This window comes from Felis catus, chromosome B4 (assembly GCF_018350175.1).
Source record: "Felis catus isolate Fca126 chromosome B4, F.catus_Fca126_mat1.0, whole genome shotgun sequence".
Lineage (NCBI taxonomy): Eukaryota > Metazoa > Chordata > Mammalia > Carnivora > Felidae > Felis > Felis catus.
The window spans coordinates 136,912,714-137,192,534 of record NC_058374.1 but is presented as its reverse complement, the minus strand read 5'-3'; the positions used below and the strand labels follow the sequence as shown (position 1 = coordinate 137,192,534).

The window sequence follows — 279,821 nt, the reverse complement described above, 5'->3', positions numbered from 1 at the left end:
CCGCCTACGCCTCCAGCTTCTGGAAAGGAGAGATTACAGGTGCGCTGAAGCGTGACATCAGCCGACCCAGCCGTGTCAGGCCAGCAGGCGTCGGGGACAAGCTCCGGGCTGCTAGCCACCCGCGAATGAGTGTCAGGCCAGCTGTTAAACGACCCGGGAAGAGGGCCACTCGGTGAGGCGTGAGGCGCAGGGCAGAATTACAGCTTCTGACAAACACACACGGGCTTCGGTGAATGTCTCCGCCGACCAAGCGCTGTGACATTTGCGTCATCGTTTGGTGGTCTCCTCGGAGAAGCTGCCAGCAAGAGTGTGGGACGTCAGTCAGGGGGAAAGAAAAATCTAAATGGCACAGGCTGCCTGGGCCCCATCTGAGGGCCCCCTCCCCCACCCGGGGCCGGCCGAGGGTTCCCCGAATCCTAGACTCAAACACCCACCCCGGTGGCCCCGCTTTGTGTCCGGAAGTGGACTCCCGGCCCCCCGGCCCCCCAGCCGCCCCCTGCGGGTCCTCGAACCTGCTCCACTCTCCCAGGGGCTCGGGCCCCAAGTCTGGAGGGTCCCCTGCCCCCTCTCTTCCTCTAACGCCCACAGCTGTATCCAGTAAGCATCCGTAAGCACCACTGGCTCTGTCTTCAACATTCAGCTGGAATCGGCCCCAGTCCCTCCTCCACGGTCGTCAGCTGGCCCAGGCCGTCCTCATGCCTCCCGGCATCCTTGCAGCCGCCCCGAAGGGAGGGAAACTGCCCCCTGCTGTGTCCCCCACACCACGGCCTCAGCAGCAGCCTTCACGCCCGAGTCACATCATCCCGTGCCGTACGGGGCCCTGCGCGGTCCGGCCTCCCCATCTCGCCAGCTTATTTGAACTTGGAAATAAGGCCCGGCCTTGTGACGAGATGACATGGGAGCAACGGCGGACAGGCGAGGTGATAAGCCGTGAAGCGGCCGGGGCGAGAGGCGGGCAGGCAGCGCCGGGCGCGGGGCTTGGGACGAGAGCTGACCCAGTGTGACCCAGCGAGTCAGACCTCAGATCCCTGGGAGAGACAACGAGATCACAGACCTACCCTCTCTCCCATCATCGCTGTTTCTCCTCAAAGCTCACCCTCCCATGCATTTTGGAAACATCTTTCTGGGCCCTCACCTGCGGGGCTTCCGAGGGGAGCACGGCCGTCCTGAGCTGGCTGACTGCAGCCCCTCACTGGGTCGTGTGCTCCCCCTGCACAACCGCCCAGGGCCCACCGTCTGCCCCAGGAGCCCCCTCCCGTGTTTCACCCGCCAGGCCCTCGAGCCCACGACCGACAGCTCTGGCGTAGAGGGGGAGGCGGCGAGCTGGTGACCCCGGGGCCCCGGGAACCAGAAGGCCCATTTCCATGTGACCCGCCCCCCCCCCCCCCAGCACGAGTGGGTGCCCGGCTGCTGTGGTCGTCATCCTGGCCCCCTGTTATCCAGGTGGCAGAGCCCTGGGGCCTCCCTGCCTCCGTGAGGAGCCCTGGAGCGTCGGGCACGGCAGTGGCTGTGTTCCCGGGAGCACAGGGGTCAAGGGCAAGAAGGGCACAGCTTTTGCAAAGGCTCCGGACCGAAGGCGCTGTGCTGGGGTGAGAAGGAGGGTCTGGGGAGCTGCTGAGGATCTGGAGGGGGGCTGTCGTGGGGAGGGGCAGCCCCTTCTGGCTTCTGCGTGGACGGTGCACCGGCAGCAAGGACTTGGTCCCCAGGCCCTGAGTCAGGGGTTCGAATCAGGCTGACCCTCCTTGTACAGCACTCTGCTGGCTGCTTCCAGACCCAGACCCTTGAATCGGCCTCCGAGTCCTTTGTGGCTGCCCTCCCTCCTTGACAGATTCTGCTCATCCCTCTCCTCTCCTGTCCCAGACACCCTGGCCTTCTGTCGTTCTAGAACATTCCATGTCCCCCACTCGTTGTCTTTGAAGCACCAGACGAGGGATTGGGCCTCTGGGCCAACAAGACTCCTCATGGTGAAGGGGGCCGTCACCCCGGAGGCTGTTGGAGGGTCACGCGAGGTGCTTGGGCGCCTGCCGGGTGCAGAGCTGGAGCCCAGGACGTGTGAATGACAGCCACTGTTGTGTTATTGCTGACGGGTCGCCTCACGAGGCTGGTGTAGGATACAAGGAAGTGAGGGACCCTGGGGACTGATCGTCCCCTCCCCGTGCTGGCCTAGGAAGACAGCATTGGCATCCCCAGGGTCAGGCCACTGCTGTCTTCCCAGATGCCCAGGACGGCTGCGTAAGGGAAGGCTGAGGTGCAGAGTGAGGCAGTGGGACCCTTGCTCCAGGATCAAAATTTCACAGTGGTGGCCACAGGGCCTTGAACTGAAGGGGGCGCTTCAGGGTGGGTGGCCCTGTGTGACTGCCCGGGGTTCGGGCCCTGAAGCCTGCCCTGCGGGGATCCCAGGGACTTGGGTGGGTGTGGAGGGGACGGCGAGACAGGTCAGAGAAGCCAGCCTCGTGGGTTCACATCACCTCGTTCGTGCCACACAAAAATAGCCCTCCTTCCTTTCCAGCCTATTTTAGCCTTGGCCCGGCATGAATATTTTATTGGGAGGTCATTTTTCTCCATTAAACCCCATTAAACGCTTGGTCCAGTAACTCTCACCACTGGGAACATCTCAGTTCCGAGGGTCTCAGCCTGGGGCCCTGTGTGGTCTCTGTTCTGCGCACCCCCCCCCAAATCCACAGTCCCTATTTGTTGCACCCCAGCCGCTGAGAACGTCCAAGGACTCGCCACGGGCAGGTTTCCACCTTACGGAGTTAATCATGTGAACACGTTGGCATATTTGCTTTCCGATTCCTTTTTCTTCTCCTTGGAAAACTGCCCTGTCGCTTTTTACAAAATAACACATACGATCGTATCAGTCAGAACAATGCAGGCTGTGCTGCCGTAACACGCAGCCCCTAAGCGTCAGATAAAGCAGAAAAAAATACGACGTTCGAGGTGTGAGAAGCACCCACGTCCTACGACCCAGAAGCGATTGCCCTTAATATGAGGTGAACATCACTCCAGACAAAGGAAGGAAGAGAGAGAGAGGCTTTTAGGAAAATGCCATCTCCCTTTACGAGACTTCTGGTGAAAACATTATGTCTGATTTTTACACCCAGGTAAAATGAACAGGCAGGGGGGAGGGATTGTTAAAATTCGAGCAAAGCATTTCTTAGATCCCTGCCGAAGCGGAGACTTCTTTTCTTTCTTGCAGACAATTTTCTTTTTATCCTAAATGCCCGGCGGATTCTGTTTCCTTGAAATCCGTGACATCCTAAGAGATAGGTGGGGCAGCCGGCCGCGAAGCTTTCTGGAACCTGGGGTTGCTGTTTTGACTTTCAGTTTCAATGGTGTCTTCCTTCCAAGGACCCTCTCTCGCGTCGTGTGTTTGCTACATAATTTGTCACACGTACCCGGGGCTGCGAGGCAGGGGCGCTAACCGTCCTTGCGTCGTATCGTGTTCTGCGTCTACGGACTCTTCTCGAATTCTCTTCTCCCTCTTTGTCTTTCTCAGCTGCAGTCATCGTGACGGATCCCAGAATGTTCCTCTACGTCGTTAATTCCTTTGTGGTCAGGGTCTGTTCTGTTGCATTCGTTCATTCGCCGGGGGCTAGGGGGTCGCTTCCTATTTGGGGACACAGCAAGACAGGTAAAAGCCTCCCTCTTGGAGATTGTTGGGGCAGAAAGACAATTAGCCCGACAGGTTCATCTTAGAGAACAAGAGAGGTTGGCGGGGGCCGTGAGGACAGCAGAGCAGCTGGGGGAGGGTGGTCGGGGGGCCTCAGTGAGAAGGGACATGCCAGCCACATCGGGAAGGAGGCGAGCTTCCTGGCTGCTTCCCGTTTACTGGTCCCCACGCACGTTTTGTCCTCAATTTCTTTCCTCGGGTCTGAAATCTCCCTTTGCGGCTCGTTCTGTAGCCTCACGATCTCTCCCGTTGAGTTTGACTTTGGCGGAAGGCACGGCTCCGTTCGGTCCCTCACAGCGTGAAGCAGTCGGGGGGGGACTTCCCTTCTGTTTCTTGGCGGGTTTCATTTGGGTCGGGCCGTCTGTCTCCCTCCCACCTCCGAGAACGCTCCCCCCCCCCCTTTCCCTTCTCTTTCGGATGCCGTGTGTTTGCACGGTTACCATGGCACCCTTCCCTCTCGCACATGCTCGGGTGGCCCGGCCCAAATAGTCTGTTTGTTCTGGTGATTGGCACGTTTGCCTCTGGTTTCTCTCTGCATTCTTCCCTCCGGGTTTTCTTTGAAACGCGTGTCGCAGCGTTTGTGAAATGATCCCCGCGCACCGTGGGTGACTTTGGGGGGCTCCTGTGACTGGCTCCCCTCTCTCTGGGCACTAGGCTCTTTCTCCTCCAGTTTTTGTCCACGGTGGGCATCTATCTGCTCGCAGCCCCTGCCCTGGGGCGCAGCACGGGTGAGACCGTCCTGGTTGGAAAACCCGGCAGCGTTCCCTCCCCAGAGGGGGTTCAATGTCCACACCGGGGCTCAGCCCGCTATGTAGGAACCTCCCGTAGGGGGCGCCCTCACGGTTCCGTGTGTGGCTCTGGAACCTGGAGTCTCATGCTCGCTGATGAGCCCCGCGGCGCACGTCCCCCCTCTCCCCTCCCACAGCTGGTCTGGGCGCAAAGCCCTCTTCTTCAGGGCTTCCCCCGCCAGGCTCCGAGACGCCCCGGCGGCCACGGTCCCCGCCACACTCTGGCGACCACCCTCGGCCCCCAAACCCGCCCGCCCCCCGTCTCCTCTTCTTTGGGCCGGCAAGGATTGCGTGGGTGCCCACCGGTGCCAGGTGCTGTCCTGCGGGCTCGGGGGGTGTGGGCGACTGGAGACTGCCGCCCCGTGGAGCTGACCTTCTAGCGAGGGGTCTCAGGCAGAACAAGCCACCAACTATGTGCTGGATAGAGCACACGACGGGGCAGACAGCAGTAAGGTCCAGGGAGACCTAGGACATCCTGGGTGCCAGCGTCCCCACGGAGATCGCAATTTGAAACAGGTGGCATTAGGACACGGGGCCCAGGGGCGGGAGGGGGGGCCTCCTGGAGGGGATGAGGGGGTGATAGGAGCTGATGTTGGGGGGAGTCACATAGGAACTTGAGGGGCCGGGGGGCACTTGAGGGTTAGGAGCAGAGGACGGGCCCACGATGGGCCTGATTTCGGATCGGTCCAGCTGCTGAGTCACAAAGAAACCCCCTGCTCTGGCCCCCGCTCTGGCCCCGGGCCAGGCAGCTGGAAGCAGGGGTGTCAGGGCGGAGCATCACGCGGGGAGAGCCGCTGGTGGCTTTGGCCAGCGCTGTCCCAGGGGCGCCGGAAGACGTAGGTGGGATGGCCAGCGACGAATGCCCGCAGCCTTGTTTTGTCCTCCAGGAAAAGCCCGTTAGAAGGGCCCCCAGAGAGCCACTCGGGGGGCCGGGAGGCGTGAGCACCCACAGGCTCTGGCCTCACCCTCCCTGCTGCCCTACGTGTGACTCAGAAGTGCACGTCCCCGGCTGTGCGCCGGGTCACTGACGGGCTGCTTCTCGGAGCCTCCGTTTCCCCTGCTCGGTCCTTTCAGCTGGCTTGGGACCTACGGAGGGAAGACAGGGGTCACCAGCCCCAGGTTCCTGTGTTTGCTGGCTCTCTGTCCCCTACGGGTCAGTGGGAGCGTCGTCCTTGTTCGTTTCTGAGATCAGAGCACAAGCAGACCTCCCCCTGTGGCTGTTCTGTCTCCGGCTTCGTTGAGCCTGGGGATGGGGAGGGAGGGAACCTGCCACAGGTTCTGATCTGACTCAGGCCCGAGCACGGCTCAGCGCTGGCCGGGGGGGGGGGGGTGGCGTGGACGGAGCTGAGCCGGCCGCAGTCCCTGACCTTGGCCCGGGGCGGTGGGCAGTTCCAGCGTCGTGGTGAACGGGTGAGAGATGTGCAGGTGGCGAGGGGCGGGGTCTCCTGGGGGCTGGAGGCGGAGATCAGGGACTGCTTCATGGAGGAAGTGGCCTTTCAGCTGGGTTGTGAGTGATGACGTAGGTTCGGACGGCCAGGGGTGCCAGGCGGAAGCAACGGGAACAGGCAGGCATCGGGGCAGAGGGGGTGGTGGCTTGCATCTGAGTGGGGCCCAGGGTGCGTGGGAAGAGGGGGTGGCCACACCTGGAGCCTCAATGGGACGCTCGAACCAGAGCTGATGGCCTTGAACGACCTGCACTCTCCCGCTTCTCCCTGACCTTCCTCTGATGTAGAGACTGGAGAGCAAAACCTTCAAGTGCTTCGCCTCCACCGCAGCTAGACATGGCCACGCGACCTAGTGCTGGCCAGTGAGAGGTGGGCAGAACTCCCTGGGGACACTTCTGTCTTCTAATAAAAAGGCAAAGACTTCTAAGGAGATGACGGCTTGTGACTTTCAGCCTTTGGCTCTTTCTGCCTGGATTGTGGCGGTGATGTCTGGAGGCACAGCAGCCACCATGTGACCATGGGGAGGCGCATGCTGAGACGGGCATAGGAGGAAGCCAGGAGAACGTGGCCTCCGTGACTCTTTTGAGCCCTGTTCTGTCTGTTCCTGAACATCAGTGCTGCACGACTCAGCGTGAACCGGGGCTGGAGGAGCTCAGAGAGGCCCCGCCATCCTAGGAGCAGGAAGGCTTTTGGGAGCGGGCGGTGCACGAAGGCTATTTAGGGCTCGGCCAGACTCCAAACTTCCCCCCAATTATATCTGCCACCTCTTTCTCCTAGGACCTGGGTCTGGCTCACCGGGCGTCCTTAGGGCCTGACATCAACAGGTCGAGGAATGTGGTTCAAGAAGCAAGAGGACTTCTGTGTTCTGCTTGGCCAGCGGGTTGGACACCGGAGTCTGGGCTGGAGATAGACGTGGGGATTCGTGAGCAGAGCGGGCGGCGGAGGACGGAGGGCGAAGAGAAGGCTGCCAAGGGCTGCCCGCGCCAGGGGCTCGGGTGGCAGCCCTGCGGGGAGAGGTGGACGCAGGCCGGCAGGTGGGAGGGACACCTAGAGAAGGAACTTCGTGAGAAGAAATTTACTCTCTCACGGTCTGGAGGCCGGAAGTCTGGGGTCGGGCTGTCAGCAGGGGGGCTGTGCTCCCTCTGAGGCTCCAGGGGAGGGTCCTTCCTGCCTCTCTAGCTTATGGTGGCCCCAGTGCTCCCGGGCTTGTGGCCACGTCACTCCAGTCTCTGCCGGCCTGTGTCAGCGTCCCTCCCTCTTCTGATGAGGACGCCATCATTGGGTTTGGTCGTTGACCCTGAATCTAGAACGACTTCATCTCAAGATCCTCACCGAATCGCACCTGCAAATGGGGTTCTGGGTGGGCATGAATTATTGGGGGGCACTATCCAATCCCTCAGGGCGCCCGGTCATGCCGGCGAAGGTCATGGGAGCCGGGCCCCGAGCCCCTGGGCCGCTGGCTCTGTGGGCCCGGCCGCTGGTACCGGCTGTGGCTCTGTCCCTGGGTCTCCATAATTACGGTCCCCGGCGGGAGCACGTCTCCCTTGCGCTCCCAGGGACGCGTGCCCGAGGCTGATAACGAGCTGTGCCATCCGAAGTGACTTCTAGAGTTAGAAGTAATTTTCTGTCTGGGAATAATTAACTCAGGACCCGAGAAGAGCGAGCTAAAAATGAGGAAATTGGCGGCTGGAGAGTCTGTTTGAAAAGGAGCGAGAACAAAGCCCTGTGGTCACGGAAGGCGTGCCTGGGCTCCAGTCCCGGCCGTCAGCGCACGAGGCCACAGCAACCCACTTACCCTCGTGGTCCCTCCTGCTGCCCGCCCGGGGTCACGGCGCCTTCTGCGAACGGGCCTGCTCTCTGTGCCGAAGGCTCTGGGTGGCGGGGAGGGCCCGGGGCTTGGAGCCGGACCATGTGGATTCAAATCCCGACTCCGGCACCTACGGAACAGGAGGAACCACCAGCTGCAAACTCTCTTCCATAGGAGGGACCGTGTGGCCGCCCCGGGGCCGTCGGGCACACGCGTCGCATGGGACGAGGTGCGCGCTGTGGGAGGCAGTGCCTGGCCCACAGTAGGTGCTCAGGGAAAGCGACCACATCTCCTGGGAGAGCCGACCGCGGATGGAACAGACACGGGAGTTAATGTGGATGGGAAAAGGTGCGAGATCCAGGTTCGACTCCGTTCTCGCCGCTTCCCGAGCAAGGCCTGGGGCCTTGGACCGGTGGCCGAACCTTCTTGGCAATTGCAGCGGGGGGGTCCGGGCGGCGGAGAGGGAGGCGGGACGTGGGAATCCCAGGGCCCACCCCAGACCCGGAGCAGATGCCCTGGGGTGGAGTCAGCAAGTTCTCCAGGGGATTCTGATGCGTGCCGTGTTTCAGGTCGGCTCCCCGGTCTGTTCGGAGCCCCCCCGGACACGAGCGAGTCCTCCCCTTCTCCTGAGCCTCCCCGACCAGAGCCGCCTCCGCAGAGAGGGGTCACCGGCCATCGCGGAGCAGGCTGTCCCCAACGGGGTGTGCCTTACCTTGCCGAGGAGCCCCTGGATATCATCCCCCCTGTGTGTTTGAGGCCGAGGCCACCCGGGAAGGCCCGACACCTGTGAGTGTCCCAGTCCTCGGCCGCGGCACAAAGCCGGGGGCTCGTCCTGTGGGCCTGACTTTGGGGGAGGCCCCATCTCCTCGAGGACTCTTGGGAGGGCAGCTGAGGAATCAGGATCCAGGACTCCAATTTCCTCTCTGCTGCCACCTCCCAGCCCCCGGTGGCTCTGGACACCCAGGTTCCCCATCTGTGTCATGAAGACCTTGATCCTGGAGGACGTCTGTCATTTCTTTTCTTTTTTTTTTTTTTTTTAATGTTGATTTATTTTTGAAGGACAGAGAGACAGAGTGGAGTCAGGGAGGGGCAGAGAGAGAGGGAGATACAGGATCCGAAACGGGCTCCAGGCTCCGTTCGAGCCGTCGGCACAGAGCCCGACGCGGGGCTCGAACCCACGGACCGCGAGATCGTGACCTGAGCCGAAGTCGGACGCTTCACCGACGGAGCCACCCGGGCGTCCCCTACATCAGTATTTCTTGAAAGTCCATCGTCCCTGATACGCAAGGAGCTGATGTTTCAAGTGTCGGGGGGGGGGGTGTGGGGGGCACACGTGGCCCCTGACCAAGAGGACCCTGCGTGAATTCTAGCTCTCCGACGCTTGTGTGAGCAGCGTGCTGGAGTGGGGAGGGGTTTGGAGAAGGGAACTTGGGACCCGTGTGAGATCAGGATTCAGACCCTGGTCCGCTCCTTCCTTCCCGACGGCGGGACTTTGAGAAATCCACGTGACTTGTCCCAGCCTTATTTCCCCGCGTGAAAGAGGGGGCCGCGTAAATGATACCCCTGGTGTTGTGCAGTGCGCCACCTGCACAGCCGCGCACAACGTCTCTCTCTTCCTTCTCTTGAGAAATCCCTACCGGTTTTCCGGGTTGTGGCAGCTCTTCTTGAATGGGCTCTGTGATTCATTGATCGGGTTCACACGCGGGAAGGGGCTTTGTGGGTAAAGGTAGTTAGGGGGGACCGGGTTGCCAAAGGGCAGATGAGCCACAGATTCCGGGAGGACCCGTCCCAGCATTCCTGGCGGGGCTAGGTGGCTGGCCCACTGCCTGGCTGGGCAGCACCGGGGACCAGTTTGGGCTCCCCAGAGGCAGACCCCGGGTTCAAGAGCAGAGGCATACCTGGAGGACCCGCCACGGCACCTGGCCGGGTGCCCGTAAGGGCAGTGAGCGGAGGGAAAGTAAAATTGTGGAGGGCACGTTGCACCGGGAAGTGGGTTAGGGTCTCGCGGGGGCCCCTGAGGGCACTGAGGGGGCCTCACCAAGACCGCGTGGTCCCGGGGGGAGCTGGCTGTGAGGGGTCCCGGGAGGGGGCGGGACAGGAACTGAGACCCGGAGGCTTACGTGGCTGAGGCTGCAGAATGCCCCGACGTATCCACCCTTCCGTTCTCCAAATACCAAACAAGACCAGGGCTTGGGACGGGCACATCGCCTGTGGGAATGGAGCGCGACCTTGACGAGGCCCCTTTATGGATACGCGTGGACTCCTGATGAAGGTGTGGCAAAGATACAAGCAGAAATGCGAGACCTTTGGTGTTTAAAGGCTTGGCTGGAGGCGTGGCCCTTGCAAGCTGTCCGCTTTGCCTCTTCCTTCCAGTCTGATGAGAATGTGATGGCCGGAGCTCCAGCAGCCACCCTGGATCGAGAGGCCACCTTGAGGACGTAAGCCAAGTGAGAGCAGAAATACAAACACTAGCGTCTCCAGTGAGTGGCCAGAGGTCATGCTGGTTCCGGAGACCCCACCTCTGAGCTTTGGAGGATGAGGTGTGGCCTCCCCCTCCCCCCCTCCCCTCCCCCTCCCCCTCCTCCTTCCATCTTGTTTAAGCTTCTCTCACTTCAGGTTGTCCTGCTGCGTAGCCAGACCTAATCTGGCTGGCGAAGGAGGGAGAGAGAGCTTGCCACCCTCAGCAGGAGCCCTTGCAGGGTGCCGTGTGGCTGGGGGGACGTGGTCGGCTGGAGCTTTAGCCGGACGCTTGGGCCGCAGCCTGGAGGAGGGGCTTGGGGGGCCCGGTAAGGGGATTTGAGAGGTGCAGGCCCCTCCTAGGACGTGACTATTCTAGCCTCTGCCTCTGCCTCTGAGCTTGAATTGCCCATCACGCAGTGCTGCGGAAGCTACGAGAATTTACCTGGGGCCCCGGTGGCCTTGATTAAGTGGTGCCTCCGGGCGGCGGAAGTGAGGCGTCGTCTCCCGCGATCAATCTCCCGCAGGGACGGAGGGCCAGAGCCAGGCTCGGTGCGGTGGGGAAGAGACGGAGGGAGCCGAGGAGGACGTGGGGACCCGGCAGGGGTGCTCAGGCTGACACCGCAGGGCATTTTAGGGGTGACCCCAGCTGTCAGCGAGGACGGAGGGTGAAGGCCTTGAGGAAGCATTTGCTCCTTCGTCTCTTCATTGATTCAGGCCCCGAACTGTCCCCACCCCCTCGCAGCGAACGCCTCATCTGCTCCCTCAAGTTGCCCAATTATTTAGCAACACCGAGATCGGGAGAGTCACGGGCCCGGCTCACCCTTTCCACCCTCGTCCTACAGGTGTGACCCTGATGCCCGGAGAGGGACATTGACGTGTCCAAAGCGCCTGTAAGGCTGCTCCCAGCCCCCTGCCCAGTGCTCTTGGCAGACTTCAGGCTGAGTTCCAGATGCTTCCGGCGGCTGGGTGACTGTGCCCTCCGAATGCAGAGGTGGGTAACCCCCGGGGCCTAGAGGGAGGCCGCTGGTGGAGGGCAGCGGTCGGGGAGGGAGGAGCCCTGAGCTGGGGGTGGTGTGTGTGCGCCAGGCCCCCAACTCACACGGGGACTCTGAATACGATTTTATGTCGGTCCTGGAATCCTCCGCTTAGAGCTGGGGGATAGAGACCCAGGGGCCCTGAGCATCACTTCCCACACCGGGCGGTAAGGGAGCCACGCCCAGAACACGCTGAAGGGTGTAGACAGCGGCTTCTGGTGTTTTGGAGCCGCAGTGAGGGGGGCAGGACAAAAGCTCCCAGCAGACAGAGAGGCCCGGGGAGGTGGCGGCCAGGGGACAGCAAACACAGGTCCCAGTTACGGAGAAGCCCTCGCAGGGAGGGGGGCCTGCCGGCGTTTCGTGTCAGAAGCCTGGGCTGCGGGACCCGGGCCACTGCCCCTTAGTCCGCGTTCTGCACCGTCTGGCTGGCGGCACCTGGGTCCCAACCTTTTGAGGGTGTTCTGTGCTCCCTGGGCCTCCACGCCTCGAGGAACAGCATTGGCCATTTTGTTGGGTTATCACTGCCTTTGCCTCCTTTCTTCCCCGACTCCCTGGAGGCAGATTCTGGGGAGGCCCGTCCTCCTCGAGGGCCGGAGGCTGAAGCATGTTCCCGGGTCCAGAGTGTGAGCTGGGAAGCGCAGAGGCCGTGGTCTCTGAACTCGCCTAATGTAAGCGACCCGGCTGACATCCTCCCGGGACGGGGAGCTCACTCCCACATAGGCTGTGCGGCCGCTGTCGGGGTCCCCTCGTCTCTACTGAGCTGACGTCTGTCTCCGAACAACATCCCTCTGGGATCTTATCTTCAAGCCGCCTGCTCTGATTCACAGAAACCCCCAGAGAAGTGCCAACAGCTCCTGCCGCCTGCAGTCACTGGCTGGCCGGGCCACTCGTTCTGGGTTCTAACGACAGCGGCATCCATCTACCGAGGGCTCCGGGACAGGCACAGCGTGTGGATCTCGCGTGTCTCGGGTGGTTAACCCCTCAAACTTGAGAGTCAGGCATTTCTCCTCCATTTCCCGCATGAGAACGCACAAGCACGGAGGGGTGAAGTCACCTCTGTGCGCCCAAGGTCACACAGCTGGCCCGTGGGGGGCGGGATCTCAGCCCGGGGACCTGTGCTGTTCACTCCCTGCTGACTTCCCCTTCTCCTCTGCTCCCCCCTGTCTGTCCCCCCGGCAGAACGTCAGCTGCGCGAGAGAGTGGCCTTGTCCGCTTCGTGCGCTGCTGGGGGCTCGACCCAGGCACCGCCGGGTGCGGTGAAGGGTCCCGGGGCCTCGCTCAGCTAAACCACGTGGCCCGGACGAACCAGGGAGCCTCCCGGGCCCCCGCTTCTACTTTGCAAAACCGGGGAGGCAGATACCAATCTGATGGCAGGATTCCACGCCAAGGGGGCAGTGCCCGGCCCAGCCCGGGGTGGAGGGCCGCCCAGATGCTTCCCCGATTGTCGGCCGGGTGGCCACAGAGCCTCGCTGTCTGCCGGGTTCTCGGCCTCCGGCCCGCCGCTCAGGCACCCACGCATGTTTAATTTGATTTCGGGAGGGAAGTCGTCTCTGTGGTTTAGGTGGCGGTGGCATTAACGGTCTATTTCCCGCTCAGGGCGCGGTGTCGGGTTGGCATTAATGTAGAAAAATTAGTATTATCAGGACTGCTTCCAGAGCAATCTCTTGCACCAGAGTCCCTGACACGTTAATTAAACTTGATAAATGCTCTCGTCTAAAGATAACTTGTGAACAATGGATCCAGTCACCCGCTCGCTGGTGCACACACGATCTGGCAAATTGCTGAGGCGGGGCTCAGAGATCCCTGGGCCCGCGGCCGGGATGGGGCGCTGGGGAGAAGGGGCTGCCGCGGGGCCCGGCACAGGCCTCCTGGGGACCAGGGAGAGCAGAGGGGCGTCTCTCCCCCACTCCAAGCGGGAACTCTGCCCCCTCCGGCTCGCGGCGGCTCCACAAGCCCCTTCCTGCTCCGCACCCTCCACACCCCATTCCGTCACCGAAGCAAACCCTGGTGGGGTTTCCCGATGGGCGCCATCGGGGAAGACCAGAGGGCCTACGGATGGTCCCTTTGTCCCACACTTTCAGATGTTGTCTTGGGGACCCACCCTGGAATGGCTTCACTGTTCCTGACGTCCTGTGCCCCTCTGCCCTTCCCGCGCTCCAGGGCTGGGCGAGCCCCGTGCTACTCGAAGGCCCTCCCAGGATCTCAGGAGCAAACCTGGCCTTCCCAGAGCCCAGCGTGGGGACACCCGGGTCACGTGGTCGTACGCAGCATCCTAATCCCATCTGACTGTGCCCGGTGCGGAGACACGAGGGGCCACGGCGGCGGTGGGGGAGGGTGGGGTGTCCCTGGGGAGTGTCTGTGCCACCTCAAGGACCCCTATCGGGAGATGGGGCGCTATTCAGAGGCACAAGTGGAGAAAGACACAGGCGGTTGTCACGAGTCACGAAGAGCTCTGTCTGCCTCGGAGCAGGGTTCCGGCCTTTCTCAGTCTACGCCCTTTGGGACTCCCCACCGTGGCGGTGGCTTTGACCCTGGCCTGACTCGGAGCCCCCAGGCATGCGTACTCCCCAGGGTGGCCGGAGGAGGTGGGAGGGGTCGGTCCCAGTCCTGTGGTTTACTCATAGCTGTGTGGCTGGAGGCAGATCCCGTGGCCTCTCTGCGCCTCTGTGTTCGCAGCCGACCCTGCCTCCCTCGGGTGGCAAAGACCAAGTAGGACACTCGGGGGCATCCCCCCCGCCCCAGCCCCCAGCCCTCTGCCCAGGCTCCGCGTGAAGGGGAAATGCTGTGGCACCGGGAGACGCAGCCCGTGCCCAGTGCAAACAGCAGGCGTTTAATAAAAAATTGTTGAATGAGTGAATGAGTGAATGAACAGTTTTGCCGCGTGTCCCTAGGCGAGCGCCTTTTCTTCTCTGGGCCTCAGTTTCCCTACTGTGGGTGGTGGGGGACGACCAGGTCATCGCTAAGCCTCCTCCTGCCTCTCAGCCTCGTGACGCCGTCCTCCCTCTGGGGGCACGAAAGAGCAAACGAGAGCAAAGAGACAGGAACTAACATTTATTAGGCACCAACCATATACCAACCACGCTGTGCAGGGCAACTGGACCTGGGAAATGAATCTGGAAAGTTCTGGCCTTCTAGATTCAGGGGGAGGAACCTCACGGGGCGGCCAGTGCTGGAGACCGGGGGGCCCCGGGGCCGTGAGAGCCCAGATGGAGGACAAGGGAGGCTGCCCAGGGACTGAGCGGCGTGTGAAGAAATAGCAAAGGGCAAATGTTCCAGGCCGAGGACGTGTGCAAAGGTGCTGGGGGAGGACAGGGCGTAAGCCACATGCTGCTGTCGTCATTATAAAGAAGGAGGGCTGGGGTCTGACTGGCAAGCCCTGGCCAGGTCGCAGAGGCCCTGCAGGGAGCCATGGATGAGCTTCAGATAGGGGAGTGGCGAGCTCAGAATCGGTCTCTAGAACAAGTGGGCAGATGTTCCTGTGAGGGCTAGCCTGGAGGGCCAGAGGCTGAAGGCTGGGACACTCTAGGGGACCGGAACAGGAGGCCCTCCTGTGGCTTGTTTGCAAGGTGTTTTCACACCCCCAGTCCCTTAATCCTCCTGGCCCCACCCCACCCCACCCCCCAGCACTGCTGGGAGACTGTAGTCATGTGATGACCCCTCTTCGTTGGGTAGCTTTGCAGTGCCCTCCCACGGTGGGTGGGTGGGTGGCCCACCCACTCCAACCGTTAGCGTGGCCCTGTGGCCCTGTGGGATAGGGCGGAAACGACCAGGTGCCTGGGCTGAGCCCAGGACTCGGGAGGCGGGGTACCCTCCCACGTGCCCTCTGCACCCCTTCCACGGCCACGGCAATGTGCCCTGTTCAGCCTGGGAGGGCGGCGCCCGGGTGGCTCGGTAGGTTAAGCGTCTGACTTCAGCTCAGGTCACGATCTCGAGGTTCGTAAGTTTGAGCCCCACTGCTGGGCTGTGCGCTGACAGCTCGAAGCCGGGAGCCTGCTTCGGATTCCGTGACTCCCTCTCTCTCTGCCCCTCCCCTGCTCGTGCTCTCTCAAAAATAAGCAAACATCAAAAAATTTAAAAAAAAAATTGAGTTGGGGCTGGGTCCTCTGAGTGCTCGCGGGCGGGGGTCCTGTTTCGAGGCCTGAGTGCTTTGTCCCGCACTGTGTGTCGTCCCCGTGGAGGTCTCGGAGGCCCCGGGGCTGTGACGCGTGGCTGCCTAGCCCTGAGGTCTGCCTGGAATCCCCAGCCCGGGGTTCCCGGCTTGGGGCCGAGTGAGTCGAGGTCCCTCGTTACTTTCAAGGGCCAGCAGCCTCACGTCTCAGCTCGGAACAAGCTCCCGCTGGGGAGGTGTGCTGGGCGTGGATTGTCTTTGTGGGGGCCTTTGTGACAGATGGCGACCAAGCTGACGGTGGCAGTCGTCAGCTCGAAGCTGTTCTTTATTTGTGACTTTGCCTTTTCAGAGCCGATCCCGTTTGGGCCTCGTTATTCTTCCGGGGCGGCCTCCGTAGAGCTGAGAGCCTCCTCGGGCTGGCCTCCCTGCTCTCGCCTCCTTTGCTGCCTCCGGGAGCTGTACGGTGTGAGGTAAGACTCAGAGGGCAGTCAGCCTGGGCTCAAGTCCTAGTCCTGCCTTTTATTCGCTGCGTGACCCTGGGCACGTTGCTTCCCCTCTCTGGCCTTGGCTCTGTCATGTGCCAACGGAGGGCTTTTGTGATTGCTATCTGAGGCTGGGAGGCCGGCAGTGTAGACCCTGGGCTGGGCACTGAGGACGCCGACATGGTCAGGCCCGGCCTCGAGGGCAGCACAGGCTGGTGGGGAGACGGCTGCCCGCGTAGCTGGGGGAGGATTACTCCACTGGGGAGTAATCAGGCACGGCTTCCCAGAGGAGGTGACGGGCAGGCAGAAAGGGATGTCCAGGGACACTTCTGAAGGGTCTGGAGAAGGGAAGTGCAGAGTAGGGGGCCAGAGGGGACAGGGTGAGGATAGAATGGCCACAGACAGGCCAGAGAGGCCGCCTGGTACAGGGTCACCCGACCGCTGACGGTCCAGGTGGCGTGGATGGCCAGACATGATCAGGTGCCGATTTTGGACCTGGCCCTTGCTGCCCCACTCTGAACTTCAGGCTCCTCTTCGGAACGCTGGCCTGACGAGGGAGTCCCTTATGGTCCTGTGAGGGTCCGATGGCACACCCTCGGTGCTAATTAAATAACGACAATCGCCATGATTGGGGTTATTGGAGCCCCAGGTTCATTACAACAAATGCCTTCAGGAGGTGTGTCTGTCAGGGTTCAGTCAGGAAAACAGAAACCACTTGCTTTGGGAGGAGAGAGATTTCACACAGGGGATTCGGTGCTTTGCTTCCCGAGCCCCGAAGCCGGGAGGAGAGAGTCAGCCCGCAAAGGCTCCGTGTCTCCCGGTTACGCTGTGGGCCGGGCTGAGTCCCAGGGGGCGCCGTGGCTTGGCTTGGGGAAGCTCCTGAGGGGGACAGATGTGGGACGTGAGCCTAAGGTGCCACAGCCCTCACAGCCCTGCTGTCTCGGTCAGAACCTGGGGTCCACTGGGCCCTTGGGCTCTTCGAGGCTCCCCCCAGCCCCACGTCTGGGCCAGGGCTCCTAAAAGCCTTTGAGTTGTAAAACGAAACACAGATATAGAAAAACCCACACAAAAACCGTGTAGCTTCAGGAGTGATGGCTGTAACAATCTCCCAGGCCAAGAGTTCAGACCTTACCAGCCGCCCCAGAGGCCCCCCCGTGTGCCCCGTTGCCCCCTGTCCCTCCCCCGCCGAGGGTCCCCGTTCTGACTTCCGTAGCGATCACTCGCTCGTGTTTCTCTGTGGCCTCATCAGCCAAGGAGAAGCCATCACCCTTTAAAAGTCCCTTGAGGGGGCGCCTGGGTGGCGCAGTCGGTTAAGCGTCCGACTTCAGCCAGGTCACGATCTCGCGGTCCGTGAGTTCGAGCCCCGCGTCGGGCTCTGGGCTGATGGCTCAGAGCCTGGAGCCTGTTTCTGATTCTGTGTCTCCCTCTCTCTCTGCCCCTCCCCCGTTCATGCTCTGTCTCTCTCTGTCCCAAAAATAAATAAACGTTGAAAAAAAAATTAAAAAATAAATAAATAAATAAATAAATAAAAGTCCCTTGAGGCGCAGGAGTCTCCTTCCCTTCTTTTCCTTAACGTGTCCGTCGAGGGGCGGAGGCCGCTCGACCGTGGACCTGCCCGGCGCCTGCAGCTGGCCGACGGCACATGCCTGGTTCAGCGTCCTCCTCTGTCCTCGGTCTCCTGCTCGCTCGGCTGGCAATCGTCGTGTTGCATCAGGAGGCGGTGACGGCTGGCCGTCCCCCGTCTTTTGCCGGTGACGGTGTTGGGGCTCAGGACGCACCTGCGTGCACTGATCGCCCAGAGGCCGCAGAGCCGGGACGGTCTGGTCCTATCATGACATTTTCATTTGTTACCCGGAGTCATTTCACAGGGAGGCCCCCCCCCGCCCCCCATCTCACTCTTTGGTTAACAGGTGGTATAGGAAAGGCTGGGTCAATGCTGGATTCTTCCCCTCTTTCCCTCTATTCTCGGGATGTCAGGACGAGTCTGTTCCCCTCATCATTGCGAGGTAAAGAGGCCCCCTTCCCGGGCTCCCTTGTGAGCCACCAAACAGGAACACCCTAAGGGGCAGGGACGGGGTCTGATGTAGCTGTGACCCTGAACCAAGAGGAGTGGGCTCCCCTCCACCCTGGGCAGACTGACTATCCGTGTAAGCACAGCCCCACCGGCTGAGCGCTGTCCGCACAGTCCCTGCCGGAAATGCCAGGCCGTGTGGCCGGAACAACGTGGTACAGAGGCTGTCTTCAAGAGCCTCCTGATTTCGCTGATAAACAGAAGTCACTTCGGGGGCCCCCAGGTGGCTCGGTCGGTTGAACGTCCGACTCTCGGTTTCAGCTCGGGCCGTGATCTCACGGTTCCCGAGCTGGAGCCCTGCATCAGGCTCTGCACTGAGAGCACAGAGCCTGCTTGGGATTCTCTCTCCCTCTGTCTCTGCCCCTCCCCTGCTGTCTGTCTCTCTTTCAAAATAAGTGAATAAATATTAAAAAACATAAGTCGCTTTGTGGCCAGGCCCTGGCATTGCGGGCCTGGGCGGGGTGGGGGGGGGGTGGCGCGGACAGCAGGGCAGCGAGGGACTCGCACCAGAGACCCCGGGTGGCAAGGGTGGGCATTTCTTCCGGCCACGTGTGGTGCCCTCGGTGGTTCCCTGAAATGAATGTGTAAGCTGCCTTCGATTAGCTAACCCGGGGCCTGCCGTCTGCAGTGTCTCCAAAGTCCCTCCTGCTGGGCTGAGTGACAGATTCGCAGCTCCCAGGGATTAGCACGCGGACACCTTCTGGGGCCCTCATTCAGCTGGTTGTGTCACTGCGTCTGCTCAACACCCCCGTGGGTCCCCAGGTCTGTGCCTGGGGCTCCGCCCAGGTCTGTGACTCAGCCCTAGTGTGTCTGGACCCCAGGCAGCCTCAATATTATGCTGCTCGTCATACTGTCCCTCCCATCTGGAAGGTCATCCCTACCCAAAGGTTCTCTCCCCTCGTTCAGATGACCTATTCCTTTTTTTTTTAATTTATTTATTTTTGAGAGAGAGAGAGAGAGAGAGAGAGAGAGAATCCCAAGCAGGCTCCGCACGGTCAGCACAGAGCTCGATGCGGGGCTCGATCCCACGAACCGCGAGATCGTGATCTGAGCTGACATCAGGAGTTGGACGCTCACCCGAGCGTCGTCCAGGTGCCCCCGGACTCCCTATTCCGTGAAGAAGCTTCTTCCAGGCCAAACAGGAGGCCAGCTCTAGGCCCATGACGTCTGACATAGGAATGCTCCCCACCCCCCACACCCTGTTCCCTGCGGGAGCACCTCCAGGGGGAGCCCCCCCGGGCTCCGTGTCGGGTACTTCCTGCTGAGCTGGGCACTGACCTGTCCCAGCCACGCTGTGACACGGCTGTAGACGGTGACAAGCACACAGGGCGCTGGGCATCCGGGGGCATTTACGTCTGGTGAGGTATCTCTGCCATCATTCTGTGGTCAGTCCCTGGTGGACGGGACCGGAGAGCTCGCACACCTGACCCTTGGGCGGTGTCAGGGGTAGAAGCCTGGGAGGCAGCCCCGCCTGGGGGCCAGCCTGGCCTGGTATGTTCTGCTGTGTGGCCCTGGGCAGGCTGCTTGACTTCTCTGAGCATCCACATTGCCCAGAAACGTGTTCTTCCACTGTGTGGAACGGATGATGGGAACTGGCCAAAAAGGCCTCGTAAACTGGGGAGTGCTGCCCCGGGTGAGTGCCCAGGCTCTGGGTTCTGGGCAGTGGGCATAGTGGGCACAGGGACGTGACGACAGGTCAGTTTCGGCACCTGGCTCCCCCTCTAACCCGCCAGGGCCAGGCGGCCTCTCCAGCCTCGTGTCTCACATCCGGGGAGGGGCAGTGGGACTGTCCTCGGAGGGCCGTGGCGGGGACGGGACGTGAGAGTGAGTGGGCACCCTGAGTCCTGTCCTGTTGGTGGCTGGCATTTGATCGTTCCGTGCTCGGTGGGGCCCTGCTGTGTGCCGGGCCGGGGACCCAGGAGCTGGGGACCCAGGCGCTGTGGCCGGAAGGGAAGCTCGCTGAGGCCCCCTGTGTCACCCCTGCAGCCGCACCCCAGCCGGGCACGCGGTCAGCGACAACTGCCTCCACGGGGGCTTGTGCTCAGATGTGCCCGGCGCTGACTTGGGGCCGTAGTGAGTGCCCCGGTGAGGCCACACGCCCTCTCCCCCGGACCCTGCTTCCTGTGACAGCCTTGCCTTTCACAACCGTGCAGACCCTTGAGATGCCTCTGGGTCTCCCGATCCCTGGAAGTGAGGCTCCCCACGGTGGCTGGGTGCAGGGTTGAAGTTGAAGGCCGCGAACACTCAAGGCCTTGGTCCCTGCACCGGGGCGGGGGGGGGGGGGGCTCCAGGCTGGAAGCCAAGGCTGTGGACCCCCACCCAGGGCTCCCTGTGGCCCCCTGTCGGGATCACTTCCAGCTCCAGACCCTGCAGCTGGGCCACAGGGAAGTGCCCGGACTCCAGGCGTGGGGAGGCCTGCGTCCAAATCCTGCCCCACGCTTCCTGCTGTGTGGCCGTGGGCCCTGGGTGTGAGTGGTGACGGTCATAGCTGGCCCAGGCACAGCCCTCCCTACCTGCCAGGCCCCGGTCCAAACTCCCCAGGGAGTTACATCACTCAGCCTGCACACTGACCCCAGGAGGAGACGCCCTAGTGTCCCCGTTTAACGGAAGAGGGCCCCGGGGCCGGAGAGTGCATGCACCTGCTGAAGGTCACCAGCCAATCAGGGCAGAGGTGGGACCTGATCCCAGGCCGGCTGGCTCTGGCGCGTGGGCCGAACCTCGGCAGGGCGTTCCAGGCTGGCAGGGGCCCCGTCTTCTGATGTGTAAGCACCGCGGGACGTGGTCCTTCCTCCTGCGTCCCTGGGCGGGCCGAACTCCGAGGAGCAGCGCCTCCCGCCGCAGGGGAGAGGGAGCCAACGGGCCTGCCCGGCAGCCTGCGGTTGGCAGCCGGTGCCCGCGGGCGTCTCTGGCAGGGGGATGGCCCTCGGCGGGCCTACTGCTCCTGCGGGGCCACAGCCGTCCTGAGGCTCAGGCTTCCAGGCCTTCTCGGTGCCTCCCCCCTCCCTGCTCCGGCAGGCCAGCACTCGCTGCCCTGTCCTCCCCTGATGGGCTTTGGAACGAGCTGCTATTTTTAGCGTCTGTAATCAGGCCGGCACCACGCCTGGTTATTGTTAGCATCTCAGCCGACACTCGGGAGCGGTGCCTCCTTCGGAAACGGGTGAGATCATCGGCTCAGGGGTCCGGGGTCACTGTTCCAGGAGGCTCCCCTCGCAGCCCCCCACCCCGGGCCTGGGCAGGGGCCGCACGGAGTCCTAGACAGGATGGGACTGGGGAGCGGATGGGACGCCGGGCCGGACGCTGGTTCCCGCATCACTGCGGGCCCAGGAACCCTCCCCTGGCTTTGGGGCAGGCGCCTCATTTCCTGTGGGGAACCAGCACCCCCTCCGCAAAGCGCCGCGCGGATCCCCGCACCACGACGCTGTGGGGGACAGGACGCACGTCCCGGGCCAGCCAGCCTCATGTTCCATTCCCTCCAGCCTCAGCGCCCGACTCGGGAATGGGCACGCGGTCCAAGCGGGATGTGGAAATAGCCATTTTCCACCTTAAACAGAACCCGTTTTGTGGGAGCGGCGATGCACCCACCTAACAGGAGACGTTATCAGGCTCCGGAGCCCCTAGGAGCTCCGGATGTGATGTGAGAGGAAGAGCGCTGGTTTGCTTTCCTGGGGAAGGGGCTGGGCGCAGCCTGCTTGGGATGCGGATCGGATGTCCGGAGCAGAAGCAGCCACGTTGCAACCATGAGGATAGAACCTGAGGGCAGAACAGCCAGATCGCGTCTTCCGTGGGCAAGAGGTCAGAGATCATTTCCGGGAACCTGACCTTTCCAAGGGGAAAGACCCAACGCTCTGAACCTGGATGGTCCCCGAGGAGCTCAGCCGATGAAAACCTCAGTCGGCAGACATTAGCTAAGGGCTTAGGGCTTCTAACCAGCTTTTCCTTGTTTAAAAATGAAATGCACGCTTGGGGCACCTGGGGGGCTCTGTCGGTTAAGCGTCCAGCTTTGGCTCAGGTCACGATCTCGCGGGTCCGTGAGTTCGAGCCCCGCGTCGGGCGCTGTGCTGACAGCTCAGAGCCTGGAACCCGCTTCGGATCCTGTGTCTCCCTCTCTCTCTCTCTCTCTCTCTCTGCCCCTCCTCCGCTCACGCTCTCTGTCTCTCTCTCAAAATAAACACATTGGAAAAAGTTTTAAAAAACACAAAAAAATAAAATAAGAATGAGGTGTATATTCAGGGAAGTGCACAGATCTCAAAAGCCCAGTTTGATGAGTTTTGACAAATACACACGCCCGTGTAGCACATGCCTGTCTCGAGGGGTCAAGCGTTCCCCTCGACCAGGAGAGCCTCTTCCAGCCCCGTCAGGCCTAGCTCCGCCCAGGCAGACCCTGGTTGGATTTCTACGGCCAGCGGTAAGTTCCGTCTGTTCCAGAAGTGCATGTAAATGGAATCACCCAGCATGTACTCACGTTCGCCAGGAGCGCGAGGACCGTGGGTCCCCGCGTCGTCGCATGTGCCTGTAGTTTGCTTCTTACGCTTGAATAGCATTCTACTGCTTATTTATTTCCATTCACATTGTTTTGAACGTTCATTTATTATTTTTGAGAGACGGAAAGAGACAGAGCACGAGCGGGACAGAGACAGAGGGAGACACAGAATCCGAAGCGGGCGCCAGGCCCCGAGCCATCAGCACAGAGCCCGACGCGGGGCTCCAACCCATGAACCGTGAGACTGTGACCTGAGCCGAAGTCAGATGCTCAACCGACTGAGCCGCCCGGGCGCCCCTGATCTGGCCAGATTTAAAGGCGTTAATGACCCTGCCACCATTAATGGCAAAGAGGAGACCTTTCCTCTTTTGCATATGGTGGGAACATAGTCACTTAAATCATTACCCAGAGTCCCCTGGATCGAGTGCCTGTGGAAGACAAGGCTTCTGGTGACCAATCGATGTCACCACACACACACACACACACACACACACTCACACACACACACGGGCAACTATGTGAGGTGATTGATGCACTAGTCAACCTGATTGTGGCCGTCATTTCATGATGTACGTGTATCAGATGGCACGTTGCACACCTTAAATATACTCAGTTTTACTTCAGTTATCCCTCAATAAATCTGGAAAAGAAGGTAATTTTATTTGCTGCTTCTGCACCATTGGGCTCTGCTGGTCGAGGGGCGTGAGATTCCGAGAGCACAATGTTTGCACAGAGCAAAGGCTGTCAGGAGGGAGCAAAGCGGGAGCCATCTTCTCCGAACCTTCCTAGTCAGACACAGACCTGCAGGGGCAAAGGGGCCCAGCGGGTCTCAGTTTGTCCTCGTCTTCCCTCGCTCCACATACGACTTGTCCTCTGCCATGGACCCTGCTGGCCAGCCGTGGCCCGGCCCCCCCTGCAGAAGTGGCTGTGCCTCGCAGGCAGCGGCTGCCCACAGAACTCTCCAGTGGCTCTCCCTGGGTGCTCCCGCCACGGCCGCTAGCTCTGCCTGGCTTCGGTGATTCCCCACAAGCTCCGACCTACTGAGTCTCCAACCTCCTTCTTCCCGAATGCCTCTTTCCCAACCTTCCTCTGAGATGCAGGGCCCCGTTCCTCACAGTGCTTGCTGTGGCTTCTTTTCTTCCATGCTGTCTGCCTAATATACCCAGCCAAACTATCCCTCAAGTATGATGTAAAGGCCTTCCCGGTTGTGCGGCACGGCAAACACCTATCTTCTACGGGCTCCCTCTCATGAAACCACTGAAGGATACGTTCCCTCACACCAAAATGAGAGAGAAACATCAAGACAGCAGGAAGATATGGGATATAGGACCCAGAGGACCCAACACAGGGAAGGGGAGAAGGCGTGTCCAGCACACCAGCTCTGTGCGAGGCGCTGTGAACCAACGGGCCAGACATGAGCAGGTCGCAAAGGCTCCGGGAGAGAGCATGGGGTGTAGACAATATTGACTGGTAAGGAGTTGGTGGCTAAGTTGGTGACAAGAACTCAGAGACTGACCAGGTATAAAACAAATACATTGACTAATCTTAGCTCTAGGGAAACACAATTCGGGTAGGGAAGGCGACATAATCGCAGTTCGCTCTGCAGCTGACTGTCCGTAACATTTCACAGGCACTCTTGTGGAAACCCTCACTGCTGATCAAAGCATGAAATAGCCGTAACAGGGGGGTGAGGTTGGCGTGTGGTCTCCTGGAGGCGAAGGAAAGCTATGTCCCCCTCTCCCGTAGTGCACGGCCAAGAGATAATGCCCAGACCCCAGAACCAGAAGGAAGCCAAAACCCCCCAAGTCATCAAAACAAGTAGGTTATTTAGACACCATGCTAACGACCGAAACAATAACCTAGAAACAACTGAAATGGTTTGCCCTTGGGAAGGGGGACAGGGAGGGAGGGGATACAGGGGAGGGGCAGTCTGTTGTTTTGGGGAAGCCGCCGACAGAACCATCTGACTCCTTAAATTTCATGCAAGTGCAGCAGATAAACAAAGACGGAGTTGGACACATTCTAGCAACAGCGTCAGCCTCAGATGGATTCCGAGTCCTCGTTAAATCCGAAAAATACACATCTTCCTTGCTTGGACACCGCACCGCCCGCCGGGGTTTCAGCAGATGCCCGTGAGCGGCTATGGCAGGAGTTTTCTCGACCCCCGTCCACGGAGCTGACCCTCCAGGCCCCCGCGCGTGCACGCTCTTTTCCGCGTGAGGCACGCGGCTGGCCTGGCAGCCCGCTCATCCCACGTCCCCTTCCAAACCTGCTCATAGCAGTTGTCCTTGTCACCGTTGAGCGACCCCACGTGAGGAAAGAGAGTTTGATTCGCTGGGAAAGAAACCCCAGTATTTGAAGACTCAGTAAAAGTAGAACAAACAAATAGGGCCGCCATAGGGGGATGTAAAGTCCGGAAGGTTCTCTGCACTGACTGCTTGGGGGCGGCGGGGGTGGGGAGGGGCAGTCTGTCTTCGTTTTTTGCTTGGGGAGAAACCTTAAGCTGGAAAGACAGGCACTTGAAGAAATGCCAGCCCGTTGCCGGAGGAAAGTCTCCGCCTCCCAAGAACATTCAATCGGACATTTTCAACTTGAAATGCAATGTTTAAGGTACGCGTTCTGTTCGTTCCTTGAAAAAAATTGAGGTCCGATTCCTACAACCACCATCAGCCATTTTAAAGTAGAGAATTGGGGGGCGCCTGGGGGGCTCGGTCGGCTAAACGTCGGACTTCAGCTCAGGTCACGATCTCGGGGTTCGTGGGTTCAGGCCCCGCGTCGGGCTCTGTGCTGATGGCTCAGAGCCTGGAGCCCGCTTCGGATTCCGGGTCTCCCTCCCCCTCTGCCCCTCCCCCACTCGCCCTCTGTCTCTCAAAAATACATAAACATTAAAAAACGTTTTAAAATGATTCTCTGCTTCACAGTCCCTTCTTGAGTGACACACAAACATCTGTCCTGATGGTCTTGGCCCCGGGAGGGTCGGGTGCGGAGGCGGGGAGGGGTCATGGGGAGGGGAAGCCCCCAGACACAGGGGCCCAGAGCTGGGAGGGGGGAGAGACAGGTGCTACCAGCATCAGTGAGAGCATCTGGACCGTCCTATGCCTTCAGCTGCACATTTTAGGAGCCAGCAGGGGTCTCTGCTTTCCTGACCACGGGAGCTGGGCGTCCTGACCGGACTTGTGACGGACACAATCCCGCCGAGTCCTGGTGGGGACTTGGTGAGTCGTCCCTGAGCCTTCGTTCGCTGACCTTGACAGGGAGGAGCAGAGACGGGAGGCCCAGCAGCTGGGCCCCTCTGCCTCCTCTGGTTCCCACTGTCTTTGTGACCCTAAGAGAGGAGGAAAGCAGAGGCGGGTGCAGCCAGGCTCTCTCTGCCCCGAGGCCCGGGCCCCTCCCCTTTGACCGTCTCTACTGCTCTCCTTCCTGGATACGAGCCCTTTGCTGGCCCTCTCCGTGGGCTGGGATGCCCACGCAGCCCCCAGCCTCCGTGGCTGCTAACGCGGGCAGAAGACAGCGCCCCCTCAGATGTTTTGTTTCCTCTCTGGGTGGCACGCTGGGTTTTCTGGACGCCCTCCTGAGGCAGCCCATCTCAGGGTCACGACTCAAGACCCACGTGCCTCGGAGTGACCTCGGGCAAGCTCACTGACCTCTCTGGGCTCCACTTTCCCGCCCATGAAATTACGCGGCTGGACTCAACCCCGCCCAATGGAGGCATGACGTGAGCCACGCACGAGGTTGAAAATTCCCTGGTAACCACATCTGAAAAGTAAAAAAGACGTAGGTGAGGTATTTTAAGAATACACTTCATTTCACTCCACATGTCTGACACGTTGTTACAACATGTAATCGATATGAGTAATTAATGAGACGTTCCAGAAGCATTGATTGATTGATTGATTGGGTAGGGAGGCTTCAAAATCTGAATGCGTACTTTAGACTTGACATCTCAATGTGGAAGAGCGATACCTCGAGTGACAACAGCCCACACACGTCTGGGATGGGACAGCGCTGGACAAGGCTAGCTTTTGAGTTTCTAGATTTATGCTTTAAGCACCAGGACCAATTTTCCAAGCGAGACTTTGTTCGGGGTCCCATCACCTAAGCGGACGAAGGGAGGAGGTTTTGTGGTTGTTTCGGGGTCTTGCGCAAACTTCTCCCTCCCCCAGGGGCCGCCCTCCTCCCCCGGCAGCCTGACCCAACTCCCTGTCCAACACAGGGGCTTCCAGAAATGCTATCTGGAAGTCACTGCTCCCCTCCGAGGGCCCTAATTATCGTGGCCTTAGCTGACAGCCAAACGCAGAGCAAGGCTGGGACTTCTCCCGCCCAGGCTTCCTCGCGGCTGACGGAGGACACACTGGAAATCCGCTGTTACTCGTTCGCTGAGTCGGTCCGTCTGGGAGAAGCCGCGGGAACAAGTGAGTTCAGCGGCTTCAACGGTTCACGTGATTGTTTTTCTCAGGAAAGGTTCAGTGCACGCTCGTAGCTCTCCTGGGCGATGTCCTGCATTCGGTGACTCGGGACCCAGGGCCCTGCCGTCTTCGACAGCTGTTCTCCGTGGTCACCGTGGCGGAGGGACGGCAAGCTGGGGCTTCCCCGGGACGTGCAGACACGCGACCCCAGCGCGGTGCAGGTGCATCAGGGGTGTGGCCTTCCTGGGGGCTCAGGGGGAAGACACGCTTCCCACCGATCGGACTCCCGCCTGCTTCAGGGCCCGAGCCCGGCCGTCTCCTCTGCTCAAAACGCTCTTTTCTGTCCTCTTCTTCAAGTTAGGTCCCGACGGTGTCCCTCCCAATGTCGCTTTCCCCGGGGAAGGCAGAGAGAAGCCACCAGCAGGGCCGGGGCCCCGGGAGGGCCGGCGGGGGGCTCAGTCCTGGAGACCCAGCGAGGCGAAGCCTGACCCGCGAGAAGCAACAGAAGGGATTCTGGGTCCCTTTGGGGCCCAGCCAGAGGAGGGGATTTGCATCTGAGAATGACCTCTTTGGCTGCCTGGTGGAGGGAGCGCTGATAATGACGCTTCTATTTTTCAGAAAGGCCGCCTCCCTTGGTGGCGCCCCGGCGAGGAAAGGGCAGCCCTGCGTGATGCCAACTTTGATGAATGGTCTCAGCTCCGCTGCGATATTTCACCCGCGCTCCATGGTAAGAGGCTTATAAATTATTCAGCCTCTCAGCTGTCTCTGCAGAGGGGGCCCAGGCCGCTCCCTAATGAGCAGCAGCGGGCTGGGGAGGGCAGCGGTGAGCAGAGCCGCCCGGGGCGGTGGGGGGGAGCCTTTGACTCCTCTCAGCCGTCCAAGGGTTCGAGCCCCACCACTTCCGGAAACAAACCACCGTCTGCACGACCACGGGCCTCGGTGAGCGTTCGCCCTGCTGGCCACCGGGGCCCCAGAGACGAGCCACCCGCAATCTTGAGCCGTCCCGGGGTGTGGGGGAGACCGAGAGCCAGGCAGTTAGAGGAAGGGGGAGGGTTCTCCGGGACGGGGCGGCCGCGGGAGCCCGGGTCTGGAGGAGCTGCCCGGAGTGACAGGAGAGGTGATGTGCGAGCTGGGCTTGAAAGGATGTGAGGGAGATCAGGCGGCCGAAGAACGTCCTCGCTTCCGGAGGGCCGCGAGGTCACAGGACGTGGGTGCAGGCGGCCCAGGATACGAGGCCGGAAGTAGAAGCAGGTCCTGGGCTCTGCACGCGAGGCGGATGCGTTTGGGCTCTGCCCTGGGGTGCTGCAGAACCCGTCGAAAGAGCTTCAGCAGGGCAGGGGTGGCTCGGTGGGCAGAGCATCCGACTCAAGATCTCCGGGTTGTGAGTTCAAGCCCCACCTGGGGCGTGGCGCCTACTCAAAAACAAACGAACAAAGAAAAGGACGTAAGCAGGGGCGTGACACAAATCTGCAATCTACAGAAGGGATCACTCAGCGTGCCTTCAAGCGACCACAGGCCGGGCCTCCGAGTTAGAAAAGACGCAGGCCCGCCCTCAGGGGGCTCGCAGTCTGGTGGGGTATGTTCTGCGAGCTGGGGGACGTCACCCTGTTTGCACCTGTTTGCAGAACTCCAGGCACAGAGAGGCGAAGGGTCTGCCCGAGACCACCCCCGAGGCTCCCGTGACCCCCCCCCCCCCGCAGCTGGGTCCACGCCCTGCGTCACCCCCTCCTACACCAGGGTCGGGCTGGGTGGCCGGAAGCCCTCGGAGGTGCTGGACAGAGACGGCCACATGACGAGGACCCGGGGCTCCAGCCAACAGCCACGTGAGGGAGCTTGAAATACGATCCCGGCCCCTCGTACCCAGTGGGAGGGAACACACGTTTGTTGGTTTTGGCTGCTGAGCGTTAGGATAATTTGTCACACGTCGGTAGACAGTTGATACACATAGCTCTTCGGTGGTCAACCAGGGGCGCGGGGTCCTGCCGCCTGGCACTGGTCTCTGCTGCTCAGCCCTCCACGATTTTGTGCCCTCGGCTTCGTCCCTCCTCCCTAAGTCGGCCACATGGATTGAGATTTCCCTGCTGGTGACAGGAGCCTGGGGCTGAGATGTGGACATAATTCACCAGTTGTGGACCTGCCCATGAGGCCTAGGAGCCGCCTGAGGGATGGACCTTGCAATTTGCTACCTGTCCTGGCCACCGTCTGTAACTGAGGCCCCCCTTACCCTTGTCTGGCTCCCCGCCTGGCCCCTGGAAAAGCCCTGAGGGGTGCACCAGCTTCCGCCCAGCACCCCCTTTCACATCCCAGACTGTGACTCCAGGAGAGAAGGGCCCCCGCCTGCCTCATGCGCAGCTGGACCCCCAGTACCTGGAACAGCGCCTGGCACAGAGTAGGCGCTCCACAGACTTGGATGGATGGCACATCCACGCGGGCTTCCGGCTCCCCGAGGTGAGGACAGCCCCCGGGAGGCTCCCAGCCCGTGTGCCTGGCTCCCAGTGCCGACAGCAGCCCAAGGCTCAAACTGACACTTCGGGGACCATGGCCCAAACCTGGCCTGCTGGCTCAAAGAGGGAGGCAATGGGGCATCTTGACTCAGACAGTGTGGGCTCGAGTCGGTATGAGCCAGTGTGAGCAGTTGTACGGTCAGAGGCACGTGCCCTACGGGCCGAGGTGTCCTCATTCCGGGGGCCTCTGTGCCGGAGACGTGCCTACATCATCTCACCGCCTCCGAGCTCTGGCCTCCAGCTCGCTGGCCTCCGGGGCCCGTGGGGGAAACCGGTTGAGTGAACGTCCCTCCGTGCCACCTGCTCGGTCCAGCCGGGGCTGGGCATGCCGGGGACAGAGGGATGGCCTGGGCCAGGCCCAGTCCTTGAGGAGCTAGGGGTATGCTGAGAGCCAGAGCCCGTGTGCTCAGGTTCAGAGGGCAGGATGGCACCCAGGCCTCTCAAACACAACAGCTCCAGAGCAGAGCTCACAATGGGAGGGGCGGGAGAGGGTCCTGAGGAAGAACAGGGACCCTGGAGGCAGGGTGTCATCGTTTCCATTCAAGTTCTGTGGCTCCCTGGCTATGTGACCTTGGGCAAGTTACTTAACCTCTCTGTGCAAACCAAGGGTGTGTCAGGAAGTCAGGGGCCCCGGGGGAGTAGGAGGCAGAAGATGGGTGTGCAGGGCGGGTAAGCAGTGCCGGATCGAGCCTGGGACACTTCTGGGTGGCGACAGGTGACAGCCGCTTCATCTGAAGGGGTATCAGTCAGCCTCCCATTTAATCTGCAGAGCAATGCCATGGCGGGGGCACTGCATGTGCCCATTTTAAAGATGAGCAAACCGAGACTTTAAGAGGTAAAATGACTCACCCAAGGTCACATGGCCATAAGTGGCAGGGTAGAGGTTCAAGCCCGGACCGGTCACACTCCACAGCCTGTGCTGCTGGCCGGGGAGCTGCCCTGGACCCGGGATTCCAGGGGTTGGATGCAGGGAAGGGGGCCCGCTCTGACCAGCCAAGCTCACCCTCCTCATTCGGGTCCTCCCCTGTCCATCCAGGATCGGAGCGGGAGCAAAGGCTCAGAGGCCGGCTGCGTCCGGCTGGGGAAGGGGGAGGCTGTGAGGGTTCCGGAGCTGGAGGCAAACCACTGTGGGCAGAGCTGAAATGAGGGGCGTGAGTCGCAGAGTCAGGGCGCCAGGGGTGGGAGAGAGGCTGAGGCTGGCTTCCGTGCCAGGGTGGGCCAGGGGCTGGCACTGTTCTCCCTGACCAGAGGCCAATGCCAGGGAAAGCCCGAGCAGAGCCCTCTGGGACCCGCCTTCCCACCTCCCTGTCTGCGCCTTGCTCAGCAGCATTCCTGGGGGGGCTGCGGTGGGTGGGTCAGCCTTGGCCTCCCCCGCCCTCGCGGCGAGGGCCGGGCTTTCTACAAAGTGAAGGGTTTGAGCCTCTGTCTGTGTTCTGGGACCGCAAGGGATCTGAGGTGAATGGAGCGTTTTTGTTTCCGGACCGACCTAGTTTTTGTGAAAAATCCTTCAGAGGCTGTCTGAAGGCCTCGTGTCTGTGGGCCAACTGGAGGACGAGAGCCCGGTGGGACTGGCCTGCCTCTGCTCTGGCCGGTGAAGCTGGTGCCCGGGACCACCCAGAACGCCATCCAATGGCCACTCCTCCCAGCAAATCCCAGGTCTGCGTGGCTATGCTGTCTACGAACACCTACTCCGTGCCAAGCCCTGGGCGGACCTTCGGGGGCACGTTAATAGCCCAAACCCACCCTAGCTCTGGGTGGCCCCCTGACCCCTGGCTTCCTGGGAGACCACACCTTCGGCCTAAAATATGCTCCAGAAACACCCTCCTGGGCCCCTGTGTCCCTCACACCCACACCAAGCTCTCTTCCTCTCGCTGACCTTCCAACTGGGATCCCTGCTTCTCGGTCAACTCGTCTAGGCCTTCTGTTAATAAACACCTGTCCCGATGCTGGAACCGTTTTCCTTCCGGATCAGGCCAACTCCAACTCATCCTTCCAGACCCACCAGTGCTCCCTCCTTTGTGAAACCTTTCCCCTTCCCCCTGGCGGGTACTCCCTCACTCCTGGGGCGGCCCAAACAGTCTACGTAAGTGAGTCCGCGGCCCTGACATAACCTACTGCCAGCTGAGTTTCCACTGTCTCTCAGACACAGCTCTAAGCGCGGCCCATGGGGCTGGGGTGCCGAACGGTGGCACTGAACAAAGACCCAGAAAGTAAGGGCACCGGCCATGTTCACCTGTGGGGACACCGCATCTGTTCTCAGGCTCGCACAGGTGAGGCCACAAATGCAGACGTACAGGGTGAGCATGCGTTGTACTTAGTTCTGTGGCAGAGGGGAACCCAGGAAAGGGAGAGGGAGCCCTGGGGAGGTTCCTAACACTACTAGGGGGCAGTGCAGTTTGGCAGATGGGGTCATCCTGCTGCAGAAGAAAAACTAATTTCATATTAAAGCACAGGATGTCAGTTCTATTTCTTCCCCATCCATTCCTGTGTTTATCCACCCATCCATCCACCCACCCATCCATCCATCCATCCACCCATCTATCCACTCACCCATCCATCTACCCACTCATTCATTCATCCATCTATCCATCTACCTACCCATCCATCAACCTATCCATCCATCCACCCATCCACCCATCCACCCATCCCGCCCATCCGTCCATCCATCCACCCACCTACCCATCCTTCGTCCACCCCACCTGCCCATCTATCCATCCACTTACCCATCCACCCACTCATCCATTCATCCATCTATGCATCCACCCACCTATCAATCCACCCACCTGTCCATCCACCCATCTACACATCCATCCATCCATCCACCTACCCATCCATCCACCTATCTACTCATCCATCCACTCATCCATCCATCCATCCATCCATCCATCCACTCACCCATGCATCTACCCACTCATTCATTCATCCATCCATCCATTCATCCATCTACCCATCTACCTACCCATCCATCAACCTGTCCATCCATCCACCTATCTACCCATCTACCCATCCCACGTGTCCATCCATCCATCCACCCACCTATCCATCCATCCATCCATCCATCCATCCATCTACCTACCCATCCATCTACCCATTCATTCATTCATTCATCCATCCATTCATCCATCTACCCATCTACCTACCCATCCATCAACCTGTCCATCCATCCACCCATCTATCCACCTACCCATCCATCCACCCACCCACTCACCCATCCATCAATTCATCCACCCACCTACCCATCCTCCATCCACCCAACTGTCCATCCACCCATCCACCTACCCATCCATCCACCCATTTACTCATCCATCCACTCATCCATCCATCCATCCATCCATCCACTCACCCATGCATCTACCCACTCATTCATTCATCCATCCATTCATCCATCTACCCATCTACCTACCCATCCATCAACCTGTCCATCCATCCACCTATCTACCCATCTACCCATCCCACATGTCCATCCATCCATCCACCCACCTATCCATCCATCCATCCATCCATCCATCCATCCATCCATCCACCCATCTATCCACCTACCCATCCATCTACTCATTCATTCATTCATTCATTCATTCATTCATTCATTCATCCATTCATCCATCTACCCATCTACCTACCCATCCATCAACCTGTCCATCCATCCACCTATCTACCCATCTACCCATCCCACGCGTCCATCCATCCATCCACCCACCTATCTATCCATCCATTCACCCATCTATCCACCTACCCATCCACCTACCCACTCATTCATTCATTCATCCCTTCATCCAACCACCCAACTACCTACCCACCCTTCAACCTATCCACCCATCCACCCACCCACTCATTCATCTACCCAGTCCTTTCCCCCACCCAGCCTCTCATTCATCTACTCATACCCCAATCCTTCCCACCCTCCCTGTAATACTTATGTTCACTCTGTGCTGTACATGAGGTTGCTAGGCAAAGTCAAACTCAGTCCCTGGCCTTGACCCCTTTGCAAATCTCCAGCCCTAGAATTTTATACTGACTTTCCTCAATTTTTGTTGCTTTGCTGGTGGGGGAGGCAGAGGTGATGGCAGGCAATGGCCACCTAGTGTGGACATTGGGTTGGACAGAAGGAAGAAGGACAGAGCTGTGGGAGCTCGGGGGCCTGGCCTGGAGGTCATGCAGGATTAAGAGGGGACACATGAAGTGAATCTAGAAGCATCTGAAGGAGGTACAGCCAGGCAAGGGATGGGGAGGATTACAGGGAGTTGAGTCAAGCTGGGCTGGGGCCAAGTGTGCTGTGTGGAGGCCGGAGGGGTCGCAGGCACCAGATCTGGGCTGGCCCTGGGGGCCAGGCTACAGGATTAGGGGCTGCTCTGACAGCTTGACTGGCAGGGCCAGGATCTGGCTGGATTTAACACCGACCCTTCACTCAAGTCCCCTGTGTGGGCAGAGGTCAGTTAAGAAATGAGCATGATAGTTCCATGTGGGCCAAGGCCAAGGAAGGGCAGTTCTGTGGCTCTGCCCTGCCCCCACAGAGGGTTCTCTCCTGGTTCCTGCCCGCTGCCCTGCCCTGGGCTGCCCACCATGAGGACCCTCCCTCCCAGGGAGCTGCTTTCTCACATCACAGTTGGCTGAGCCCAGCTAAGGTCCCAGGTTCAAGGGCTTCCCTTACAGAGATGAAGGAAGGGGCACAAAGTAGGTTGGAATAATGAAGCCTCCAGAAGGATTGTCTGAAACGGGCGGGGGCAGAGGGGGAGGAGGGGCATGCCTGGCAGATGGCAGAGGGCTCCAATCTTGCTGTGGTCACCTCAGAGTGGTTAAGCGCCTTGTCTCTCAAGCCAGGCGTCCTGAGACACAAGTCTCAGGCTGTGGCTGTGTGACTCCAGGTGAGTGACTCAACCTCTCCGTGCCTCCATGGCTACATCTGTAACGTTGGGTTGGTGCCTGCACACGGTAAGCGTTCCACCGAAGAGAGCTTTGTCATCTTGTCATTACAGGGGACAGTCCTGCCTGCTTGGGGCAGCTTGGATGGCCGTGTTTGGGAGCCGAGAGGAGGTGGAACCAGCCAATGGCCCGTGGTTGCTCAATCATGAGAGCACCTCACTTGGGGATGTGATGCCTCCTCCCTTCCTCGTCTCTGGCTTCCTTCCCTCTACGCGTGTTCTGACATTCTGCCCTGGATCTGTAGAAATGAACCGGGCTGGGCAGGAGGGACAGAAAGGTGGACGTAGAAGGTTGAGAGGTGGGAGCACCAATCTCCTGGGAACCCACGGATGCCTCTCCAGAAGAGCGAAGATTGGACCTGAGTCATAAGGCTGAGGAAGGTTGGTCTAGAAGATGAGTGGAGAGAACGGTGGCAGGTACAAAGGCACTGGGGCCGGTCCTGGTTGGCCCGTTCAAATCCTTGCTCTACCCCTTACCTAGCTGTGCAACCGTGGGCCCAAGACATCTCTCTGTGCCTCAGTTTCCCCTTTGGTAAGCAGGAAGGGAGCAGAGAGCAATAGTGCTTACCTGTTAGTGTCATTGGGCGAGATGTGTCTACAGGGCCCTGAGCAGAGCCTGCGAGTATGAGTTAAGATTATTACCCTGGGAATCATCTGGAGAGCCCTCTCGTATAGTTAGGCTCTCCCCAACCCCCCGGCGGAGGAAGTGGCAACATGAACGCAAATTCACAAAAGGCAAACGCAGGTCTCAAATCCCGCTGGTGACGACCTTCTAATTGGCATTGAAAAGGAGCGTTTTCGGCCGTGTGCTCAGACGCCGGCAGCTTCTGGGTGACAGGCTGTTGTCAGATGCTTTTAACAAGCCTGGGGTTTTTCAGCAGGCCAAAGTGCCACCTGGCCAGGTCTGGGATAATTGGGTCCTCTGCAAAGGCCACCAAGCGGGTCGCCGACGGACCTTCCCCCACGTTGAGCCCAAGGACGGTGAGCACAGGTGCTGGCCCCCATCTCTGCAGTCACCACCCAAAATCTCTAGCATCTGGGGCCCCGCCACGCCCCCCTACAGGTGCTACGAGTACCAGACGCGTCCCCGGGGCAGGTGAAGAGGGCACCGAGCCACTGTCTCTCTCCGGAAGCCTATCGCCCCTGAGGAGTGGGCGGCCCGGGCCCCGGTGGCCGTTGGAGGAACACTGACCACGCCTGCCTCTCTCTGTGGAGCTAATAAACAGCTGTTCCCTCCCCCCTCCCTCTGTTCCAGATGGATCCCAGCGTTGCGTGCGCCCAAAGATTTCTGCTAATTAAAATCAGGTTTTGACATTTGGGATTTTTTTTCTTTTTTTTTGCTGAAGACGGGAGATCACGCTCGGCTGTCAGCAGGGAGCCGAAGCATCAGATTCCGCCTAGATACAGGGCCCCAGACAGCTGGCCATTATGACTCCGGACGTTCTAAGGCTTTTATTTACTGAACGCATCACTACTCTTCCCCACGTTCCCGGGGGGATTTGAAGTGGTCAAAGAACAGCAGAGAACAAGTTTGTCTTGAGACAGAAAAACATAAATCCAACACGTGCATGATTTCCGGAGTCGGAAACGGCCAGTGTGTGAATCCTTTGTTGCTTCCTAGCTCTGTGTCCTCGGGCCCAAGTCAGTCACCTCCCCGAGCCTCGGTTTCTCCCTCTGTACAATGGGTGCGGGCAGCGACTTCATGGCGAGGGCCTGGGGAAGGTGAAATGAGGTCACGAGGTAAAATACGTTTGCCGCCCAGTAGATGCTTCCAAAAGGGGCTTGTTTCAAACGGTTCACAGAATAAGAACAGAAAACGTAAGTCAAAGGACAGAAGCAGGGCGGGGGGTGCCTACTGTGGCCCCGCCTGGGAATTGCACGCATCCCTGCCTCCCCTGGACGGCCCTGGGCAGATGTGAGAGGCCCATGAAAACCTGAGGCTGGGACGCAGAGACACGGGGGACCAGGGAGACCGGGGCACGGCTGCTGTCTTGCTGCGGGAGATGAGGCCATCTGAGATGAGGCGTGGGGAGGGCAGGGGTGGGGAGGGGAGAGCCAGGGCTGAGAGCTGAAGCCCGCCCCCCCCCCACCGTCCAGCCTCAGCTTCCAGGGCTCCTTCGCCTGTCCTGACCGCCCCCCCGCCCCCTGCACTAACAGTAAAGTCCCCGCTCGGCTGACACCTGAGTTTGGGAATCAGCAGGTGCAAACCCAAGAGGGCGGGGCTAGTAAAGAGCTGTGCGGGTCAAGGGGAAGTCCACGCCTTCTGGCCGCCCAGCGAAGGCAGTGACAGCAATTTCTTGGCCCAGTCATAAGGGAGGGTGACGGCTTTCCCCTGCCCACATGCAGGACGATGTCATCACGCGGGGCCACCCGTGGGGACGGTGGCAGTCCCACAGCAACATCTCAACTTAAAGCTCGGGGCAGGGACCGTGGCGGGTGCCGTTCCTGGGCCGAGACGGAACAGCAGGGCCTGCAGGCGGCCGCCAGGGCCCAAGCGGAGGGACAGGGACACTGAAGGAGCCGGGGCCGGGCGCCTCCTCAACCCCCGCCCGCTCTGAACTGCCCATCCTCATCCCGCGGGGGCGCCTGGGGTCTCCCCTCTTCTGGCCTCGATGCCAATGGGGCTTCTCAGCAAGGCGGCTGGAGGGTCCGTCTGGCTCAGATTGGACGCTGGCCCTCAGGGGGCCCTCGGGCCCGCGGGATCCTCCCTCCTGACCTCTGACCTCTGCTCCTGCCCCCCGGTCCTGCCAGGCTCACCGCTCCCCAGAGCCTGGCTCTGCCTGTGGAACTTTCCCTCTGGGGGTCTGCAGGCCGCCCCTGGCCTCCTTCCCCACGGGGTCCCCTGGCCACCCACTGTAAGATTGCCCCCACCCTGCCCCCCTCCACGCTGGCCTGTGTTATCTTTTCTTGTTTTCTTTTTTTTTAAATTTTTTAAAAATGTTTTTATTTATTTTAAAGACAGAGAGAGACAGAGCATGAACGGGGGAGGGTCAGAGAGAGGGAGACACAGAATCCGGAACAGGCTCTAGACTCCGAGCTGTCAGCACAGAGCCCGACGCGGGGCTCGAACTCACAAACCACGAGATCATGACCTGAGCCGAAGTCGGACGCTTAACCGACTGAGCCACCCAGGCGCCCCATCCTTTCTGGTTTTCTTATCTCTGCCTGATGGGGAGCACCTGACAGACTTCTGCATGGTTCGCTCCTTCTCTTCCTGCTGGGAGACCAGCCCCCGAGCACAGGGACCCACTCCGTTCACCAATGGGTCCCTGGAGCCTGCAGGGGTGCCTGGCCCAGAGCCCCTGCTCAGGAGGCCCGGGAGGGTGAGGCCGAGGAGGACCAGACCCTGCACTTCTGAGGCGGGGATGGGGGGTCGTGGCACCCGCCCCCCCTTCAGGACCAGCTGCCCGTGGGCCCCAGACACCAGCTGTACCTGTCGCTAAGAATGGAAGGCTCTAGGACCCATCTGTGCTGGTGTTCACACTGAGGGTTCGCATCCGTCTGCCCATTCTACATAGGGGGAAACTGAGGCTCCCAGGGGCAAGGGCGGGGGAAAGACCTGGTTTGCAGAAAGTCTTTCCAGAAACAGGGTGTGGAGTAGTGCCCCAGAGGAAAGGACTCTGGGCAGACGTAAACAGCATGCATCTTCAACGGGAGGCCAGAGGGGTCTGAGCGGGCAGGGGGTGGGACATGACCTGTCTCTCAGGGGTCCTGTGGCTCCCACCTGGTTCCTCTGCCAGGCGGTCCTCCCGGGGCCCCCAAAAGCGACACTGGAGCCCAACACTCCGCACTTACTGTACGTCTTTCAAAAACCTCCTCCTCTGAATAATAATCAATTGAAACCACTTAAAATATATGTTAATTATTAACACATGTCATTAACAGGGATTTATAAGTAAGTAACACGTAGCTAATGCATATTCATTGAAGACCATTTGGGGGAGCTCTCATAGGAAGAGGCACCGTTGAATTACCCCCCAGAGATAAGGGTGGCTAAGCGTGTTGATGTAGGGCCGTCCGTCTCCGGGGCATGTGAACGCGAGTGTGGCCCTCCAGGAATTCGGGGGCAGGCACAGGAATCCTGCAAGAGAGACCACAGCCTGAAGGGGGCCATCCTGGGGACACAGCCTAAGCTGGGTCGTGATGCTCTCCTGCCCAAACACTCAGTGGCTCCCCACTGCTGTTGGCCCTGGACGCCAGCTGGCTCCTCCTGCCCCCACGCTCGCTGCCTTTGGTCCCAGCCTCCTTGCTGGCCCTCCAATGCCCCAGCGTCTTCCCTGCTGCTCCCAATGCCCGGGACGTCTGCACCCCGCCCTCCCTCTTCGTGCCGACGTAGCCGGAGGCACACACAGGGGCAGTTGTTTCTAGGGCTGACTGCGCGCCTTCTTCTGTGTGTCTGGTCAGGCGCAACGTCATGTCAGTCCTCGGAGATGTGCTCCTCTGCTCACTCATGAACCTTTTCTGCCACCAGCGTGTTCACCCTGGTGGGGGCAGGCTTGAATATGGAAGGAGGGGGTGGCCACAATGGCCGGGGGACGCAGAGACCTCGATTCACACGCGCACATGAATCTAAATGTGCGTAGAAAGACTTTCTCTGCGACCTTCGATTGACGTGCGACACACGTCTGGAAAAGCACGCATCCCTGAGCGCTGCCGGATGAATCTTCACCACTTACACACCCGTGCACCCAGCACCCAGATCCAGAAATAAACCATCAGAGCCCCAAAAGCCTCCCTCACGCCTCCCAGCCTCTGCACCTCTGCCCTGCGGATTCCATGCTGGTGAGAACGTGACCGGCTCAGCCACTTGAAACACTGCCTGGCGACAACTATGAACCCTGAGGCCCCTGTACGAGCCCCCGGTCCTGCTCCAAGGTGTAGACGCTGGGGAAAGGCACGCACAGACGCTCGCCCAAAGATGCAAAGATACATTCTGGGAGCCTTGTGATCAGCTCCAACTGGAAACCGGCCATCTGTCCGTCACACACACACACACACACACACACGCGCGCGCGGTGGATAAATAAGCTTGGGATATTTGCACGGTGCAATCTTCTTAGCAACAGGCACAAAAGTGACAGAGACACGGGCAGTGCAGCGAAGGATCTCAAACTGTCGAGTGGAAGGCGCCAGACAGAAAAGAGAACGGGCTTTGTGGCGACATTTAGACACAAGGCAACCGCCGGCAAGAGAACCCCACGGCCCCAGAGTTTTGTTTTCTTTTCTCTTCCTGTTCTTTCTTTTCTTCCCTCCCTCCCTTCCTCCTTCCAAATCTGGGATCTCTCTTTCCGTACACACACGCGCAAGTGGTCTGTCTTTGTTTCTTCCTGTTAATGGTTTAGAAGTCTTCATGCTTCAGAGGATCCGTTAACGTTTTTCATAAATTAGAGTGGGTTCAAGGCTGCTTCAGACACAGCTTCTGGGAGGGGCTTGCCGGGCTGTAGCGGGGGTGGGAGGGGGCGCGTGGCTGGAAGTCCGCGTCCCGCCCCATCAGGGGGTGCTCTCTTGGGAGGGGAAGCGTGTGGATGCCACCCAAGTCCCCGCAGAAGGAAAGGGTAAGATCTAGTCATTCAAACTGTGTGTGTCTTCCTCACGGCTGCAAACTGTCGGTTTTCCGGGTGGTTGAGGGCTTTTGGGAACCAAATCTGTTACTGATGATACATGTGGCACTGGGGCCGAGCTGCGTGGGTTCAGATCTGGGCTCCACCGGGTGCTAGCGATTGGTCACGGCAAGTTATTTCACCTCCTGGGCCTCCGTCTTCTCCTCCGTAAAAGAAGTTCAAAGCTTGCGCGTTGCACGAGGCTGCTGCGAGCATTAAGTGAGTCGTTACTTGTAAAGCACTTGGTAAGTGTCTGGGGCGCAGTAAGCATCCGATAAATGCTTTGGGCTTGCCAGGTTGCTTGAGAATGGGCCGCGTTGCAACTATTTTTTAAATGTTTATTTATTTGGAGAGGGAGGGGGAACGTGAGCAGGGGAGGGGCAGAGAGAGAGAGGGAGACAGAGAATCCCAAGCAGGCTTTGCACTGTCAGTGCAGAGCCAGATGTGGGGCTCGAACCCACGAGACCGTGAGATCATGACCTGAGCTGAAACCAAGAGTCGGACGCTTAAGCGCCTGAGCCCCCCCCCCCCCCCGGGGTGCCCCACGCCTGCCCTTGGCCGTGCGGCCTTTGCCAGCTCCTGGGTTCTGGAATGAGGAGGCACATGAAAGAAAGCCATTGTGGCCGAACCATAGCTTTTCAGAAGGAGAACAAGAAATGTTTCTCGCTGCAAACAATCAAGGTGTGAGTGAGGCTTGTTGGTTGTTGCGGAAAAACCTGCCCATACAGGATGCGATTGGAGGGGCAGCCCTCTCGCTGGGGGTCCGAAGCCTCGGGCTTACACCTGGAAGGGTCTGGATGATAATAAGGAAGGCATTGTCTGAGCTTGGGCTCCTGTGTGCAGGAGGCCGACCGGAGAGTCCTCAGGACCCCCCCAGCGGCGGCGAGGGGCGCAGGGCGGGCAGCGGGGAAGGTGGGTCGGTGACACTCGGCAGGCACGGGGAGCCCCGGAGCTGGGAGGGCTCTGCAGGGGCCACCGGGGTTGAGGCCAAGGGGCCACCCTTTCCATTCAGGGACCAACCAGTCATTGGATGCAGGCCTCGTGGGGGGACGCCCTCGGGCGAATCGCCTCCCGGACAGAGACGCCCCCACCAGCGGCTGGGGGAGGGAGTGCTTTGCGGCTGATGGGAGGGTCTGGGTGGCGAACCGCTCGTCCTCGCCTTGATCAAGCTTCCGTGATGGAACACCTACGGGCACCGGCTGTGTGTCATCCACTGTGACCACGGGGGCCCCGGCAGGTGCGGTGTCGACATCCCTCAGGGAGTTCCGTGTTCGCCCAGGGTCGCACCTGCCAAGACTGAACGGACGGGGGCGGGGTGGGGGGTGAGAAGGGGACGCACCTCTCTCGGGAGGGGGCACCCGACGGCATCACCACGTGACTAGGTAGTAACCGCACGCGACATCCAAGAAGTGGCCCGCCACCAGGGGCTGACGGCATCCGACGATTGTGTTTCAGACTGCTGGGGTGTTTTTTGTGCCCGGAGCTTTTAGTTTCTGAGAGGGAAGCAATTTAGAAAATGATTCAGCAAACAGTTCGGCAGATGTTTCCTCGGGCTGCTGGGTTGGGAGAACGTGCCTCGTCTCTAGAGTTGATCAAATCTGGTTGGAGTCCCAGCCCTGCCTCCACCGCACCCCCAGCTGCGGACCCCGGGGGTTGCAGGGGGCGGGGGGTGCCCTGCCAGCTCTCCATTCCCCAGGGGTGGGGAGGGATGATGCCCGGGGAGGAGGTCGGGAGGACGAAGCAAGGCCACAGGTTTGTGGATTGTGAAGTTCTATGTGGGTGGGGGACGTGCTCTGGGGCTGCGGTCGTGGAGGTGACGGGGTGTGGTCCTTGACCCCAGAGGAGGCCACGGCCCAGTGGGGAGACAGCCAAAATGACCAGCCATCTTCGGGGCTGTACCGGGTAAGCCACCGTGACACAGGGTGACGCAAGGAGACACAGGGTGGGGGCCGGCCATCAGAGAAGGACATGGGAGCCGGGCTTTGAACATCAACTAGGAGTTCACCGATTGTCCACGGGGGGGGACTGTGGGCAGAGCACGCGCAGAGCCGGAGGGGGCGGGGGTCCAGGGCGGCGGGAGAACATGCCAGAGGACAGCCTGAAACATTTACTTAGCTTTGTGTTCAGGATTTCCGACTCCCCTTAATTTTCTCCGGGTTCTTAGCACACAAGACCCTGAGACACAGCAGGCATGTGGTTCCTAGCTACGTGCAGAGACGAGACAGAAAGTGGGATCCCCACCCGTATCCCGGGCGGGGCCAGAGGGGTCCCCTGTGCTGGGAGGGTAGGGGGAGGCCGGCGAGGCGTGGCCCCTGAGGGGACGGGAGTGACGCAGGTACCCGAGGGATCGCGGTGAGACTGCGCAGTCAACATCTCCCAGGGGTAGGGACTCAACCTCGGCCAGCACCGGGGCCCCGTGGCAGTGGCCCACAGGGATACGGCCATCTTAGTGGCCTGGGGCCCTCGTGAGGTCCTGCATAGAGAGAGGAGGGCGCCTCCACAGCTGGGCCGCGGGAGGGGAACTGTGGGCCTCCCCGATGCTGAACAGTGAGGTCCAAGCGGTGTGGGGGCAAAGCCCAAAGAGCAGGCAAGGTCAGCAGGGGCCCGGCCATCCGGAAGATTCTCAGATTCACAGCCAGGTCAAGCTGGACGCTGTGCAGGGTTACCAAAGACCCACAAGCCAAGGCACGATGGGGTCCCAGTGGCGTTTGTGAAGGGTGATCACGGCCGCTCCGTGGAGAAGAGCTAGGATCAGGCACTTGCACGTGAAGAGGTCTGAGCTCGGCCAGGGAGGTGGGGGAGGAGCAGTGGGACCCGAGAGGTCCTTAGAGACGCGGCCGGCAGCCCTGAGCCCTTGCCCGGCCCAGGGACGGGGGCGCAGGTGCAATGCGGAGAGTGGGACGCCCCCTGCTGGGCCGCCTCGCCGTGCAGAGGTCATTTATTCCCTCGGCGAACGTTCGGGGAAGGTCTACCACGTGCCCGAGAAGGTCTGAACAAACAGGTGTGGTCTGTGGCCCACTTGGAGCTTGTTCACATCGCTGTATTCTCCGCAGGGAAATGCGAGGCAGGGGAGACAGGAGAGCCAGGGAGCAGGCGCCCCCCGGGAGGGAGAGTCTCTGGGCTGGGAGCACCCCCCGAGGCAGGCCCTGCTCCGAGCCCTCTGTCAAAGCAACGTATCTCGGCTTCACGACAACCTTAAGATACACTCCCGTGTCCCTGTTTCATAGATGGTGAAAGCCGAGATCTGGAAAGGCTAAGTCATGCACACCAGGGTGTGACAGGGACACGCTTATGAACCAGTGGTTCCCTGGGGACCCTCCTGCCCCGTGGGGAGCCCCCAAGAACCTGGGCGGGGGAGTCAGGTTGAGGGGCAAGCGTTTTGAGCAGAAGGAACAGCATGTGGGAAGGTCCTGGGGCTCTCCTCGCCGCCAGGCCTGCACTTTATTCCGACTTCCTGTCCTCCCCTCCGGTCTGCTAGGGAAGGAAGGCCTGATCTTAGCATCCCACCGGGAGGGGGCGAGTCTGCCCTGTGGGCTTTGCTCAGGAACATCTTGAACGCAGCCCTTGGTTTCTGGAACCCAAGTCCCAGGACGCTGTGTAAATGGTGGCCCGCACAGCATTCGCCTTTCCGGGGCTGGCTCCAGGAGGCGCGTTTGCTTGGGGACTGTGGAATGACACTCTTCTCCAGCCTGAGGACAGGAGACGGCAGATGCCGTTCATCCACCGGGCTCGCCCTCCCCTCGAGAACGGCCCAGAGTTAGATGCCAGGCTCAGTCCTGGACTCAGACCCTTAAGACCAGAGCAGACCCCCAGCACCGGAACCCGACGCCCGACGGCTGCGACGCCAACCTTCCTCCCAGAGGCTGAGGCCTCCTTCACTTGGAAAGTCACAGCAAGCTGGGGACATGCTCCCGGTCGCCGGCACCTGTCCAGACTCTGGGAAAGAGGCCGGGGCATCCTCCACGCCTGCCTTGTTCCGGAGGGAGCAGCAGTTATCTGGATTCAGGGGCGCCTGGGTGGCTCAATCTGTTGAACGTCTGACTCTTGCTTTCGGCTCAGGTCACGATCTCACGGTTCGTGAGTTCGAGCCCCGCATCAGGCTCTGCGCTGACAGGGCGGAGCCTGCCTGGGATTCTCTCTCTCCCTCTCTCTCCGCCCCTCCCTGCCCAAAGTACGTACCTTGACACAGGCATTCTGAGGGTGCCTTGGGAGCAGAGAAGCAGGCGGAAGGTTGTGCTTCGGGCCGAGAGCAGCCAGCCACGGACATTTGAGCTGGGCCACGAGTGGGTGCCAGGACGTGGGGCCACAAACCAGCCTGCCACTGGACAAAATGCACAGAGCGGCTGCTTCCGCCCCGCACATAAGAAAAACTCCCCTAGACACGTGAATGACCTCTGTGTAAGGACGTGTCACTCAGCCGTCTGGATACACTCAGCACGAGCTTCAAAATCCCCAGACACAGAAGGATACGTAGGCTAAAGATCCCATCGCATTGAGGGTCAAGGGCAGGCAAAACTGAGCTCTGGGGATGGAGGTCAGCCTGGCGGGTCCCTCCGGGGCCGGCCAGGGATCGACGGACGAGGGCCCCGGGGAGCAACGTTATTCGTCTTGCCTCACAGACGAGTTTGCAGCTCGGGGGTGCAGCTCTGACCGCGGTGGCACGGGCAGCCGACAGCCGGCAGGTGCGACAGGCGCTGTTGGGATTTGAACCCTGGTTGTCGCTGCTGCCTGTGCCCCCAAATATTCACATGGCAGAGCCTCCCTCTCATTCAGGTCTCGGCTGAAAGTCCCAGGAAGACTCGATCGTTCCTTCGGAAGTGCGCACCTGTCTCCCTCCCCTCCCGGCACGTCTCCCCTCCGTTGTCTTTGGAACCCTTGCCTTATTAAACTATCCTGTCTCGGGGCACCTGGATGGCCCCGTCGGCTGAGCGTCCAATTCTTGATTTCGGCTCAGGTCGTGATCTGACGGTTCGTGAGTTCAAGCCCCGTGTCTGGCTCTGAGCTGACAGTGCAAAGCCTGCTTGGGATTCTCTCTCTCTCCCCCTCTCTCTGTCCCTCCCCACTCTCAACAATACATTAATAAACTTTAATTTTTTAACTTTTTAAAAATGTGTATTATTTGTTTTTGAGAGACAGAGCGTGAGTGGGGGAGGGGCAGGGCACGAGAGGGAGACGCAGAGTCCGAAACAGGCTCCAGGCTCCGAGCCGTCAGCACAGAGCCCGACGCGGGGCTCGAACCCACAAGCCGTGAGCTCATGACTTGAGCTGAAGTCGGACCCTTTAAAAAAAAATTAAAAAATCATGGGACGCCTGGGTGGCTCCGTCGGCTGAGCATCCAGCTTTGGCTCAGGTCAGGAGCTTGCGGTTCATGAGTTCGAGCCCCGCGTCGGGCTCGCTGCTGTCTGAGCAGAGCCCGTTTCGGATCCTCTGTCCCCCCCCCTCTCTGCCCCTCCCCTGCTTATGCTCTCTCAAAAATAAATAAATAAATAAACAAAAATGTTTGATTACTGAGGGGCGCCTGGGTGGCTCACTTGGTTAAGCGTCTGACTTTCGGTCTCAGCTCAGGTCTTGATCTCAGGGCCGTGGGTTCAAGCCCCGTACTGCCCTCCACACTGGGCGCGAAGCCCCAAAAACTGACTGAGACGAAAGTGTTTATGATGGCTCTGATCCCTGGGAGCCTCCCGTTGTCGAGCACCTGTCGTGTCCCAGGCCCCGCGAGCACCCTTTGTCCCTGTCTTCTCCACCACCTTCCCTGCCGCCTCTTGGACGCGGAACAGGGGTGTCTCTGCTGGGCACACAGCTTGGTGTCACCAGCCAGAAGCAGGAGAGTCCCCACCGGCTCCCGTCCGCTCTTTGGACACAAGAGCCGGGAGGTCGCGTCCCCAGACACCAAGTCAGGGTCGCCGTAGAGGTGAGCGGGGTGGTGCCCGATGGGCCCTGTCTCCAAGCTGCGCCTCTGCCCCTGAGTGGGTGTGGCTGAGTGAGCCGCCACCCCCTCTGCACCCCTGTCCGTGCGTCGGCAAAACGGGGGTGACGATGGCCACCAGTTCAGAGGGCGGAGGACCAGATCCGGCGACGTGAAGGGCCTGGTGGCCGGCTCTGTGATGATGAGCGTCTGGTCCCTGGGGCCACTCCTCAGTCCGCTTTTCTGTACCCAGCCTGCAAATCAGTGGGGTCCCTGGGCCCTTGGGGCCCAGCCGAGAGGTCCTTGGGCGGGCGACTGTGCGCGACACCACACTCGGATTGCAATGCCAGGATGGCCGTGTCACGTTCCCCGCTCGGTGTCCCAACACTGCCCAGAGCCTGGGCGCGTCGGTCAGGGAAGGGACAGAGGACACCAGGCCACAGGGGCTGCCCCCACCCAGAGCTCGGCAGGGCACGCTCAGCGAGCGGGGGCGGCTCGTCTCTGGGCCGTGTTTTCACCTCGTGTCTCTCCAAGTATTTCCTTGGGTTCATCTATGTTGATGACAGTCAGGATTTGCTGTGTTATATTCCTGAGTCACAGAGATGCAGGAATGGTCCACAGGTGGCTCGTTGTGACGTGAAAGTGTGGTTCAGACAGAAGGTGACAAGAACGCGGGGCGAGGTCACAGGTGTAGACTAATCAGAAGACGCGGCTGTGCAGGTCCTGGGCGGGGGGGGGTGGGGGGATCTGCCTGCTCACGGATCTTGTACAAGCAGCCAAAAGATAAAACCACGGATTAAAATAGGATAAGTATAGGGGCGCCTGGGTGGCTCCGTTAAGCGTCCGACTCCGGCTCAGGTCGTGATCTCGCGGTTCGTGGGTTCGAGCCCCGCATTGGGCTCTGTGCTGACAACTCGGAGCCTGGGGCCCGCTTCGGATGCTGTGTCTCCCTCTCTCTCTGCTCCTCCCCTGCTCACTCTCTGTCTCTCTGTTTCCCTCTCTCTCAAAAATAAACAAACATCTATCTGAAAATGGATTTCACCACGCCAGTGAACGCCTGTCCCCAGGCCCTGGGACAGTAACGGTTATGAAACTGCCAAACAGCAGGCTGGAAAAGATTTCTCTCCCCTAAAAAAAAAAAAACAAAAACCCAGCAGAAATCCCTCTGGCCAAGTGATGGAGTTTTTCGGAACAAGCCCAAAACAAGACCTGCCGGTGCGTAACTGACTAATTCTACTAATAAAGGCTGCAGGGAGATCAAACCGACATCGTTCAAAACTTCCCTCTCGGCAGCAACAGCGGAGGAAGCCGAGTCACTGCTTCTGAACAACCACAGACCGAATGCCAAATTGCACCCTCAGAGAGAAGACCAGAGGAGCCGCTGGCAAAACCCTCCATCAAGTGACATTTTGGGATCCTGCCGCGCGGCGAGGACGGGTGACGAGTTAGAGCGGATCCTGTGATGCACCTTCCAGCAGATGCTTCTCTATACCCAGGAAACTCTCTGCTGCGAAGAGGATGAATCAGCTCCTGGCGGGGCTGGTGCAGACGATCATGGTTTCGAAGAAAGTCCCAGTAATCAGGGCTGCCATTCATTGAGCACGAGCTGGGGCCAGGAAGCGCTCCATGCACTTTACAAGAATCAGGCGAGCCTCCCCTTTATTTATTTATTTCCCAATGACACGGATTGATTTATTTAACCACAGATACTTTCACGGTCCACAGTTTGCATTTGGCAAGCCCCGGGCCCCCGGAGGTGAGCCGGCTTGCCTGGGCGACCCAGCTAGCTAGCAGCGGAGAGGTGCACGCCCAACGTGGACGTGAAGTGGCTGCTTTCTCCTTCACTACTGGAAGCCCACATTTCAGGAAAAGAGGTTTTCCATGAAGTTACGCTTTTAGGTAGCCAGGGTTTGGGCTGGAAGAGGTGTGTTGGAATCCGTTTGGACACAGCACCAGCTCTGAACATCAAGAAGGGACATCCAGGGGCGCCTGGGTGGCTCAGTCGGTTAAGTGGCCGACTTCGGCTCAGGTCATGATTTCGCGGTCCGTGAGTTCGAGCCCCGCGTCGGGCTCTGTGCTGACAGCTCAGAGCCTGGAGCCTGTTTCGGATTCTGTGTCTCCCTCTCTCTCTGCCCCTCCCCCGTTCATGCTCTGTCTCTCTCTGTCTCAAAAATAAATAAACGTTAAAAAAAAAAAAAAAAGAAGGGACATCCATAGGGACGGGGGTTCGCAGCACAGAGTTAACAACCCAAAGACGCTCTCATGCGGTCTCACTGTGGAGCCCCTAAACTAGATTGTTTTCCACCTCTCCGAATGTCCACTGTACTAGAAAAGCCTAGTGAGGACCATGGGCCCTAACCTCAGGCTAACTTAAGCACCTGGGGTTTTAACTTTAATCATTTTGATTTAAAGGTAAATGTTAAGGTGTTCATTAAGTGTTGACTTGAGAGCTGGTCCAGGGGATGTGACACCAGTCAAGGGTTGATGCGCTGAAGCCCGTGGCTGAGGAACGCACCGGGGGCCCATTTCCACGGTCACTGGCATTCCCGTAGTCGAAAATCCCAAAGGTTTCCTATCTCCCTTGTAATAAAACCTAGTCTTACCTGGCTGGAGAAGCCCCGCCCACGGGCCCCGCCCCTGGCACACAAGCTGGCCCCGCCTTCTGGCCCCGCCCACCGCCCCCTCCAGGCCCCGCCCTACTCGCTGGCCCCGCCCACTGCCCCACTTCTCCCGTTGCCCGCCTTGGCCAGTGTCTGTAGCCCTGTGTGTGCCCTTTCCCCTGTTCTAGAACACACCGAGGTCATTCCCATCTGAGGGCCTTTGCATCCGCTGGTGCCTCTGCCCAGAATGCTCTTGCCCCTTCTTCACTGACTCCTTCCCACTCTCCTCCTAGCTGGGCACATCACCTCCTCAGAGGGGCCTTCCCTGGCCACCCAACCTAAACGAGCCTCCCAGGCATTCCCGGTGACATCTCTGGGCACCTGGACCTGTCCCGAATTATTCTGGCCATGTAGTTGTTCCCTTGTGTGTTGTCTGTCCCACCTCCACCGGACCTTAAACCCTAGGAGAGCAGAACATTGCTTCGTCTTGTTCACAGCGATGTCTCCAGATCTGGAACAGGGGCGGTGCTTACTAGCCCGCATGTGCTGAAGGTGGCCTAGCTGTTTGGGAAGGGTTCCTACCAGCCAGCAATTACCCCGCACCCCTAACGGTAACTCTGTCAGGAAGGGTTCAGTACCTGTCCTGGCTCCCTGGAGGGGAGGTGGGCACAGTACCTGGGGCTGTCCTGTCTCCCCGGACAGGAAGAGACGGAGTACCTGGCATACATCCCGTGTGGCTCTGGCTGTTTCCATGACCCGCTCCAGACCATGCTCTCCAGGCAACTTCCCTCGAGAATTCTCCTCCAACTTCTCTGGTTAAACCCCTACCTGTGTTGCCTCAACTCCTCGATCTGCAGACTGCCCGCCCCTTCGCGGGTCACCCCAGTGCTTTGTGGCTGGCCAGCTGCATTGTCATCTGCTTCTGTCATCCCTCCACGCACCCTCAGCCTTCTCCCCAGAGAGATTCGAGTAGGTATACAAACGCTATTTCCGCCCCCCGGAGATGACCCCAAGCCGAAGGTGCACCACTGATTGGACAAGAGTTTCTCAGGAAGCGGACACCATGCGTGCAAGATGAGGAAACCACTCACGGACAAGAGCATACCACCCCCACACGATTCCTCCCAACTTCCCGATTTCTTTCTGCTTCACGCCATCAGCGTTTAGCCCAAAACGGGTTCTGAGCCACACGTGGCCGTTGCAATGGCACGTACGTGCACCCGTGCTCTCCCAATCCCGCGTTTGTGATCTGACCTCTCCCGAGCTTTCGGACCCGGTGGGACAGAGCCACCCTGGGGCTTGCAGCAGGAGTGGGAATTTCATTTCCCCGTCACCGAGTTACTTACCCACTAGGAGTTGAGCAGTTGCTTCCGAAAGGCAGCCAGACAGAGAGGCACGTTCGGCTCTGAGTGATGTTCCTTTTGACAAACGGATGGGTCACCAGCGTCTTGGGACTTGTGGGATCTATCCTGGGAGATTTGGCAACGTCGCCCGTCTCTAAGGCGGTGGCAGGTGTGTGACAAGAACGGGGATCACACACGACGAACTCGCAGGCTTTTTGTCTGTTACCGTAGCCCGGGAATAAACCCGCAGAAGTTGGAAAATATGTTTGGGATGGGCTGATGTAGAACGTGTCATAAGAAATGATAGCAAAATCCATTGGCGGGATGTGGAGTGAGTACCTCAAAGAGAGAGGCAAACCCTTCTGGAGGTTCCCAGGACAGCCAATTAAGACAGACAGGCTGAGTAAAGATGCCGAGATAGATTGTTGTTCCGGAATCTTCGCTCCCTGCTCCCATCCCCATGACTGAGGTTTCTCCGCTGCCTCACGGATGCTGGACCTGATCCCGTGATCTGCTTTGGCTCCATGGTGGATGGTACCAGTTCTCTGCTCCTGGACTTTAGGCTTAGCTGTGGGACTTGTTGTGGTCGGATGGATGTTAGTGGACATGCTGCAGTAAAGGCTTGAGCGTGCTTGTGAAGGGGGCTTGCCATTTTGGGGCTGTTTGCCATGAGAAGGGCCTCCGCTTGGGCAGCTGCTGCCTCGTCTGCCTGCGCCCCTCCCCCCCCCCCCCCCCCCCCCCCCCCCGCCGAATAAACACAGGCAGAGCACACCCGGCTTGGGCACACCCGCAGCTTAGAGTCAAGCCCAGCCCGGTCCTTGTCAGCTGCCCTCCGGCCAACCACAGGCCCATGGGAGACAAGAAATGATTCTTGTTTTATGCCGCTGAGGTGTGGGGTATTTTGTTACGCAGCACTCTCATGCCTGTCGCTGGCTGATACTGATCCTGACATAGCTTCAACTATGAGCCTCCAACTCAAAGACCCAAAAGAAACCCATTGAAGTGCAAGCAGTGACTTGTGATTGAGCTGCTGGTCACACGGGCTGGTCTGCATCAGGCTCTGTTTCTGTATCGACGACTCGGGGTTCTTCTAGACAACATGAGGGAACCAACTAGGACCGAATGTTTGGTTTTAATGCTTCATCATTTTGTCTTATTGTGATTTCTGATATTTATAATATTGTGATTTATAATAAGAGCTATGTATTTGGTCTCGATCTCAGTTCCTGGCTCGGAGCTCTTAAGACCCTTGGAATTTCCTGAGTGACAAGAGAGAGAAGAGCGCAAGGAATGCCTTGTTGTTTACAAGAAGCCTCTTTCAGGCACACAGAGTTCATACAAATGAGGTGAGTTAGGGAAAGCACCAAAGGAAGGGGGCTGGTTGCCAGGGAACCAGCTGTGTGATTTGACAGTTCAGACTTTGAGCCCCGTCTGCCACCTCTGACTTCCGGAGAGGGGAGAGGAGCTGGAAGTCAAGCCAATCACTAATGGCCAACGATTTGGTCACTGGTGCCTGTGGAATGAAGATGCCATAAAAATCCCTAAACTATGGGGTTCAAACAGCTTGTACGCGGGGAGGTGCTGGGAGGGTGGTGCACCCGGAGAGGATGTGGAACCTCCCCCATCCTTGTCCCCTGCCTCTCTCTCGTCTGGATGGCCCCGAGCCATATCCTTCACAACACATTGGGAATCTGGCGAGTTAGCTGTTCTCCTGAGTGCTGTGAGCTGCCCTTGAAAATTACTGGCCCTGAGGAGGGGGCTGTGGGAGCCCCCGATTCACAGCAGGTCAGTCAGAAGCACGCATGACAACGTGAACTTGTAATTGGCGTCTGAAGTGGGGGCAGTCTTGGGGACTGAGTCCTAATCTGTGGTGTCAGAGTCGAGTTACATTGCACCAGACAGTGTCCCCCAAGAGCTGGAGAAGAGGTTGGTGTGGGAACCCCCTCCGCCCCCCCTGCCCCCCCCACGCCACACTTCTGGTGTGGAGAGAAGCAGAAGGAAACAGACTTGACCCGTAGAGCCCAGTGCTGGGAGGAGAAACACACAGTTTGATTCTCATGTGCCAGCGAAATTAATGTGGATCCGGGGTGCATATTTAGGTTCAAACATAAAAGCCTGTGGTGCTACCAATGTCCACAGGTTTGAGGTGACAAGGGTGAGCAGACGGCAAGGGAGGCTGTGCTCACAGCTCTGGCTTCTGCAACTTGGGTACCCTGTGCAGGGTGGCCAACTCAGCCCGCTCTAAAATGGAAAGTTCTGGGACGGTTGGTCGCCCTATGTCCCACCCTCGGCCTGAGGACTGGCCGGATCTACGATACCCATCTCGGAAACAGTCACACCGTCGAAAAATGATGTGTTTTCAGATTATGGAAACGCTGTGCCTTCAGTGAACAAGATAAAAAAACGGGTGGGGAGATTGGGGTGCTGGAGGTGATCTGTGAGTCCCTCCATAGTTCTTCCCCCTCCTCTTCAAACTTGCTAGCATGCCATTAAAAAAGATGGATTTTTAACAGACATTACTGCATAAGGACAAAGAGAACAGGGGAGGAGGCAGCAGAAAAGAGATTTGGAAAGAGGATGGGCACAAACACTTTAAATTGAACCATAATTACAAGATAAACCTCTTGGGAGGAGGGAGAGGAAGCCTGTGCGTGTGTGCGTGCATGTGCGTGTCTCAGAGAGACAGAGACAGAGAGACAGAGGGAGGAGATGGTGCGGTGTTGGCAGCCATGACAGGAAGCTAAATCATCACCTCCCATGATGGGAGGTTGGTAAATAAAGCCACATTTAAGTAATCGGTAACACCATTGGATGTTATTCACAGATAGAAGGTAAATGGAAAACCATCAGGCAGGAGTACGTATTTTGGGAAGGGGTGATGGGGGCGGGGAGAGAGGAGTGCTGTCTTTAGCAAAGAATAATGGTACCATGACTTGATTCTTTAACCTATGTTTGTGTAAAACTTAGAAAAAAGCCAAGGCATCGAACAGGGGACCACACAGGAACACACATACACGGCCAAGGAATATGGCGGGCCATCGTGGATTTAACACACATTGCCTTGAGCATCGAACAGGGGACCACACAGGAACACACATACACGGCCAAGGAATATGGCGGGCCATCGTGGATTTAACGCACATTGTCTTGATGGCGAGCGACGCTGAACATTTTGTTTTTATCTGTTTGCTAGTCCTTTGGGCTTCTTCTAAGGACTCCTTATTTTTCCATTGAATGATTCTCTTTTTGTTAACAATCCGTGGGCATTGTGTATACATTCTGGATACTAATCTTTGCTGGTCATAATTTACGCAGTCATCTGCTGTCACCTTTACTTTGGCTTGCCTTCACTTTACAGTGTGTGTGTGTGTGTGTGTGTGTGCACATGCACTCAGAAATCTCACATTTGGATGAACTGAATTTATCAATCTCTTCCATGTAGTCTGAATTTTAGTATCTTATTTAAGGGGTTCTTCCTAACCCTGTGGCCAAAATGATATCCTTTATATTTTCTTTTAAAAGTTTTAAAATTTTGTTACTCACTTTTAGGTCTTTAATCTACGTACAATTGAATTTTGCATAACCCATGGGCATAAATATACCACATCTCCCAATACAGTAGGGGAAAAGTGAAAAAAAAAATTAACGAACTGAGAAATATACCTGAAAATTCTCTCCAGAACATAGCTAAGTGGGACAGAGTGGTGGAAAATAGGGAAGAGATGTTGAGAGACACAGATAATAGAGATAGATCACAGATTCAGGAGAATTAGTAACGTCTAGGTTCCAGAAGAGGGGTGGTGACTGCATGTGGCCGAGAGACATTTGAAGTGTTTGCTGACAGATTTCCAAAACTGTGTGAGACATCGATCCTTGAAATCAGGAAACCCAATCAATTCCAAACAGAATAAGGACATGATATTCACACATAGATAAAGTGGAATCAGAGGAGGGAGGGAGAGAAAGAGGGAGAGAGGGAGAGGGAAGAGGAAAGGGAGAGAGAGAGAGAAAGAGAGAGAGAGAGAGAGAGAAGAGGGAGGGGGAGGTTCTTACCAGCACAAGTGGTAGTCCGGAAACAGTGGGAGGTATCTTCAATATGCAGAAAGAAATTACCTATCTGGCAAAAAGGCTTTTTTTTTTAATTAAAAAAAAAATTTTTTTAACATTTATTTATTTTTGAGACAGAGAGAGATAGAGCATGAACGGGGGAGGGGCAGAGAGAGAGGGAGACACAGAATCGGAAACAGGCTCCGGGCTCTGAGCCATCAGCCCAGAGCCTGACGCGGGGCTCGAACTCACGGACCGCAAGATCGTGACCTGAGCTGAAGTCGGAGGCTCAACCCACTGAGCCACCCAGGCGCCCCAAGGCTTTTTAAGAATGAAGGTCAAATAAAGACATCTTCAAACATTTAAAAAACTGCAAGAACTTGACTCAATATACCTTCACTAGAGAGAGTTCTAGCAGAAGAAAAGTACTTTTTAATGGAAGGTCAGATGAATCGGAAAGAATGGTGAGCAAGGGCAGTGGTGAATATGGGGGTAGGTCTAACAAAACTGATTACATGGGAAAAGAACATTTTGTGGGGTTTAAAATTTCATATGGGTTTGCATTATTCATCGATAATGAGATCTGGAGACCAGCAATCAGAGTTGAGGTGGGTTAAGGTTCTTGTGTGGTTCAGAAAGTACAGATCGTGATGAATTTCAGAATTCTTTATTACATTGACTAGCGTAACCACTGAAGGGAGAAAAATAGTGTAACTTCCAAATTAATACAGGGAGGAAGGGGGAAGAGGAAAAAAGACTGAATCGGAAAGAAGTCAAGGAAGGATAGAAAAAGGCAGAATTGGTGACAATTCGAAAACATATGATGCGTTGGCAGAAATGAATCCAAACAGAACTGTGATGACAATAAATATAAATAAAGTAATCTTGCAAATTCTGCAGTTAAACGACAAAGATTGTCATACAGGATTTTTAAAATAAAGGTAGCTACATGCTATGAACAATAGATACATCAAAGACATAAGGGCATAGAAAAATTGAGTGCCACTCACTAAAAGAAATCTGTAGCCATATCAATATCAGGTCAACTGATTTTAATATAAAACATTTACCAAAGATTAAAAGTGCCACTCATATCCATTCTGATACCCTATGTCTTTTGGTTGGAGCATTTAGTCCATTTACATTCAGTGTTACTATCGAAAGATATGGGCTTAGAGTTATTGTGATATCTGTAGGTTTCATGCTTGATGGCCAAAGTAATATTGAAGAAAAAACCAAAGCAGGAGGCATCACAATCTCAGACTTTAGCCTCTACTACAAAGCTGTAGTCATCAAGACAGTATGGTATTGGCACAAAAACAGACACACAGACCAATGGAATAGAATAGAGACTCCAGAATTGGACCCACAAATGTATGGCCAACTAATCTTGGACAAGGCAGGAAAGAATATCCAATGGAAAAAAGACAGTCTCTTTAACAAATGGTGCTGGGAGAACTGGACAGCAACATGCAGAAGGATGAAACTAGACCACTTTCTCACACCATTCACAAAAACAAACTCAAAATGGATAAAGGACCTGAATGTGAGACAGGAAACCATCCAAACCCTAGAGGAGAAAGCAGGGAAAAACCTCTCTGACTTCAGCCGCAGCAATTTCTTACTTGACACATCCCCAAAAGCAAGGGAATTAAAAGCAAAAATGAACTATTGGGACCTCATCAAGATAAAATCTTCTGCACTGCAAAGGAAACAATCAACAAAACTAAAAGGAAACCGACAGAATGGGAAAAGATATTTGCAAATGACATATCGGACAAAGGGCTAGTATCCAAAATCTATAAAGAGCTCACCAAACTCCACACCCAAAAAACAAATAATCCAGTGAAGAAATGGGCAGAAAACATGAATAGACACTTCTCTAAAGAAGACATCCAGACGGCCAACAGGCGCATGAAAAGATGCTCAACGTCACTCCTCATCAGGGAAATACAAATCAAAGCCACACTGAGATACCACCTCACGCCGGTCAGAGTGGCTAAAATGAACAAATCAGGAGACTATAGATGCTGGAGAGGATGTGGAGAAATGGGAACCCTCTTGCACTGTTGGTGGGAATGCAAACTGGTGCAGCCGCTCTGGAAAACAGTGTGGAGGTTCCTCAAAAAATTAAAAATAGAACTACCCTATGACCCAGCAATAGCACTGCTAGGAATTTACCCAAGGGATACAGGAGTGCTGACGCATAGGGTCACTCGTACCCCAATGTTTATAAAAGCACTTTCAACAATAGCCAAATTATGCAAAGAGCCTAAATGTCCCCCAACACTGGGAACTTTTAAGACACTGCTGTTAGCAATTGTTAGATTAAGTAGACGAAAATTTAGGAAAGATAGAGAATTGTTGAACAACAAAATCACAAAACTGAATCTAAAGGACATGTGTGGAATCCAACACCAGAAAGCTGTAGAATACAAATTCTTCTCAAACACACATGGGCATTTGTGAAAATGGACCACCGACTAGATCGTTCTCTGATCAAAAGGCTTTTAGGCTTGAAGACAAAATCTCTAGGTAACTAGGGAAGTCCAGGATTGGAAGTAAAGAATATACTTCCACTAATTCACGGGTCAAAGATTAAACAGTGATGCAAGTTAGGAAAGCATTGAATGAAGACAAAACTAGTAAACATCAAACCTGGAGGGATGCAGCTAAAGCAGTATGTAGAGGGAAATTTATAACCTCAAATGCTTTTCTCATGTGGAAGGACCAACAGGACATTTGCATTGTCTACGACAGATACTCCCGGGGGCACAAACCTGACACCTCACTCAGTCTCCATGGCTAGTGGCTGGCATTCCAGGACAATTCCCGCCCAGACAGTTCACCTGGGCTTCTCGTTGCCTAAGCCCCAAGAGTGCCTTCCCTGCACCCGGGCTGGTTTCCCAAGGCTGACGGCAAGAGAACAGAGCAGCAGGCGGGGAGCCTGTCTCCCTAAAGTTAGTACATCCAGGGCACGTCCTCCGGCCCAGCTCAGGGCTTCTGAGGGTACCAGGCTCTGACTCTTTTGTTACTGGCCCTCGTGATCCCCAATAAGTTCTGTTCTTTTTCCCACGTGGATGCAACGGGGGCATTTGCTTCTCTCCCTTTGCCATAATGCCGCAAGAAGAAAGGCAGAAACTGAGGAGCCAAGCACCTACTTGAAGGCGTCAGAAGGTGGACGAAATAAATGGAGGAACGGAGAGAAAACCAGGTGAGCGGGATCACCATCCTCAAAGGGGCCCTTACCGCCACCGGCAGTCACGCCCACCCACCCGGACTGTGATTCTCTGACCGTCCCCGACCACAGTTCTGCCCCCAGTTGTCTTCCTGACCTGCTCATCCCATTCCTCCCATCGCGGGCTGGAGCGTGTCCAATCAAATCCCAATCTCCAGGACCTCAGAACGTGCCTGTATTTGGAGACAGCGTCTTGAAAGAGGTGACTCGGGTTAAATGCGCTCATAGGGGTGGCCCGAACCCCATATGAGCGGCGTCCTGTTAAGGAGAGGAGAATCAGGACACACACGTACATCGGCAGATGACCATGTGAGGACACGGGGGAAGACGCCATCCGTAAGCCTCAGGAGAAACCAGCCCCACCGACACACTGATCTGGGACTTCCAGCCTCCAGCACTGGGAGATGAGCGATTTTTGTTGTCCAAGCCGCCAGTCGGTGGTGCTTTATTCGGGCAGCTTGAGCCGACGGACACACTCCGTGTTTCACCAGGAAGATGGACGTGATCAGAGGAGGTCTGCCACCAGCTCCTGCCACCCCACCTGCCCACCTGCCCACGCCCTGCGTCTCTGCTTCTCTCCTGGAGGAGCCGGCCCCTCCCCCTTTGCTTCTGGACCCTTCTTCTGCCGAGGTCCCTCCCCCACTCCAGCTCGTCGTTCTGGCCGTCCTGCCGTCTTTCTCCCCTTCAACAAGTTTTCCTTCCCCAATGCACTAGGCACATCGGCCCATGAGCATAATGTTACTACTTTTCCATCTTACAAAGCATCTCTGGCCCCCAATGCCCCGAGCCGCCCACTGCCCACTCTCCTTCCCTTTTATGACAGAATTCATTGCAAGAGGTGCCAGTGTCCTCTGCCTCCAACCCGATCTCTCTCCTCCAGTTTTCTCTCTTTTCCTGCCTAGATTCTCATCTCTTGATCAAAAGAATTTTTTTTAATGTTTATTTTTGAGAGAGAGAGAGAGAGAGAGACAGAGCACAAGTGGGGGAGGGGCAGAGAGAGAAGAAGACACAGAATCCGAAGCAGGCTCCAGGCTCCGAGCTGTCAGCACAGAGCCCAACGCGGGGCTCGAACCCGCGGACTGTGAGATCATGACCTGAGCCAAAGCTGGACGCTCAACCAACTGAACCCCCCAGGCGCCCCGTCAGCTCCTGATTTAAACTCAGCGTTTGTGAAATACCAGGCACTAACAGGTGCACAGAGCACAAGTGTGTAATCGGCTAAATGATTGCCAAGGAAAGCATCTACCCAAGCCAGGAACTGGCCCATTGCCTGTGGTCCGCAAGACTCTGTGTCTCTTCCTTGTGATGACCCCTCTCCCTGCCCCGAGGAGATCACCGTCCTGACGTCTGCAGCCACCACTGTCTTGTTTTTCTCAGCGCATTCACTACCTATATATGTCCCTCGAAGGAAGAAAGTGTAGTTGTCCTCGGCTTTGAACTTTATACAAGAAGATGCTACGGAAGCACAGTATGTGTCTTCTTCCACTCATGACGATGTTTGGAAGTCTCTTCTTTGGGGGCGTGGCTCACTGACCGTCATTTCTCTGCAGCGGTGGTTCTTAAATCAGGGTCCCCAGATGGGCAGCATCAGAGTCCCCTTGTTCGAAATGCAAATTCAAGCCCCCCCCCCCCAAGACCCACAGGATGAATCAGAAACTCTGGGTGTGGGATCAATCCTTCCAGGTGATTCCGATGTGCGATAAAATTTGAGAATCACTGCCGTGCGTTACTGCATTTTGTTTTTCCAGTCTACGGCTGACCGGTGTCACCTGGGTTTCCCAGGGCCCTCGTGCATGAGATTGAGGGGCCGGGCTTCAGCTCTGCCTAGCTCCTGCCGAGTTGTTTTCCAGAGGGACTGATATCAGCCCGGGTCCAGGCAGGAAACAAAAATGCTCGGTTCCAGGTAAACGACAAGAGTTTAATAACAGAGGCGATCTACCATGGCGTCCCGAGAAAAAGCAGTGTTTTCGCCGAATTAAAACACCTCTGGAACGCAGATGTATTTGACATTGGCTGCGTCCAAATAATTGGTTATATGTTCTCAGTCAAAGTAGAAACTAGAGTTGTCAACATTTACAACTATTTTTTTTTTATTCTTGAGACAGAGAGAGACAGAGCATGAACGGGGGAGGGGCAGAGAGAGAGGGAGACACAGAATCGGAAGCAGGCTCCAGGCTCTAAGCCATCAGCAAAGAGCCTGACGCGGGGCTCGAACTCACAGACCGCGAGATCGTGACCCGGGCTGAAGTCAGACGCTCAACCGACTGAGCCACCCAGGCGCCCCTACAACTATTTTTATACATATGCAGAGAGATTAGGCTGCAAGCCTTCTCGTGACAAAGTTCGTGTTGACCACCGAAACAGACTTCAGCCTCCCGGTGTGTCCTTCGTGTCTTCTGTGCAGTCGTTAATCAGACCCTCGAAATGCTGGAGCCCTCTAAGACCTACTTCGCATATCACCCCAATGCCCCAGAGTGGGATGGAACTTTTGGTAAACGAGTCCTCTCATTTTTTGTTGCATCAAAATCCGTTGGAAATCTTTAAATATTCGTTGAATGGGTGCCAAGAATCACAAGCTTTGAAACTTTCGCGAATTGTTAATTATCAGAACCAATCCTGGCCGACGGGGAACCGCGGAAATTCATCCCTACGAGAGCAAGGGTGGAGCTGGAGGAATGAAACACTGAGCGCTCCAAAGGGTGTCTGAGGTCTGATTTTCAAATTCCATAATTGTTTTTGGAATATCTCAACACGTAGGAGAGAAATCTAGTTGAGGTTTCTAGTTTTAATTGGACCAATTTACATTCTCTACTGGAACGGAAGGAAATCAAGAAGGCCTACGATGTTGCAGCATCTAAATTTGATAGAAACATCAAACAAATAACACACAGCAGCGCCTGGGCGGCTCCAGTCTGTAAAGTGTCCGACTTCACCTCAGTTCAGGTCATGATCTCCTGGTTCGTGGTTTCGAGCCCCGCATCGGGCTCTGTGCAGATAGCCAGGAGCCTGCTTGAGATCCCTTCTCTCCCTCTCTCTGCCCCTCCCCTGCTCACACTCTTCCTGTCTCTCTCAAAATAAATAAAAACAACACTTGAAAAACTACATAACAAACAAATGTTGAGTGGGACATGTTTTGGCTTGTAAAAATAGTCTTTGCAGAACGGTACCCTGGCTGGACTCAAAATGAATTACACTATGGAGACATTTGAGCTGGAATATTTCTGTATTTCAATAAAAAATAGAATGGGGGGGGGCGCCTGGGTGGCACAGTCGGTTAAGCGTCCGACTTCAGCCAGGTCACGATCTCACGGTCCGTGAGTTCGAGCCCCGCATCAGGCTCTGGGCTGATGGCTCGGAGCCTGGAGCCTGCTTCCGATTCTGTGTCTCCCTCTCTCTCTGCCCTTCCCCCATTCATGCTCTGTCTCTCTCTGTCCCAAAAATAAATAAAAAACGTTGAAAAAAAAATTAAAAAAAAAAATAGAATGGGGAATGTTCTCCACTGACCCGAGTTTTTCTGAGCTTACCTGGTACGTTAGTACCTGTAGGAAGATTTTCTTAATTATTATAGTCTGCAGAGAAGAGTTTATTGAAGATGTCTGCAGACTTAAATTTACAACCACGGGGGCTCCTGGGTGGCTCAGTCGGTTGAGCGTCCGACTTCAGCTCAGGTCATGATCTCGCGGTTCGTGGGTTCGAGCCCCGCGTCGGGCTCTGTGCTGACGGCTCAGCTCCTGGAGCTGGCTGCGGATTCTGTGTCTCCCTCTCTCTCTGCCCCTCCCCCACTCATGCTCTGTCTCTCTCTCTCTCAAAAATAAACCTTAAAAAAAGTTTAAAAAAAAATAAATAAATTTACAACCACGGAGTGCAATGCTGAGTAAGACTGCAAGCGTTTATGACGTTTTACGACAAAATGAAGCACCTTGAAGAAGAAAGTGTGCTTTGGGAAGTATCAGCAGCTTGGCCATGGTCACGGGTCCATCAGTACTATAAATAAGGTTTCAGGAAATGCATTGATGTATTTACCTTGAGTAACTTGTTTGACTCTCAGAAGCATCCCAGTCTGAATGGTGGCCCTGCTCATGCAAAGACTTTGACACGGTTGACCAGCCCTCCTCCTCCAGGAAGCCAAAAATTGGCTTTTGAGGTTCTGTAGTTTCCTTCTACCCTTTGAGCCACTCTTCAGCAGGCTCCTCCCCATGTCCTAGACCCCTAAACTGTGGACTGCACAATTCTTTTTTTTTTTTAAGTTTATTTATTTATTTTGAGACAGAGAATGAGCGGGGGAGGGGCAGAGATAGAGATCGGGAGGGAGAGTCCCAAGTAGGCGCCGAACTGTCAGCACAGAGCCCAATGTGGGGCTCGAACTCACAAACCGTGAGATCGTGACTTGAGCCGAAACCAAGAGCTGGACGGTTAACCCACTGAGCCACCCAGGCACCCCATGGACTGCCCAATTCTTTTTTTTTAATGTTTATTTATTTTTGAGAGAGAGAGAGAGTTGGGGGGGGGGGGGACAGAGAGAGAGGGAGACACAGAATCTGAAGCAGGCTCCAGGCTCCGAGCTGTCAGCACAGAGCCCGATGTGGGTCTCGAACCCACGAACCACGAGATCATGACCTGAGCAGAAGTCGGACGCTTAACCGACTGAGCCACCCAGGCGCCCCGCGGACGGCACAATTCTCGACCCTCCCCTCATTTCTGTGTGAGCTCTTTTCCTACCTTTGGATACCATCTACCTCCTACTGACTTTCCAACAGACCTCTCCCTACAACTCCAGAATCAAACCCAGAGCCAGCCTGACATCCCCACTCGAAGGTCTCAAAAAAGACGCCCTAACTCAACTCTCAGTGAGGAACTCCCCACCAGAGCGCCCCTCCCATGCAGTTGTAAGAAATAATACAGGCAGACCTGTGGGACCCTTTACTCAGTTTCCCTCACTGGTAACACCTTGCAAAATCACAGGGCGACACCACCCCCAGACACTGACATTGATCCGGACAAGACACAGGAGATCCTCCTGGTGTCCCTTTACGGCCACACTCACGGCCCCCGCACCCTAATGCCTCCTGAGATGTTCATTTCTCTGGGATAAAAGTCCAGAGGGCAATCGCTGAGTTGTATGGCTTAGGTTTTAGTTTAGTTTTTTTTTTTTTTTAACGTTTATTTATTTTGGGGACAGAGAGAGACAGAGCATGAACGGGGGAGGGGCAGAGAGAGGGAGACACAGAATCGGAAACAGGCTCCAGGCTCCGAGCCATCAGCCCAGAGCCCGACGCGGGGCTCGAACCCACGGACCGCGAGATCGTGACCTGGCTGAAGTCGGACGCTTAACCGACTGCGCCACCCAGGCGCCCCTAGTTTTGTTTTTTAGTTGCCAGACTTTTCCAGAGTAGCTGTACCATTTTACATTCCCCGCAGCAATGCATTCGGTTTCCCTGCGTCCTCGCTGGCCTTCGGTATCATCGCTATTTTTTAGGGCCATTCCATACGTACGCAGTGACATCTTGTTATGTTTCCAATTTTCATTTCCCCCATGGCTAGGGATGGCAAACATTTTTTCACGTGTTTACTTGTCAGCTGCGTGTCCTTTTGGGCGAAGTGTCTCTTCACGTCTTTGGCCCATTTTATAATTGGATTGTTTGCTGTTTTCCCGTTCCGTCTCGAGAGTTCTTTCTATGTTCTAGATACTCGTCCCTTGTAAAAATATGTGGTCTGCAAATATTTTCTCCCATCTCTGCCTTGTACTTGTGTCCTCTTAGCAGGGTCCTTCACAAAGAAAACGTTTTAAATTGTGATGGAGTCTCGTGGATCAGTGTTTCCTTCTACGGACCATGCTTCTGGGGTCCGATCTAAGGATTGTTTGCTTAGCCCCACTCCGCAAAGATTTTATCTGGTATGTGATTAAAGTTTTATTGTTTTATGTTTTAGATCTAAGTCAGATCATTTTTATAGCAGATGAGAGACTCAGACTGACGTTCTTTAAAAAAACATACTCGTGGATGTTCAATCACCCCATCACCATTTGGTGACAAGTCTATCCTTCCTCCGTTGGGTTTCTGTTTTGTGTTTCTCAAAGATCAGTTGGGCCTGTTTGTACGGGTCGGCTTCTGGGTTCTCTGCTTTGCTCCATTGATCTATGTGTCTATTCTTTCACTAATATAACACAGTCTGTAGCTTGTCTTGAAATACGTAGATGGATTCCTCCCACTTTATTATTTTTCAAAATGTTTTTTGTTATTCTATTTCCATATATATTTTCCATATACATTTTATTTATTTATTTTTTAATTTTAATGTTTATTTAGTTTTGAAAGAGAGAGAGAGAGAGAGACTGAATCCCACGCAGGCTCTGCACTGTTGGTGCAAAGCCCGACTCGGGGCTCAAACTCACGAACCGTGAGAGCGCGACCTGAGCCGAAGAAATCAAGGGTCACACACTTAACCGACTAAGCCACCCAGGTGCCCCTATAAAGTTCTCTTTTATTTATTTATTTTTTTATTTTTTTTTTTAAATTTTTTCCTCAACGTTTATTTATTTTTGGGACAGAGAGAGACAGAGCATGAACAGGGGAGGGTCAGAGAGAGAGGGAGACAGAATCGGAAACAGGCTCCAGACTCTGAGCCATCAGCCCACAGCCCGACGCGGGGCTCGAACTCACGGACCGTGAGATCGTGACCTGGCTGAAGTCGGACGCTTAACCGACTGCGCCACCCAGGCGCCCCAATAAAGTTCTCTTTTAAAAAGAATGCAGTTTGGGGCGCCTGGGTGACTCAGTCAGGTGAGCATCTGACTCTTGATTTCAGCTCAGGTTATGGTCCCAGGGTTGCGGGATTGAGCCCCAGGTCAGGCCCCACTCTGTGCGTGGAGCCTGCTTGGGATTCTCTCTCTCTCTCCTTCTTCCCTTCTCCCTACTCTTGGGTGCTCTCTTTCTGTCTAAAATAAAAGAGAGAAAGAGAGAGAACCCTTAAAGAAATAAAAAGAATACATTTTAGTGGGTTTTAGTATATTTACAAGGGTGTACAACCATCAACTCTAACTCCGGAGCATTTTCATCACCCCCCAAAGGAACCGTATTCCGATCAGCAGCCATTCCTCATTCCTTTCCTCTCCGGAGACCCTGGCAACCACCACTCAAATACTTTCCATCTCTATGGATTTGCCTCTCACGGACACTTCATATAAATAAAGTCATACACATATGGTCCTTGTATCTAACTTCTTTCACAGCGGAACGCTTTCAAGGTTCACCCATGCTGTGGCACGTGTCGGATTTCTTTCCTTTTTGTGGCCAATCGATATTCCATTGTACGGTGATAGCACATGTTTATCCATTCATCAGTGGGTGGACAGGTGGCTTGGTTATGTCTTGAAAAATGTTATGAATAATGCCTCTACAAATATTCATTTCCAAGTGTTTGCGTAGACACATGTTTTCAATGAACTCGGGCATATGCCTAGGCATGGTATTTCTGGGTTATACGAAAAGTCTCCGTTTAACTTTTTGAGGAACCGCCCAGCTGTTTTTCAATAGCTGCACCATTTTACGTTCCCACCAGCAACGGATGATGGTCCCAATTTTTCCACATCTTCAACAGCATTTGTTACCGTCGATCTTTTAAATCATAGTAATACTAGAGGGTGTGAAGTGATAGCTCGGTGTGGTCCTGATTTGCATTTCCCCAAAGACTAATGATGTTTAACATCTTTTCATGTGTTTATGGGCCATTTGTGTATCGCCTTTGGAGAAATATCTACTCGAGTATTTTGTTCCTTTAAGAAATTGGGTTGTCTTTTCATCATTGAATTATAAGAGTTTTCTATATATTCTGGATATTGGACCCTTGTCAGATATATGACTTGGAAATATTTTCTCCCATTCTGTGGGTTATCCTTTTACTTTCTTTTTCTTTTAATTTTAATTTTAATTTTTGAGAGAGAGAACAAGGGAGGGGCAGAGAGAGAGAGAGAGAGAGAGAGAATCGTAAGCAGCCTCTGTGCTGACAGCAGACAGCCCGAGGCAGGGCTCAAACTCACGAACCCTGAGATCGTGACCTGAGCCGAAGTCGGATGCTTAACCGACTGAGCCACCTAGGTGTCCCTTCACTTTCTGGATAGCATCTTTTGAAACACAAAAGTTTTTCATTTTGGGAAAACCCAGTTGGTGTTTTCTTCTGTTGCCGGTACTTTGTGTCGTATGTAAGACATCACTCCACAACCCATGATGACAAAGATTTAGTATTAGCTTTTCCTCTAAGAGTTTTGTAGTTTCGACTCTTATATCGAGGTCTTTGATTCCGTTTTGAGTTAATTTTTGTACAAGGCGTGAGGGAGGGGAACTAGCTTAATTCTTTGCTATGGATAGCCAGTTGTCTGAGGAAAGACAATTCTTTCATCACTAAATTGTCTTGGCCCTCTTTTTGAAAGCGAATTGACCGTAAACGTTAGGGTTTATTTCTGGACTTTCAATTCTATTCCACCGAACCAGACTGTAATTCTTGTTTGCTAAACCTTTGTGGGTAGAATTTGAAATGGAAGGCTCTGTTGGTAGGTGCATATGTGTTCATATTTGTTGTGTCGCCGGATTGACCTTTTTATCATTACAAAATGTCCTTCTTTTTCTCTGTTAACAATGTTTGTGTTAAAGTCTATTTTGTTTGATATTGGCATAGCCAATCCCGTTCTCTTTTGGCTACTTAAAAAAAATGTTTCTTTATTTTTGAGAGAGAGAGTGAGAGCAGGGGAGGGGCAGAGAGAGGGGGACAGAGGATCCAAAACAGGCTCTGCTCTGACAGCAGTGAGCACGATGTGGGGCTTAAATCCACGAACTGTGGGATCAGGACCTGAGCCGAAGTCAGACTCTCAACCAACTGAGCCACTTAAGTACCCCTCATTTGCCTACGTTTATATCATTTTTCATTCATTTAATCTCAACTTATTTGTGTCTTTGAACCTAAAGTGTGTCTTTTGTAAATAGCATTGAGTCGGATCATTAAAAAAACTCCATTTTCAGGGCCGCCTGGGTGGCTCGGTCAATTAAGCATCCAACTTCGGCTCAGGTCATGATCTCGTGGCTCATGGCTTTGAGCCCTGAGTCGGGCTCTGGGCTGACAGAACGGAGCCTGGAGCCTGCTTTGGATTCTCTCTCTCTCTCTCTCTGTCTCTCTCTCTGCCCCTGCTCTGCTTGCACTCTGTCTCTGTTGCAAAAATAAATAAACATTAAAAAAACAAAATTTAAAAAACTCCATTTTCTAATCTTGGCCTTTCAACTAGAGTGTTTAAATTTTTTTTTCAACGTTTTTTATTTATTTTTGGGACAGAGAGAGACAGAGCATGAACGGGAGAGGGGCAGAGAGAGAGGGAGACACAGAATCGGAAACAGGCTCCAGGCTCCGAGCCATCAGCCCAGAGCCCGACGCGGGGCTCGAACTCCCGGACCGCGAGATGGTGACCTGGCTGAAGTCGGACGCTTAACCGACTGCGCCACCCAGGCGCCCCTCAACTAGAGTGTTTAATTCATTTATGTTTAATGTATTGTTGAGAAGGTAGGATTTACATCTGTTGTTTTGTGGGTTTCTATCTGTTTTACTTTTTTGTTTGTTTGTTCCTCTCTTCCTCCATTACTGCCTTCTTTCTCGTGAAGCGGATATTTTGTAGTGTACCGTTTTTAATTTCCTTGTTTCTTTTACATATTTTTTTGAGACCTCTATTATTTTTCACAGAGCGGGTCTACTGGGGATGAATGGCCTCCAGTTTTTATTTACTTGGTAATGTCCTAATTTTTCCTTCACTTTTGAAAGCTGGTTTTGCTGAATATAGAATTCTTGGTTGATAGTCTTTTCTTTCCGCGTTTTGAATCTATCCTCCCACTGCCTTCTGGCTTCCATGGTTTCTGATGAGAAACCAGATGTTCATTTTATTGATGACACTTTATACTGAATCACTTGCTTCCCTCTTGCTGCCTTCCAAGATGCTCTCTTTGTCTTCGACTTTGGCGAGTTTGATTATTGTCTAAAAGTTTTCTGTCTTCTTAGGCTGTGTCTTTCCTGGTTCTTTGGCTTGAGAGCAGGCTTTTGTGGGGAACGTGTCTGTCTGCACCCTTTGGCATTTCCAGATTGCCAGTTTTTCTGGCTCTGAGATACGTGATGCAAACTTCTCAGGGAACTCACTGCTGTGTCAGTCCTTGGGTCCTGAACAATCTAGCCAATCTGCCTTTTTCTCTCCACTTTTTAGGGTCTCTCTCTCTCTCTCTTTTCATTATTTTCTGTTGTGCTTTGCTGAAAGAACTCCATTTTCCTGGAAATGGAAGTTGACTTTATTGCCTTTTGGAAGGTACTTTCTCATAGCCACCTCATCCTGTCACATTTTTGCCTTCCTGGCCCCTTCCCCATGTCTGCTCTTTTTACAAATGTTATCCCTTCATTATCCTCATTGAGGATCTTAAATATGCTTCCTTAAAAATTTTTTTTAATGTTTATTTATTTTTGAGACAGAGAGGAACAGAGCACGAGCCGGGGAGGGGCAGCGAGAGAGAAGGAGACACAGAATCTGAAGCAGGCTCCAGGCTCCGAGCTGTCAGCACAGCGCCCGACGCAGGGCTCGAACCCACGAACCGTGAGATCGTGACCTGAGCCGAAGTTGGATGCTTAACCGACCGAGCCACCCAGGAGTCCCCTAAACATGCTTCCTTTAAAGTCTTTTTTCCCCTACACTGTTCTATTAATTAAATTTCACCTAGAGTTAATTTATATTATGACTATTCATTTTGGCGGCCATTATTCTTAGCATTCGATGTCTTCATGGGCTTTTGTTTTGCATTTTAGGTTCATTTTTGGGTAAAAGGCTGTCTTTTGCATTGTGTGTGTGTGTGTGTGTGTGTGTGTGTGTGTGTGTGTGTGTGCCTTCTCTGTGTACTCAACCCTCCTACTCTCTGGAGCCCCCGTCCTGCCCAGTTTAGCAGTTTGGGGTTGCTCCCGTAATGCCCTGCTCTACAGTACAGAACATGTTTTATATTGGTGGTGTTGCTTCACCCTTCCTGGCCTTCTAGAGTCTACTTGTCAAACCAGGGGTCGTGAGGTTCATGGTACTGTGTGTTCTTCCTGGTCCCAAGTCTACACCTTCACAGAAGTTGTGGTCCCATGAAACGGTCAGAGTAGATTTTCCAGACTCCTTTCTGACATACAGGTGACCCCCGCATTCCCCCAGTTTCAAAGAGAAAGCCTGGTTCTGTTGCCAGGCCTATGGCCCCATTATGTCCCCGGACCATGGATTTATCAATACTCAGCAGTTTGTGTTTCTGCCCACAGTGGAGTTCATCTTGCTTTTGAGCCCAGCCAGATCCTCTCAATACTTTCTTTGTCTAGTTTGTCGCTGTTCTGCGTTTGTAGCAGAGAGGGCCATCTCAGAGCGTGGCCATGACCCAGAGATTAACCGGATCAGAAGCCAAATACTCTGCCCGTTTTTAGTTTTGAAGTTCTTTTAACTTTTATTTCACTGCTTTTACGCGATGACGCTTTGTATCCTACCCGAAATAATGTGAAATACACAATATGTGAAATACACATTCACGTAATGTGAAATTACGTCTTTCTTCAAATTTATGTTTTATCATTCCTGAAATCAGGGTGTAGCTAATATTCAAAGCCCCTGGGAATTTAAGGTTCACAGGGTAAATTTCAGCACCTGAAATTGTAGCAGGCACTTCCGTCAGGGGTTCAGCCTCTTCGCAGACGGGTCCCGGAAAGACTGGCACGCTGGGTGTCTTCTCTCTCCAGTCCTGTCCCGGCCTGGAATTGACCACCCGGAAGCAGCACAGCAAGGTGAAGTGGGAAAAGCATCCAGACTCCGGAGTTTCTGAAATGGCTCGTACCCTTTGGCCCAGTAATTTCACTCCTTGGCGATTACCCTGGAGAACTTGTCAGGGGAAGGGCTGGGACTTAGACACAAATATGGTTTATAAAACTTCCGCATGGAAAGAAGAGATCTATCAAAAGGGGAGCGATTAATAAGTTGTGGCATGCGATTTCAGGGGCAATAATTGCGGTATATGCGATTACCAGGCACTAACTGAAAGTCATGCTTTTGAAACAGCTTTAATAGGAAACTGCTCACACGTCACGGTTCGAAACCAGTTCAGGAGGTACAAAAAGTAACATGCGGTAATAGACTATATCAAAGAAAAAAATGACAGGGTGGGACTACAGAAATTTTACTATTTGTTCTCTTCTGGTCGAGGGACTCTTGAGTGATACAAAGTGTTGTTTTTTTTTTTTTTAAGACTTCTCTGACATCAAAATTCGCCACAGTGAACATGTGGTTCGTTGAGTTTGTATCCAAGATACATTACGAAAAGCCAGCGTCACGAAAAATATATAATTACAACATATACGAAAAGACCTTTGCGGGCAGCCTTAGGAAGAGCTACAAACACAGGAAGGCATCCACCCCAATAATAAACAACACAGCCATCCCGGACGCCGCTGATTGGCTGCCGCGGAAGGACGCCGAGAGGTAGCCTTGGGAGGCGGGGCTGCGTGCGCCACTTCCGGGGCGGGGCTTCGGCCGCCGCCGCGCCCGCGGGAGCGGGCGGTCTCCATGGCAACCAGCGGGGCCCGCGCGCCGAGGCCCTCCCGCCGCCGCCTCCGCCGCCCCGCCCGCCCGGCCCGGCCCGCGCCCCGGCCGCCCGCGACCCGCCCTCCCTCCGCTGCGACCCCGACCCCGGCCCCGGCCCCGGCCCCCGCTCGTGCTCCCGCCCGAGGCCGCCCGCGCCCGCCTCCCGCCGCCGCCCCGGCCTGACCTGACCGGGAAGCAGTTCCGCGGGCCGCCGCCGCCGTGACTCATCGGCCCGCCCGCGTCCCCCGATCGGGCCATCTTGGTCGCGGCCGGCGCGGCAGACGGAGCCGCGGAGGAAGCCGGGGAGACCCAGGTACGCGCCCGCCGCCGGTCCCAGGGCCCCCCGCCGCCGCAGGTGCAGCGGCCCTTTGTTCTGCCCACGGTGGGCGCCGGGCCCCGCGCGGGGAGGGGGCTTCGGGCCCGGGCGCCCCCCTCCCCCACGCCGCGCCCTTTCCTTCTGCCCCTGTCTACGCAGTCCCAGACGTTTTCTAAAGCATCTTTTCCTCCCTCAGGGCCCAGAACAGTCCAACCCCCTGTGCAGCCCGCGCTGGCCGGGCGAGGTCCGCGATAAAGGAGCCGCCTCCGGAATCGGCGTCCGCAGGGCCTGCGCCACCTGCCCGGCGCCCGCTGTGCTCGTCCTCTGGGCTCCGACCGCCCTGCCTTCTTCTTGTTTGCCCTCTTCGGCCACCCTGCGTGTTGCACCCCGCCCTCTCCCCGATTCCCGTCCGGGCCTACCCCCATTTTAGCATCGCAGGGCCTCAGGTTCTGGGCTACGCGTACCCCCTTCTCCCAGCCCACCGGTCCCGGCCTTTGGCTGCCCTCTGGCCAACATGGTCCAACCCCAGACATCAAAAGCTGAAACCCCAGCCTCTGCCGCGTCTACCAATGCCCAGATGGATGACGTCATCGACACCCTGACCTCCCTGCGCCTCACCAACTCTGCGCTGAGGCGGGAGGCCTCCACCCTGCGGGCAGAGAAGGCCAATCTCACCAACATGCTGGAGAGCGTGATGGCAGAGCTGACCTTGTTACGCACCAGGGCCCGGATTCCGGGGGCCCTGCAGATCACCCCGCCCATCTCGGCGATTACCTCCAACGGGACCCGACCGATGACCACGCCTCCCACCTCCCTGCCCGAGCCCTTCTCCGGAGACCCGGGCCAGCTGGCAGGGTTCTTGATGCAAATGGACAGGTTCATGATCTTCCAGGCCTCCCGCTTCCCAGGCGAGGCCGAGCGCGTGGCGTTCCTTGTGTCCCGGCTGACCGGGGAGGCGGAGAAGTGGGCGATCCCCCACATGCAACCCGACAGCCCCTTGCGAAACAACTATCAGGGATTCCTGGCAGAGTTGCGGAGAACCTACAAGTCTCCACTGCGGCATGCGCGGCGCGCCCAAATCCGGAAGACTTCTGCCTCTAACCGGGCCGTGCGGGAGCGGCAGATGCTGTGCCGCCAGCTGGCTGCCACGGGCACGGGGCCCTGCCCCGTGCACCCAGCCTCCAACGGGACCAGCCCAGCTCCGGCCCTGCCCACCCGAGCCCGGAACCTTTAAGAATGGGCCACCACCCTGGTCGCATCTGCCGCCACGCAGACAGCATACGCACACCCTTTGCTCCGTAGAAGAGACGTCCATACAACGGCATCGCCCTGGTTTGAAGACCTTCCTCCCTGCCTCTCCCGACCTGTTCCACAAGGAGATCTTCCTTCCTCACTGTTGGGCGCCCTCTTACCCTCTTGGCTTCCTAGTGACCTGTGCTAGCTTTGTACCTAGAGCGCATGTGTCCCCTCTCTTGCTTGCAACCCCGGCTCCTCTAGCGACCACGGCTCTGCTACCCGGTCACAGCGACTCTGCAGCCTGCCGCGGACCGTTTGGGCTGATCTCTCCCGGCCTCGCCAGGTTCAGCGAGGCTCCTCCTCTGCCCTCTGCGGGGGCCCCCGTGGCAGCCCCACCCCCAGCTGCCCTGTTGGGGGTGACGAGCTCACTGATGCCCGAGGACGGCCGCTTGGGCGGGGCCGGTGCCTTGTTTGGGGGCCCTGGGGAGGGGAGTCTGGCTTCCCACCCCTAGCGATCACCAGCCCTGGCCGAGTGTTCGCTGCTGGGAGCGTAGTGCCAGCGTTTCTGGGGGGCAGGCTTCACCCTGCGCTCGGACACGTAGTCAGTACGCCCCCCCCCCCCCCCCCCCCCCCCCCGTCGCCGCTGGGAAAGACCGCTCATGCGGCTAAGGGAGGGGCCCCCAGAGGACGCACCCCAGTAGCGCCTGGCTTCAGCTGCCAGAGTTCCGACAGCGCGGGGAATCCTGGGGATCTGGAACTCACCTGCCACAGAAGGTCCTTGTGGCTTTGGATCGCCGAGCCGTTTCATCCAGCCACCAGAGACCGCACGTTTCACCCACATCCATGCCTCAGACCCACGGCCGGCTGAGGGGTGGGTGCCAGGGGCTCACTCCGCCGCCCCGGGCCTCCAGTGGGAATCCCCACCGGCTCCCAGCGTGTGCTCGCCCCCTCCTCTTTGCCCCGTATCACTTGGTGGCAGCCCTGTCTAGCTTGAGACCTGTTCCTGTCTCCACGCGGGTGACATGTGGCCTTCACCTCAGCCCCTTCAGCCACCCACACCGTCCGTAGGTCTCCAAAGCCTGTGTGTAGCATGCTCCCCCCCCCCCCCCCATGCCTGGGCTGTCCATCGGGTGCCCAGCCTTGGTCTAAGAAAGCGTGGACTCATAGCTGGAGACCCAGATCCTCTGGGACGCCTCATTAAGCACTTCCGGTAGGGGCCCTCGCCTCTGGCAGCCCCCCCAAGGCCTTGGTGGCATCTGTGAGGGGAAAGAGCTGTGGTCTACCCTGGTCCTAATGTGTACAGAATTGGAACTCGGGTCCTAATTCTGAGGGACAAAGCTGTACCTCTCAAGGTGGACGGCCTTTCGCTTCCTCACAGGGGACGCCCTGAAGTCACTTTCTAAACGAGACTTGGCCAAGCCCTTTGGACCGTGATGCGCTCGCCATACTCAATGCCAAACGAACCGCGTTTACGGGACCGCCGGGACCACGGGGGGGATGACGGGGTGTCTTGCCCTGGGTCCCTCCGCCCTGTGGTGAACGCTCCTGGCCTGACCACGGAAGGAGAGCCTCAGTGCCCACCCGAAGACCTGGGCGTCGGGATACCCAGAGGTCGGGTGCTGGGGTCCATCCTTTCTTCCTAAGAGTTTCGATGATGCTGGGGAAGGTGACTGCGTTCTTGAAGCGGCCACTGCCTTGCAAGGTCAAGGATATTCAGTGGCTGCTGGGGTCCGTGGACCCCTGCCGCCCACTCGTTGCAAACTCTTGTTAGCCCAATTGCCCTGCTGAACAACTGCCTGAAAACAGGCTTCAGGCCCCCCTGGATTCCAGCCACGGCTGTTCAGGTGGGACCATGGTGCTCTTTAAGCATGACTGGGGGGAGGACACACAGTGGGGCCACCATTCTGGGGGGGTGGGACCTCTGGTGGGGGGTGTACAGATCACTTTCTCTTTGTGCTCAGTGCCCTACTGTCTGCCTGCTAGGGGGAGGCGCCCCTCCGAGGAGGGGGTACGGGCGCCTGGGGGGGGGGCAAGGCGGCCTGCCGGGGGTAACAGACACCTCCAAGGTTTCCACGTGGCCCAGCTCGGCAAGGGTGGGAGCCCTCGCGCGGGAGCGGGGCGGGACCTGTGCCATCTCGCCGAGCCCGGGCCCGCCCACGTGGCACGTGGAAGTCCGCCGCGCTTGCGCCGCCCGCGGCGGGGCCGGGAGCCAGGCTGGCCGCGCCACCCGGCGGGCGCTGTCGTGCCCGGTCCAGGCCGCTGCCCCAGCTTCCTTTGGTTTGGTGAGTTGGGTTTCACCTGTGGGTGCTTGGCGTCTGCGGGCCGGGGACGGGTGCCATTGCACATCTGCGACCTTGACCGCTACCTGCAACTTTGGAAGTGAGTAGACGAGAGGCCCAGGGGGTCGCCCCCCATTGGGAGTCCCCACCCCGGTGGCGCTAGCGGAAGAGGGGGAGACCCGAACACCGTGCAGCCGAGAGCCAGACCACGTGACCGGGAGGGTCAAGCCGGAGAAGGAAGCGGGGGAGGGGAGCTGCTTTGTACATACTTGGGGGTTGTAATTTCTCTAAATTGCAGAGAACAGGTATTGGTTTCTAAAAGGGACAGGCAGTTAGTAGTGTTACACAGTGCATGTGGGGGGATGCTTTATGTTTTTCATGGTGTCGACATTATTCGAACTATATTGTGACTTTTCTGGTCTACACGATACCCCCTCTGGTAAGTAAGCCTTCGGGGCGTAACAGGGCATCGTTTGAGATGGCATTTCGAACAAGGGGTGAGTTCCTGGCTGAATGTATAGTGCGACCTCGGGATTAACTTAATGACCTAAAGCATTCTGGTGATGTCTGGGTAAAAGCAAAGACCCGTTTCAGGGGTGCCAGGTAAGTATATGATGAGTAAGCAATGACGGGGGTCCAAAAAGCCCCGAGAAGGCGCTGGTAAGACTTTCCTGGTGCACAGGCCCCTGCCCTCAAGGGGGGGGACACCGCTCGCTGGGTGACCGCGGTCCTGGCAGTTCGGCCCATGGGATGAGAAATATTAATGACGTTGGGCGCTTGCTTAGTCTGCCTTATGGGGGCAAGCCGTAGAGTTGTATAGAAGGACACCCCCTGGGGCCACCACCAGCAGTAGAGTTTAGGTGGGAGGATTAAGGTCCCCGTGCCAGGAAGCATTAGACGGGGGGCTTAGAGCTGAGGACAAGACGACTCTGCCGAAGGAAGAGCCGAGCACCGACTCCGGCAGCCGTGGTGGCTTGTGAACGTAGGGAGAGGATCGGGTGTAGGACAGGTCCGCGGTGTGGAGAGAGCTGACGACCCCCTGTCGTCCCTCGGGGTCCCAGCGTGGGGTGTGATGGCGGATGGCGCACTGCAGACGCGGTCGAAGGGATGGGAGGGACCCATCACGAACTCCTTCCCGTGAACAAGTAACCGCGCGCTTACCAGGTCTTTTCATCATCAACGCCAGCCTACACCTTCTAGAAGTTTTGGAAAATGAGGGAGAAAGTGGAAAAAGCAAAATTTTAACATTTTGGTGGCTCTCCCCCCAGGCCTCTCCCTTCTCCCCCCACCCCCCCATCATGGTTTTTCTTCTTTCTGTTCGGACATAGTTGTGACACTACCTTCTGTAATGATACGGTATCGTGTAGATGTTTTCACTTCTATCAGGGGCTCTCCCCCAGTACGTGTTATTGCTAACTTTAGTTTGAAATGGCCGTGTAAGCCGTCACGCAGCCGGACGGGAGTGCCCGTGGTTGGCCACCCGTGCCGTTTCTAACCTCTCGCGCTCAGAAATGGGAGAATTTCTTCATGCATCACGCTTTCCGCCGCTGTCGAGTTACTTCCTTAGGCTAGATTCTCAGAGGTGGGATTATCGAATTGATGCGAAAACCTTTGAGCCCCTCGTCACGTATTGACCAAATGGTTTCCAGAAACGTCTGTATCCATTGATGACACTGCCGCCAGCAAGGATGTACGTGCCCGCTACGCCATCTGGCCAGCTCCGAGCATTATCACCGGGCCGAACGTTGGCTGATCTGATCACGAAACGTAGCACTGCATTTCGGGTTGCGTCTCTTTGCTTTTCTAGCCCAGTTTGGCTAGCCAACATCTTTTCCATGTTAAGCAGGTGTATTTCCTCTTTTGTGGATTGTCAGCGTCCTTTGCTCTTATCTACTGGGGTCCGATAAATTTGTATGAGCTCGTTATATATTAAAGATATTAACCTGTCACGTGTCACACCGGCTGCTCGTGTGTCCAGCTTTTTACTTTTGTGCGTGTGCGTGTGTGTGTGTGTGTGCGTGTGACTGAAATTTTGACCTCTTGGAACAGCCGGCCCACTCTGCCGCTGGACCGTTTTGTCTGTTGTTAGACTCTAACGACAGACACAACGCAGGCACATGTGTTTTGTCCCTCTTGTTCTCGGCTGTATCGTTGTACCTGTAACCATGCCCGGCACGCCGCAGGCGCTCAGTAACCCTTTGCCAGGGTGTACGAGTGGCTGTGCTGGGTGGCGGGGGTTTGTGGGCGGGGGAGACAGGCCGCGGCCAACATGCTTGCAGACCAAGAGCGGTCCTCCAGCCTTCGCGTCTCCGAATCCCTTTGCGCCATTAAAAATCCCCTTAGGACCCCAAAGACCTTTTGCTTACGTAGAGCTTACTTATTAACACTTACCATATTGTAAATTAAATTGGAGACTGTTTGAAAATACTATTTGGAAAGTAAACTCATTACATGAGGACCGAAGTGGCCTGTTTTAGAGAAAACTGTGTTTCCCAAAACAAAACAAAAGAAAAAAACGAGCGAGAAGAGCGGCATTGTTTTCCATCTCGGCAACTTCCTCGGTGCCTGGCTGCATAGAAGACAGCTGGGGTCTCACACCTGCTTCAGCACTTAATCTGTTGCAAGATCACCTAGCAGGTAGCCTCTGAGAAATGCCGTGGTGCACTCACGAGGGAGAGTGGAAAAGGCGGAGAAGATTCGAGCGTCGTTGCAGAACCCGTCGGTCATCACAGGCAAGGGTCCTGCCCACTCAGAGCCGCTGGTGGGGGAAGAGCTGAGCATAGGCTCCTTCTGGCTCCTCTGTGGCCCCTTTCAGCGTTTTAAATGGAAGGTCTTTTCTTCCTAGAGTTAATACAGTTATTTCTGGAATTAGTCTGGCGTATAGTGGGAGGCGAGGCTCTAAATGGACTTCCTTCCAAATACTTAAACGTCCTGAAATCCTGTATTAATTAATCATCTATAATCAATTAATCACCCATTAATTCTTTCTGTGTGTTGCTTCCCTCATCACGTTTGAAAGTCTTCTCTGTTACAGGGGCCGGCTTTTCTGTTCTCTGCAGATGCACCGATTCCCCTCTGCCTCCCTTCTTTTTTTTTTTTTTAATTTTTTTTTCAACGTTTTATTTATTTTTGGGACAGAGAGAGAGACAGAGCATGAACGGGGGAGGGGCAGAGAGAGAGGGAGACACAGAATCGGAAACAGGCTCCAGGCTCTGAGCCATCAGCCCAGAGCCCGACGCGGGGCTCGAACCCACGGACCGCGAGATCGTGACCTGGCTGAAGTCGGACGCTTAACCGACTGCGCCACCCAGGCGCCCCTCTGCCTGCCTTCTTAAAACGACTTTGGTTTTATAATTCTTCGTATTCCTATCCAGGAGGGTTCTCCCCCTTGAGGCCTTCTTAATCTTCCTCACCCGATGAGCTTAACAATTCATTCTAAGGTTTCCCGAGATCTTGGGAACAGGTGCGGAGCTTGGAAAGGCGCGGCCGCTTTGGTGAGTGGTGTGGAGGGTGGAAGCCCGTGTCTGGGCAGCCCCTTCCTCCTACCAGCCCAGGCCCTTGCCCTTGGGGCCTCCGCTAACTGCTTCTCTATGACGGGTGGTGGTTTGGGAACGGGGTTAAAATCTGTGCCTCGACTGGCTAGTCTTGCCGATTCGGTGTCTTCTGCTACGGAAAGGTCTAGAATTCAGCTGGACACACTAGCATCCAACTGGCTGGCCCCAGATGTCCGATCCTAAGAGGGTCACAGGGTCCCAGCCACCCACCCCGCCTGACAGTGGAGGTACGGAGCTGAGGTCCCCCAGCCACCCCCCGCAGTGTGGCCCAACTTGAGACCAGGAGCCCGGGTTGGAACAAGGCCTGCCTCCTCAGTGGCTGCGTGACCCCTGCTTTTGCTTTGCGCTCAAAGGTACCCAATCTGGAGGAGTTCTGTCCAGGGGCCCGCTGAGTCTCCCTCTCGGTGAGTGTTGGCTCTATTCGTGTCGTCCCCGGGCCGGGAACCTTATGTCCCTCATCCGCACCTGCTCTGTTACCCGGGCCTTCCCATGCTTCTCCTAACAGCCCTCAGTCCGCCCCCTTCAGTCCTGCCTCCTGCCTCCCCTCGTGCTCTGAGTCCCGCGAAAAGACCGGGGTCAAATTTCCTCCTCCTAGAAGCCCTCCTAGAACAACACCCCACACCCACCCCAGGCTTACAGCTATTAAACACCATCACGTTATGTTATCCGGCTTATGTTTCTCTCCCCCACTAGACGGCGCGCTCCTAGAGGGCAGAGCTGGTGTCCCATGCGTACGTGTCCCCAGCACCCAGCCCCGGGGGCTGACAGAAAAGCCACCTGGGGAGACATTCAGTGGTTGACCAGAAGGACAGCACGACAGACAACAGCTGGGAGTCTTGGGTCCACATCACCCAGGCCACCTGCCAAGGAAAACTGGAACCTCCAGCCAGCCCCACACCCACTTGTCCTGTTTCCTTTCTTTACAAAACAGGATCACGCTGTACATGCTCATTAGCCTGTTTTTGTTTTGTTTTGTTTTCCCCTCACTTAATATGGGATGGGAACTTGCCAACATCATGACGTTTTTTGAAAATACGGTTGATAAGTGAATACTATTCTGTCTCTGGATTTGCCGCACTGGGCTCGCACCAGCCCCTTCCTTTTGGGAGGTAACTCACCTACAATCCTCATCGTCAAATGGAATTGCAGTAAGCATCCTGGCAGCTGAATGTTTCCCAGGGGATGTGGTCCTGTCGTCATTACGCTCCTGTCGTGAGTGTCCTTTAGACCGACTGACAGGTCATCGCTGCTGACAGGAGAGTCCGGTGGGGTTTTTATTGGACCACCTCACGGAGCACGGGGTAGCCTGTGTGCCTTTCAAGTGATCCCTTCGGGGTTTCACGGCGCCCAGCAGCATCTCCATCGAATGGCGACTGTCTGCCTCCAGAACAGATGCAGTGCGCCACCCAGGCTCCCGTCCGGGGCCGAAGCGCTCACTGACCCGGCGCTGGGGGCGTCGGTGGCCGACCGTCTCGGGCAGTTCTGCAGATGAAGGCACCGTCTCACCGCGGCCCTGCTTCCTTCCCTGTGGCTGCATACACGCAAGGGCTGGTCCACACGGGGTGACCCCAGAGCCCCCCGCGGGACTGCCCGGCCTGGAGACTGTGACCACACCGGCTTCTCCCCGACCAGTCCTGCTCCCTTCCCTCCCCGCCGGTGTTGACCTGGAGACCGCTTCCCAGTAAACGTCTCGCAGGCGAACCTTCGTCTCAGAGTCTGCGTCCCGGGGATGGTGGCCTGTGACCATCTGTCCCATCATTCAGACCTTGTGGCCTCCTTTTATTCGAGTTTCCAGAACTTCCCAACGTTATTTATTTTTTCATTTATATTTTGTTTTTTTAATTTACATCCAAATTAGTTAGCCTATGGTGCAACAATGATTTCAGGAGTCGATTCCTTAGTGCCCCTCCCCCATTGAGCCCCTCCCCCTCCCACAATCCCTCCTGTAACCCTCAGTTTGGTCTCCATATTTATGGGTCTCTTCTGTTTTGTCCCCCTCCCTGTTTTTATATTATTTTTGTTTCCCTTCCCTTATGTTCATCTGTTCTGTCTCTTGAAGTCCTCATAGGAGTGAAGTCATATGATTTTTGTCTTTCTCTGACTAATTTCACTTAGCATAATACCCTCCGCTTCCAGCCACGTAGTTGCCAATGGCAAGATTTCGTTCTTTTTGATCGCCGAGTAATACTCCATCGTGTATATATACCACATCTTTATCCACTCATCCATCGGTGGACATTTGGGCTCTTTCCACCCTTTGGCTCTTGTGGATCGTGCTGCTATAAACACGGGGGTGCCTGTGTGCCTTCGAAACAGCACCCCTGTATCCCGTGGATAAATGCCTAGTAGCGCGATTGCTGGGTCGTAGGGTAGGTCTATTTTTAATTTTTGAGAACCTCCACACTGTTTTCCAGAGCGGGGGCACCAGTTTGCCTTCCCACCAGCTGTGGGAAAAGGGTTCCTCTTTCTCTGCATCCTCGCCATCACCTGTTGTTGCCCGAGTTGTTAGTTTTAGCCATTCTGCCGAGTGTGAGTGGTATCTCATTGTGGTTTTGATTTGCATTTCCCTGATGATGAGTGGTGTTGAGCATCTTTTCACGTGTCGGTTGGCCATCCGGATGTCTTCCTGGGGAAGGTGTCTCTTCATGTCTTTTGCCCATTTCTTCACTGGATTATTTGTTTTTTGGGTGTTGAGTTTGATAAGTTCTTTGTAGATTTTGGATGCTAACCCTTTATCTGACGTGTCGTTTGCAAATATCTTCTCCCATTCCGTGAGTTGCCTTGTAGTTTTGCTGATTGTTTCCTTCGCTGTGCAGAAGAAGCTTTTTATTTCGATGAGGTCCCAACAGTTCATTTTTGCTTTTGTTTCCCTTGCCTCCGGAGACGTGTTGAGAAGGAAGTTGCTGCGACCAAGGTCAAAGAGGCTTTTGCCTGCTTTCTCCTCGAGGATGTTGATGGTGTCCTGTCTTATGTTTAGGTCTCTCATCCGTGTTGAGTTTATTTTTGTGTCCGGTGTGAGAAAGTGGTCCAGGTTCATTCTTCTGCAAGTCGCTGTCCAGTTTTCCCAGCACCGTTTGCTGAAGAGACCGTCTCTATTCCATTGGATGTTCTTTCCTGCTTTGTCAAGGGTGAGTTGGCCATACGTTTGCGGGTCCATTCTGGGTTCTGTATTCTGTTCCGTTGCTCCGAGTGTGCGTTTTGTCCCACCCGATGCCATTTGCTGCTACTGCTGTCCTCCGTCTTGCTCCTGACTTTCACGGGAAGCGTAACTGCCAGGCTGTCCCGGGTGTGTACTGTGTGGTCGGTGCCGTGCCGCCTCCCGTGACTCCGTCCACGTCCCCTCCGCAGCCCGAGGCAGTGCTGGTGTTCTCACAGCACCTGACGGGCAGAGACGTGGGTCCAGAGCCGGCGAATCACTGTCCACCGCCACGCGGCTGGAAGCGCCATTCCCGCCACCTGGACCTGGTCGCCGGATCCCTCTTTGCCTGCCTCCTCGCCACTGTCTAGTCTCTCACCTCTACCTGCTGCAGCTCCCGTGTGACACAGGCCGTTGTCCCAGCCACCGCCGGGTCTGTGCCGGACCCTCCCTCTTCAGCTCCAGGCACAGGACAGGAAAGACCACCAGCAGCACACACACACACACACACACACACACACACACACACTACTGGACGTATGGACACAAGCATTTGAATGTAATAAAGGGACCATCCCGCAGATCAGAAATGAAGACATCTCAACTGCGAAAGGCAGTGGTAACTGGGAGCTGTGTGCGTCTCCCAGCGAGTGGGGCCTAGAAGGTTTCCAGCCTCTTGCCTGCACTTGTGGCCGGAGGCCAGCTGCCCACCGTGCCCGGGGTCGCAGCTCAGCACCCGGGGGTCCAGGAGGAACCCCACACGGTGCGCGGCCCAGAGCGAGCAGGTCAGGGCCAAGGGTGCCCCCCGGGAGGACCCACGGGGACCACGGGAACCATCGTGCCCGGGCTTCTCCGCCAGAGCCCAGGGGCAGCGAGGCCCCGCAGGTGCGCGGTCCCTGCACCTGCCTCCACCTCCTGCCGCCCACTCCCGAGGACGCTCACCACCTCCGCGCGGGCTACAAGCTTTTCTCTATCCTCCCTCGATCTCTCTCTGGCGAACGTCATCACTTAGTACTTGTTGACTTGTTTGGATTATGGTAGCGTCCGTAGTGCAGGGTAGTATGCATAGCGTAAACTTAGAAAATCTAGAATATGTAAAAGATTAAAACTCCGCACGCTCGCCACCCGGAGAAACGTAGTTAACATTTCTATATATTCCCTCCTAGCCTTTTTTCACTTGCACACACACACTCGAGCGCAGGCACACACACGAGCACGTACAAGCACGTATGCATCCGCTCTTCCAAATGTGGGTTGTTAAAGGTAAACCTTAGAATGAAACAAAATTGCGTTAGAATTCTTATAAGAATTTAATTAATCCTATAAACGTCTTTGGGAAAAAAAAATGCACATCCCTGTGATGCTCACTCATCCATTCTGGGAACAGATTACAGTCCTCCATTCATTTACATCCTATTTTCGGTCCCATATGAAGTTTGTATTTTTATCCACATTGGTGCCATTTTTTTTTTTTTTTTGTAAATGTATTTGAGAGGGAGAGAGAGTGTGTGCGCCAGGAGGGGAGGGACCGAGAGAGAGGAGAGAGAGGATCCCAAGGAGGGTCTGGGCTCTCCGTGCAGAGACACCTGGGGCTCGAGCTCGCCAACCCTGAGATCGACCCTCAGATCGTGATCTGAGACGAAACCAAGAGTTCGACGTTTAACCAGCTGAGCCACCTGACGCCCCCACATGGGTGCCATTTTTAAAACAGATGCCATTTTTTTCCTATCGCCAATGACACACATCTCTTTTTTGTCCCCGATGGGTTTTGCACGGGCTGCATTAGAGAGACTGAGGCTGCATTATTTTTTATGTTGCCATTGTATGATATCTTAATTTTTTTTTTTTTTACAAGTTTTAAAGTTGATCCTCTTGGATTTTCGTATAATCTTATCCCCGGCAAATAAGAGTATTATCCACGACTTTCTAACATTGCGTAGCTTCGCCTTCTTCCCCTACTGCACGAACAAAGGCCGGGAGGAGACCCTTCACATGCCTGTCCTCCCGCTGGGAAATTCCCACTGAGAGGGCAGAGCCTGAAACCACAAGACTAAACTGGTCCCCGACGGTTGTCTGGCTGGCAGACCCCACGGTGTGGCTTGCCCAGGCCCTGGCACCCAGTGCCACCTGGCTTGTCGCTGGTCTTCACCAGGAGCCATCGGAAACCCATCACTGTCCCATGGGGCTGGTTCTCGGGCAGCGTGGCTGCTCCCCCTTTTCCCCTACCGCAGCCTCTGCTCCTGAGATCTCCCCACCCCAGTGGGCAGGCTCCTGGGGGCAGGAAGCAGCTTGTGACCCTAACTATCTCCCACAGCCTCCCTGAACCCCCAGGCGACCGATCGACCCCCGCATCACAAACGGCTTGACCCTGGTGCCTCTGTCAGGGGTCCTTCCCTAGGCTCCATGGCTTCTGGGTGTAGCTGTGGAGACTTCTGGATTCCAAACAGCAGTGTGTCCCTAGAAACCTGTTGGTCACACCCCAAGTGCCGCAATCAAGCTGATCAAAACTGCCAGCCCTCTCAGGTGATTGATCAGCATTTTCTTCTTCTTTAAAAAAAAATTATTTTTCACGTTTATTTAGTTTTGGGAGAGAGAGACAGACAGACAGAGTGCGAGTGGGGAAGGGACGGAGGGGGGAGACCCAGATCTGAAGCAGGTTCCAGGCTCCGAGCTGTCAGCACAGAGCCCGGGACTTAGACTCACGAACTGTGAGATCATGACCTGAGCCGGAGCTGGACGCTCAATGGACTGAGCCTCCCAGGCGCCCCAGATCAGCATTTTTCAATGATGGGAAAGGCTCGTGTGATTTGCCCGTGAGTCTCCAATGGCCACCGGGGCTCAGGACATCTGCTACGGCCTCCACCTGTCAGGAAAAGCCATCAATGGCTGAGGCAGGGCATTGAGCTGGGCTCTTCTCTTGCAGCCAAGACTCACACACGAGAAGAAAAGGCAGTGAATAAAGTGTATATTCTGGATTCAGGCGGCTGCTGACAAGCCTTGAGCGCCCACGCCGGAAGGGATTACACGTGCCCTTCCTTCTACCAGGACCAGAAGCTCGCGCAGCCTGGCTGGTTCTACACCAAACTTGGTTTCTCTTCTTCCTGCACCGAAAGCTCCCTTTCCCACTGGGTGGGAAGCGTCTTCCACGCTCCCTCCCCTTCTGCCAGTTTGACCAAGGCCCATGGTCAAGGCGCCCTTGGAAACCGAGTAGTGCCATGGGCGGTAGCATCCAATGGAGGGAGCCCGGGCCCGAGTCGCCGTTTGGGGGAGGGCCGCCAGGATCGCCGCAGGATGTGGCGAAGAAGAAAGCGCGCATCGGAGCAGCGACTGTGACTGCCACCCCCTCCCTGGGGGCATCACCAGCAGAGGTGGGCAGATGGGAGCGGGGTCAGGGGGCCAGGGTGGAGTGATCATGCCTTCTTCCCCTGAGCGGCCCCACCATGGGGGTCACCGTGGCCTGGCGAGGCCGACCGAGGTCCAGTCGAGAGAAGGCCTCGCCAGCCCCTTCAAGCCACCAGGCCTCCAGAGAGCTCTAGCCAGCCCCACGGAGAAGGAAGGGGACAAGGTCCCAAACTGTGTTTGAGCGGAACATTCTTTAGAAACAAACAGAGCCCGGTCTTAACCACCAAGAGACTGTTCTGCAGACAAAAATGGCAGGGGGGAAGCAGGAGGGGCCCGGCAGATCCCACTCGGATCAGGGGTTGGGAAGAAATGAAATTGTTTCTGTTTCTGTTCCTAACAAGTTGAGACTCTTCGATAAAGCGGTTACACGTAATGTACTTATGTTATGAAAAAAAAAAAACCCTCACAAAGCTATAAAATAAAATGAAAAGCAGAGAAAAACACTGGTATTCTCAATCCTAAAGGAGGTTTGAGGACACGAAAATCACCAAGTCAGAGTGATGCTGCCCCGAGCATTTCAGCTGCCTGGAGTGGTTTAGAAGAACCTTCGGAATCTGAATAAGAAAAACAAACACAATAGCCCATTGACTGTGTACCTGCTGTCTGCCAGGTGCTGTTCTAGAAGCTGAAGGGGTAACGGTAAGACAGAGGCACTGTCCCATTGGAATACTCATTCTTGTGAGAGAAGAATAACAAAGCCACCTGCTTATCATATTAGGGAAGGAGGGTAGGTGTGGTCTCTCCAAGTGGAGACTCTCTCCATCTGGTCTCTCCATATCCGAGTGGAGGCCCAAGGAAGGTGAAGGGGGCTCAGACTCAAACTTGGTCGAGGAATCAAAGAGGAAAAGTTATTAAAATCAGTGTTTAGTCTTTATTTTAATGTTTATTAATTTTTGAGAGAGAGAGAGAGAGAGAGAGAATGCCAAGCAGGTCCTTACTAGAGGACCAACACGGGGGTAGAACTCACTAACCTTGAGACCATGGTCTGAGCCAAAGTTGGACTCTCAACCGACTGAGCCGCCCGGGTGCCCCTAAAATCTGTGTTTAGTCCTAAGATCAATAGCATCTTAGACTCAAGGAAATAGTTGTGATTTTTTTCCAGCTTGGGGGTTACACTGAATATACAATTTTGTGTCCTTCATAAAACTGACCTCATATGATGCGTGTTTTACCATGTTGTTAAAAATGTTATTTGCAGCTAAGCTAAGGATTTCATAATGTTTCATTACATGGAGGTATGTAACTTTCATAGCTATTCTTCCCTGGCTTGTGATATATATTCATTTTTTTTAAAAATTGAGATATAAATTTACGTGCAGTGATACAGATAGAATTTACATACAGAACCTAAATTCATTCTTGGATATGTTTTGACAAATGTCTCTCCCATACAACCACCACCAAAATCAAGACGGAGAATTTCCATCACTCCAGAGAGTTCCCCGTGCCTTCTCCCAGATGGTCTCTTCTCATCTCTGCCACCGCTCTTTCAATTTCTACGCCCACGGATTGGCTTGGACTGTGCTGCAACTTAATATACACATGGACTCCTAGAGCGTGCGCTCTTTTGTATCCAGGCTTCTTCTGCTCATCACGTTGTATTTGAGATTCATCCGTGTTGGCATCGTTCGTTAGTGGCTCATTCTTGCTTATTGCTGATTAGTGCTCCATTCTGCAGGTAGACCATGTTCATGGACATCTAGGCCATTTCCAGGTTGAGCAAACATGAATAAAGTTGCTGTGAGCAGTTCCTTAGAAGTCTTTTTGTGCACCTGTGCTTCCATTTCTCTTGGGTAAATACCCAGGAGCTGAATCGCTGGGTCATAGGTAAGGTGTATCAAGTATAAGAAACGGCCAGCCTTTCTGTTGGTGTTAGCTGTGTATGAGAGTTCATGATGATGTACCTTTCTGTCTTCGCTTCGTACTGCCACTCATTTCTAATCTCAGCCTTTCTGGTGGGCGTTTAATCGCATCTCATAATGGCTTTAGTTTGCATTTCCTTGATTTCTAATGATGCTAAGCATTTTTTTTTTTTTTTTGGTACCAGCCATTGGTATATGTTCCTTTCCCCCCACCATTTTATGAAAAATTCCCAACATACATAGAAGTTGGGAAAAAAACTGTGTAGTAAACATCCATGTGTCCACCAACTAGATTTTATCAGTAACATTATGCTACATTTCCTGTATCGCATATCCATCCATCCATCCTTCTCCCCATCCTTGATAGATCTCTTGAATGTGTAGCAAAGTAGGTTAAAGATATGAGTACACTTCACTCCAAAGGACCTGAGAATGCATGTCACCAACTAGACTTCAGTATCTGTTTACAGTTCTTTGCTTCTGGGGGGTTAATTCACAGACAATGAAAGCATCGGTCTTAGGTCCACGGTTTAGCGGGTTTTGAAAAATGCACACACAGCCGTCAGCCAAGCCCCTATCAAGATACAGAACATCACCAGCCAGAAATTTCCCTAGTGCTCTACCCACCCCACCCCACCCCCAGTTCAAAAAACTTGTCAACCCACACGATGAAAAGATACTCTTTAATTTCTTCTTAAAAAATGTACTTTTGGGGCGCCTGGGTGGCGCAGTTGGTTAAGCGTCCGACTTCAGCTCAGGTCACGATCTCGCGGTCCGTGAGTTCGAGCCCCGCGTCGGGCTCTGGGCTGATGGCTCGGAGCCTGGAGCCTGTTTCCGATTCTGTGTCTCCCTCTCTCTCTGCCCCTCCCCCATTCATGCTCTGTCTCTCTCTGTCCCAAAAATAAATAAACGTTGAAAAACAAAATGTACTTTTGACTTTTACATGTAGGTCTCTGATTCATCTCAAGTAAATATTTTGTGGATGGTATGAGGGTTGAAATGTGTTTTTTTTTTCCCCCCGTATGGACATCCAATTGTTTTCGAAACACTTGTCGACTTTCTGTTTCTCCATTGGATGGCTTTAGTGACTTTATCTAAATCCAATGACCAACTATCATTCTCGATTACTGTGACTTTACAGTAAGCTTTGAACCCGGGGAGGGGGCGCGGGGGTGTGAATGCTGCAGTTGTCTCGCTTCCCCAGGTTGCTTTAGACGCTCCAGGTCTGTGCCGTGCAGTGTGGCGGGTCACTGGACCCACGTGTGGCTATTTAAATCACTAAAATTAAGTAAAACGGAAAGATTTGGTTCCTCACATACAGTAATCACATTTACAATGCTCAGTAGAACATTTCTATCATCATAGATCTATTTTGAGTCCTTTTCAGTTCTATATAAGTTTTAGAATCATTCCATCAATTTCTATTAATGAAGCCTGCTGGGACCTTGATGGGGGAAGAATTGAATTACAGAGGAAAGTGCTTGAGACTGACATCTTCCTAATGTTGAGTCTGATACAGGAATGTGGTTCCTCTCCCACTTAATTTAGGACTTTTTTTTTTTTCATTGTTTTCTCCACGGTTTTGTGGTTTTTAGTTAGTGGCCCTTACACGTGTATCACGAAAGGATTTTGCAATTCTTGACGCTATCGCACATGGAATCTTTTGAGAAATTTCATTTTGCAGTTGTTTGTTGCTAATGCCTAAGACCAAAGCTAAGTTCTCTAGTTGCTTTTATTCTGTGACTTTGTTAAATTCGGTTCATAGTTCTGGTAGGTATTTCCCAAACTCCTTAAGGTTTTCTACCTAGCAATCACGTCGTCTGCAGATAAAGAGAGTCTCTGTCCATTTTTTTCGTTCTTTGTGCTCTTATATTTCCTTTTTGAGCGCTTTACATTGTGGGGACTTGTAGTTCAATGTTATCCAGGAGTCATGGGAGCCAATAGCCTTGCCTTATTGCTGATCTTTGGGGGAATGTGGTTGATATTTCACCACTGGGTGTGATGTTAAGTACAAGGTTTCTCATACATGCTCTTTGTCAGACTCGTGAAATTTCCATCCCTCCCTCCGTGAGAGGGACTTTTTAAAATTTGTGAGAGTTTTTTGTTGTTGTTTTTTTTTAAATCATGAATGGGTGCTGAATGAGTGCTAAATGCTTTTTCTGCGACTCAGACAATCATATTTTTTTCCTCTTTTCCTCTGTGAATATGGGGAATTAAGCCGATAGCGTCTCCAATGATAAACCGAGCCTACCTTTTGGGTTAAATCCAACTTGGTGATTGAGCATTATCCCTTTTGTAAAATGTTACATCTGACTTGCTAATATCTTTTTTTACGTATCTTTCGTGGTTGTTACGAGGAAGGCTGTTGGTCTTTGATTGCCTTTTCTGCTGTGTCTTTCTTATTGGGGTTACGCTCACCTCATAAAACAGGCTGGGAGCTCTGCCCCTGTCTGTCTTCTGAGAGAGTTTGTGTAAGATTGTAGGATAGATACCCTCTGGGCCTGGAGTTGTGTTCACAGCCAAACGGAGTTTGGTAGCGGCTTCTGTTTCTTCAGGGGGCCAATTCGACTACCTGGTCATCGATTTCTTTAGTGAGTTTCAGGTGTGTGTGTCTTTCAAGGAATGTTTCCGCTTTACCCACGTTAGCAAATTTGTTTACATGAAGTGCTTCCTAATATTGCTGTATTCTCTTTTTGAAGTCTGTGTGATTCTGGTATATAATATTCATGGTTTGTGTCCTTTTTTTTCTTCTTCTGAGCATCTGAATTAGAGGCTTTGTCCGTTTCACTGATCTTTGCAAAGTCCCATTTGTTTTTATTTCATTGATTTACTCCCTGTTTCTGTCCGCCGTGTCATCGATCGCCGTCCTTGCCTTGATTGTTTCCTTGCTGCTGCTTCCTTTGGGCTCAATTGGCTCTTCTTCCTGCGTCATCAGATGGAAGGTGTCTTTTGTTCTCTTCCCCAGAGGCAGCGGGGCTCCCGTGGCCTGGGTCCGGGGAAAGGGAGCTGCCCTGCAAGGTCGAGTAGGAGCCCCGTCCGTCCCCGCTGGCCCTCGGGAGGGCTGGAGAGTGAGAGTGGTCTCTGCTGAGTCTGGGGCTCCCAGTGTGCTACACGGTCACGATACCCCGTGTGAGGCCCTTCAGAATTTATGAAAACGTTAGCTGCTTTCTCCTCCCCTGTCGTTCCGGCTGTCCATTTTCTCTGTGCTCTGCTAAGGAAGCAGCAGTCCACACATCCTGCCTCTCCGCAGAGGGGCTGGCCACTATTCCACTGGGAATCGGCTTCCTTTTACTTCCTGGTGGGCTTAGCTCCCTCACAGGCTCAAGAAAAACTGGTTTTGTAGGTCCTGCCTTTTTTTTCTCATTCCTGGGTTAGGAGGGGTGTTGTCCTTGCAGCTTTCTACATCCTAAACGTGAATTGACCTTTGGAAACAATGAAGGAGAGAAAGAAAAATGCTTTTTTGTGTTCATGATTCATATGGCTCTCGATAAAAAAATTTTTTTTAACTATTTATTTTTGGGAGAGAGAGAGAGAGCGCGCGTGTGGACATGAGCGGGGGAGGGGCAGAGAGAGAGGGAGACACTGAATCCGAAAGCGGCTCCAGGCTCTGAGCTGTCAGCACAGAGCCGGATGCAGGGCTTGAACTCACGTACTATGAGATCATGACCTGAACCGAAGTTGGACACTTAACCAACTGAGCCAACCAGGCGTCCCCCTGGTGCTTTCAATTTTAAAGGTTTGATAGGCAGTTGGTGAGTTCCAGCCCCGAATTGGGCTCTGTGCTGATAGTGCGGAGCCTATTTTGGATTCCCTCTCTCTCTCTCTCTCCCTCTCTCTCTGCTTCTCCCCTGTGATGAGGGAGCTTGGGGGCAGGCTGAGGGCAAAATACAGGCTAACAACACCCCCACCCGCATTCCGGGTAGAATATTCCTCGGAGACTCCCGGCCCCCCAAGAACAAAGGCAAGGGGTTTAAGTGCTTGCCGTGGTGCTGCGGCAGATGAAAAACTAAATTCCCTTGCTGCCTACAGCCCATCGACAAGTCCTTGAAACCAAGAGTGACCTCCCTCCAGGAGCTCAGCTGCCCCAATGGTGACACTCTGCTGGGGGCAAAAGAGGATCTTAGCCTAACATTATCCCCACCGAGGATCCTGTAAATGTACTTCCTTCTCTCAACTGCCCCAGCATATATGCTGGCAATCCTACTCCAAGTTTACAGCCCCCCTCTCCCTTCTGCAGGGGTTTTACTAAGTAATAAATGACGTCCCCCTGGCCACAGCCAGCCCCTCAAGGTCCTGGAAACCTTGCTTCCAAAATACCTTAGAGATCTACTCTATCCCTGCCCCCTGCCAACCTGGGGGGCTGGGGGGGGGCGTGTAATGAGTTACCGTCACGACCCCAGCGCAGCTCTTCCTGCCCACGGGTCCTGTCCCCGGGCTTTAATAAAATCATCTTTTTGCACCAAAGACGTCTTCAAGAATTCTTTCTTGGCCGTCCGCTCCGGACCCCACGAATCTTCTATCACCCCAGTCTTCTATCGTCCGTCTCCCTCTCAAAAATAAATACACGTAAAAACGTGTATGTGAAGAGTTGACTGAGCAAATCATCCCTCATCACTGTCCCTTTTCAAAAATGGGCAGGCTACTCACACCTACCTATTACTTCTCATGAACTTCACTTTGCATCACGTTTATCGATTTGTTCTATTTTTAAAAAGTAGTACACGTTCGCTGCAGAAATTAGCGTATTAACGAAACAATAAAAGGAACCTAGACTTTTCCACCTGCCTAGAGAAAGGGTTCTAACTTTTTTTTTTAATTTTTAACGTTTATTTATTTTTGAGAGAGAGAGACAGAACGTGAGCGGGGGAGGGACAGAGAGAGAGGGAGACGCAGAACCTGAAGCAGGCTCCAGGCTCCCAGCCGTCAGCACGGAGCCCCACGCGGGGCTCGAACTCACGAACTGCTGTGCAAATGCGTGCGTGATGCGACAGTTCACACGTACCCCACACACAAGTCCCGGCCCTGCTCCGCAGTCAAGTTTTAGATTTTCCTTCGCACAGGTCTGGTGTCTTTCTTCTTGTGCTCACTTGGTTCAACCGTGTCCCGTTCACCTTCTATTCTCTGATTACTGCGGGGTTCCGCCCTCTTTTATTATGGGCTGCAATTCCCAATTATCCATGGTTCCGGCAGTTTCCTGCAGGTGCTCTCCTGGGGATGTCCAGTTAGAGCCACATTTCCTGGGCAGGTAAGAACGAACGTCCGTCTCCTCACTGAGGACACCCACCTACTGATTATTTTCTCGTTAAATTTAATTGGCCGTGATTTCTGGTATTTGGTAACGGGGATGATGAATGACAGTTTTATCCCAGATCGGCTATTTCCACTTTCATCATCATAGAAAATCGTCCATCTCAGGGAGAGTTTCCAATCTACCAGCATAAAATTGCGCACGGCATTCTCTTCGGCTTTCAGAACGCCCTCCTTGTATCTCTGATGTCCTTTTCCTTCTTCTTAATCTATTTTCTTCTTTTCCTGATTCGATCGGGCAGAGATCGACTATGGTACTCATTTATTTTTAAAGAGTCAGCTACTGATGCAACGCATCCCATTGGCTCTCTGTTTCTTAGTCATTAGTTTCTGCTTATATTTTTATCATTTCCTTCCCCCAACACCAGCACTTCCTAAGAGGTGAGAAAGAATCCGCTTTCTAGTGTGCGCATTAAGAACAGCGCCGTGGAGAGGCATCGGAAGGAAACAGAGTCCTTCCTGCAGGAATTTCATCCGGGAGAATGGAGGATAAAATAATGATCGCTCCTTTCTTTCCCCCCAGTTCTTCTCAGAGCCTTAAGCGGGCCAATACTCATTCAGAATGAACAAGAACATTTTGTTTGAGCTCTCCCACACTGATTTATTAGAATAAAGCATCTTTTCTCTCCTTCTGGTCTTTTAGGCCCGAGGTCTCTCAGCATCCGCGCTGGGAAACACTCCCTTGTGTCTGTCATTTAAAATGCGTTGTCTCTCTCCACCCTCCCCCACCCCAACCCCAGCCCACCGGCCCCCCATCCAGGTCCATCATCAGCCTGGGTCCCTCATTCGCCGTCTGCACCTGCCAGTAAGTATTCGGGGATCACCCGTTCTCCGGGATGGCGGGATGCGGGTGACACCCAAATGCGCCCCCCCCCCCCCAGGCTGCCGGTTACAGAATCTCTGATTCCACTTTTTTGTTCTCGAGAAGGCAGCAGGTCAGGTGTCTTGAAGATTAATAATACCTGGGCCGGGCACTTCAAATAGTGCCCACGGGGATAATTGCAGCAATTAACTCAGAGGTTGACCAGTAGAGGTTTACCAGTTGATTAAGCAGTGAGAGGAGACTGGGGGTGGGGAGTGGGAAGGGGCTGAGTGGTTTAGTCGGTTAAGCGTCCGACTTCGACTCAGATCACGATCTCACAGTCCATGGGTTCAAGCCCCACGTCGGGCTCTGTGCTGACAGCTCAGAGCCCGGAGCCTGCTTCGGATTCTGTGTCTCCCTCTCTCTCTCTGCCCCTCCCCCACTCACACTGTGTGTGTGTGTGTGTGTGTGTGTGTGTGTGTGTGTGTGTGATAAATAAACATAAGAAGAAAGAGAGGCCAGAGACTCATAAAGATGTGCAGGGTCAGGTTCCCAGCCCAGAACGCGGTGGAGCCCAGACTGAAATCCCAGGCAGCCTGGTTCATCGTTTTTAAAAAGAGTCACACATAGTATTTACCTTTTATCTTTCCTTAACTGAAATCCCATGCAAGTCGGACACACACGTGGCTGGAGCATACTGAAGACGTTCTTTTGTATTTGCTTCCCCTTCCCCGCAGGGGCGCACCAAGCAGTTAGCTTTAAGGCGGAGAAAGGACTTCGTGCCGGGCAAGAAACAGGAATTTGCCGGCAATGCCTTCTGGCTTTTGTTCTTAAAACCAAGTCCAGATACAGAAGATAGTTCCCCAGGGAACAGCGGTGTGATTTGGACAAACAAGAAGGGAGAAGACAGCCCTGTATTTTGGAAAGAGAAGTCCCTGAGGGCCGAGGGGGCTGTGCTCTGTCACCCATAGCCCAGCTACAGAGCATCCGACGGGACAAGGCGTCCCTGCCCTGCAAATAATCGTAGATGACGTCATGGAAACATCAACGATAGGGCGACAGCTGGAGGGAGGGTTTTAAACATCTTCCTAGAAGAGCCAGGGAGTAACAAGGTGGTGAGTAAGGTCTGAGAGAAGATGGAAATCCAGAAAGCGGAGCCTGCGTTTAGGGCTCCCCCTCCGGCTGGGCTGGAACATCGGTGAGGGAGCTTAAGACAAGCTGCCAGGCCACAACCCCCCTCCCCCCCAGGTGGGACACGTGTGACATTCCTCAGGCACTCCTGGCTGCCCGAGGACAAAGGAAAGGGGAAAACCAAGTGGGTGACTGATAGAGATCAGTTTGCAAATATCTTAGTAAATTACAAGAAAAAGGCAATCTTATCAACAGCCTCATCTCCAGAAACCTATAGACTCCGTTTCTCGGAGCCCCAACATCACCCTCCCCTCCACATGTGGGGAACAAAGGCAGAAGGAGATGGCAGGTGAAATTAAGTTTCCTTGTAACCTGCCGCTGATCGACAAATACCGGAGGCCGGCAGAGTAAAATGTTTCCCCAGAACTCCCTGCTGTCTCAGTGCCGATGTTTTGCTGGAGGGAAAAACAACCTTAGCTTGACTGTAGCTAAGCCTCCAGTGTCCTGGGAGTCTTTAGCATATGACAATCTCACTGGAAACTTCCACTGGACTTTACCTGCCCCCCCCCCCGCCGCCCCCAATCCCTAGTATATAACCAGAGTCTCCTCCTGATCCCGGACAGCTCTTTCTGCCCACGGGTCCTGCCCTCATGCTTTAATAAAACCACCTTTTTGCACCAAAGCTGTCTTCAAGAAATCTCTCTTGGTGGTCAGCTCCAAACCCCACGAACCCCACCGTCCCCCCAAAACCTCATCAGTATGGAAGAGGACAAGAGGCCCAGCTGCACCGCGTCAGACTCCCAGGGCTGGGGGGACACGAAGTGGGGTCTGCGGCTGGCCAAGGCCAGGAATCCTGCCAAACGCTCCTCAGCCTGCATTTAGGGTTTGGTCCCGAAGGGGTCTTAGCACAAAGAGTAAATTTACATGCCCCAGTGTTCTTCCGGGTCATCGGTACGGTGTCAAAACTCGCAATCTCTGTATTAAAGGAAATCTAGAACGCTGGGTCCCCAAGCACCTGGAGAAGGAAAGGAAGTTCTCTCTGGAGGAAGGTCAAGTCGTCCAGGTCTGAAATTACGGTGGGGAGTAAGGGGAAGTCGCTGGTGATGGGTGCCAGGTTTCCCTGGGGGATGAGATACACATGTTCTAAAATTGATTTATTGTGATGGTTGCACCAACTCTGTGAATAAACTTAAAAACATTGACTCGTACACTTCAAACAGGAGAAATTTATAGTATGCAAATTATATCTGAATACATTTGATTCGTTGCGTCTCAGATTTGCGAAAAAATCTAAATGACTATAGACTCTGTATGCATTCTTACGGAACTTAAAATGTGCACGGAGGGGCGCCTCGGTGGCTCAGACGGTTAAGCCTCTGAGATTCTTTTTTTTTTTTTTTTATTTAAAAAATTTTTTTTCAACGTTTATTTATTTTTGGGACAGAGAGAGACAGAGCATGAACGGGGGAGGGGCAGAGAGAGAGGGAGACACAGAATCGGAAACAGGCTCCAGGCTCCGAGCCATCAGCCTAGAACCTGACGCGGGGCTCGAACTCACAGACCGCGAGATCGTGACCTGGCTGAAGTCGGACGCTTAACCGACTGCGCCACCCAGGCGCCCCTAGGCCTCTGAGATTCTTGATCTCGACTCAGGTCATGATCTCGAGGCTTGTGAGTTCGAGCCTCGCATCGGGCTCTGTGCTGACAGTGTGGAGCCTGCTTGGGATTCTCTCTCTCTCTCTCTCTCTCTCTCCCTCTCTCTCTCTCTCTGTCCCTCCTCGGCTTGTCTGCTCTTTCTTGCTCTCTCAAAATAAATTTAAAAAACTTTAAAAATATGCGTGGAAATAACACATGGGAACACAGAGCATGCAAATCGGGAAGATGGTAAAGTTAAATCTCAGGCCTTTGCATTGTCTGAGAAAGTGGAAAAGTAGCAATTAGCATTCTGTCTCTGTAAAGGAGAGGTCTTGACATTTCTACAAAAACCACAACAGAATATTCAAACTAACAGAGGGCAAACATAGAATTAAAAGAACCTCAATCAACTCCAAAAGACAAATACCGAGAGGAAAAAGAACGTAGAAGATATTAGACAAATAAAGACACATAGGAAGACAATGGATTTAAACCAGAGATATCAGAAATTAGACTACATTTACAGGGACCAAATCTTCCAGTTGAAAAGCAGAGCTTGTCAGAATGATTTTTCAAAACTCTACTTACTGTTTACAAGAGATCTGCCTGGAACTTAAGGATGCAGCAAAGTGGAAAGGAAGAGGGAAGGAAAACATATGCCAAGTGAACAGCAACCAAAAGAAAATCAATAGAACTTGATCAGTAATAGACAAAATAGCAAGAAACGAAAAAAACACTGGACGATAGAAATACTTCATGGCGATAAAGGGTATATGCACCAGGACAATATGACAATTCTAAGTTTGTATGCACCTAGTAATACAGCCTCAAATACCTAAGGCGGAATAGAATGACGCCGAGCGGCAGAAAAACTCACAATCGTCGTGAGATCTCCGTAATTGTTACGATAAGCAGACAAGAAGACATCAGTATGGACACAGAGACTTGAAATACACAGTAGACTTGATCTAACTGACATATAAGGAGGACTGCGTCCAATTGCAGGATGCACATTATTTTCAGACCCAGACGAGAGAGGCACTGTTAAAGGCTTGACCGTATTTCCGGCCATAAGACAAATCGCAATAAAATTTCACAGGATTGAAGTCAACGCGTGATCTGGGGACACGAGGTAATGAAGTTAGAGACCAGTAACAGAAAGATAGCTCTGAGATAAGAAATGGTCACCGAGGGGCGCCTGGGTGGCGCAGTCGGTTAAGCATCCGACATCAGCCAGGTCACGATCTCGCGGTCCGGGAGTTCGAGCCCCGTGTCGGGCTCTGGGCTGACGGCTCGGAGCCTGGAGCCTGTTTCCGATTCTGTGTCTCCCTCTCTCTCTGCCCCTCCCCCGTTCATGCTCTGTCTCTCTCTGTCCCAAAAATAAATAAAAAACGTTGAAAAAAAAAATTAAAAAAAAAAAAAAAGAAATGGCCACCGAAGTCATCCACCAGTCAAGGGAAAAATCATCACGCACGTTAGATAATATTTGAGCTGAACGGAAAGAAAAGCAAGGGTGCGGCAGCGTGCGTGAGGCAGGTGCGCGGGGCTCAGAGAGAGAGTTAGAGTCGTCAATAGATGCTTTAGAAAGTAACCGGGACTGGAAATTAATGAGCTGAGCATTCATCTCAAGGACCCAAAGACAAGAAAAGCAAGAATAAAACCAAAACAAGTAGAAGGAACTAATAAAAATGAGCTCCGAGGTGAGTGAAATAGACAAGTACGAGGAAATTCACAAAAACGAGGAAATTCACAAAAACGAGGAAATTCACAAAAACGGATATGAATGCTTTGAAAATACTTGAGGGGAAAAGGTTAACTTGTCTGAGCCGGGGCGACTGGCCTCGGGCAAAAACGTAGGCATCCCGTGGCTCCTTTCCCGCCAGGTAGAGCCAAGTGCTTAAGACAGGTGTTCCTGGCGAGGATCCCAAGGTCAGCACCTCCCGGAGCGGCTAGAGCGGGGTCAGCAAGAACGCTGAGCCGAGCAGGCAGCACAGAGCTGGGGCCCAGGGTCTGCCCAGCACACGGCTCTTGATCCCGGCCTGTGACTGGGCCAGGGAAAGCGGTTTCCTAATCCTGCAAAGTTCCACGGCCCAGGGGTTGAGGCCCTTTATGGCGGGATCTGACATCTGTCCAGATTAGATGGCAGCGCCCTTGCACAGAAGGAGGGGGCAGGTGGCCCGCCCATCGGTGAGGGCTCCTGTCTCTCTGAATTTCCCTTTGGACACGCGGCTCCGGCCGGCCTGGTCCGGCCATTCACCCTTGTCTACAAGAACTCTGGAAGAGACGGCAGCAGAAACAAGAGAAGAGGCCCAGATGCCAGGTGGGGATTGAGAAGGCAGACGTCGACGGTCTTGCAGACACGAAAGAGACGGGGACAGGGGGCGGCAGGCTGGGTAACGGCCTGTGTCGACATGGGGTCCTGCTGTCTGGAACCTGTTCCCTGACACGGCGAAGGGACTTTGCGGGTGGAATGCAAGACCTCGAGATGGAGAGAGAGTCTCCTGCACTAGGGGGTAGGCCTGACCTATGATGACGAGCGTCCTTATAAGAGGGGGACTGGAGATCAGCTCGCGGGGGAGGCCGATGGTAAAGGCAGAGTCCGGATGATGCTCTTTGGAGGGGAGGGGAGAGGCCAGGAGCTGAAGAGTGCGAGTGGCCACTGGCAGCTGGCAAAGGCCGAGAATTGGATTCTTCCCTGGAGCCTCTAGAGGGAGCCTGGCCTTGCTGACACCTGGACTTCAGCCCAGTGTGACCCGTTTTGGTCTTGGCCTCCAGCCAGGCTGAGGATACATTCGCGCTCACGTGAAGCCGCCGACCCCGTCGTGAGTCGTCACGGCCGCTACGGGAAGCCAGCTAGAGGCCGCTGTGGAAGAAGTTGTGTGATTTAACACGAAATGGATACATTTCCAGAAAAATACAATGCTCCCAAATTGGCACAGAAAGAAAGGGAAAATCTAAGCAATCTTGTCACTGTCGCATCTCAAGCTAAGAGCCTCCCCACAAAGAAAGCGCCAGGCCCAGATGGCTTCGCCAGAGAATGCTACCTCACATCTCAGGAACAAGTGTGCCTCCCCTCCGCCAACCCTTGCAGAGAAAGAGAAGAGGAAACGGCCCAGCTCGCTTTGTGAGACCGGTTTGCTTGGACTCGCAGAACAGAAAGAAGGACAATAGAAGGAGGAAAAATGACAGGCAAATCTCACTCATGGGTACGATGGTGGGTTTAGCAGTGGGAAGTTCATGGTCGTCTGCCACGGTAACGGATGAAAGGAGAAAGATCATGCCGTTAATTTGGTAGATGGGCACAAAGCATCTGATGGAGTTCAATATCCATTCAGGAAATGAAGGAACTCTTAGACAACAAGGAATGTAAAGACACGCCTTCACCTGGTGAAAGACCCCTGCCCAAAAGGTCTATAGAAGACACGTCTTTATTGGTAAAATGTCAAAAGCTTTCCTTGCAGATCGGCAGCCAGGCAGAATCGCCCACTCGCCCCACCCCCGTATGGCGCTGGCCTGGCGGTCCCAAAAAGACCCGGGGCGGGGGGCACCAAAAAGAAAGAGCTCACGGGACCTGGAAATGAAGAAACAGATTTGTCTTCATTCACTGAGAATGTGATCGTAGGGGTGGAGACGTTGTCGCCACAGGTAATTCATCGGAATTGGTAGGACCGTTTGGGAAGTCGGTATACAAAAATCAGTTGAATTTCTATACACCAGAAACAGAAAATGAGCATTTTCTAAGACGTCACTTCAACGCCGGGGACAGTTGTCTGCTAATACAACATAACAGGCCAAATGCACAATTTTGTGGAAAGATACACACTGTTGTTTTTTTTTTTTAATTTTTTTTTTCAACGTTTATTTATTTTTAGGACAGAGAGAGACAGAGCATGAACAGGGGAGGGGCAGAGAGAGAGGGGACACAGAATTGGAAACAGGCTCCAGGCTCCGAGCCATCAGCCCAGAGCCCGACGCGGGGCTCGAACTCACGGACCGCGAGATCGTGACCTGGCTGAAGTCGGACGCTTAACCGAACTGCGCCACCCAGGCGCCCCAGATACACACTGTTTAAACTGACTCGAGATGAGCTAGAAAATCCGTTTTCAAAAAAACAATTTTTTTTAATGTTTATTCATTTTTGAGAGACAGAGAGAGACAGAGCGTGAGCGGGGGAGGGGCAGAGAGAGAGGGAGACACAGAATGTGAAGCAGGTTCTAGGCTCCGAGCTGTCAGCACAGAGCCCGACGTGGGGCTCGAACTCACAGCTGTGAGGTCACGACCTGAGCCAAAGTCAGACGTTTAACCAACTGAGCCTCTCAGGCTCACAGAAATAAACTGATTTCTATTTGCAAATGACATGATCTTGTATATAGCAAATCCTGAGCAACCTACTATCCATAAAGCTGTTAGTTAAGTTCGTTACTGGAACCAATGATTGAGTTCATCAAGGTTTCCGGATATGAGATCAATATACAGAAGTCAGTTGCGTTGCTATGCACTGACGGACAATGTGAAAATAAAGGGATGAAAAAAATTCATTTATAATAGCATCAAAAGGAATAAAACCCTGAGGAATATATTTAACAAAAGAAGCACAAAACATATGCCCTGAAAACTGTAAGACATTATTGAAAGAGATTAAAGGATATCTAAATCAATGGAAACACATCCTCTGTTCAGGGGTCAGAATAATTAAAATCAGCAAGATGGCAGCCTTCCCCATGCTGATCCGTGGTTTCAGTGGCATCCTGATCAGAATCCCAGCTGGCTTCTTTGGTGTCTGATCCGAAATTTGTATGAACATTCAAGGAAGCAAATACCCAGAATAATTTTGGAAATGAAGAAAAAAGCCGGAGGACTCATACTTCTTGATTTCAAAATTGATCACAAAACGACAGTGATCTACGAAGATCATCAGTGTGGTGTGGGCGTAACTATAGGCATATAGATTAATGCGGTAGTGTTGAGAGTCCAGATACCAACCTTCACAATGGTAGTCAGTTGATTTTTGGCAAGGAAGCCAAGACTAAGAAGTGGGAAAAGAATCGTCTCTACGACAAACAATGCCGGCACAACCGGGTATCCACACGCAAAAGAATGAAGCTAGACCCCTCCCTCACACCTTATAACTAAAGAAATTAATTCAAACTGGATCGAAGACCTAACTGTAAGCGCTAAGGTGAAAACATAGAGGCAAATCTTCATGACCTCGGATTCAGCAATAGTTTCTTTTTTTTTTTTTTTTTTACTTTTTTTAACGTTTATTTATTATTGAGAGACAGAGAGAGACAGAGCATGAGCAGGGGAGGGGCAGAGAGAGGAGGAGACACAGAATCCGAAGCAGCTCGAGGCTCTGAGCTGTCAGCACAGAGCCCGGCGCGGGGCTCGAACCCACAAACTGTGAGATCATGACCTGAGCTGAAGTCGGATGCTTAACTGAGCCACCCAGGAGCCCCTCAGCAATAGTTTCTTAACTGTGACCCCAAAAGCAAAAGCAATCAAGGAACAAACAGGTAAATCGGGGCTTTATCAAGATTAAAAATTTGTGGGGCGCCTGGGTGGCTCAGTCTGTTGAGCGTCTGACTTTGGCTCAGATCATGATCTCGCGGTTCATGAGTTCGAGCCCCACGTCGGGCTCTGTGCTGACAGCTTCTGGAACCTGCTTCGGATTCTGCGTCTCCCTCTCTCTGTCTGCCTCCCCCGCTCGCACTCTCTATCTCTCTCAAGAAAACCAAATAAACATTAAAAAAAATTTTTTTTTAAAAGATTAAAAGCTTGTGCTTCTTCAAAGGATACCGCTAGGAAAATGAAATGACAGGCCACAGAACAGAGACTTTTTTTTTTGCAAACCACATATCTGATAATGGCTAATATATGCCATTGTACAGAAAAACTCTATTTTGTGTATCCATCCATCCGCTAACAGACATTTGGGTTGTTGCCACGTTTCGGCCCATACCCTCCCACCCGTCTGCAAAGCCACCCTTGGAGACGCCGTTTACCATCAGCCCATGTCCCGGTGTCTTTTAGGAGGACCCATACCACCAAGTCAAGGAAATTGCCGTCTCTGTAAGTGAATTTTTTGGGGGGGGTGGGGCGGGTAATAGCTCTGAGATCATCGCACACACAGTTTACCTATTTACAGAGGCCCATGGTTTTTACTGTCTTCACAAGGTGCACGGCCATCACCGCGATCGATTTTAGAACATTTCATCACCCCGGGAAAGAAAACTCACACCCTTTAGCTCTGACCTTCTCATACACCCACCACCAGGAAACTCCTGCTCTACATCTTCCATCTCTACAAATTTGCCTGTTCCGAGCGGTTCCTACGGACGGAATCAGACGGTAGGTGGTCTCTCGGGGCCTTCCTTCATTAGCGTGACGGGTCCCAGGGTCACCTGCACGGCAGCCTGTGTGTGTCTGTGTGTCAGCCGATGGCCATCGGGGTCGTTTTCCCTTTCTGACTGTTACGAATAACGCCGCTGTGAGCACTCGTGCGCGTTCGCGTACAAATACGGAACTGACGGGCCCTCCCAACGTGAGCTCTCTCAGCGTCTCCGAGAGAGGCTCCTGTCTGCTTCCAAGGCCTGGAGAGAGAAGGAGCCTGGCTGTACTTCTGTGCCAAGGCCAAGGTGTTTGCCGACTGCCCGGGACTCTCGGGGGCTGCCTCCCTACCCTACACCAACAGCTCCCTGCTCAGGGGCTGCCTCCCTACCCTATACCAACCCCAGAGGCTGGCGGTGGGGTGGGGGGGGGCGTGGGTGGTCGCGGGATGGTCCCCGCAGGCCCTCTTCCAGCCCCGTCTCCCCTCCATCCAAAGAGGCCCCTTGTCTAGGAATAGCCCCAAGTCAAAGAGTGTGCTGAGGCCAGAGGAGCATTACAGGCTCGAATTGATCCCTTTGGTGGCTTTAAAAATAGACCAGCCAGGATGCACCTAATGTGTGAAGGCCAGGATTCGCATGACATGGTAATTGGCTCTGGGGCCGGAGCCGGGCCCCGGCCTTGGGGCCGCGTCCCCAGGTTGGCGCCTCCAGCAGTCAAATGCACGGGTGTCTGAAGCAAAGCGTCTGTACCCGGGCAAAGCGGGCCTCTTGCCCACCGCTCGAGGGGAGGGAGCAGAGGTCCCAGAGGCTGCGCGGGCCGGGCCAGCGCTGTGCTTTCGCGAAGGCGAGCAAACACACCCACCCGGGCACCGGAGCGGCGGGCCAGGGATAAATGGAGGATTCTGGGAATATAATGAACACAATGGTAGTCCTTTGGCCCCGCAGAGGTCACTTTGCAGAAGCAACGTTTCAAGCCTGGCTGTTTATCAGCCCGGGGAGGCTGGTTGCACAGAGATAACGGAAACGCTGTTGTGTGGTCCTGGCAGTGATTTGTGTGGGAGACGACGCCTCTGGTTGTGTTTAAGGAAGCATCGTCACCCAGACACGTCGCGCAAAACGAATCTGTCCGGTGTGATGACCGGCATCCCGCGCTCCCGCTAAGAGTCTGAGAGCCCTGATGTGCCTGTGACACTGCCAGACACCGAGGTCACCCCAGGAGCAGCACTCAGGGGGCTCCGGGGCCCAGGCCTGGGGGTTCCTGCTCCCAGAACCCGGCTGCCGTCTGTTCCCACCGCTGAGGCGAGCAGGGACGGAGCGAAACCTCAGAGGCGGTAGGAGACGCCGCCCGTCGCCTCGCAAACAGCCGCTTTCGGTCAGAGCGGCCACAGAGGCGCCTGATGTCCCAGCCTCCCTTGCAGTCACGGGAGGCCCGGTGGCCCCCTTCTGGTTAAAAAAGGTGTGGGTGAAAGTCCCTGGGGGATGGCTTCTAGGAAAGTCTTGTGAAAGTACCAGAGTTTGCTACCATTTCCTGGTTTCTGGGTTTTGTGTCCTTCCTCCCGCCCGGAACGCAGAGGTGGCGTCTTGATCTCGGCAGCCATTTTGTGACCGTGGGGACCATAGCCCCAGACTGAGGAGGACAGAGCGGAAGGGCAGAAGGGCATTGAAGGCATCGTTGCACGGAATCGGCTGAACCCCCACCTCCGGCCTTTTCCTCCCTGGCGTAGGCGGGGCTCAGGGCGAGAACTGGGGCAGCGGGATGTTCTGTCTGCCTGGAGCTCAGGGGAGGCGCTTGGCTGGAGGTGGCAGGTCTGGACGCAGCAACACTCACCCGTGTGCAGTGAGTGAGGCCTCCTGGGGCGAGGGAAGAGGGCCCAGAAAAAGGCTGGGTGTTGGCATTAAAGAGGGGCAGGTCGAGGGAGCAGAGCCCCCCGCCCCTTCCCCCAGGGAGCGAGGGGACCTTGAACAAGAGTTTGGAGAACGAGATAGTGCAGAAACCAGGGGTCTTCTGTTTTTAGCGACTCCTGGCTTCTCTTCCTGGACAAACGACAGGAGCGTCACCGTTCACGGCCCCTGGCTTGTATTTTACCCTCTACCCTCCGACCTCCTCTTTCCCTCGGCTCCCCCTTTCAGCGCCTGGCTTTGCTTGTTACCCACAGGGCCGGGCTCCTTCCCAACAACCCCTCCCTTCTCTTCCTCTCTTCCACCCTCCGCGCGGCCTTAGTGTCGGCTGCCATGGTGTCCTGCCTGGGCCGGGACAGACCCCTCCTGTGACCCCACCCCGCCCCCACCCCGCCTTGCTCCGCACGCTGACACGTGGCCCTCCAAAGTCTCTACGCTCTTCCTCGGCTTAAACCCTTCAGTGCCTCCCCCACTACCCTTCCATGAAGCCCGACCTCCTTGGCGTGGGCCACAAGACCCTTTATGATCTGGCCCCTGCCTGCCTCCCCATCAGGATCTCAGGCAGCCCCGCAGGCATTTCGGATGATGCCCTGCGACCCGAGAGCGGCACATTCTTCCGGGCTTCGGAGCTTGGCCCTTCCCTCTCCCTCGAAGGCCTTTCCCCCCAGCCTCGGGGGCGAGCTCCTACTCATCCACTAAGAGCCCCGCCAAGCGCCCCCTCCGGGAGGCGGGGCTTCGGGGGTCAGAACCGTCCGCAGTTTCCCTTCCATTCGCGGCACTCTACTTGAGTGAGGTCAGTCGAAGGACTCGGCGACCTGCACCACGGTGAATCTCGTCCGTGTGTGCACCCCCCCCCGCTCCCCCCCACCGGGCTCTGCGTGGTGCTTGATAAGATGCGGCTGGCTGGGTGCGCAGCAGGATGGGCGGGTGGATGGCCGGCCGCGCGCGTTCCCCTGCGCCCTTCTCCGTGTTCGTCTCGTCTCCCCGGCACTTAGCGCCATCCGCATCGTAAACGTCGACTCACTTACGATTTATTGCCCATCTTTCCAAACCAGAAGGTCGGCGTCATGAGGAAGGAGTCTGTTCGGCGTAGGTCTACATCCTCCGCGCCTAGAACTGCCGCGGGCGTGTGGTCAGCTGCTCCATCCGGAACGAACGAGGCCAAGGTCTGGGGCAGGCTCCGGGTGGCCTCCGCCCAGCCCAGGGCTCCTTCTCTTCTCTCGCGTGGCCTCTCCAGGACCAAATGGAAACAGAGGCGGCACCAAAAAAAAAAAAAAATGGGTGAGCGAACTCAGGGCCAGTCCAGGCCCCGGCGGGGAACAAGGTCTCCCCTCAAGCATCGGGAACTCTGGGCCAGTGGGTTGCGTGCTGTATTGTCAAGCTTCAGAGAATGTGGGGAGGAGCAGGGGGGATCAGAGGAGTAAGGCTTGAGGAATAAGAGAGCTCCGAACAGGTGTTGAGGAAGGCTTCCTGGAGGAGGTGGCGTATGAACTGGGCCGGGGAGGATTTGCAGGATGAGAGGGGCAGGGGGTGGGGCGGGGAGGGAAGGCAGGGGTGGGTTTGGCGGGAGTCCTGGTTGCAGGGGACGGGGGCAGGAGCAGAAGGCAGTCCGGAGCAGCAGGCTGGGAACAAGCCCACTTATGAAATCTGAGAAAGGACCCAGGAGAGGCATCCAAAGGACCGAGAACAGGCTGACAGGGCGGTGCTCCTGGGGAGACCATGGGTCACGGGCTTCCTCATCCTGCTGACAGCCAGCCCCTGAGATGATTTCGGGGCTGGACCCAACCCCAGCTGGCCAGTCCGCGTCTTCTCTGAGACTTCCCCCGGCTTCCCGGACACGCTTCCCAGCCGTGGAAGGCCGTGTGTGCGCGCCGAGTAAGGCCCGGCCACGGAGGGAGGAAACGGAGAACGGCTGGAGGCCGTTCGGGGCCCCCGGAGAGCTCTGGCCGTGAGGACCGTCTCCCCAGCCGCGGCAGCCACAGTCCCCCCTGCTTGCCGGAGCTTTGGTCTGGAATCCCGACGACACGGAACAGGCACCCGGACTCTGCAGGTTGCCAGGGATGAAACCGACGGGGTGTGATGGGCAGGGCAGGGGGCCACCGGCCCTGGTCCCGTGGGAGCAGAGCCGAACTGTGCCCTGCAGTCTGGCAGAACTGGAGGCCCTGGGCGCTGGGTGTTGAGACACCTGGACATCTGGACGTGACGACGGGGGTCAGTGAGCTCCTGCGGAGCCAGGGGGAAGGAGGTACGGCGTCGCCCGAGGGGCGCTTGTGCCCAGAGCTGAGAAAACCAAGGGCTGGCCGGGTTGTAAAAGCCAACCTCCACCCCCCCCCCCCCGCCCCGGCTGGGGCTTCTGGGACGGAGCGGGGAGTTGGGAGGCGAAGCGTGGGAGGGGAGCTGGGGGCCCTCCAGACACCCCCACACCGTGCCTCTGGTGGAGCCGGCAGCGGTCACCCCGAGCCCCCCTGGAAAGGCCCCCCGGGTTTAGCCGGCCTGGGAGCACACACCTCCGGGCCTGCCCGGGGGTCCGCAGACAACCCGAGGCGTGGAGGCGGCCCGGCCCGGGAGGCGGTTGCTAAGCGACCGACATCTCAAGGCCAACCTCCAAATGTGAGGCTAAGACTCAGAAAGAAGCCCGGCTGCCTTCCCTGGCCCGCGGGGTCTGCAGAAACCAAATCCCCAGTGGCCACCTGCGGCTTGAGGGGAGCAGGAGGGCGGAGCCAGCAGACGGGACAGCGGGGGCTCGGGCCGGATGCCGCGCCGACCTCAGAACGGGCACCGACGGAGCGTCCCCGACGTCCTCTTTCCGGACGCAGCCGGGGAGGACGGCGGGTGCCGGAGACGCGTGGGCCTGGGGCGGCCACATCTCTGCACAGCCACCTGGACGCACACACACAGAATATACACACAGACATCCGGACGCTCACGCGTGCACGCACACACACGCTAGGTTTATTTATATTCCAAGATGCCTCGTTCGATCTCCTCTCGGCTATCATCTGCTTTGTCCGGCAAGTCCCTGAGGTCCCAGCTAAAATGTCAGTTTTATCAGGAAGGCTGTCGGGGCGCCTCCGGCTCAGTCCGTTAAGCATCGATTTCAGCTCAGGTCACGATCTCACGGTTCACGGGTTCGAGCCCCGCGTCGGGCTCTGTGCGGACAGCTCGGAGCCTGGAGCCCGCTTCCGGTTCTGTGTCTCCCTCTCTCTCCGCCCTTTGCCCACTCTCTCTATCTCTCCCTAATACAAATAAACATTAAAACAAATTAGAAAGGCTGTCCCTGTAACCTTCCAGCTAGGAAGCCACGTGCTCCCCTCACAGAGTGTCGCATGCGGCTGTGGCCGTAGGTCCAGTGGCTGAATGCGCGTCTAGAACGTCACCTCTTTAAAGTCAGAAACTGAAGCTTTTCCGCTGCTGTGTACCCAGCCCTTGGCTCACGGCAGGGTCGCACCAAGTGTCCTTCCTAGGTCCTAGGCCAATGCCCTTCCTTCTGCCTCTCCTTTTGGGAAGGATAATGAGTTTTTGCTCATTTTGCTTATTTTCTCCCCGTGCATTGTGTTAGTTTTAATTGAAATATCGTAATGTTCTTTTTTTAATTTTTTTAATGTTTATTTATTATCGAGAGACACAGAGCATGAGCAACAGAGGGGGAGAGAGAGGGGGAGACACAGAATCCAAAGCAGGCTCCAGGCTCCGAGCTGTGAGCGCAGAGCCCGACGCGGGGCTCGAACCCACCAAGTGTGAGATCACCACCCGAGCCGAAGTCCATCACTTAACCGACTGAGCCGCCCAGGCGCCCCGAAATATCGTAATATTCTTTTCAGCAATTTTCTTCACAATGATAATTCAGTGTGCTCCAAACCCCAGTGCGTAGTGGTGATATTTCTATATGATCTCAGATCAAAATTTATCATTTCATCTTTCGGGATGGCGTCCATAACATTAAGTGAGCAAAAGACACTCGGTATTTTCACAATGGTTTTCACCCAGTTCCTGGGGGTCCATGGGAACTAGAGGGTGGGGATACCGTTCTCTCCCTCCAGCTCGCTGGTGGCCCCGAGCGTGTGCTGTTGGGGGGCCTTGGGACCGACGGTCAACAATCGAGCGAACGAGTTTCAAGCACGGGACCAGCTGTCTAGATTCGACTTCTGGCTCCGTGACCCGTGGAAAGTTACGTGGCTCCTCTGAGCCTCCGTCTGCTCACGCGCGTCGTGGGACCATCCGTGAGCCTGTTTACATAAAGACAAGTCAAGAGAGTAGGTTGCGACTGGTAGAGGTTTTCATGGCTACGAGACTCAAACACTGGTAGAAGCTTCCAGATAACACGCAGGACGAATTCTAGGCGCGTGCAGTTGTGGGCACACGGGTGGTCCTGGTGCACGGGATACCAGAAGGACTCTGCCATCGCTCTGGGCTTCGAACACCTGCTAAGCACCTTCTCCACGCCAGCCGGGCCACCAGCACCCTCTCAAGCTGCAGGGGCCCCGTGGACCCATCCTTCCTGCGGCGGCCTCTGCGGCTTTGGAGAGCAATGTCCTCGAGTGCAGGGCGGTGCCCCCGGCCTGGGTTCTGGCTCATCGCAGGTGCTCAGCAAACGTGCAACGAAGCAGGAAGTCCGTAGGCTGGGAGGCAGCACGATACAGAGGCCGAGGGCATGGACTTTCAGGTCCCAGAGCGTCTGGCAGGGACCAGATACCCCTTAAATACTGAACGAATGATTCAACGCACAACGAATGGGCAGTTGAGCAGGACACAGGTCCTGTTACCGATTCCCGGGTGAGTTATTTCACCTTTATCGGACTCAGTTTCCTCATCAATGAAATGGGGGTAATTTCACCTTTATCGGACTCAGTTTCCTCATCAATGAAATGGGGATAATAATACGTGTCTCATAAGAGGACATTTGTTGAAGTATAGCATGCCTAGGGGGGCGCCTGGGCGGCTCAGTTGACTAAACGTCCGACCCTTGGTTGCAGCTCAGGTCATGCTCTCGAGGTTCGTGAATTGGAGCCCCACGTCCGGCTCTGTGCTGACAGTGTGGAGCCTGCTTGGGGTTCTCTCTCTCCCTCTCTCTCTCTGCCCTGCCCCTGCTCGCGTGCTCTCTCCCTCTCAATAATAAGTAAATAAACATTTAAAAAAACACTTTAAACATTTAAGATAAATGCCGCGTGCCTGGCCAAGCGCTTGGGCACGTGAGAGGTGCGGAATTTTTTTTCTTTGCTTCAATTCACCCCGAAGGGTGTGATTTCCTCAGATGCAGTGATGGGTTTGGTGGTGACGTTCACGGACGGAATTCTGAGAGGTGCTTCCCGGGTCTTGGGCTTAAAGGTCTCCCTAATTCTCTGAAGCCACACCCTCCCCAGCGTCTCCAAGCCTGAGCGTGGCCGTCACAGATGCACCTGGCTATCGGGATTCCCGCGATTCTCGCGTAAAAGCGCACCTGTGCCCGCACCTGCGGTGACGGTGCTCCGGGGAGGACAGTCACTCAGCACCCGGATGGAGTGACCCTGTGAAGGGCCGTGAGAGGCAGTACCGTCCGGGCGTCATCACACCCCTGAGCCAGCCGGGGAAGGAAAGCAGCAGACGTGTCCCGGGGGTCGTCTTCCCACCAGGCTCTGTGCCAGGCGCCGGGCACTGAGATGCGGGTCAGGCCAGCCCTGCCCTGAGGACGTCACGGTCGTGGCCGTGTGGGGAGACAGAGTCGTCAGGTGCTCTTGGGGCTCTGTTCCTGCAGGGAAGCCGGGGGGCCCACAGGAGGCCCGGCCAACTCGGGTGTGTCCCCTCATTCCCCCGGAGCCCTGGGGCGTGGGCGGCCGTGTCCCCGTCCTGTGGATGAAGGCTCCAAAGCGCAGAGAGTGAATCAGCCAGCTGTTTCCAAAAGAAGCCAGTTTGGCCGACTGGTGGCTTACGGGGGGACCCTGACGCTCGGGGTCTGCAGGTCAACCGCGGTTTGGTTGGTCCTGGCCGGCTTCTCCGGGGACTCGGCTCCAGCCTGCGGTCGGGTTCGGGCCAGCGCTCGGTCCAGGATGTCCTCGCGGGAGACCACCCGAGCACAAGCCCCACGCACTCAAGACCTCCGGTCGCGTGGCATTCACTGGATTCCGTGGCCGAGACAGGAGCCGTGGTTGGGGAATCGAGGGCTGGGAATTATGGGCAGGCGGGTCCAGAATGACACAGCCCAGCGGTGGGCCGGGATTCGAACCCAAGCCTGCCTCACTCGTCAGACGGCCCTCGACACCACCGGCCTCTCGTTTGAAATCCGCTGGGAAGCCCGTGGCTCTTAGAGGTGAGAGTGTCCGGACCCAAGGGGCTGGGTGGGGTGGCCGAGTCCGACCGCCAGGGCTTGCGGGCGCGCGTAGGGACGCAGCTCCACTCCCCTGCCAGGCGGCCTGGTCCTCGCCTCTGTGACCCTGTCAGCTCGGCCGTAAAGCACACAGTGCTGGGCTCATCGGGCTGGGTGAGAACTGAATGTGACAACAGGGTCTGCCCTGCTGTAAGGTGGAATCATGCCCCCCGGGCCTGGGTCCCGGCCTTCGTCTTTCCATAGAACTTTCTTCTTAAAAATTTTTTTAAATGTTTGTTTATGTTTGACACAGAGAGACACTGAGCATGAGCAGGGGAGGGGCAGAGAGAGAGGGAGACCCAGAATCAGAGACAGGCTCCAGACTCCGAGCCGTCAGCACAGAGCCCGACGCGGGGCTCGAACCCACGGACCGCGAGATCGTGACCTGAGCCGAAGTCGGACGCTCAGCCGACGGAGCCACCCAGGCGCCCCGAGAACATTCTCATCCATAAAACTGCACGGATGCCCACAGCAGCCTGCGGAGGACGCTACTTTTCCCCTCCAGTTCACAAATGAGGGATTGCCGCTCAGAGAGCTGGAACCATTCGCTAGCGAGATGTGGCCCAGACACGGCGCCCACAGGCCCGTCTGACCCTGGAGAGGGGACGGTCCCCCCAGGCTGAGAGCTCAGAGAGGTGAGGGCAGGGCACGTGACCAGGGGAAGAAGGGGAGTGGCGCTCCCTTTCTCCGAGGAGGCCGGCTCTGCGTACAGGGCCAAACACCTACACGACTTGGATGCCTTCCACGGCCCAGGAAACGCGTGAGTCACGTCGCCTGGGAGACGTGAGGGCAGGCCGGGGCTCCCGGGAGCCGGGGGGTGGGGGGCAGGGCCGTCCGCGTGGCAGGGAAACAGGACGACTGCAGCCACTGTGGTGTTTCATTCGTTCAATTCATTTGTTCGTTGATTGATTCATTAGTTTGCTCGTTCAACATCCACGGAGCCTGGCTCCTGCGTCCGGCCCAGAGCCGGGATCTTGGGAGAGAAATCAGACGGGGGCCCTGTGATCAGGCAGCTCCTAGGACCTTCGAACAAAATGAGACCTCAGAGCACAGCATACATAGTCACGAGGGGTCGGCGGTCTCAGCTCACCTCCTGCAAGTGACGGGGAGCTCACTACTTCTCATGCCAGCTCTTCCCAGAACTGAGCGTTTCTGCCTTTCAGAAAGTTCTTTCTTTCTCCTTCGTTCCTTCCTTTGTTCCTTCCTTCATTCGTTCCTTCCTTCCTTCCTTTCTTCTTCCCTCTTCCTCCCTCCTTCCTTCCCTCCTTCTTTCCTTCCTTCCTCCCTCCCTCCCTCTTCCTTCCTTCCCTTCTTTCTTTCCAGTTTTGTTGTCTGTGTATTTTGCCATTACAAACAGCGCTCCCAGAAACATTCTGGCATGGTCCCCTGGTGCCCGTGGACAAGAGATTCTCTCAAAAATGTTGACACGAAACGGCTCCTTCTGCTCAGCTCCACATTTACGAGACGATGCCAAGTCGCTTGCCAGAGAGATTGCACCGAGTTACACAATTTGCTGTTTTATTCATTTCTAGAAATTCTATTTGGTTCTTTTTCAAATCCGCCCAAGTCATTTTTAGAACCTCTTGCTCTCAACTCAACATTTTTCACTTCTCCCCTCTTTTGTTTCCTTAATCGCACCAAACAGACGCGCTGGGTGTCTTCCTCTAATAACTCCGCGGCCGGAAAGTGCTCTGGCTGCACGCGGTTTCTGTTGGCTCTTACTCGTGGTGCCCTGATTCCTCGTGTATTTGGTCCCGTCCCTTCAGAAGACTTAGCTCATCGTTCTTGGCATTTTACCGTCCTGTTTGGCTCCGAGGTGAATTCCGCCGGAGGGGGTTTGCGTCTGTTTGTGAGAAGTCTGGAGGAGGCCATCGGAGTCGAAATTCTCTGCCTGAGGTTTTTGCAGACGGGGCCAGAAGTGTGGCTTGGCCTTACCGACCTGTGCGGGGCGGGGGCGGCGGCGGCGGCTGGTGGTCGCGAGGCTCCCGGGGTGATCCTCCCCACCCACTCGCAAAATAATAGTACGTGCCACGCAAGGCCACAGTCTAGACCCGTTTCTTGCCATCCTGGGTTTCTGAGGCTCATCCCGGGGCACCGTGGCTGGTTGGCGACACACGTAGTGAGACCTTCTGAGCCTGTGAGCAAACCACGGATGGCGATGGTCGCCACGAACTGAGCGTCCCTGTGGGTCAGACACCGTGGCGGGGGGCTGCACGGGCTCTGACTCCTCCGTTCCCACGACGGCGCTAGGATCGACTCGCCCCTTCTGAGGATGGAAAAACCAGGGCAAAGGCACAAAGCACCAGACCCAAGGTCCCCGGCTGGCGGGGCTGTGCACACGGGCGGTCCCGGGCTCCCGGCCATCCCCGCCACGACGTTGGGAGTCCGGGATCGGTTCCCACTGTTATTGTTCCACCTTCCTGGTGCCAGAGGGGTCAAGGACACACACCCCCCCACCCCCCCCAGCTTTGGGCCCTGCCTTGTCCCTCGACATGGCGGGACTCATGCTGCCTTTGCTCTGAGTTACAGACAGGGACAGGGGAGGGAGCGACGATGCCCGGAGCAAGTGCCACTTCCTGTTGGTGGCCAGGCAACCCCTGCCTGTCCAGGCGCTAGACGTCGTGCAATTGGGGTACAAGCTGAGGACAGGGTGTCGTGGGGGAAAGCCCTCTTCCAGAAGGGGAGGCTGTGGCTCAGTGATTCCTGTTCCCCTGCTTCCTCCGTTTGCAAACCTTGCCTGGACAGATGCTCTCCCTGCCTCTCCCGGGGGCTCAGGCTCTCGGCCCACACAGTCGGCACCATGAGCCCAATGGGTCCCTGCCGTGTTGCCCTCTGGCCTCAGCCCACCCCACCGGCCACCCCCAGAGACAGGTGCAAAGCTGTAGTGCGGTAGCCCAGCCTGGGAGAGGGCAAGGAAGACTTCCTGGAGGAGGCCGGCTGGGCCTTGAAAGATGACTAGGATGAGTAGGATGGGTCAGTTCTCTCTCCTCCGAGCCTGGCTACTTTCGGCTTGACCTTCAGACCTCAGTTCAAGCATCGCTTCCTCTGGGAAGCCTTTCCTGATCTCACCCACCTGGTAATCCCGGTGACAGATGACGCTCCGTGTCCCTCTCCTTTGCAGCCCCCGAAAGCAATGGGACTGCTTGGTTAATGTCACTCCCCCCAGCCGACTTTGGGCTCCAGGAAGGCAAGGACCATGTGACCTCTGGCCCCGGTTATCCAGCAGGAAGCGGCTGCCGACATGAGCCCAGGCCCCATCGCCACGTATCAGCGTGGCAAGGGTCTTAATCTCTCTGGTCCTCTGTCTTCTCATCTGTAAAAAGGGCCTGTTTGGAGCTTTCGGTGGGGTAATGGAGGCACCGTCCTGAGCTTCACGCCGGTATTTGAAAAGTGTAGCAAAGTTTCATTTCCTAGATCCGAGCCCGGCCCAGAGCATGTGCCCAATAAATATCGGTTGCCTCGATGCGTGTTGTTGATAAAAGCATCAGTCCCTGGAAAGAGGAGGGGCTTCCTCAGGGCAGGAGGAGGGTTGGCACCTGCGTCCTGGGTGGGGAAAACCGTGTGGGCCGAGGGAGGGAGGCCCGGGGGCACGGGATGCCGCGTGACCCGTGGCCGGGGTCGGGCAGAGCGGGCAAGTGTCCGGAGGGGCAACGGGGACCCCTGCGTGCTGAGGCGGGCGCTCCCCCCCTCATCCCGTATGACCCCAGCCCCGTCCTGTTCCTGGAGCCTTGGAACCCGCAGGCCGCGGTGCAACTCCCACCTCCCTGCTTCTTTGGGTCCGCTCCAGGACCCTTTGCCCCGAGTCGTTCTTACCGAGAACAGGATCCTACACCGTGTGCCTCCCGGGCGTCCGCGGAGGAGCCTCCAACCGACCCGGGTCACCACCCCCGGGTCTCCACGGAGCGCGTCGACACCGCGGCCCTTGCGTGTGGCTCGTCCCGCCCGAGAGCCGGCAGGAAAGGTGCCTGGCGGCTCGGCCGACCGCTGCTCGCGGATAAATTGAGTGTTCTGCAGGGCAATGCCTCAAAGAAACCGGCCGACCACGTCCCCGGTGAGTCTTGGAAGCCGCTGCTGGCCTGGGGGGAGGTGCCCTGGGGCCCTACGGCTGTGGTTGGCAGAGGGCGGGGTATCCCAGGCCCCCAGACTCACCTTGCCCCGGGGCCCCGCTTCATTTTGCTTCCATTTCTCTCATTCAAGAGCAAATGGGGCTGATTCCAGCGGGTTCTGCCTTCCCTGCCCCAGCCCCATGCAGAGTCTCTCCTGTTCGAGCTGTGAAGTTGCTTGGCTGCGGGGGGGGGGGGGGGGGGGGGGGGGGGGGGGGGGGGGGGGAGGGGGGGGGGAGGCCCCGGGGCCAGGCGGGGCACCCCCCGGGCATGCCGAACTCCCATCCACTACGTTCTAGCCCTATCTGCTCTGGGGCCTCCGTTAGGGGAACCCCCACATCCGCAGTCTCCCCTGTGTCTCTCTTCTCCCTCCTTCGGCCCGCCCTCTGGGAATGCAGTCTACACTCGCCGTCCACGCTGCCTCACCCCCTGCGCCGGGGGCCCAGGCTCCAGACTGGGGGTCCCGGGCAGCTGCCCAGACAACTCACGGTGCGCGGCACCCTCCGGCAGATCCCACCGCTGCCCCAGGCTGTATCTGCTGTATCCGCCTACCCTGAGGCCCGAAGGTCCCTCCCCAGGGCCTGTCGCCGGGGATGCAGGGCCCGGGGCTCGAACGGAGGCCAGCTGGGCCGCTCTGCCGCAGAGCACTGTCCCAGGAGTCAGAATGACGGGCAGGAGCACAGCGTGGGAGGACCAAGACCCCGAGGGCCTGAAAAGGGCAGCCAGTGCTGGGTCCCAAGAGGCAGCCCCCACCCCTCAGAGCCTGAGCCCGAGTCCTCCCGTCTGTTGTGGTTGCTGTGGAAACCGGGACCCCAGGGCTTCTTGCCCACCCAGCCCACCACAGCCGGGGCTGGAAAGAAGGGGGCCTGGGGAGGGCCTGGGCTGGGGCTGAGTGTGGTGAGCAGGGCTGCAGCTGTGTTCTTCTCCCGTCCTCTGGTCCCTGGTGTCCCCCTGGAGCCAGTGAGAACCCCCAGGGGCCCAGCCTGCGGCAGCTGGCTCTCTAGGACCCCCCCTCCCAGGGCTGTGCCATCTGGCCACAGCCAGGGGCGGGGAGGGGGGTGATCTGGGGCCCTGGGGCTTCCAGAAACGCAGTGGGGCAATACCTAAAGCTCCAGGTACGGGAAGAGTCTGGTCTGGAGAAATTCCCTGATTCTTCCGCCAGCCTCTCGCCCAGCAAGCCGTCCCCCACTGCCCACGTCCTGGAACATTGGGAGTCGTGGGTTTCCCCTGCGTGCCTTGTCCTGCCGCCCCCCCCCCGCCCCCCCAGCACCCACAGTCCCGATGTCCTGGGGGCCCTGGTCTCAGCTGAGCTCTGGGAGCAGAAAGGGGGAGAAGGAGGGTTCCGGAAGCTTCCCTACACAAAACACTGGCCAGAGGCTCTTCGGGACTCGTTCGCAAGTCCCAGGTTGCCCAGCCTGATCCCGGCCGACCCCAACTGAGCTTGAAAAGCCTGTAGATGTGTGTGCGCCTCCTCGGCAGGTGTCGGACCCGAGACCCTTGCGCCCTTGGCGTCTGGCACTCGGGGCCCCGCGGCCCAGCTGCCTGGATGGCGCCCCCCCAACACAGCGCACTGCACTTTGCCCCTGCCGTTCACACCTCCCCACGTCCCAGGGAGGCAGGCAGGCAGGGACGTCGTTCCCATTTGACAGGTGGAGAAACCGGGGCTCCCGGGAGGTTTGTGATCTTGCGCGGTGAGAGCTGGATATGAGGTTTGCACCCAGGTCCACGGCGTCCCCCCAGGGCTGGGCCGGCTTCTTCTCCCTGAGCTGTTTCGGGCCACGTGTGCATTTCTTCCATCCATCCGTCCCACTGCCTGACGGTCACCCTGTGAGGGCCTCCCGTGTGCCCGGCCTGGGCTGGGGGCTGCACGCAGGAGGACTCAGGGAGCCTCCTACGTCAGTGAGGGAAGGGACGCCCCCTCCAGTCAGCACTTCTGAGCTTCCCCTTCCCCTGGCCAGACATTCACTGAAAAGCATCTTCCGGGGCACGTGCGTTTGGAAACACATGCCTCTTTCTTACAGGGCTTCGTTACCCGGGCACAGGGCTCGGTCGGCCCCGAATCTGTGTCCCTCACGATGGCCTCCTGAGACTGTCATCATCATCACGGCCGAGTCCACGCCTGGGGAGCGGACGTGCCCGCTGGGGGAGGGAGACGAACGCACGTGTGCCTGAGGGTGCGCTGCGGACACCTGACGTGAGGCGTGGGGGCGAGGACCCCCAGCCCGGGCTCTTGGGGTCTCTCCGTGTGCTGACTCATGATATGACAGCACCAGCTGGAGGTCCGTGTCCACTGGGAGAGTCTGAGAGCCCCGGTGAACGGCAGGGGGTGGGGGGCGGTCGTATTCATTATTTCCTCCTCCAAACACGGGCCCTTCTATGACCCCGGTGTGGACAGCATGGCAGGGACCAGCTGGAGGTGGGGGGCGAGCCTGACTGCTGGTGGGGGCATCTCGTGCTTTGTGGGAGAGCCTGGGACACCCCGAGTCCTCACATCCTAGGTCCTTTTACAAGTCATGTCACCTGGGGCAGCCTGAGGACTTCTCTGAGCTGTCGGCACAGAGCCTGATGTGGGGCTCGAACTCACCAACCGTGACCTGAGCCGAGGTCAGACGCTCAACCGACCAAGCCACCCAGGCCGAAACACCCAGCTGGTGTTTCTTGAGCACCTGCTTCGGGCTTAGCCCCGTGCTGGGGCCCACACAACAGACTCACTCTGCCTCCTGGGAATCCCCGTGCAGGAGTTGGGGGTCGAGGGGCACGGAGGGAAAGACAAGGACGACGGAGCTGACAGCTGTGGGGAAGGGGCTCCAGCAGGTGGAAGGGCAGGGCGAAGGTGCAGAGGCTTGCGGGGCCAGACGGGAGCTTGGGGGCTGGGGTGCAGGGTCCACGGGCTCAGACCCCACTTGCTGCAGCCCCTCTGCAAGGAAACCGTTTCCTGGGGAGGCGCGGAGCTCGGGGGACTCATGGTGTTAACTCCTTCCTCACACCTGCTCCCGGGTTGACGGGGCCCAAGGGTCCCACCAGCCAGCGTCTCCCCCGAGGGGATTCTGTCGCACCCTCCCTGAGCCCAGACACGGCTGTGGACGGCCCGCAAGCCATCGACCTGGAGAGGTCAGCACCCTCCGGCCTGCGTATTGTCACCAACATCAGGGTCAGGAGGGACGCCGGCCGGGAGCTGAGGGTCAACCGGACCCTCTGGGTTCCAGGCCGGCCTCCGCTCTCTGAACCTTCCACGGGGGTGCTTTCCTTGCCCCGCCCCGTGCAGACCTTCCCGTGACCCCCCGCCACCCTCATGTTTGGTCCGGGCCCCATGGCAGAGGAGGAGTTCAGGGGCTCCGTGTTCCTCCCCCGGGCAGCTCGATTCTCGAAAGTGCGAGAGCCCAGCCCTCACTGGACAGATTTCCTGTCTGAGGGAGCTGGAGAAATTGCCACCTGCTCCCTCACTCCAGCTTGTCACTTCCAGTTCAACAAGCCCCCAGGTGACGCCGCAGCCAGCCCACTGCGCCCCGCGGGCCCAGCTTCCTTTCCTTTCCGTCTGCCTCCACCGGCTGGGCCTCCGGAACATAGTTCTTGTCCCCGCTGGGGCGCTGCCCCAGGAGGTGGGGGTGCTGGGGGAGGGCCTGCCTGATCCGGGGCCACAGCTCCACCTCTCACATGCCCCGTGCCCCCCAGCCGGGGTCCCCTCCCCGGGGACAGCAGGTCCAGCTGTCAGACTGCACAGAAATGTCTCCCTCCCCACAACGAGGGAGCCAGATCCTTCCACTCGCGAGCACTGCCAGGTGAACCCCGGACCGACCCTGCCCCTGCTCAGCCAGGGGCCTGTGTCCACTGATCCCTAGACGGCTTCCAGTGCCTTCCCCTGCTCAGAGGCTGAGATCGACTCCCCTCCCCCTGCCAGACTCTACCAGGCTCTCCTAGACCAGCCCAGGACCTGGGCAAGGTCTAGAAACTTCTGGAAGCAAAGCCTCAGCCTCCGAGCCCACAGCCAGCACCCATATCCTTGAATGCCCCCTCCCAACATCGATCGTGTGTCCCTTCCTGCAGCCCGTCTCCTGCGATAAAGTGTCTCCTCCTCCAGCTCATCCCCTCCTGAAGATTGTCCCTCTTTGCAGCTCATCCCCTCCCGTAGCTTGTCCCCTCCTGCAGCGTGCTCTACACCTGTTCCCACGAGCCCCGGCTGTCCCTGGGTGGGGACCTGGGCGCAGGAGGCGAGAACAGGACTCAGACCACTTGTCCCCCCCGGCCAGCGTCCTCGCCTGTCCCACAGGGCTTGGAGCGCCTCCCTGCAGAAGCAATGTGGGTCAGATGAGGGACGGGAGTGAAGGCTCTGGCCAAGTGTCCACCGGGTCACTCGGCATGCGGCTGACTGCAGGCATTTAGTGAGAGTCCACTGGAGCCACGCCCCCCGCTGGGGGCGGGTCCCCTGCCAGAGCATACGCGGGAAGCATAGTGACTATGGACACTGACAGAGTGCTGGCTGCCCACAGTCGCCCCGTATTAAGTCACCTCCTGGGGCGCCTGGGTGGCTCCACTGGTGAAGCGACCGACTTCGGCTCAGGTCACGATCTCGAGGTTCGTGAGTTCGAGCCCCGCGTCGGGCTCTGGGCTGACGGCTCGGAGCCTGGAGCCTGCTGCGGATTCTGGGTCTCCCCCTCTCTCTACCCCTCCCCTGCTCGCGCTCTGTGTCTATCTCTCGATAACAAATAAACGTTAAAAAAAAAAAGCCAACGAGAGACAGATCCATAGAAAAATGGCCAAAGGGCTTGAACCGTGCACTTTAGCAAGGGACAGGTGGACACGGTCAAAACACACGAGACCAGGGGCTGAAGTGCGGCATTCATCAGGAAAGGGACAGAAAGCGAGAGGGGTTACTGCCATTGGTCGCCCGCCGCCCCCACTGCGGAAAGTGCCGGGCAGCTCGCCCACCCCGTGGCCCACACGTCTCCTCCTCTGTAAACACACGTGGCCAGAATGAGCCTGCGCGTCCACTCGACTGCACGAAAGCGGGGTGGGGGGGGCACTCCGATGGGGGACGCCGGGCTGTGTCAGGGGCTCCAGACCACCCATGCAGAAGGTGTGGGCGGGCAGCAGGGACCGGCCTCACCTGGTGGCTTCCAGAAGCAGGGCCACGGCTGAGCGGGCGGCGTGGGAGCCTGGAGGAAGGGTGGGGGGGAGGGGCTGAGAAGCAGGTCCCGCGGAGGGCGGGGACGCGTGTTTCCGGCACCCGTTCTCACTCCCACACACGGGGACAGAGCTGGGCGCCTTCCTCCGTACGTGATCGAGCTCCGTGCATTCCGATCGCCCCCGTGTTAAGATCTCACGGGCATCTTTCCCGAACTAGTATTTCTGCACACGTGCCGTGGGGTGAGGGCAGCTTGTCCGAACGGCCCCGCACCCGGGGGCCCCTGGATCGCGGCCCGAGTCCCTTCCCGGCACCTTTATCCCGGCCTGCCTGCGGGGCACCTTCCACCGGGGGCCCTGACAGGTGGCCCTCCTCCTTCGCAGTCTCGAGCTAAGTCTTGCCTTCCCGGAGGCAGAGTCACGCCCGCCCGCGAGGCCCGCGTCTTGACAGGGGGGACTCCCTCCTCGCTGCCGAAGCTGAACCCGTTTTGTTTTTTCTTTCGTTCGCTACGTTGCCCCCTTTTCTGTGGTGCTGCTGGTGCTCGGTTCCCCGGCTTCCAGAATGTTCTCCGCGGAGGGAGACGGCCAGGCTTCCGCTGTGTTTGCCCCAAGCCCCGTTCCTTCTTCCCGCCGAGGCCTTTTTCGCTTCGTCCTCGTTCTTCTGCCGAATAGGAGCTTCCTCCTTGCGGGGCAGATGGGCTCATCAGCCTCTCCGTGGAGGAAACGGTGGCCCCGCGGCCCCTGCAATGAGACCCACCCTCCGTCCAGGACACAGCCTGTCCACGGGCCCCGCGACCCACCGGCTAATGCACACACGTGGCCCAGCCCTCCAGCCCCCCCCCCGCCCCGGGTTGGGCCACCTGCAGGGTGTGGCCGGCCCCGGAGCCGCCCGCGGGACTGGCAGGGCTGGGCTGTCCCCCAGCCCGATGCCCGTCAGGACAGAGCCACGTGCGTCCGTGTCCTGAGGCCGCCATAGATAAGTGCCACAGAGCTCGCAGCTTAAAGCAACAGAAACCCATTCTCTCCCAGCCCAGAGGCCAGAGGTCCGAGACCAAGGTGTCGGCAGGGTCGAGGCCCCTCCCGGCGCTTTAGGGGACACTCCTGCTGCCGCTCCCAGCCTTGGCTGGCGGCCGGCCCTCCTGGGCCTGTGGGTGCACCCCTCCACCCTCTGGCTCCGGCCGCGTGGCCTTCTGTCCCCTGTGCCTTCCCTTCTCTCTCTGAGGAGGACACTTGTCATTGGATTTAGCGCCTTCCCGGATAACCCGGGATGATGTCTCATCTTGAGATCCTTAACTTGATCGCATGTGCACAGAAGGTCACGTTCCTGGTTCTAGGGGCCAGGACGTGGACACATCTGTTGGGGGTCACCGTTCACCCTGCTAGAGGCGTCTACGGAGAGCCCCGGCCCACCCCACTCCAGCCCCCTGTGCTAAATCGCTCCTCGGTTTGCAGGGGACCCAGCCTGTGATGCTTGTTCCTTCCCCAGACCTCTGGGGCCAAGGGACACTCCCGAGAGGAGGGGCCGGGCCCCGGGCCCTCACCTGTCTGGCCATGTGAATTTGGATAAGGCCCCTCCCCTCTCGAGGCCCCAGGTTCCCAACTTCTGATGAGGGAATTGTGCTGGATCGTCCTCGGGCTTTCCCTGGCATCCTGTGACCTGACAGAGGCCACACAGGATCCTTCCACTCAAGGGTCTTGAGTGGACACCTGGGCGCGAGACCCTCTTCCCTGGGGGGTGGGCCTGGGGCAGAGCAAACGCCCTGAGGCCTGGGACCAGCTCAGAGAGCGGAGACGGGGCTCCTCCCAGCACCCCCCTCCCACCGCCCAGTGCCCCAGAATAGCTCTGATGTAATTCGTAATGGTCCTTTTCTCCCACAATGAAAGCCACCAAGCGAGAAAAAAGGGGTTTCTTTTCTAAAATTGCTTTTCCTCGTTCTTTGACAGTCTGCGGTGCCCGCACGTAATTAATTCGCTGCCTGGTGAACGGCAGGTCAGCCACTCAGGCCGGGAGAGAAAGCTCTAGAGAGAAGCAGAGAGGGCACAGTCACGGCTGAAAATGAGTCCCCCCCCATCGCCCGGGCCTGCTGCAGCTCGCGGACCAGAATAAATACATACAAATCCTCGCTTGCCGGGGACTTGGGCTTCCTGGCAGCAGAAGGGGGAGGTCCCCAAGGCTGCAACCCGCTTAATGTGCATCAGCGCAGAGACCCGAATAAGTCCGACCAAAGGGAAGCTTTTAAGGTTTTCGTGTGATTTCTCAGGCCTCCCGGGGGCACAGACACAAGTGTTTTAGACCAAGAGTAGCAGCGAGGATTTTCTGGGCGGTGGAATAGAACGGCTTAGTTGTAGGGCCCCACCTTGCTGCTGGCCTTCCGGGTGACCTTGAACGAGGTAATGCCGAGGGTCGGTTTCCTCTTCCCTAAAGCGGGGATATGAGATTGCACGTCGATCGGGGGGGCCAAGATGTGCTTTGAAAAACCCGATCCCTCCTCTCCGGCAGTTAACCATCCGGACTCCAGCCTGGAGGCTCACTGGTGCCACACACAACTCTAAGCACAAGGCAGTACTTTGTAAGCCGGAGAGTTGGAACCAACCCTGACCACCGGCTGCTGGGGCTTGTTAGCAAACGCGTAGACCAGGGGCGCCTGGGAGGCTCCGTCGGTTGAGTGTCCGACTTCGGCTCAGGTCACGATCTCGCGGTCCGTGGGTTCTAGCCCCACGTGGGGCCAGGTTACTGTGGTGACAGAGCGGTGAACTGACCTGAGGCCATCTGCGCCTCTGCCGTGCCCGTTCCCCCCCCCACCAACGGGCACCGAGACTCTGGGGCAGGGGCATGGGGGGTTGATGAGGGGGTGACTTAGGAACCCAGGCAGCAGGCCGGGAGTCTGAGGGGGGGCGGGGGGAGACAGTGCTCCTCCCTCTGCTGAGTGCTCCAGCCTTCTCCAAGGAGTGATCCTGGGGGGCTCCCCGTAAACAGCTACGGGCCGCCTCGCACCAGAGTTAGCCTTCGTCTTGGATTCTCTCAGAGTTGGAAGACGTGAGGCGGGCCGGGCCGGCCGCCTTCATCTCAGACCCCAGCCCTCACCGATCCCCGGGCTGCTGGGACCGTGTTGAGAAGGATTCTGAGGGCCGGTGGGGACCCGGTGGGAAAGCTTGCTGGCAATGTCTTCGAGGGCATCAGCGGAGCAGCGGGGGGACAAATGCCAGGCCGGGCTAGAGAGAAGCTGGGGCCACCCGAGACCCCCCCACAACATGCCCAGGAAAAGTTGAACGGCCTCTCCAGGATCTAGCTCTAGCCCTTGGTCTGTCTGCAGCCCAGGCGTCACCAGCTGAGCCAAGACCTCGGAGGGAGGGGAGAACAGGGCCATCCGGAGAGTTCAGGACCCCCTCCCCACCCAGGCACCAGCCACAGTCTGGAGCCTCTCGAACCCCCGGGGAGCAGAGGCGTCCTGCACCACGGTAAGCTCTTTTTTCACAGATTACACCGCGTGGAGCCGGCCGGCCTGGTAATTACTTCACTTCTATAATTAGCCCAAAGATTCCCGCTGCAAATGAGGAGAACAATGTGGGGTGTGCGGGTGAGACAGTGTGACTGATAGCTTGACTCGTACCCCGGAAGTTTCCCACCACAGGGAGTGGGTCCCCTCCCCGGTCCTGGGCGAGCCGCCCGCACGTTCGGAGGCGGCTCCGAATAGCCCTTCGGTGGCCACTGCGATCGGCCCGGTGGGCACGACAAACAGCACGTTTGAAGCACTCCCTGGGATCCCCGCTGCTCCCCTTGATATTGTCCTCACAGCCCGACGGGAAGAATGTAGCTCACGGGGAACTTGGTTTTCGGAAGCGGAGGTGGGATTCGATCCCAGGACCCACGACAGACATCCAACCCCCGCATCCTTGGTACGACCCGCTGCCTCACACGCCTCCCAGACGAGGGCTCAGGAGGTGGTCATTACAGAAGCTGGCTCTCTAGAATATTCTAGAAAGTGGCTTTTAAGGAGACACATTTCTGGGGCGCCTGGGTGGCTAGGTCGGTTACGCGCCCAACTCTTGACCTCGGCTCGGGTCGTGGTCTCACGGTTTGTGAGTTCGAGCCCCGCGTCGGGCTGTGCCGATGGTGCAGAGCCTGCTTGAGATTCTGTCTCTCCTCCTCTCTGCCCCTCCCCAGCTTGTGCGCTCTCTCTCGCAAAGTAAAAACTAAACTTAAAAAAACAAAAACCCAAAAACGAAAAGGAGGCACATTTTCATCTTTAGGGAGGGGCTGCTAGTTTTTGAGGATGGACGGACTTTCGAGGGTTCTGTCAGCCCGTCCCGGATGCCTGTGCCTGGCCCCCTCTAGGGGTCACAGAAGAGAGAGGAGCCGGACTGGGGTGGGGGCAGGCAGCCTCTGAGCCCCCGGCCCCTAGATCCAGGGGGTTTCAGGCTTAATAGCAGGTGAGTTTCTTACTTCCTGCCCCTGGGAACAGAGGAAAACAAGTAACAACAACGTGTTGGAAGAAAGCGGTGGGTCTCGATTTAGAATTTACAAACAGTGAACTAAGCCCCCACTGGGGACACCTCCGGCATCCTGCCGGCCCTGGGGGACAGATGCCGGGACGGGACGCAGAGCACAGGGCTGCGGGAACGCTCCTCCGGGGGCCCCAGCACGGTCCGGTTCTCAGCCCTGGGGCACGGCTTCCAGTCACCCGGGCCGCTCTTAGACACTGAGGCCAGCTCCCCGTGACGTCTAAGCGATTGGTCAGAGGGGGCGCGGGGCGGGGGGGGGGGCTCCCAGGCACCCGGGAGTTGCAAGTTCCCGGCGATGTGTCTATGCAGCCAGGGGCAGCCACTGCAGAGAGCTATGTGGACTGAAGAAGTGGCTTCTGTCCACAGGTGCCAGGCCTGCCTTCTACCCCCCCTGCCCCCTCCTTCCTGTCCCCAGGGGTTCCCCCTGGAATCCCCTCCTTGACGCTGCACGCCCAATGCGGGCTCCCCCTCAGTCTCCTACGCCCCTGGGACCGGACTCTGAACCCAGCTCCAAGCCGGGACCCCAGTCCTGCCCTGGGTCTCTCGGATCTCATATCTCGGGCCTGTGGGCCCTCGGCTGCGCCTCTGGCCTGGGCCCAGGGTGGGGGCGTCAAGGCCTTTGGTAGACACAGCCCAGTGGGGGAAGGGTGCGTACTCAGGAGGAAAACGGTGGAGGGAGGGGCCGTCGATGGAAGGAGGGAGCCCGGCAGATGGCAAGAGGCGGGGAGAAGGCCTGCTTCCCTTTCAAGGAAAATGACTCTCCATTCAGGAAATATCTGCCGAGAGCCCAAGGGTGCCAGCAGGTGTCAGAGGATACAGGGAGGAGTCCATTAACACCCTTGCCGAGAGCCAACGGCCAGGGCTGTGCTGGGCCAAGGTTTTGTGGCTAGGGACACAGACCGGCTCCCGCCCCTGGCAGAATGTTCTGTCTGGGGAGACAGAGAAGAAGCAAACAAACCTGGTGATAAGCATGGTCATTGCAGGTGGCGGTCAGGGTTATACAGAAAATAAATGATGGCGGAGAAGGGCTTGGGTTTTGTTACAGAAGCCAGTCCGGGAAGCATTCTCCCAAGAGGCGATTTGAAACGGTGACCGGAATAACGAGGGGGGGGACAAGGCAGAGAGCCTCACCCCCCACCCCCCACCCCAGCTCCGCAGGGAACACAGAGTCGCAGGTAATTCGGACGACAAACAGCAGGCTCTTCCACACCCACGCGAGCCAAGTACACACCCGGCCTACGTGAGTTGCGGGTGGTCAGCTGCTAATTTCACAGCCAGCGGAAGCAGGAAGCAATCTTCAGAGGAAGATAACAGATTCCAGCAGGCCTGCGACGCACCACCCACGATTGCAAGGAGCCACCTGTGCGGGGCCAGCGGGCCCGGGAGCGGGGAGAGGGGTCTCCTTCCAGAACCCCGGGGCTGTCCGACCCCCCCCCCAAAACCTGCAGATCCGCCGATTGGCAACGCACAGCCGTTGGTGTGTCCCGAGCCATCGTGTTGGCCGCTGAGCGCTCGGCAGTGTGCGAGAGGGACAGGAGGGCCCTGCTGGCCCCTGGTGGGGGCAGCCCACCCCTCACGAGCGAATGGACCAGCAGCTTGGAAGCCCGGGCGCTTGGCAGTCACATGCGAACCGTCGAGCACGCCCGGCGGGGTGGGCGGGAACTGCTAACTGTTGTCGCTCAGGAGAAGGGGTTTAAAGACACGAGGGAGGGGTTCAAAAGCCCTGGCACGTGGCCGTGAGGCACAGAGAGGGACGAGGGCCCCCCCCCCCGCGTCTGTGGGCCCAGCCTGGGTTCCCTGAGCCGCCAAAATGGGGAGGAGCTGGGGGAGGGGCAGCTGGAAGGGGGACACCGTGTCCACGGAGAAGGCTGCCTCGCGAGAGAGTGAGCTTCCCATTACAGGAAGCGTGCAAGCACTCGCCACCCAGCAGGAAGGCCGCCGACGCTGGGGGCAAGGTGGGCACAGCTTGGTTTTCTCATCTGTAAGACGGCGGGCAGGGCGGGCCCATCAGGTCGGGCACGGTTGTACTCGGGTGTTCTTGAGCCACTGTCTTCGGGGCTGCAGGCTGCTGGCCGTTGCGTCCACGGGGGCAGCTCAGGGGGCCCTTCTCCCCACTCAGCCGCCAGGCCCCGGGGTCCCCAGGCGTCCTCAGGATAAGCTTGCCCACCTGCGGGGAGGCAGGGTCAACACCTCACTCTCCCTGTCTTAGCTCGTCCTTAGGGGCCTTGCGAGCCCACACAGGGGCCAAGCCAGAGGAGGGAGCAGAGGGGAGGCCCCACTTCGGGGAGAAGGCAGAAAGGGGCAAAGGGATGGGAGGTCGTCACCGTCACCAGGCGGGCTCCCTGGAGGAGGGGTAGCCTATCTCCGTTCCCTCCTCCCCCCCCCCCTTCTTGGACATCCAGCCAGCTGTCCCCCTCAGCGTCTCTCTGCCTCTGTCTCCCATCTTTCCCTGTCTCCGTCCCTGCCGGCCCCACTGTCCCTCTCCATCTGTGTATCTCTCCGCGTGTCTCCTGTCTGTCCCAGCCCCTCCCCACCCCCGGTGAGCGACAGGGCGACGAGACGACCCTGGAATTAGACCAGCAGGTGAGAGGCCGACGGCCACCGTCTGCTTCCTCTCTGCTCGGGACCCCCATCCCGGGGCAGGTGGACGTCACGGCCCTCTGGACAAGGGAGACCCAGTCGTCGAGACCTTGAACTAGTGCCGGCTGGAGTGTTGTGGCCGTCGAACCACGGACAGCGGGGTGGGCGCACCCCGGGGAGAAGGCGGTGGCCCATCAGATGCCCACACGCAGGCATGTCCGGGGGGTGGGGGGGCTCTGGGCTCTGTCCCCGGAGGGTGACCATCCCCTGGGCTTCTCCGCTACTCCGTCCGGTGCACAGACTCCCGGATGCAGCTGGAGTCCTGTGAGCAAGGGCAGGGTCTCCAAGCCACAGGCAGTGAGTGACAGGGGACGTGGCCAACCTGTGGGGCGAGCGAAACAGCTCAGGCGGGGAACGTGCCAGGCTGTGGACCCTGGAGACGCTCTGAAGGGGCTCCTCCTCTGTAAACGGGGAGGTGTCTTCTTTGGGGAGTCCCTTCACCCCCGATCTACCCCCTGTCTTTTCCCGTCACCTCTCGGGCTCTGCTCTCATGCCTCCTGCCTCTTGGCATCTGAGCTCCTCTATCTGGTCACGACCACCACGTGGTGGCCTCGCGCTCACCCACAGGAAGCAAGGGACCAGGGCACGTGGTGAGCCCGCTGGGCTCCGGAGGGGAGCGACTCCCCTCCAAACCGTCACAACCGACGTGTGCCTTCAACAAAACTGAAGCCCTCCCATAGCTGCAGTTGGCGATCACTTAGCTCGGATCGTGGACATTCGTCCTGGACACCGAGTGCTCTCCGGACCTTGTGGACGGCCACGACTCACCGAACCCTTCCTTTGGGGGAATTTGCCCGTTTGCCCGACAAACGGGAGCAGAGGGCCCTTGGAGCCCCGCGTAAGCCACGTTTCTGCCTCTGGGCAGTTCCTACCCTGTTGGAAGAGACCATCGTGAGCCAAAGCGAGGACACAGCGCACAGAATCTTCCGGACGGGTGCCCTGAGGGGTCTGAGCCTGGAGAGAACCAGGGAGACCTGCTTCAGAGGGTAGGGTGGCGGGGGTCGGGGGTGGTCATTCCGGAACTCAGCGCAGGTGGACATGGTCGTCTCCACCTCACGGGCGTTCATACCCCACGGTCCCGGAAGAGACCGCTGGCTGGGCCCGGTCAGCCGCCCTGGGGGCGGATGGTCCCGGTTAACCAGACCCTCCCTGCTTCCAAGCACCCTGGGGCTGTATGGCTGGAGGAGGCCCGGGTGGGGGGGAGGGGCTGACATCTGTCTCCTGGGGGGGGGGGAGGGGAGAAGCCCCCACGGCTGCATTTGCATTGCAGCATCCACAAGCCTGCTTCCTGTTCCCCGGGGCAGGGGGTGGGGGGGCACAGAGGCAGGAATCCCAGTCCCCAGCCCTTACGGAGAAGGTGGCATTGGCGTGGGAGGCTGCAGAGGGCAGAGCGGCTCCTCAAAGGCGGGCTGTGGGGTGGCCAAGACGGGTGGTCCGTGCGTCAGGGACGGGGCTGCGTCGGTTCCGTGGGGGGCAGCTCAGCCTGGAGGCCCCACCCTGCCGAGGGCGAGAGGCTCCGGTGGTGAAAGCACATCCAGCAAACACACACACAGAGCAGCAAACTTCTTTCCCTACGAGCTGAGTCAATGTGGATGGGCAAACACTGGCGGCCCAGTGTGCGCCTGGCACCGTCCCCTTCTCGCCACGGCAGGGCCCGAGCCGGGGAGAAGGAGAGCGAGGCCCAGGCGGGTCAGGAGGTGTGCTGCCCCCCCCCCCCGCCACGGAGAACGGGGCTCCCCTCGGGACACCAGACGGCTGCAGAGAGGCCCCGCGGCTGAGTCCCATAGCCCATCAGTGGCCATCTGGTCTGCAAAGGAGATGACATTTATAGAACACCCAGTGTGCCGTGAGCCAGAGAATGAGAGGGAGCGTGGGAGTGGCGGGGACAGCGGTGGGGACAGCGGTGCGGACAGCGGTGGGGTAGCGGGACCGTAGTGGGGACAGCGGTGGGGACAGTGGTGGGGAATGGGGACAGCAGTGGGGTAGTGGGACCATAGCAGGACAGTAGCAGGGACAGCAGTGGGGACAGCGTGAGCAGGGCTGAGGCTGGGAAAGGGGATGTGCCAGGCGATGGCCGTCTGATCAGGAGGCAGGACGGGGGAGCGAGAAATGCCTGAGCCGTCACCCAACCCCCCGGAAGCTGCTGTCACCTTCGAGCAGGGTCCCTGGGTCGGCCCCTCACCCTTCCAGACCTCAGGCCCCACACCTATCAAATAAGTGTTCCCAGCGACCTTGCGGGGCACTTAGGAGACTGATACTGGGTACCAGAGGATGGGCATTTGTTCCCTTACTTACTATTTACTGAACACCTACTATGTGCGTCCACCCTGGAATAGCACACTGGGGGTTCTGACGGTGAACCGGGCAGCCGGGGTCCCTGTCCTCCTCGACCTCAGTCCAGTTGGGGAGAATACACAGTGGGCAGCTGTGGCTCCCCATCCTCCCGTCCCCGCCCTGCTCTGCACGGGGGTGCCCGCTGCACTCTTTCATCTTCCAGACGGGGAAACCAAGGCAGCCTAGAGAGGGGAAGCACCTTGCCCAAGCCGAATCCCATTCTGGCCGCCGAGTCAGGGGCCGTCCTCGCCGGAGGGTCCCGGAGACCCCCCCGCCCCCGGTCCAGCCCCGCCCTTCTCAGACCAGAACACTGAGCTCCACATCCTTTGAGCACCTCCGTCTCTCTTCCAGAACATTCCCAGTAAGCGACAAGTCAGCCCAGGAATGGGCTCGTTTGAGCCGCTGGAAATCTCAGCTGGGATCCTGGCGTCTGGGGAAGGGCCGGGCTCTAAAAATAAACCACTCGCCTCAGCCTGGGAGAGCAGCCGGCGGGAGCCTGGTACGCAAAAGCTGTCGCCTGACGCTCCTGGCAGATGACGGCGGGCCCGGCCTGGCCAGAGCGCCCCCCTTCTCGGGCAGCTGGCCCCTGGGATGGGCCGGTGGCAGGTGGCAGCCAGGAATATTTGACCCCTGGCTCCTCCCAGAGGCACTGCTACGCCCACGGGCACATATACACGTATGCCCCGACCCGGGACGCGCCCCACACAGCCTGGCCGGGGCTGCTCCCGAGGAAGGGGCTGGTGGCGGGCACCCCGGACGCCCAGGGTTACCCTCTGCGGGCTGGACAGCAGCGAGGCTCGGCACAGGTAAGGGGACGTTTCGTTCCCCGGAGGACGTGAGGCTGGGGTGGGGGAGTTCTGGCCTGGGGGTGGGGGCTCCTGTGCCCCCGACGTCAGGCAGCCCCGACATGGGGGAGGGGAGTGACGCCACCTCTCCTCCCTCTGCACGCCCCCCGCCCCCCAGCCTGGTGGAGAGCGGCCTGCCCTTTCCAGCTCTGAATGCTCTCAGCCGTTGCCAGAATGTCAGAGCCCTGTTGGCTCAATTAGAAGCCGCTGCAGGTTAATGGGGTTGCAGGAGCCTGATCGAAAAGTTCTGGCGGCGGGTTCGGGGGAGACGGGCCTCCCATTCTGCTCCAGCAGTGGGTGGGGACGTGCACAGGGGGCAGAGGGGACCCTGGCGGCCGGCCTCCTCGAGAGCCCTGTGTGGGGAAGATTCTCTAGAAAGACCGGGAGAAATCCCAGGGACCTACAGCTCCCAGGACGGGCCTCGAGATCCCTGGTTCTGGGTTGTACTTGGAGGTTTACAGGGAGGACGCCGTCTGGGCAAGGGCTGCTTTGGGCGAGGAGTCAGGCCGGAGGGAGCCAAGTCGGGAGGGGGTCCGTTCCTGGCGCTCTGCGCCTCTGTCCCCTGGGGCTCGGAGGGGCTGTCACAGCTGACTTTCTGCCCAAATGGATTTCTGTGCCTGATGCCTGGGCAGGATAGTCACCGACAGACCAGGTGATCGGTGCTAGCCGACCTCCCACGCCCGGGAGGGGCAAGGCAGGGAGACGGGCTTGGCCAGGGGGCCTGCTGTCTGTCTTCACCCGTTCATCGGAGGAGGGCAGGTGCTGGGGGAGATCGGGGGACAGGCCAGACTCGCCTTTCCTGGGCACGGGGCATACTGTCACTTGGGGATGGGGGCGAATCAGGATGAGTCTCCATGGCCTGAGAGCAAGCTGGCCTCTGCCACGGTCAAGTCACGTGGCCGCACTGGTTCAGCCAGAGCCCTGGGGCTGTCCCGGCGTCGAGTCCGCGCCTCTCGGGAGCCGGTGTCCTTCGACCTTCTCCCACGTATCCCCCAGAACTCAGGGGCCCCTGCCCTCGGACCTGCCCGGGAAACCCAGCCCACGTACCCCAGCTCCCGCACGACCTCCAATCCCAGTGGCCTGCGACGCTGGGACATGAAACCCAGTGCCGGCTTCCCCTGAGGCCAGCACTGCCCACTCTGCACTAGGCCACGTGCCTCGAGGGCCAGCCCTTCCAGCTCGGGCCCCGGCACACAGCGGAGTCACGCACGCACCCGCACGCATGCGAGAGCGCGGCTGCTCGGGCCCTGACCCGACCAGGATGTGGTCACAAGCTCCACGGAAGCGGCCCCCCTCACCCCTTCCAGCGCCTGGCGATGCCCCCGCCTCACACGGTCCTGGCCAGCTCGGGGGGCTGACGGATTTGGGTCCGGGGCACTCGGGGTCACCTCCCCGCGGGGCGAGCGGAGCGCAGGAAAGGGAGCGTCCCCAAGTCTTGTGAGACATTAAGGCGCCGGTCTCGGGAACGTAGTCTTTGTTCTCCGATCTGGTTCATCGGGTTCCTGTCTCATGTTGCGCGTGAACACCCAGCCTTCGCCTCCAGTGCCTCTGAAGCGAGTCTGTCCCCGGGAGCCGCCTCTGACCCAGCACAGCCTGTGCGGCCACCCAGGAAGCCTGGGGGGGGGGGCTGGGGGGGGGGCTGTCCCAAGACCCACTGACTCGGTCACGGGGAGCCTCGTAGCAAAGGCCTAAACACCCAGCCGCGTTCCTGCCTTTGCCACCGCGACCCCGCTGGCCAGCGACCAAACGCTAGGCTGGGGCCGGCTGCGTGACACCTTCTCGGGCCTCTGACCAGCTCGGGTCTACCGCGAAGAATGCACGGCTCTGGAAAGAGACCGCTCCGCAAAATGACACAGCTGTGCGTCCTCTGACGGTGTCGTGATGCGCGTCTGCCGTCGAGGCCGTCCTGGAAACGCACGGTGCCCGCCGGCCACGGACAAGGTCCCCTCTGCCTTCGGCACCAGAGCCCTGCCCCCGACCTTGCCCCCCTGGCTGCCCTCGGTCACGCTCCCCACGCTGCAGGTGCCCCGCTGGGGTCGGCGTTCTTCCGTCTCATCCAGGTTAAGGTGGCCCCTTGGGCGGAAGGGGGGCGTCTCTCCCCCTGCTCCTGACGCGTTGGAGCCACATCTCTGCTGCGGCGGTCAGCTCTGCTGCAACCATGCTCTGTAACGAACGAGCCCCCCCTCTCGGGGGCTTACAGCAACCACACGCACTTTTCTCGCTCTTGGGTGTGGATTTTGGCTGACGGTGGTGGGGTCTGGCTGGGCCGCGCTGGGTTCAGCCGCAGTTGACTCCAGGCTGTAATGCGATCGGGCAGGAAAGGGGGGGGCCAAGCCGCGTCAGCCACGCCTCAGCTCGCGTCGCTCGGGTATCACCCGTCCGCCCGACCCCAAGCGGACGGGGGAGGGTGTAGATCCCACCCTATACTCTCCTGGGGACACTGCAAGTTCAGGAGATGAGGGGGCCTCGTCTTCCACGTGCGCGTACCTGACTCTCCCTGGACCACACGGCCCTGATGTTGCAAATATCACCGGGACGAGGTCAAGTTGGGGGTCTAGAGGGGGAGTCAGCGCCCAGGTCACGGCGTTGCCCCCAGCCTGGGGGGTCCAGGGAGGGGAATGAGCGGAGACCGGGGAGCACGGAGGCGTCCTTGAGGGGACGTCTCCACGGGGGCGGTGGCCCCATAAAAGGATTCCAGCAGGCAGGGGACCGGGTGGAGGGCATCCTGCAGGCAGGAAAGCAAAGCAGGGGCCATAGCTGGTCCCGCTGCTCACCTGCTGAGCATACGGCCCGCCGCCCCCTGGGGTCCTGCAGAGAATGCTGCCCCGGCCCCTCCAAGGCCCCTTCTCTGCTCCTGAGTTCCTCCCCGAGAACTCTGTCGAGCTCCTCTGACCTGCTCTGAATTAAGTAGTAACCAGGAGCCCCTGATCTCATGATGTGCATTACGATTGTCCTGTTCTTTGTTGATCATTCCTGGTGGCTGAGCCTGGGGACACCGGGTTCGGGAGAAAGTCTGCAGAATCACCCATCCGGCGACGGCGACGGGCAGAGGAGGCTGGAGGGTTAAAGGTCACTCACGAATACTCCAGTTCTCATTAATCCACTCAATAAAGAGCAGCACAGCCCAAATGCCCTTAAGCCAGGAAGGTATTTAAATACCAGCCGTTCAGAACACCGAAGGGGAAAGGGACGGTTTTTTCAAGTTAAATACTCTCTAAATCTCCCCGGATTTCAAGAAACGCCCTGGGCAGAGAGGTCACTTACGGAAATAAATCCTATCTCAGAGACACGTGTTCAAGGGGGCTCTCCCGTGCCGGTACATGCCCCTGCCAGGCGGGGCGGAGCAAGAGACAGAAAGGCCTGGATTAAGGAGCGTCCCTAGCATTGTAGCCGTGTGCACCTTCCCCAGCTTTGAGCCTCTGTTTATCCGTCTGTGAAATGGGCCAATCCTCTAGGAGGGCTGGGAGAAGGCAGGTTGGGAGTGCATGGGGCCGGGGGGAGGAGGGAGCAAGGAGGGACCCAAGGGCACAGGAGGGAGGAAGGGGGAGGCCGAGGGCGGAGAGAGGTCCAGCTGCTGTCCCTGACTGGGGCCCTGAGAGGCCCCAGCATGCGCCAGCCTCAAGGCTGAGCGTCAGAGACTCTCAGCCCCACAGAACCCGCCCTGCCTCACTGTCCTTCCCGGGGGGTGGGGGGTGGGGGAGCTTCACCATCGTCTCCGGCCCAAAGGGGAAAGAACTGAGTCCGTGTTCCTAAAAACTGAGTGTTTGAACCCGTAAGAAATAACACGAAGGCCAGCCTGGGAACAAACGTTCATTAGCTACCAGCTTGTCCTGGGTGAGAACGAGTTTCCGTCTTATTGTCCTTATCCTCCTTCGCCAGGGGCCATCGTTGAGGGCCTACTGTGTGCGCCAGGCGTGGACTGGGGCCTCTGGAGCCAGACAGCCTGGGTTCAAACCCCAGTCCTGCTGCTTACCAACCACGAGACCTCGGTGAGCCCCAGTTTCCCACCCTGGGAATGGGGGTCTCGCAGAGGCGCGGTGAGGGGGGCAGGCGTTAGTTTGTGCCGAGCACTTAGCACAGAGCCAGGCGCAAGTGGGTTCTCCAGAACACCACTGGCTGCTGTTGTAAAGACATTTCTCCTGGGGGACGTCCTCCAATCTTGGGTAACCTGGATGGGGGGGTGTGGATGGCCACCGGGAGGGGGGACCACGGCCTTGGGGCTTTGAGCATTCTTCGGTGGCTTTTCAAACAAAGTGTTTTCTGGAGCTACTCTGATTGGAGGAGATGCGAGGGCCCCCCCCCCCCAGAGTGGAGCCCCCACCCCTGGAGCTCTCCCGCTCACCCGGGGGCACAGTTAGACCACCCCCCACGGACAGCATCTTCCCCTAGAAACCCCCTGGGCCTGGGGGCAGTCAGAGCCCCCCCTCCTAATCCCAAATCCTGCTCACACAGCTAAGGAGAGCCCAGCGGGCTCTGGGCCTGCCTTCCTCAGCCTTCTTCCTTTCCATGGAACATTCCCGGCGGCCTGCCCTGGGCGGCTTCCACCTGGCAAGAGGCTGAGAGAAGAGGTGGGTTCGAGGAGGTGCCAGCCTGGTGGGGGCCACGCCCGGGTCTCCCTCGGGGCTGCTCCCTCTCGGCTCCCTCCCCACAGGGGTGGGTCCCCGCCGTTCTCCCCTCCCTTATCTGTCTGTCCCTTTTCTCTCTAGACCCTCAGTCTCCCTCCCCCCGTCCCCCTCCCTCTCTCGGCCTTGAGTGGCCCTGAAATAAAACTGAAGTGTCCTCTAAGGCAATTTAAACGTATTAAATGTTTTCAGTTCTTAATTTAAAAAGCAGACGCGTGGGGTATTTTCTCTTTCTGTCTCAAAAAAGTGCAACCAAACGACCAAACGAGTTAACGGATTCTTTACTCCCACTGCCCTCTCTGCGGGGCGCTGGGGCCTCGTCGCCCTTCACGCTAATCCCACCGACCTGGCAGCAGGAAGGACTTCACGCCAAGAACGTGCACGTCTGGGTCTCCCTCCGAGGCCTTGGCTGGGTCCCGGCAGCAACGGTCCACCTCTACCCTGCTGGGCTCCCCCGGGACCCTGTGCCTGCCCCCTGCGCCCCCCCCCCCACCGCCCGCGCCCCCAGATGCCTAATGCAGATGCTGGCTGATGGTCAGCACGGCTCTCTACCCCTTCCCTCCGCAGCCCTGCACTGGGGCACTCCGTCGCTCGACAGGCACGACCGTGGGCTCCAAGGGGCCAGGGGACATGTCCAGAGGCACCTGCCGTGTGTCACAAAGCTGGAGCTCGAGCCTCTGCACAGAGAAGCATTAGAAGCAGGGTGAGCGTCGAGGGTCTGGGCACTGGGTGTGGTGACCCTACTGTTCAGGCCCTACTGGGCGCTTTGTCCCAGGTCGGGGCCGATCTGGGGGAGCGAGGGCTCGGCCGAGTCACTGAGCTGGTAGCGGTGGCCACGCGTGTGCTCTGCAGGCCGGGGACGGAGCTTGCTCGCACGGGGACTTGCCCACGCACGTTCGCCCAGTCAGCCGTGTGGCCTGGAGCGGGGTGGGCCTGAGCCGTGTGCCGCAGGGGCAGACAGGACTCTCGGGGGGCTTGGGGCCTCGGACACAGGCAGAGCTGAGCGGGCCCTGTCCTGGGCCACCGTGGGCCTGGTCACCATGTCCTTAATTAACACAGCGGTGACACCGTACCTGGCACAGAGGCAGCCGGCCCTGCCCGTCTCCCGAGGTGCCAGCTGGCCCCGAGCGCACACAGCTCCCCGGGCCCCTGAGTCCCCAGGCTCCCTCCCACCCTGAGGTCTTCGCACATGCTGAGCCCTCTTCCCTCCCGTCCCCGCCCGCCTGTCACTTTGTGCCACTTCGGCGTCTTTGTCCTCCTTGGCGCTCCGCCACCCCTCCGCTCCCAGCCTCAGCGCCCGCGCCCTGCACCCTGCGCTCGTCTGGCCTCATGCCTCCCCTCTTGCTGTTCCCAGGGCCCCTGTTCTTCCCGGTAAGTTAACTTCTCCTGATTCAAGCATCACCTCCTCCGTGAAGCCATCCCGACCTCCCCCCGACTCCCACTGGACCCGCGCAGACTTCCAGGAGGAAAGGCACGGGGACGGTGGCTCCACGGTGGGCGTGTGGCCTTTCCCACCATGAGAGGGGACCCCTCGAGGGCAGGGACAGGGGCGGCCTGAGCCCGCCGCGGAGGAGCCCTTCCCAAACAGGGACCGTGGCCACCACGACGCAGCAAGGCCCCGGGGATGCGCGGGAGCTTCCGGCACTTTCTCCCGGCCACAGGGAACCTTGTCTTCCTCCAGGCCGCTGCTCCGTCTCTCGCATCCCCAGGGAGCATCCGGAGGGGCCGCCAGGTCCTAGATGAGACGCAGAGCTGAGAACACAAGCTGAGGGGGCGGGGTGGGGTGGGGGGAGGGAAAGAACCTGTTCACTGGGTCGGTTCCTGAGCTTTCCTTCGTTGGAGAGCGTCAGGGTCGCGGGCAGAGTGGAGCAGAGGCCATGACGCGAGCGGGCAGGCCCAGGCAGTCAGAGAGGGTCCGGGGCTGCCAGCAGGACAGAGGGAGGGACGGAAGCGTGAGCAGGGTGGGGGCGGACCGGGTTTGGGGTGCGGTTGGCTACCCTGCAGAGACTGGGCCTCACGGGGCCACCAGACCCTTCTGGGTGACGTCACGTCGTCGTTACGAACCGGGGGTTCTCCCGCCCGGGGGCATCCCAGCCTGCACCGCACCCCGAAACGTCACTCTCGGGGTTACTGTCCACACCCTCTAATCCGGGCCAACTGAGCACAACAGTGAAGTCTCCCCGCTTCCTGGAAGCATCACAGAGATCAGAAATCCCGTCCTCTGCCGGCCTTCTCGGGCGGGCGGGTCTCAGAGCCGGGCCGCCCCCCAAGTGCAAGTCCCGAGCCGTGCCATCTCTCCGAGCTCAGTCACGGGCAGCACGAGCCGCTCCTCGCCGCCCGCCCATTAGCCCCCTCGGAGGCCCGCGGACAAAGTAGGTCCTTCACGATGAAAGACCGGGAGACGGTGAAGGTTGCTGGTGCCTCCCCGTCGATGCTCTCGAGAAAAGCCAGTCATCTCGCCCTGCTTCAGAGGCGCCCCTCGGCCCGTCTCAGGCTCTCGCCCCGCCGGGACGCGTCGCCCCGAATCAAGGCGCGAGGTGGGCAGAACCGATGGGATGGAGGGGTCGGCCGGGAAAATGCCAGCTCAGTCATCAGTTCGCGGCCCCAGCTCTGCAGGACGCGGCGGGGAGAGCTGGGGCTTTTCTGCAGCCTGAATCCAGCTTCGGTCCCCACGCCGGCACCTGGGGGCTGTGTGACCTCGGGCGACTGACTCCAGCTCTCTGAGCTCCAGGTGGCCTCCTCTGTAGAGAGCAAAGCCCAGCATGCACCTGGGGCGAAGGGGACAGATGGCAGAGCGAAAGGAGAAGGCTCCAGAAGGGTCTGGAGCCCATGGAGGCTAGAGCACGGCGACGGCTGTCAGGTAACAGGCGCCACGTCTACGAAGCGGGGGTGGGCCGGCCTGGCCGGGGTCCCGGTGCAACCCTTGCTCACCGCACCGGCTGGGGCGGGTCCCTCGACCTCCTCTGAGGAACAGGCCTGAGAATGCTGCTCGGGGCTGTTGTGCGGGTCCTAGCAGGTGACGTAGAGGAAGGAAACCGCTCTGCAAACAGACCAGTGTTGTGCAAATAGCACACGGGTGGCTGCCAGGAGCCATAACGGCAATGGTACGCGTGACACAGGCTGGCGCTGGTGACAAGATATGCTTGGTGCCGGGGTCCCATAGCTCAGGGGGCTCCCCAGGAGGTACTGGCCCAGGGGTGGGGAGGATGTGCTGGGAACGCGGACCATGAGGCTGTGTGGCCTCGTGTGAGTTGCTTAACCTCTCTGTGCCCCAGGGGGTGCCTCTCCGCAGCACAGTAAAGGGACGGCATTTGAGTTAACAGCTGCGCAGAGCCTCTCCCTTCACAAGGGCCCGCTAAACGTGCGTTATCGGCCATCGTCCTGGAAAGCAGCCCCTCGGCATTTCCTCCTCGGTGCCTCTGCTCTCGGCTGCCAAGTTTAGGACCCCAGGCCCCTCCAGTCCGTCCCCTGCACTTCGATGGGCGTCTTCTTTCTGGAAGACGCCCGTCATCACATCCCTCCCCAGCTGATCAGCTCGGCGTAAAGCCCAACCCCTTTCTGGCCCCCTCCTGCCCCTGCAGCCCCCACTCCGCTACCGTCTGCTCCCCCCCTCCCCGCGAGACAAAACCTGGGCACCGGGCCTTTGCACGTGCTGTGCTCCCCAGACCAGCATCCCCGCCCCCCCCCCCGGAAGACCCCGTCCCCCGCCCACTTCACATTGGCCGTCTCCTCAGTCAACAGTAGACCCATCTGTAGCCGAGGGAACAAGCTCATAGGGGACGCTGGCACCAGACCCTAGAACTGGCGATACCAGGAGAGGGGCCGGGAGCCCAGCCGGCCTGGCTTCCAAGCCCCGAAACTCACTTGGTGGTGTAGACCAGCGCTGGGGCTGACGTGGTCCGGGCCGAGGTCCCGTGGGGGCCTTGGTGGCATGGCGTCTGTGCGAGGAATCGGTGTGGGCTGGCCGAAACGCCAGCTAGGAATCCTCTGAGGACCTGTTGCGGCAGGATCGGTCACCGGGGCTCCCGTAGCGGTCAGGTCTGCGGGTCTATCGTGGCACCCACCGCCTCCGCGAGCTTCAGTCGTGTAAAGACTCCAGTCTGGCCCCCAACTTCCGTGCGCCATCAGACCCCCCTCTGCTTCTGCCCGGGCTGTTCCCCTGACTTGGAAACCCCGCCCCCCCACCTTGGCTTCTGTGAACACCGGGCCCCTTCCCCGAGTCGCGACACGGCGGTAGGAACTGACTCTCCCCGTGGGCCCCCAGCACTGTGTTCGGTTTCCAGGTCACAGCCACGGGGCCCGGCCGGAGGAGGCAGATGTCCGTGGAGAACGGGGCACCTCAAGAAAGGACAGCAGTCTCACAGCATAGGTTGGAAGGCAAGGAACACCCTCCCCGAGGAAGTGACATTTAAGGAAGTGACCTGCGAGGGCAGGTCAGGGAACAGCATCCCGGGAGAAGGAACGGCATGGACGAGGCCCCAGGCGCTCAGGCTCGCGGCAGCTCGCCTGCCATTTCCAGGATTCTCCGAGGTGCTGGGCTCGAGAGCCCTGCGACGCAGCGCTCCTGTCACCTCCTTTCCATAGTCGAGGAGACTGAGGCTCAGGGAGACAGAGTGATTTGCCAAAGGTCACGCAGCAAAGGGACAGAGGGCACCGATGTAGGCCTGGGACCACATCCTGTGCTATTTCCACCCCGAGGCACAGCCTGCTTGGCGTTTATGCGCGGGAGCTGACAAAGCGCCGGGATCCCTGCGCTCGGAGAGGGAGAAGCCCCATCCCTTCCAGGAGGCTGCAGGTCCCTGGAGGCCTCGCGCGGCCGGGGCGCCCGTGGGCCAGCCTAGGAGGCGAGCGTTTAGCATCCGTTATTCCCGGCTAGGCCGCAGCGCCTATTGTTGCCTCGGTGGGCACTTCAGGACTATTTCCTCAAAGAGAGGCAGGCAGCCCCAGAGGAGCCGGTGGGCTCATTCGGCCGCGCCCCGGGATGCCGTTTCTGCAGTCAGAAGGCTTCCGAGTTCCGAGTTCCCACGATTTTTCAATGCATTTATAATGTAATTGGATTTCAGACTCCCAGGGAGCCCCGGGATGGGGCCAGTCCAGGGCCGGGGAGCCTCCTTGTAGGAGCGGGGCTTTGGTGCGGCCCGCTGGGCAGGTGGCCGGGATGCCGGGCATTCTCAGGGGATGGTCCTGTTCCCCCCTGGGAGCCGGGGCCTCGGAGAGCCGGCAGCTGGGCCTGCCGGGCTTCGAATGTCAGCTCTGCCATTTACCAGCCCTTGGACTCTGCGCGAGCCAATTTACCCCCCACCCCAGAGCCTCTGTTTTCCCATCTGTAAAATGGGCTGTCGCCAGGAGTAAATGAGCTAACCGTGCGTGCGCAGTCGTGGCAGGCAGCGAGGTCCATCAGCGCTGGCTGCGCTCGCGATGTGATTCTGAAGCACCCAAGCAACGCGCCCAGGAGCAAGCTCCGGCCGCGGCCCGTGGGCACCCTCACCCCCCACCCCTCACCTGCCCGCCCCCTTCCTCCGCGGCCTCACTCCTGCTTCCTTGGGGGCCCCTCGCACATCCTTTGTCCCTTCTGGCCTCTGAGTTTTGCACGTGCTGTTCCTTCTGTTCCTTTCCATATCCCTTCCGCAGGCTCGGCCGCAGCGCCGCCTCCCGGAGGGGGCGCAGCTCTCTGCGCCACCGCGTCCCCTCCAATGACGTTAAGGTGGGCTTCTCACTCTGAAAGGAGGGTCCCTCTGCTGCTTTCTGGTCCCCCCCCCACCCCTCCTGTCAATTAAAAAAGTTACATGGGCGCCTGGTCGTGGGTCACGCGTTTGCCAATCTTATGGAAATGTGTCCCCTGAGGCGCACGAGCTGCCTGCCCAGCCCCCCCGCCCAGACCCTCTCCCACGAGCCAGTGACTGCTCTCCGCTTCTGCTTCTAGTTCAGCGGTTCTCTTTAGGACGCGCTTCCACGTCTTTCTTATCGACCTCGCACAACACGCGCCGCTCCTGCTCTGAACGGGAGGCTCGGCTCGCCCACGCTCCGCTCCCCGTGCGCCCCCGCCTCCCGCTGCTGTGCTCCCCGCACCTGCCCCGCGGACTCCGCGACTGGCCACGCTAGGCCTCCGTGGCCGGGCCCAGCCCTCCGCTGCCTGAATCTGGACCTCAAGGCAGCAGCCCCAAGGCGCTTTGCGGATCGGGGCTGTCCCCTGCTTAAAACCACACAGCAGCTCCCAGGGTGGAGTCCAGACTCTGCTGTGGCCTCCAGAGCCCACGTGGGCTGGCCCTGGGGTCTCCCCACCTCCCGGGACCCCACCCCCAGACCAGCCCTGCCACCTCTCTTATTTATTTTTTTTTTATTTTTAATGTGTCTTTATTTTTGAGACACACACACACACACACACACACACAGAGTGCAAGGGGGGGAGGGGCAGAGAGAGGGAGGGGGACGCAGAATCCGAAGCAGCTCCAGGCTCCGAGCTGTCAGCACAGAGCCCGACGTGGGGCTTGAACTCACGAACCATGAGATCATGACCTGAACCGAAGTCAGTGCTCAACCCACGGAGCCACCCGGGTGTCCTCCTACTGCCTCCTTTAATTCCTTAGGCCTGGTCCTACTCTGGCTGGAAGTCTGCTCCCCGCTGGCCCTTCCTGACATTCATTCCTCGCGAGCTTTAGTCCCTGCTGGCCCCTCGGAGGACCTCCTGTCCCAGAGCTCAGCCCCCAGTGGCCCCGGCCGTTCTTGGCCACTCTTGGCGTCCCCCTCCTATGTTGTTGGGTTTCGCGTCTGACTCTCGCATGAGAGAAGGAACTGGTTCGCTCTCGACTGTGCCCACGACCCGCCCACGTGTTTGCAGCTCTCCGGAGGCACCGGGCAGAGCGTCCCCTGTGCGCAGGAGGAGAGACGTGGCTCCCGGCTTCTCTGTTCACTGGCGCCTTCCCTCTTCGCCTCGCCTGCTGCGTGGGGCTGCTCCCCCCCCCGTCGAGGTTGAGGGTGGCTACGATCCAGGCAGAACCCTCAACCACTGTGCCTCCTCAGGTGCCTTCACGTCTACGAGTTGGAAATTAGTCAGTAGGGCTTACGACGTAAGCGTTACGTAAATCTTAGGCCCCGAGGAGCCACGAAGCGTGATTGAATCCGCAGACGGGACGTATGATCCCAGCTCTTGAAAACACACCCCTGGGTGGAGAACCTACCTGGCGCGCAGCTCTGTGGATACTTGTCCCCGCGGCTCTGCATTGCCCGGCGGCCCCATCACCCGGTCCCCACTGCCTTCTCCTGGGCCTGGGGTTTGCAAGCAGCCATGTGTATATATATGCAGCCCGGACTCATGGGGCTGGGGGTGGGGGGCAAGCCGGCCGCCTCGCCCTCTGTCTGGAGAAGTCTCTTTTGCTTTCAAACCTTGTTCCATCGTCTCTTCCTGCTTCCCTGGCTGACGGGGAGAAGCCCTACTCAGGTTTGATCCCCTTTCTTCACACACTTTCCCCCACGTGAGCCTTTAGAGTTTTCCGGTATTGTTGCCCTGCTGAATTGCGCCAGGTGTGGGTTTTTTCCATCGTCAGCCCTGTGCACACTCGTCGGGCACATTCGATCTGTCCGCGTGTATCTGGCTGTGGCTCGGGGAGAAACATTGCTCCTGTCATTATTTCTTAAGCTGGGATTTCTCTTCCCCGTCGTCCCTGGCTCACTGTCTTGGGAGCTGCTCTCGGACGCTACTGAACCCCAAGATCAGGTGTCCAGGTGCCTGGTCCTTGGCTCACTTCTGCCTCTCTGCCGTTCCGTCCTGTGTTGTGGGGGGTCCTTCCTCGTCTTCCAGGACACCACCTTGATCTCCAGGTGAGACTGTGTGATTGGTCGGCCTCGCTGCGAGACCGTTTTCATGCGCGTCAGCGATATTCAGCATCCTAACAGTTCTCCCGCGTGAGAAGGATCCAGGCAGGACCCGCCCCCGGCACGCTGGCTCTGGGTTGGGGGAGGTCAGAAGTCACGGTCGCCAGCAACTCTGGCTAACAAGAGAGGAGCGCCCAGACGAGCCCCCCCCATCCCAGATGGGCCCTTTGACTCCTGTCCCCTGACCGGTGACACCCTTTGAACTCATCACGCCCAGCTGCCTCCCCCCGGGTCCCGCCAGGGAGACCCACGCTCCCCCTCACCCCTGGCTGAGGTTGACTCCAATCTCTCCAGCCCGATGCCGTCCAGCCCACAGGGGGCCAACCAGCGGCCCCTTCCTCCCTCACCGGCACAGCCTGGCCGTGGTCATCCTCGCTAGACGCACGCTTTCTGCTTTTAGACACCTCGGTGTGGGGGTGGGCAGGGTCCCGAGCCCCGTGTGCCATCTTGGGCAGGAAGATGCCCAAACAGATTGCCTTGGCTATTTTCCCCAGCAAATCAAATTACAGTATTTTGGGGTTTTTTTCCCCTAGAGTAAATATTAAGGTGTTGCTTTTTCCCCCCAGCTTAACCAGTGAGACCCAGTCACCTGTCAGGTATGTGTGATTCACCCACTCCGGGGCAGCTCCAGGAGAGCTGGGGTGGGGGGCGGGGGAGGGGCGACTCGGCATATTTGTTTTTGTCCCGGGCAGTGGCCAGGAATTAACCCGTCAGCCGTGTGATCGTGCCTTTTCTCTGCCTGGTAACCCTCGGCTGGCTGTGAGGCTTTGGCTCCCTGGCTGGTTTGCTCTCTGGGCTCCAGAGCAGGATTTGGGGAGCCTCCCGCTGCCCCTCCAACAGCACGGTGACATGTGGTGGTGCCCCGAACCCCGGGTCCCGAGGCCCAGCTGCACAGCACTGGGTGTGTCTGTGGCACAGAACGGTGACGTCCTCGGGCCAGCCTCTTCTGCTTCTGGGCACCTGCAGTGCCTGGGCCTCAGAGAAAGTCTTAGGGCGGAGAAGAGAAATATATGTTCTCATGGTTTAGAAAGTCTGCAGGGGGGAGGGGGGCGGGCAGGTGGCCCCTGGGTGGCTTGGTCAGTTGAGCATATCTGACTTGAGCTCGGGTCATGGTCTCGCGGTTCGCGAGTTCGAGCCCCGCGTTGGGCTCAATGCTCAGCCGGGAGGCTGCTTCAGATCCTCTGTTCCCCCCACCCCTGCCTCTCCCCTGCTTATGCTCTCTCTCTCTCTCTCAAAAAATAAATAGCAATAAAAACAGTCTGCAGGGGGGCAACCGGGTCCTCATGGAAAGTTACTTAGCCAGAGGCATGGGGGCAGGGCAGGAAAGGCTGCCCAGGGCCCCGGGCAAGTGCCTTGAGTGCCTTCACATCCCCTCCCCAGGTTAGCTGGGATGGCCCAGCCTTGCAGATGGGGAAACTGAGGCCTAGAGGTAGCAGGCAGGTGGCAGAACTGCTGTGGAGCCAGGCCTACAGGTCAGTCAGCCTTTGACTCTGTCAATGGACTGTTTCCATGTGCCTGAGACCCCCCCAGACCAGAAAGGGGTCCCCGCCCGGAGCCAAATGGGGAGGGTACCCACAGCCGGCGGGTGGGGGGCGGGTGGGGGGTTTGGCAAACAGCTGGAGCCACCGGAGTCCTTCCTGTAGGTGGAGGAGGGGAAGGGCCAGGTGCGGGCTGGGGCTTGGTCCCCAGGACCCAGAGCGACATGCTCGCATTTGCATTTAAAACTGATCCAGAGGGCGGAGGGCACAGGAACTGAAGGCTACTCCGTGACTGTCATCTGCAGGGGTGGGGCGGGCGGGGCAGGTGTCCACCAGTCCACCAGGACTCCAGCATGGCCGGACCGGGACACGTGCCTCCCACTTCCTCTGCCCCTGTCCTCTGCCTTTTTCTTCCTTCCAGCACCCAGCCCTACCCACCCTGCTTCCCAGGGGAACAGTCAGGATGGGGGGGGGGGATGGGAAGGATCACCAAACTCCGGTTTCAAACTGACTTCCCACACGCCGTGTGACCTTCAGGAAGTCACCTGACCTCTCTGAGCTGAGGCTCTTGTTGGGGGGGTGGGGGGGAGGCGCAAACCGTGTTCCTGCCACCAGGAGCTGTGGCGAGGGCCCCACGAGTGATAAATGCCAAGCAATGGTGTGAAGGGAGGGAGGGAGGCAGGCAGGCCGGGGGGGGGGGGGTTGGGGGAGGGGGAGGCTCATCAGAAAGGCATTCTTATTCATTTATTCCTCCATCCATATGGATGTCCCGCCCCAGGGAGAGTGGCACCCGGCCACCCCCTTCTGGCCTCTCCCACGGGCCTCGGGCTGTGACTTCAGGCCATCAGCACGCGGCTGTGATCAGTTGATGTGATTAACGCACATGCACTCGGCCCCGCACCGCGGAGGGGAATGTGGCCCGGGAGTAATTATAATCAAGTTTGAGGAAAGCTGACGGTATTAATGAAAATCATTACACTCCTGGCAGCTAATCCGGGCAAAGGGAGGGATTGACTATGTTTGAATTCCATTTTTTTTTTTTTTTCTGTTCTGCTTCCGATCGAGAATTCTTGCAGATGACTTGGGGAGGGAGGGCTACCTCTGGGCCAGACCCGTTTCTCCCGCCCCAGCCCTGCCAGGGGATGTTGCAGACAGGCGAGGAAGCCGCGGGCTGGCCTGCCTCTCCCCGCCGCTCCTGGAACATTCCTGGGGGCTTTCCTCCTCGTATCTGCCCTTCTTGGAAAGGCTGGCCGGGCCCTCTGATAAACAGCATCCTGCTGGAGGCGGGGGTCCTGGCCTCCTCCCAGGTGCCGGACACAGCTTCCCGAGACCCCGACCTGCCCAGCTCCCTCCCTGCGGCTGAAACTGTTCTGTGGCTCCCCATCTTCCACAGACTGGACTCCAGACCCCTGGGAGGGCCTGTGTGATCCGCTCCCACCCCACGCCACCCCCCTGTCGCCTCTGCAGGCCCTCCCTGGATGCAGTCCTGCGCCCTGGCCTCAGGGCTCGACACGCCCAGAGGTCCCCTCCGTGCCTTTGTCCGCCAAGGTCCCCGGATCAGCTCCTGGAGATGGACTCACCTCCTGCCTCGGTTTCCATGGGAAGCACTCTCCCAGTCCCCCTGCCACCCCCAGGGCCGTCAGGCTCCTCCTCTGTGCTCCTCTGGCCGGCCGATCTCTTACACTCATGTGTATTTGTATGTCTGGACCCCCCATCCCGGCCACCGGTCCCCAAGAAAGTGCCTGGTTCACCAACCCCTGCGGCCGACACGTGGCCTGGGCTCAAGGTTGCAGGCATCTCAGCTTTGCCCGTCCCTCCCTCTCCCGCCCTCCCATCCGGGACCACCCCAAGGGCATCTCGGGCACAGCCCGCCGGCCAATGTCACGTGCCTCGCCATCTACCCAGGCGGGATGTTCTTAGGAGGACGGACAGCTCTACCTTCTAGAAAGTTCCTCCTCAGATGGCCTCCCTCCTGTGGAGCTTCCCCATCTCCGTCCTCCAGCACAGGTGGGGCTGTGACTTTGCGTGGCGGCCGTTCGACGGGCACCCAGCGTGCAGGGAAAGGACAGCTGTGAGGTTCCGCACAGGCGGAGGTTGGCGCCAAGCTCCTTCCCAGCCTGGCTTCCCCGGCTCCCTGGCAGAAACGCTCCCCACCCCGGGGAAACGGGCCTGCGTCCCACCTCTGCCACTCCCTGGCTGCGTGAGCTCCAGAAAGTTTCCGAAGCTCTCTAAGCGTGGGAGGGCGGGAGCACCGTCGAGGGGGGGCTGTTGGCCTCCCCCCGCGGGTAGTATGGGGACCCAGCTCTGTATACAGCGGGCGCCTTTCTGGGCAGGGAGATTCCGCCATATGTTTTAGCCATTCGATCGCTGTGTAACCAGCGGCCACACATTTGGTGGTTGAAAGAGTGACACCTTCGGGCGCCCGGGGGGCTCTGTCGGTTGAGCCTCCGACGTCGGCACGGGTCACGATCTCGCGGTCCGTGAGTTCGAGCCCCGCGTCGGGCCCTGTGCCGACAGCTCAGAGCCTGGAGCCTGCTTTGGGTTCTGTGTCCCCCTCTCTCTCTGCCCCACCCCTGCTTGTGCCCTGTCTCTCTCTTTCAAAAAAAAAAAAAAAAAGAAAGAGTAACGTCTATTCTCCAACAGGACTGGGGGTCAGAGGTCTGGCTCATCTCACTGTGCTAAAACCAAGGTGTGGGCAGGGCCGTGTTCCTTTCTGGAAGTCCGAGGGGAGGCCCTGTCGCCCTTCTGATCTCTCCTTCCCCTGCCGGCCCCCACCCGGCCAGGAAAGGCTCTCTGCCTTTAAGGACTCTTCGAATTAAATTGAGTCCACTTGTGCAACCCAGGATAATCACCCCCCATTTCAAGGTTCGTGCTTTTAACGACATCTGCCAAGTCCCTTTGCCAGGTGGGGTGACGGGGACGAGGGGATGGTTTAAGCAGCATTTAGACTGGCAGTGGCCAGTCTCCCCCTTACACGAAGGCTTAGCATGAGGTGACCACACGTCCAGCATTTAGTAAGCACCTACTGTGGACCAGGCCTTGCCTGGGGAGATGTCAATGCCCCAGACAGGCAGGTGCCCGTGGGCAGGAGGCAGACATTAGCTACCCAAGGGGATGAGTGGCTACAAGGCAGGTAGCTACTGTGAGCCCACCAGGGAGCGTGGAAGGTTTCCCTGAGCTGGGATCAAAGGGTGGACAGACAGTAACTAGGGGCAGAGGGGGGCAAGAGGGAGGAAAAGCATTACAGGCAGAGATAACAGCCTGCGCAAAGGTCCTGGGGTAGGAAGGAGCCTGAACTGTTCAGGAAGAGAAGGGCTCAGAAGACAGAGGCGGCAGGATGTGTGATGTGGCCATGGGCAGTGGCCAGTCTCCCCCTTACGCGAAGGCTTAGCATGAGGTGACCACACGTCCAGGACGGCCCAGGACAGCCCATGCACACCTGTTGTGCCAACTCCGTCATTCTGAGCTCTCCCTTTTACGTTCAAGAGCAAAGTCCCAGTTTGAATGATGTGTCGTGAGTCTCTGGAGGATCCGAGTGTTTATCCTGAGGGGGGGCGTTGGCGGGTTTCTGCAGGGAGCGGAGGCCGTCAGGCGCATGCGGGCAAAGAAGCCTTCCGGCAGGGCGACCAGGAGGCCCAGGAAGAGGTTGTGGGGACCCCGTCCCCTCCGTCCCGGTGCGGCAAATGGGGTGGAGCAGGGTGGTGAAATCTGGGCGCTAAGAGGTCAGTTAGCTACCGGAGCCGGTGGGAGGTGTGGTGGGGGGACCCGAGGGGCTGCCAGGGTTCCTGGCTTGTGCAAGTGGATTGCTGGGGGGTGGGTGCTGTTCCCCAGAGGAGAGTGCTGGGTGAGGACAGGCGGGAGCCGGGAGGCCACGGCTTCCACGCTTGGCCTCTCCCGCCTCCTGGCTGTCTCCCAGGCCCTCCAGGCACGCACACACGCTCACTACACGGGTGCACACCTGCACACACACACACCTGCTTTTGGAACGTCAGGGCTCATGCGTTACTGCCACACGCACCCCGTGGGCTGGCTGTGGCTGTTCCCCGCACGCTTCCCCGGGGAGGGGCTCTCTGTGTGAACTAGCTGAGTGGCACTGGCTGCAGCCTCTTCCTCGCGGGGCCACTGGGGCTCAGTCTGGATTAAACTCAACACAGCCCGTGGCCCCCAGGGCTGAGCTCCCGGGCCCCAGCCTCCCCGGTCCCCGAGGGCGGGGTGGCCACCTGGGAGGAGGCAGGACGAGCGCCAGGAGCCGCCCACGCAGGCGAAGCTCTGTGACGCACGGGCTTGAGCACGCGCCTCGCTCCTGCACCACGGTCACCATTGACCTTGACCGGGATGCCCTGTCCCCAGGGTGCAGCGCTTCCCAGATCACAGGATGGGTACATTCCAGCATGTTGTCTGAGCCCTCACGTTCTCCTCAGCTGAGCTGGCACAGGAGCCCGGACTGGGGACCCCTCACCCCCCACCCCACGCCCAGGCATCCTGCCCGCAGGCCTGCTTCCCTCTGCCAGGCCGGCCCCAGGCCCCGTCTCCGGGGGTCGGGGGGTGGGGGGAGGGAGCCCCTCGAATCCACCTCGCAGGCTATTACCTGCCCAGCCCGCAGCTCCAGACAAGCGGAGGTGACGCCAGAACCCCCTCGCCTCATCTGTGGCGGCCAAGGGAGTTGTCACGGCTGTCTCTAGCCTCTGAGCCCAGGGAAACGTGACCGGATGGAAAATCCCAAGAAGGTCACACGTTTACTCTGAGATGCCGTAGTCATCGAGGGAAGGGGTCAGGGCCGCCGGGAGTGTGGGTCTGGGGCTCAGGGAGGCGGCGGGCAGGACGTGCACACGTGGGTGCCCTCGGCGTGCGGCCGGGGGTGAGGCCGGGGGTGGGGGCTCACCGATGGGGAGGTGGACGCAGAAGGAAGAGGGCGATGCAGGGCCCAGCGACCTTCAGGGGGATCTCACCAACCTCTGCCACGGGTATGGGGCAACCACGCCAGCCCCCTGGAGCAGGAAGCACAGAACAAGGAGGCCCGCCAGGCCGCCGGGGGAGGGCAGGGGGGTCCCCCCGGTTCCGCTGAGATCCGGGAGGTGGACGGACAGTTCCGACCCCGGAGCTTGGCAGGCGTCCCAGGCGAGCTAAGCTCACCTCCCGTGGCTGGGGGCTCCTGGGGGGCAGGGATGACATTGAACAAATACCAACCCTGCCCTGATCCGTCCCCCTGATCTGATTCTCCCATAAAATGGTACCTTCCCCTCCTGCCTCCACCTCCAGCATCCAGTCCATCAGCAAATCCTGCAGGCCCCGCCTTCCAGAAACCTCCCGAATCCGTCCAAGTCTCTCCATGGCCCCCACTCTGTCCGGCCACCCTCTCTAGCCGTTCATCTCTCACCTGCTTCTGGGGTCCCCCCCCCACCGCTCAGTCGGCCCCCTGCTTCCCCTCAGCCCCCAGGGCTTTGCACCTGCCAAGGGGCTCTTTAGGATATTGTTGGCATCACGTGATTTCTCCTCCCTGCGCGGCTCCGCGGCCTCACAATCTCAACCCACCCCCGGCCGCTCAGACCCAACGGTCAGCCTTCTCCAGACTTCTGGAAGTTCCCAGCAGGCTCTTTCCGGACTCTCTGCACGGCTGACTTCCTCACCCTTCTGCCTGCTTCACCTCTGACCCCTCAGAGACGCTGTCTTTTGCGGGACCCCACCGGCAGAAACCGGGGGCTTTAACACTCTTTCAGGCAAGCCAGCCGGGAGCCCCGGGAGATCAGCGGTTCGTAAAACACAGGAACTGGGGCAGTTAGCGGGGAGGCGGGTTCCCTCGCCTTCACACGGGCCTGGAGGAGCGGGGGGCTGTCGGAGGACAGGCCTGGGGGCAGGTCGGCAGGGCTGGGCTGAACCGCAGCCCCCTCGGGCTCTCCTGCTCCTTCCCAGGCGACACGGAGAGGGGCCCCGCCTCTGAGTCTCTGCCAGCCGCGTCCCCAGGGGCTCAGGTGGGCTTCCGGGCTCCGTCCCCTCCCTCCCTCCAGGACGGTGCCCGTCTGCCAGCTTCTGTAAGCAAACGCTCCAGCTCGGGGCCGAGGCAGCAAGGAGGTGGGCCAGCCCGGATGGAGTCAAAGCGGGGAGGGTTGGGCGTGGAAGGGCCTGGAAGACTCTCTTGGAGCCCACTGTAGAGGGCCTTCAGTGCCAGACTAGGGGGCGGGCCTAAAGGCCATGGAGAGTTCGGGGGAGAGTTTGGATCAACCAGCCCACAGTGGCACCCCTCTGGGCCGGGCACTCATGTCGTTGTGCGCTCCTTTCTGTGATGGGAAAGACTGGGGCTACTCTAGGTAATCAGGGAGGGCTTCCTGGAAGAGGACAGCCTGAACGGACCAGGAGGGAGGCACCACCAGGGGGCCGCAAGGCCAAGCAGTGAGCGAGTGGGGGCGGGCTGGCCGGGAGGAGGCCCCGTGGCACCGTGGTGACCTCTCCCCGTGTTGCTTCATCATTTTCTCGGCAACCCCTCCAGGCAGCTGTTCCTTCTGTAGCGTCTACAGGTGAGGGCGCTGGGGCCCCAGGAGGCCGGGCGACCTACTGGGAAGGGCAGAGCCGGGAGGCCAGCTCGAGGGCACCCACCAGCCTGGCAGTCAGAGAGATGCCAGCCGGCGGAGAGCTGATCCTCACCCAGAGGGTTCGGATGTTATCCAGAGAGCACTGGGGAGCCATTGGAGACTTTAGCCAGAAGAAAGACAAGATCAGACTCAGATTTTTTTTTTTTTTTAAATGTTTATTTATCTTTGAGAGAGGGAGACACAGAATCCCACGCGGGCTCCAGGCTCTGAGCTGTCAGCACGGAGCCTGCGATGCGGGGCTGGAACTCACGAACCGTGAGATCGTGACCTGAGCTGAAGCCAGACGCTGAATCGACTGAGCCCCCCGGGCGCCCCCGGACTCAGATTCTTAAAGGTTATTCCGGCCGGGGACGGATGAGCCGGGAGAGGCCGGATCAATTCGTGGCGGAAAGCTCTAGAGGGGGCATCTTGAAGTCCTTTGGGCTGTTTCGAGTGTGGCCGGGCCGCCTGAGGCCGGCAGCAGGGACTTGGCTCACCGGCCCCTCCTCCCGGTCACCTGCTGGGGCCTTAGTGGCGGCTGGGGGAGGGGCCGCCAGCCCCGGGAAAGATCCTGACAAGGAGGCGATGACGTCTTGAGCTTTGCTTTAAAAACCTTAATGGACGTTTTCCCCACTTAGTGAAGCTGCCCTGTGGTCTAGGACTGATCATTGAGATCCGGGAACAAGGCTAATGTGTGCCCCAGCCCCCACCCCTCTCGGCTGTGCTGCGGGCCAGGAAAAGCGACCTCCCGGGGTGAGGCGTGAGGCCTGAGCCCCCGTCTGTCCTCACCCTCCAGGCATGTGACAGTCACCCTAGCTGGCGTCCTTACAGGCCAGCACTCTGCCTCTGCACATAGGAGCGCACCCAGTCCTCACGGCGGCCCCGCGGGATGGGGCCTGCTGTCACCATCATATTCTCAGGGGGAGAAACTGAGGCACAGATGCCTGTGGGCTCCCCCCCCACCCCCTGTATCAAACTGCCTCTCACCTCTCAGGACGTACGGACTCCCTGGCCCAGGAGCCCCACCCCTACATCCAGCACCGAGGCTTGCACACCTCTGGTGACAGGGTGCTCACTACCACGGTTCAGAGTCCTTATGCCCCAGCTGCTCTGAGCAACCACCACGTGGGTTCAGGATGTCTCCTCTTTGCCTCCGCCCTGCTCCCACGTGGTGCCAGGAGGCTTGGGGGCACCAAGTGGATAGATGGGAGCCGCATGTTCCTGTCCCTGAGGGCTGCCTCCCCCACCGGGGTCAACCAGGGAGCCCCTCACCTGTCCAAGGGGGGGCTTGAGAAGTGACGTGCTGGGGCCACCTGGCGACTGGACTGCTCTGCCCCGGTGCCCTGTCTCTCCCTAGTTCCCGCCCTCCCCTACGCCTCCCGCCCGCACTCCTTGCCAGGAACGACACCAGCGACACCAGCAGCAGCGGTGAGGATAGCAGGGAACCCGGTTCGAGCCTCCGCAGGGGCTGGCCTGTCTCCGGCACCTGACAACGTGGCCTCCCGGGATCCCCTGGCCCCTCTGTACGGAACGCACCCCACTGATGCCAGTTCACCACTGAGGATACTGAGACCCAGAGAGCCCGAGATATTTGCCCAAGGCCGCACAGCCCCCCGGACGAGGGAGCGGAAGACGCCGTTCTCGCTTGCTTGTGACCGGGAAGCTAGGGGCCCTTGGCCCCTAGGAGGGACCTCATGACACTGAGGAGTGCTGTCCCCAGAAGCAGTGCTCGCGCCTCCTCCGGGGGCGTGTGGGACACCCAGATGACCCAGCCTGCCCGATTCCAACCCCTTTCTCTGCGGGGCCAAGATTCCCCTCCTCAGCTCCTGATGCCAGGGCAGCTGCTTCCCAGAAAGGGCCCGGAGGCTGCGCGTAGGTCTTGTGCCCTGTCGGGACCCCTTCGTCCCCCGAGCACTTACAGTCAGGAGGCTCCTAGAGTCGAGCAGCAAACGGGTCTGGGGGGAGAGGAGGCTCAGGGCTCCGCACGCAGCCCTCAGCACGTGACTTGGGCAGGTGGCTCCCCACGTGTCTGGAGCCTGTGCGCCCTGCGTGCCTACTGTGTGCCCTGCGCGCCTACTGTGTGCCGGGCACTGGGAGCAGCCTCTTCCCATTCTGCATCCCAAAGATTCCTCCCAGTAGTCCGGTGAGGGGGTGACGTCCCATGTCACCGAGGAGGAAGTGAGCCCCCTCCCCCCCCCATGCTCAGGGCAGAACGAGGACAGGGGCAGACCCGGCCCCGGCCCCGCCTCCTTGTCCGGCCACCCCGGATCCGTGGTGTTTGGAAGCAGAGAAGGCCCGGGCTGTGTGAGAGCCAGCTAGGGGGGCTGCAGAGCCCACAGGCCTGCGGGGGGGAGGAAGGCGGCGACAGCCCTGCCGTGGAGGTGCCAGGCTGGGGGTGCCCTGCTTCGCCAGGACACAGAGCCACCCGTGTGGCCCCTGCCCATTCCTGGGGCCCCTTCTTGGGCCTGAGCCCAGTTTCCATGACTGGAAACACAGGTCGTAGAGTTGCATCTAGGTTTAAATCACGGCCCTACGTGACTTTGGGCAAGTGGTTTCATTTCTCCGAGCCTCGGTTTACTCGTCTGTAAAATGGGGTGGTGATGCACTCTTTCTGAGCCGCACTAAGGATTCCGAGAGAGAGAGAACTTACAGAGTGTTCAGGAGGGAGGCCTGTCAACAGTAGGTGCTCTGCCCCTGTCCCCCTCCCCACCTGCCACTCCCTGAGCCCATTTCTTTCCGGTGGTTCTGTTGACCCCACGTCAATGAGGGGTCACTCCCTCATAAACCTTGCATTTGCACACCATGCTCAAGGGAATGCTGGTAATGGGCTTGATAAGAACTCTTTTTTTAAAAATGTTTATTTTTGAAAGACAGAGAGAGAGAGAGAGAAAGAGAGTGGGGGAAGTGGAGAGAGAGAGAGGGAGAGACAGAATCCAAAGCAGGCTGCAGGCTCCGAGCTGTTGCAGAGAGAGCCTGATGTGGGGCTCAAACCTACAAGCCATGAGATCATGACCTGAGCCGAAGTTGGACACCCAACCGACTGAGCCACCCAGGTGCCCCTGGACTTGATAGAAAGTCTTGAATTCGCCCCTGTGAGTTCCCATTTTGTTCTTGTTAGAGATTTAAAAAATACTATAGGTCCTTTTCATTTGTATATAAATAGTAGGACCAGTCTGTCAACTCACACACGCACGCACACACACACACACACACACACACACACACACACCTGCTGGGATTTTGACTGGGATAGCATTCAATGTACAGATCGATTTGGGTAGAATTAAAAGCTTTACAATATTGAGCCTCCTCATCCATGAACATGGTATACCTCTCCATTTTAAAACAGGTTTTATTTGGTTTCTCTCAATCAAGTTCTGATTTTTCTGGGGGGGGTGTCTTGAACGTCTTTCATTATTTATTCTTGGGTGCTTTTGTTTTTGACATCATTGCAAATGATTTATTAACAGTTCATTTCTGGGACGCCTGGGTGGCTCCATCGGTTAAGCGTCTGCCTCGGGCTCAGGTCATGATCTCACAGTTTGTGAGTTTAAGCCCCACGTCGGGCTCTGCTGTCTGCGCGGAGCCTCCTTCAGATCCCCTGTCCTCCCCTCTCTCTGCCCCTCCTGCATTGCACTGTCCCTCTCTCTCAAAAAATTTCATTTCCTAGTTATTTGTGAGTGGCGTATGGAAATACAGTTGCTTTGAGCACATTGACCTTGTATCCAGCAATCTTGCTAAGTTGATCCGTTCTAACATTATCTGTACAATCTTTTGGATCATCTGTCACCTCTATATGCTGACCGTTTCATATTTTTTTCCCGGTCCTTGTACTTTTCCTTCTTCTTGCCTTATTGTTCTGGCTAAAACCTTAATGTTGAACAGATGCAGTGATAGTGAGTACCCTTGACTTGTGCCTGACCTCAGGGGCAAGTTTTCAATCCTTCCTCATTAAGTACGTTTGCTAAAGATTTTGTAGATACTTTGATCAGATTAGAGAAGCTTCTTCTACTCATAAACCCCTGTGCATTTTGTAAAAATTATGAACGAGTGCTGAATTTTACCACACGCGATTTCTACATCTATCGGGTAAGCATATCGTCATGTATTATTTTTCCCCGATGTGAATTCCACTGACTGCCTGTCCCGTGTCAAATCAGTCTTGCAGTCCCAGAGTAAACCCAATCATGATGTATTGTTCTTTGTATAGATAGCTAGATTCTACTTGGCTAATATTTTATTTAAGATTTTTGCATCTTTAACTTTTGGCCTTTAATTGGCTGTTCACTTTTCTTTGGTGTTAGTTACTTATTGCTGCATAGCAAATCGCGCCCAAATACCCTGGCTTAGAGCAGTCATTTTATCTGTAGCGGATTTTCTGGGTCGGTCAGGAATTCAGACAGGGACTTCTCGTGTTGGCTCTGTGATGTCCGAAGCCTCAGCTGGAAGACTAGAAGGCTGGGACAGGACAGGGATCGCAGGAGATCTGAGGCGGCCAGTGGTCGATGCTGACTGCTGCCTGGGGGCCTAGCTTGGGCTTCCTTACAACATGGTGGCTGGATTCCAAGAGCAGGTGTCTCAAGAGGGAGGGAGGGAAAGAGAGACAGAGAGAGAGGCAGAGAGGCATACACTATATTGTTTTGTCCTTTGTAGACCAGCCTGGGAAATCACATGACATCACTTCTACAGCTCTCCAGTGGTCAGTGAAGTCCCCCAGAGTGAGAATGTCCATCCTGTTGTAAGAGGAGTCTGGGGGTGGGGTAAACACAGTGGGATGTTGCCTTTGGGAAATGCATTCTACCCCTTCTCTTGTAATGTCCTCTCTGGATTTAAGGGTGAGGGCTCTGCTCTGACTCTAGAACAGGTAGAGAAATAGTCCCATTTTTTCATTCTGTGCGTAAGTCGTTTCTGGTTGGTGTTATTTCTTCCTCGAGTGTTTGAAAGAATTCATCAGGGAGGCCATCTGGACTGAAGATTTCTTTGTGGGAAGGTTTAAGTGACTGATTACATTTTAAAATAAATATAGGACTATTCAAACTTCCTATTTCTTCTTGGTCAGTTTTGGTCAGTTTGTTTTTCTAAGAGTCTGTCCGTTTCAGCTGGAAATTTTAATTTACTGGCAAGAAGAGGTGTATTTATTCTCTATGCTATTATTTTGAGATCCCTCTCTTCTTTCCTTTCAATTTCTTTGAGTTTCCTTTGTTTTTGTTTGCTTGCTTGTTTGGGTTTCTTTGCCTCTCACGATGTGTACTTAGATCATTTCTTTTCCATCTTTTTTCCCCCAAACAACAAGTTTTGAGACGATAGTTTTCCCTCTAAGCCCTGCTTTAACGGCATCCCATATTTAGGGGATCCATTTTTTATCAGTGTTTATTTCAAAACATTTTCTGATTTTCATCGTCCAACCCATTGGCTATTTGGAAGGGTATTTATTAAAAAAAAATTTTTTTTTAACATTTATTTATATTTGAGACAGAGAGAGACAGCATGAACAGGGGAGGGGCAGAGAGAGAGGGAGACACAGAATCGGAAGCAGGCTCCAGGCTCCACACCATGGGCACAGAGCTCGACGCGGGCCTCGAACTCGTGCACCGTGAGATCATGACCTGAGCCGAAGTGAGACCCCTGACCGGCTGAGCCACCAGGCGCCCCTGCTTCGTTTATTTTGAGGTTGTGTTGGGAAGTCTGTACCCATGTAGAATTGTTTTACTTTCTTAGTTAATTGGCCTTCTCTCATTACTGATCTGTGCGGTGAATTGTCCCTCCGTATCTCTACTTGGGAATTTTGCCCTAAAGTCTACTCTGCCTGACATCATGTAGCTAAACACACTCTCCTCTGATTAGACTTTCACAACCTTTTCTTTCGCCCCTTCGCTTTCAACCCCTCCTAGGCAGCCTCGTATTTAAGATCTCTCTTCCAAGCGGCACACAGCTGGGTTAAAACTGAACCAGTTACAATTGCGAGATAATGTCCGGGGCCCTGGGCTCAGGCGACCGGCTTCAGCTCAGGTCATGATCTCGCTGCTCGTGGGTCTGAGCCTCGCATCGGGCTCTGCGCTCACAGCTCAGAGCCGGGAGCCCGCTTCCGATTCTGTGTCTCCCTCTGTCTCTGCCTCTCCCCTGCGTGCACTCTGTCTTTCAAAAAATGAATAAATGTTAAGAAAATTTTTTAGAACTGTGAGCTGTCTTTTCATAAAAGTATTTATTTCCTATGTATTCCGCCCATCCTGTGTTCTTTTACTCCCTCGCTTTCTTTCTTTTGGACGACTGAAACCTTTTTGCTCCCATTTTCCCCTTTCCATTAGCTCGTTGGTTGTACGTCGTTAAAGTCGTCTGTTAGTGGTTACCTCCAGGGTCTTTGACTTGTTGCAGCCTAACCAAAGGTACTGTTCTTACCACTTCTTAGAAAATGCAAAATGGCGAGGGCCTCAGGGCATTTTCACTGGACCTGCCCCCTCCGTGTGTGTCCCCCACTTGCTCCACCCACACGTTCGTTCGAGTGTTAACCCTTGTTCGTGGTCTCCCCCCTCCCTGTACTAGTAAGTTTCCTTGTCAGTATGCCTGCGGTTAATTGCCTTCTGCCTGGCGAGCTTCTTTTATAGGATTTGCTTTCTTGGGGGGCTATGAGACATAAGTTCTCGAAGCTCCATTTGTCTGAAAATACCTTCGTTTCACTTTTATTTTTGAAGGATATTCTCCTAAGTGGAAGGATATTCTCCTAAGGATATTCTCCTAAAGTTCCAGGTCGATGGTTCTTGTCCCCTAGTCCCTTCACGATGCCCATCTCGGGTCTCGTGGGTGGCATCGTTTTTGTTGGGAAGCCACCTGCCAGTCCTAACGTTGTTCCGGTGAAGGTAGCGTGTCTTTTCCCCTCTGGTGCTCAGAAGACTTTCTCTTTGTCTTTGGTTTTTGGCCTTTTTGCTGTGTTGTGGTTTCAGGGGGGCGGGTTCATTAAGCTCCTTGTATCTTGGTGTGGTGTGTTTTTGTCAGATTTGGGGGCTCCTTAGAAAGTACTTTCCCAGGGGCGCCTGGGTGGCTCAGTCGGTTGAGCGTCCGACTTTGGCTCAGGTCACGAGCTCTCGGTCTGTGAGTTCGATCCCCGCGTCGGGCTCTGTGCTGACAGCTTGGAGCCTGGACCCTGCTTCGGATTCTGTGTCTCCCTCTCTCTCTGCCCTTGTCCCACTCATGTTCTGTCTCCCTCCCTCTCTCAAAAATAAATAAACCTTACAAAAAAAAGGAAGTATTTTCCCAAATATTGTTTCTGCCTGATTCACTCCCAATTCCCCTCCTGGGACCCCAGTTATATGCCCGTTGGATCTTTTAACTGATCCGCAGGCCCTTTACTAGCTTTTCTGTATCGTTCACTTTTTTTTTTTTTAATTTGAAAGAGAGAGAGAGTGTGTGCGCACGTGATCAGGGGAGAGGGGCAGAGGGACAGAAAGAGACAATCCCAGGCAGGCTCCGTGCTCAGCACAGAGTCTGACACGGGGCTCGATCCCACGACCCTGGGATCGTGACCTGAGCTGAAATCAAGGGTCAGCCGCTCAACCGACTGAGCACCACCCCCCCGCAACCCGGGTGCCCCGGTACTCTTCCTTCTTTTGCGACTCTGTGCCTCACCACAGAGTATGCAGGTATCTCTGCATCGCTTCTTTCCCAGTCCATTCCTCTTGCATCCACCCCAGCCTACGTTGCCCTCAACTCCATCTTTCGAGTCTTGCTTTCAGTTATTGTCCCGTTCAGGTCCAGACTTTCCATTGGCTTCTTTTCCTGCGTACTCCAGCTTGGGGCTGAAATCCGTCGCATTGTCCTCCACTTTCTGGAACATACTAGTCACAAATAATGTTACCGTCCACATCCGATGGCTCCAACATTTGGATCTCCAGGGGGTCGTTTAGTTTGTCTGTTTTGTCTTGTTTTGTTTTGTTTGTTTTCCTCCTCCTCCAGTCGCTTCAAGCCTGGGGATTTTTCAGTGGATGTTGAGCACTATAGACGTACTTGTAGGTAAATAATTCTAGGTTGGCAGTGATTTTCTTTCAGCCCCACAAGCGCAATGTCATGATCCTTTCGAGAGGGTTTACTTTGGCTTCTGAAAGCATTTCGATGACAGATCACCCGAAGTCTGTCCTGGGCTTGCTTCACCTCTGACTTACCTTTACTCCTCCGGGTTAACTAACTTCAGGGTCCAACGGAGATTACGGCGTCCCCCCCCCCCCCTTGGTGGTCCCTGAACTCCAATCTTGGTTTCCTACCTCTTCAAACGGCGGAAAGTTCTGCTAAGATTTTCAGTCTGTTGGCCGCCACTTTCTGCTGGGCTCATTCTGCTAAAGGAAACGGCAGGTTTGTCCAAGGGGGGACGGAGAGGGCACCCCTCTGTGCTTTTCCTCTCCTGGAATCCAGACCCTCAAGTCCCGAATGCCCTCCATTCCACGTTTCCTCTCCCAGCCCCGTGAAGTTTCCAAAAGTTCCAAGAGATGCCTGGTTCCTCGGCCTCTTGGAACGACCACCTGTAAATGGGCAGGTGTCTCGGGAGACAAACGGAGGAGACGTTCCGCCTCACGTAAATGAGCTTCTCTCTTCTCTGGGACATTGGCCACTTCGTCTTGGCTGCCACGGGAGCGCTCCCATGCCCTGAAGCGGATGCTTCCTGCATTTGATCTCACCTTTCTCCTCGTTAGAGCAGGAAGGAGGGCAGGCAGGAGGCAATGCTGGTGGCAGGAGAGATGGCAACTATAGCTGGATCCAGAGAGATGCGGTGATGTATTTGAGGGCAGGGGAGTCAACGCCGAACGCAGAGTCTGTCCCTTGGGACGCCGAGCATATACTCACCAAGGCCAGGCTGGTGTCTGCTCCCTCCCGGACTCAGACAGGCTGGGCGCCCAAACCTCCCTGTGTCCCCCCCATTATCGCCCCGACCACTCTGTGGCCACCATCCACGTCCTTATCCACGTCCCCCGACGGCCGGGGCTTCGTCTGCTGGTCTCCCATGCTGCCCAGCACCGAGATGGTCTCAGGTCACTGGGGGAATGAACTCACTAAAGAAATGTGAATTTGGCTAATAATCAGCCGTGGGGGGACAGGTGTCTCCTGCGTCCGAGGGCATCTGGGACCTGCCGCTCTGTACCCAGCTGGGCTCCAGCGGGGAGTGAGGCTGGGTTTCCACAGAAGGTGCGTCCCAGGCCCCAGGCCATCTGTTTCGCCAGCAGCTGGCATATCTGTGCCCAGGTCTGACTGGGTCACTGGTCGAGTCCCAGAGCCGTTCCCCAGACCATTCCCTGGGCCCCTGGCTGTGCCCGGCTCTCACTCAGTCCTGGCCAGGCCACATCCCCACACCCCTCCCCTTTCTAGGGTCAGAGCGGGCGAGGGCCAGAGGTAAGCCTGCCCCCCAGCAGGGTGGCGGCGGCGGCGGGGGGGGGCTGCCGTGGAGAGAGGTGTTCATAGCGGTTTAGAGGAAACTAAAGATACACACAGCTTGTTACGACCCGGCGTCCCTTGGCCCTTGGGGGGGCACAGGATATAGACCAACGACCCGACGAGTTCTTGCACCCCCCACTGGAGCACCCCTGCCCCTACCCGGCCAGCCCCTTCCCGGCTGCCCACTTCCCCTTTTCACACCACACGGAAGAGAGCTGGCCCGGCAAGCTGCCACACCCCTGTGACAGTGGGACTAAGGTCCCCATAGGGCAGGGGCTGTGGGACGGACGCACTTCTGGGAGAGCCTGCTGGTGGCAGAGTGTGGGGAAACTGCCCTCCTGGGAGCCCTTCGTTGGTCTCAGAGGGAGATTTTCTGGGGGGTGCTGTGGATGGGTTCGGGCAGAGGGGAGGGGCCGGAGGAGGGGGTCCACGGGGTCATGTGGGGAGGTGACTGGGCTAGGGTCTCAGACACCAGATTCGGGTTCTCTCAAAGCCCCAGCAGCTTCCGGCTCCAGAGCCAAGCTCCTAGCCCCTACCCACTGCCTGCCCCAGACCCTAGCCACGCAACAGACTCCTCTTCACCCCTCAAAACTGTAAGGCTGTCTCCTCCAGGAAGCCTTCCTAAGCCTTCCCACTCCTCCTGACAAGGGGTCATTTTTCTCTCAACTGCCTCCCTGACTTGGCGGCACGCTGGGTGGGCCACCCTTGCGTCTGTCTCCCCCTACCCAGACGAGAGCATCTCGGGGGCGGTCCGATTCCCCGCCCCCACCTCCCGGCGCCCAGCGTGAGGTCAGGCTCAGGGCTGCTGCTCCCTGGGGGCTTTGCGGCTGGAGGAGCCACAGGGAAAGGGCAGCTGCCCGTCACCAGACATCTGACTCACTCATTTCAGCCAGCAAGAGAAAGTCCTCTCCTTTGCTGAGGTTCAGATGCTCCCCTTGAGTGGGTCCCGCCCCTTTCCCAACCGCCGTAAGTGACCGTCAGGGCCTTTGGCTGCAAAAAGTGTTTTATAGGAGGCAGGCATGTTCGGGGAGTCTAAGAATGAGAAATTCAGAGCCCGGCCAGGAAGAGGCCTAGAGGCCAAGAACAGCCTGGTGGCCACCTGGGCGCTCAGCACCGGCTCTGCCAGACTCTGGGTGGCCAGGTCTCCCCCGAGAATGTGCCCTCATGACACCTGCTTCTTCGCCCCACGAGCCCCAGATGCAGAGTCCCAGGGGAGCCTCTGATTGGCTGAGTCAGGTCACCTGATGCAGCCCCCCCACCCCCCCCGCCGCAGGGCCCTTCCTAGCCCAGAGAGTAATATAGTGGCCAACTCACCACCAGGAGGTGATTCACGTTCAGGTGCCCGGTAGCCCCCTAAATTCTTCGCACATTCCAGGTGTTCCCCACCCCCCCCCCCCCCGGGGCCCGGGCTAGACCCGGATGCTGGGTCAGCGTCCTGGGGCTGCTGTTCCAAATGACCACAGACTGGGGGGGGCGGGGTGCGTAACACAACAGAAATGTACTCTCTGGAGGCCGGAAGTCCCAAACCAAGTGTCGGCAGGGTTGCACTCCCTCTGAAGGCTCTAGGGGAGACTCCTCCCCCCCTTCCCGCTTCTGGCTCTGCGTGGCAATCCTCGGTGCTCCCTGGCTTGTGGCCACATCCCTCCAGACCCTGCTTTCTTCCTTGTCGGTCTTTTCCAGCCCAGGACAGGAGCTTAGCGAGTATTTGTGATTGATCCAGAGATGTGCTTCCCTCACTGGGTGGGCGCCCCGGCCCACTGCCGTCCCCGAGACCCTGAAATGTGTCCCCAAGCCTGTCACTCCCCCCGAGGCCATCCTTCGAGGCACACTGTGTGTGCTGCTGCCCTCACTCAGGGCACCTCCAGCCGGTTTCTGGCCACAGAGCCACGGCAAACTGGTTCCCAGTGTTGGAGGCATCCGTGGGTCATGCACACAGCACGAGCCCACGGCATCAGGTTTGGGTGTTCCTTACGAGGGCCTGCAAGCCTGACGGGACCTGGGCTGCCAGGGGACCAGAGCTAGTGGCCCAAAAGAGTCCCCTGGTGTCCAGCTCTAAGGGCCTCAGGCCTGGTGACCACACTCCAGATAAAACTTTCAAGGGACCCAGCTACCCTCAGTCAAGACCAAATATCTCAGTGTGGCCACCAAGGCCCCATGGGTTCTTGCCCCGTTCTTGGCCACCCAACACCCCTCCCTCTGGGCCACCCTGAAAGTCCTTCATTGCCTCAAATACATCCCGAGGTCCTGCCCCAGGATCTTTGCACAAGCTGTTCCCCAGCCTGAGAATGCTCTTTCTCCCCCCCCCCCATCCGTGTGGTCAGTTGATTCTCCCCACCATTTAGGTCTCAGCTTGAACGTCCTTTGCTCGGGTCAAGCTCCCCACGCGTCAGCTTGCGACGGTACGTTATTGGTGATGACCGTCTGGTGTCCCCTCATCTCCTCCGGGACCGCAAACTCCACAAGGAGCTGGCTCACTGCTATATCCCCCTGACTAACACTGTGCCTGCCGCATGATCGGGGCTCCACGAGCGTTTGCTGAACACGCACGTGAGGGTCCCTGGCCTTGGCCGGCTGGGTTCTGGGCTCCAACTTGCCTCGCCGCTTACTTGTACGTGACCTCAGGCAAACTGCTTTTTTGGGGGGACTCCGTTTCTCCTACTAGCAGAATAGGGTTCTGTCCGCCCTTCTGGAAAGATGGGGTGAGGCTCAAAATCATCTTATTTTACTCGTTCATTTACCCAACAGTCACGGAGCACCCATGACGTGCCAGGCACTCTTCCAGACAGTGGGGACACGGCGGAGAAACAAAACAGACAAGCATCCCTGTCCTCGTGGGATTGACGTCCCGGCAGAGGTGGCGTGGGGGGGCGGGGGGGCGGCCATGGCACCAGATGCCAGGCGATCGCAAGTGCCGTGAAAAGTAATGACAGCAGAGCGGGGGGTGGCCAGGGTGGCAGAGGGTGGCTGCGGTGAGCTGAGCGACCTGAGAGGCTCCCTGTGAAGGCGTCACCGGCCGCTTACCTGCAGGAGGCGCTGTTCCCAGCCTGCCAGAGCGGCTGGGCGCACAGCCGCGGGGGGACAGGTCCTGAAACTCACGGAGGCCCAGCCCCGCAGGGGCGGGCAGCTGGCCGTGGGCACACGAGGCTGGACTGCGCTCTGAGCTCTTGACGTGGAGAGCAATTTCCAGGCAAGTCTGCGCTGAAAGCGACTCCCCCGGTACCCAGAAGTTTTGAATACCATACCCAGTGTCCAATTCTCAAATCAGATATTACTGGCTGTATCAGTTAGTTTCTGCTGTGTAACAAACCATCCCCAAATCTTTGCAGCTTAAAAATAACAACGGCTGGGGGCACCAGGGTGGCTCAGTCGGTGAGGCGTGGGACTCTTGATTTTGGCTCAGGTCGTGATCTCGTGGTTCCTGAGTTCAAGCCCTGCAGAGGGCTCTGAGCCCACAGGGTTTGGGATTCTCTCTCTCTCTCTCTCTCTCTCTGTCTCTCCTTGTCTCTCTGCCCCTCCCCTGCTCACGCTCTCTCTCTCTCTCTCAAAATAAATAAAACTTAAAAAAAGGAAACAACTTAGCTCATGACTCTGTGGGTTGGCTGAGAAGTGCTGGGTCTGGGTCAGCTCAGCGCATTCCTGCTGGGCTCCCTCACGCACCTGCGGTCAGCTGGCAGGTTGACTGCCAATAGGATGACCTAGGGTGGCCTCGCTCACTTGACCGGTGCTCCGCAGGCACCTGCGTCCCGCAACGTGGCCTCTCCAACAAACGAGCTGGGGCCAATTCACCTGCTGCTCTCAACATCCCAAGTACGACACAAGGGCAAACCCCAGCGCACGTGTGGTTTCCAAGCCTCTGTTTTCTCCGCCCTTGCTCGTGTCCCCTTGGCCAAAGCAAGTCCCAAGGGCAAGCCCAGCCTCGGTGAGGGAGGGACTACCCAGATCGACGGAAGAGGCAGGGAGAGAAGAGATGGCCGTTTTTGCAATCTAAGATCATTACCGTTTCTTTCTTTTTTTTTTTTTTTTAATGTTTATTTATTTTTGAGAGAGAGAGAAGGAGGGAGGGAGAGAGAGCAGAAGCAGGGAGGGGCAGAGAGGGAGGGAGACACAGGATCCGAAGCGGGCTCCAGGCTCCGAGCTGTCAGCGCAGAGCCCGACGTGGGGCTCGAACCCATGAACCATGAGATCATGACCTGAGCCGGAGTCGGACGCTTAACTAGCTGAACCACCCGGGCACCCCAGATCATTATTATTTCTAGAAAGTGAGGGTAGGGTTGGTTAGACGGGGTAGGGGAAGTGGGAGGTGAGCCATCTTCTCAGGTGGCCTTGGGCATCCTGTCTTGGGTGGTTGGTGGTATTAGGGGTGGGGGGCACGCAAGCTCGCAACCACCCCCCTCCCAGCCAAGGTGCCATTAAACCCAGCCGATGTTGCTCATTGAGGGCCCGTCTGACGAGGCCACAGACTGTGTGATTCCAGGTCTGTGACGTTCTGGAAAAGGCAAACCTACGGACGCACTAAAAAGACCAGTCAGGCCGGGGTGATGGGGGAGGAGGGATGAACAGGCAGAGCACAGAGGATTTGGGGGCAGCGGGACTCGGGGACCCTGTAATGGTGGCCGCGTGTCGTCGTACGTTTGTCTGCATCCACGGCAGGAACAGAACCAAGAGCAAACCCTGATGGGCTTCGGGTGACAGATGTCCCCCTCTGGTGCAGGGTGTCGATAATGGGCGGGGGCGGGGATATGTAGGAAACTCTGTACCTTCCGCTTCATTAGCTGTGAGCCTAAAATGCTCTAAACACAAAAATCTGTTCACAAACCCAGCCTACTCCACTCCGAGAGGGCGTCCAGCGTGAGGTGACGAGGGGGCGAGGGGCTGCCGGAGGCCAGCAGCGAGGAGGAGGAGCTGGGGGTGGGGTTTCAGAGTGCCAGAGACCGGAGAGGGCTGCAGACCGCCCAGACCCTTCACAGTGGGGAAACTGAGTCACGGATGCCCAAGACAGCCGAGGGGAGGGAAGGAGCACTGTGCCACCTGCGTGGCCCCCTCCCTCTCCCTGATCCTGGGGGCGGGGGGCGCCCCCCGGCCTCTTGGGGCTGGGTCTCCCGTCTGCAGGGTGGGTCTGTTCGCTGTCCTTCCGTCCCGGGGTTGGGGGAAGGGTTCAGTGACTTGTGCAAAACGCGTACAACCGTGTCTGGCGTGCAGGGTATGCGTAGGTCCACGCTCGGTGACGTTATTGCTGGAGCCCAAGCCTCCCGCCTCCCTGAGCTGCTTCCTCGGCCGTGTGACAGCACCACACAGCAAGGGGCTTCAGGTGGGGGGACATCTGCCTCTCTCGGGAGCGAAGTCTCCCCGTTGAGGCTGCGGGTTGCCTGGCCCATCAACGGAGTTTCTGTCTGCTGGTGCAGGGGTGCTGCGGGTCACGGGAGGTCCCCAGGAGATGCTGGCGACTGCGTCCACGTGGGGGCCAGCCCCAGCTCGGCCGGGTGACCACGGGGCGTCCCTTAGCCTCCCTGTGCCTCGGTGGCCTCTGGAGAGCGGGCCTGGCGCTCGGCTGAGCTCGGAGTCTCCCTGACGCGGCGGCAGGAGAACCCCACCCGTGGCGGGTGGGGGAGGAGTCGGTTTTGTCCTTTTATTTTTATCGCTGCTCCCCAAAAACCGGGGTCCGTTCCTTCGCGCCCTCATTCAGTGCGGAGCGAGTCCTTCAAGCTGCTGGGTCACAAGTGGATTCGGACCTGCTTCTGCTCCCGGAGAGTCCCCAGGCCCCCGTGCCGGGGCTGAGACCCGGGGAGCCGGGAGGGGCCCCGCACGAGCCAGTTCCACGTCTGGCCCCGTGCAGGTGGCTCCTCCCGAGGCTCAGTTTCCCATCTGGGTGACGGGCAGGGATCACGCATTTCTGCGGCACTCCCACCCCGTGCCAAGGCAGGGGAATCAGGTGCAGAAGCACCAAGAGCCCCCGCAGGGGGTGGTCGGGGAAGGCTTAGCCAGGCATCAGAGCCTCGGGCTGGATCCAGAGGAAGACCCCGAGGTCCCTTCCTGCAGATCTGTGATCCACCGGGAAGGCTGGGTCTACACCCGCGGGGAACCGTGTAGAGGCCCAGCTGGCCCAGGCCTGGGGAGGGCGCCCCTGGCGCGCCAGCTGCCTGAGCAGAGGCTTGAGACAGGAGCACTTCTGTCTTTACCCCATTTTCACAGACGTCATCCTTTTTAGGGTCCACCTGGGCCAAACTGCGAATTTCTTTTTTTTTTTTAAGAGCGTCATTCTTTAAAAAAAAAAAAAAAAGTTTATTTATTCAAGAGACTCGTTCTTCCCACGTTCGCACACGCATCGCAGGGTGCTTAGCAGGAGAATCTCATGGAATCTAAAGTTCCCGCCTGCGACAGCTCAGCTCAGCTGGTTTAGGGGCCAGGGGCTTGCTTGGCTTCTCCTCTGTCCCCCTTCCGTCGCATTGCCGGGCAGGCGGTGAGGAGAGGCGGCCGTGAGCTGGGGCCGGGCCCCCCGAGCAGTCTTTGGAGACACCCCCCACGAGCTCCGCAGCCTGCAGCCTCTGGGCCATGCTCTGCCCTCTGCCCCGGCTTCTAGGACCCACCCGTCTTCTAATCCGGCCACCATCTGGCCCTGCGTCCCCCAGCACCCCCCGAGCAGGGCCGATTCGGCGTCGGCCGAAGGGGGTCCAGGCAGGAGCCGGAGAAGGACTCCGGAAGGCCCTAGAAGAGCGCCGGGTGCTGTCCAGGTGCCTCCAGCCCAGCCCGCTCCGCAGGGAACCCTCCCCACCAGCCGGGCCAGTGTCCCTGACCCAGCGGCTGGCCCCTCCAGGGGGCTGGGGCTGCCCCAGGCCTCACGCGCCTCGAGCACTCTGTCACTGCACAACAGCGGGTGAGGAGTGTTCGAGAGCGCCGTTGACCCCACCGCCCTAACCTGCTTGGACGCCCTCAGGGACACCTGTCTCCCGTCAGTGCCCCGGGCTGGGCTCCCTCCACCCCCACCCCCGCCCCCGCGCCCCGTGTGTTTCCTTCTCCGGGGTCGCCCCAGGCACTGCCGCCCTCTGGCTGAGTGGTCCCAGGCCTGCTCTTTAGCCTCGTGAAATAGGGACAAAACTCTCTGCCTCACTTAGGATAGTAGGAGAAACACACAGACAGCCTAGAAAGAGGATCCATCGGAGCCGGGCCTCTGTGGAGCGGACCCGCGCGGCTCACTTGGCCGTTTCTGCCCATGATTTGTGCCCACAATAACATCTGTGCCCAGATGCTTCCTTGCAAACGGCCCCCAGGGGCAGACGCCCGGCCCGGGGGCAGCAAACTCTGGCTTTGCCCCCGTCAGGGATGCCGGGAGCCATTGAGCATTTGGGATCCTCTGGGTGAAGAGCCGTTGTCATCTGTTGTCTCTGGAGGCAGGAAGTCCAAGGTCAAGGTATCTACAGGGCCGGCTTCTTCTGAGTCTCTCTCTTTGGCTTCCTGACGGCCATCCTCTCCCTGGGCGGGTCTGCGTCCTAAACCCTTTACATAAAGACATAAGTCCTATTGGATTAAGGCCTCCTTAATGACCTCATTTAACTTAACGACCCCTTGGAAGACCCTGCCTCCAAATACAGTCATGTTCTGAGGTCCGAGGGCTTAGGACTCAAGGGCTTAGGACTCAGGTCCAAGGGCTCCACACAGGAAGGGCAGGTTCACAATCAAGCTGGTAGCACACTGGTGATTGCTCGTAATTCTAGAATGTATGGGGCACCCGTCATGAGTCTCAGGACCACTACCCCGGGAACCCCTGTGAGATCGGCCACCCCCGTCGGGGAGCCCGGGGGGCTCGGTCAGTTAAGTGTCCGAGTCTTGATTTCAGCTCAGGGCGTGACCCCAGGGTCCTGGGATTGAGCTGACAGCACAGAGCCTGCTTGGGATTCTCTCTCTTCCTCTCTCTTGCCCCTCCCCCACCCACGTGTGTGCGTCACGCTCTGTCTCTCAAAGTAAATAAACTTCAAAAAAAAAAAGCCCAAACAGAATGCCCCTTCCCAGCACCACCGAGAGCGCTGCCTCATACAGGGAAACCAAGGCTGGGAGAGACCCCGACTTTCCCTCGGCCACACAGCCAGCCAGGTGCCGAGACAGCCCTGGGACCCAGGCCTGGCGCATTCCGGAGCCTGTTGGCCTTCCGCCGTGCCACGACGGCTTCCTAAAGTGGTCCGGGAAAGTTCCGGACTCCCCGGAAGCTGCCTGCAGGGGCCACGACGCGGTCAGTCGCCTTACATCAGGTTGCAGGCACCGGCCAGCTGCCCAGTCCTGGAGCCCGCTCAGGGACAGAGAACTGACACCTAGTGGTCTTGCAGCCACAGCGACCGGCCCGCAGCCCCGGTCCGCTCACCGCTGGTCGAATCCTGGGTGACACGAGGCACTGTCGCTGCCCTGGAGGAACACACCCGCTCTGCCGGAGGGCAGCTGGCCACACATCTGAACACCCAGGACGCCCAGCCAAGAGCCGGGCCGCCCTCCCCTCTGGTTTGGGGCCTGGGTGGGGCTGACCTTTCCCCACGTCCCGAGCCCCCAGCTGTCCCGGAACTGAGTCACGACGGAGCTTGGAGGGGTTTCTGGTGGGGTGCAAATCTGGCCCCCACATGTTCTCGCTTGCCTGCATCCGAGCGAGCGGCCCCAGCCTGTCACCTCGTCACGCAGAAGCGCCTGTGGAGGACACTGGCCCCAGCTCTGAAGGCCTCACCCCTGGGGTCCCCGGTGTAGACAGCGCGCCCGGACAGCCCGCGGGGCGGGGACCTACAGCGGCAAGCCCGTCTGTCTCTGTCCCCGTTGGCACTGTGTTGCCAAATGACGTGTGACGGGCCGGGCCTGCTGTGTCGGAGCTCGGGGTGCCCCCCAGGCTGCGGGGTGGCGATCGCCCCGGGGGAGGAGCCATGATTTTGTGCCCCTTTCACGGGCTGCTGCTCCTTTGTGGTTCTCAGCTAATCGGCATCAGGGGCCCCACCCGACAGATGGAGAAACTCAGTCGGGGTCAAATTATGGCGCGCAGCCGGGGGGCGGGGAGGGGCAGGAATTTCCCATCACACTTAGGGCTCTGTCGCTTGTGTACCTGGGTGGCCCTGGCCTCATCCCAGGGACGCTTTTCCCCAAAAGGGAAAGAGCTTTCTCGGTTCTGCTCTGTGCTCCCCGAACATTCGCTCCTACCCAACGCCCCAAGGGTTCGTGTCCCTTCCCGCCTCCCAGCCTTGGCCTGAGCTGTCCGACTCCCTGAAATGCCTTCCCCGCACCCCCACTCCACCCCCACCCCCCCAACTGCGGGTGAGGACTCGTGGCCAGAGAGCTGGACGCATGGTCCCCAGGCCCAGACTCACATCTCCCGAGTTCCTTGCCGGCTGCGAGCCCCAGGCGGACCCCTTGGCCTCTCTCAGCCTCCCCGCCTCAGTTTCTGCATCCACAGAACGGAATAGATGCGGGGCCTTCTAAGAGCTATGAGAGGGTCAGGGAGAGGTGATATGAGAAATTCTTTTCAAAACAGGAAAAGCTTTTAAGTGTGTCATCACCGGCCTGCCCCAGGCCCCTTGCACATACCCCCGTGCAGCTCATGCGGGTGTAGATGAGATCTCTCCCCTTCAGTCAGCCTTGCAAGGCCCAGTGGTCAGGCCGGGGAGCCATGGCTTGGGGTGGGGGGACCTAATTCTTGCCCCCCTCCTCCTCTTCTTCCTCTTCCTTTGTCTTCATCACCACCACCATCATCAACAGGATGAGCCGGGCTTAGCTCTGTGGCCACTAGAGCGCTTAGCATCAACTGCGCTGTGGCCCCCTGGGGAGCAGGCAGGTGCCCCAGGCGGCGCCAGTGTCCCAGGCCTCGCTCGGCCCGAGTCCAGCTTCGGCAAAGAAATCTCGCTAAGCCGCTTTATCCAGGATCTCTCTGTTCCTCAGCCCCCGCCCTCGGTATCGAAGTCCTCGGCCCCTAGGAAGAATTCTGTGGGGCCGTTTAGCAGGAATCCCCCTCTCCCTGATGTCTAATCAAGCCCCTCTTGGTAATTTTCCATCCGGTGACCCCCCGCTCTGCTCCACGGCTGTAAATCTCCAGCTGTCTCTGCTGTATTTGGAATGGAGTTCAATCTCTTGACCCTTACAGCAATAATAGTCTTGAATAAAATCTTCCCTGCTATTTGCAACAAGCATCTGGTGCAACTTTTCTCTTTAACCCAAGCCCCCCGCCCCCCCCTCCCCGGCCCCCGCCAGCCCAGCCACCTCCCCGGCAAAGCTGCCCATCCCTGAAATCTTACTCTGACCCGGTCTACAGCAAGCTCTGGCGTTCAGAGCCCTGACTTCACCTCTTGGCTCCCCGCGCAGGGGGCTCTCCCTGCACCTTCAACCACATCCGTAAAATGGGTAGAGAAGAGAGAAGAAACGACACCCACAGCACAGGAGGCAGCTCCCCGAGCCGAACAGGTGCTCGCTCGGCAAACAGGTATCTCTTTGTCCGCCTCAGGCGCCTGTTTACAAGATGCCTTAAATCTGCCAGCAAAGACTCCACGCTGCTGGAATGTTCTGGCTTCCAAGGGGGAAAACAAAATCCCAGGCGGTAAGGGAGCAGCAGCTCTCAGAAACGGTGACATCTGCCCGGCTCTGCTTCCCCATTTATCTCTCTATTTCGGTGCTCAAAAGGACAGGCAGGTGGCCGGCCGCAGAGCCGACATCGAGTGGAAGGACCGGGAAGGTATTGGACGGTCTGGGCTCGGCCCCGGCGGGGTGTGCGTCCTCAGCAAGATTGGCTTGGCCTTTTGTCCCCCTTCCCCCCCACCCCCAACTGAAAGAGCGGGGCAGGGAGTCTGTGAAATGTTTCAGACGTTTGTCCGGAGTTTTCATCTTCTTACCCTCAGGGAGGCAGCCTTCTTGGAACTGGCTGGAAGGTGACCCACTCACCGGAAGGCCTTGCGGGCAACCTGCGGTCCTTACCTTGGCTGGCTTAGAGGGAAGGGCCTGGGGGCAGTGGGACTTTGCAAAGGTGACGGCCTGAGCTCTCCCGGGGGACAGACAAGCGTGAGTGGTGTGTCTTTTCCTGCAGGGTCACGGGACGGCTGTCGATGCAGGCGCTGGGGCCAGGTGCATGGATTCCTTTCCTTTTATGCCTCCTTCGAAAGTCACCTCCTCCGTGAAGCCTTCCTTGCATCCACCCCCGTCCCCAGGCCGGCTCAGGGCCCCCTCGACGGAGCCCTGATCTTGCTGCTGGCGTAGCTCCCTCTTAGGGGCAGATGTGTCTGAACAGAGAGGCGGCAACGGTCCGTCTGAATAAATGATGGCATGACAGCCCTTCCCCCCTCCGGCAGGCCGCTTCCTGCCCCACACGCGGTGACGGCAGAGACCCAATCGCGAGGCACTTTTATCCCCACAAGGGCCGGCTCGGACCCGGCAACTGACAGCTAATTACAAGAACGCTATTAATACACCAATAATAAAAATAACCAGCACACCACTGCCACCAGCCGTCACTGAGCCCTACGATGAGCCAGGTGTGTTTTCCAGCGTTTTCTGCTGAGGGCTCGTGACAGCCGTGGGAGGTGGGTATTCTTATCCTAATTTCTCAGACGAGGAACTGGAGACTCAGAGAACTGACTCCTTTGATGAGCGAGGGCGGCCCTGGAGAAGGGTTCCAGGCAGGTGTGGGGTGGGGGGGGGCTGGAAGGGGCGTGCGGGTGAGTGGGGCCACGTGGCTGGTGTCCCGGGGTCCGTTGTGACAGAGCACCACGGCCGGGGCAAGGGGAGGGGGCCCCAAACAACGGGAGCTATGCTCTCACGGTTCTAGAAGCCGGAAGTCTGAGGCCAAGGTGTGGGCAGGCTGCTTCCCTCTGAGGCTGAGCGGGAGAATTTCCCCGGGCTTCTCGCCCTTTCTGGGGAGGCGGGGGGCGGGGGGTGTTTGCTGGCAATGTGGGGAGTTCCCTGGTGTGTGGACACATCACCCGGATCTCTGCCTCTGGCTTCACGTGACCTCCCTGTGAATGAGTCTGGGTCCAAATTTCCCCTTCATAAGGACATCGGTCCTCTCGGATTAGGGCGGACTCCAGAATGACCTTATGGTCCCGTCATTAATTCTATATGTGCAACAGTCGTATTTCCAAACAAAGTACCACATTCTGAGGCGTTAGAACTTCAACCTGTGGGTTCTGGAGGTCGAATTCAACCCGTAACGGTGACTCCAGGTGGGGGTCCGGGAAACTGGGCCAACCATGGAATCAGTGAGGTCAGGTTGAGTGCCAGGTGGGCGCTGGGGACAGGCCAGCTGCGGGGGGGACAATGGGGACACTGTGGACACCAGCGGCTGGTCGGGGAAGTGTCGCCTGGGTTCCCCATCAGGGCAAGTGGCTCCACCCCCACCCCCAACCCCACCCTCAAACCATAAACCCAGGAGGGGGCCCTGGTGCCTCCCTCAGCCTTCAGATCTGAACCCCCACCGCCTCAAGAACTCTTAAACCTGTTCACATGCAAAGTAGCAGATGACAGCGAACCCCTGGGGGGGGGGGGAGCCGTGAAGGCAGGTAGGAAGTGTCAGGAGGGGAGGGCGCCTCAGGGAGGGCACGTGTGTCAGCTAAGGCAGGAAGAGAGGAGGAGCCTGGGGTGGGCGGAGATATTGGGGGACAGCAGAACTAGCCGGTAAGCAGGACCAGCCCGTGCAAAGGCCCTGAGGCAGGCGTGTGCGAGACACGTCCCGGGAGCAGCAAGGAGGACAGTGGAGTAGAGGAAAGGGACACATGAGAAAGGCACAGGAAAGGAGGTCTTGGAGGTGCGTGGGTTGCCTCATGTAACGCAGCCTCTGGCCCAGCCAGGCTGGTTCCCCTTGATCCCTCCAAGTGATGGTGAGAGAAGCCTCAACCTCTGAATCCCAACCCCTGAGTCACACCCAGGCCCCCAGGCCTTTCCTGGCTGCACAATAAGCCTGGGCTCCCAAATCGGCAAAAGCAAACAGAGCTGCCTGGTCACGACTGAAAGTCACTTTCTGTAACAGTGTATCCCGCAACCCTGGGCGGGGAGGAGCCCGGGGGGAAAAAAAAAACCCAGAAATAATGAAACAAAGACCACGGACTCACTAGGAAGAGAAACCCTATTTGCAAAAACCGCAGAAGAGATCACAATATTTCCAAATCTTCCCGTGGCTTTGGTTTAATTGCCTCAAAGCACCACTTTTCTTCCTGATGCTTTAATCAACCAATTTAGATGTATTGCCGTGCTTGACGTAGGCTTGATTTCTGATAAATGGAACAAAAATATTAAAAACACTGGCACAGTCGGGAGCAGCAGGCGAGCTGCCTAACATTTCTGCAAAATGTCCCCGAGCGTTCAGCAAAGCTTTGCTAAGGGCCTACTGTGTGCGGAGGGGGGGGCGGGGGGGGCACCCCCAGGAAGCACAGCAGGAAGCCAGCAGATACAGGACCCCCACCCCCACCCCCAGCCCCCCTGCTCCAGAACTTGGGCGTATTTGTAACAACATGACAAAGGAGCAAAAGTGCCCAGATGGGCAGGGAGGTGCTTCTGCAAAAACAGACCGGGGAAGGATCCAGCCCCGCATTGCATCGGGCTCTGTGCTGTTAGCACAGCCTGCTTGGAATTCTCTCTCTCTTTCTCTCTCTGTCTCTCTCTGCCTCTGTCTCTCTCTCTTTCTGTGTTTCTCAAAAATAAAATAAATACACATTTAAAAAGAGAGAGAGAGAGAGTATTGCAGAGAAGGGAGGCTACGAGCCTGCCTTGGTTCTGGCTGGGATGGGGCCGTGGTGAGCCTGAGCACCCGGGAGCGAAGGGGTCCCTGGGGCTGCTGGCTGCGAGTAGACTGGGAAGCAGAGGGGCATTTGAGTCACAGCTCTGCCCCGAATATCTCGACTGCGTGAGCCTCTGGTCCTCAAATGACCCAAAAGCCTCTGTGACTGCACTGAGGTTTATTTTATTTTATTTTTTAAGGTTACTTTAATGTTTATTTATATTTCAGCGAGAGAGAGAGAGAGAGAGAGAGCGCACAAGCAGGGGAGGGGCAGAGAGAGACGGAGACACAGAATCCGAAGCAGGCTCCAGGCTCCGAGGTGTCAGCACGGAGCCCGACTCGGGGCTCGAACTCACGAACCATGAGGTCATGACCTGAGCCGAAGTCAGATGCTTAACCCACTGAGCCCCCCAGGCGCCCTGCACCGAGGCTTAGAAAGCTGGTTCTTCCGACGGCCGCTGGGCCTTCTTGGACAAGCCAGCCTGTGGCCGGCTCGTGTCTCCAATCAGCGTGTGGCCCCACTGGCTGCCGTGAGTTCTACGCGAGGGCTGCGCGCAGGTCAGGTGCTCTCTGCGTGCCGAGAGGCACCCTTAGGAGCCCTGTGGCCACCACTGAGTGGCCCCGGAGGGTTCTCAGGAGCCAGCGAGCACCTGCTACCTGCCGGGAAGCACAGGGAGTGCAGGGGAGGGGCGGGGCCGCCCCAGCTCGCCACCAAGGGGAATTTGGCTGCAAGCAGAGGGTTCCTCGTTAGGCCCCTGAGGCCAGACTTGGGCCGGGAGGGGACCCCGCCAGGCCCTGCCCACGGTCTAAACCTGTCCGTGCTCAGCTCATGCGTCTCCGTGTTGACAGAGGTGCCTCAGGGTCCCTGAGACCCGGAATGCAGGCCCAGGTAGGCATAAGCCCCGCCCCCAGCCTGATGGGCAGGACAGGGAGCCACAACTGCGTGACCTCAGGAGGCGGACAGGGACCGAGGGCCCTGAACAGAGCCAGAGGTCTGCATGTTTCCCCCTCAAGCAAGGAAGCCACAGGAGAACCACAGCCCCCCGGGTCCCTACCACCAACCCCACCCCCGCTGCCACCTGCCTCGTATCCTCCAGTAAACCCGCAAGGTGCACCCATCGTGGGGAGTTCTCGCCTACCCTCTGGGAGCCTCAGGCTCCGCCTCTGTGAGACCGGGCGAATTTGGCCAGTGAATCGCTCGCCCAGAGCCCAGCGACACGGGGAGCATTTTCTTGCTCCAGTCACGGCCTCGCCTCGTCCTCTCTGGCTCCTGAGATGAGCCCACGGGCCTCTGGCCACATCTGGGGATCAGATCCACCCCGTCCACGTTCGCCCGGCCTGTGGTCGTGGCTTTACGTCCGTCCCCCCGCCCAGCTCTGGGGGCCAGGACGGGGGTCTGCAGGGCCACCGTCATCCCGTCCCGTCCCATCCCGTCTCCCCTCCCGTGCCTGTTGGGGCAGTGGAAACATGGAGGGGGGCCCGGGAGCAGCCTGGCAGATGCACATCGGATTTTAGCCAACAGTCTACACAGCCTGCCCCTACTGGCCCCGGGTCCAGATAAACCCCAGCGTCATGAAACCCCCGAGGAGACATCGGCCCACATATGTGTGAGTCACTGTTTCGATCCCCCTTAAGAGCAGAGGACCAGCTAACACTTGGTAGCCCCTAGAAATGGGGAGCTCTCTACCCGACGGGACCGTCTCTCTCAGCTCTACTGGTTGGGGTTACTCTTCCCAATCGGCCCACTCGGTCTCCCTGCCGGCCCCAGCCCTGCCCCTCGGGGACACAGAGCGTGGCTATGACCTCTCCCGGCCAGCCCGGCCCTGCGGAGCTCATCTGTGTGCCAGTCTCTGCACCCCGCCCCTCCACGAGGACGCACGAGACCCACACCGGGCACCTGCTAGGTGCTTCGGAGGCGCAGGGTAGGGAGGGGCCGTGGACCAGCTCCCCAGGCTGAAGCAAGGGTGCCATTTCCTCACCTGGGAGGCGGAGGTGGCTTGCCAAAGGTCACTCACCGATGACAGGCAGAGCCAGGGCTCAGGCACCTTCCCGGTACTCCAGGCGGCACAGCGGCCAAGCGTGGGCTCGGCACTTTTGGAGTCGGAAACTCCCCCCTTCCTTTGGCTCCTCTCCTCTTCCAAACAGCTGGCAGGGCTCAGCCGCGCGCCCAAACATGCCGGGAGCAGCTGTCCCCTCCGCGGGCGACAGGGTCCTTTCGCCCCGGCTGCACACAGGGCTGGGAGGGGCGACGGCGGGTTCTCAGCTCCCCGGGCTATTCTTAGCTCCGGGGACCCACAGGCAAGGTCACCCTGCTGTCCCGAGAGAGAAGTGACTCAGATTTGGACAGGCTGACAGAGTGCCTGGTCCACGGGCTGCCCTGCTCCGGAAGGCAAGGGGACAGGCCAGGGTGGGCAGCCGGGGTGGGGGGACCCGGCCCAGGGGGGGCAGCCAGGTGGGGGAGGGCCACAGCCCCGAGGCAGGTAAGCAATGCCGCGGTGAGATTCTCGCCACTCGCCCACAGGTGCCCAGGGTCCACGGATGCGTCCCGGGGCACCCAGGACAGTGCCTGGCACCTGCAAAATCTCCATCAGTACCTGTGGAACGTATTGATTAATTAATCCCCGAAGGAGCCCCGATCTCATTTTTGGGGCGCAGGCAGTCGCTTTAGGAAGGGTTGCCGGGGCCAGTCGTCTCCAGGGCGCTGTTTACGTGTCAGCTCCTGCAGAAGTCACTTGCATTCTAGAAGAGGCAGCACGTGGAGAAAACCGGAGACCTTCGGTGTGTCCTCGGTGGCTGGCTATGAGACACTGGGTGCAAGAAGGCTGGGTGTCCACGGGTGTTGGGGGGCCAGGGGAGGGCTTGGGGCAGGCAGGAGGCGGGATTGGGGTTGTGCTTTGGCGGGATCCCCTTGGCTGCCTTGTGGAAGGGCACAGGGGGGACTGGGACAGCTGGGGAGGGGGGGGCGGTGGCTGAGGCCAATCCAGCACGAGTTGATGGGGTCTGAGGTCAGGGAGGGTCTGAAGTCTCAAGGCCCCCCGACAGCTGGGAGAGGGAGGGAGTAGCTGCCGGGGGAAGAGAGGGACCTAATTGCGCGGGGGGATTAATCACGGCACCTTTAAGGACTTCCCACATCATCATTTGCCAAGGGAAGAGCAGCTTGTTTGGGGTGCGGGGAGAATTAATTAAGGTTGGGGACGCCTGGGAGAGCTGCCGATGAAAGGTGTGAGGCAAGTGCCAAATGTGCTTATTAATAAAATATCGGGGCTAAGTTGCAGACTCGCTTCGCCCGGGCCGGTTAGAACCACAGACACAGCTTCTTGAATGAAGGCCCCCTCGGGGCTGGGCCCTGCGCTGCGACGCTGAGGACGCGGAGCGGGGTCGGACCCAGGCCGGCCCTCGGGAAGCCCCCGGCCGCGACAGGGTCACGGGCAGAGCAGCACCCACACGGACTGGCCTCTGCATCCGTGGCAACCATTCTATCCTTCTCTGACCGCCAGGCCCCATGCTCTTGGCCAAGGGTGTTCTCGGATCGTCGGCCCTGCGGACTCCACCTGTGGGGAGGTACCCCAAAGTCCCCCCACGCCGTGCTTGATGACTCTGTTTCCCCCCTTCCTCTCCCAGCGTGCTCGTCCCCAAGCTGGTTCTGGTGTGCCCTTGTGGGTGGAAGACAGAGAAAGACCGAACTACAGGCACAGGTGACCTGCGGGGGTAGAGGGTGCGGTTAGCCAAGCAGGGTCCCCACCGCGTGCCGGGCTTTACACGAGGGCATTCCCAACATGGCCTCAGCTGGCCGTTTATCACAGGGTCCCTGAAAGATAGGAACTGCTGTCCCCATCTCAGAGATGAAGAAACCGAGGCTCAGAGAGGGGGCCTGCTGCGACATGAGGCGGACCCAGGAGTCGTGCGCCACGCCACGGCTGGTTTGTAATTTTCACATTAAAATACATCAAGGTGACGGGAGGGTTTAACGTGCCGGATGACCCTGGGTGGGTCACTGGACACTCCTGAGCCTCAGTTTGCTCATCTGCGGTGGGGCTTCCTGGTGCTAATCCTGGAAGGCTGCTCTCCTGGGCCATGGTTTGGGGGCCTATCTTTGCAGGTGCATCCCTGGCCAGGACACTCCCACAGGGCTCTGAAAAGACAAGGCAGCCGCTGCTGTCTTCGCTCTGGGTTCCGGCTCCGGGCATTGGGCTCTGGGGAGACCTCAGCGCGAGGCCTGAACAGAAGCGACCGCGGGGAGCCTGGCCCCGCCATGGTCTAGTCCCTGTGGGCAGGACGGACACAAAGGCACCCCCAGGGCACCAGAGTGAGGCCTTACTCTCTCTGACCCAGAGAGGGATATTGGTGTGAACGGTTCTGAGCTTGGAATTCTAACACAGGGTAGACAGGCCTCTATTTACCTGCTGTGTGACCCTGGGCAAGGCACTTAACCTCTCTGATCCCCCCATCCTCAACTGGAATGGGGCAAAACTAACAGAGCCTCCCTTATGGGGGGCTGGGGATGTTCATGAGGGAGTATTTGCAGAGTCTGGGCTTGGCATGGGGCATACGAATCGGGTTCCAGAAGCTGGACTTTCCCCTTCTTCTATAGGACAGGAGCCGGGGGTGGGCTGGCCCTGCTCAGCCAGAAGAGCCCTGGGACAGGGCCTGTGGGGCGTCCTAGCCTGTGACCCCCCTTTAGTCTCCTCACCCCAGCCGCACCCCTCAGGCTCCTGAGCAGCCCTCCCTCCGGAGGGTCCGACTCATGGTGGATGCTGACCCGTGAATAAGCTGTGCCGGGACATTGACCGGACAGGCAGGGGCTACTGGGCCAGGGTCACGGGCTCCGCCTAGCTGTCCGGGCCGGGGCCCGCTCCCCACAGTGGCCAGTCTCACCAGAACGGAATTCAGACAGATGCTTGAACCCACCACCAAAGGCTCCACTTTCCCCGGGCCTCCCTGGAAACACGAGATCTTGCAAGGACACGTGGCTCTGGGAGGCTAAGTCAAACAACTGACAATATTTGGAGAGGCCAAAGTCAGAGAAGCCTGGAGTTCCGATCCAGGTCACGGGGGGCCTGTGGAACCCTAGAACCCTAGACAACCTGCCTCCCAACCCCTCCCAACCTGCCTGGGTTAATTAAACCCCCGAGAAGCGGCACCCGGCTGAGCCCCCAGAGCCCCACGCCGTCTGAGCCGGAGGGCCCTGAAGGCCAGGACGTGCTCCTGTTCCAGGGTTCTCTACTCTGTTCCTCGTGGCACTGAGAGCACGGGGCCAGGGCAGGGGATGGACAGACCCAGGTTCAAATCCCAGCTTTACCACTTCTTAGCTGTGTGATCCTGGGCCAGTCCCTTAACCTCTCTGGGCCTGTTTTGTCAGCTGTAAACAGGAATGTGCAGAAGCAACTTCTGGGATGGTAGTGACGATTTCGGGGGCGCATCCGAGTGACGCCGGGGGGGCACAGAGCACCCACTGAGTGCATATGCTTACGGAGCCGGTACCCTGTGCCCACCCAGGAAGCGGGGAGAGGGAAGGCGCACTTCCCGCCCCCAGAAGCTGTCCACTTAACTCGAGAGAAAAGGTAGATCGTCATCCCAGACAGATTAGGCGGCCGGGGTCATGCCGCTGCAAGGTGGAGACCCCTATTTGGGCCTCAGCTGCCTCGCCCTACCTCTCCAGCGACCGTTTCAGAGAGCAAAGCCCTCGCCCCAGTCTCCCAAGGCGGAGCTTCTGAGGAGGGGCCGCCGAGGCAGCGAGGCCCTCAGATCTCTGCCCCTGGCCTGCCTCTCACCGACAGCGTGACCTTGGGCCTGTCCCGGGACCTCGCCGGGCCCCCTCCTGCGGCCCTGAGACGAGGGTGGCCCCCGCCCCTACACCCCGCGTCTCCTCTGGGCGTAAGTGCCGATGGACGGCCCCGAGCTGAAGAGGTTCTGTACGTGCCAATGATCCGGATCATCACTGTTGTTGTGATTATTCCGGGGCCTGCCCGCGGGGAGGGCCGGGCTGCGTGCAAATTAGGCCTCGGCTCAGGGTGCTCGGCTCAACCCACCAATTTGCATCGTATTAATCTCCGTCATCCGTGCGCCGGGTTGGAGGTGCTGGTGAGACACGGGAGCCCCGGAGCCACGGGCCGCAGCAGAGTCCAAACCCGGACGGACACGGGAACGGAGGTCCTATCAGTCAGATGCGTGCCGGGGTCGGGGGACAGGCTGGCCGGGCATCCGAGGCCTGGCTGGAGGTCTCTCACTGTCCCCAGCGCGGCCTCTCTGCCTCCCGTGTGGGCCTGCGCGGTGCTTCCTGAGAGCCGGCCCCCTCCCCCCCCCCCCCCCCCCCCCCCCCCCCCCCCCCCCCCGTCCCGCTCCTCCTGCCTCCGGAGGTGAACTTGCCCGTGGCCACCAGCTGGCTCTCAGGGGGCCAGGGTTCACGGCCAGGGCCCTGCTTCCCCAGCTCCTGCCGCTCCCGAGAACTGGAGTCACGGTGTGACCCTCCCGAGTCCCTCACCTGCGAGACTGTCATAGTGACTGAGGACATCGGTCGGCTCCAATCTCACAGGCTTGCCGGGACTTAATACCCACGGTGCCCGAGGAAACCACAGAAGGGCCGCAGGCAGAGGGGTGGGCTAGGTCAGGGCTGGGCTGCACAAAGACCACCCTGGGGGTGTGCAGCGGGAGGCATGGGCTGTAAGCATCCTCGCCCCATAAAAATTAAGTAAGTAATTGGCACCAAGTCGTGGCTGAGTGTATTGGTTTTTCTATTAGCGCTTAATAAATGCAGCGCCTGTTTATTACCTCAGAGCTCTGCAGGTCAGAAGGCCGCGTGGGCTCAGCGAGTCCTCTGCTTGGGGTCTCACAAGGCAGAAATCGAGGTATCAGCCCAGGGGTGCCTGGGGGGCTCAGTCAGTTAGGTGTCTGACTCTTGGTTTCAGCTCAGGTCTTGATCTCATGGTTCGTGAGATCGAGCCCCATATCGGGCAGCCTGCTTGGGATTCTCTTTTTCCTTCTCTCTCTGCCCCTCCTGCCCCTCTCTCTCTCAAAATACACTTTAATGTTTTATTTATTTTTGGGAGAGACACAGAGTGCGAGCAAGGGAGGGACAGAGAGAGAGGGAGACACAGAATCCGAAACGGGCTCCAGGCTCTGAGCTGTCGGCACAGAGCCCGACGCGGGGCTTGAACTCACGAACCGCGAGACCATGGCCTGAGCCGAAGTCGGACGCTTAACCGACGGAGCCACCCAGGCGCCCCAATAACTAAACTTTAAAGAAAAAAAAAAAAGAAATCAAGGTATCAGCCCAGACGGGCCCTCGAGAGGAAGTTCTGGGAGACTTTTTTCCGGGGCTCCTTCAGGATTGGCGAATGCGGTTCCTGGTGGCCCAGCACGGAGATCCTTTTCCTTTGGTTGGGTTGGGGGCTGCTCTCACCTCCTTTCCCTGAGACCCACCCCCCCATCTCAGCATGAGCCCCCCTCATGTGGACCCTCCGCCCACTTGCATCTCCGACTTCCTCTTCTGACACCAGCTTTGGAAGGGCTCCTGCGATCAGCTCAGGCACAGGATCAGCTCCTTGAGGTCAACTGATCAGTAACCTCCATTGTATCTAGAAAACCCCTTTGGGCACGTAATGTCATGTCAGCGTAACGCCAGGGCGGGGGGGGGGGGGGTAGGAGGTGGTGGGAACATTTTAGAAATGGGCCTGCCACGTGCACTTTGGATGCAGACAGAAACCCGGTCTCTTCTCGGCTCTGAGTGGCCCTGCCGGGCTTCCTGCCAGGGCCAGAATAGAAGCTGTGTTCACACCTTGTGGCCAGGAGGCAGGCAGGCGGGAGCAGGGAGGAGCGGGAGACTCCGCGGAGGCCCCCTGGTGAGTTTATGGCCCCGCTCACGGCCTGCAGGACACGGCACATGCTGGTGTCGCCGTGGCCCGGCTGGCCCACGGAACAGCCTTTCTGGACCCGGCGATCGGCGACCAGCTCACCGCATCCGGTCTCCCAGATCCTCAGAATGGGAGTCGGCCACAGCAGTGGCTTTCACACCCTGAGCACCTACTATGTGCCTGGCTCTGAGCAGGTCAAGACTCACCACGTCTTCCAGGTGAGCAAACAGGCCGAGAGCCTGGCCCGGGCCGCCGGGTGCAAACTCGGGGCCCCGGTCCCCCATCGCTGGGCCGTCCCACCGACCCCGCGGCCCTGCCACCACAGGGAAGCTATGGCTTTTCTGCAACACGTGACTGCCGTGGCCAGTTGGGAGAGCGTAAGCAGCGAGGTCCCAGGGTGGCCGTGACCTAACTGGCCTCATGCGTCAGAGGGGGCGGGGCTGGGAGGCCCAGAGGCCCGGCTGCCGGCCAGCTCCTCCCACTCTCCCGGGGCTCGTGTCCTCCGTGAACGAGGCGGGTGGACGTGATGCCCTCCAGGGCCCTTCAAAGTGCTTTATCCAGAGTTGGGGCAGCCTCTTTGGACTGAGAAGGCAACAGCCAGCAAGAGGTGAGTGGCCTGCCCACCACCCCCGTCCTCCCCACAGGAGGGACCCAGTGGCCAGATGGCCCAGAATACAAGCCCCGAGCCAGGCCAGTGGTTCAAATCCAGGCTTGGCCACATCCTCCATGGGTGACTCTGGGGGTGAGGTTTCCAATGTCTCTGAGCCCCGGGGCCTTGTCTTGAACTGGGGGAACAGGGACTCGGGGTCAGAACCCTAAGATCTTGAAGAGGGAGGAGGGACTTGAGAGTCTGCTCAGGTGGTTCAGAGGCCGGGAAGGGGGGGAGCAGCTGGGGGGTGCGCACGCGGGCACCCCTCCCCCTGCCCAGCCCAGGGGCTCGGCCTCCCAAAGGGGGCTTCCCTCACGGACCTCTGCTGAAGGCCTCGTGCCCCCAACTTCTAATTAAACGGCAGTGATTCTGATGTGGCAGGTGATCTTGTCGGGAGGCCTGGCTTTAAATTTAGCTCCCTCCCCAGCCAGCCCTTTGAAAAGGCTGCTCTTCACGGGGAGAGAGAGCGTGAGTCATCTCCAGTCCTCCCGCCTGCCCGCCCCGGTGAGCAGCAGCGTTTGCGGGGGAACAGGCCTCCCGAAGGCAGAGAAATAGTAAATAGGGTTGGTATTAAAGGCGACAGGGGATGTGGAGCTCGACACACAGTAGGCTCAGAAACGGGGGTGACATTTCCCACGGCGGTCTGTGTCATTACCTGCACACACATCACCCCCCCCCCACCTGTCCCTCCCCCAGCCGGGCCCCCAGAGGAGACACGAGTATCTGTGGCCTGGGTGCACAGATACCAGGGTCTGGGCTCGGCTCACCCGGCCCCCAGAGGCCCTCGGAGCCCCCCCTCCACCTCCGCCTGCTGCAGGAGCACCGCCGGCTGGTTGGAGCTCCGAAGCCCGAGGATGCTTTGCACCCCCACCCCCAACCCCAGAGATACCTTCTTGTGCCCCAGCCCCTTGAACCTGGGGATCTTCCCTGATCTGGCAAGAAAGAAAGAAAAAAAAAAAAAAAAAAGGAGCCTTGAAGATATAATTAAAGAAGGGCCCTGAGACGGGGGATTACCCTGGATTACCGGAGGACCCCAAGTGCGATCACCGGGGACCTTCCGAGGGGGCCCTCTGACGCGCCCGGAGGAGCCGGCCACGTGAGGAGGAGCACAGACAGATGAGCAGGTGCTGGCCTTGAAGGGAGTGACACGGCCACGAGCCCAGGCTGCTGGCAGCCACCGGGAGCAGGAGCAGAGTCTCGTGGGGGGGGCAGCCCCGTGGACGCCCAGGGACACTGCTTTTGGGCTTTCTGGCCCCCAGAACTACAAGGCAATAAATATGTGTCGTTCTGAGCCACCAAGTCTGGGGTCCCTGTTACGGCAGCCGTCGGAAACCAGTACACGGGAGTTGGAGAAGTGAACGAACTCGCCCTCTATCACACGGCTGGTGAACAGCCAAGCCGAGACTCAAGCCCAAGTCTGACCAGTGCCAAAGCCCATGCTTTCTCCTGCCCACTGGGGACTTCCTGGAAGAACAGAAGGGACACTGATGCAGATCAAGCACCAGCTAAGTGCCAGGTGCTCACTTCTTTTATGACACAGTCGCTCATTTAATTCTTCGTTGACCCTTTGAGGTGGATAAAATCACCCCCATTTTGCAGACGAGGAAACGGAGGCTCAGGGAGGCAACCTGGCTTTGTCCAAGGTCGGAGAAGGAGAAGGTTCAGGCCCTGGAGCCCAGGGGGTAGTGGAGGCTTGAGGAGTCCCCCCAGAGGCCGGCTTGGGAAACCCCAGCCCCTAGCGGCCTTGAGGTGGCTGGAGCTCAGGGCGCCCAGTCGTGGGGGAGGCTGGGAAGGCGGGCTGGGCCCTGGATGCCAGGATGGGATTGTGCTCCAGCGGGTAGAAAACCGGGGCTGATGGAGGTTTAACATCCTGAGTCATCACCCGACTGGACGGTGAGCCTCCCTAGGGCACTGAGCTGGTCCCAGCTCCGCGAGTCGCACACCAGACACGGGACGGGCCCAGAGCCCCGCTCGGCGACCTGATGGGGGAGGGGGTTCTGAATAACGAGGCTTTGCAACCTCCTGAAGGCCCCACACATCCACAGATCCCTCACCCCGGGAGACACGCACACACGCACACACACATGCACACACCCCACTCTATAAGGTCTCAGTGAACCCCAGGACACAGCCTCTGCCCACGGAGGACAGTCCCCTGTCAACCTGAACACCCATGAGCACTCTGGCCTGCTCCTCAACCTGTCTTGTGCATGGGATGATGCACAACATGGGATGATCACGCCCCCCCCCCACTACCCCGAGGGTCTGCAGGTGCAGGTGAAGGGCATCACACGTGCCCTGTCTCATTTATCCCCACAATATGCCATGAGGGAGGTGCTGCCGTGACCTCTTTAGGGAGGAAAACCGTCTCAGGTGGAGAGCCCGTGACTGGAAGGCAGGGGGATCTGGGCTGGAGGCCCGGTTTGCCTCTTGCCGGCTGGGTGGCTCGGGGCAGGTGCCCTAACCTCTCTGAGCCCCAGCCGCCTCATCTGTAACACGGGGAGGATGCCACGCGGTGCTGTGGTGTACGAAGGGCTCGGCCTAGTTTCTGGTGAAGTTCAGTCATCTATAAACGCGAAGATCCAAAGGTGGGAGAGACCCGGGGAGTTTGCACTGGGGGGGGGCACTGAGTTGCCCTCCACGGCTCTCAGGCTTATTCTCCCTCCCCGAATGAGCAGCTGATAGCCGTCCTCATCACCACTCCTCCTGTGGGGGCCCTGTAATGTCCCCCCACGGTCCCTACCACTGGAGGTCACTGGGCCCCTCACAGAAGGTGGGGAAACGGCTTACTGAGTTGGCTCCCTGGCTCAAGGCCACCACACAGCACAGCCGCGTCCTGCAGGTGAAGGGCGAAATGGGGGGCCAATAGGAAACAGGGGCTGTTGGGGAGGACCCAGCACAGGAGAGGGGAGCCCCAGCAGAGGTCAGGGGGTCAGGGAAGTCGGGGTCTTTTCCCGCTGGAAACCGAACTGAGCATCTTGTCTGATGTGAACGACTTCCTCCCCGAGCCCGACCCTGCCCTTGACCACCTGGTGCAGGGAGGGCCTGGCCAGAAAGAATGTCTCCCTGGACGGAGAAGGGTCTGGGGAGACAAGGCCCGGCCCCGGCGGGGCGGGGAGGGGGGTGCTCCTGTGGCAGGAAGGCCGCCAGGACTGAGTCCTCGGGGCAGAAGGGACGGGGCGCACCTGGAAGGCGGCGGGGAGCGTGGGGGGGCCGGGAAGACGGGAATCCGAGCCCCCGGTGGGAGAGAAGCAGAGGGAAAAGGAAGGAGGGAGCGCGGAGGAAAAAGGGGAGGGAAAAGTGGCAAGGAAGGAAGGAGGAAGGAGAGAAAGAGGGATGGAAGAAGGAGCGAGCCGCCCAGGGAAGGGAGAAGGAGACTGGGAAAGAAACCGAGAGAAGGAGGAGGAGGAGGAGGAGGAGGAGAGCGAGAGGGAGGAAGGGAGGGAGGGGGGAGGGGAGATCGGGAGGGAGGAAGAAAGAGGGAGAGAAAGCGGGAGAGCGAGAGAAAGAGCGAGCGGCGCGGGGCGGGCGGGGCGCACGCCGGCGCGGGGAGAGGGGGAGCGCGGCGCGGGGAGAGGGCCGGCCGGCGGGGAGCCGCGAGCGCGGACAGGGGGCAGCAGAGGGCGCGGCGCGAGCGGCGAGCGGCAAAGAGTGAAGTGGCGGCGGCGGGCGCGGGGCCGGCGAGCATGAGCGCGGCGGCGGCGGCGGCGGCGGCGGCGGCGGCGGGCGCGGCGCGGGGCGCGGGGCCGACGCGGGCCGCCCAGTAGCCGCGGGAGCCGGCGGGGCAGGCGGCGGGCGGCCGGAGCGCCAGCCGGAGTCCCGGCCCGAGCCCCGGCGCCCCGTGCGCCTCGGAGCCTCCCCCCCACCCCACCCCCCCCAGCCCCCGGGTCCCCGCGGCCCCCGCCCGGGGCCGGGACAACTGTTGCGGCGGCGGCCGTGGCGGCGGGGGGCGTGGGCGGCCCCGCGCCCCCGGCAGGCGGCTCAGCCCCGCGGGGTGCCGGCTCCCGGCGGCGGAGCGAGGAGCGAGCGGGCGGCGGGCACGAGGTGAGCGGCGCCCCGGGCGGGCCGGGCGGGGGAGGGGCGCGCCGGGCGGGGGTCCGAGCGCCTCGCGGAGGGGGGCCGGGGGCGGGGCTCCTGGCGGGGGAGGGTTCGGGCGCGTGGGGGGGGGCGGGGTCTTCGGCGCCCGGGCTCCCCGGGAGAAAGGGGGTGCGGGCGCCGGGGCCGGGGAGGGCTGGGCGCGCTGGGAGAGGAGCGTTCGGTGGCTCGGGGGGAAGAAGGGGGGGATCCGGCGCGCTTTGGAAAAGGGGCCGGGGCCGCCCGGCGGAGAGTCCGGGGGCGGGAGCCGTGTGGGGTCGCCGGCGCCCCGGCGTTGGGGTCCGCGCCGGGGCCGCTCAAGGTCGGGGTCGCCGAGCCTTTGCAGAGGACCCGGCCCCGGCTCCGAGGAGCGGTCCGGAGCGCGTCGTGCCGGTACGCGGCAGTTGGGACCGGAACGCGCGTCCGAGGTGGGGACCGGCGTCCGAGGACCGAGTCCGGGAGCGCAGCGAGCCGGGAGCCCCGTGCGCGCCGGACAGAGTTCCGGAGGCACGCTGGGGCCCCGGCCGGTTCCGGGGGCCCCAGCCGGGCGGCGCGGGCCACCGGGAAGACCCCTCCAAGAGCGCGCCCCGGGCTCCCCGCCTGCCGCGTGGCCCCAGTGGAGCCGCCGCCGCCGCCGCTGCTTCCCGGGGCCGAATCAATATTGATCCCGCGCCCGGGGCGGGGTGGCCCGGCGGCGGCCTCGGCAGCTCATTAACGCCAGCGGTTGCCATGGTAACGAGACCCCAAGCGTCTTCAGGTTATATTTATTCTAATTATTGTTATCATTATTAGTATTAGTATTGGTTAGCCCGGCGGAGGAAAAAAGAAAGGAGGAAGACATGCCAGCGCGTCCTGGCGCCTCCAACTGTCCTCTCTTTGGAGAGAGCCGGCGTCGGCTGGTGGGCCCGGGCCGGTGGGGTCTGTGTGCGCGCAGCGGGTTCAGGGCCGCACCCCTGGGGCGATGGGGCCAGGGAAGGGGAGTTACATAATCTGCCGTGGGAATGTGTCTGTATGCCTCTTTGTGTCTACTCTGCCTCTCTCGGCCTCTCTGATCCCTTGGCTTAGTGACGGCTCCTGCCCAAGGAACCCGGGACCTGGATGGGAGGAGCAGAGAGTGCCTTTCGCCAGGAATCACGGCGGGTGGCCTCTATCTGGCCCTGGCTTCCCTGGCTGGGTGACCTTGAGCAAGGTGCTTGACCCCTGAGAACCTCTGTTTCCCCATCTGTAAAGTGGCTTGGCAGCCAATGCCACCTCTGTGAGGTCGCGCCGAGAAGGCCCTGGAAGTTCTGATCGGGTGCTGTTGGCTGTGTGACCCCAGGCAGCTAGCTGCCCCTCTCTGGGCCTCAGTGCCCTAGTCTGTAGATCGAGGACCCTGACCCCGGTGTGTCTAAGATATCTTCAGTCACTGGTGTCCTGTGAATCTCATTCTGGGCCTTGATAGAAAGACTGTTGAACCAGCAAGTTAGGCCCCACTCAGAGCCAGGCCGAGGGGGATTCCTCCGTCAGCCCTGCTTTCTTCACCTGCCCGGTGGTCTGAATGTGACCAGGAAGCATGTGGGCCAGCGGGACGTCGGGACATTTTCACCGACGGGCAGAGTCTTCGGGAAATGGTTGGAAATGGCTTTCAAAACCAGAATCAGAATAACCCCGGGGCCCCTGGGACCAGCTCAGGCCAGTCCCCACGCTGGTCACGGTTGTCCAGAATCGGAGGGTCCCCCCCAACCCTGAATCTGTGACTGCTCGGGGCAGGACACCTCCCTGCAGAGAATCCATCCCTCCAGGGAGGCTGTTTGCCTGTCCTGAGTGGGGGGTGAGTGCGGGGCAAGAGGTGGCCAGAAAGTTCCCTGTAGCCAGGTGGCCCCTGTACCTCGGGGCTCAAGGTGAAAGCCCCAGGTCGGGGGTCCTGCCAGGTTCTTTAACGTGGCTGTCACGCCGAGTTCCTCCGTGTCAGGCGTCTGGAAGGTACTGGGCTTGCGGGGAGGTCAGGAGAAGCAGTCTGGCTTGGAGCTGTGCGTGTGTGTGTGTGCGTGTGCCAGCATCATCTGCGGTGTGCGTGTGCCCCACACCCCCTCTCCCGGGTGGGGGCACGGCCAGGGCTGCTCAGACTTCTGCAGGGGGGGAGGGGGGAGAAGGAGGGGAGGGGGCGCCTGCTCCAGGGAGATGCCGAGAGCCACTCCCCGGACCTGCTCTCCATCCGTCCATTCATTCCTTCACTTCACGCACACAACCCAACAAGCCCCCCCCCCCACCTCTGCCCTTGGCAGCTTTTGAGGAAAAACAGCCCCCGGACGACCCAGTGGGGTTGGAGCCCTGCCTGGGGGAAGCCGAGGTGCGGGGGCGCAGGTGGGGAGGAGCAACCCCCCAGGGGAGGGGGTGGCCCGAGGAGGGGTGCAGGGGGGCGGGGAGCCTTCCAGAAGGCAAGCCCGAATCAGCCAGACGGGAGGAGCAGAAGGTGTTCTGGGCAGAGACCCTCTACGGGTTGAAGATGCAGATCAGGCAGGGGGAGGAGGGGGGGGATGCTGCAGGACTAGAGAGACGCTTGGCAGATGGTGCAGCCCGAGCAGGCCTGGTGCCGGGGAGCTGGACGTCCCCAGCCCCGGCCCGGGCGAGGGTTCAGAAGCAGGGGTGGGGCAGCAAGGAGGGGACGATGGTTAGGTGGCCCGCGGGCGGGCGCCCAAGGTCGGGGCGGGCAGAGGGAAGGGCAGGTGGGGAAGATGAGACGGGTCTGGTGTCCAGCCCTCTGGGACAATCAATCGGCCAGACCCTCGACAGCCCTCCCGCTTCCGGGCACGCTGTGGGAGAGCAGTGCCTCCGGCCGCAGGCCCTTGGCTTCTGGGAGAGGGAGGGAGCCGGGGACACCAGACCTGGCCGCTTCAGCTGCCTGCCTACGATCCGCGGCTTCGGTGACAGGGGCACAAGGTGGCACCTCCCCACAGCAGGACAGCATTTGGTAGCAAAAGCCAGGAAGCCTACTAGGCGCCGGGTGCTGTGCTGGGCAAGCACCGGCCCCGGCGATTATGGATGCTGTCATACGACAGAACAGCAGTGACAGGTGACCCCGCCGGGATCACGCTTCTAACCACGACACTGCGCTGCCTGGAGCCCAGCTCCTGTCTCGTGGCTGTCCTGCGGCTCCCCAGATGCCGTGCGGGTCTCTGGGGTCTCACCTCCTTTTGTTTGCTCTGCTCTGGACTGGTCCAGAGAGCGGCCCGTCTCACGCTCCAGTGATAGGTATCACCTCCCGTCTTGAGAATGCTCTGCCTCTATTAACCCAGCCTCTGCTGGCTTGCGTCTCCCCAGCTGAGTCACACAACAGATCCGCACTGATCCTAGGATGAACTGAGAGCCCCGGCCCCAGCTCCCTCAAGAAGTGCCTTTTCCCAGCCCAGCGGCCCTTTCTAGAATTCACCAAAACAGCAGTCGACCTCTAAGAACAGGAGGGCCTTATTTCCTACACGCTCTTCTGTAGGGTGGTATCCTGAACATCTGGAGCCAGCGAAAGCGAGGAGGGTGACCAGAGGCCTGGGCTGCGCCCTCCAGGGGACAGCAGGTGCTCCCAGCCCTGTTTGGTCTCACCCTGCACAGAGCCGTCTCCTCCGCCTCTCTTTTTCCTTCCTGACTCCCTGCCTCCAGCACGCACATTCCTTGACCCCTTGTCTGTGTGTGACCGCACCCCCCCCCCCGGGGAAATGGAGGAGATCCCAAGGCCTCAGACCTGTCCCCAGGGAGTCCCTGCCAGAGATGAACCAGGGCTCAGATTGTTTGATGACTGAGCGTCTAAACAGATCATTCGCTGGCTGGGACTGTGGCTGTTTTGACACCCCAGACCCTGTTAATGTACCCCCCTCCCGTATCAGCTAGGCCCACCTGTGACAAGCCCCTCCCTCCTTTTCCCCTTGGCCGTGACCAGGTCAGAAATTTTTTGGAGAGCCTTCTCTGGTCCTCCTGACTTGGCCACTCACTGGTGACTCACTCGCCCGGTGAGCCTGTCTTCCCATTCAGCAATGCGGGACATGAGGGTTGGCGGGGGAGCTGGGGGAGACATCCCAGTAGGGTCTTGGGTGTGGAAGCCCCCACTCTCCATAGCCTGAAGTTGGGGGGTCAGACAAAGATGGGGACCCCGGCATATGTGCTCGGTTAGAGGGAAGCCCCAGAGGCTGCTGCTGTGGGTCCCGAGAGGGACCTGGAAACTTGTCTGCCTATCCAGATACAGATGGGGACACTGAGGCCCGAGCTGGCCTGTGACAGGCTCGAGGTCACGGTGAACGAGCATCCTAGAAGGCCGGGGGTGTTCAGGGATAAGATGGAGACTTGGTAGGTGTTTTTCAGAGGCTCTCCCCCACCCTGCCTGGGATGCCCCGAGGCTGCGTGGGATGGGGGGGACCCGGAGGGGGCTGCGCACACCCTTTGATGGTGAATTTCACTCCAGTAAAAGGCTTCAGACCCCCCACCTGCCCTCCACCCTTAGATGGTGAATTTCACTCCGGTAAAAGGCTTCAACCCCCCACCCCCCACCCCCCAGCCATCCAGGCGAAAAGCAGGAGCCGAGATGCAATGCTCATGCCTCCCATCCCAGATTTCCAGACGTCAACCATGAATGGAGCGTTTACTTCGCGGGTTTTCGACCGCCTGCCCCCTCCCCTCCCCTCCCCCGACCGGGGCGTGCACTCCGATTACCACCCATCTGTCCGCACGCACACGTACCTCAGCAGATGTGTGCAGACTCGCCTCGAGAAATTAAGAAATAATGCATGAGTTTCCCAAATTACACCCATTTAACACTGAATTAAGTTCTGGAAGCTCTTAACAGAGCCCCGGGAGGGAAAAAAAAAATTTTTTTTTTTTTTTTTTTTTTTTTTTAGTTCACACTTCCCTGGAAAATGAGACAAACCGTGATCTTTTAAAACCCAGCTACATAATCTGATTATTCCTCGCTGGCAAGCAAGCCTCAGAGAAGAGCCGTGCGTCGGGAAATTGGGCCGGGAAAGTTTGCCTCCTGCACCAGATTCGAAGCTCCTCGGTGCCTGATGGGCTGAGAATAAAGTGCCACTTTCTTAGATATTGGCACAAATTAAAAATAAAGGCAAAATCCCTCCCATAATCCAGTGTGAGAATTTCCTCCGCGGCTCCCTGAGCTGGTTAAGGAAACGATGGTGATTTGCTTTCGCTTCGGGCTCCTTTTTCCTCTGCGGGGAGAATCTTGGGCGTGCAGCTGGATTTGTAGACGAACAGAAAATGCCTTGAGCTTTTGCTTTCCTTCCACATTTCCGGGGCACCTACCCCGTGTCCAGACACGGTGCCAGGCCCGGGAGGCAAGAGACGATCAGACCAGGACCCTGCCCGGGTGGGTTTTGCAGTGTGTTTGTGGTGGGGGCGGGGGCGGGGGGTGGTGCAGAATAGAATAAAGCAGGCATCTGCAAGGTCCCACCCACCCTGCCTGACGGGGCAGGGAGGGCTCCCTGGAGGAGGTGACTTTTGGCTTGGGTCTTGAAGGGTGAGTAGGAGTGTGCCAGGCAGAGGCAGGGCAGGGGGCATTTCAGGACAGAGGAGGAGCCTGAGGAAGATCCCGAAGCGGGTCTCACATTGGCTTGGGCTCCCAGTGGCATCTTCTGATTTTAACATTTGCAGGTTCCTTTATTACGAAGCCCTTTCATATCCAGTATCTTCCAGCAGCCGCAGGAAACCCCAAGGCCAACTCTGGGTCTCCCTTTCTCTAAGGAGAACAGAGCCCAGAGGGGAATCGAGGCGTCCAGGGTCATAGGCAGACAGGGCTCTGAAACTCAAGGTTCTGGATCCCGTGGGCTCGGGCTGGGGGGAGGAAGGTAGAGGAACAAGTATAAGCTGTTGTACGGAACTTCTGAAAATTCAATGGGAACCACAGACACTAATCCCAAAGTCTAGAAAGTTTCCTCTCTTTCCCTCTGAGCCCTGCTCCTCCTGGGCTGTCGCTCAGGCTGGGCTTCAGGACGTGGGTCCTGGCAAGATCTGCGGGCTCCGAGCCTCAGTCTCTACCTCCAGAAAATGGGGGAGGGCCCCCCTCTGCCCATTTGCAGGAAGCCGGGCATCACCACTGAGCCCCAGAGGCCCGGCCTTCAGCTCAGCGGGGGTCCAGCTTGTTCCCGAGGTCTTTGTTGTTTCACTTTTTCAGGGAGCAGGGCGGGAATGTGGCATCGTCTGGGGATGGCTTCCTGGAATCGAATCCCTGGGACCCCAAGTCCTCCGGGGAGTGGGCCCAGCCTCTGAGCTGAGGCCCGTTGTCAGGGCAACGGGCAGAGCCGGGGGGGGGAGGCTCCTGGCACAGATCCTCCACCCTGGACAAGTTTCTCCTCTGCTTGTTCCGAACTCCGTGACCCGGGGCGAGTGCCGTGGCCCCTGGGCCTCTGTTTCCTCGTCTGCGAAACGGGTTACGGCGAGAACCAGATAGGATTTGCAGAAGGTGCTTCGTGTGCACGAGCGTGCGCTCGCGAGCCCTCCAGCTCTCTGCTTTCTCGCTTTATCACAAGGGGCGGGAAGGTCACTGTTGCCGTTTGTATCGCTCCGGCCCTTCCTGAAGCAGCCAGGCAGGGACCGCACCTGATCGTCCCTGAACCTCCAGAGCGGGGGACTCCGTGGCGGTGGTTGTTGACTGTATCGAGGGAGCCATTAGACCACAGAGCCCGGCAGCACGGGGGCCGGCCCCGGTCCCCCCTCCTGCGTTCACAGCCCAGCCCCAGTGCCTGGCTGTTTGTTTCACTCCTGGCCTCAGTTTCCTCCTTTGCGAAAGAAGGTGGATAACGTTGGTAGTGATAAGTTACAGGGGTGCTTTTGAGGGTTCCAGGTAAGAATCCGGACACTGTGGGCTCCTGGGCCAGTTACAGTGACAACCATTGTTTACGGCCCCAGAACTCTGGAGGGACCGTCGGGGCTCAAACCCCAGTTACGTCACCTCTCTGGGCCTCAGCGCCCTCGTCTAGAAAATGGGGACAGCGGCCACCTCACAAGGTTCTTTCAAGAGGTAAATGAGTAAATGCAAGGAGCGTGCTTGGCGTTGAGCCTGACCCCTAGTAAGTGCTCAGGAGATAGTACCGTCGTTGTCACCACTGTCGTGTTTAATCACCGAAGCATCCGGGAGGCACAGAGCAGTGGAGTTTCTCTCTGTCCTCGAAGGATGGAGACCACGTCTCTCCCGATTTAGCTCTGTACACAGCTCCTAGCCCAGGTGTGCCCGGACAGGACGGACAAGGTGGAGGGGCGGGCCGGCAGGGGGATGGACGGGTGAGTGGGTGGATGGATGGAGGGACGGACGGACAGAGGGAGGAAGGAACAACAGCTCTCAGGAAGCATCACAGGCCAAGGATCAGGGCAGTGGGGAGGGGGCTTCCTTTTGAGGGCCGCGAGCCATGAGATAGAACGGGCTTTGTAGCCATCTCCCGGGCAAACGTCTGTTGTCCCCGTTCCACGGGACCAGGGGTGGTGGCCCAAGTCTGGGGGCCCAGGCCGCTTGGTGCCCCCGGCAGTTTGGTTCTGAGCCGGACGGAGTCGAGTTCCGACCGTGGCCGCCTCCCGTCGGGCGCGCCTCTGAACCTCTGTCTCGTCCTGCGTGATTCGGGAGGGGCGCTCGCTTCCTCTGGGGGGGGGTGGCGATGCACAGAGGCAGCGTGTCTGAGCGTAGTTTGTAATCTGGGAAGCTGCGCGGGAAGTCGGAGGAGGTGTTTGGACTCCATACGGTGGGGGACAGGTTGCACGGGAGGCTTTGCAAGAGGGTGGCACGTTGCAGGCAGAGATCTGGAGCACCAGCCTGTGAGCCGCCCGAGTCCCTCCCCAGGAGGCCCGAAGCACGGGGTCGGGGAAGGGGCAGGCGGGAGGGCAGAGCCTGCCTGAGCCAGGCCTGCCCGTCCCGGGGTTGGGAGGGTTGCCTCCCACGCGGGTGGGGGCCCTGAGGGGCCAGGCAGAGTGCTCCGGAAACAAGCCCTTCACGTGTTTCCGCTGGTCTGTCACCATCACCCAGCTCCTTCTCTTTGGGGGGACAGATGCAGGGTAGCGAGATCCTGGGGAGGAGGTGAGGTCTGGGAGGGGCTGCATTGGCTTTGCCCAGCATCATCTGGACCTCGAGGTCAAGGGCAGTGGCACCTTCACTATCTAGAACCTGGTTTGCACTGTCATCTGTGGCCTCCTTGGAAGGGGCTGGGTGTCAGACAGGAGCGCGCAAGCCGTTTGTTCAGGTACACGTTGCCCGGTTATTCACTCCGGAAGCTGTGCCTGGAGCTCGCCATCTGGGCACCGTTGCCTGTTCCGCCCCGGGTCGGGGTCCTGCATGAGGGACTGAGCAAGTGTCGGTGAGGACAGCGGTTGGAGGAGCATGCTGCCTGGAGAAAGGGGGCGGAGCAGCAAGGAGGTCTTCCCGGAGGAGGTGGCATCCCAGGAGGCAGAGTATGGGATGACCGGGTCAAGGGGCAAGGGGTAGAGGGACATCGAGGCAGAAGGGACGACGCATATGGAGCCCAGGAAAAGGAGTTTGCAAGCTTTCCGCGCCTGGGCGTGGCTGACCGTGGCATTGGTGGAAAGGCAGTAGCATTCGGCAGTGGCCTGGCCTCCAAGGCAGTGGCCTGACTCTGGCAAGTTAAGGAGTGTTTGCCCTGCTGCTGGCTCAACAGGGATAATGCCGGCCCTTCACGGTTGCTTAGGTTGTGGCTCAGCCCAGCACCCAGGGTACTTTTCCTGACGGGCAGGGGAGAGGAAGGCGGGTGGCGGCTTCCAGCTCTACCCAGGCTTTCGGGCTCCTGAGTGGCCCCACTGCGGGCAGAGCCCCTCAAGTCCGGTCCTTCCCGGAGGAGCAAAGCCTTCTCTTCCAGGGACAGGACGTTTCCGGGGAGTCCTGGGCATGAGCGCCACCAGAGAGCACAGACCCCCCCCCCCCAGCCCCGGGGGAGCCCCCGCCTCCAGCCAGATCGCCAGGAGAGGGCTAGGGCGCGGCAGAATTCTGGGCAGGACCGAGGAAAGATTAGGAGACTTTTCTCCTGAAATTCAAACAATTGGACAATCTGTTCTGGATCGATTTAGAAGCAGTGAAGTGGGAAAAAAAAATCAGAAAATATAGTGTGAAAGCTATTTTCTGTCTCTCTCAGTTGGGAAGGGGGATGAGCAGTTTATTTGTGGACTGTCCGAGGCCGGGGCCGGGGCCTCTTGCCTCCTCGCCGCCCGTCCCCCCACCGCCTGCCGCCTTCCGCTCCGTGCCCAGTGCAGGGCTGGGCAACCAGGGTCTCAGAGGGGCACCGGCCCTGGCCCCGGCCTCCACCGGGGGGCCGTCAGTCCGCAGGGGCCTCAGGCGTGGGCGTCGCCAAGGTGGGCGCCCTGAGCTCGCCCCCTCCTGTGCCAGACTCCAGGTGGGGAGGCATGCAGAGCCCCCCTCTCCGCTCCAGACGGAGGCATCCACGTGCCAAGGACAGGTGTCTGTCTAGTTCAGTTCTGCATCCTCAGGGCTGGAGTCAGGAGTGGCACCTACTAGGTGCTCACTGAAAGTTTCCTGCCCGCGAGATGGACGGGAGGGAGGCAGGAACGAAACTGGGGGTTTGAATGGAGCGACGTGCTCACGGTCCCATGTCTAGTAGCGGAGGTGAGGGCACTGGAACCAGATCTGTCTCCCCAGTACCTGGATGTTCCCCGTCCCCCCATCCCTGAGGCCAGGAGCTAGGTCCGGGACACCCAGGGGGCCTCCCACCCACCACCCCTTGCTTTCCCAGGCGTGGCCTAGCCTACACCCCCTTACACACCAAACGTGGATTCATTTTTCACAGCTTGAGCCAAATGCTGACTGTTTTAAAAGAGGCTTGTTCCGGGGCGCCTGGGTGGCTCTGTCGGTTGAGCGTCCGACTTCGGCTCAGGTCATGATCTCACGGTCCGTGAGTTCGAGCCCCGCGTGGGGCTCTGTGCTGACAGCTCGGAGCCTGGAGCCTGTGTCAGATTCTGTGTCCCTCTCTCTCTCTCTGCCCCTCCCCCGCTCACACTCTGTCTCTCTCAAAAATAAACAAACGTAAAACAAAGTAGCCCGTTCAGTGTGAGGCCAGAGCAGCACAGAGGGGAGGGCCGGGAGCACAGATTCTCCCAGCTTCCCAGTCTGATTGTCCCCCAGGAGAATGGCCCCCCGGGGGCCGTGGTGAGCTGAGTTCTGTGGATGAAGGAGTTCAGTCAGGGGCCAGATCTGCCGGGAAGTCCTGAGTGTGGGCGGAGGGCCGGGACTCCAGCATCCGGTGGGAAATGGGACCAGCTGATTCCAAAAATGGTCTCTCCTCTGCTTTCCCCCAGGCCTCGGGAGAGGGGGAATTTCTCTGCGGTTTCATTTCAGGAAAGCGGCAGCTCCCTCCCTCCCCTCCACTTCCTCCCCATTGCCCAAGGCCAACAGCCAGAGGCCCAGAAAGAACCTTGACTTGGAAACCAGACAGGCTGGATGCCAGCAGCTCAGCGCCCCCCCCCCCCCCCCGCCCCCGTGACCTTGGGCAGGTGACACAACATCTCAGTTTTCTCATCTGCAAACTGGGAGCAGAAGCCCCGCCTCCTTTTTCAAGATTAAAGGAGGCGGCCTTTGTCAAATGCTGTCCCAAGGCTGGATACGTAGTAGGTGCTCAAGAAATAGTCTCTTTTTCCCGTTTCCCCTGTACAGAAGGCCAGTGGTTACATACAGGCTAACTCTTGCTTGGGTTCTGCCTCCACAGCCTGGATCCCCTGGGCTCTTGTCCAAGGAGGGGCCCCCCGACTGACCGTGGGGCGCGGGGAGGGGATGCCGCGGCACAGACAGCCGTGTGAGCCCCAAGTGTAGACGCCCCCTCCGTCTGCCGTGCCGGAGATGGGTGCATTGTGGCAGGTGTGGCCAGTTGGACACTGTGGAGGGAGCCCCGGGCCAAGAATCTAGAAACCTGGGTTCCAGTCCCAGGTCTGCTTCTAATAAGCTATGTGACCCCCCCCCCCCCGAAATGACAGCCCCTGGGAGGCCTCTCGTGTCCACCTGAGGCTAATCATCCCCCTTGGAGCGCTTCTCAGGGTCACGTGCGACCACCTCACCTAGGAGAACACGTAACTGCTCTAAGCAAACCTCCACGAAGGATGGGCAGAGAAGGGGAGCCCTGTTTCCTGGCCACCGACTGACCACCTGGCACTGTCCTGGGTTCACGTGTATGATCTCATTTAATCCTCACCCCACCCCCGCGAGCCAGGATTAGCACCCTCCTTCGCAGGGAAGGGGGAGGCGCAGACAGGCTAAGGGGTCCCAGGGCAGCCGTGCGCCCTCCCTCAGGCCAGCCCGCACCCCTGTCCTCTCTCTGGCCACCCTCTGCCAGGCTCGGGCCCGGCACCTGCCGCCTCGTGGAATTCTGCCCTCCCCGGCCCAGCCCTGGCCGGGCTTCCTGCTGGCGGAGCTCTTTCATGAATGCTTTCGGATGGGACCTCTCCGTTCCCCAGAAATCTTTGAGCCCACGCTCCCCCAAGCGGCACGCTAATTAGACCTCCATAACACTGTTTACCTCGATGTCAACCTAGGCTATAAAACCGAGCGAGTTTCTCGCCGTTATGAGCAATGTTCCGTCTTGAAAAGCAGGGAGCCGGCCTTGCTGGGCAGGGTTCAGCCCGCGGAGGCCTTGTGGGAAGGAGGTTCACCCTCCGGGGGCCAGACTCTGCCCTGTCGCTGCCGGGGTGAACCTGGATGGGCCTCCAGGGCCGGGGGGAGGGCTGCGTAGGCCTGAGGCACTGGTCTTCCCTGAGCGGGGAGGGGGGGGTGGTGCTCAGAGCAGTTCCCTGTGATTCCAGAAGCCCGCTCTTGACCCCACCCCTGACAGAGCGGACCATGGTGACCTCAGGCCTAAGAGCTAGCTTCTCTCCTGGTCACCTAAGACTGTGTGATACTGCTGTTCCCCTGGACAGGATGGGGACTCGGGGAGTGTGTCTGAAAGGGGCGGGAGGGCCTTCCCTCTGTCGCGGAACCCCTGTGCCTTCCACCCCTCACGGGGGTCTGGTGGCCGACCCCTCACTCCTCCTGGGAGGTCCGTCACGGGAGGGGCTGGCAGAGGGAGGCCGCAAAGCCCAGGGGAGGGGGGACCATGGGGCTGGGGATGGCTGCGGGGCGCACATGGGGGTGCCAGGGGCCCCGCGAATGGAGATGAGTCGGAGGAGGCTGTCCAGGTCTGGGTCGCAGGGGTGAGCAGCGTTTCGTAAGCTCTCGGGGAAGATGGCTGGGAGCCGCTTCCTGCCAGCTTTGGGAGTGTCCTGTTTCCCCCGGCTGTCGGGACACCGCCACCAGGGAGCCCTCCTAGGTGTGGAGGGCCCCCGGTGAGGCCAGAATCGGGGCTCCCGTGGGGCCAGACCGGCCAAGCGGGGGTGGCAGAGATGCTCTTCCGAGGGGCGTCAGGGCCTGGCTGGGCTCCTGCCGGCTGCTGGCTCACCTCCCGCTCCGGCGGCTTCGGTGCCAACTATGCGGAGCGTGGGCGGCCGGCTCGTTAACCCCCAGAAGCGGAGCGGGTCCAGGGGTGACTCGGGCGAGGGCCCCCCCCCACCCCAGACCAGCGGTGGTGGTGGGGGGGTGGGGTTCAGAGCGCCAGGTCGAGTGAGGGAGCCAGCGCGCACGCACCCTCCCTGTGGTCTCCTTTATGGTCCTATTTGCATAATTTTGAACTTGATTGGCCTGAAGGCAACTTCGCTTAATCACAGCTGACAAGTCTCTGGTTGCAACAGCAGCTGCTGTAGATTAGCCGCGAGTCGGTGCTGAGGTTTGTTAGAACCGGCTTGGCGGCCCCTCCCCCAGCTCCCCCGCCCCCCCAGTCCCTGCTCATCAGACCCCGAAGGAAGGAAGGAAGGAAGGAAGGAAGGAAGGAAGGAAGGAAGGAAGGAAGGAAGGAAGGAAGCAAGCGGCAGGGCCCGGGGGCCTCCTGGAGAGGCCGCTGCCTGCTCCCCAGCGTGTGCTGTGGCCCAGGGCCTCTTGAACTTGCAGGTGCCAGGCCCGGTTGGCAGGCGGGGTGGCCCAGGGGCCCGTGTCTCCAGCCAGCTCCCGGGAGGTGCCCGGAGGCTGGTGGGTATCGAGGCTGTGACGCAGGGGCTCAGCGGCCCCGGGCTGCCTGGTTTTGTTAATAAAGTTTCATTGGAACACAGCCTCACCCATGTGCTCGGGATGGGGTACAGGGCGACGATGGCCGGGCTGAGTCCTTACAATGAAGACCAAGCGGCTCAGAGGACAGGTGCCTTAGGCCCTTTCCAGAAACCATCTCCTGACCTCTGACCAGCCCAGTGGTTCTCCTGCGTGAGCGGGTGTCAGAATCCCCCGAAAAGCCGGTATGAAGGTGCGGGTTCCGAGATCCTGTGTTTCTAGCCGGCTCCCCAGTGGGGCGCAGGGCCGCACTCCAGGCACCCCGGCCCAGCCACCTTACGACAGTCTGTGCGCTTCTCTTTCTAGTCCACACTACCCTCAGTAGACAGAAGGGGACGCCTTGGGTCCGAGAGGTCCCTCGATTCTCCAGGGTCCTGAATTGGTAGAGGCTCTGACTCTTCCCCACCACATAGAGCATCCTCGATGTAGGTGCCTCACCCCAGGGTGAACGTGCCCAGGTGCATCACACCCCGGTTACTTGGCTCAGTCGGGGTTTTTAACGTTTATTTATTTTTGAGAGAGAAAGAGAGAGTGTGAGTGGGGGAGGGGCAGGGAGCGAGGGGGACACAGAATCCGCAGCGGGCTCCAGGCTCCAAGCTGTCAGCGCAGAGCCCGACGCGGGGCTCGAACCCACGAACCGCGAGATCGTGACCTGAGCCCGCCCCCCCAGGCGCCCCTGGCTCGGTCTGTTTTGAATCTGGGTTCCACGCTGGGGCCGCTGTTAGTGACAGCAACGCCTGAGCAAGTCACGTGGTGCTCTCATCCTCCTTGGGTGGGAGAGCGCCATCATCGGGGGTCAGGGTCAAGGGCACGGCTGAGAGCACCTGGCGCCTCGCGGGGGCACCTCACGCATGACTCGACCTCCGTCTCCCTCATTTCCCCGTGACCCGCAGCGGGGAGAGGCAGGGCGCCCACTTACAGAGGGGGACACCGGACCTCCTGGAGGCGGGTGACCGGTCCAGGCAGGTGCAAGGTGGCGTTGGGGTCCTGTGCCTGTGTCATGTCAGGTGGGTCCACCAGGGCAGGTCAGATTGTGGAGTTACACGGGAGGAGGGGTCATGACCGGTGTCCCCCGTGTGCAGGCGAGGAAGCCAAGGCACAGAGAGTTTATGACCAGGGAGTACTCAAGGGGACAGGACACTCACCGGGAGGAGGCTGGAAATCCACGTGGAGACAGATCCTTAGGGGCGTGGGAAAACCCCAGCGCCACGCCAAGAGCCTGGGAGGTAGACCGGAGCACAGGCAGCCCTTCTGGAGAACTCTGCCAGGCCAGCCCCCTGCAGCCGCCCCCGCCCGTCACGCCCGGGGGGGTTGGCTCCCCAGTGCCTGGGGGTTGGGACTATTTACAGTTGATGGAGGAGGGGGCATAATCTTTTTTTTTTTTGTTCATGTTTTTTAGCATTGATTTTATATTTTAAAACGGTGCTTTTTAAGTGTACTTATTTATTTTGAGAGAGACGGCCAGGGAGGGGCAGAGAGAGGAAGAGAGAATCCTAAGCAGGTTCTGTGCCATCAGCACAGAGCCCGACGGGGGGCTCGAACTCACGGTCTGTGAGATCATCACCTGAGCCGGATCCAAAAGCCGACGCTTGACCGACTGAGCCACCCCGGCGCCCCGCACGTTGATTTGACATTTTATTGCCTGGACTGCGGGCCAGGGAATGAGGTTGGCTCCTCCCCTGGTGCTCTCCCACTGTGATCCGTGCCAAACCCTCTTTTTTTACTCGTTTGTCTCCTAAGGACATAATAAACATTCCCAAACCCGCCACCCAACGCGAGGGCTGGAACATTGGCCCCGGGGGCCCTCCCTCGCCCCCTGCCCCCGCAGGACCCAAGCGTTATGTTCGCTCCCTTCTGTGCCCGGTCACGGCCACATGCCTCCTTCCAGAGCGCCTGTTCCTCTCCAGCTGTGTTTAGTCTCGGAAAGTGGACCATGCCGAGTTTGATCTGGGGACCTGAATTTCTCCCTCAGCCCTGGGTTGCTAAAATGCCCCGTGACGTCCGGCGTGGCTGTGTTCCAGTGTTGGGCACACCGCAGTGCATTTTCCCGTCTGTCCCCTTGGGCTGTCCCCAGGGCTTTGCCCTTCTACACCGCGCTACCGAGAACATTCTCGTGCGCGGTCCCCGCGGGCCAGCAGGCCCGTCCCTGAGCCTGGGAGGGGCGTTGGTGCCCTTTACCGTGCAGAGCTGGGCACCCACTCTGAGGACGTGGTGACATCAGCCTCCCCCGGGCCTCCCCGAGCTTGCTGAGGACTCGGGTTTCCTCCAGGCATCCTGTGTCCCGGCCCACCAGGCTGGCCGGTGGGTCCTGTCCTAGGTAGGGTGGTCAAAGAGAGTCCTGTGACGCTCCAGCCACCTGTCTGTATATCATGGTTCTCGGGATCTGGCATGCAGCGGGTTTGCTTTGAATCGTATCGTAAAAACGTCGAGGCGGGCCGGGCTCAGAGAGGTGCGGGAGCATGCCCAGGGTCACACAGCTGAGAAGTGGCCGAGCCGGGACCCAAGCCCGACTGTCGGGACCCCAAGCTCCGAGCCCGCCCTCCGGCTCCCTCTCCCTTGGTAAACGCATTTGTGGCACTGAAACAGCCCCCCCGCGTCCGTCCGCCGTCCGCCTCCCCGCTGTTCCTCTGCTGGGAACGTCCCCATCCCCCCACCCATCCCTCGGGAGGCCACTCTGGTCCGAGTCCCAGCTCTGCCACTGACTAGCCGGGTGGGCCCGGGGCCGAGTTGAGATGAGAAATGCCTGGTTCCTCACCTGTAAATCGCGGATAATCCCGACTCCTCCTGGTCCCGAGGCTACTGGCCCCCAACCCCGCCAGGCTGGGGCGGCACTTCCCCTGGGCCCCACGGCCCCCGCTTTCCCCGTGCTGGGGGCCTCTGCCCACCTGGGCCGTGGCGGGACACAGGGGCCCCAGCCCAGTCTGGACTTGGTGGCCCGCAGGGTGCCTGTTCTCCCAGGGGGTGAGAAAGGAAGGGAAGGGGAGGGAGGCGGCCTCCTTTGTGGCCCAGCTGTCAATCTTTCAACCTCCCCTGTCCACCCGGCTCCTTGGGGTGGCCTGTGCACTCACCCAGCTCTGGCCAGCAGAGGACCGTGTGGACAGACGGAGGGGCCCCCGACAGAGTCATGGCCAGCACCTCCCTCCCCCCTCCATTGCAGGCCCAAGAATGCACGAAAGTGCCTGGCACACAGTACGTGCTCAGATGCGCCCCCCCCCCCCCCCCGCTTCACTCGCTTTGTGGTCTCTTTTCCTGTCCCCTCCCCGCCCAGGAGCGCAGCCCCCTTTGTCGCTGGTGGTCTTCACGAATGATGCCCGTTGGCATGTCCCCTGTGCCCGGAGCGCTCACCTGGGCCCTGATAGGTGAACGGGGTCTCCTCCCCCTTCCTCTGCCTCCCCTCCCGTCTCCCTTTGCACCTCTTGGCCTCTGCCGAGCTGTGCTCAGTGCTGGAATGCTCTCTCCCCCAGGCCCACCCTCTCCTGGTCTGGACCGGGCCAGTTTACCTGTCAAAGCTCAGCTTCCCTGGGGTGCCCCCGACCCAGACCAGGTCAGCCCCCTGCCCTCCCCCATCTGCTCCAATGCCCTGAGTCACACATGTGGGTATTTGGTTGGCTTTGTGAGGATGGGGCGGGTCTGTTCGGCCCACCGGGCTGCAGCCCCCAGCCCAGCATCATGCCTCGAATGGAATGGAAGAAAGAAAGAAAGAAAGAATGAATGAATGAATGAATGAATGCATCCGTGCATGCCTCCGTGGTCCCTCCCGGCACCCCTTCAGGGTGGGTGTGTTATCTCCACCTACAGGTGGGAACCCGAGGCTTCTCTCTGGCTTCTGTTCTCCCCCGTGAGGAGGGGTCCCGGGGCCAGGGCCCCGCACACCGAGGGAGGCCGGAGTAGAGGCCCCGGCGTCGGGAGAGAAATCGAGGCCGCCCTCCAGACAGGCGTTCCGCAGGCCTGTCTTTCCTCTTCCTGCCCTGACACAGTCAGTGATTCATTCTTCGTGTGATATTTTTGTGTTTCTCCAGTGGGGAAAAAAATGCCGCTGGGATTTCCAGGGGTTGTTTTAGCTCCATGGTGTCGCCAGATAATTCCAGGGGACAGACGGAGGCAGAGGACTGTCAACTTGCAGAGTGCCCCTCGATGGCCTCAGCTAAGCCCTCCCCTTAACCAGGGAGGAAACTGAGGCTGAGTGTGTGTGGGGGGGAGCCGCTTGCCCTGTGACCCGGGGTGGCACCGAGGGGAAAGAGCAGAACACCCGGGGCCTTCGGCAGGACTAGGACTTCTGGCTCAGCCTCCCTCAGCTGTGTGCCCTTGCTCCGGCCTCAGTTTCCTCACCTGTGACGTGGGGAGAGCGGCAGTGCCTGCCTCCAACAGTCGAGGGAGTACCATGCGGGAAGTGTGCAGAAGGGGCCCAGGGCAGGGGCTCAAGGAAGGGGGCCACAGAAACAGGCCGAGTGTAGAACTTGAACCCAGAGCCCAGCTGGCTGGGGGGAGGGCGTGGCAGAGGGGAGAGAGCCCTACCAAGGAGAAACTGGAAGAATGTGTTCTTGAGGGGGGCATTGGAGGAGACAGCAGTGGTTTCTAAGTTAATGGTAACCTGCACACTATTTTGGTTACAACACCCCAGCACCCCACCCTACAGTTTGCAGAGAGGTCTCCTCCCTGGATGGAGAGGTGAGCAGGTGTTATCATGCCCCACCTGGGTTCCCTGGCCCCAGAGTTGGGGTTTGGGGTTTCTTGGCTAAGGTCGCCGGCTTCCACCATGAGGCTAATGCCCAAGGTCACTGGCGATGACGGTAGAAATCGGGACCCGGTCTCCGTGGGAGGAGCAGGCATGTTGCTGCTCTCTGCCTGGATCTACGCTGTTTCTTCTGAAAGCCTGCTCTTGGCAGTAAGGTGAATCTGGCATCCGGACCAGCGAGTGTGGACACAGTTTCTACTCCTTGGGCAGCAAATATTTATTTAGCGCCTACTGGATGCTAAGTATGGTGGGGGCCTGAGAGGCACAGAAGTGCCCCCTGCCCCAGAAGCTTGCACCGGGCAGGGAAGCGATGAGCCAGCCGTCAGAGCGAAGGCTATGGGCGCTGACCAAAGGCACAGGCACAGCATGGAGGGAAGAACTTCAGAAATTCACGGGCAGGCATGGTTTCAAACACACCGCCGTTTGCTAAGGGGCACACGGGAAGCTCTAAACCCCTGGCTTTGGGAACAGTGGGCGACACCAGACAGGAGCCCCTTTCGGAGTACTTGCTAGATGCTAGGTGCTCTGCTGTGCTTCTGGTCCTTTCTGTCCCCAGTCCCCCAGCGAGGTGGGGGCACGGTTCCCGTCTCACAGACGAGGAACCCGAGGCCAGTGAAGTAACTTGTCTAGAACACCCGGCTGGCGAACGGTAGGGCTCGGATTCCAGGCCAGGTGACATCACCCCCGCCCCCCCGCCCCCGGCACCCACCGTGAGCCCGTTTGCAGTCAGACAGCCCCAAGTTCGGGTCATGGCCCTGCCACCTTCCAGGTCCAGGCAAACCATTTCGTCTTGCTAAGTTAGGAGTTTTTTTTTTAATCTGAAAAACGGGGCCGACGATGCCTACACTCATTCACCACTCCCGTAGGTGTTTACCAAGTTCCTACTATGTGCCAACCCCGATGCTGCTTATGGTGACAAGCAGCAATGGCACGGTCTCAGCAGGGCCGGCTTCGCGGGGCTGCGATTCACGCAGTCGTCCTGCCGTCGCTGTCCAGAGATACCGACTTAACTTTGTAGCAAAGGCCCGCGTTTTCCGTTTTGCACCGGGCCCTGCCAATGATGTCAGCGGTCCTGGGTCCCAGCCCTTGTCCGGCTTGCGGCCCCGTGGAAGAGGCAGATGTGCTCAGAGAGCCACCGTGCCGGGCACGCCATGGAAGCCACCATCTGTGTTTGAAGGAAAGGTGGACGGGCTTCGAGCACGGCGGCAGGGGTCAAGGGACCCGCTCTGATCTGGCTTCACACGGGCGTCTCGCCTCCTGGAGTGTTCATCCCCAGCCTTCACATCTCGGAGCGAGACGGTCACGGCCTTGAAGTGGGTGTCGTCCTGAAAACAAACATTCGTGAACTCGGGGTGACGTCTGCGCCGCCAAGGGAGGGCCCTGGGAGCCTGGGGACCTGCTGGAGGTTAAGTCACCACTGCCACCGCGTGGGCTTGCACACATGTGTGCGTGCGTGCTGCCTGGCGTGTGGACACGCTCATCGGTGAGCGCAGACAGGGCCCCGGAGCAGAGCGCGGGGTTTGAATCCGGGCCCTGCCCCCTCCCCCCCGTCTGCACCCTGGGAAGGGCGTCAGTACAGCCTCGGGTTGGGGCGTGGCTAGAAGCGAGCGAGCACCCGGGTGACGCTCATCCCCGCCCTGGGGACAGCCCTTAACAGCTGCCAGCTGCTGCCTCCCCATTAGTGCCAGCGCCTGTCTCTTGGGCACCTGCCGCCCGCAGGAAGGTCTGTGAGTCCTCAGAGGGCCCTGCCCTGGGGAGTGCTAATCCATAGTGGTCCCACCACCGCTAGAAGTAGGAAGAAGGTCCAAGCTTAGCCACTAACTCATGGTGGGATCAGTTGCTTCCGGGCTCTGCCCCCCAGACCACAGTCCTGTGGCGGCCGGACTGTGTCCGACTTGCTTTTACGTCTGCCCTGCACTGGGTTTGGCCCCCAGTGGAGCCCATTAGGTAGGTATTCACTGAACGGGCCTCTAGAAGAGGGGCCTCTCCCCGGACCGTGGGGTGGGGGTGGGGGTAGTGGTGGGGGTGGGGGGGCGTAGCCAAGGCGGCTGCCCAGACCAGGTGGCATTTGAGCTGGGCCTTGCGGGCTGGCCTGATGGGGGCAGGGGAGCTGGGGAAAGGGGTGCCCAGGGAAGGGCCAGGCGGAGCAAAAGCCTAATCCTGTGCCCTGATCTCCGACACCGGGCGCCCAGGAGGCCGGGGCGGGACCTGTCCTCGCCCTGCCGTGGGCCTGGCCTTGGAGGTGCTCCTTCCCCCTAGCCCGCCCCTGGTGCACCCCTGCGGGGGAGGGGCACGGTGGGACACGTATGCGTTGGTGACAGGCATGTCACTGGTCACGTGTTCTGTGTTCCCAGTGCCGGGAGATTCCGGGCTCGGGTGGCCAGGTCCCAGGGGCAAGGCCTGCGTTCCCGTGGTCCCCTCTCCCGGTTTGCAGTCAAGGCAGGGCACCAAGCACACAGGCAGCATGGTCCTGTCCACGCTGGTGACGGGTGAGCCCCATGACAATCCTGAGGCAGGGGCAAGGCCGGAGTTTCAGGAACCCACCCAGGGGAGTGAGAGAGTCTGGGGGAGAAAAGCTTCCTGGGAGACGGACGCCCCAGCCGAGCCTTGAAAGCTGGGCCGAAGTTGTCCGGCTGTAGGAGAGGGGAAGGGTGTCCCAGGCGTGGGGGGAACAGCATGTGCAAAGGCCCAGCAGAGAGGGCTGACCGTTGACTGGCAGAAAGAGTAAGGAGGTGGGAGCAAGGCCCAGACCGTGCAGGGCCTCAGGAGTGAGCGTAGACTTGAGCCCGGGGCTGGCAGGACTGCAGAGGAGGTGCGCTGCTGGTCCGATGAGTCCAATGGGCCCACCAGGACCTGGATGGCTGTGCGAGGCTGGGACCGAGGCAGCCTGCCGTTCACCAGCTCTGTGTCGGGCGCTCTGATGAATCACCTCACTCCATTGTCACAAGGGTCCTGTGGATTAGATACTATTTTTATCCCCATTCTAAGTCCCAAGAGACCGGGGAGCCTTGTCCCAGGCCACTTGGGGTGTGGTTACAAAGGCGGAGCCAGGACTTGGCCCCAGACGGCGTGGTCCAAGCTCCGGCACCCAACTTCCAGGCCACGCTGCCCTTGACCCCGTCCGGGCGGGAGGAGGCGCTTGGCTGCGTCCAGTGGGGGAGGGTGGGGTGGCCGCCCAGAGAGGATGTGGCAATCTCCGGGCGCCCGGCCTGGGGTGGCTTTGGCAACCCCGTCAGCACGGCCCCCAGGCCCTGCCCCTCGTCCCTCCCTCGCCCAGCCTGGCTGATGAGAAAACAGATCGCCTGTTGTTCCCGGGGGGACTTCATTCACCCTCCTCAGCTCTGTTTCTCGCCACATGCCCTCCTTCTTCTCCTCTCCAGCCTCGCCAAATTCGGTGTTTAAAAATAATCCTCGAATCTGGGAACAGCAGTCCCCGGCTGACCTGAGGGGTGGACCGCAGAGATGCGTGCCCGACTCGTGATTCTGGATGCGGTCAGAGCTCAGGGGAGTCCTGCTCATCCAGAACGTCCTCCCAGTTATTTGAGTTTTATGGCTGGCCAACGAGCCATTTACCAATTTCCAAGGAGATAGGACCCAGGACAATAAATCTGGTCTGTCTGTGGGAAATGGGCTCTCTCGGGGGTGCCGGGGAGGACCTGGAAACTCCTGCAGGTCTGAGATGGAGAGCAAGATGTAGGCCGGGTTGGCCTCCTGTCTGAGCCGCTGAGTGGCTTATGTGACCCTGAGCCTCAGTTTCCTTCTTTACGAGCCGCGTTTGGTGATCTGCCTCTCCCGCCTGGGACGGAATTACCTGAAATTACGCAGTGAAAAGTCAGCGCCCGCTACTCAGGGGATGGGGGGGGGGGGTGGCGGTGCTCAGCCAGAGAAAGCCAGACCCAGGGCTACCCGGCGGGAGGAAGGGTGCCCGCCCTTCCCCACAGGGTCACCTGGTGGGGGTCTCGGGGCAGTACCTGATGGCACGACACACCCTTTTCACCTGAACTCAGAGTCCCTGAACCCACGTCCCCCGCTGCAGACCCCGCGAAGGCTTGGGCTTTGTAAATGTGGGTCCTGTGGATCGCGTCACCCCTGCGAACAGACCAAGAAGCACAGCTGGCCACCGAGGCCACGGACCTTCCAAAGCCACTTTCTGACCCGGCCGGGGACGGCTTCCGAGTTTTGCTGTCTCGTTAGAAATGGAATTTTTACGTAACTTCCCGCGTGACAGCGATGGGTATTTCTTCCTCCACGGACTCAGCCTTCGGTTCTGGCACCTGAGCTGCCCCCAGCACCCGGGGAGGTAGGGCAGTGCCCCCTCCGTGGGCCCCCGCGCCCCCACCCACAAGGCTGTGGCTTCCGCTGCCCCCTCCCATCCCCCTGCCTTGACTCATGCCCAGGCAGCCCCGGGGTGGGGGTGGGGAGCACGGCCGGGCCGTGGGGTCTGAGCAGACCGGTTCTGGACGGGGGGACAAATGTGACCGCCGTGCGTCCTGGGCCCACACGCCCGCAGTCTGCTGGCCCCGAGGCCAGCTTCAGTACCCCTCTCCCCGCCCATCCCAGGCAGGCCTGACGGCCCGAGGCCGGTGTTGGCCAGACTCTGGAGCCCAGGCTCTGTGGCCGTGGCCCCCAGTTGGCAGGGCCCCGGCCCAGGACCCTCGTGGCCTGATGGAAGAGAGCATGGGGACCGGTCACAGAAGGTAGAGCTGCTGGGCGTCCGTGCCCGGCCCGCGCCCTCTTCCCTGTCCCTGGAACCCAGCTCGGACCCTGTTCCAGGGTGGGGGTGAGTGAGTGGGTATCGAGAGAACCGGTGAATGAAGAAACGTGTTCACGCTTTAATGAGAGAAGTGATGGAACACGAGCGGTCTCTCTGGAGGGACAAACTTCTCCCAGCTGATGGGGTCAAGGCAGGCCTCCCGGAGCCACTTCTAGGGTGGCACAGGCTTTGGGCTCCCAGGAGTGAGAGGAGGACACAGCCCCCCCAGGATATGGAGGGCTGCGTAGGGGCAGGCTTGGCAGGAGGGAGTGCAAGGCAGAGGTGGAACCCCCACCCCTCCCCAACCCCGGGATTCATTCAACAAACCCACTGGCCCTTGGACTGGAGGCCTGGCTCCCAAACTGGGGCCGCCCCATCCTACAAGGGCCAGGGCCCGGGAGGCTGGAGACTCGTGTCGGCCCTCCGTGGGCCTCGGCCTGCTCACCTACAGAAGGGAGCCATGGAGGGGCTGTGTCAGGGGCCCTGTCACTCCCCACCCCCGCGGTGCCTTTTCCCGGATAGATCCTTGGGTTTCCTAAGTGCAGATCCTTGCTAAGCACTTTGAGATGCTTTAATCTCCTTCATCCTCCCAGGAGGGCCCTGAGGGAGGCGGGGAGGAGGCCCAGGCTCAGAGCAATTAAGCAGCTTACAGCCCGTGGGGCTCCGGTGGGCGGTGGGCGCAGAGAGGCCCGCAGGAGAGGTGGGGGGGCCCTTCCCCAGGGGCTGACGCCACGTCAGCCTGAGTCACCACCCCATGAAGGTGTTTCAGCTCTGTCTTACACTCACGCCATCCCCCACTGGCTCACGTTCTAGAACAACACCCGGCAGCCTCGGTCCACCCCGCTGCCCGCGCTCCGGGTGAGAGGGAGGCCTGAGTGGCCGGCCGGGCCCAGCCGTCTGCTCCCTGCGTTTGGCCTGGAGTCCGGTCCTGTCTCCTCCCTGCCAGGGGTCCAGCCTCTGGGTTTCCCAGGGCGGCTTCCCGCTCTGCCTGCCACCAGTCAGGGGGACCCAGGGCCTCCTCGGACCCCAGCTGGTGCCCCTGTGCCCTCCCTGATGGGGTGGTGAGCTCCGGAGGGCGAGGACAAACCAGCTGTGGTGGCTCCGGGTGCGGGCCCAGAGCAGGTGCCCCAGGACAGTCTGGGGTGGGGGTGGGGGGGCGGGTCGGAGGGCCATTCCTGTGGACTGCACCCTGCCCTTCCCGGTCCCCTCTTCCAGAACTGTGTTTTCTGGCAGTGAATCTCTATGGCGTGTGCCCTGCTCTCAGACCTTCTCCCGGGAGGTGGAGGGCTCCACCAAATGCGGAGACAGGATCGCACGGACAGCAGAACCAGGATGGAGGGCGCGAGGGCCCCCAAAAACCTGGGGGTACAGCCTGGCCGGGAGGGCGCGCGGGGTCTCCACGGGGCAGGGAGGGGGCTGGCCAGGCCTTCTCCATCCTCACTTTGGGTACGGCTCCCAGGTGAGCGCCCCTCACACCTCAGTGCAGATCCCAGCCCCTCCCGGGGTGATTCCCACGGGAGGGTCCGTGGCAGGGTCCTGGGGCCACCGGAACAAGCCCCACACACCGAGGGCTCGCACGACGGAAGCGTGTGCCCTCACAACCTGGAGGCCAGACATCAAGGTGTGGGCAGAGCTGGATCCTTCTGGGCGGCCCCAGGGAGCGTCCGCGAGGCTCTCCCCAAGCTTCTGGAGGTTTGCTGGCCATCTCTGGGGTTCATTGGCTTGTGGATGCAGCACCCCAGCCTCTGCCTGCGTCTTCACGTGGCCTCCCTTCTGGGCATGTCTCTGTGTCCAAATTTCCCCTTCTTAGAAGGTCACCGGTCATGCTGGATGGGGGTCCAGGGTGACCTCACCTTAGCTACGTCTGCAACAATTCTATTCTAAATAAGCGTCCATTCTGAGGGGCGGGGCTCTTAGGACTGCAGCCTGGGATCTGGGTGGACACGGATGCCACAACGGGGTGTCACGAGGGAAGAGTGCGGTGTGCGGAACCAGAACGTGGCGCGTATTAGGTGCTCAGCAGATTGATCCCCATCCCGAGTCCCTACACCTCCTCGCAGCCACACGCGGCTTACAGCCCCCTGGGACTCAGGTTCAGCCACGCCGTTGACCCAGAGTTTCTCCTTTCCCGCAGCCTCCACTCCCACACGCCTGCAGGGAGGGGGTGATGTTGGCAAGGTTCAACACCCTGATGTGACGTGGCCACCGAGGGCCAAGGCCCTGCCTCAGGTGGCCTCCTGCTACCCGCAACCCCCCACGATCCCCCGTTGGCCTCCGGGCTGCTCGCACCCCAGGGCCTTTGCACTTGCTTCTCCCTAGTCTGCAGCACGGTTCCTCCAAACGGCTGTAGCCACGCTGCTCGATCCTGCCTCCCTCGGGTCTGCCGGCCGTCGCCTCCGCCCGAGGCCCTCCCCGACCACCCTGCCTGCGCCCCCCGCACCACTCTGCATCCCTCCTCCGACCCCTGGCTTTATTCCCCCTCGTAGCTTCGTTTCTTGCGGTAAAATACTCATAACATGAACTTCACGTTTTAACGATTTTTAGCGCACCGTTCAGCGGTGATCGAGCCCTTTCGCGGTCACCACCCCACCCCGTCTCCAAGACCCTTTCCAGCCTCCCAGACTGAAACCCTGCCCCCATTGCACACGAACTCCCCGCCCCTGGCGCCCACCGTCCTGCGCGCTGTCTCTGTGACGAGCCCGGGGACCTCATGTGAGTGGAATCCCACGGGGTTTGTCCTTTGGTGTCAGGTTCATTTCACCCAGCGCGACGTCCCCCGGGGTCGATCCGTGCTGTGGCACCGGGTCAGCATCCCCGTCCTGTGGGAGGCCGGATCCTCTTCCGCCGCGTGAATAGGCCGCCTTCTGTTTCCCCAGCTACCCACCCGCGGACACCAGGGCTGTTCCGCCCGCTACCGTCGTGCCCCGTGGCCGCCGTGAACGTGAGCGTGCCAGTGTCTGTGTGCGTCCCGGCCGCCAGCTCCTCAGGGCGCGTCCCCGGGAGACTCGCAGCGTTTTAAATATTCATCTGCTTGTCTGCGCTCCGTCGCCGGAAGGCACGCCGGGCGCCGCCAGAGTCCCCGCGGTTCCACTTGGCGTCTGTTTCCTTCACTGCTGTGCCCCCGATGCCCGCGAGGTGCCGGGCTCCGGGCCGACTGACGGAGGGGCTGATGGGAGGCACGGCCAGCGGCCCGGCGGGGAGACCCGGGTCCCGCGGGCCCCCGGAGGTGCCCCGGCCCTTGCCGACCGTCCCCGGCCCGCGCTACACGGCCATTCTCACCCCCCTGCGCTCCGGGCGCCGGCCCACCGGCCGCAGTCCCTTCCGCACCTGAGCCATCCGTCCGCCTTGGATCAAGTCTCATTTTGCCGTGCAGAGAAGCGGAGGTGACAGTGGCCTGGCGGGGGGGCGGGGGGTCATTCATTCCAGAAAGGAACTTGGATGGCATGGTCTCCGTCAGCCCCGGCCCGGCCCCGGCTCCCAGCGCACACGCGTCCCCGCCCGTGTCCCCCCCCCCGCCGGCCAGTGCCTGCACCCGCAGGCAGGGCGGCCCACACCCGGCCTCTCCCGGATCTCGTTACCCAGGCGGCTCTCGACGGACCGATGCAAGCCGAATGATGACCAGTTGTGGCCAGCAGTCCTTGAACGTGCTCGCTGTCCTCTCGTTGCTGATTTCTGCAGGTAGGACCTCCGTGGGTGGCCGGCGGGGAGGGGGGCGGGGGCGCAGGCGGTCCCTTCCTGGGGTCCGCGCTGGCCGGGGCCGGGGTCCGGGTGCTGGCAGGGAGGCGCCCCTCGGCCCCCGGCGTCCCCCCCCTGGTGAGGGCAGCTAAGGATGGGTGCCCGGCAGGGGGAGCCTCCTGTGTGCTGCGCCCCACGTGCCCGCCACGGGAGCCGGGCTGAGGGCCCTCCTGGGCGCGGTGGGGTTAACGGCGGCTGCCGGCCCCGGGAGAGGGCTCCCCGCGACTTCCTACCTACCCCCCGAAAGCCAGGTCTGAAACGTCGTGGTCATCCCATTGCACGGATGCGGAAACTGAGGCTGAGCGCTGGACTGGCTAACGGGAGGTGACGGCTAGTGCAGGGGCCGGGGTCCTGACCCGCCTCCCAGGCACCTCCCGATGGGGCAGGTGGGCTCTCGCACCCCTGCTGGCAAAGATGGGCGTAAAGCAAGCCCTCCAGCTGCCCCAAACCAGAGCTGGCCCGCTGGTGGGCTAAGCCCCGATCGGAGCAAGGCACCAGCTCGGTCCTCCCCCTCTGTCTCCGTCCGTCCGTCTGTCTCTCTCTCTCTGTCTCCCCCATCTCTGGTTCTGTCTCCATCTGTCTCTCTGTCTCTCTCGTTCGTCCGTTCGTCCCCAGGGGCTCCGCACGCCTGGTGCTCTGGCAGAACTGTTCACACCAGCTTCCTGCCCTTGACCCTTCGTTGAGGGCCTGGTTCAGAAGGAGGCCGCGAAGGGCCCTGGGGGATGAGGGCTCCCAGGACAGCAGAGCCAAAGCCAGGCCAAGGCCCTGGGGACCAAGCTCGTCCCTGACTTCTTTTCGGTGCATTAGCTCATCGGGTCCTCCCTGCTACCCGGGAGACAGGAGGAAGATTCCCCCCCCCCCCCATTTTACAGATGAGGAAACTGAGGCTCGAAGAAGGACAGTGAGCTGCCTGAGGCGACACAGTCACACTGCTGTTAGATGATGGCCGTGTTGGCCCAGACTGGTCCCCAAGATGGGGACGTGCTGTGGTCCTCGCTTTCTCCTTGGTGTCCCCTCCCCACCTGGGCTGGTTCTCCTGGTGCCGCAGGACCCACCAGCCTCCTAACAGAGTGTCCCTCTGTCCTTGGGCCCCAGGCACAGCCTGGGACCGCGCTGAACCCAGAAGCCGGGAGGCACAGCCCCGTGTTATCCACTCACACCTCCCTGCTCGAAGCACAGCCGATGCTCTGCTGTTTACAGAACCTTTCTCAGGGGCACCGGGTGCCTCCGTCAGCTCAGGTCATGATCTCACGGTCCGTGAGTTTGGACCCCACTTCGGGCTCTGCCCCGACTGTGTGGAGCCTGCTTGGGATTCTCCCTCGCCCTCTCCCTCTCTGTCCCCCGCCTCCCCCCGCCCACTCGCACTTCCTCTTTCAAAAGAAAGACATAAACTTTCAAAACAAAAACGAAAAACCCTCCTCAGAGTCCCCAGCCATCCGGGACCCCGGTGGTCTCCCCTCTATGAGGGGAAGGAGGCACGGAGAGGCCTTGATGGCACGGGTAACCCCGTGTGCTCCAAGATTCAGACCCAGCTGTCCCGGCCCCTAGCCCTGGGCTTCGTCGGCTCTCGCACTCTCTCCCTTGGGAAGCAGGGATGGCCTCCCTGTCTTTGCCAAACGGCAAAACAGGTGACTCTGACCATCTGTGGCGGCCAGTGGCCAGGGGGACCCAGGGGGATGCCCCCGCACCCTGCCTTACTCAGCCTCCCTCCCCACCCCATCTCTGCACAGCGGGCTCCCCTGAAACCCAGCTCAAAGACCACCCCCCCCACCTCCCGCCCCGCCCTGCTCCATCCCTTCCCTCCCTGAGCTTCCTCGCCTGTCTGGACGGGGACACTTCCCGCCTCTCACCCTCACATCCAGCCGTTAGGGCGTCCTTCCTCTGGGCCAGTGGGTCCCGGACCCACGCCCATCGGCCCCCCTGCAGGGCCTGGCCTCACCCCAGCGCTTCTCATTCAGAAGGTCCGCTGAGGGGCCTGAGGAGCTGCACTTGTGACACATCCCCAGGGGATGTAGACGCAGCAGGTCAGGGCCCAACACTTGGAGATCACCGCTCTGAGCCTCAGTCTTCTACTCTGTACAATGGGAGTCCAGGAGATTAAACGAAACGGTGCCTGCCCCACCAAGGACGGGGCAGCCTTAGTGACCCCTGTCTCCCCGCAGGAGGGGCTTCCGTTTCCCAAGGTCGAGGCCGAGCAGGGGGCCTGGGGGGGCTCCCCTGACTCCTGAGACGGGAACCCACCTCCCCACCGTGGCCATGCCAGCCCCACGAAAGAGGGTGCTGTACTTCGGGCACAGGATCTCACGAGGCCACCCGAGCCGGCCCCGGCACCCCAGCTCACAGAGGCCCGTCCGCCCACTGGCCCCGCAGCCCAGCTGGGACTCCCCTCCGGCAGCCCCGGGCGCGCCCAGGGAGCTGTGTGGGCCGCAGTCTGATTACCTCTAAGCAGACACAGAGCTTTGAAATGGCTGAGGAGCTTTTGCAAAACCAGAGGCTTTGTGGTTGGAGAAACGTCCTCAGCCAAAGAAGCCCCTTTTCAGCGATACAAATTAGATACAGCGATCCCTTTTATGAAGATACTAATTAAGCCGGAGACAGCAGGTTCCAGGTTTTTTTCCATTGTTATAGCTGCTTAGGCTTTCGGTCCTATTTATCACCGTCGGCGCGACTGGTAAATACCGGCCTGGGCCTGCAGCAGCCTCTGTGGCTGAATAGGGCCCCCTCTCCTTGGGCTGGGGGACGCGGGGTCCAGAAGCTGGGACGGCCCTGTGACCGTGAGAGGGGGGCGGCCAAGCCAGGCTCTTGCGGACCTCCGGGTCTCGGGCACTCGTTCAGTAGCAACCGTGGTACAGAGGAGGCGTCGCTTCCTCCAAGAGGGCAGCCTGGTTCCTTCACCCAGGCTGCCCGCCACCCAGGCTTCCTGGGCTTATCGACAGGCCCGCCACCAGCCCGCGGGGTCGGAGAGGTTCTTAAAGCCAGCGACGGGGGAGTGGAGAGGGCTGGACTTCAGACCCAGGCAGGCCTGGGTTGGATTCCCTCTACCACCCCTTACCAGCTCAGGCAGACCACTGGAGGCCGCTGAGCCTCAGTTTTTCCATCTGTAAAGTGGGAAGGCCAAGCGGGTTCAACGAGATACAGCGCGTGACGTGCAGAGCAGGCGCTCGGCGAACGTCGTGTCCTTGCCGTGTGCAGAGAGCCCCGGAGGCTTAAGACGTAGCCCTGCCCGCAAGGGGCCCCCAGTCTGGGGGACACAGTGTAAGCAGGGCTGACAGCAAGGGGGGCTGGGCCGAGACAGCAGCCCAGAGCCAGCTTCCTGGCAGAAGTGAGGCTCACACTGGACCCCAGAGCCCTTCTGGGGAGGGAAGAGGCTGGCGACACCGCGAACCAGGCTGAGCTGGCGGACTCCCAGGGCAGCCGGGCTCGCGGAAGCACCCCACTGAGCCGGTGACTCTGTTTTCCAGTCTTGTCCGCGCACTTCCGAGTCTGTGAGCCATACACGGACCACAAAGGCCGCTATCACTTCGGCTTCCACTGCCCCCGGCTCTCGGACAACAAAACCTTCATTCTCTGCTGTCACCATAACAACACGGTTTTCAAATACTGCTGCAACGAGACAGAGTTTCAGGCGGTGATGCAGGCGAACCTCACGGCGGGGTCCGAGGGCTACATGCACAAGTGAGTACCGCGCTGGGGCCGCGGCCCCGCTCCAACACCCCGTCCCCGGGGGCGGCTGGCAGCTCACCGGACAGGATGGGTGGGCCCGGGAGGAGTCTGGGAAAGCCTTCAGGTGACGGGCGTTCTGGCCTGACTTTAGCCTTCCCTTCTGGGAAATGGGCACATCATACCGACGGCTACCTCCCTGCCCACCTCCCCCAGCTCCCAGGGCTGCTGCAGAAGTTAGATGATGTCAAGGATGTGGAAGGCTTTGAGGCGTGGAAGGTGCTTGGGCCTGGAATCCGCGTTCGTTCGTTCGTTCCTTCCTTATTTATTCGCACGACAAATATCGATTGGCAGTTCTGACCCAGAGATCAATCCCACGCAGCCCCTTTCCTTAAGGCGATTTAAACACAAGAGACCGAGGCCCAAACGGAAGGGACCCAGAGCGTAAATAGAGAAAGAGAGATATCCCCGGCAGAAAGGCGGTGGGAGTGTGCTAGGTAAAGGCGTGCGGGATCGAAACAACATGCATTTCTCTTACCGCGAGCGAAAGAAGCGAAGCATCTTTCCACATGTTTGAAAGCGGTCTGTGCCTCTTTTACCGCGAGCCAGCTGTTTATGCCCTTTGCCCCGTCCCCATTGACTTTTCTGGCTGTTCTTTCTTAGTGATTTACAGGCACTCTTTATATATGAAGGGGATGTGATGCGTTGCAAACATTTTCTCAGTGTGCCTTTGAATGTGTGATGCTTTCACCTCATGCTTCATCTTTAGCTGTTATAGAATCACATCGGATTCATTTCTTTTCTTTGGTGTCTTCTTCTGGGTGTTGTCTCAGACTGAGAAAGTCTTTCCTGATTCGGAGCTCATAAAAATCCCCTTAGGTTTTCTTGTATTTTTTTTTTTTATGTTTTAATTTTTTTTTTTTTTTTTTTTTACTTTCAAGTCTTTGATCTGTTAGGAATTTATTTGGATGTAAGTTTTGAGGTAGGAATCCAACTTTTATTTTTTCTTTCCAGATAGGCAGCCAGCTGTCCCCACACCATTCACTGAATTGCCCATCTTCCCCCCACTGATGGAAACGTCCAACTTACATACTAAAATATATAAATTTGAGTATCTAGATGGTGACACATTCTCATGGCTTTCACTGGTCTATCCATACACTAGCATCTCACTTTGTCAACCACTGTGGCTTTTGATATGTTTCAATGCCTTCTTAGACTATTCCCCCACCTCTTTTTTTCACATGAACTTTGGACGTAGCTTGTGTCGTCTGGCTCCTGCTTCAAGAATCCAGGTAGCATTTTTTCCTGAGCTCGTGTTGAATGCATGGGTTAATCCAAAGGGAATGGACTTGCCATGACATTGAATCCAAGAACAGAGTACAGACAGTCCCTGACTTAAGCTGATTCAACTTAGGATTTTTCAGCTTCACGAGGGTGAGCAAGCTGTGTGCGTTCAGTAGGACGCGTACTTTGAATTCTGATCCCGTCCCGGGCCAGCAACATATCGTACAATCCTCGTTGGTAAGGCTGGATAGTGGCAGCCTTAACAACTTCCAGTCGGCCAGGCGACCGTGGGGCTCGACCTCCAACACACTTAACCAGCAATCTGCGCCTATGTCAATCAGCGTTTGCTTTTTTCACTTTCGGAACAGCATTCCCTAAACTACGTGACGTGGGCCACACTTGATTATCACCCAAGGCTTTGCGGCAGATGATTGCCCAGCTGCAGGCTAACGGGAGTGTTCTGAGCCGTTTGAGGGCAGCTGGGCGAAGCTGCGGTGTGCAGTGTGTCCTTACAATATTTTCGGCTTACAGCCAGCTTCTTGGGGCATAACCGCGTCATCAGTTGAGGAAGCTCTGTATTGTCTTCCCAGGTCAAATTTTCTTCCGTAGTGTTTTGGGATTATCTTCACGGGTATCGTATTGCATATCTTTTGCGTTTATTCCTCCTTACTTCTTTTGATGCTGGATCTTTTCTTTCATTGCATCTTCCAACTGACTCTCGTTTCGATGACAAAACCTAGTGGCCTCTATATAAGAATTGTAGGGGCGCCTGGGTGGCTCAGTCGGTTGAGCGTCCAGCTCTTGATTTTGGCTCAGGTCATGATCTCGCCGTCATGAGATCGAGCCCCACGTTGAGCTCCTCCCTGGGTGTGGAGCCTGCTTCAGATTCTCTCTCTCCCTCTGCCCCTCCCCCACCCATGCTCACCCTCTCTCAAAGTAAATAAATAAAAATATACTAATTTTATGCTCAGCTACCTTACTGAAATTCTCTTTGTAACACTTTTTCAGTTGATTCTATCACATTCCCAATTATGCTGTTTGCAAACAGTGACAATTTTATCTGCTTTCCAGTTTTTGTGCCTCCATTCTTTTTCTTGTCCAATCACATTGGCTAGCACCTCTAAAACCATCTTTACAGTGATTAGGCATTCTTCTCTTGTCCCTGATATTAATTGGGATGCTTCTAATATTTTCCCAAGGAACCTGAGGCTGGCTGTATTTTCTTCATGGTAAGGAAAAGTCCACTTGGAAGGAAGGAGGGTTTGTTGAGTGACTGTGGAACCACAGCGGAGGGGTGGGGGGGGGGCGGTCTGAGCCCCAATCTCTCTGTCCAGCGCTGGGACTTGAATGCTTTGCCGCCGTGCCGTGATCACTCCGGGGAAATCTCTTCCCTTTGGTCAGGCGGGAGATGCAGACTCCTTGACTATCATCCAAATCTCCCTCCTCCCGCCAAGGCCGACTCCCCAGCCCTTCCTTCCTCAAATGCATGGGTGCTTCCCCTGAATATCTTGCCATCTGCTCAGGCCTTAGAATAATTCTGTGTGTGAAGTCGTTTAGCAAGTCCTGTCCATCACAAGGGCTGGAATTGAGCCTGGGATCTGACCCAAGTCTTTTATAAGACCGAAGACTGACTCCCCGAGGGAGGAGGGCGGTACCAGCCCCGGGGTTAGGACCCCCGAGGGCTGTCGTTGTCGGCCGAAAGCCAGACGGGAGACAGAGGCTTGGCAAGGCGAGCAGGCTTCTCCGAGGCTCTGGCGACTGGTGTCTGGAATCCTCATTTTGAAGCCCACAGGTTTCTATAATCTGCACCCTTCCACAGGATCTCACGCAGAATACCCCATCATTTCAGCACCGCGGGGCCTGCTTGCGGTGATAAAGAGTTGGGCCCTGAAAGAAAGCTGTTCCCCTGGGCAGGGCTGGAACTATTGAAGAAGCCTAGCTTAGTTCTTACCCTTTAACCCCAGAAAGCATTTACGGGGCGTGCGGCACGGGGCACGGCATGTCGCCGAAGGCACCCCACGGCCCATCCTTAGCCCACGTCGCACGCGGGGAAGGTGGGCACGGAGAGGCCGTGTAACTTGCCTGCTCCGGGCAGCCGGTCAGCGATGGAATCAAGAGCCAAGGGGAGCCGTGGGGAGAGGCGGGAGGGCAGGCGCGGTGCGGCACAGGTGGAGGGTAAGGGTGGAGGGGCCGTGGGCCTTCTCCTGAGGGCCGTGAGGCGCCCCGAGGGCTTTAGCTGGTCTGTTCTCATGGATGGTGCTTGGGACAAAGACATAGGACACCACAGAAGCCAGGATGGTGGCCTGGGCAAGACCGGGGCCCTGCTGAGGAGAGAGGCCAGCATCATCTAGAGATCATTAATCCAGAGCTCAGCTCAGAGGCCCCCAGGCAGTCGCCCAAGCTCAGGGACTGGGGCTCAGGGGGCTAGACCGGGGCCTTGCATCCAGGGGGAGCCTGCGGCAGAGAGGGGACAGCTCGGAGGGACGTGAAGGAGAGCCAGGTGGCAGCCACCTCGGGGACTGTCCTGCCCTCTGGGGCCCTGACCCCGTTGGGCAAGACGCCTGTGTTATTTTGTTAATAGTGGCTGCCTTCACAGCTACTCTGAGAGGAAGAAAGAAGGGGCTGGGCCCAGGCTGGTGAGGTCACCGGGTCCGGCCACCGTCGAGGCCTGAGGGACGCCTGGGGCCCTTTTTAGGGTCACTGGTCCCTGGAAAGCCAGGACTTGTCTGATGCTGGGGAACGCGCCAGATCTCAGCCAAGAGGCCGGATGTGCCAACCTCCCGGACCCGTGATCACCCGCCGCGGCCCGTCCAGGGGGACCAGGGCAGCCGTGACCCCCAGCGGGGCTTTCTGAAGATGCACGGGGTCCATTAGCAGCCACGCCTGCCTGGCACCCGCCCACCCCACCCACCCCGCTGGTGAATCAGCGAGGAGGCAGGGCCGGTGACAGGGAGAAGGAGAGCACTTCTGATGACTTATTTATTTGTGTTTTTCTGGAGGAACAGAATGGTTTGTTTTGGTTCCGGCTGCCTAGCAGAAAGGCAGGCGGAGCGAGGGAAGCAGCCTCGCCGAGCCCACGGCCACGGCAAGGTGCCACTTCCTGCCACGCGGGCAGGGGCCCTTGGCGTTCAGGAGACGCATGCCGCATGCCTTCCTGGGGCCGGTGGCTCAGGCTCGGGGCCCCGGACCTGCCTTGGGGGCGTCCGCCCGGGGCCCGGGGTGGGGCGGGGCGCTCAGGGTCGGCGGTCAGCTCTGTCTGGGGACAGCGGTGGCCTGGGGCGGAGTCTTGTGCAGTGAGCAGGTGTTCCTTCACCAGGCAGGTGGGCTGCAAGAGAGGGAGCCTGGGAGAGGGACCCTCGGGAGGCACAGGGGTCCTCTAAGGCCTCCAAGGATGGAGTGGATGAATTCTGGCTCCCCACTTGGCCGCACGTGAAACCTCTCTGCCCCAGAAGCCTTCCTTTCCCCAGTGCCTGAGGACCTGGGCTCCCCGGGGCCCTGGGCCCCGTCCCGCCGGCCTCACGTCACCGTCCAGACGCTTCCAGCCACGGAACGCAGCCCCTGAGGGCTGTGAGAAGCTTCTAGATGTTCTCGTCGGCTGTTCGACCCCCTCAAGCCCTGTTCGGCATGGAGCCTGCAGAAGCACTGGCAGCCTTGTAACAACCGGAGAGGTTCTAGAATCACGACGTTCCTTCGTCAGAATACACTCTGCTGGGCCAGGGGGAGGGGGACGCTTTTGAGCACTTACTGTGACGTGAGGGGCCTCACCCTAGCTCCTCTGATCCACGTGGGGGTGTTTTCTGTGAAGAAGGCCCCACCGGCCCCCTGACGCCAGGGCTGAGGCCCAGAGAGGGCGAAAACTCGCCCGGAGTCACCCAGCGCACCAGGGACGGAGCAGGGCTGGGGACAGGTGCGCCTGTCCTCCAGGCTCAGTTATGCTGAGGTAGCGGGCACCCCGTAAGTCCCCGCAGCTCAAGAATCAGAGGCCTATCCGGGACTCCTCTTGCCCGTCCTCGTGGGGCCAAGCCCGTTGCCAGCGGGGCGGGAGGGACAGTGAGCATTTTGATAGTAGTGGACTCAGCTTCGTTGGCCCAACAGGCTCCATCCCGCTGTGTGACCCCGGGCACGTCGCTTGGCCTCTCTGGGCCCAGGCCTATTGAGCGTTCCTGTGTGCCTTCGTCATAGGAGCCAGCAGCCGCTGGGTCCTTTCCCCTCTAGGCCCCGTGTGATCGCGTGAAGCCTCATAAACAACACCGCCACTCGAGCAGGGGTACCGTTGTCTGCACTTGACAGATGAGGAGAGTAAGGCTGTGGCCCGAGATCACGGAGGGAGAAACGCGCACGGCTGGGCTTTGAATCCACGCGGGCCTGACCTCTCGGGCCCAGAATGTAGTCACCGGGGTTACCAGCTCGTCACACGGACCCACAGGCCGCCTCGTGAGTGGGTTCGGGGCTCAGGCAGCTTAGGTGAGGTCGGCTGGGGGCCCTGCGGCCCGTGTACCTTTCTGACCCGCTGGCCTCGGCGGGTCCTCAGCGGGGACCGCCTCTGGGGCGCTGGCAGGAGCTGCCTTCCGGCCACAGCTGGCCTCCTGCCTACGTACCTGCTCCTGTAACCAGTAGGTCCTCAGTGAGACCCCTCCAGGCTCTTGTTTGTCATTTGGGAAACACCAAAAGAATTGGAGGCTGTAAATATCCCCAGATACACTGAAAACCTGCCCTCTGGGGCTCCGGCTGGCTTCGCATCTTGCCCCACAAAACAGCCTCTGCTTTATATCCTGCCCTTTGCGAAGCACATGCATACACACAACAAAGACCCCTGCATCTGGGTGGAATTAATGTCCAAATCGCTTTTTTTTTAATGAAGTTCAACAACAACAACAACAACAACCCGGAATGATTCCAGCCGGCCAACCATGAGGAAGGCAGGCAAAGAAAGGCAGGAGAGCCGCCTGGGGGTGCTGTCCGTGGCCTGGGCTTTCCAGCCACCCACCGCGTCTGGCGAGGGCTCCCTGGCAGGGAAGTCCGTGAAGGTTGCGTCTCCTGTCGGTGCGCCCGTCCTTTCCCTGAGCGGGGGGTGGGGGCGGGGGGGGGAATCAGGCCACCACTCCCCATCCCCCCAAATGCCGGTTGGGACAGAGCAACACAGTGGGATGCAGGATGCTCCGGGGCGGGGGGCAGGGTGAGCCCAGCCACTGTGGGAAATCCCCCCCCCGGACATCTGGACGTGACCTTGGGGTTTTCCCAAGATTCAGCACGCCCCGAGGTTAGACGCAGCCCCTTCCCAGCCGGCCGGTGACTTTGCCTCTCTGGACCTCGTGTCCTCACCTGGACCTCCTAACTCACCGGATTGTTGCGGGGAGTGAGAAGCACGGGGCACCGGCGTGCTGTGATCGCCTGTATCGCTATGAACTCTTAGTGAACGTGCAGAGAGAAGGTGAGGTCTCGTGAGGGAGCTAGTTATATATGGAGGTCTCCGTTGTCACCAGCTCACTGAAGCGTTCGACGTGCGTTCGAGCTCTGAGCTCGAGGGGCCAACGATCCCACAAAACAGCCAAGACGACATGGTGTGTTCTGGGAAACCCAGTGACTTTGGGAGCCCCAGGGAGGCGTTGGATCTGACCGGGGACCCCCAGGAAGGCTTCCTGGAGGAGGAGGTGGCTGAGCTGAGACACGGGCACACGGGAAGTAGGGAGCGGGTTCCAGGCAGAGGAGCGGCACAGACCAAGGCCTCGAGGCGACCTTTCTGCCCTGGGAACCTGGGGGCACCTGTCCGGGACGGTATGGCGCCACGGTTGAGAATGTGCGCTCTGGGGCCAGACTTCTGAGTTCAAATCCTGGCTCTGCACTCACTGGCTGTGAGGTCTTAGACGAGTCTCTTCACCCTTCCGAGCCTCAGCTTCCCATCTGTAACACGGGGATGGTGGTGATAGCAACGATGCTTCCTTCCGTGTTGGCCGTGAGCGCCGAACGGGCCGCCGTGCAGAAGCGCGAAGAGCGAGGTTCGCTGGTTGCCGCTTTCATTTCCCTGCTGGCTCAGGCCCAGCTGCGGTCCAGCCACCACCCCCGGGCTGGCATCCTGGTCTCCCTGTCTGCAGGGGCAGCATCTGTAAGCAGCTGGCCCTGCCTCCCGCTTCCCGCTCCCCTCCCTCAGCCCCGAGGAGGCCGCTGCCATGGGAACCACCAAGGAAAGACCTGATGTTCAGAGCGACGCGGTGGGGGCTCCGGGGAGGCTGGCGAGAGGGTGCTGGGCAAAGCAGGAGGGCCGGAGACCGCAGCCAGGCCCTCCTCCTCCGTCCACGTGGACGTCCACCCCAGGACTCCTGCCTCGGCGAGCCAGGCGGGGACTGCCAGCCTCTGTTCCCTCCCAGAAATTCCACATCCAGATGTATCCAGGCAAAGCTGGCTTCCGCCTGAAGTGCGGCAGCGTGGGGCCTGGCTGTCAGTCATTCACACCTTAGCACGAACAAGCCCCCGAGACTGCTGCAGGCCTCGTGGAGGTGGTGGCTGGAGGTGGGGCCACACCAGGGAAGGAGGGTGGCTGAGATACGGGCTTGCATGTCCCCCCCCCCCTCCCCCCAAGCAGATACCAAGCCCTGAGCACTTACCGGGGCCTGCTCCGTGCTGAGTGCTCGGGCACCCAGAGACCTCCCACTTGAGGGACCTCCAAGCACCCAAGCCAAGTCTTCAGGGGGAAAGACTGGCTAAGCAAGGGGGAGGGAAGGCGTCCTGGGCAAAGAGCATGTGTGAGCAAAAGTGAACAGCCCTGGTCAGGGGCCCAGGAGTCGGAGGGCAATCGCCCCCCGTCTCGCTGCTGAGGCCACGACCGGGTGGGGTGAACTGACACGGTCTCTGCCAGGGACACACAGGGGTTCTCCCAGGCCGCACAGCAAAGCTGGGCCAGGGAGGAACCTGAAGACCCAACCAGGTGCCCTGGCTCCAGGCCTGTGCTCTCCAGCCTCGGGCAGGGTCCAGAGGGACCTGCCGTGGGGACCCAGGACACCCAGGGGCCCTGTCTGGGCCGGAGCTGGGGGAGGGGGCAGTGAGGCGGGACACTGGCTCTGCCTCTCTTCAGTGCCCCTCCTCTCTGCCACCCGCCAGCGCTCACCCACCTGAACAGATGCCCGCAGCAGGGACCAGATGGAGGCGGTCTCTGAGTGATTAATAAATCAGTCTCTTTAAACAGCCACAGCCCCTGGCGAGCACTGTTTGGAGCACAGCAGCCCCGGCCCAGGAAACAGCCCTCCCTGGGCTCCCAGGGGACACTCAGACCCTGGCCTGGAGGGTGGGGGGGGGGAGGGATGGATAGACCCAGACGACTCCGTCCCGGGGGGTGGGGGCCGGGTCTGACGGGCACTCAGGACTGTGGGTCAGAGGAGGGGTCTGTAGGAGGGGCAGCGTGTCTGGAAGGCTTCCTGGGGGAAGCAGTGTCCAGGAGGCCAAGGGGGAGTTGGGCAGGGTGGTGGGGAGCCAAGCCTCACAAAGGAGCTGTGAGCCCCGGCAGCCTAAAACTGGGGCCGACAGCCCTCAGTGGGGAAGTCCTGGGTGAATGAGCAAGAGAGACCTTGGCCGGGGACCCTGAGAGCCCCAGCCACGCACCCTGTGGCGGTGCTGGGGGGAGGGGGAGAGGGCAGTGGCGGCAGGGGCTGTGAGTGCTGCGTGGGGCGCAGGGAGGGAGGCTGAGCCCACGTCTGCTTTCTGGACTCCTGAGGAAGGGCAAGAGGGAGAGTCTGAAGGGGGAGGGGCTGCCCGGGGGAGGGGTGCCCCCGCCGTATCCCCCACAGCCCATGGGGGGGACGCCGAGGGCCAGGGGTGTATGGCTCAGGAAGTTAAGGCCTGCGTTTGCCCTGGGTCCAGTAAGGTAGGGAGGAGCTGCTGGGGGACAGGGAGGGAGGAGGCAGTAATCCATGCAGGAGAACATCCCGGGAGGTGGGGACAGCACACACAAAGGCCCGGGGGCGGGCAAGCAAGGGGCACCCCCAGGGGACAGCCGGCAGGCCCAAGAGCAGCACCCATGAGGGTGAAGGTCTTTCCCAACTCCCTGGGATCCCTGCCCCCCCCCCCGGGGTCCTGGGGGCGATGCTCCGTGGGTGGGGGGGAGGGACAGGGCACAGAGGAATGGATTCCGAGGATCTAGGAGGACAGGAAGTGGAGGGTGGGTGTGAGGAGGGGAGCCAGGACACCCTGCCCCCAGGGAGGGGCTTGGGACCCCGAAGGAGCCCCGCGGATTAACTGTCGATGGGGGCTGTTGCTGCCTTTGCTCTCAGTGTCTGTCTCTGTTTCCCCCCAGCAATTACACCGCCTTGCTGGGAGTGTGGATCTATGGCTTTTTCGTGTTCATGCTGCTGGTCCTGGATCTTTTGTATTACTCGGCAATGAACTACGACATTTGCAAGGTTTACCTGGCGCGGTGGGGCATCCACGGACAATGGATGAAACAGGACCCCCGGCGGTGGGGCAATCCTGCCCGGCCCCCGCGGCCAGGGCAGCCGGCCCCGCAGCCCCAGCCTCCCCCGGGGCTGCTGCCGCAAGCCCCGCAGGCCGCGCCCACGCTGCAGGGAAATGCTCACCACCCACCACTGATGACCTTCCAGAGCTCGTCTGCCTGGTGAGTGGTTGCGATCAAGGCCCTGGCCGCCACGGATCACGGGCCCTTGACAAGCTCGGAAAAGAGCGGGTCCTTACTGCTTGCTGTGTTTGGCTCGCCGACCGCCTGATCGTTTGCTTGTCTTACTTGCCGAGAAGGATTCGAAGGTGCCCGCGAGAGCACGTGCCTGGGCAAGAAGGTCAAAAACGGGAGGTGGACGCGGAGCTTGGGAGCCGAGCTCGCAAGTTGGTGGCACTCAGAGCCTGGCGCGGGAGTGGTCGCCACTGAGCGTTTAATGGAGTCGTGAGTCTCCCGGCTGCCACGGCAAGAGGGGAAACTGGATGGCTTGCCGAGTGTGCGCGGTCTCGGCAAAGGAAGCCAGTGGCTTTTTGGAGGTTGGGGGATAGGCTTTTCCGGCATGGAGTTAGAAAGCAAGCCTGTTGCTGGGTTGGTTCCTTAGGTTCACGTGCACTGAGCCCCACAAGGACGGCTGAGGTTATGCGGGCAGGCTGCTCGGGGGTGGCCCAGGGGAAAGGAAGGGAGGCGGGAAGGGAAGCGGGATATCGGGGGCTTGGCCTAGTAGCCTGGCTGCCCCAGGAGAGCCGGGTACTCCGCCCAAGGGGTACGTTCAAACCTGACTTTCTCTACTCTCTACTGTGTGAGTCCCAGGCCAGCGGGAGGTAGGTAGGGAATGACCGACCGTCCTTGGGCAGGGCGGACTTGGAAGGAGTGAGGAGGGCTGTACGTATTTTTTTTTTAACTCTATTTATTTATTTTGAGAGAGACGGAGACAGTGCAAGGAGGGGAGGGGAGGGGAGGGGAGGGGCGGGGCGGGGGGGCGGAGAGAATCCCAAGCAGGCTCCACGCCACCAGCCCGGAGCCCGTCGCAGGGCTTAACCCCACGAAACCGCGAGATCGTGATCTGAGCCAAAACCAAGAGTCGGACGCTTTAACCGAGGGAGCCACCCAGGTGCCCCGCGGGCTGTACATTTTGGAGCAGGAGCCCAGCGTGAGGGAGGCCCGCGGAAGAGACGGGAGGCACGCAGAGGGCAGACACCCCAGTCAGGAGGTTTGATGTGGGGATGGGCTGCAGCCATGGTCACGTGGGACGTGGGGCACATCCTCCCACTGAGCCCAGCCTACGAGGTCCCTCCCACAGTCTCTGAGCCTTGTGGGAAACCCGACCCGGCTTTGAGCCCCAGCAACGCGTTCAGGCAAGTCACCTTCCCGATCATCGTCCCAAAGCCCCCTGCCAGCTCCCTCCGAGGGTTAAATTAAATGCCTGGCACACAGTAGGTGCCCAGTTAACGACTGGTCCTTCCTTGCCGGAGATGCGACCAAGCTAGTGAATGATCGTTAAATAGCTAGCAGGTACTGACCTTTTCAATAATGAATGACTTAAATAAATCCCTGGGAGCCTGCTAATCGGAAAACTCTGGAGGGGGCAGGGTACCTGAGGGACCACAGTTTGGGAACCACTGGACAATGTCATTCGTACGAGCGGCCAGGTTTTCGTGAGAAAGCTCACGGGGACCGTGCATGAAGTCCAGACACGAGACTGAGCTCGCGGTCCCCGAGCTGTGCTGAGTGGGAGACGTTTCACCCAGGAGCTCAGAGGCTTTTCGTGTCCCCCCCCCCGCCCCCCGCTTCCCATACTGTGGCCTCCGAGGGGCGCTCCCGTAACCGTATGCGCGTTCACGAAACAGACCATCAGAAGCCGGCGAGCGAGTGACGGGGGATGGAGGGCTCACACCGGGTGGCCTTGCGGCTCCTGTCGTGCCCCCGACACCCGGCGTGAGCTTGGGCGAGGGGCTCCCTGCTCGGGCTTCCACGTCACCCACCACGGGGAGAGGGGGTGGCCTTGGCGAGACCGTCGGCCGCCGGCCTGCTGGCGGATGCCCACGGTTCTGGCGTCATCCGCGGAGCGCCCGCCGTGGCCCTGGCTCCGCGTTCGCGGTGTCCCATTCTTGCTCTGACCCCATGGGCGGAGAGGTGAAGGAGCCTCCCCAAAGCCACCGGCCGGTGGCGCAGCGGGGATCAGGCCGCGGTCCTCTGGGCTGGCAGAAAGGACGCGGTGGGCGAAGCCACCTTCCTTCCCAGCGTTCAGCGGGGCTAACGCTTCCCCATCAGCCCCGGCCCCATCCTGGGCGGAAGACGTCAGTGACACTGGAAGATGTGACCAGCGGGGGGCGGGGAGGGGCGCGGCCCGGGCAGGGCTGAGCGGGCGTCCTGGGCAGAGAGCCGTGAGCGTGGCCACCAGGGCGTCGTCAGGCGACACGGGGCGTGTGGCTGGGGAGGGAGTGGGGGGAGGGCCGCGCTCAGTGCTTCTCCCAGAGCGAGAGCTGCAGTCTGCTGCCGCCTCCAGATTGTCACCCTGGGCTCCCCAAGCAGCCAGCTCGTCCCCGTTGGGTACAGATCCCATCGGCTGTCCCCTGCTGTCCCGGCACCGTTAGCGTGTTTGGGGCTGGAGCTGACGGTCCCGGTTCAAGACCCACCTGCATCGCTCTGTGACCTGAGCAAGGCATGGCACCGGCCCCGCCTCAGTTTCCCCCATGCACGTACCGGGGGGCATGTCCGCCTTGGGAGTTAAGTGGGAGCATCCTTCGGAGGAGGGGCTTGGCCTACTGCCTGGCCCCGGGGGCTTGTGGATTCTCGGGGTCACAGGTGGGTGACTCAACGTGGTCGGGGTCGGGGTCCCGCCCTGCAGGGCGGATGGGGACGTGGAAGCCGCCAGCCACGTGCCGCTGATGTCGTTGCCCGTTTGCCCTGTGGGGTGAGGATCGTGTGCCCCATTCTCCCGTGTGCAAACTGGGGCGCTCGGGGCGGGGTGGGGGTGACCTCTGTTCGCGGGGAGCCGGCTTTCCCTGTTACTCAGACCAGGAGGTTTGGCGGTCGAGCTCCACGAGCTCAGTCCCCCCAGGCGCCCCGCTGCCCGGGCTCACGTCCTCCTCAGAGTGGTGACGGGCGCCCTGCACACCTGCCTGTTCTGTCGGTCACCCTGCCCCCCTTGTGCTCCAGAAGCTCCCCAGACAGCAGGACCCTTCCCCTGCCTCCCTCTCCTCCTCTCTTCCTTCTCTCTTCCCTCCCCACCCCCGTCTCCCTCCCCCTCCTCTGACTCCCTCCCCACCCCCGTCTCCCTCCCCCTCTTCTGTCTCCCTCCCCCTCTTCTGTCTCCCTCCCCCTCCTCTGTCTCCCTCCCCCCCATCTATCTCTCCCTTCTACCCCCTCCCTCCGTCCCCCTTCTTTCCCTCTCTCGGTTCCTTCCCACATTCACAAGCATTCCCCCAGCACCTGCCGTGCTCCGGCCCCCTCCCAGGCCCAGGGCCCCCCACCTGCTCCCCCTGGTTTGTCTTTGGCCCAGCGCCTCCCACCTTCTGGCGAGTCCCATCACTGATGCCAGGCCACCATCTCTGTGGGCCAGGACCTCAGCCCCCACCGCGGCAGGGACCTCTCTCTGCCTCCGGTGTCCAGGGCACGTAGCAGGTGCTCAGCAAACGCCGCTGGAGCCGGGGCGCACCTGCGTCACCTCGCGCCAGCCCTCGGGCCGGCTCTCCTTGTGCCGGTGGCCACCCCGGGGGCCCTTGTGGCCTAAGGGAGAAGGACGGGGCAGCTGGGGGGCCGCCCGCACCAGCACGGGTGCCTCCACGTGGCGCTGTGTGCGCGTGGCCGCCAGGACAGTCCCCGAGGGGTGGTACCGTCACCGGCGCGGGCCCGCGTTCCTCGCTGCTGCTGTGGCGGGTCTGGCCGAGAGCCAGCAGCCACACACGGGCAGACGCACCTGCCTCGAATCCCAGCTCGGCCCCTCGAGGCTGCCTCGCCTGCCGGAGCCTCGGTTTCCTCACCTGTAAAATGGGCACAAGGGCAGCCTGACCTCAGAGTGCCGTCGTGAGGACCGAATGCCCACCTGGGCCCCCAGCCTCCCGCACTGTCCCCGCCCTCCCGCGCCCAGGGCCTCAGCCCCTAGCCTGGCCCCCGAGCCCCCGCCCCCACCCCCACCCCCACCCCACAGCTCTCTCTCTGAAGCCCGGGCAGCTCTGCTCATCTCCCTCTGAAACGCGCCGGGAGCCACACCCGCACCCCGTTTAGATGCCACCCGCCGTCATTATTTCCACCGGCTGGGCCTGTGTGACTGCTGTCGCCCCCTTTACAGAAAGGCAAACACAGACCCAGAGAGGGTAAGCGACTGGCCCGAGGCCACACAGTAAGCTCGTGGGCTTGAGCCGGATCTCCCCAGCCCCGGGCCTCCCAGAAGCAAGCAGGACCCTGAGCCAACCGCCACAGGCCCCTGCCTACGTCGCCCCCAGCCGCACTCCTTCCGCCGGGGCCCGGCCCCGCTCTGGCCCTTGCCAATTCCCACCTCCCTGCCGTTACACGCAGTTCCCTTCCCCACGTGCTATTCTTGTCTTCTTCCACATCTCCCCGGGAACTCCTATTCGTCCCTCAAAACCTTCCCTGAAGTCCGAGCCCTGGTCAGGCCTAGAGGCCCGAGGCCTGGTGTGGGTGGGGACGGGGGGGCGGGGGTATGGGATGGGGCAGTGATGGGAGGAGAGGAGGCTGGCCGGCCCCCCGGGGCCTCTCAATCTTTCAGAGCTCAGGGGGAAATTCCTGACTTGGCCCGGGAAGACGGTTGTTTGTGTATCTCAGGCTTCAGTGGGCACTCAGTCCCCTGGGGTCCTGTTGGATTTGCCAGTTCTGAAGGGCATGGTCTGGGTTGGGCCTGGGAGATGCCGATGGTGCCAGTCTGGGGACCGCCTCTAGAAGAGTGGGGACAGAGCCCTCCTGTTCGAGCCGGGAGCTCCTCTGCAGGGTGGTCTCGGAGAGACTTCTGGGCCCAGATCGGCAGAAGGGGGCCTGGGGGCTGTCTCTGGCGCCCATGGGGGACACTGAATAAGAGAGGGGCAGGTCCCCACGGCCCTCAGGGCGGCCTTGGGTGTGCACAGGAAGTCGCATGTCGCTTGAGATCACGTGGAACCAAATTACATCAGGCTCTGACCTGTCCCTGAGGTGCCTTAAGTGGTGGGGGGGTGGGCGGCCTGCCCCTAGAAGGCTCCCGGGTTGATGGAGCAGGACAGAGAATGGCCACAGTCGCCCAGAGCGCCCAGAGAAACTGGGCGAGCCCATGATGAGCTGCAGGGGAGGGGAGAGTCCGGGCGGGCTTCCTGGAGGAGGAGGCAACATCAAGCCAGACCCGGGGACGTGAGGGGTTGGAACAAAAGGGCAGAGCCACTTCAGACCGAAGAAACAGCCCCAGAAAAGGCTGCAGCGACCCCGGAAATTGCAAGAGGGCTGCAGATGTGTCACGTGACCCGAGACGGCCCCAGACTCCCGGCCCCGACGTACCGCCCCTCTCGGCCCAGAGGCCTCCCTCTGCCCGCCAGCAAGGCCCCCCAAGCGGCTCTCGCCTCCTTCCTTCGGGACCCAGAACACCCTCTGGCTCTTTACGGAACTCATCTGTATGCCTCCCTCGGGGGTCCCCGGAGTTTTGCCTGACCCCAGAACCTTCCTCCCAGTAAAGCTCGGGCATCACTTTTTTTCTCCCCGGCTCCGTGGCCAGATCCCTGGTGTGCGGTTCCTGGCAGGCCGCCAGCCAGCAGCAAGAAATTCCAGAAAGTCAGAAGACAAAAAGGGAGACCAAGTATCTTCTTTCCTTGGCCGCACGTCAAATACCAGGGAGGCCTCCGTGATTGGAATCCAGAAAACGTGGAACGTCTGCGTGCGGGCGCAGTTCCAAGCCTCGGGGCTCTCAGCTGGACTAGGAAACCCTGGACCCGTCCTCTGCAACCGCTGTCTTTCCAGGCCGGAGCCCTGGCCTCCTCCCACCGCAGCCCAGTTCAACGGAAGGCACATCCCTGCTGCTTCCCCAGCTGTGTCCGCGGCACGCACGGCTCTGGTGGAAGCCCAGGAAGGTGCTGCTCCACGACCAGGCAGCACCACGGAGGGTGGGGGTGACGGGCCCAGACCCAGAGGCCTCATCGGCTGTGTGTCCTCAGGCAAGCTGCTGGCCCTCTCTGAGTCTCAGCGCTTCCTTCCCCTCAGCAATGGTGACGAGGAGCGAAGGAGGGGGCCCTTGCCCAGGGCTGAGCACACAGTAGGGCTGCAGGGAACGTCGACGCCTTTCCAGGCACCACATCCTTACCGCCAACCAGCTGGCCTGTCCTTCCTCACCCCGCGGGTGCTTGGCCCGAGGAGGAGTACTTGGGGTCGGTGCTAGGGAGCAGCTTTAAAATCACGGCCAAGCCGGGGCCACGCTGGGCACTCAGACAGGGCTCCCTACGTTCCTGGCCCGTCCCCGCGAGACCGTGAGAAAAAGGGTTTTGTCCGCTCGGTTCGCTGCCTCGTTCCCGGCTTTCAAGCACTTATTTGATGGATCCGCGTTTTACAGGTGAAGAAACCAAAGCACGGAGAGGTTAGGTCACTGGCCCGGGGCCACCCCGCTGGTCACTGGCAGACCCAGCGTTTGAGCACAGGCAGCTTGCTGTGACCAGCCTAGAGAACTGCTCGGCCGTCAGGGCCCGGTCTCCTGTCTGGTCCCTTCAGCCAGGGGGCCGGACCGGACAAGGCAGGCAGGAGTCCGGAGGCAGAGGTCGAGGGCCTCAGACGCCCGACGAAGCCTTGGGCAGGAGCTGGGTCTCTGCCACGGGCGCTATCAGCCACGGCAGGTCCCAGGGCCCCGGGGAGGGTTCAGGGGCCAGGAGGAAGCCAGGGTGTGGGGTCCGGTTCTGGTCGCACCCTTCTTCTGGGCCGGGCGCCTGGACGTACAGTCTGGCTGACTCAGGGGCAGACGATGGCGATGAACCGTCAGCTGTGATAGGAGAAAGCACAAAGGGTGCGTTGTCCAGACCGGGCATCGGGGACGGCTTCCTGGAGGAGGCGATCTTCAAGGATGAGGAGTAATTAGGCAAAAAGCAAAGGGAAGAAGAACATGAACAAAGGCCTGGGTAAGGGGCCGGGACCCTCGGGGTCTCGGCAGGGAACAGCCGTCCTGGAACAGAGTGCATCTCAAAGTTCCCTTCTCTAGTAGAACAGTCAGGTTCTTTTTTCTGGTGAGAGCCCCTTTACTGATAACATCCCACAAGAGGCCACAAATGCCCCCCTGAAAGTTTTCTGGGGCTCAGGGCATTCTCTTTTTCTGCTCTTTCCCTGCCCCAAGGGCCACCGTAGACCCAGAGACCCCAATTCAACCTAAAGGATTAAGTTCGGGTGCTTAGGACAGACTTGGGGTCCAGAAGAAAGGACCAGACCACATCCGAAGTGACTGGGGCTGGCACATTTTCTCACTTGTAACATTGAGTAAACTGTGACAAGGGAGCAGCAGGGAGGGGTCGAAGGAAACCGTTTGGAGGGACAGCCACGGACAGTGCACAGCTCGAATCCCACGTCGGCCCCCCTGGGTCGCGGCACCCGGACAGGTCCCTACAACCTGTCGCCAGGCCCCGGTGGCTCAGAGGTCATCAGGAGAGGGTGAGGGGAAGGCCGGCCGCCCAGAGCCGGAGCGCGGCGATCCTGGTCACGCGTCTTCATTATTATTTCCCTGCTCTGTGGCCGCCTCTGCCTCAGCCCTCCACTGGGGAGTGGCCCCAGTTTCCTTTCATGCCTAATTCCCTTTTCGGTTTTTAAGTTTATTTGTTTATTTTTGAGAGGGTGGAGAGGCACGGAGCGAGAGGGAGGCACAGAATCGGAAGCAGATTCCAGGCTCCGAGCCGTCAGCACAGAGCCCCACGCGGGGCTCGAACCCACGAACCGTGAGATCGTGACCCGAGCGGAAGTCAAGACTAGAAGGCTTAACCGACCGAGCCACCCGGGCGCCCCCTGAGTTTCCATCATAGAAGTGCCCGTGCTCGCTGGAGAACACGGGGGGCCAGACACGCCGATGGCCGTCCCCCACAAACGCAGCCCGTTGTCCCCTGCGACTCTTCCCGTTTTAGGACTGTTGCCATCTGCACGTCGAGCCACGCATCGAGGGTTTTTAATACAATGTTTTGGCTTGATGAGCTGCCGGCATTATTGAGAAGTTTTCATAACACTGCTTTAATGGCTGCCTTAATTGTCCGTTGAGAGATGATGGTCCATAAGTCAGTGACCCACTTCCCCGTCTCAGGCCACCCGGGGCTTCTGACCGTCGCCCCTGCCGACCTTCTCCGTCCAGCTCTCAGAGCATCTCTGTGTCCCGTGCGGGCCCCTCAGCCCCCAGGACGAGAGGCTTCCCAGATGGAGGGAAGCCCAGCCAAGCACGCCCAGTGATGGAAGGACCCGCTCACTCCTCCAGAAGCCGCCTGCCGCGTTAGGACAGCCCTGCCTTCTAGGAAGCTCTATTTTTTTTTTTTTTTTTTAAAGGCAGGAAACAGTGTTCAGATGCAGAGGCTGTGAGAGGCAGACAGACCTGGGTTCAGATCTTGCTCCCCCATTTTTTTAAAAGTCTATTTATTTCTTTTGGGGGCGGGGAACGCAGAGAGAGAAGGAGACAGAATCCCAAGCAGGCTCCGCACTGTCAGTGCAGAGCCCGCCTCGGGGCTCCATCCCACCAACCGCGAGATCACGACCTGAGCCCAAATCAAGAATCGGATGCTTCACTGACTGAGCCGGGCGGGCGCCCTGCTGCCCCATTTTTGGATAGCTGGTGATGTGGCCACACTCCCCTCACCTGGAAAGTGGGATGGTAGGATCCACGCTGTCTGGTTCAGCAAGAAGAGGTGTGGAAGGCTGTGGCGCACAGAAGCCGCTCTACCAGTGGCCCTCCTCTCCCCCCGCCCCTGGCGTCACGTCACGGGGTGGCAGGCTTTCTGTGATGTTGAGGACAGCAGTCAGGTGCCCCAGGGTCCGCAGCCCTCTGGGCCGAGTACTGGCTGGCCACGGGGCAGTCAACAGCCAGAAAGGGTTTCAACGGATGAGTAGGAGTTTGCTGGAAGTGGAGATATGGCCGTCCGGGCGGAATGCGGCTCAGGCTAAGTCCCAGAGGCTGGAAAAGGCTAGTGAGAAATGGGGAGCCCTGGGGAGCTCCGGGTCCTGGGTAACACCCCTCAGGGCTCCCAGCCCCTCACATCTCCCTCCTCTTCTCCCCAACCTCAGACACCGGAGGGCCCGGTGACTGACTTTTTACCATGTCAACGTCCTATCAGGGATGCCAGGGAACCGACCCCGAATCTGCCCTCCCCACCCCTCTCCTGAAACCAACCATCTGGTCCACCTTGCCAGGACTGAGGCAACACCTTCTAAATCTCTTCCCGCTTCTTTCCTTTGCCCCCCACAGCGGCAGAACAATCCTATTAAAACATAAGTCAACTCCCGTTGGCGCCTCCCCTCTGTCTAGGAGATGAAGCCCGAATCCTTTCAACGGCCCACCCCATGTCCTGCTACCCCTCCCCGGTCCCTCTGTCCTCATCTCCCCCATTTGCTCCAGCCACCCCGGCCTCCCTGCAGCTCCTGGAGCTCTCCGAGCTCCCTGCCACCTCAGGGCCTTTGCACCTGCCACGCCCCCTGCCTGAATCTCTCCTCTCCCGGACGCCTGCTCCACTCCCTCCCTCCCTTCCACCTGGGGCCCGCCCCGATGTCACCTGGTCAGAGAGGCCTCCCCTGGCCAATAAAATAGCTGTGCTATCTTATAAATGTCTAAATAAGTTTCCCTATTTTATAAATAGCCTCCCCTCTCTACTCCCCCTCACCCCCTTTTGTCTCTTCATGGCGCTTACCGCCTGCTGCTGTGTTTATTGTCTTGCCTGGTGTCTGCCTCCTCTGCTGTCAGGAGACCCGAGGAGAGTCGCGATGGGTCCGTCTTGCGCTCAGCCCGGACCCCCCGGCCCCTGTTGTCAGTGCTTAACGCCATGTGTCCTCCTCTGCCCAGCGCCCCGCCCACAGCAGGCCCCTGTGAAGGGTCAGGTCAGTGAGTTAATTGCATTATTATTGTTAATAACAGGCCCTCCCACTTCTCGAGGAACTGGGAGCTAAGCAGCTGTAGCAAGCGGTGCCATTTCGTGTCCCCAGCACAGCTTGCCATCCGCACCTGGGGGGGAGTAAACAGACGCCCAGAGAGGGTCAGCAACTTGTCCTGCGTCGCACAGGCCGAGCCGGGATTCACACCCAAGGCCAGCGGACTCTGCAAAGCCCACGTTTTGGGAGCGGGAGGCAGTGCCTCCGCCCATGCTTTTCCCGCCGGGAGAATAAACCCTGAGCGGCGCGCACAGAGCACGCGGCCCCCTGCCGGACCGGGTGACGGGGGTTCTCTGCGCAAGTCAGGCCCCACGCACTCTTGGGGCAGGACCCCGAGGACCCGTGAGGCCTCCAGGCCCTCGCGCACCCAGCCTTCTCTGGCCCGGACCCAACACGAGCCGGAAACTCGGTGTGGGTTCCGACCCGGAGCTGGCTCTGTGTGGCTTCTGGGGAGCACATGGTTGGCGTTGGGGTCTCCATCTTTCCTCCGGCATCACCTGTGAAGGTGCATCTCAGCCCTCGGTATCTCTCCGGAGCCCCGAGGAGAAGCCGAGGCGGCCAGTGTCCCCAGCCATCCGTCTGGCAGCTCCCTATTCGCCTCCTTCCTCCGGAAACCTCCGCCCATCAGAGGACCCAGCAGCTCAGAAGGGGAAATGCGTCGCACGGGCTGTTTCGAATACAACTTTTACCTGGAAGATCTCACAGCAAATGCGCAGAGAGGCGGGAGCTGGGTTCCCACGTGCCTCCACCTGGCAGTGGGGAACCTCGGGCAAATGATCTCACTTCCCTCAGCCCCACTTGCCCTGTCGACGGACTCCAGAAAGTTAGGGGCAGCAGTAAACACACTTAAGTGGTTGTGGATTTTCCTTTTTCGAATTATTTCCTCTGGATACATTCCAGGCAGGGAGCTGATTGAGTCAGGGGGTAAGAGCTGTATGGTTCTTTGTACCAGCGCCAGCCTCCTTCCCCAGGGGACTGTCACCAGCAGCGGCTTGTGAGCGTGGGGCACCCCTCACTTTTATGTGGTTTGCATTTCTTTGATTGTTAGGGAGGCTGAACACCTTTCCGTTAATCTGTTAATTGACTGTATTTCCTCTCCTGTGGGTTGCCCATCTATGTTACCGTGCCCCCAAGACAGCTGATAATGAATTAAAGGCCTTTCCAGAAAGCCACTTTTCGTCCCCAAACTTCAGCTCCCGGCTGTTCCTCTTGTCTGCGTCTCCCCTTCTCCTATGCTGTTTACTTAATATATTTTTAATTGACTTTAAATCAAGTCGCTTCTTTAGAAAACTCAGGCTTGCTCTAAGCAACCGTATCGTTGGTTTAAGAGTTACATTTTTCACGGTGTCTTTGGTTTAAGAGTTACATTTTTCCCAGTACGCGTAAAGACAAACGCGTAAACATCGCCAAGACGTGCCCAGGGCCACCTTGCACTGACTCACGCGAGCTGGCAGTTAAAATTTTCAGGAATTTTGTGACCCCGTGTTGAAGACAGCCACTCCAACAATGAACTGATAGGAGCTGACAAATAAATAAATTACATGAAACACGAAAGTAATCGATATTCAAAAGGCTTCACTTCCTGATAATGATTTTGCTACATTTCCTACCATCTGCGCTCTTGGGCCTTTTTATCGTATGGGTGCAGTGAAACTTACTTATATTGGCTACTGTGTATCTCTTCCCAACTCTGAGTCCGGTGACATCATGCTGACAGGATTTGCACCATGGAAACGGGCAGCAGATGTTACAGATCAGGGCTTTTTCCTCTCGAGAACTGGCCCGTCAAATGCTCCCTGGTTACATGTCACTGCTCGCAACGTTTCAGATGCTCCTGTGTTCAGCACCTCCCACGATCTGCCTGCCCCAGCGGGGCGCGAATCTTAGTGTGGAGAAGCAAATGTGTCTTTACGTGCTTTCCAAAGTGGGACCCCAGTGCCTCCAGAGACAGCCACAGACCGGCGTCCGGGGCACTGATAGCTGGGCCAAGAGGCAAGGTGGTCCCGGAAAGGGATTCATCAGCCCTTTCCAGCTCCCGGTCCCTCCCGGAGCAAAGAAAGCAAGGGAGGTGAGAAGTCAGGAGGACTGGTCAGACCTTCCTGTCGTCCCACTGGCCCTCGGTCCCCGGAGGGACCACCTTGGCCAGTCCCTTTGCCAACTTGCCTGCCCCCTCTACTTTTCCGTCTCTGAACCCGTGTGCGCCCTTCTGAGGATGCGGCCAGACCCCATCGATTCGTTCATTCCTTCAACACGTGCTTTCCGAGAGTTGGCCGTGCTCTAGGGCCAAGGGCAGGGAATAAAAGATAGGAAAGACAAGGCCCCGCCCTCAAGGAACACCAGCCAGTGATGCGCGGAAAATTAACCCTGACCACTTTGCCTGGAAAATCACTGTAGTCGGCCACAGGGCGAGTATACCTCGGAGAGGGTTTTGGAAGAGTCTCTTTGAAGATGCACTTCCAGAATGAACCAGACTGGCCTTGACTGTCCACAGACCCCTCTTGGAGCCCAGGTTCCAGACGGAGGTTCGCTGGGCCCGGATCGCAGCTCTGTGGGGTGGACAAGCCAGGGCCGTGAGTCGAGCCGGCCAGATCCACAGGCCCTGTGCCCTTGGGCGAGTCACTTGTTCCTCCCAGGCCTGTTTGCCCGGCTGTGAAAAGGGGTCGCTGGGCGATGGTGCCCACCAGGAGCCTGGCACGGGGCAGGCTCTCAGCCACGGGGCGCTCCATTGCCAAGGGCGTGCTGCTGGATGGCCTCATCAGACGTGCCTCGCCCTGGGAGGGGCTCCTGGGGTCCTGCCCGCGCTCCCGGCCACCTGGCCCCACGGTGGGGGGGGGGGGGACCCACACTGCCCAGTCGGCACAATAGTTTGGAATCAGTTAAGATTCCCTAACCCAGTAACTGCGGCCAGCTGCTGTTCAGACAAAGAGGCTGCTTTGAGTGAGCAATTAACAAAGAGATGTTTCCACGGAGGCCTGGACGAATCCGGGGAACATCGCCTGCGAGAAAGGAGGATGTTCCTTTATGTCAATTTGACAGGAATCCCGCGTTATGGGTCCCTGGGCCGCAGCGGGGGAGGGGGGGCGTGCGGACCGCGAGGTTGCCTCCAAGGGAATCGCGGCCGGGCCCATAGCCATTATACGTCCCCAAACCATTGAGTGCAGGGGCTCTTGATGGGCCTGGCTCCCAGATCGGGCGCCACGGGGCCGGGGAAGGAGGAATTCATCTCCATCAGCGCAGGCCAGGGAGGACCAGAGAACCTTTCCTTCCTTATTCCCTCCATCATTAAAACTCTGGCCTTCACTGCTAAAATATTTGCTTCCAAGAATAGATGCTTACTGGCCCAGCACAGCTCTCCCGGCGTGGGCATCCCACTGCCGTCAGAATGATGGGAACCAACGCTCGCCTGAGGGCCGAGAGGGCGCCCGGTCCTCATAAACGCCCTCCAGAATAGTCTTACTGCCGTTTCTGAGGCGCCCCTGAGGAGGCCCAGGAGAGCTTCTTGGCAGGTTGCTTTGGCTCGAGGAGTGGCTCCCGCCTGCCCCCAAGTATGGGGACCTGTGGCTTCAGGCATTGCTGGGTGTGGTGGCCCAGGATCCGGGTGTCCCCCGAAGTCCCCTGGGCTGCTTTGGCACCCGGCTCTGTGCTGCCCGGCTGTGTGTCCTCGGACGAGCCGCTTCAGCTCTCTGAGACCCCAGCGGGGAAGCAGATAATCCCCACCTGGCGGGGAAATAAGGCGGGGTGCCGTCCGGGGATGTGCGGAGGACCTCCAAGGTTTCCGCTTTGCCCGTTGCTGTCTCCTTTGTGAGCAGGAAAAGGGGTCCGTGCCCCCAGCCGAGGCTGCTGATGACTTCTGTCCTGGCTCATCCAACCAGACAAGAAAAGGGGGTATTGTGCTAGGTTGTTGTGTTGGCAGCTTGGTGACCCTGGGGCCTGCGTATCCCAGAATCCACTTCCCTGGGAAGGCCGGCCAGAGTCGTCTGAATTTCAGGAAGCCCAGAACGGCGTCACTAGACCCTGGTGGTCTCACAGCCGGGGAGGCACAGCTACGGAGGTGTCCCCGGGCCCCAGCGTGTCGTCGATTTTCCGTCTGCGTCCTGCTCTTCTTTCCCGACTGCCGACCCCAGGCCGCAGACATGCCCCAGGGCGCTCCCAGAAGGCAGGACCCTTCCCTGGACCCCACCTCGGAGGCCCCTCAGCCCCCGGGCCCCTGCAGATGGGCCCTCCCCCCACCCAGTGCGGCTGAGTGACCACCCCCCGCCCCGAGCCTTCGCCTCCCCTTTCCTGGCCCAGAGTGTGGAAACAGAAGCTCCTGTACTCAGCGCCTTCCTCCGTAACAGCCCAGCGGCTGGGTCCTCGCCAGGACCCTGCCCGATGCCATCACTAACGTGACGCTGAGGGGCACATCTTCGGCACCTCTGGCATCCACATGCGTCCCCGGCCAAGGTGTCCATTTAATGGAGCACTGCTTGCTTCTTCCCCCAAAAGCCACGATCTCGGGGATGTTGCACCTCATGGTCGGTGGCATCGGAGGAGGCAGGAAACCCAGGACCCCACGAGGCGTCTGTCTTGATGGGGGGAGAGCGTGTCCCTCAGTTCAAGGAAAACCCGGGACAGCAGAGCGCTTTCAGCGGGAAGCCACTTGGCCAGATGGGAGCTTTGGTGACAGGCCCCTGCCGTGGGGGGCAGGGGTGGAGGCAAGGAGGCCGCGGAGAGGCCGTTGCTGCGCCCCAGGGAGGAGACCCTGGTAGTTTAGGCTGGGGACGTTTTGGAGGTGGCCTGGTGGGGGCCTGTTGCCTGGCTACGGTGTCCCCCCCCCCCCCGGGGGCTGTGTGTGAGGGGACAGGGGAGGGTGTGCCTCCCGGGCGGGGGCGGGGGCGGGTCCCGGGTGAGCAGGAGCCAGAGAGGGGCCAGGAGGGACGGCAGACTCGGGACGTGTTGCCCGTGATACATAGCCTTCCCCCGGCTCTGGTCCCAGCCAGGAAGGCCAGAGACTAGCGTGCGTGTGTGTGTGTGTGTGTGTGTGTGTGTGTGTGTATGTATGATACCACGTCTGTGTGCCGTGCGTGTGCATAAATGTGTGTTGTGTGCACGCTCACGTGCACGGGTGTGACCCTGGCTCCAGCCTCGCCCCCTCCTGCCACCTCTGTCCCGACCCGAGGGCACAGGAAGGGCGGGGGGTGGGGGGGCGGGGGCAGGGCATCGGAGCAGCCCAGGGGCGCGTTACCATAAAAGCAGAGATTTGGACAGAGCTAGGGCCAGGGGACCAGCAGCCGTGGACAGTCACGGGCAAGGTAGAAAGAGCCCTGGGAGCTAGGATTTCCCCAGGATTTACACAACGTGGACCCAGGCCGAGCTCCCAGCCAGGGCCGGGTACACAGAACGGGCCGGGCCCTAGCCAAGCCTGGTCACCTCCCTGGGTTCCCACCCCGGCTCCTCTGCGAGCTCCTACTCCTCCCTCAAAACCTTGCTCCTGGTGGCCATTTTCCTGAGGCCTCCCACCCTCCTCTCTTCTCTCCCTGTTCCCCACTTGCGTGACGGCCAGGCCCACGTGGTCTGTTATCACGTCGGGGCCGGCTGGATGCGGTGAGGGCAGGGACGGCCCGAGTCCCCGCGGGTCCCAGTGCCCGGAGCCGAGCCCCGGGCTGGGAGGCACGGCTGCTGTTGGATTCCTTCTGGCCGGCTTGCTGTTTAACCTTGGACGGCCACGTCCCTGCCGGGGCTTTGCTTTCCTCTCATGCGACAGAAGGCTTCTACGGTGCGTTTCGACTTAAAAGCCCTCTGACCTTCCATCTGCCTAATGGGGACGCCGATCGGGGACCAGAATGGATGTGGAGAGCACTTGAAAAATTCATGACGGGAGGCAAAGGGAGTCTTTATTTTCGTCGGGCAGGAAGAGGTGGGGTGGCGGCAGAAAAGAACACAGCGTCTCCAGCACTTTGTGGCATTTAATGCAGAACGCAGATCTCCCGGCGCGAGCAGTGGCATTAAATATTTACCAAAGCGGCACTAAAAATTGACCTTCAGGATGTAGGTGTTTAAAGACCCCCGAGCTCCCCGAGAAACGTCCAGAAGTCAGGAGGGCGAAGTGACGGGAACAAGGCTGCGTGCAGGGCTTGGATGGCGAAGCTCCCGGAGCCAGCTCCCCACGGACCCTCAGCCCCCCGCCCCCCGAAAGCCAGAACGGCCTCCAGCCCTGCGTCCACGGGGCGCATGCCGGGTCAGCCCTCCTCGGCCACCAGCCCCTCTGAGGCTCCCCGCGGCCTGCCACGTAAGACAGGCCGTGGGCACCGAGGCGGAGAGAGCTGGGGCGTCCGTGCATCAGAAGGAAGGTTGGGGCGCAGCGGTGGGGGAAGAAGGGGAGCACAGGAGGGAGGAGCCGGAGATATCGGCGGGGCTGATCATGCGGGGCCGCGGTGAAGAGTGGGCTCTGAGTCCGGGCACAGGGGACACCCCTCGAGGAGAGGAACGTGGCTCGATGTGTCTTTTAAAAAGTTGCCTCGGGCAGCGAAGAGGCCATCGGGGTGTCACAGGCAGGGCTGTGGCAGAAGCAGGGGACAGCGCCCGTGAGACTGGCTGGCGAGCGGTACGGAGGAGGGGGCTCCAAAGGGGAGACCCGGGACCCTGGACGGAGCCGCTGGGGATGTACTGGTGGGGTATTCTGAGATGGGAACCCCGGGGTGGGTGTGGCTTTGGTACCAGCTGCGCAGGGACATCTGAAGTTCAGGAGGCCTGTGAGCATCTGTGAGCATCAGGGGGGTGATGTTAGGGCCGCAGACAAGTCAAGGAGGGTCTCAGAGGAAGACCTGGGCTGCAGCCCAGCCTGGACTTGGTCAACGGGACTTGTCGTGGAGTCTGAGGGGCTGGGGGTCCCCTGGGGAGAGGAAGGAGTGTGTGGGAGCTCTTGGGGGGACGAAGGGACCCCTGGAAGGGAGTCGGGAGGAGCATCGATGGGAGGCTGGAGGAAACCAGGAGGCGTGGGATCCAGAGGCTTAAAGAGGGGGTGTCCTCAGAGGATCGAGGCCAGCCGTAGGGATGTGGGGGACCAACCGCCCTGCCCTTTGCCCGTCGCCCCCACGACGCCCCGTCCCTGTCCCCCGAACAGCCTCCCCTGCCCCCGGTGCCGTCGGCGTGCTCCCTGAAACACAGAGACAACGCCACGTCTGTGGAAGCTACGGGCAGCACCCGGCACCAGAGACACCGCCCTTCCCTCCCCCATCTGTCTGGCCTCTCTATTCGCTGGGAGGACAGCCATCGTCTGCCTTTAAAATGACCCGGCGTCCTCCAAAACACAAAATTTGACTTGTCCACGAGTAGGGTGTCTGCTGGGATAGCGTCTCACCTTTCCTGGAAGCCTAGGGAGCGGCAGGTGACTGGGGTGCTGGAGGCACCTGGTGGGGGGGGGTGCTGCCCGCCCTTCCACCTGCCACGTGCCCGGTCCACCCTGGCAGCGCAGAGCTGGGACCCGCACCCGTGCTCCCCTCCCAGCCCTGGCCTAGAGCAGGGAAGGACGCCAGGAAGCCACGACGCAGCAGTTCCCAGATGAGTCTTAGAGCGCCTGACGTCGGCGTTGGCCCCAGCCCTCCCTTCCCGAGGGTGTGTGTTACACAAGGCCACCTCCTCCATGCAGCCTTCCGAGACCACCTCCTTTGTGGCTCAGAGCTCTGCCCTGGTGGTGGGGGGGGGACTCTGCTCTTGCCTCGGTGGGATTGCCTTCTCCCCCGCCCCCCGACCCCCCGAAGGTTCACTCCGGGCACCTGCACGGTTTGCCCCTTGGGAGAGGTGGATCCGAGCATCCCCGCATCTCGGGGCTGGGGGGGGCAGGGGGGGTGCAGTGGATATATGGTCAGTGCCACGCAGACGCAGACGGAAGTACCCCCGCCCTGGAGGGGCGCACTGTCTGCGGTCCCCCCCCCTCCCCCAGGCAATGAGTCATGTTGGGTCTCCTGACTCCTGCCTCTGTCAGCTAAGCGTTATTGTTACCGACTCTCTCAGCCTTCTGGAAGCGTTCATTGTTATTCAAATTGCCAGGTGCTCTGTCTTATCGTCCCAATTAGGACGCAGACACCAGCTGGGACACTCGTCATCCTGGTGGGTCCCCCTCCCCCCGCTGCTGCCGGTTCGCAGCTCTCTCTGCACCGCCTCCCCCCCCCCCGCCCCCTCCCCCCCCCCAGCTCCCTGCCCCCAGCCTGCCAGGCCACTGCCCTGCGTCAGAGCGATGGGCGATGGGCGCACACAGCAGCCGGCGGCCCAGGCTGCTCGCCCTCCCGGCTCCACACATGCGCGGGTTGCGTGACCCCCCCCCCCGGCCTCAGTGTCCCCATCTGTACGCGGAGGAAATAACATTCCCCCCTCGCAGGGCTGTGGGAGAGCTCGGCGAGACTGTGCGTGGAAAGCGCTGGCACAGAAGAAACACCCAGCCCAAGCGCCCTGACCCCTGACCCTGGCCCCGACCCCCGCCCTTATTACAGCCAGGGAAGTGGGGGGGGGGGGAGTGGCGGCTTCCACGTCTGCTGCTCTCGGGGCCCTAGGGTCACGTCCCAGTGCCTTCGCCTGGCATGGAAGTGCCTGGTGGCCGGCAACCCCCCAGACTCACCCCTGACTGGAGCGTCTGTGCTGCACCGTTTGAGCCCCTGGACGGCCTCGGCTCAGGCCGTGCCCTCCCCCCTGCGTCCCTTCCTCATCTTCCTGACTCTGCTCGGGGGTTCAGCTCGACACCAGCTCCCCCGGCTCCCCCAGGGCTCTCCCTGAGCCCCACCTCCACCTCGGCACCAGGCACGGCCCCCGGGCACTCTGCGCTGGCACAGCGCGGACCTCCCGCTCTTGTTTGCGGGTCCCCGTGCGGCTCCCCCAGCAGCTCTGAGCCCCGAAGGGCAGGGCCCACCCCTGGCTCAGGTCTGTGCCCCCAGCACCCAACCAGGCCTGGCAGAAGGTGCGGCCGGTGAGGGCTTAGGTGTGGACACTGGTGTTGAGCGAAAGGAGCATTGGTGACCCTGGGCCAGGCCACCCGCAAGGCGCCCGGGAGGACCGGTGGCCCCCAAGGGCAGGGGCGGGTGGCTCTCAGGGACAGGAGCCGGCCGATCGATCGGCTTCCTGCCCTCACGGACGGGAGCTCCCTGCGTGACCGCGATGTGAGTGCCACAGAAGCTGACATTGGCTGACTCTTTGTCCTGAGGTGCAGTGTTCCTGACGTGCATGGACTGCCCTGGGGTGACGGGCCCTGCTGTGTCCAGATGGGCCAGGCCAGAGCTGGCAGTGAGAGGCCCCGTTGGCCAGCAGTGAGGAGTGGCAATCGGGTGGGTTCTGAGGCCCAGAGAGGTTGAGTGACTCGCCCAGGGTCACACGGCTTGCGAGGGAGAGACCTGAGATCTGAACCCAGGCCTGCCCCCCAAGGCCAGGGGCAGTCACCACCCCCAGCCCGTCTCCAGGGCCCTGTGGTACTGTAACCAAGACAAGCCGCATGGAGGGGGTGCCCTGTGAGCAGGGTCTTGAAGGATGAGTAGGAGTTTGCCACGTAGAGAAAGGGGCGGTGTCCCCAGCCTGTGGGAGCAAACTCGGGCGTTCTGGAGAGGCTTTGGAGAGGGGAGCACAGATGTGGACACAGTAGTCGGAGTCTGGTGGTGGAAGGCCCCGAGTGCCCGCTAAGGCCTCTAAACTTTACCCTTGAAGAAACCCTGACCAATTTTTTTTTTTAATGCCATTGATTTCGAAATATTTCACTTTGTGCAAAAGAATATACGTAAGGGGCGCCCGGGGGGCTCGGTCCGTTGAGCTTCCATTCGATTTCGGCTCAGGTCATGATCTCTCAGTTGGTGGGTTCGAGCCCCGAGGGGGGCTCTGCCCTGACAGTGTGAAGCCTGCTTGGGATTCTCTCTCTCCCTCTCTGTCTGCCCCTCCCCTACTCATGCAGTCTCTCTCTCTCTCTCTCTCTCTCTCTCTCTCTCTCTCTCTCTCTCAAAATAAATAAGCGTAGAAAAAGAACATACATAAAATGTATAATGCAATAAACGCCACGTCCCACTGCCCGGCCTGTGCACAGAGCAATGACAAGAGGCCCCAGCATGCCCCACCCCAGCGCCCCCGACTCGGTTCCCCCGGCCTGAATTTCGCACCTGCTGGCCTCACTCACCTCCCCCCAGGTGGTCGCTGGAGCAGCTTTAGTCTCTCTGGGCACATACAGAGGCTGGCCTGATCGCGGGGCCCAGAAGCAGGGACTGCCTCCTGGAGGCCCTGGCCAGGGTCACGGGTAATGCCGCCTCCCTTCAGAGAAAGGGGAGCCTCATTTCCACGTCAGCTGAAGAGCAGAGACGAGTAAGGACATTCCTGCTGCCTCCGTGTCTCAGAAGGGCCACCAGAGGCGGGGAGGGGAGCTACGGGAAGGATTCGGCCCATATGATAAAGGTTTCCCAGCTAACTGAACAGTACAAAGCAATGGGCTGTGGGCTAGTGAGCTCCCTGTCCCTGGGGGAAGCCAAGCAAGGTCTAGACAACCACCTGGAGTTCCTCCACAAGCGTCCTCACACTTCCTCTTCCTTGAGCCCCTGGGGCTTCCTCTGTCTCAGCATTTCCCTGCCTGATGTCACTGTCTGCCTCTCCAGATGCAGCTGCCAAGGCCAGAGTCTGAATCATCCAGGCCTCCCCCCCCCCCCCCCAGCTAAGTCCCCAGGGCTGGGATAGAGCAGAAAACCCTGCATCAGATAAGCCCTGCTCTTAGGGAACAGATGTGGTGGCGGGAAGGCGGACGGTCCTCAAATGAAGGAATGTGAAGAGTGTGGCAGTGAGCAGGGGGTCGGGGGTGCAGGTGGGTCAGGAAGGCCTCCCTGAAGAGCCATCTGCACCGAGACCTGAGGTTGCTGAGAAAATGAGCCGTGCACAGATGTCTGGGAGAGCAGCCTGGGCAGAGGAGACGGCAAGTGCAAAGGCCCTGAGGCAGGGGCACCCAGGAATGTTGGAGGAACAACTAAGAAGCCCTAAGAGGGCTGGAGAGGAAGACAAAGGAGGCAGGAGACCACGTCGGGAAAGTATGGGGGGCACCATGGAGAGACACCAGAGCCTTGGTAATAAGAAGCCATTAGAGACTTTCAAGCAGAAAAGATTTATTTATTTGTAACATTTATTTATTTATTTTGGAGGGAGAGAGCTCGAGTGGGCAGGGGGGTTGGGTAGCAGAGAGAGAGAGACAGGGAGAGAGAGACTCCCAAGCAGGCTCCATGCGTTCGGCACGGAGCCCGACGCAGGACTTGATCTCACGAACCCTGAGATCATGACCTGAGTTGAAATCAAGAGTCAGACGCTTAACCAACAGAGCCACTCAGGGGCCCCCTATATCTTTTTAAAAAATTGTTAAATGCTTATTTATTTTGGAGAGAGAGAGACAGAGCATGAGCAGGGAAGAGGCTGAGAGAGAGAGAGGGAGACACAGAATCCGAAGCAGGCTCCAGGCTCCCAGCTGTCAGCACAGAGCCCGGCGCGGGGCTCGAACCCACGGACCGCGAGATCGTGACCTGAGCCAAAGTTGGACGCTTAACCGACTGAGCCACCCGGGCGCCCCACGCCCCCTATATTTCAAAAATATATAAGAAGCACAGAGAACTCTGGCTTCCGTGTCGAGAATGCACTGTCGGGAGGTAAGGGCAGAGAAATCAGCTAAGAGTATTGAAATTCTCGAGGGCGGCGGCTTGGACCAGGGCGGCGGCAGGGAAAGCGGTTAGGTTCCGCGTGTATTTTGAAACGACAAGATACTGGCTGGCGGGTTGGACCTGGGTGTGCAAGAAAAGAGCTGCCATCAGCCGAAAAGGGGACCGAAGAGGAGCGGGTTTAGAAGGAAGCCTAGGAGTTCGGTTTCGGGCGTGTCGAGGACGAGATGCCAGCTGGGTACCCAAGGGGACAGCCAGGAGGTGGTTGGATGTTCCAGAATGAAGTCCGGGGAAGAGGCCTCGGCACGTAGACAGGATTAAAGTCACCAACCCCGACCATGGCTAAGACAGACACCAGAGGACAGGAGGTGTGTGGGCGTGGGGCCTGGGGGCGGCGACAGACTGTCCTTTCTGATGTCGGCCTCCCTCTCCACGCGTGGGGAGCCATTGCTTTTGAACCGGTGCCCTACTGACGGCCATGTCATTGATCCCCACCTCCCGCCGTTGCCCGCGTTGCTGCAGCGAACGGGCTTGTACATCCTTCGCCCTTGCGCGCAGATTTGGGGGATGATTGTGAAATGGAGTTGCGGGGTCAGAGGGCATGTGCGTCTGTAACTCTGCAGCACGTCAGACAGCCTTCCGGAAATGACCTTGATGTCTCTGCTACTGTAGCAACGAGGCAGAGGTCCCCCCCACCCCCCCCCCCCCCCCCCACCAGCCCCACAAACCAGCAAACACGAGGAGCGCACACCTTTTTGGTCTTTGCCGAAGTGGTGGGTGCGAGCACGCGGAAGGGTCCCGTTTGGTGGCCCGGAATGCTTTCTCACGATGGCTTTGATTTGCGTTGATCTTATTTTTGACTTTGGATTTGCGATGTGACAGTTTTTGTCTCTCCACTTGGCAATCGGTCTGCTTAGATGCTCTTTTCCTGGATCCTTGGGGGTGATTTCTGTTTTGTTGGCACTTCACTCATTTCGTCGAGGTTTTCTGATGTCGTTGGACGGAGTTGAGCGGGCGGGCTCCCTCGCTCCTCTCTGATCATCTGTCTGCTCACCTCGGTTTGCCGAGCACCTGCTGTGTGCCCAGCGTCATTATTGCCCTGGGGATATGGTAGTCGACCAAACCGATGAAACGCCTGCTTTTAGGCGCAGAGGATTTTAAACCTACGTGGGTAACACCTGTGCACGGCTAGATTTGAGTTGGTGCTAGAGCAAAACAGCATAGCACGGAAGGAATTGGAGACAGAATGCAGCTTCTTAGGGTGGTCAGAGAGGGTGTCAGGCACAGGTGACTTGAAGGCCATGAGGGAATAAGTCATGTGTCTCTCTGGGAGAAGAGATGGGTGCCTGGGTCCTCGGGAAACGGAACCAATAGGAGAGATGTGGATACAGACACAGATACACATATACGTAGAGATACACTCCAGATGTAGATATAGGCACGCTGTAGATATATATACACTGTAGATACGGATAGGCTATAGAAATAGATACTGACACCCTGTGAGTACAGGTGCAGATACATAAAAAGATTTACTACAAGGAATTGGCTCGTGCAGTTTTGGAGGCTACGCGGTCCCGCGATCTGCAGTTGGCAAGGTGGAGACCCGGGAGAGCGGATGGTGCGCGCGGGCCGGTACGCATCCCAGGCTGAAGGCCGGAGAAGACCGACGTCCCAGTCGGAAGACGCCAGGCCGAGAGGGGACTCTCCCCCGGTCAGCCAGCTTGTCCGATTCAGGCTTTCGATGGACCGGGAAGGGCGGTCAGCTTTACACAGTCACCTGATTCCGATGCGAGTCTCATCCAGAAACACCGGAGCAGACGCACTCAGAATCATGTTTGCCCAGATACCTGGCTCCACCCCCACTGCCCAGTCGAGCTGACCCACGAAATGAGGCATCCGGGTCAGGGTGGAGTGAACAAGAGAGAGAAGACAAGAGCTTGATCAGAGGCGATGGAGAGAGAAGGTTTTGGCTTCCTCTCTGATGGGACGGGGGCCCTGAAGGATTTTGAGCCGAGCGGTGACATAACCTGATTCGGGTTTCACAGGGTCCCTCTGGCCCAGGGTCCCAAGGAAGCCACTGCAGGAAACCTGTGGGACCGACCCGCGGTGGGAGAAGGGGGCGCAGGAAGCATGTGGTTCACGGGTACAGCAGAAGGCGGGCCCGCTAACGGATCAGAGTGGGCTTTGAGGGAAGAGGGGGCCAGACATAGCCCTGGGGCTCCGGTGCGGGCCACAGGAAGGATGGACTTATATTTCCTGAGGTCAGGACCATCGTGGGAAGGCCGACTGGGGAAGAAGATCCGGGTTTTAGTTTAGAGCAGGTTACGTTTGAGATGTCCGGTGAATCTCCAGTTGGTGATGCCAAGTGGACAGTTTGGAAATCCCTGAGGTCAGAGAGCCCTCGATGTATAGTGTCTGAGCCCCCGGGAGGAGATGAGCTCCTCAGGGGCGATGGAGGTGGAGAGGAGAAGGGAGGGGAAGGGGGGAAGGGACGTGGAGAGGAGCGTGAGCAGCGGTGACCAGAGAAGCAGAAGGAGAACCGGGAGAGGTTCCGGAGTGTCGCGGAGACAAGAGGAGTGACCCTGTGGCGACCCCACTGGCGGAGGCGGGCGGGGGGGGGAGGGGAAGGGAGAAAAGGACCAGAATCGACCACGGGATTTAGCAACACGGAAGCCTTGGGTGACCTTGACAAGGGCAAATTCCGCAGAGTGGTTGGGACAAAAGCCTGTCTGCGGGGGCCGAGGGACAGCGGAAATGGAAAGCCAGCGGTCACTCCCTCCTCCTGCCTTTTCGATTCAGCCACAGCTCACGTCTCAGTGTCTTGCAAAGAACCAGAAATTGCATTTATTTATTTATTCCTTCCTGCCTTTGTCTTTAAGTTCATTTCAGTTTTGTTAAGGAGTGTTTATCTACTTTGAGAGAGCGGGGGAGGGGCGGAGAGAGGAAGAGAGAGAGAGAGAGAGAGAGAATCCCAAGCCGCCAAGCCGGCCCTGTGCTGTCAGCGTGGAGCTCGACGCGGGGCTCGAGGTCACAAACCATGAGATCATGACCTGAGCTGAAACCAAGAGTCAGACGCTTAACCGACTGAGCCACCTCGGCCAGCGCTCCAACTTAATTTCACTTTTAAGGTAGCAGTTGCTTTTTCCTGGAGTTTGTTTGGCCTTTCTTTTTTTTTTTTTTTTTTTATATTTTTATTTTTTTAAATTTTTTTTTTCAACGTTTATTTTTGGGACAGAGAGAGACAGAGCATTAACGGGCGAGGGGCAGAGAGAGAGGGAGACACAGAATCGGAAACAGGCTCCAGGCTCTGAGCCATCAGCCCAGAGCCCGACGCGGGGCTCGAACTCACGGACCGCAAGATCGTGACCTGGCTGAAGTCGGACGCTTAACCGACTGTGCCACCCAGGCGCCCCTGGCCTTTCTTTTTTAATTTTCTGAGTGGGATCATTAATTCATGTCCTGTCTATTAATACCAGTATTTAAAGCTGTAAATTTTCCTCTGAGCATCTCCTCAGCATCCCACAGGTTCTGAGATGTGCTATTTTCATTTTTATTATGGTCCCCAGTTTCTGGAATCTGAATTCCCTGGCTCTCTCTTGGACCCAAGAGTTACTAGAGAGTTTCTAAACGTCTTGGTGGTAGAGTTGGCTTTGATTTGTGGTTTGGTTGTAAATGCTTTCAAATTCTAGTGTATCGTGATCAGAGAACGTTATCTCCTTGTTGAAGTTGGGAGTTTGCTCTCTTCGTGGTCTGATAGTCATTTTCTGTGCGTTTGTTTTCAAGACCCTTTGAATAGAAGGCAGATTGTGTTGAATGCGCACACACACGCACACATCTGCACACGACACATACACACACATTTATTTGTCAACTTACTCTGTAATGGACAGAGAGGTTAATCAAAACGCGTGAGTAGCAGTGGGACCCCTAGGCGGCGCAGTGGGTTGAGCGTCCGACTCGATTTCAGCTCAGGTCATGATCCCAGGGTGCTGGGATCGAGCGTGGAACCTGCTTGGGATTCTCTCTGTCTCCCCCTGCCCCTCTCCCCGGCTTGCATGCACACTCTCGTTCGCGCGTGCTCTCTCTCTCTGAAATCAAAAAAATATGTATTTTCATTTACGTTTGTAAAAAATGCACAACTACTAGCCAATGTGTCTCCTGCTTCCTACATTTCCAGCAGTTCTGGCCCCGTAAGGCAGAGGCCGTGTTATCTGGTGCACAGACACCCCTTACTCTGAGATCCTCGTGGTGACTCATCCTTGATCGACCCCCCCCCCCCAGAGCTGTGCTTTTTCTCCTGCTAGACTCCAGTTTTACCTAAGATTCGGATCAAGACCCCTGCCATCTGCCCAGCCTTTTACGTTACACCCACGTGACCCCGTTCTGCCTTCAGGAGACCTTGTTTGTCATCTGGTCTGAGAGTCTTTTTTTTTTTTTTTTTTTTTTAAGCGAGTGTGTATGGCTCATTAGCATTTCCTGACGTGGCAGCTACATTTGGTGTTAGTTCTGTCATGGTTTGTGATGGGCTTCCCGCTTTACTCGCGTTTGTGGAGGTTTGTCAATTTTCGCCATATGGTCTCTGTTTTCTTTGTTTCATTTTTTGTGTCTGTGTCTTGTGACAATTTGCAAGGCTGTGTTTTTGATCCTGTGGTTATCTTTATAATTATGCTGCGATAGGACACCCTTAATTCTCTCTTTCTTTAGACCATGTTTATTTTCTCCCTACATATGAAGGATGTCCAAATCCGAATATTTCTGTTTTCCTTCCCCTTCTCTCCCTTCCGCCAAATGCTTTTGGTTGCTTGTGTTTTATGATTTTTTTTTTCTGTTTACTGTTGTGCGTCTAATTTTACTGAAACCTCGGAACGATTCTTCAGACCCCTGAACGTAAGTGACGAAGACGTGGTTGATGGGATATCCCCTCCTTCCGTCTCACCTCTACCCTCCTATCCGTTATCATTTACACCGGCCCTCTGTTTTCGCTTTCCTTCTTTCCTATAATAGTCACGACCCTCGGCTTTGTCTCAGGCGGTCCTGCCGTTAAATAGATTCTCGCTGCCAGGGCCCTTGCCGTGCTCCCCCCGGTTGGCCTTGGTCCTCGAGTAATTTATATATAAGGACTCGCGAGTACCCGGTTCCAAAAAGAGGCTCCAAAAGACGATGGGAAACTTGAAAGATGGTTCATCTGGGTTTTCCGTTCTTGGTTCGTGCATCCTTCAACACGTATGTAGGACACCCCTGTGATGTGCCTGCCGATTACCGTCCCAGCCCCTGAGAATACAGCAGTGAACACAGAACTCAAACCCTTTGGTCCCCTCGTGGCTTACTTTCTAGCTGGGGAGACACATAGTAAATTGGACCAGTAAGTAAACTTGGTAGATGCTATGGAGAAAGGTAAAGCAGGTGGGGGGGGGGGTCACTGGACCTGGCTTTGCTCCGGGCAGAGGACGAGGCTCTGTGGAACCCCTACCCTGCGCCCACGCACGTGTCCCCGCGGATGCAGAGCAGGGAGGTTGGCCTGCTTCTCGGCCTCTCGCCTGCTCTGGAAGGATGGGCTGTGCTGGCCTTGTCAGAACCCCGCCCTCAACTCCCCGGCCTTGGCCCCCCTCACACACCCTGGGGCTTGATTGACGATGGCTTATCGGTTAAGAGCCGTGATCAGATGCGCGTAACAGAAGCCCAGCCGCCCTGGCATGGAGGTGAGCTGTCAGGACCCAGCACCGGAACCAGGTTCCTCCCGGCCCCCCACGTCACCTGCATTAGCGAGTGTCCCTCCTTCTCGCGCTCTTACCTGGATTCATGTCCCCTCCGCAGTGGACTTCCGCCTACACGGGACTGGGTCACGTGACCAGCCCGTCTGCCAGGAAGTCTGGGAAGGTAAGTGTCTGCGACTAGGCCGTTACCCCTTTGAATGGATGTGGGACAGAGGACTCACAGTGCCATCGCGACGCTGCTGTTCAAAGCTGTGAGTGCCCTGTGGGCCAGTGTTTGCACTCCTGCCCCTGCCCCATGGGTCTCTCGGCCCGTCCCTGTGCCGGGAGCACCCTGGTTTCCGCCCCATCGCTTCGTAGGATATGGTCGCATCCAGTGACGTGATTCCAAGGTTCACAATGGTTTTTATTACGATCGTGAGTGGTATTGGTGCCTGTTCTTAGTGTCTTCTAGTTTTTTATAGCAAGGGTGACTGTATGGTTTATCATCCAAATGAAAATCCTTACTAGCCCGGAAGGGGAACAGTATTAAAAATTATGTCAGAACAGCTGGTGTTATCTGGGATGACCCAAGCTGAGACACGTGGTCACTCTGGTAATCGTTGCCACAGATAAACACCATCGGGCTTTGGAGGTGAATCTGATGTCTCGTGGATTGAAAGTCGTATCTCTGTATCTGCGTTCTGTCCTAACAATTACCCTGTTGATTCTCTTGGATTTTCTGTGTACCTTGTCTGCTGTTAGTTGTGATTCAGTTTCTTCTTTTCCACTCCTGAGACACTGTGCTTTTTTCTTGTCTTATCGCATGGGCCACGGGTGCTGGTCCTGGATGGGGCCGTAGTGGTGGCGGACGTGATCGTCCTGCTCCCCGTGTTAAAGCCAAATGGTTCTCAGTATCCAGAAGTCACGTACTCGGAGAAAACCTGGCTTCTCCTGCCACTGAGGCCCAGCAGAAAGGTCCTCAGTGAGTCCCCACGGAGGAGACACCAGGTGATGTTTTCTTTCCTTCTCCTTCCCCAGAAAACCCTTTCGCCGTGCCTCAGGATGGGGGAGGTGAGACCCGAAGCGCCCGGCACGACCTCCGAGAAGAACCACGTCAGCAGAGACCCCAGGGAGAGCCGAGGTGGCTGCAGCGGTGGCACAGGAGGGAATGCCACCTGTGCCCCAAACCCCCTTCCGCGGACTTCTAAGACTAGGAGCAAACTCAGGGGTGGGGGCCGGGGGCCGTAAGGGAGGGAGGGGGTCGTGAGCCACCCGTTCGCAAGCAATAGTCCCGTTCTGGGCTGGTGGCTTCTGAGAGGTGACGCCAACGTGGACTCAGGACGGGCAACACAGAGCCACTCTAATGCAAGCCTGTGCGATGTACCCGTGGGCCCCTTGCCTCTGCTCCCTCCAGTTGTGGCCCGTGGGCCTTTCCGTGTCAGAATACTGAATGTGAGTGTGTGTGTGTGTGTGTGTGTGCGTGTGTGCGCGCGATTTGGGGTGTTCTTTTGTTTGCTGAGTCTCTGTTGGGGTCCCCGAGTCTTCTTATGGGCAGAGGTCCCCTGTGCCGGGGGTCCTTGCCGGCGTCCCGGGGCAAGCTTTTCGCCACGGCTGGCAGCTGGGACCCAGCTGCCATCAGCGGTGTCTCAGAGGCCACTGGGGCTTCGCAGATGCTAGTGAGGGTTTGTGCTTCTGGAATTTATTCCTGCCACAACGTGGTAACAGGAGACGCGTCTTGGGCCATCCATGGCGCAGGCACTCGGCCGCGTGTCTTTGTGCGCACGCTCTGCCGCCGCCTGGGAGGGGGGTGTGGGGAGCCCCCTGCAGAAACGGCTCTGAGGAATGAAGGTGCCAGGGTCACCAGGCCAGGAGGAGACCGTCCCCTCTGTTTGATCTTAGGGGTGTGGGAACCCAAAGCCCAAGCTCCCCAGCCCAGGGCACCCCCAGCGTAGTCCCTGGGAAATCTCGCCAGTGGCTTCTCGGCGGACTGGCTGTCGCCCCGAGTTCTCCGCCCACCACTGCCCTGAAACCCGCATCCACACAGCACATCCTGGTTAAGCACCTGCTGTGTGTCAGGCCCCAGGCTGGGCCGTGATGGGGACCGGCCCTGAGGCAGGCGGGCTTTGCCTCTGCCCTGGTGGGGCCACCATCTGATGGGATAGACAGACACACAGATCTGTGCCGGACAGGGGGCTGTGGGAGCCCCCGGGGAGGGGGACGTTTCTAGAAACCATTCTAGTTTAAGGTGAGACTTCCAGAAACCCGATGCCTGTGATATCCGTCCGCAGAGCTCCCTACCACCACCCCCACCCCTGCTGGCCCAGGGCACACACGGAAGGGCATTGCCCCGGAAATGATCACATGAATCCCCCAAGGCCACACTGCCAGCGTAGATACCCTCGTCCTGCTGGTGTCAGCGATGACCAGACCTCCCCCAGCTCTTGACTCGGTGGCCCCTGCTCGATACACGGGTGTCCCCTGATGGCACCTCCTCACCTAGCCAGACCCAGTGTTCTTGCACACGGACTATCTGCCCTTCAGACACAGCAAGTGAGCGGGCGGGCCCCTGCTCGTGGCGCTGGTTTCACGGCTGGGGAGAAGTGGGTCACGACTGAGGATGCTACCAATAGCGACCAGTGCGTGGCCGAGAGAATTCAGTCCAAACCGTCCGTTGGTGACCGTCTCGCTGAGAAGCGAGAGTCAGCCACGGGCATTAAAGCCAGGGGGAAGGCGTCCCAGTACAAAGGTCCTGAGGCAGCAACACACTGGATGGTTTCGAGGAGCCGGAGAAATCCAGGGTGGCCGGGACCCAGAGGGAGGGCAGAAGGGGTGGAGGGTGAGGGAGTCCGTAAGGCTGTGCACACAACGGCCCGTCCTTGGGTGAAGCGCTCTCCGTGCACCCTGACCCTCTGTCCCTTCCACAGCTCTATAAAGAAGGGAAGTTGCTCGTTTCGTGGACTAAGGCTGAGACCCCGATGGCCCCCGTGGCTTGCCACAGGCCGTGGGGGACCAGATGCACGGTTTCTGTGCGTCTCCCCAGACTGGGGTGCCCGAGCGTATGGCTTGGCAGGGGCAATGCGGGAAAACTTTGCTTGGGGTCTTGAGTAGGGCTGGGCGTGTCTTCCCTTCCCCGGACACCGTGGGGCGCCTTGGAGAGGTGCTCGGCAGCCGTCCCGGCCCCACCCCTCCCAGGCGGGTCACCCCTCACCTGAATGCATCCTAGGTGCCGAGCTTCGGGAATCAGGGGGACCTGAGGGTCGGGGGTGGGGCGGCCACAGAGACCCAGATTCTGACATCAGCTCTACCCCAAGAGCAGTGTGACCTCGGGCAAGTCCTGTGCTTCCTCTGCCCTCAGTTTACCCCTCGGGAAGAGGAAGGAGTCAGGCCAGGGATGTAGGGGGCTGCGTGTCTGGCATCCCGTGGTTGTGGGTGACCCACACACAGCTGCTCGCTCAGAGGTGCCTCCTGGGCCAGGAAGGAGCTGGCCGGCTGTCCCCACCCCCCAGGCCTGGAGGCTGCTATCCCTTAGACCAGCCGGGGCTCGGACCCGCCTGATCTGCAGCCCCGAGAATTACGGTTTGCAAGGCTCTGCTTTGGGCCCCACCAGCAGTCTTTTCCGGGAGTGACTGATAACCCTGTGGGGGCTCGGGATGGAACATTCCGTCGGAGCGGAGGCCTCCCATATGTAGCTCAGCAGACATCCAAGACGCAGCAGGCCAGTGCGGGACAGCCTGCCGGGCAGAGCGCGTGGCGGGCGGGGACCCACAGCAGCGCCCCTTCCCAGCTCCTCTCCGAGCCCGTGTGTCACCTGACGGGTGTGTGGGTCGGGTGGGGGGCGTGAGAGGGAGGGGCCGGCAGTCACGGCCTCCCAGAGGGGCTGACAAGGCGCCCCGCGCGGCGGGCACGGGGACGGGTGTGCAGGTGCATCCCTCCCAGTGTCAAGGGCTCCTCCAAGACCGGCAGGAGCCCAGCTCATCCCAGCGAAAACCTGTCCCCATCCTACTGTGGCAGGCCACCGTGCCAGTCAGTAGCGCATCCCTGAGATCCAGATACGGGGTAGTGACGAGTTCCGGTAGAGATTTACCGCGTTAGTGTTTTTTATTTTTAGCGACTCGCAAACCCGGGTGTTCAAGCTGCCTCTGTTTCCTTTTTACTGTGAGCTTCTGGCTTATCACCGCGTCATTTGTAACAATGCCAGTAATAATAGTACAAAAAGAAAAATAAAAAGCAGAGAAAGGGGAAGACGACGTACCTTCCTGAAGAATTTGTCCCCGGTGCCGGCCGGCCGGTCCGTGTAGCCGACGCCCCGTATCCGTAAGGGCCTCCCCCCACCCCCCACCCCGGGAACGCTGTGCAATTAACGAGCAGTTCGATCGATGCTTTAAGCGTCGGCCGTGTATGGTGTAATCGGTGTGGTCGGGCGCCTGTTCGGGACCAGGACTGGGCAGCACCCTCGGGCCTCTCCGCCCTCACCTTGACCTCTGACGTCGCCCGCGCCTCAAGGAGCAGCCCGCTCTCCCGCAGACCTGCCCGGAGCCGCCAGCCGCCTGGGGGACGGCTGACACGAAACGGGCCTTAACTGCACACACGCGCGCGTGGATCCCGTGTCTCCGTGGTTCCTGATACTTTACCAGGACAGGTGGGCTGTTAGCTAGGGCGGGTGGGGTTTCTTTTCACCATCCCAAACACCCTTGAGGCAAGCTTGGCCCTGGGGCTGGAAGGAAGGGCTTGGGGGGAGGGTGGGGCGGAAAGGGGGGACAGGAAGAAACACGGCCAGGGGTGGGGCAAAGAGACTTCGGCCACAAGACCCTTCTCGGCTCACCGTCCAATCAGAAGCTGTCTTTAGATCATTTCAGTCACAGAGAGACTATGGGTGAGGCCGTGCCGGGCACTGTCTCCCACGCAGATCCCCAGACCCTTGTCCGCAGCAGGTGGGGAGTCAGACCCTCCACCGCACCCCTCCCCAGCCCATCACCCCCGCCCCGGCCTTGGCCCGGCCGCCGGCTCAGCTGACGCCCCATTTGCTGGGTCTGCTGGAGCCCATGCCACCAAACACAAAAACAAAAATGGAAACAAACCAAAACCACCTTTTCCAGAGTCACAGACTTTAAAAACATGGTGTCCTGGTTCACTTCAATTTTTTCACCGTGGCTGATTGGGCAGGAAGAGCTGTGACTCTTCAGAAGTGAATTTGCAGGTTCCTCGACGATCCAGAATGACGTGACAGCTCCGAGTGGTGTTATCGGGGGCGTTTCTTGTCTGTGTGGCGGGGCAGCCTTGACATCACAGAGCGACGTCCGTGGGAGACCCCCCCCCATCCTCTGCCGTGGAAATCTGGGGTCGGAATGGTAGAGGTGACTTTCAGGAACCCCTGATCTTACTGCTTAGCTGGTGGGTGTCAGATGCCGTCTGCCTGGTCCCCACAACCATCTGTAAGGTCAGGGTGAGGGGAGCCAATCCCCCAGTGAGTGGTGACACTGCTCACTGCCACCTGCAGCCCCCGAGCCCATCACCGGGCGGGGGCAATGCCCTTTCCCCCCCACAGAACTCAGACGCTGCACACCTGCTATGTGGCCAGCACCACCTGAGGCCCCCTCCCCCCGCCAGCCTGAGGCATAAACACGGCACCAGATGGGAGTTAAACAAACGTAGGCAACCTTGGGGGCTGTGGCCTGGAAAACAGATGTCGAACTTGAACAGTTAGGCAAGACAGAAGGTTCTGGAAGATCCACTCGTTCACGCATGCATTCGTTCATCAGTTCGACAAATATTTATCCTGCTCTGAACCCAGCGTGCATCTGGGAGCAGTTCCTGCCAAACACAGGGATGTCAGGGAACATGGGCTGGGATCCCCTGGGAATTGGCCAGTCATGTCCAACAGGAAGGCCCAGATTCACAAGACAAATAGGGATCCCCTCCATGATGGTGACCTTGGAGGTGGCATTGTCCCCGCCCCACCCCCAAGTTTTCAGTACCAGACCCGGCCAGATAGTTGGTGCTGGGTAGACGCTCGGTGAGTGACCGGCTTTAACCGTTAATCACACTGTATCGAAAACTCCTATCTTTGCATCAAAGCCCCAATGAGCTTGCCCTTGACAGAGTGAAATTCAGGGCTGCTGCAGGGGCTACCTCCGGGAGGCACCTTTCATAGTGCTGTCACAGAAGTGGTCATGGGTTCCCAGGAACATCGTTTCTGTGGACCACGTCGCCAACAGCGGCCCCAGTGGGCTTGTGCAATGAGGTGCCCTGTGAATGGCCCTAAACCACCCTCCAAAATGTGCAGGATCCCGTGGAAGTCAGAGGAACCCCGGGGGGGGGGCGGGAGGGGGGATCGCGTGCTGGGGCGTGTGATTGAAAGTTACAGACGGCGCTGCCACCACGGGCCCCCAGCGGAGCCAAACTGGTGGCCTGAGAGAATGTCTTCTTGGAACCCCACCTTGGTTTCTCACTTTTTGCTTCCCCCCCCCGTGTCATGTGTTCCGACTGGTGGGACACATCACGGGCAGAGAGGCAGGCAGGCAGCCTGAGTAACGTGCAATAACGGAGTTGGGACGCCGAGGGTGAGGGGCTCGGTCACCCCAACAAGGCAGGACCCCCCCCAGGTGGGTATGTCCACCCCAGGGTCAGCCGGACAAGGGCACGTGGGTGAGGGTGGGAAAGAACGCGTCCTCTCTCCTGCGTGGCCGGACTTCCCATGAGCAGGCACCGGGTCTCCCTGGGAGCTGATAACCGGGAAAACCAAAAAAAAAAAAAACAAAAACAAAAACCCAGTAATATTCCTGATAATAATAATAATAATAATGTATTTTACACTGACTGTTGCTGCACTGTTTTGGTCTTTATATACAGTAGTTTTTATAAAGATGTCCTTAGGTTTTAATAAAGGAGGATCATGTCAACTGTTCCCTGTGTCGAAACTTGCTTTAATGTTTCAAACTCACCGGAGGGAGCCTGCCCCCGTGATCGGTGACTCTGTGTCCGGGAGGCTGGAAGAGGAGGCTGGGGAGTCGTCTGGGGTGACATTACGGGCAGCTGGTCACACGTGTCCATCCGGAAGACCTCGGGGGCATGGCCCCGAGGGCAGATGGAGAGGCCAGATGGGGGACCCCTGCCCAAGGGACAAGAGCAGGTCGGAAAGGAGCCGAGCCCCGAGGCCCGGCCGGTGGCGTCCACAAGGACACAGGTGCGGGTGGGGACAGGGGCTGCACGAGGCGGCCCTGCTCCTTTGTTATCTCCGGGAAGCCTGAGCCTGGCCTGGCATGGGGGGCAGCGTGTATTCCCACACCTGGCCTGGAAGGTGGCCCTGGGTGACCGAGTGCCGCCACCAGCCCGTGGGTTCTCGGAGGACAACCGCGCCCACTGCACTCCAGGAGGGACAGACACACTTGTTGGCAGACGGGGGTTTTGTGCCTCCCATACCTGCCGCCTGTGGGGACCGTGTGGGGGCCTCTTTCCACCAGGGTCTCAGCCCCGTTGACAATGTGGCCAGGTCAAAGCTCTGGTCTCAAAGGCCATTCGGAGCCCTGCCTCCCACACCCGACAGCCTGGCGTCCGGTCCCACGGCCCAGTGGGGGGAGGGCAGACCCGGCACATCCCTCTCCTCCCCAGTGCAGGGGGCATCCCGGCCAGAGGGGAGGAAAGGGACCAGAGGAGGGGAGGGCAGGGAGCTGGACGGATGTCACTGCTTTTGCTGCTGCAGGCATGTTCTTGGGGCACATGGAAGCTTCTCTGGGGAGCCCCGTGCTCCCAGGATGCAGCCATTTGTGCACGCGTGCACACAGACGCACACGCGCGCGCACACACACACAGGGACGTGGTCTTGCAACAGCAAGCCACCCCACAGCGTCCCTGCTGAGACCCCTCCCTCCCAGGCAGCCGTTCTGCCTCCCTGGAAGCTCCCTGCCCTCGGCAGAGCCAGAGGTGACAGGTCCCAGGGTCTGTGACCTCCCCTTCCTCAGCCCCGCTCCTCCCAGCCTCTCCGCCTCTGCCTGGGGGCTCGAGCAGGGCTGCTGGCGGCGAGCAGACTGGCCACCAGGGAAGGAAATGCCAGTTCTCTCCCTGAAGGCGCCCCACGTCTTTGTGAGCGGTCATCTCGAAATCCCATCCCTACACACACACACACACACACACACACACACATGCGCCTCCCCCGCCCGGCTCCGAGGAGGGGACAGGATCAACACCCCGAATGAAGAGTGTGCTCCTGGGAAGCTGCCTTCTGTCCCCCCAGTTGTCCCTTATGCCGGGGGCAAGGGGACCACACATGGCAAGGGACAATGATCGGCTTCAGATCCCTCAGGGCCGCGGGCGCCCAGCCAACTGCCTTGGGCTGGATCGAATGGGCAGTGGGGAGCCGCGGGCAGGTGTGGGACAAGGGAGGGATGTCGTCAGTTCCCAATACCGGGAATCCAGAAGGAGGCCCCACCACACATCCAAAAAACATAAAAACCGATAAGAGACTTGGGAAAAACAAGTTCCCCAAACTGACACTAGAAAATAGAGGTCGAAAGAGCCCTGTAACTATTAAATAAGTTGAATCCGTAGGCAAATTATTCCCACCAAGCAAACTCCAGGCCCACCTCCAGGTGGGTCCCAGAAATGTCGGGTTGGTAGAACATCCGAGAACAATAACTAGAGGGGCGCCTGCGGGGGGCTCAGTCGGGTAAGCGTCCAACTCTTGATTTCAGCTCAGGTCCTGATCTCATGGTTCATGGGATCGAGCCCCACGTAGGGCTCTGCCCTGACAGCACGGAGCCTGCTTGGGATTCTTTCTCCCCCTCTCTCCATCTCCCTCTCTTTCTTTCTCTCTCTCAAAATAAATAAGGGGTGCCTGGGTGGCTCAGTCCGTTGGGCGTCCGGCTTCGGCTCAGGTCATGATCTCACGGTCCGTGAGTTGGAGCCCCGCGTCGGCCTCTGTGCTGACAGCTCAGAGCCTGGAGCCTGCTTTGGATTCTGCGTCTCCCTCTCCCTCTGCCCCTCCCCTGCTCGTGCTCTGTCTCTCTCTGTCTCAAAAATAAATAAAAACATTTAAGAAAATTTTTTAAATAAACTGCAAAAAAAATGAAACCATAACCATAATCCACAGCATCAGCATATTAAAGGGAAGAATGTGATTATCTCAATAGGTACAGAAAAAAAAAATCAGTGCCCATTCAAGTTTTAAAATGCTGGGCAGGCTGGGAGCGCAAGGGAATGTTCTCCAACCAGACAGCAGATAACCTGTGAAAAACGTATAGAAGACACCTTCCAGACCTGGAGTCCTGAAATCTTGAAAGCTTTCCTTTCAGATCAGGAGCTGATCAGCCCCGGACACCTGTTCTCGCCACTTCTGTCCCACGTCGAATATGAACTCCCAGCAGCACTGTGAGGCAGAGACGAGGAATCTTCCGAAGGTGTGAAGGCCGAAATAGAAGGAATTAAAATGCCACCTTTCAAGATGATATGATGGTACAGGGAGGAAATCCAAAATAAATTAAACCCAGCGGCTAAGCATAAAAACTATATATATATATATACATATATATATATATGTATATATATATATATATCTCATTCAAGCAAAATCTGGCGGGGGTTGGTGAGAACCCTCTAGCATACATCACTCAGGGGCTCAGGCACCTCTATCCTGTTCACCATCATCTCACCCCGCAGCCACCAGGGTCACCGTGGCGAGGAAGGACAGAGCGTGAGCTCTGGACATCAGCTCTTGGACACTTTGGCCCGGAGGTAACTAGCATCGCTTGCACTCATATTTCATTGGTTGGAACACAGAGCCCCACCTAACCGCCAGGCAGCTAGGAAAAGTAGTCTTCCTGGGGTCCCCAGATATTCAAGGCACGCTTTGTCCCACATGTAGAATCCAACTTGGAATCTTGGCTCTTAGAGCAAGTGACCTTCACGGCGCTCTTCAGAGGGTCTGTCCCGCCTCCCCTTGGTCTGGACACCTACAGGCCGCAAGAGACGTCACCTGCCTCCTCTACAGATCCCATATTCAGTGATGGAGCAAGGTCATGGCACCTGCAGGGAACCCTTCCACGTGGAGATGGGAACCAATGAACACAGGTGGCCTTCTCTGCTCTGGGGCAATTCCAACGGCCTGCTGGGCAGACATGGTGAAGGGGGCAGCTTTCTCGATCCGGCTTCTCCAGAGGAAGTGCCTTGTTGGTTGTTCTCTCTGGCCCTGGAATATGTCCTGCCATCAGGCTCTTTGGTCACACCTGAAATGGGCTTGGGGAGTGCGCCCTTTGGGGGCTGTGCGATTCTCGGCAGCTGTCCGCCATGGATGACTGGGGACCCGGGGAACAGCCAACGCTGTATTTTAGTCCCAGCTTTGGGTTCCTTTCCAATACGGTTTCCTTAAAAATGTCGTCGCTGTCTGACATATTTGTTTCTAGTGGGTTCCATGTTCTCAATGCAGAAGGTCTTTCTGGGTCACGGGTCTCCACTTGCCTCGTTTGCCTTTTGCCCCCATGTTTCGCTCACAACATAACGCAGCCACCTTGAGTCTATCGGGACCTTTTTCATCTGCTTTTCGCCCCGAGATAGTTTGAGCCTTTACTGTCTAAAGGCTTTCTAAATCCCTTATCAAGTTATTGTTGGCTTTCCAACTTTGCTAAGCCCCGGATTTCTGGAATGTCTCCGTTCTCTTTATTTCTGCTCACAGAGAGCCGCTTGTTGGGGGGCCTGGGTGGCTCGGTTAAGCGTCCAATTCTTGACTTTGACTCAGGTCATGATCTCCCGGTTCATGAGTTTGAGCCCCTCATTCAGGCTCTGTGCTGACAGCCAGAGCCTGCTTGGGATTCTCTCTCTCCACCCCCCTCTCTCTGCCGCTCCCCCGCTCACGCACAGGCTCTCTGTCTCTCTGTCTCTTTCAAAATAAATGAACATTAAAAGTTTAAAAAAAAAAAAAGAGCCACTCCTTGGCTTTCTTGCAACATCGTGTTGCCTGTAGTCAAGAGCCAAGGCAAACTTGTCAGCTCCTGCTTCCTCAAATCTCATTTTAGCGTTGCAAGTTCAATAGGCTGTAAGTTCACGTGGACCGGCTCAGGTAAAGGCGTCCCCATCCGCAGCCGAATCCGCATCCCCCAGACCCACTGTTTCCTCGTCACCCGCCACCAGCCGCTAAGCCAATGCCGTTATCTTTTAGCTGTTTGACGCAGAAACACAGATTTTCCCGGGACGGGTTAGGCTACGCGGCGGCCAGAACGAGGGTTGCCTACCGCTCATGCAGAGATGACGCAGTCAGGGCAGGCTGCAGGGAGGCTCCCCTCCGCGAGGTGACGGGGGGATCCAGCCGTTTTCCATTTTACGTCCCCGCGGTCTTCACCTGGAGCCTCCCGGATGTGAAGGCCACCGAGAGGCAGTAGACGAAGAAACACTCTTAAGACCTCATCCCAACGTTGACTGCAAACCTACCACGAAGGCACTATGATCAAATCCGTAGGCGGCGGGCTTGAGAATAGATAAATGGATTGGAATAACAGAAATATAAGTGAGCGTGTGTGGCACCTAATACACCAGAGCAGGGTCTCAATCCGGTGGGGAATCACTAATTAATATATAATTGCTTTTGTTGTTGGACTAAGCCACAAGTATTTACGAATGATACCGACTGGCTACCCATCCAGAGGAAAATACGATTGGACCCTATTGCAGCCATATGTGAAAACCAACTTCCCGTTAGAGACTTACCTAAAACCATAAACATTCAGCAAGAAATTCTAAAGGGTGGGCTCTAAAGGCTTGGGCGGCTCAGTCGATTGAGCGCCCGACTTCAGCTCAGGTCAGGATCGCGCAGTTTGTGGGTTCGAGCCCCGCGTCGGGCTCTGTGCCGACGGCTCGGAGCCTGGAGCCTGCTTCGGATTCTGTGTCTCCTTCCCTCTGCCCGTCCCCTGCTCATGCTCTGTCTCTCTGTCTCTCAAAAATAAATAAACATTATGGGACGCCTGGGTGGCTCAGTTGGTTGAGCGTCCGACTTCGGCTCAGGTCACGATCTCGCGGTTCGTGAGTTTGAGCCCCGTGTCGGGCTCTGTGCTGTCGGCACAGAGCCTGCTTCAGATCCTCTGTCTCCCTCTCTCTCTCTCTCTCTCTGTCCTTTCTATGCCCGTTCTCTCTCTCTCTAAAAAAAAAAAGAAAAGAAAAGAAAGAAAAGCAATTTTCCAAAACAATTTTTTTAATTAAAAATTCATACCCCATTTGACCCAGCATGGATGGAAGGGGGTTCCGTGTTGGAAAGGAAACAAAAAGACGCTTATCCACAGGGGGACGGACGGAGAGGCGTGCGGCTCCGTGATAAACAATCCAGCCTCCTCCAGGGGGCAAAGAAAATGCGTGCACTTTATATTTATCATAAAATTGACTAACATAAAGGATGTGTGGAACTGAGTTTATGAGTAATAATAAAATATACGATACTCTGGGCCATGAACTTTATACAGTCAAATCATTCTCAGAGGGTCTTTTGTTGAGGTTTTGCCAAAGTCTTGTACCTGTATCCCACCGAGGTTTGCAACCAATGAGCACGTCTAGATCCAACGTGAACGTTCATTGGCCGTTCTGTTTTCGTGAGAAGAGTAGAAAGTGAAACCAAAGACGTGTTGAGACTTTTTTGGCCATGGCACGAACGCCCTCTTCGCTGAATTGGGCAAGTTTTCGTTCCTTGATTTGTCTGCGCTCTTCCCAATGCCCCAGCCACGGACGTGACTTTGACGTTGATTCGCATTATTAATGTTAGTGTTTCTCAAGTCCAGACAACCAGTGAAACGTAACTCAAGCCCTAATTTTTTTTCTTTATTTAATGTTTACTTATTTTTGAGAGAGAGAGTGCTAGGAAGAGAGAGAGAGAGAGAGAGACGGAGACACAGAATCTGAAACAGACTCCAGGCTCCGGGCTCTGAGCTGTTAGCACAGAACCCAACAGAGGGCTCGAACCCACGAACCGCGAGATCACGACCCGAGCCGAAGTCAGACGCTCAACCGACTGAGCCGCCCCGGCGCCCCGACCACATTTTTGCAGCACAGTGACCTCCCCCTGTGTCCATAGACATCAAGAAGTAATGACGTGCATATTCCAACAAATCAGACAACATGGTTTGAGGACATAGGGTGTGACGTGTGGGCAAGTGGAAAGGGAGCCAAGCAAAATAGGAAAACAGAACAAAAAAACTGCCAGTAAAACAAATTGCACATATGTTAACACATTCTGGCATTTGTGCATAATATCTGCATGTATGTGTTCATGTCATTAAAGCGCATTTTAAAACCAGGTCCTCGGGGGTGGCCGTTTAGGTGTCCATCATTGCGTACGAAACCCCCCGAAACGTAGGAGCTAAAAATACCAACAACCATTTACTGTGACAATTCTGTGGGCTCAGCCTAGGGGCTCTCTGGGGCGCTGAGATGGCTGGAGGGTTCCGCGTGAGGCCCCCCCACCCGCCCAAGGCTGGCCATGGGCTCTCTGCGCGCGGCTGCTCGGGCTTCCTCACGGCATGGAGACTGGGGGTGAAGGAGGCAGTGGGGGGGTCCTGGGGAAGGTCCAGGAAAATTGTAGGACTTGTAAGGACTTTGACTTGCATTTCAGGCGAAAAGTGGGAGACTTTGCAAGGTTTTGAGCAGAGGAAGAGGAGTGGTATATTCTGTTATGGTTTTTTTTATTTATTTTTGAGGGACAGAGTGTGAGTGGGGGAGGGGCAGAGAGAGAAGGAGACCCGGAATCCGAAGTAGGCTCCAGGCCCCGAGCTGTCAGCACAGAGCCCAACACGGGGCTCGAACCCACGGGTGGGGAGATCATGACCTGAGCCGAAGTCAGAAGTTTAACCGACTGAGCCACCCAGGCTCAGAGCCCCCCCCCCCCGGTTTTGTTTTTTCTTTAAGATTTTATTTATTTGGTTGGTTGGTTATTTATTTATTAAGTAAACTCTACGCCCAACATGGGGCTTGAACGCACGACCCCAAGATCAAGTGTCGTGTGCTCGACTTACCGACTGAGCCAGCCCGGCGCCCTGGCTTCCTGTTCTCGAAGGACTATTCTGAGCGCCGTGCTGAGGACAGACCGCCGGGCGCACGGAGGCAGGTGCCTTGTACCAGAGTGGAAACAGGGGGGGTGGAGAGTGGTCGGGTCCTGGATGTGCTTCGACGGCAGAGGACAACGTGGTTTCCCGCCCACGGCACGTGGGCTGTGAGAGGGGCGCCACGGCTGAGCACAGGTACTTGGGCCTGAGCGGCCGAAGGGCGGGGAGGCTGGGAGGCCGGGGGCTCAGTGGTGGACGCGCTGAGCTTGAGAAGACGTGGCCCCGACATCCAAGAGGGACGGCGGAAGCAGCGGGAAACCCGGTTGGAGGAGAGGTCGGGCGACCAGGCTGGATGGAGGACACTGTGGGCGTCGTTGGCATCTGGACGGGGTTTAAATCCACAGGGCAGGTTCACTAAGGGAGCCCGTGGCTAATAAAACGTGGCACAGTCCGGAGACTGAGTCTTGCGACACCGCGTGGGTTCAAAGTCAAAGACACAGGAAGCACTTGCAAGGGAGTGAGTGTTCAGGGTCCTGAAGCCAAGTGAGGAGGGGACAGCCAGGGGAGAAGGGGACATTCAGGTGAGGAAGGGACAGCCAGGTGAGGAGAGGACATTCAGGTGAGGAGGGGACAGCCAGGGGAGGAGGGGACATTCAGGTGAGGAGGGGACAGCCAGGTGAGGAGAGGACATTCAGGTGAGGAGGGGACAGCCAGGTGAGGAGAGGACATTCAGGTGAGGAGGGGACAGCCAGGGGAGGTGGGGACATTCAGGTGAGGAGGGGACAGCCAGGTGAGGAGAGGACATTCAGGTGAGGAGGGGACAGCCAGGGGAGGGGAGGACATCCAGGGGAGGAGGGGACACTCAGGGGAGGAGGGGACAGCCAGGGGAGGGAGGGCCTCCAGGAGGAGAGAGGTACCCATGCACAGAGCTGGGTGCTGCTGACGGAGCCGAAGTCTGACAGCTGATAGCGGGTTTCAGGGTGGGGGTCGCTGCTGAGTTCGTTCTGAGCCGTTTCAGGGAACCCATGGGGTCAAGAGCCTGCTTGGAGGGCTCTGGAGGGGGGATTCACCAAAGACAGGGAGGGGTTTTGCTCCTTCGGGGAGCTTTGCTCTCAAGAGAGGGCCGAAGGCCCGTCGAAAACGGAGAGCGATCTGGGCGCCCGAGTGCCGAAGCCGTCCCGGGGTGGGGGGGGACATCTGCCGAGCCCCCGTCCCAGCCGGCACCCTCACCGCACCTGCCCTGGCCCAGCGGGCACGGTCCCCTCCGTGGGGGGGAGTCCCCGAACCGCACGGAGGCTCAGCCAGCCCCCGGGTGGGGCCTCAAGCGGCATGCGCCCCGATGGCCGTCGGACACCCCATCTCCCCATTCGTCACTCGGAGGACAACCCGAGCGGCCGGCAGATTCTCGGGCCAAACCCAGCCTGAGGCTGCAGGACGTGACATGAGCGAGGAATCTGCCGCATGAGGCCGAGAGGCAGGGCCAGACGGGCTGTCGTCGGAAACGCCTGTTTGTGGCTCCCCAGCCTAATTTCTGAACATGATCATGAATAAATATTGTTCTTTCCTTCTGTAGCCTTTTCCTTCTGGGTGGTTCAATCAGATAGATACGGCCACCTCTTGTTTTCTAGAAGTGTGGAGAGACTGGGGCCCGGTTGGGGGGCGGGGGGCGTTACCCAGCATCCCACAGAAAGGTGGTGGTGGCAGACAGGGAGGGAGCGCAGGAGGGTCAGAGCCCTCGCAGGGCATCTGGGGCCTCCCTCCGCTTCGGCTTTCCCCCCTGCCTTTGTCCGTCCAACACGCCCTGACAAGCGCCCATCCAGCTACTGCTTGAATGCCACCCGTGACGGGCAGCTCACTCTCACAAGCATCATCGTGAGATGGTTCAACACGTTAGAAAGTTCTTTTCTCTGAACAGCTTCTCTTTTGCATGCCTATAATGTGTTGACCACTGCTCTCGGCGCAGGATGCAGTGAGTAAGGCCCACAGGGCCCCCGCCCTCAGTGGACCAACAGGAACCCACGCAGACGGCCGAAGGAGGGGCGGGAGGAGACAGCTACCAGCTAGTGTGGGGCAATGCAGGGGCTCTGGGGCGGCGTGAGATGGTGACAGGGCGGTTCGCATGGGTGACCAGGAGCCGTGACAACTTCACTGAGACCCGGGTCACGTACGTGTGACTATCAGAGGACAGCATTCCGGACAGAGGATGGAGTAGAGGGGGCAGGGTGGGGGGTGGGATCCAGCTGGCCTCTGAGGATGGGGGGCCACCCCCCGAGGTGGGTGGCCATCTTCAATGTCCTTCTTGGGGAGGGTCAGTCCCGGGAGCAGAAATTGGACAAGGGGCCATGGGGCATTTGGTGGCAGGGCCCTGTGCCTCCGCCCTGAGCCCAGAGGGGCCCTGCGAGTGTGTGCCACCCTCGGGCTTGCGTTTCCCTCCGGTCCCCTCCCCGCCCCCATCCCCTCAAGGTCTCTGTGGCAGGAGCCTGAGCCGAACCTGCTCTCCCCACCCCTCCCCACCCCTGGGGACCCTCCTTCCCGGCAGCCTCGGAGGCCCCGGCTTAGGCTTATTGGGCATTCTACAGCTGCCCTTGTATGACTCCCAGCCCCTGCAGCCTCACCCCCTGGCCCATCCTTGTCCCCCGGGACCCTCAGGATTACTTCCTGCCGCGGGTCAGCCCCACAGAGGCTCCCCTCCCTGTGGTAGTGGGCTGAAAAGAGCCCCCAGAAAGAGACGTCTGCATCCTAAGCCCCGGTCCCTGTGAACGTGACCTTATTTGGATATAGGGTCTTTGCAGATAGAATTAAAATGAGGTCATCCTAGATCTAGGGTGGGCCCCATGTCCAATGACTGGCGTGTCCTTCAAGGAGAAAGAAGAGGGACATTTGAGACACGGACGCAGAAGAGACGCCCAGGGGAGGCTGTGAGGACTAGAAGAGAGGAAGGGTGCGGCCTCCCCAGGGATGCTGAGGGTCGCGGGTGCATCGGGAGCCTGGAGAAAGCCTGGGACGGATCCTCCCTCAGAGCCTCCAGGAGGGGCCGACCCCACCGCATCTTGTTCTGACTCCGATGTGCAGACGGAGACAATAAATGTCTGCTATGTTAAGGCACCCAGTGCGTGGTGATTTGGGACACGTTCAGGTGCAGATTCGGCCGAACCCTAGCGGAACGGGCGGAGAGGGGACTGGCCCAGGGCAGGGGCGGGGGCAGGGGACCCTCACCCTGTGCCTCTGCACGTCGTGTGACCCTGAGCTTCCGGCTCCAGCCCCCAGTCCCCGCCCTGGGCCACACTTAGGGCTCCTGGCTCTGTCAGGCCACAGCTGTGTGGCCTGGAGCCTGCCATCTACCTCTCTGGGCTCTTGCCACACGCGAGTGCGAGAACTCCCATTTCACGTTATCGGGAGGCTTGGAAACAATATTCCCAGGCCACACAGCCAGGACCTGGCGCTCGGGGAGTGGCCGCTAACTCCAAACACGCCCATGAGCCTTCAGTCCCAACGGCAAGTGACTGAATTGACGTGTGCTGACCGGAGGGTATTTTTGCCCCAAACGGATGTTTCTACTGTGTTGTTTTTTTTCTATGTTTATTTTTGAGAGAGAGAGAGAGAGAGAGAGAGAGAGAGAGAGAGAGACAGCATGTGAGCAGACAAGGGGCAGAGAGAGAGGGAGACACAGAATCCGAGGCAGGCTCCAGGCTCCGAGCCGTCGGCACAGGGCCCGACGCGGGGCTCGAACCCACGAACCACGAGATCGTGACCTGAGCCGAAGTCGGACGCTCACCCGACCGAGCCACCCAGGCGCCCCTAAAGCTGATGTTTCTTGTGTGTAATTTTATTATCAATGGTGGCAGCTTGTAAAATGCACTTTGCACCTGTTTTCCCCGAAAACTCACTCGCAGATGGAGGGGCAGATCCTTTGTCGGACCGCCCGCAGGAGCGGGGCTACGGGAACCGGTCGCAGGGTGCGCCCCCAGACCCTGTCCCCTCTCCGCCTGCCAAGGCCAAGCTCTCTGTGCCAGCGTCCGGCCCTCCGCCTCCAGCTCCCCCCGGGCGTGCCAAGCTGGCCCAGAAGAAGCCTTGCTGTCAGGAAAACCGCCGTTAAAACATTCTGTCCTCACCCGGGAGAGGACCCGGCTCGTCCACCACCAGAAGCCAGCCTGACACGGCCACACTGGGCCCGGGGCCTGCCTGAGGCCCCTTCCCCTGCCGGGCTCACTGGCCTGGTTCATCTCAGGCCGGAGCCTGTCTCCAGGTCGATTTGCTCTGCGCGTCTCCTCGGGGGTCTCCGTCTCGGCCTCACGTGAGCAAAAGCTAGAGACACCGGCTTCTTACATCTCACGCTCAGCGTGGCCGAGTCCACGGTGGCCGGTGACGGTGTCAGCTACAGACATGGAGGACTCCCGCCGCCTGACTTCCAGTCCGGGTCACCAAAGGCCACCAGCTTCCTCCTGGGACACTCAGAAGCCCGATCTCCTGCCAGGGGAATCCCAAGGTGCCCAGCAGCCGCCGTGCTCGGGCACCGACCCGTCGGCGGGGTCAGCCAAGCCCAGCGGGGGACCGGACGTGCCCCTGAGACACCTCAGGGGACACCCGCAGCCTTTCCAGCCCTCCTCCCACGGCAGAGCAGGGGGCTGGCCCATCTGAGCTCACCCCTGCAGAGGCCAGGAGCCTAAAAAGAGTGGTCCTCTCCTGCTACTGGGTTGACCCGCAGGTAAGCGGGGGGTGACCAGAGAGCCATGGAAACCGTAAGGGAAGAAGTGTTATTAATAGATTCCTCCCGGGGCGCCTGGGTGGCGCAGTCGGTTAAGCGTCCGACTTCAGCCAGGTCACGATCTCGCGGTCCGGGAGTTCGAGCCCCGCGTCGGGCTCTGGGCTGATGGCTCGGAGCCTGGAGCCTGGTTCCGATTCTGTGTCTCCCTCTCTCTCTCTGCCCCTCCCTCGTTCATGCTCTGTCTCTCTCTGTCCCAAAAATAAAAATAAAAACATTGAAAAAAAAATTAAAAAAAAATAGATTCCTCCCCCCCCCAAAAATGAGGAAATATGACTTCGAAAGCTCCAGTCCCTTCCCCAAGGTCAAGGCAGATAAAGGGCAGAGCACGATTTTAATAGAAGTCCTGCCTTTATTTTTTTTTTTAATTTTTTTTCAACGTTTATTTATTTTTGAGACAGAGAGAGACAGAGCATGAACGGGGGAGGGACAGAGAGAGAGGGAGACACAGAATCGGAACCAGGCTCCAGGCTCTGAGCCATCAGCCCAGAGCCCGACGCGGGGCTCGAACTCCCGGACCGCGAGACCGTGACCTGGCTGAAGTCAGCCGCTTAACCGACTGAGCCACCCAGGCGCCCCAGAAGTCCTGCCTTTAAAGCTCCACCCTCCCCTACGCACCCCGTTGCGAGAGGGCAGTTTGGTGGCTGAGTCAAGGGACTGGATTAGACGTGCAGGACCCCCAGGCTGTGGGAAGGCAGGGAGGGAGGTGTGAGTTGAGGAGGGAGAAGGCCCAGAGCCTTCACGATCTCAGGGTTCGTGAGTTCGAGCTCCGAGTCAGGCTCTGCACCGACAGTGCAGAGCCTGCTTGGGATTCTCTCTGTCTCTGTCTCTCTGTCTGTCTCTCTCTCTGTCCCTCCCTGCCTCAAAATAAATAAATAAACATTAAAAAAAAAAAAAAGGCTGACCTTTGTTCCAGAAACCATCACTGTGTCACCAGGATTCGTCACTGCTCTGTCCAAACCGCATCACAGACCACACATGCCCAGAAAATCCCCCTGGGGGCCTGCTGCCCCCCACAAACACGGGGTCTGGGAGATATGGCCACTCACAGTGCGCGAGATGGGGTAGGAGGGGCCCTTCTAAGAGTTCCAAAGCAGGGAGGGTGATCCCACGGGAATCCCAAGTTCGGAGCACCTGGCCTTAAAGGTGGGGAGACTGAGGGGAAGGGTCCTGTCGCCTGGAATGACAACCCCTGAGGTTACGGGCTAGTCTGTCTGCTTTGGTGTCCCTGGGCATTGTGCCCCATGGGGCTGTCGCGTGAATGGGAGGGAAGGAGTCTGAAAGATGGGAAAAGAGGAGGGAAGGAAGGAAGAAGGAAGAAAAAAGGGAAGGGAAGAGAGAAGGGAGAAGGGGAGGTGGAAGAGGGAGGGAGGGAGGGAGGGGAGAGTGTGCCCATTACGCACTCACTCAGCAGATCCTCACCGGCCACTGCCCGTGCCCACCTTGCTGGGCGCTGGGCACTCAGTAGGGAGGCAGATTCAGGCCCTGCCCTGAAGTAGCCCACCGGCCAGGGAAGACAGGCCCAGCCGTGGGCACCGCACTCTCAGAGCAGGGCTCTGTGTCCCGGAACTCGGGCTCCAGCAGAGGGGATCAAGGCACAGAGAGCTCACATGTGGTGTGGGTTCAAGTTCAAGAACTGTTGACCCAGACGTGGCAGGACAGGAACGGAGGCGGGACAGGGCAACTTGCAACACGCAGTGAGGAGATAAACCCCAGCCAGGCCCGAGGCTTCCTTCCTGCCTACGGTGGCCGTACAAAGCCCTGAGGGTCTGTGGGGGCCCCTCTCTGGGTCTCTGTGTCCTAGCCAGCCGGTCACTAGCTCTGTGCCACTTTTTCTCAGAGAAGACAGGTGTTTCTCCACACCCAAACCTCTGTCGATGGAAGATGAACGGGAGGGCCTATGAGTTCCCCGTTCTCGGTGGCCTTGAGAACTATGGTTCTGAGGCTCAACTGCCCGTTAGAATCACCCGGACAGGGTCCAGACCTCCCAGCACCCAAACCGCACCCGGCCCAGGGACCGAGAACCGGCACAGGTAAGGCCCAGGATCAGAAGTCCAAGTGCAGCCAAGATGGGAACCGCCTTCCTGGAGCTTCTCAAAGGGTGGTCCGTGGGCCGGCAGCTTCCGGGCCTCCCAGAGCGCGTTAGCCATCCAGAGTCTGCGTCTATCACCGGGGTGAGCAACGCACATGTGCGTTCCGAGCCGCTGCCTGGTGCATGGCGTGAAACCCAGATGTACTTCCTGTCCCCGGAGGCCCCGAGTGGCAGATGGACATGAGCTGGCCGGCCTGTCTGACCATCACGGCCCAGATTTGGATGACCCAGGGTGGTCTGAGTGGGGCACCTGGACCCATTAGGTGTGCTCTGTTCCCACCTTGCCATAGGATGCTGGGACCCTGTGCAGCCCACGCCTTCCTTGAATGGGCCTTGCCTGTTAGAAAGTTCTACTGGATGTGACGCAGGGTTCCCCGGCCTCTGACTCCCCTGGGTGAGCTGCCGGGGCCAGGTCTCCACCTCAGGGTGTCTGCTCCCCAGCACCTTGTCTCCCTCTGCCTGGGACCTTTAGGCCGATTTCTTTCCTCCCGAGCTGCTGCCTCAGCACCCCGCCCCTCACTGTCCCCCGGGTGGGACCTGTCCCCCCGACCAACCAGGACCGGCCGTTCGAGAAGATTCCAGCTCGCTAACACCACGCTAATTGTGTCCCTAGAAGGAAGCACCCAAAGCCTTTTGTTAGTGACGTATACTGTCGTGATGGAGATGATTCACGGACAAAAGCGGCCTGGGTCAGGGTCCAGGATGAGAGGCCCGGGCAAGGGGAGTGGGTCTCGACAAGGAACAGGGGGTGATGGGGGAGCAGATCCCTCCCTCCATGTGGAGACTCCAGGAGGGGCGAACACGGCGAAAGGGATCGGTGAAGATACGTTGCTGCCTATTAGAAATCTGTTACGTGAGACCAGAGAACAACGTCCCCTTCCCACAGTACTATGGACTGAGTCGCTGAGCACGAGTCACGTTGCAAAGCAACAGAAAAGTGCCATGCGTATGCGTGCGTGTGAAGGTATTTTTTTCTGTGTGCATATACTCATACAGATATGGATAATGGACAGATTAATATGCATCACACAGAGCAAGCAAGAGCAAAGAAGACCCTCACGAGCCAAGGAACTAAAAATGGAATTGGAATTCTCCAGAGGTAAGCCACTGCCTAAGCTGGTTTTGCCCAGCGGGAGCATTTGCCAAGCCCAGTCACCTTGACCTTCCTTTGTCAGGACCACATACGGCGCTGGGGTGGGAGGAAAGCCTGGGCCTGTCCTGCTGGAGAGTCAGGGAGCCCACGTAAAGCCGGGTTTTCCAAAGAGCTATGATGTCACTGTTGAAATAAGTTGGCAGGGGGTGGGGTGCCTGGGTGGCTCTGTCGGTTAAGCATCTGACTTTGACTCAGGTCATGAGCTCACCGTTCATGGGTTCGGGCCCCACGTCTGTGCTGACAGCTCGGAGCCTGGAGCCTGCTTTGGATTCGGTGTCTCCTCTCTTTGCCTTTCCCTCGCTCTCTCTCTCTCTCTCAAAAAATAAACAATAACATATATATGTATAGATAGATGATATAGATATAGATACAGATTTTTTTTTTTAATTAGAGGGGAAACTTGAAGAGAACACTTACTTTATCAATCCTGGCACAGGACAAAAGGAAAAACACTCTCCCCTGAAGTCATAACCACAAACCAGCCCTCGTGTGGATTTTATACCTAGCCATGTGGACCACAAAGCTCAAACTAAGACTCTAGTGAAAGGGACCCACGTGGAAGTGACTCTCAGCAGGTAGAAACGACCGCCGGCAAAGCTCACAGAAGACACACAAGGGAAAAAGCACCATGAGCAAGAGTCCACGCAAACAAGAGGCAGCCGCCGCAGACCAGGCTTCAGGCGCCCAGCTCAATAATAAAATGTATGAAGTAAACAGCAGAGTCAATGTAGCCGTTGTGGTCAAGGTCCCCTCCCCCACCCCACCCCCAGCTACTGCAACGCCCATCCAAGGGGTGAGTTCACACATTTCTTGCTCAAGAAAGTTCAAAGCGGGTGATCCTACCCGGCAGCCCGCCCTCCCAGAACGATTCCATCTGTGGCCCCCGCCATCTTCCAGCACGTGGCTGCCAATGTCACCCCATTGCCTGCGCACCAGGGCATCACCCCGGGCCTCCTGGATGAACATCCCCCTATGAGCACCAAGGGTCATACGGGGACCAGGTTTGGGGACCAGGCCCCGCAAGGGTACATCTTGCTTCACTCACATTTCGGTGACTTGGAGTCCGTTCCATGGCTGGGAGATGCGGGCTAGCTGTGCGCCCAGCAGGAAAAGAAAGTGGGTCTGCTGAGCGGCCAGGCCGTCTGGACCACGGCAGGTGAAGAAACATGAAGGTCCAGTAAGTGTCAGCCACAGCCATTATTTAGCTAACGGCACTCTTGAAAACCTTGCCCATCGTTACTTCCATTAATCCTCGTGACTCCCACCCTGGGGATGGAGCTAAGCGGGGAGCAGCCTTCCCGTTTTCCAAATGAGGAAACTCATGCTCAGAGAAGGGCAGTGACTTGCCCAAGATTACACAGCTGCTGAGAGGCCGAGCTTGGGATCGGAGTCCAGGACTTCCCGCCACATCACACCGTTGCCTTTCTCTCCAGACAACCAGGGGAAAGGAGAAGGATCGTGGAGCCAGGGGTCCTCCGTTGGCCTCTGTGTGTTCAGCTGAGTTGGTGAACCCCCCCAGCTTAGGCTCCAGTGGACCCAGGGGCTGAGGAAACTGATCGGAGGTCAGGGCCGTGAGCCTAGAGTTGAGCTCAGCTTTAACACCAGCTCCCTGGGGCATCAGGGTGGCCGGCCTGGGCCCCAGGGTCGGCATCTGCCCCACCCCAGTGCAGCTAAGAGGTCCGTGTCAGTGGGTCAGCCAGCAAATATTTATCCAGCGCCCCCGGTGTAGTGAGTAGTGTTGTAGGTTTCAACAAGCAGAGCCTGGAAGCAGGAGACGTGCGAAATCCAGGTAGGGCTTACCTGATGAGCCAGATTTTTAGCTCCCGAACTCCCACCACGAGCTGGGGCCCTGACCTCACGGCACAGCATTTTCACCAGGACCCACGGAAGGAAGGACTTTCAGTTCTGTTTTTGCAGGTATAGGGACGATAATGGTGAAGTTGACTCTGGTGACGGCAGCGATGTCATCCGACAATCCTGAACGCTGTGCACCCGGCAGTGCCTGGGTGGAAGACGGACCCTCTTTAACTTTCGTCATAACCCTACGAAACGCAAATTCCCTTCTCGCTTCCATTTGACCAGAGAAGGAAACCGGGGCTCCGAGAAGTGAGCGATTCCCCCTGCGTCACAGGGCAGGTGGAGGCTGCGCCCAGGATTCACGCCCTGGGACCTGACTCCAGCATCGCAGGGCAGCCGATGCCCCGAGAGAGGCACTGAGCTCCTCCTGGACAGAGCCTCCAACAGGCCGTCTGTATCCCCGGCTCTGAGCCCAGGGCCTGCGCAGGGTAGGTGCTCGGGGAAGGTCTGTTAGGAACGGTTTGTGCACAGTGATTTGTACGGATGTGAAATCCCACCTGTGCCTTGATGATACCCCTGCAGACAGGAAGCATACCAACCCATCCGAAATGCTCACGGATGAATGAATGAATTCCTGCAGTTGGCCAACCCAGATCAGCTGGCCGGCTCTTCCCGGGAGAAGCATGCCTGGGCCATCCCTGCTGTCCATTTTCCAAGCAGCCGGGCCTCCCAGAACCTGCTGTGCCAGCTCAGCCCGGGCCCCCACGGACCGACCAGCCCCCGCTGCCCCCTAGGATAAACCCATCGGGGGGATATGAGGACCCATTTGATCTCCCAGGTGAGAGAGGCCTGTGATGCCCCCTTCCTCCACTGCCTGGGTCTTACAGGGAAAGAAAGCCCACGGGGGTGGGGACTGGAGGAGGGAGGTGGGGGCTTTGGTCTGTTGCCAGAGAGAGGGGGGAGGAACACACTTTTCCCCAGACAAGCTGTTTGCTTCCCAGCTGACTTTGGTAAAAGAAAAAATATTCCTAGTGCCATCTGTTCCCAGAGCGGGGCTGGTGTGGGGCCCGGGGCTTCCTGTAGCTCAGGCAGCCAGACCCAGTTTCAGAATCGGAGACAGCTGCCCCCCGGATTATTTCGGGAAGCGGCTCAACTCCGCAGCACCCCGGCCGTCCTTCGAGGCATTTCCCGTCGCTCCGAACCTGTTTGCACACGCAGCCCCAGACTGCCAGCCCCTTCTCAGGCCTCAGGGCCTCCTGTTCAGCCACTGTCATCACCCTGCTTCCTGCTTCCTCCTCTGTAGGAGCCAGACTCCCCGGGGTGGAGGGGGTGGGGGGCCAGGACCAGGGAGCCAGACTGAGGGAAGGGCAAGACTTGGTTCCCCGGGAAGGGGGGGAAGGGAGCGTCTAGAGGAGCCTGGAGTCTGGCGGCCAGGAGGCTGGAGATGGGGAGTCAGGCGGTCGGACAGGGGAGGGGCGAGGGCTGACCTGGATACGGTGAGTTGGGCGCGTCCCCCTCCCCCACCCAAGGGACGCCGGGGCCCTGGGCAGTTGGAAACGGGGGTGTGGTCGGGAAGGCGGATGGTGGGTGTCAGGGGCTGGAGTTACCGTCCAAGGGGGACCGAGGGTCAGTTTGGCGAGACGGAAGGGGTTCTGGGGACGGATGGTGGGGATGGTCGCGGGACAATGTGAAGGGCCTTAATGCCGCTGATCGGTGCCCTCCAGACGTCAGGTGCATTTTTCCACAATAAAGCGACGGAACGGTGCAATTAAAAGGCAGAGCTGTTCAGATTGGCCAGAAGGACGCGGCTATTTGTGTCTGCAAGCAAGGTGGGAATGACAGCTCGCCGTGTTAGCGTCAGACAAAGGTTTCAGCGCAGGAGACACTCCAGGGGACAAGGAGAGCACAGATGGCACTCCCCGGGGGCCCCCAGGTGAGCATCCTGTCCGCCTGCTCCCACACCCGCCCCTCCCGCCCTCCCTGCGCCTGTCGCCCCCTCCCACACTTTGAACGTCTCCCTCTTCCCCCACCCCCTTCTCTCATCCAGAACCTTCCAGCATTTATTTTTTATGTAAAAAATCATTTTTAAGTTTATTGATTCATTTCAAGCAAGACAGAGAGAGGGAGCAGGGGAGGGGTAGAGAGGGAGGGGTGGAGAGGGAGAGAGAGAATCACAAGCAGGCTCCGCATGGCCAGCGCGGAGCCCGACGCGGGGCCTGAACCCACGAACCGTGAGATCACGACCTGAGCCGAAACCAAGAGGGAGACACTTAACCCAAGAGCCACCAGGCGATCCCCCGCCGTCCCCAGCAGGCCTTTAATGGGGCCAGGTCCTCTGCGCTCCCCGCCTCGGCCCTCGGCCCTGGTCCCCTTCACACCAGGCTTCCAGAAAGCACGAGTCAGGGCCGCCCCAGCCGTCTTGCCTCGCTCGTGCAGGTGGGCAACGTTGACCCCTGTTCAGTGTCACGGCAAATTTAAACGTGTCCGTTAGTTTTCTGTAGCCTTATCGAGGGGTAACCTATAAAAGGAAAGGCCCCCCAGTGTTTTAAGTGCACAATTTGATGAGTTCTGATGAAGGCATATAGTCACGTAACCACCGCCCCAACTCTCATGACGCAGGGCAGTGCCGCCTCCTGCAAAGGTCCATTTGTGCCTCTTTGGTGTCGGAACCCTTCCCCAAGCCCCCCCTGGGAACCGCCCCCCGCCCCCCCCCACCCACCGCAGTTTGGCCTTTTCTAGAATTTCTTACAAACTGTAGCATCAGCGCATCGCCTGCTGGGCCTCCCGTCTGTCACCTGCCCCGTGCTCCTGGGGTCCTGCCCCCTGGTTCTGTATCGGCACCCCTTCCCTCGGGGCCACGCAGGACCCAGTGCGCGGACGCCCTGTGACCTGTGTATGCCTTTGCCAGCGACGGGCGTCTGAGTCCTTCCCGATCTGAGGCGTCTGTGAACAGCACCGCCATGTGCGTGCAGGTCTTCGCGTAGACGTACGTTTTCATTTCTCTCGGATGAACGCCTAGTCGTGAATCGGCCGGGTCGGACGATGAGGGTCTGTTTTAGTCCGGAAGGAAACCGCCGAACTCCTTGCCGAACCCGCATCCCCACCCACGACGTGCGCCAGGTCCTGGGGCTCCACGTCCTTGCCCACACTTGATATCGTCAGACTCTTCAACTTCGCCGTGATAGGAGGTGCACGGCGGGCAGTCTGGCGGTTTTCCTTCCCTAAGGAACGACGGTCTGGGGAATCCGGATTGGTCAGCTCAGGCTGCTGTGACGGCATACGGCAGACCGGGGGGCTTAGACGCCATTCATCGCTCACAGTTCTAGAGGCTGGAAGTCCGAGGTCAAGGTGCCGGCAGGTTCAGCTCCTGGTGAGAGGCCTCCTCGCGGCTTGCAGATGGCCACTTTCTGGCTGGGTCTTCACGCGGCAGAGTCAGAGAGAGAGAGAGAGAGCCCTGGTGTCTCTCCCTCTTTTTTTTTTTTTTTAAATTTTTTTTTTCAACGTTTATTTATTTTTGGGACAGAGAGACAGAGCATGAACGGGGGAGGGGCAGAGAGAGAGGGAGACACAGAATCGGAAACAGGCTCCAGGCTCTGAGCCATCAGCCCAGAGCCTGACGCGGGGCTCGAACTCACAGACCTCGAGATCGTGACCTGGCTGAAGTCGGACGCCCAACCGACTGCGCCACCCAGGCGCCCCTCCCTCTTGTTATTAGGATGCTAATCCCATCACGGGGCCCCACCCTCGCGAACTCCTCTATACCTAATCGCCTGTGAGTCCAGAGGGGAGGGGAGCAGGTGGATGGGGGTGGGGTGGAAGAGAGACCTCTTGAGACCGTCTCACCCTCAGGCATCAACTCCTGATGCCACACCCCATGGGACGTCCTCCCACACGCCACAAGCCCCCCACCCCAAAGCCCCCCACCCCCGCCCCCAGATCCAAGGCTGTCAAACTGGTAAAACCCCAGACCCAGCGGGGGCCCGGAGCCGGAGGGCAGGGGAGAGGCAGCCCTGGGGGTGCCCAGCTCAGTCGTCCCCTTGCCAGCCCCGACCCCCACCCCCTGTGCCTTGTCCTGGCTGGTTCCCGCCACACGTCCCACCCCCTGCAGGGACTTGCTCTTTGAGAAACACAGGCAGCAAGGGCCAGTTCTCACCAGAGACAGCGTGACGTGATGGCACATCCCTGGGGACAGACCAGGAGACCATCCGACCTACCCGTCAGCCACAAAGATTTCTCCTTTGTGACTTCCGGGCAAGGCTCACCATCGAGCTGTAGGGGTGGCTCTGGGCCATGGCTTCTCTGGCGAGTAAGTGGATTAACTTCCCCCAAGGGGCTCGGGGGCTTGGTTTGGGGGCCAGGTGAGACCCCT

General features: G+C 58.7%; 2 protein-coding genes and 4 long non-coding RNA genes across 11 annotated transcripts; 5 read left to right on the top strand and 1 right to left on the bottom strand.

Moving 5' to 3' along the window:
• Positions 1-70,340: 70,340 nt before the first annotated feature.
• On the top strand, positions 70,341-75,307 carry RTL6 (retrotransposon Gag like 6). The gene has a single exon (XM_045062497.1). It carries the CDS (start codon positions 70,351-70,353, stop codon positions 71,068-71,070), a length of 720 nt encoding a protein of 239 aa, XP_044918432.1. The 5' UTR covers positions 70,341-70,350; the 3' UTR covers positions 71,071-75,307.
• Positions 75,308-76,555: 1,248 nt separating this feature from the next.
• LOC105260785 lies at positions 76,556-78,606 on the top strand. The gene is made up of 2 exons (XR_890572.3): positions 76,556-77,309; positions 77,599-78,606. It is a non-coding gene; the product is annotated as an uncharacterized LOC105260785 (long non-coding RNA).
• A 1,384-nt stretch (positions 78,607-79,990) lies between these two features.
• On the top strand, positions 79,991-85,194 carry LOC109501841. Its single transcript, XR_002160166.3, has 2 exons — positions 79,991-82,564; positions 82,965-85,194. It is a non-coding gene; the product is annotated as an uncharacterized LOC109501841 (long non-coding RNA).
• A 42,762-nt stretch (positions 85,195-127,956) lies between these two features.
• On the top strand, positions 127,957-258,543 carry SHISAL1 (shisa like 1). Of its 5 annotated transcripts, none has more exons than XM_023257583.2 (5): positions 127,957-128,252; positions 210,706-210,801; positions 214,320-214,533; positions 224,090-224,407; positions 252,678-258,543. In XM_023257583.2, coding segments are annotated over exons 2-5 (600 nt in total). In that variant the 5' UTR covers positions 127,957-128,252; positions 210,706-210,734; the 3' UTR covers positions 252,679-258,543. The 5 variants fall into 5 exon arrangements, with proteins under 5 accessions (XP_023113351.1, XP_023113349.1, XP_023113352.1 ...); XM_023257581.2 differs by lacking the exon at positions 127,957-128,252 and adding an exon at positions 180,281-180,414; XM_023257584.2 differs by lacking the exon at positions 127,957-128,252 and adding an exon at positions 184,445-184,500.
• On the bottom strand, positions 165,422-175,301 carry LOC123386766. The gene is made up of 2 exons (XR_006601180.1): positions 173,937-175,301; positions 165,422-165,734 (listed from the first exon to the last, which is right to left on the bottom strand). It is a non-coding gene; the product is annotated as an uncharacterized LOC123386766 (long non-coding RNA).
• LOC123386767 lies at positions 186,968-189,632 on the top strand. Of its 2 annotated transcripts, XR_006601182.1 has the most exons (3): positions 186,970-188,510; positions 188,738-188,844; positions 189,393-189,632. It is a non-coding gene; the product is annotated as an uncharacterized LOC123386767 (long non-coding RNA). The 2 variants fall into 2 exon arrangements; XR_006601181.1 differs by having other exon boundaries at positions 186,968-188,844.
• Positions 258,544-279,821: the final 21,278 nt, after the last annotated feature.

Excerpts from the sequence above, each read along its gene's own strand:
- SHISAL1 (XM_045062496.1), top strand. The coding sequence starts at position 185,260 with ATGGTAACGAGACCCCAAGCGTCTTCAG. Across the intron at positions 185,288-210,705 it reads GAGACCCCAAGCGTCTTCAG|GCGGCTCTCGACGGACCGAT; the intron begins GTTATATTTATT and ends CTCGTTACCCAG. Across the intron at positions 210,802-214,319 it reads CTCGTTGCTGATTTCTGCAG|TCTTGTCCGCGCACTTCCGA; the intron begins GTAGGACCTCCG and ends TCTGTTTTCCAG.
- RTL6 (XM_045062497.1), top strand. The coding sequence starts at position 70,351 with ATGGTCCAACCCCAGACATCAAAAGCTGAAACCCCAGCCTCTGCCGCG.